This window comes from Physella acuta, unplaced genomic scaffold (assembly GCF_028476545.2).
Source record: "Physella acuta isolate Inbredline_101_S28 unplaced genomic scaffold, ASM2847654v3 ptg000225l, whole genome shotgun sequence".
Classification (NCBI taxonomy): domain Eukaryota; kingdom Metazoa; phylum Mollusca; class Gastropoda; family Physidae; genus Physella; species Physella acuta.
This window is the reverse complement of record NW_026731744.1, coordinates 321,185-608,528: the sequence shown is the minus strand read 5'-3', so window position 1 is coordinate 608,528 and position 287,344 is coordinate 321,185. Positions and strand designations below refer to the sequence as shown.

The 287,344-nt window shown below is 40.2% G+C and overlaps 20 protein-coding genes, 1 long non-coding RNA gene and 1 other non-coding gene across 49 annotated transcripts; 13 read left to right on the top strand and 9 right to left on the bottom strand.

The window, feature by feature from the left end:
* Positions 1-35,215: 35,215 nt before the first annotated feature.
* On the top strand, positions 35,216-44,536 carry LOC131937889 (uncharacterized). 2 transcript variants are annotated; one of them, XM_059295588.1, is made up of 2 exons: positions 35,216-35,333; positions 42,987-44,536. In XM_059295588.1, exons 1-2 carry the CDS (start codon positions 35,329-35,331, stop codon positions 43,396-43,398), a joined length of 417 nt encoding a protein of 138 aa, XP_059151571.1. In that variant the 5' UTR covers positions 35,216-35,328; the 3' UTR covers positions 43,399-44,536. The 2 variants fall into 2 exon arrangements, with proteins under 2 accessions (XP_059151571.1, XP_059151572.1); XM_059295589.1 differs by lacking the exon at positions 35,216-35,333 and adding an exon at positions 35,954-36,031.
* Positions 44,537-51,172: 6,636 nt separating this feature from the next.
* Positions 51,173-58,120, top strand: LOC131937945 (uncharacterized). The gene is made up of 3 exons (XM_059295733.1): positions 51,173-52,092; positions 52,757-52,858; positions 56,804-58,120. The coding sequence occupies exons 1-3, from the start codon at positions 51,896-51,898 to the stop codon at positions 57,852-57,854; spliced, it is 1,350 nt and encodes a 449-aa protein (XP_059151716.1). The 5' UTR covers positions 51,173-51,895; the 3' UTR covers positions 57,855-58,120.
* A 1,678-nt stretch (positions 58,121-59,798) lies between these two features.
* On the top strand, positions 59,799-82,994 carry LOC131937939 (uncharacterized). 7 transcript variants are annotated; one of them, XM_059295722.1, is made up of 14 exons: positions 59,799-59,882; positions 69,236-69,502; positions 71,684-71,815; positions 72,261-72,395; positions 72,760-72,857; positions 72,949-73,127; positions 74,696-74,923; positions 75,917-77,058; positions 80,301-80,492; positions 80,950-81,085; positions 81,338-81,505; positions 81,949-82,229; positions 82,535-82,720; positions 82,905-82,994. In XM_059295722.1, exons 2-14 carry the CDS (start codon positions 69,428-69,430, stop codon positions 82,977-82,979), a joined length of 3,027 nt encoding a protein of 1,008 aa, XP_059151705.1. In that variant the 5' UTR covers positions 59,799-59,882; positions 69,236-69,427; the 3' UTR covers positions 82,980-82,994. The 7 variants fall into 7 exon arrangements, with proteins under 7 accessions (XP_059151705.1, XP_059151709.1, XP_059151704.1 ...); XM_059295721.1 differs by having other exon boundaries at positions 59,804-59,887; XM_059295720.1 differs by having other exon boundaries at positions 59,816-59,887; positions 69,081-69,502.
* A 78-nt stretch (positions 82,995-83,072) lies between these two features.
* LOC131937901 (uncharacterized) lies at positions 83,073-84,207 on the top strand. Its single transcript, XR_009386261.1, has 2 exons — positions 83,073-83,630; positions 83,699-84,207. It is a non-coding gene; the product is annotated as an uncharacterized LOC131937901 (long non-coding RNA).
* Positions 84,208-86,148: 1,941 nt separating this feature from the next.
* Positions 86,149-96,915, bottom strand: LOC131937929 (uncharacterized). 5 transcript variants are annotated; one of them, XR_009386263.1, is made up of 10 exons: positions 96,828-96,897; positions 95,217-95,478; positions 94,737-94,896; positions 94,494-94,606; positions 93,775-93,909; positions 93,487-93,691; positions 92,696-92,840; positions 92,386-92,500; positions 90,821-91,522; positions 86,149-90,703 (listed from the first exon to the last, which is right to left on the bottom strand). XR_009386263.1 is itself a non-coding variant. In XM_059295700.1 (9 exons), the coding sequence occupies exons 2-9, from the start codon at positions 95,391-95,393 to the stop codon at positions 91,367-91,369; spliced, it is 1,206 nt and encodes a 401-aa protein (XP_059151683.1). In that variant the 5' UTR covers positions 95,394-95,478; positions 96,832-96,915; the 3' UTR covers positions 86,149-91,366. The 5 variants fall into 5 exon arrangements, 4 of the variants coding, with proteins under 4 accessions (XP_059151683.1, XP_059151684.1, XP_059151685.1 ...); XM_059295700.1 differs by having other exon boundaries at positions 86,149-91,522; positions 96,832-96,915; XM_059295701.1 differs by having other exon boundaries at positions 86,149-91,522; positions 96,818-96,914.
* Positions 96,916-100,446: 3,531 nt separating this feature from the next.
* On the bottom strand, positions 100,447-100,518 carry Trnah-gug (transfer RNA histidin (anticodon GUG)). Its single transcript has one exon. It is a non-coding gene; the product is annotated as a tRNA-His (tRNA).
* Positions 100,519-100,948: 430 nt separating this feature from the next.
* Positions 100,949-129,980, top strand: LOC131937902 (KH domain-containing, RNA-binding, signal transduction-associated protein 2). Of its 3 annotated transcripts, XR_009386262.1 has the most exons (12): positions 100,950-101,065; positions 118,226-118,356; positions 118,438-118,554; positions 118,632-118,775; positions 118,860-118,975; positions 120,774-120,833; positions 120,933-121,089; positions 121,969-122,042; positions 123,748-123,842; positions 123,932-124,106; positions 126,328-126,411; positions 129,554-129,980. XR_009386262.1 is itself a non-coding variant. In XM_059295610.1 (10 exons), exons 1-10 carry the CDS (start codon positions 100,975-100,977, stop codon positions 124,045-124,047), a joined length of 1,101 nt encoding a protein of 366 aa, XP_059151593.1. In that variant the 5' UTR covers positions 100,949-100,974; the 3' UTR covers positions 124,048-125,883. The 3 variants fall into 3 exon arrangements, 2 of the variants coding, with proteins under 2 accessions (XP_059151593.1, XP_059151596.1); XM_059295610.1 differs by lacking the exons at positions 126,328-126,411; positions 129,554-129,980 and having other exon boundaries at positions 100,949-101,065; positions 123,932-125,883; XM_059295613.1 differs by lacking the exons at positions 126,328-126,411; positions 129,554-129,980 and having other exon boundaries at positions 123,935-125,883.
* Positions 129,981-142,016: 12,036 nt separating this feature from the next.
* Positions 142,017-150,247, bottom strand: LOC131937977 (keratin-associated protein 19-2). The gene is made up of 3 exons (XM_059295775.1): positions 150,140-150,247; positions 142,404-142,865; positions 142,017-142,111 (listed from the first exon to the last, which is right to left on the bottom strand). The coding sequence occupies exons 2-3, from the start codon at positions 142,855-142,857 to the stop codon at positions 142,071-142,073; spliced, it is 495 nt and encodes a 164-aa protein (XP_059151758.1). The 5' UTR covers positions 142,858-142,865; positions 150,140-150,247; the 3' UTR covers positions 142,017-142,070.
* Positions 150,248-156,073: 5,826 nt separating this feature from the next.
* Positions 156,074-178,831, top strand: LOC131937951 (uncharacterized). Of its 3 annotated transcripts, none has more exons than XM_059295742.1 (12): positions 156,074-156,336; positions 158,358-158,683; positions 160,967-161,077; positions 165,292-165,350; positions 167,622-167,774; positions 168,085-168,243; positions 169,609-169,819; positions 174,954-175,208; positions 176,503-176,619; positions 177,080-177,148; positions 177,919-178,048; positions 178,625-178,831. In XM_059295742.1, the coding sequence occupies exons 1-12, from the start codon at positions 156,136-156,138 to the stop codon at positions 178,796-178,798; spliced, it is 1,965 nt and encodes a 654-aa protein (XP_059151725.1). In that variant the 5' UTR covers positions 156,074-156,135; the 3' UTR covers positions 178,799-178,831. The 3 variants fall into 3 exon arrangements, with proteins under 3 accessions (XP_059151725.1, XP_059151724.1, XP_059151726.1); XM_059295741.1 differs by having other exon boundaries at positions 158,355-158,683; XM_059295743.1 differs by lacking the exon at positions 174,954-175,208 and having other exon boundaries at positions 158,355-158,683.
* A 1,089-nt stretch (positions 178,832-179,920) lies between these two features.
* On the top strand, positions 179,921-185,018 carry LOC131937962 (elastase-like). The gene is made up of 7 exons (XM_059295754.1): positions 179,921-180,371; positions 180,459-180,688; positions 180,874-181,014; positions 181,113-181,165; positions 181,755-181,958; positions 184,235-184,390; positions 184,816-185,018. The coding sequence occupies exons 1-7, from the start codon at positions 180,075-180,077 to the stop codon at positions 184,962-184,964; spliced, it is 1,230 nt and encodes a 409-aa protein (XP_059151737.1). The 5' UTR covers positions 179,921-180,074; the 3' UTR covers positions 184,965-185,018.
* A 171-nt stretch (positions 185,019-185,189) lies between these two features.
* On the top strand, positions 185,190-186,494 carry LOC131937943 (zinc metalloprotease-like). The gene is made up of 4 exons (XM_059295731.1): positions 185,190-185,308; positions 185,374-185,484; positions 185,612-185,791; positions 186,369-186,494. The coding sequence occupies exons 1-4, from the start codon at positions 185,220-185,222 to the stop codon at positions 186,394-186,396; spliced, it is 408 nt and encodes a 135-aa protein (XP_059151714.1). The 5' UTR covers positions 185,190-185,219; the 3' UTR covers positions 186,397-186,494.
* Positions 186,495-186,557: 63 nt separating this feature from the next.
* On the bottom strand, positions 186,558-195,425 carry LOC131937942 (neutral protease). Of its 3 annotated transcripts, XM_059295730.1 has the most exons (12): positions 195,267-195,385; positions 194,891-195,128; positions 193,356-193,573; positions 192,600-192,814; positions 192,332-192,481; positions 191,834-191,983; positions 191,483-191,690; positions 190,679-190,799; positions 188,114-188,256; positions 187,369-187,548; positions 186,889-187,165; positions 186,558-186,800 (listed from the first exon to the last, which is right to left on the bottom strand). In XM_059295730.1, exons 2-12 carry the CDS (start codon positions 195,104-195,106, stop codon positions 186,774-186,776), a joined length of 1,905 nt encoding a protein of 634 aa, XP_059151713.1. In that variant the 5' UTR covers positions 195,107-195,128; positions 195,267-195,385; the 3' UTR covers positions 186,558-186,773. The 3 variants fall into 3 exon arrangements, with proteins under 3 accessions (XP_059151713.1, XP_059151712.1, XP_059151711.1); XM_059295729.1 differs by having other exon boundaries at positions 186,558-187,165; positions 195,310-195,425; XM_059295728.1 differs by having other exon boundaries at positions 186,558-187,165.
* Positions 195,426-198,845: 3,420 nt separating this feature from the next.
* On the top strand, positions 198,846-208,090 carry LOC131937981 (ATP-dependent DNA helicase PIF1). 2 transcript variants are annotated; one of them, XM_059295779.1, is made up of 13 exons: positions 198,846-198,922; positions 200,472-200,631; positions 200,845-201,012; positions 201,287-201,749; positions 202,290-202,379; positions 202,562-202,715; positions 203,058-203,172; positions 204,304-204,410; positions 204,772-204,911; positions 205,669-205,775; positions 206,228-206,306; positions 207,101-207,246; positions 207,501-208,090. In XM_059295779.1, the coding sequence occupies exons 2-13, from the start codon at positions 200,497-200,499 to the stop codon at positions 207,753-207,755; spliced, it is 1,959 nt and encodes a 652-aa protein (XP_059151762.1). In that variant the 5' UTR covers positions 198,846-198,922; positions 200,472-200,496; the 3' UTR covers positions 207,756-208,090. The 2 variants fall into 2 exon arrangements, with proteins under 2 accessions (XP_059151762.1, XP_059151761.1); XM_059295778.1 differs by having other exon boundaries at positions 198,857-198,910.
* An 11-nt stretch (positions 208,091-208,101) lies between these two features.
* Positions 208,102-212,581, bottom strand: LOC131937982 (G-protein coupled receptor 157). The gene is made up of 5 exons (XM_059295780.1): positions 212,010-212,581; positions 210,155-210,338; positions 209,758-209,969; positions 209,373-209,564; positions 208,102-208,626 (listed from the first exon to the last, which is right to left on the bottom strand). The coding sequence occupies exons 1-5, from the start codon at positions 212,253-212,255 to the stop codon at positions 208,312-208,314; spliced, it is 1,149 nt and encodes a 382-aa protein (XP_059151763.1). The 5' UTR covers positions 212,256-212,581; the 3' UTR covers positions 208,102-208,311.
* Positions 212,582-213,510: 929 nt separating this feature from the next.
* Positions 213,511-223,872, bottom strand: LOC131937935 (neurogenic locus notch homolog protein 1). Its single transcript, XM_059295715.1, has 12 exons — positions 223,785-223,872; positions 223,290-223,459; positions 222,987-223,142; positions 222,663-222,818; positions 222,329-222,418; positions 221,091-221,167; positions 220,697-220,856; positions 220,023-220,169; positions 219,703-219,846; positions 217,680-219,455; positions 215,899-216,126; positions 213,511-215,712 (listed from the first exon to the last, which is right to left on the bottom strand). Exons 2-12 carry the CDS (start codon positions 223,423-223,425, stop codon positions 215,090-215,092), a joined length of 3,693 nt encoding a protein of 1,230 aa, XP_059151698.1. The 5' UTR covers positions 223,426-223,459; positions 223,785-223,872; the 3' UTR covers positions 213,511-215,089.
* Positions 223,873-228,586: 4,714 nt separating this feature from the next.
* Positions 228,587-235,960, top strand: LOC131937976 (calcium and integrin-binding protein 1). 6 transcript variants are annotated; one of them, XM_059295769.1, is made up of 8 exons: positions 228,587-228,803; positions 230,669-230,729; positions 232,065-232,099; positions 232,281-232,380; positions 234,113-234,257; positions 234,463-234,572; positions 234,681-234,769; positions 234,953-235,960. In XM_059295769.1, the coding sequence occupies exons 2-8, from the start codon at positions 230,679-230,681 to the stop codon at positions 234,972-234,974; spliced, it is 552 nt and encodes a 183-aa protein (XP_059151752.1). In that variant the 5' UTR covers positions 228,587-228,803; positions 230,669-230,678; the 3' UTR covers positions 234,975-235,960. The 6 variants fall into 6 exon arrangements, with proteins under 6 accessions (XP_059151752.1, XP_059151754.1, XP_059151753.1 ...); XM_059295771.1 differs by having other exon boundaries at positions 228,590-228,798; XM_059295770.1 differs by having other exon boundaries at positions 228,590-228,876.
* A 1,400-nt stretch (positions 235,961-237,360) lies between these two features.
* On the top strand, positions 237,361-241,392 carry LOC131937920 (DNA-directed RNA polymerase III subunit RPC9). The gene is made up of 2 exons (XM_059295663.1): positions 237,361-237,463; positions 240,635-241,392. Exon 2 carries the CDS (start codon positions 240,740-240,742, stop codon positions 241,175-241,177), a length of 438 nt encoding a protein of 145 aa, XP_059151646.1. The 5' UTR covers positions 237,361-237,463; positions 240,635-240,739; the 3' UTR covers positions 241,178-241,392.
* Positions 241,393-241,587: 195 nt separating this feature from the next.
* LOC131937918 (TLC domain-containing protein 4-B) lies at positions 241,588-251,212 on the bottom strand. 2 transcript variants are annotated; one of them, XM_059295661.1, is made up of 8 exons: positions 251,099-251,212; positions 245,133-245,250; positions 244,919-245,002; positions 244,690-244,779; positions 244,468-244,526; positions 244,260-244,354; positions 243,491-243,564; positions 241,588-242,997 (listed from the first exon to the last, which is right to left on the bottom strand). In XM_059295661.1, exons 2-8 carry the CDS (start codon positions 245,219-245,221, stop codon positions 242,613-242,615), a joined length of 876 nt encoding a protein of 291 aa, XP_059151644.1. In that variant the 5' UTR covers positions 245,222-245,250; positions 251,099-251,212; the 3' UTR covers positions 241,588-242,612. The 2 variants fall into 2 exon arrangements, with proteins under 2 accessions (XP_059151644.1, XP_059151643.1); XM_059295660.1 differs by lacking the exon at positions 251,099-251,212 and adding an exon at positions 247,348-247,422.
* On the top strand, positions 247,672-254,273 carry LOC131937919 (UDP-N-acetylglucosamine transferase subunit ALG14 homolog). The gene is made up of 5 exons (XM_059295662.1): positions 247,672-247,842; positions 249,672-249,823; positions 252,383-252,505; positions 253,268-253,327; positions 253,994-254,273. Exons 1-5 carry the CDS (start codon positions 247,698-247,700, stop codon positions 254,162-254,164), a joined length of 651 nt encoding a protein of 216 aa, XP_059151645.1. The 5' UTR covers positions 247,672-247,697; the 3' UTR covers positions 254,165-254,273.
* A 3,756-nt stretch (positions 254,274-258,029) lies between these two features.
* LOC131937900 (all-trans retinoic acid-induced differentiation factor) lies at positions 258,030-262,821 on the bottom strand. Its single transcript, XM_059295609.1, has 7 exons — positions 262,281-262,821; positions 261,448-261,587; positions 261,223-261,300; positions 260,987-261,058; positions 259,841-259,956; positions 259,059-259,156; positions 258,030-258,592 (listed from the first exon to the last, which is right to left on the bottom strand). The coding sequence occupies exons 1-7, from the start codon at positions 262,383-262,385 to the stop codon at positions 258,470-258,472; spliced, it is 732 nt and encodes a 243-aa protein (XP_059151592.1). The 5' UTR covers positions 262,386-262,821; the 3' UTR covers positions 258,030-258,469.
* A 69-nt stretch (positions 262,822-262,890) lies between these two features.
* LOC131937898 (methylthioribose-1-phosphate isomerase) lies at positions 262,891-269,200 on the top strand. 3 transcript variants are annotated; one of them, XM_059295606.1, is made up of 7 exons: positions 262,891-262,988; positions 265,417-265,490; positions 266,653-266,809; positions 267,036-267,271; positions 267,546-267,715; positions 268,047-268,448; positions 268,973-269,200. In XM_059295606.1, the coding sequence occupies exons 3-7, from the start codon at positions 266,678-266,680 to the stop codon at positions 269,110-269,112; spliced, it is 1,080 nt and encodes a 359-aa protein (XP_059151589.1). In that variant the 5' UTR covers positions 262,891-262,988; positions 265,417-265,490; positions 266,653-266,677; the 3' UTR covers positions 269,113-269,200. The 3 variants fall into 3 exon arrangements, with proteins under 3 accessions (XP_059151589.1, XP_059151591.1, XP_059151590.1); XM_059295608.1 differs by lacking the exon at positions 262,891-262,988 and adding an exon at positions 263,239-263,257; XM_059295607.1 differs by lacking the exon at positions 262,891-262,988 and adding an exon at positions 263,255-263,273.
* A 237-nt stretch (positions 269,201-269,437) lies between these two features.
* LOC131937897 (ceramide glucosyltransferase) lies at positions 269,438-278,258 on the bottom strand. Of its 2 annotated transcripts, XM_059295604.1 has the most exons (10): positions 278,069-278,258; positions 276,485-276,623; positions 276,223-276,325; positions 276,075-276,092; positions 275,537-275,638; positions 275,333-275,445; positions 275,045-275,223; positions 274,514-274,600; positions 274,165-274,354; positions 269,438-273,961 (listed from the first exon to the last, which is right to left on the bottom strand). In XM_059295604.1, exons 1-10 carry the CDS (start codon positions 278,164-278,166, stop codon positions 273,764-273,766), a joined length of 1,227 nt encoding a protein of 408 aa, XP_059151587.1. In that variant the 5' UTR covers positions 278,167-278,258; the 3' UTR covers positions 269,438-273,763. The 2 variants fall into 2 exon arrangements, with proteins under 2 accessions (XP_059151587.1, XP_059151588.1); XM_059295605.1 differs by lacking the exon at positions 276,075-276,092.
* Between the last annotated feature and the right edge of the window lie 9,086 nt (positions 278,259-287,344).

Sequence of the window (287,344 nt, the reverse complement as noted above, 5' to 3'; positions counted from 1 at the left end):
GCAGGATGTTAAGATGGGCCGGCAGGATGTTAAGATGTAGTGTAGCGACCGGCAGGATGTTAAGATGGAGTGTAGCGACCGGCAGGATGTTAAGATGGAGTGTAGCGACCGGCAGGATGTTAAGATGGAGTGTAGCGACCGGCAGGATGTTAAGATGGAGTGTAGCGAACTCGAGACTTACGGGTTAGGAGTCCAGCTCTCTACCGCTAGACCACTCCGTCCCCTGTGTCGCTATGTTACCCTATAATCTGTGTTTCTCTGTTACCCTATAATCTCTGTCTCTATGTTACCCTATAATCTCTTTCTCTATGTTACCCTATAATCTGTGTCTCTATGTTACCCTATAATCTCTATGTTACCCTATAATCTGTTTCTCTGTTACCCTATAATCTCTGTCTCTATGTTACCCTAAAATCTCTGTCTCTATGTTACCCTATAATCTCTGTCTCTATGTTACCCTATAATCTCTGTCTCTATGTTACCCTATAATCTCTGTGTTACCCTATAATCTCTGTCTCTATGTTACCCTATAATCTCTGTCTCTATGTTACCCTATAATCTCTATGTTACCCTATAATCTCTGTCTCTATGTTACCCTATAATCTCTATCTTACCCTATAATCTGTGTCTCTATGTTACCCTATAAACTCTGTCTCTATGTTACCCTATAATCTCTGTCTCTATGTTACCCTATAATCTGTGTATCTATGTTACCCTATAATCTCTGTCTCTATGTTACCCTATAATCTGTGTCTCTATGTTACCCTATAATCTCTATGTTACCCTATAATCTGAGTCTCTAAGTTTACCCTATATCTCAACTTGTCTACGGCGACGTGTGGCAGACATATGAAATCGAGGCTTGGAGAAAACTTTCGTGGCAGCCTCGCTTTGACACATTCTTCATGCTTGTGCCGCAGCAAACAAGGGGCATAATTTGACAGTCAACGGACAGCTTTAGATAGTTGTTTGTCCCTGATTAGCTCCCCTACCCTAGTCGTCACTTGCCCGTACCGCTCAACTCGCTACATGAACAACTGTGAACAGGCGGGTTGCAGGGCTTCTCAACCTGTACAACCCTGTCTCAACCTGTACACAACTGTCTCAACCTGTACAACCCTGTCATAAGACAACAGCCTGTTGATGGAAGCAAGACAACAGCCTGTTGATGGAGGCAACAGCCTGTTGATGGAGGCAACAGCCTGTTGATGGAGGCAACAGCCTGTTGATGGAGACAAGGCAACAGCCTGTTGATGGAGACAACAGCCTGTTGATGGAGACAAGGCAACAGCCTGTTGATGGAGACAACAGCCTGTTGATGGAGACAACAGCCTGTTGATGGAGACAAGACAACAGCCTGTTGATGGAGACAAGACTACAGCCTGTTGATGGAGACAAGACTACAGCCTGTTGATGGAGGCAACAGCCTGTTGATGGAGGCAAGGCAACAGCCTGTTGATGGAGACAAGACAACAGCCTGTTGATGGAGGCAACAGCCTGTTGATGGAGGCAAGGCAACAGCCTGTTGATGGAGGCAACAGCCTGTTGATGGAGGCAAGGCAACAGCCTTTTAATGAAGCCAAGACATCGTATATCATTCAATCTTTTCATAACGTTTACAGATTGCACGCATATCAATCCAAAAAGTTATAATGGATAACATCTTCCCAAACCTTCCTCACCCCCTCTCCCACCCCGCTCAATAAGTTTTTTTAGCATCTAGTTACAGCATAATTACTAAACTCACATCCGATTAATTTATCTAATTAAATTAATTAGTTTCATTTAAACATTTTATGAAATGAGGTGCAATTTTTTTTTTAACTTTGTTTACTTTACGCTTTCTTTTCTCGTGTGGCCTGTTGTGCATTTAAGATACTCGTCAATTACCGAACACTAATTACCGAACACTAATTAAGTTTTGTAATAGCGCCATGCGCTGGGCGGTCTCTAGCGCGTGATTACCAGGTGTTTCTCCTCGTTGTATGTGGGTCAGTGGTGATACAGCCAGGTTGTATGTGGGTCAGTGGTGATACAGCCTGGTTGTATGTGGGTCAGTGGTGATACAGCCTGGTTGTATGTGGGTCAGTGGTGATACAGCCTGGTTGTATGTGGGTCATTGGTGATACAGCCAGGTTGAATGTGGGTCAGTGGTGATACAGCCTGGTTGTATGTGGGTCAGTGGTGATACAGCCTGGTTGTATGTGGGTCAGTGGTGATACAGCCTGGTTGTATGTGGGTCATTGGTGATACAGCCAGGTTGAATGTGGGTCAGTGGTGATACAGCCTGGTTGTATGTGGATCAGTGGTGATACAGCCTGGTTGAATGTGGGTCAGTGGTGATACAGCCTGGTTGTATGTGGATCAGTGGTGATACAGCCTGGTTGTATGTGGGTCAGTGGTGATACAGCCTGGTTGTATGTGGGTTAGTGGTGATACAGCCTGGTTGTATGTGGGTCAGTGGTGATACAGCCTGGTTGTATGTGGGTCAGTGGTGATACAGCCTGGTTGTATGTGGGTCAGTGGTGATACAGCCTGGTTGTATGTGGGTCAGTGGTGATACAGCCTGGTTGTATGTGTTGTGATACAGCCTGGTTGTATGTGGGTCAGTGGTGATACAGCCTGGTTGTATGTGGGTCAGTGGTGATACAGCCTGGTTGTATGTGGGTCAGTGGTGATACAGCCTGGTTGTATGTGGGTCAGTGGTGATACAGCCTGGTTGTATGTGGATCAGTGGTGATACAGCCTGGTTGAATGTGGGTCAGTGGTGATACAGCCTGGTTGTATGTGGATCGGTGGTGATACAGCCATGTTGTATGTGGGTCAGTGGTGATACAGCCTGGTTGTATGTGGGTTAGTGGTGATACAGCCTGGTTGTATGTGGGTCAGTGGTGATACAGCCTGGTTGTATGTGGGTCAGTGGTGATACAGCCTGGTTGTATGTGGGTCAGTGGTGATACAGCCTGGTTGTTTGTGGGTCAGTGGTGATACAGCCTGGTTGTATGTGGGTCAGTGGTGATACAGCCTGGTTGTATGTGGGTCAGTGGTGATACAGCCTGGTTGTATGTGTTGTGATACAGCCTGGTTGTATGTGGGTCAGTGGTGATACAGCCTGGTTGTATGTGGGTCAGTGGTGATACAGCCTGGTTGTATGTGGGTCAGTGGTGATACAGCCTGGTTGTATGTGGGTCAGTGGTGATACAGCCTGGTTGTATGTGGATCAGTGGTGATACAGCCTGGTTGAATGTGGGTCAGTGGTGATACAGCCTGGTTGTATGTGGATCGGTGGTGATACAGCCATGTTGTATGTGGGTCAGTGGTGATACAGCCTGGTTGTATGTGGGTTAGTGGTGATACAGCCTGGTTGTATGTGGGTCAGTGGTGATACAGCCTGGTTGTATGTGGGTCAGTGGTGATACAGCCTGGTTGTATGTGGGTCAGTGGTGATACAGCCTGGTTGTTTGTGGGTCAGTGGTGATACAGCCTGGTTGTATGTGTTGTGATACAGCCTGGTTGTATGTGGGTCAGTGGTGATACAGCCTGGTTGTATGTGGGTCAGTGGTGATACAGCCTGGTTGTATGTGGGTCAGTGGTGATACAGCCTGGTTGTATGTGGATCAGTGGTGATACAGCCTGGTTGTATGTGGGTCAGTGGTGATACAGCCATGTTGTATGTGGGTCAGTGGTGATACAGCCTGGTTATATGTGGGTTAATGGTGAAACATGCTGGGCCACTTAATGGTGACACAGACGGGTTAATTTTTGTTGGCAAATCACACAAAAATCCCTCAATCAAAACTTAGCACCCACAACCCACCAATCAAAACTTAGCATCCACAACCTACCAATCAAAACTTAGCACCCACAACCCACCAATCAAAACTTAGCATCCACAACCTACCAATCAAAACTTAGCATCCACAATCTACCAATCAAAACTTAGCACCCACAACCCACCAATCAAAACTTAGCATCCACAACCTACCAATCAAAACTTAGCACCCACAACCCACCAATCAAAACTTAGCATTAACAACCTACCAATCAAAACTTAGCATCCACAATCTACCAATCAAAATTTAGCATCCACAACCTACCAATCAAAACTTAGCATCCACAACCTACCAATCAAAACTTAGCATCCACAACCTACCAATCAAAACTTAGCATCCACAACCCACCAATCAAAACTTAGCATCCACAACCTACCAATCAAAACTTAGCATCCACAACCTACCAATCAAAACTTAGCATCCACAACCCACCAATCAAAACTTAGCATCCACCATCCACCGTAAACAACATAACAGAAACAACAAGCCAACCATGACCTATGACCTTCTCCGATAAGACTAGACCCCCCCCCCCGCCCGTCCTGACACTTGCTGTCCCGGGCTACACGTGGTATGTGGGTGACACGGGCGGCCATGACAGCCAAGTTTGGTCACGTGATTAGCCTCGCCATGTCGCCCTCACTATTGGGCTCGACACGGAATAACCCGCGACACTGTATCATGGTATCAACCTGCGTCAGTGCGTCAGTGGTGTCACCCTCGCGACACTGTATCATGGTATCAACCTGCGTCAGTGCGTCAGTGGTGTCACCCTCACGACACTGTATCATGGTATCAACCCGCGTCAGTGCGTCAGTGGTGTCACGCTCGCGACACTGTATCATGGTATCAACCTGCGTCATTGCGTCAGTGGTGTCACCCTCGCGACACTGTATCATGGTATCCACCCGCGTCATTGCGTCAGTGGTGTCACCCTCGCGACACTGTATCATGGTATCCACCCGCGTCAGTGCGTCAGTGATGTCACGCTCGCGACACTGTATCATGGTATCAACCTGCGTCATTGCGTCAGTGGTGTCACCCTCGCGACACTGTATCATGGTATCCACCCGCGTCATTGCGTCAGTGGTGTCACCCTCGCGACACTGTATCATGGTATCCACCCGCGTCAGTGCGTCAGTGGTGTCACCCTCGCGACACTGTATCATAGTATCAACCTGCGTCATTGCGTCAGTGGTGTCACCCTCGCGACACTGTATCATGGTATCCACCCGCGTCAGTGCGTCAGTGGTGTCACCCTCGCGACACTGTATCATAGTATCAACCTGCGTCATTGCGTCAGTGGTGTCACCCTCGCGACACTGTATCATGGTATCCACCCGCGTCAGTGCGTCAGTGGTGTCACCCTCGCGACACTGTATCATGGTATCAACCCGCGTCAGTGCGTCAGTGGTGTCACCCTCGCGACACTATATCATGGTATCAACCCGCGTCAGTGCGTCAGTGGTGTCACCCTCACGACACTGTATCATGGTATCAACCCGCGTCAGTGCGTCAGTGGTGTCACCCTCGCGACACTGTATCATGGTATCAACCTGCGTCAGTGCGTCAGTGCTGTCACCCTCGCGACACTGTATCATGGTATCAACCTGCGTCAGTGCGTCAGTGGTGTCACCCTCACGACACTGTATCAGGGTATCAACCCGCGTCAGGGCGTCAGTGGTGTCACCCTCACGACACTGTATCATGGTATCAACCTGCGTCAGTGCGTCAGTGGTGTCACCCTCGCGACACTGTATCATGGTATCAACCCGCGTCATTGCGTCAGTGGTGTCACCCTCACGACACTGTATCATGGTATCAACCCGCGTCGGTGCGTCAGTGGTGTCACCCTCGCAAAACTGTATCATGGTATCAACCCGCGTCAGTGCGTCAGTGGTGTCACCCTCGCGACACTGTATCATGGTATCAACCCGCGTCAGTGCGTCAGTGGTGTCACCCTCGCGACACTGTATCATGGTATCAACCCGCGTCAGTGCGTCAGTGGTGTGACCCTCGCGACACTGTATCATGGTATCAACCCGCGTCAGTGCGTCAGTGGTGTCACCCTCACGACACTGTATCATTGTATCAACCCGCGTCAGTGCGTCAGTGGTGTCACCCTCGCGACACTGTATCATGGTATCAACCCGCGTCAGTGCGTCAGTGGTGTCACCCTCGCGACACTGTATCATGGTATCAACCCGCGTCAGTGCGTCAGTGGTATCACCCTCACGACACTGTATCATGGTATCAACCTGCGTCAGTGGTGTCAAACCGCGTCATTGTATTACTGATATCAACCAGAGTCAGTGGTGTTACTCCTCGTAGCTGCGTCAATGGATTCACCATGCGTCGTGGCGTCACAAGTTTCACTAGTGCCACCCCGCGTCATGACGCCAGTGGTGTCACCCATGCTACAGCGTCAGTGGTTCCCCTCAGTGGCGTAGCGAGGTCAGGTGTCACCCGGTGCTGCACTTAATGGTGTCATCCCCCAGAGACGTAGCGACCCTTCCCGGGGACAAATTTTCGATTTGCACCCTCCCCCCCCCCCCCTCAAACTTTCGATTTGCACACCCTCCCTTCAAACTTTCGATTTGCACCCCACTTCAAACTTTCGATTTGCACCCTTCCCCCCCCCCCCTCTCTCTCTCTCTCTCTCTTAAAACACTATTTAACACTCGAATTAATCACTTAATTGAGTGGAATTATCATTTTTCTCTATATATTCTGCTATTTTTTGCCTTGGTGTCACCCCCCTAAATGGTGTCACCCGGTGCCGTCCGCACCCCCGCCCCCCCCCCCCCCCTCTCTACGCCTCTGGTTCCCCTCGCACTCTGGAGCTCGTGAATACTTGAATCAGTGGTTCCCCTAGTTTGGCTAGGGTCATCTCTAAAGCCGATGGTTCGTGGAGTTTCCCAGGAGAAATAAAAAGCAGTTCGCTGATATTTAGCTCCGATCGCCAAAACGTTGGTTGTCATTTTCAAGAAGCTGGTTCCATGTATTTTTTAACAAAAAAATGCGTCAAACATTTTAAAATAAAAGTGCTAAGCAACGAATAAATCAGATATAGGTACTCTACTAACAATAAGCAGTCTGTATCCGTGCTAGCTAGGGTAAACCTGCAATGCTAAAGTGAACTGAGAGAATTCAGACACTCGGAATAGACACACTGCGAAATACAGGCACACTGCGAAATACAAACACACTGCGAAATACAGGTACACTGCGAAATACGGACACACTGCGAAATACAGGTACACTGCGAAATACGGACACACTGCGAAATACAGCCACACTGCGAAATACAGGTACACTGCGAAATACGGGCACACTGTGAAATACATGAACTTGGCAAAACTGGTAGAAAGTGGCATAACTCTAGCAGTAAATAGATAGAGTGGCATAACTCTAGCAGTAGAAAGTGGCATAACTCTAGCAGTAAATAGATAGAAAGTGGCATAATTCTAGCAGTAGAAAGTGGCATAACTCTAGCAGTAAATAGATAGAAAGTGGCATATCTAGCACTAAATAGATAGAAAGTTTCATAACTCTAGCAGTTAATAGATAGAAAGTGGCATAACTCTAGCAGTAAATAGGTAGAAAGTGGCATAATTCTAGCAGTAAATAGATAAAAAGTGGCATAACTCTAGCAGTAAATAGGTAGGAAGTGGCAAGACCCTAGCAGTAAATAGGTAGAAAGTGGCATAACTCTAGCAGTAAATAGAAAATGGCATAACTCTAGCAGTAAATAGGTAGAAAGTGGCAAGACCCTAGCAGTAAGTAGGTAGAAAGTGGCATAACTCTAGCAGTAAATAGATAGAAAGTGGCATAACTCTAGCAGTAAATAGATAGACAGTGGCATAACTCTAGCAGTACAGACAAAAGGCCTTCATCAGCAGATATGATGTTGTTTACTTTCGATGGCCAGGCTGACATTTAAGCTTTGACCTTTTTGACCCGAGGGTTGGCACGGGGTTGGCAGAGGGTTGGCCGGCCGGCCAGAGGGTGTAGCGATGTTTAGATTGGGCTTGTAGGCTGGTCTGTTAGTGTTTGGTTTGGCGATCTGTGAACAGACAACTCTGCTAGAGCCTGTCTCATCGCTTGCTGCCCCTGTCTCACGTTACGGCACCACGCTGGATACCGCTGCTAACGATATCAGTTGCTCACTCGTCAGCTCTATCTAGTACCCAGCCAGCTAAGTCCTCAGATCTCTATAATCACCTAGAAACCCTAAACTCGATATAGTACACTAGCAACCCTATCATCCCCTGTCCTCAGCTCTCTACAGTACCCAACCTTTCCTCAGCTCTCTACAGTACCCAACCTTTCCTCAGCTCTCTACAGTACCCAGCCTGTCCTGTCCTCAGCTCTCTACAGTACCCAACCTTTCCTCAGCTCTCTACAGTACCCAACCTTTCCTCAGCTCTCTACAGTACCCAGCCTGTCCTCAGCTCTCTACAGTACCCAACCTGTCCTCAGCTCTCTACAGTACCCAACCTTTCCTCAGCTCTCTACAGTACCCAGCCTGTCCTCAGCTCTCTACAGTACCCAACCTGTCCAGTCCTCAGCTCTCTACAGTACCCAGCCTGTCCTCAGCTCTCTACAGTACCCAACCTGTCCTGTCCTCAGCTCTCTACAGTACCCAGCCTGTCCTCAGCTCTCTACAGTACCCAACCTGTCCTGTCCTCAGCTCTCTACAGTACCCAACCTGTCCTCAGCTCTCTACAGTACCCAACCTGTCCAGTCCTCAGCTCTCTACAGTACCCAGCCTGTCCTCAGCTCTCTACAGTACCCAACCTGTCCTCAGCTCTCTACAGTACCCAGCCTGTCCTCAGCTCTCTACAGTACCCAACCTGTCCAGTCCTCAGCTCTCTACAGTACCCAGCCTGTCCTCAGCTCTCTACAGTACCCAGCCTGTCCTCAGCTCTCTACAGTACCCAACCTGTCCAGTCCTCAGCTCTCTACAGTACCCAGCCTGTCCTCAGCTCTCTACAGTACCCAGCCTGTCCTCAGCTCTCTACAGTACCCAACCTGTCCTCAGCTCTCTACAGTACCCAACCTGTCCTGTCCTCAGCTCTCTACAGTACCCAACCTGTCCTCAGCTCTCTACAGTACCCAACCTGTCCTCAGCTATCTACAGTACCCAGCCTGTCCTCAGCTCTCTACAGTACCCAACCTGTCCTCAGCTCTCTACAGTACCCAACCTGTCCTGTCCTCAGCTCTCTACAGTACCCAACCTGTCCTCAGCTCTCTACAGTACCCAACCTGTCCTGTCCTCAGCTCCCTACAGTACCCAACCTGTCCTGTCCTCAGCTCTCTACAGTACCCAACTGTCCTGTCCTCAGCTCTCTACAGTACCCAACCTGTCCTCAGCTCTCTACAGTACCTAGCCTGTCCTCAGCTCTCTACAGTACCCAACTGTCCTGTCCTCAGCTCTCTACAGTACCCAACCTGTCCTCAGCTCTCTACAGTACCCAGCCTGTCCTGTCCTCAGCTCTCTACAGTACCCAACCTGTCCTGTCCTCAGCTCTCTACAGTACCCAACCTGTCCTCAGCTCTCTACAGTACCCAACCTGTCCTCAGCTCTCTACAGTACCCAGCCTGTCCTGTCCTCAGCTCTCTACAGTACCCAACCTGTCCTCAGCTCTCTACAGTACCCAGCCTGTCCTGTCCTCAGCTCTCTACAGTACCCAACCTGTCCTGTCCTCAGCTCTATACAGTACCCAACCTGTCCTCAGCTCTCTACAGTACCCAACCTGTCCTCAGCTCTCTACAGTACCCAACCTGTCCTCAGCTCTCTACAGTACACAACCTTTCCTCAGCTCTCTACAGTACCCAACCTGTCCTGTCCTCAGCTCTCTACAGTACCCAACCTGTCCTCAGCTCTCTACAGTACCCAACTGTCCTGTCCTCAGCTCTCTACAGTACCCAACCTGTCCTCAGCTCTCTACAGTACCCAGCCTGTCCTGTCCTCAGCTCTCTACAGTACCCAACTGTCCTGTCCTCAGCTCTCTACAGTACCCAACCTGTCCTCAGCTCTCTACAGTACCCAACCTGTCCAGTCCTCAGCTCTCTACAGTACCCAGCCTGTCCTCAGCTCTCTACAGTACCCAACCTTTCCTCAGCTCTCTACAGTACCCAGCCTGTCCTGTCCTCAGCTCTCTACAGTACCCAGCCTGTCCTCAGCTCTCTACAGTACCCAACCTGTCCTCAGCTCTCTACAGTACCCAACTTGTCCTGTCCTCAGCTCTCTACAGTACCCAACCTGTCCTCAGCTCTCTACAGTACCCAACCTGTCCTGTCCTCAGCTCTCTACAGTACCCAGCCTGTCCTGTCCTCAGCTCTCTACAGTACCCAACCTGTCCTCAGCTCTCTACAGTACCCAACCTGTCCTCAGCTCTCTACAGTACCCAACCTGTCCAGTCCTCAGCTCTCTACAGTACCCAGCCTGTCCTCAGCTCTCTACAGTACCCAGCCTGTCCTCAGCTCTCTACAGTACCCAACCTGTCCTCAGCTCTCTACAGTACCCAACCTGTCCAGTCCTCAGCTCTCTACAGTACCCAACCTTTCCTCAGCTCTCTACAGTACCCAGCCTGTTGGTCCTCAGCTCTCTACAGTACCCAGCATGTTGGACCTCAGCTCTCTACAGTACCCAACCTTTCCTCAGCTCTCTACAGTACCCAACCTTTCCTCAGCTCTCTACAGTACCCAACCTGTCCTCAGCTCTCTACAGTACCCAGCCTGTCCTGTCCTCAGCTCTCTACAGTACCCAACCTGTCCTGTCCTCAGCTCTCTACAGTACCCAGCCTGTCCTCAGCTCTCTACAGTACCCAGCCTGTCCTCAGCTATCTACAGTACCCAACTGTCCTGTCCTCAGCTCTCTACAGTACCCAGCCTGTCCTCAGCTATCTACAGTACCCAACTGTCCTGTCCTCAGCTCTCTACAGTACCCAGCCTGTCCTCAGCTCTCTACAGTACCCAACCTGTCCTGTCCTCAGCTCTCTACAGTACCCAGCCTGTCATGTCCTCAGCTCTCTACAGTACCCAGCCTGTCCTCAGCTCTCTACAGTACCCAACCTGTCCTCAGCTCTCTACAGTACCCAGCCTGTCCTCAGCTCTCTACAGTACCCAACCTGTCCTGTCCTCAGCTCTCTACAGTACCCAGCCTGTCCTGTCCTCAGCTCTCTACAGTACCCAACCTGTCCTGTCCTCAGCTCTCTACAGTACCCAACCTGTCCTCAGCTCTCTACAGTACCCAACCTGTCCTCAGCTCTCTACAGTACCCAGCCTGTCCTGTCCTCAGCTCTCTACAGTACCCAACCTGTCCTCAGCTCTCTACAGTACCCAGCCTGTCCTGTCCTCAGCTCTCTACAGTACCCAACCTGTCCTGTCCTCAGCTCTATACAGTACCCAACCTGTCCTCAGCTCTCTACAGTACCCAACCTGTCCTCAGCTCTCTACAGTACCCAACCTGTCCTCAGCTCTCTACAGTACACAACCTTTCCTCAGCTCTCTACAGTACCCAACCTGTCCTGTCCTCAGCTCTCTACAGTACCCAACCTTTCCTCAGCTCTCTACAGTACCCAGCCTGTCCTCAGCTCTCTACAGTACCCAACTGTCCTGTCCTCAGCTCTCTACAGTACCCAGCCTGTCCTCAGCTCTCTACAGTACCCAACCTGTCCTCAGCTCTCTATAGTACCCAACCTTTCCTCAGCTCTCTACAGTACCCAACCTGTCCTCAGCTCTCTACAGTACCCAACCTGTCCTGTCCTCAGCTCTCTACAGTACCCAACCTTTCCTCAGCTCTCTACAGTACCCAGCCTGTCCTCAGCTCTCTACAGTACCCAACTGTCCTGTCCTCAGCTCTCTACAGTACCCAGCCTGTCCTCAGCTCTCTACAGTACCCAACCTGTCCTCAGCTCTCTACAGTACCCAACCTTTCCTCAGCTCTCTACAGTACCCAACCTGTCCTCAGCTCTCTACAGTACCCAACCTGTCCTGTCCTCAGCTCTCTACAGTACCCAACCTGTCCTGTCCTCAGCTCTCTACAGTACCCAACCTGTCCTCAGCTCTCTACAGTACCCAACCTTTCCTCAACTCTCTACAGTACCCAACCTGTCCTCAGCTCTCTACAGTACACAACCTTTCCTCAGCTCTCTACAGTACCCAACCTGTCCTGTCCTCAGCTCTCTACAGTACCCAACCTGTCCTCAGCTCTCTACAGTACCCAACTGTCCTGTCCTCAGCTCTCTACAGTACCCAACCTGTCCTCAGCTCTCTACAGTACCCAGCCTGTCCTGTCCTCAGCTCTCTACAGTACCCAACCTGTCCTGTCCTCAGCTCTCTACAGTACCCAACCTGTCCTCAGCTCTCTACAGTACCCAACCTGTCCTCAGCTCTCTACAGTACCCAGCCTGTCCTGTCCTCAGCTCTCTACAGTACCCAACCTGTCCTCAGCTCTCTACAGTACCCAGCCTGTCCTGTCCTCAGCTCTCTACAGTACCCAACCTGTCCTGTCCTCAGCTCTATACAGTACCCAACCTGTCCTCAGCTCTCTACAGTACCCAACCTGTCCTCAGCTCTCTACAGTACCCAACCTGTCCTCAGCTCTCTACAGTACACAACCTTTCCTCAGCTCTCTACAGTACCCAACCTGTCCTGTCCTCAGCTCTCTACAGTACCCAACCTTTCCTCAGCTCTCTACAGTACCCAGCCTGTCCTCAGCTCTCTACAGTACCCAACTGTCCTGTCCTCAGCTCTCTACAGTACCCAGCCTGTCCTCAGCTCTCTACAGTAACCAACCTGTCCTCAGCTCTCTACAGTACCCAACCTTTCCTCAGCTCTCTACAGTACCCAACCTGTCCTCAGCTCTCTACAGTACCCAACCTGTCCTGTCCTCAGCTCTCTACAGTACCCAACCTGTCCTGTCCTCAGCTCTCTACAGTACCCAACCTGTCCTCAGCTCTCTACAGTACCCAACCTTTCCTCAACTCTCTACAGTACCCAGCCTGTCCTCAGCTCTCTACAGTACCCAACCTGTCCTGTCCTCAGCTCTCTACAGTACCCAACCTTTCCTCAGCTCTCTACAGTACCCAGCCTGTCCTCAGCTCTCTACAGTACCCAACTGTCCTGTCCTCAGCTCTCTACAGTACCCAGCCTGTCCTCAGCTCTCTACAGTACCCAACCTGTCCTCAGCTCTCTACAGTACCCAACCTTTCCTCAGCTCTCTACAGTACCCAACCTGTCCTCAGCTCTCTACAGTACCCAACCTGTCCTGTCCTCAGCTCTCTACAGTACCCAACCTGTCCTGTCCTCAGCTCTCTACAGTACCCAACCTGTCCTCAGCTCTCTACAGTACCCAACCTTTCCTCAACTCTCTACAGTACCCAGCCTGTCCTCAGCTCTCTACAGTACCCAACCTGTCCTGTCCTCAGCTCTCTACAGTACCCAGCCTGTCCTCAGCTCTCTACAGTACCCAACCTGTCCTCAGCTCTCTACAGTACCCAACCTGTCCTCAGCTCTCTACAGTACCCAGCCTGTCCTGTCCTCAGCTCTCTACAGTACCCAACCTTTCCTCAGCTCTCTACAGTACCCAGCCTGTCCTCAGCTCTCTACAGTACCCAACCTTTCCTCAGCTCTCTACAGTACCCAACCTGTCCTGTCCTCAGCTCTCTACAGTACCCAACCTGTCCGGTCCTCAGCTCTCTACAGTACCCAACCTGTCCTCAGCTCTCTACAGTACCCAACCTTTCCTCAACTCTCTACAGTACCCAGCCTGTCCTCAGCTCTCTACAGTACCCAACCTGTCCTGTCCTCAGCTCTCTACAGTACCCAGCCTGTCCTCAGCTCTCTACAGTACCCAACCTGTCCTCAGCTCTCTACAGTACCCAACCTGTCCTCAGCTCTCTACAGTACCCAGCCTGTCCTGTCCTCAGCTCTCTACAGTACCCAACCTTTCCTCAGCTCTCTACAGTACCCAGCCTGTCCTCAGCTCTCTACAGTACCCAACCTTTCCTCAGCTCTCTACAGTACCCAACCTGTCCTGTCCTCAGCTCTCTACAGTACCCAGCCTGTCCTCAGCTCTCTACAGTACCCAACCTGTCCTGTCCTCAGCTCTCTACAGTACCCAGCCTGTCCTCAGCTCTCTACAGTACCCAACCTGTCCTGTCCTCAGCTCTCTACAGTACCCAACCTGTCCTGTCCTCAGCTCTCTACAGTACCCAACCTGTCCTGTCCTCAGCTCTTTACAGTACCCAACTGTCCTGTCCTCAGCTCTCTACAGTACCCAACCTGTCCTGTCCTCAGCTCTCTACAGTACCCAACCTTTCCTCAGCTCTCTACAGTACCCAGCCTGTCCTCAGCTCTCTACAGTACCCAACCTGTCCTGTCCTCAGCTCTCTACAGTACCCAACCTTTCCTCAGCTCTCTACAGTACCCAGCCTGTCCTCAGCTCTCTACAGTACCCAACTGTCCTGTCCTCAGCTCTCTACAGTACCCAGCCTGTCCTCAGCTCTCTACAGTACCCAACCTGTCCTCAGCTCTCTACAGTACCCAACCTTTCCTCAGCTCTCTACAGTACCCAACCTGTCCTCAGCTCTCTACAGTACCCAACCTTTCCTCAACTCTCTACAGTACCCAGCCTGTCCTCAGCTCTCTACAGTACCCAACCTGTCCTGTCCTCAGCTCTCTACAGTACCCAGCCTGTCCTCAGCTCTCTACAGTACCCAACCTGTCCTGTCCTCAGCTCTCTACAGTACCCAACCTGTCCTCAGCTCTCTACAGTACCCAACCTGTCCTCAGCTCTCTACAGTACCCAACCTTTCCTCAGCTCTCTACAGTACCCAACCTTTCCTCAGCTCTCTACAGTACCCAGCCTGTCCTCAGCTCTCTACAGTACCCAACCTGTCCTGTCCTCAGCTCTCTACAGTACCCAACCTGTCCTGTCCTCAGCTCTCTACAGTACCCAACCTGTCCTCAGCTCTCTACAGTACCCAACCTGTCCTCAGCTCTCTACAGTACCCAGCCTGTCCTGTCCTCAGCTCTCTACAGTACCCAACCTGTCCTCAGCTCTCTACAGTACCCAACCTTTCCTCAGATCTCTACAGTACCCAACCTGTCCTCAGCTCTCTACAGTACCCAACCTGTCCTGTCCTCAGCTCTCTACAGTACCCAGCCTGTCCTGTCCTCAGCTCTCTACAGTACCCAACCTGTCCTGTCCTCAGCTCTCTACAGTACCCAACCTGTCCTGTCCTCAGCTCTTTACAGTACCCAACTGTCCTGTCCTCAGCTCTCTACAGTACCCAACCTGTCCTGTCCTCAGCTCTCTACAGTACCCAGCCTGTCCTCAGCTCTCTACAGTACCCAGCCTGTCCTCAGCTCTCTACAGTACCCAGCCTGTCCTCAGCTCTCTACAGTACCCAGCCTGTCCTCAGCTCTCTACAGTACCCAACCTGTCCTCAGCTCTCTACAGTACCCAACCTGTCCTGTCCTCAGCTCTCTACAGTACCCAGCCTGTCCTCAGCTCTCTACAGTACCCAACCTGTCCTCAGCTCTCTACAGTACCCAACCTTTCCTCAGCTCTCTACAGTACCCAACCTGTCCTCAGCTCTCTACAGTACCCAACCTTTCCTCAACTCTCTACAGTACCCAGCCTGTCCTCAGCTCTCTACAGTACCCAACCTGTCCTGTCCTCAGCTCTCTACAGTACCCAGCCTGTCCTCAGCTCTCTACAGTACCCAACCTGTCCTGTCCTCAGCTCTCTACAGTACCCAACCTGTCCTCAGCTCTCTACAGTACCCAACCTGTCCTCAGCTCTCTACAGTACCCAACCTTTCCTCAGCTCTCTACAGTACCCAACCTTTCCTCAGCTCTCTACAGTACCCAGCCTGTCCTCAGCTCTCTACAGTACCCAACCTGTCCTGTCCTCAGCTCTCTACAGTACCCAACCTGTCCTGTCCTCAGCTCTCTACAGTACCCAACCTGTCCTCAGCTCTCTACAGTACCCAACCTGTCCTCAGCTCTCTACAGTACCCAGCCTGTCCTGTCCTCAGCTCTCTACAGTACCCAACCTGTCCTCAGCTCTCTACAGTACCCAACCTTTCCTCAGATCTCTACAGTACCCAACCTGTCCTCAGCTCTCTACAGTACCCAACCTGTCCTGTCCTCAGCTCTCTACAGTACCCAGCCTGTCCTGTCCTCAGCTCTCTACAGTACCCAACCTGTCCTGTCCTCAGCTCTCTACAGTACCCAGCCTGTCCTCAGCTCTCTACAGTACCCAACCTGTCCTCAGCTCTCTACAGTACCCAACCTGTCCTCAGCTCTCTACAGTACCCAACTGTCCTGTCCTCAGCTCTCTACAGTACCCAACCTGTCCTCAGCTCTCTACAGTACCCAACCTTTCCTCAGCTCTCTACAGTACCCAACCTGTCCTCAGCTCTCTACAGTACCCAACCTGTCCTGTCCTCAGCTCTCTACAGTACCCAGCCTGTCCTCAGCTCTCTACAGTACCCAACCTGTCCTCAGCTCTCTACAGTACCCAACCTGTCCTGTCCTCAGCTCTCTACAGTACCCAGCCTGTCCTGTCCTCAGCTCTTTACAGTACCCAACCTGTCCTCAGCTCTCTACAGTACCCAGCCTGTCCTGTCCTCAGCTCTCTACAGTACCCAGCCTGTCCTCAGCTCTCTACAGTACCCAACTGTCCTCAGCTCTCTACAGTACCCAACCTGTCCTCAGCTCTCTACAGTACCCAGCCTGTCCTGTCCTCAGCTCTCTACAGTACCCAACCTGTCCTCAGCTCTCTACAGTACCCAACCTGTCCTCAGCTCTCTACAGTACCCAACTGTCCTCAGCTCTCTACAGTACCCAGCCTGTCCTGTCCTCAGCTCTCTACAGTACCCAACCTGTCCTCAGCTCTCTACAGTACCCAACTGTCCTCAGCTCTCTACAGTACCCAACCTGTCCTCAGCTCTCTACAGTACCCAGCCTGTCCTGTCCTCAGCTCTCTACAGTACCCAACCTGTCCTCAGCTCTCTACAGTACCCAACTGTCCTCAGCTCTCTACAGTACCCAACCTGTCCTCAGCTCTCTACAGTACCCAGCCTGTCCTGTCCTCAGCTCTCTACAGTACCCAACTGTCCTGTCCTCAGCTCTCTACAGTACCCAACCTGTCCTCAGCTCTCTACAGTACCCAACCTGTCCAGTCCTCAGCTCTCTACAGTACCCAGCCTGTCCTCAGCTCTCTACAGTACCCAACCTTTCCTCAGCTCTCTACAGTACCCAGCCTGTCCTGTCCTCAGCTCTCTACAGTACCCAGCCTGTCCTCAGCTCTCTACAGTACCCAACCTGTCCTCAGCTCTCTACAGTACCCAACTTGTCCTGTCCTCAGCTCTCTACAGTACCCAACCTGTCCTCAGCTCTCTACAGTACCCAACCTGTCCTGTCCTCAGCTCTCTACAGTACCCAGCCTGTCCTGTCCTCAGCTCTCTACAGTACCCAACCTGTCCTCAGCTCTCTACAGTACCCAACCTGTCCTCAGCTCTCTACAGTACCCAACCTGTCCAGTCCTCAGCTCTCTACAGTACCCAGCCTGTCCTCAGCTCTCTACAGTACCCAGCCTGTCCTCAGCTCTCTACAGTACCCAACCTGTCCTCAGCTCTCTACAGTACCCAACCTGTCCAGTCCTCAGCTCTCTACAGTACCCAACCTTTCCTCAGCTCTCTACAGTACCCAGCCTGTTGGTCCTCAGCTCTCTACAGTACCCAGCATGTTGGACCTCAGCTCTCTACAGTACCCAACCTTTCCTCAGCTCTCTACAGTACCCAACCTTTCCTCAGCTCTCTACAGTACCCAACCTGTCCTCAGCTCTCTACAGTACCCAGCCTGTCCTGTCCTCAGCTCTCTACAGTACCCAACCTGTCCTGTCCTCAGCTCTCTACAGTACCCAGCCTGTCCTCAGCTCTCTACAGTACCCAGCCTGTCCTCAGCTATCTACAGTACCCAACTGTCCTGTCCTCAGCTCTCTACAGTACCCAGCCTGTCCTCAGCTATCTACAGTACCCAACTGTCCTGTCCTCAGCTCTCTACAGTACCCAGCCTGTCCTCAGCTCTCTACAGTACCCAACCTGTCCTGTCCTCAGCTCTCTACAGTACCCAGCCTGTCATGTCCTCAGCTCTCTACAGTACCCAGCCTGTCCTCAGCTCTCTACAGTACCCAACCTGTCCTCAGCTCTCTACAGTACCCAGCCTGTCCTCAGCTCTCTACAGTACCCAACCTGTCCTGTCCTCAGCTCTCTACAGTACCCAGCCTGTCCTGTCCTCAGCTCTCTACAGTACCCAACCTGTCCTGTCCTCAGCTCTCTACAGTACCCAGCCTGTCCTGTCCTCAGCTATCTACAGTACCCAACTGTCCTGTCCTCAGCTCTCTACAGTACCCAGCCTGTCCTCAGCTCTCTACAGTACCCAGCCTGTCCTGTCCTCAGCTCTCTACAGTACCCAACCTGTCCTCAGCTCTCTACAGTACCCAGCCTGTCCTCAGCTCTCTACAGTACCCAACCTGTCCTGTCCTCAGCTCTCTACAGTACCCAACCTGTCCTCAGCTCTCTACAGTACCCAACCTGTCCTGTCCTCAGCTCTCTACAGTACCCAACCTGTCCTGTCCTCAGCTCTCTACAGTACCCAACCTGTCCTGTCCTCAGCTCTCTACAGTACCCAACCTGTCCTCAGCTCTCTACAGTACCCAGCCTGCCCGTGAGTGTGGTGCCTAAAGAGGCGAGGGCTACAAACAAATGGAGCCGAGCTGAACTGACATTTCGACCAAAACAGTAGCAAGCAAAACATGACGGCTGATCCAGGGAAACATAATCAAGCGCACCCTGACACTCTGGGGGTGAAGGGAACCAATCGTGTGTGGATATACTGCAAGGGGACGTTATTGTTTCCCTCGCGTGTAGGTGGCACTGTGGCTCAGCTGCACGCAGCCGTGCTGTTCACCGGCTGCACGTGAGTTACAGCTGGGTTCTCACCGCTGCAGACGTTTGACCAAAGTGTCAATAAAAAGAGACATTTGTCAAGCATTTTCTGATCGAGCCTTTGATACACTCCGCTTTCTGGAGCGAGTGACACAATCAGACATTTCCGTCCCACGTGATACCCGTCAAAAGGCCAGGGACCCCACGTGACTGGGCTGCTGGGATCCAGTCAGCCGCTTCCTGTTGCCGTACCTGACGTAACGCGGACCTGTGCGCACCCGTCAATTGTTTCAGTCTGTGGGGGTGGGGGTGGGGGTGGGGGTGGGGTATGAGGGGAGTTGAATGTACTGGAATGTGTGGGGTCAAAGGTCATCGAGTAATATTTTTTCAGGCTGATGTGAGTCATGTTTATATCACTGCTAATGTTAGCATTTGTCTCCGGGCATTGTCCTTAGTGTCTGACGTCACATTGTCCTTAGTGTCTGACGTCACATTGTCCTTAGTGTCTGACGTCAAGTTGTCCTTAGTGTCTGACGTCAAGTTGTCCTTAGTGTGTGACGTCACATTGTCCTTAGTGTCTGACGTCAAGTTGTCCTTAGTGTCTGACGTCAAGTTGTCCTTAGTGTCTGACGTCAAGTTGTCCTTAGTGTCTGACGTCACATTGTCCTTAGTGTCTGACGTCACATTGTCTTTAGTGTCTGACGTCACATTGTCCTTAGTGTGTGACGTCACATTGTCTTTAGTGTCTGACGTCACATTGTCCTTAGTGTGTGACGTCACATTGTCCTTAGTGTCTGACGTCACATTGTCTTTAGTGTCTGACGTCACATTGTCTTTAGTGTCTGACGTCACGTTGTCCTTAGTGTCTGACGTCACATTGTCCTTAGTGTCTGAAGTCACATTGTCTTTAGTGTCTGACGTCACATTGTCCTTAGTGTGTGACGTCACATTGTCCTAAGTGTCTGACGTCACATTGTCGTTAATGTCTGACGTCACATTGTCCTTAGTGTGTGACGTCACATTGTCCTAAGTGTCTGACGTTACATTGTCGTTAATGTCTGACGTCACATTGTCCTTAGTGTGTGACGTCACATTGTCCTAAGTGTCTGACGTCACATTGTCGTTAATGTCTGACGTCACATTGTCCTTAGTGTGTGACGTCACATTGTCCTAAGTGTCTGACGTTACATTGTCGTTAATGTCTGACGTCCATAGTGTAAAAAAAAACCCACCACCACAAACGACAGAGGCTTGGGTTTATTTAGCTGATGTTTACAAGGTCCCGTTTGGCTTATACCTGGGGCCATAAGGTTCAGGGGACCTTCGTCTACATTATGTTACAGCTAGAGTGGTGTGGGGGCTGGATCATATAACACCACACAATTTAGATGGCCATACACCACCACATAATTTAGATGGCCATACACCACCACATAATTTAGATGGCCATACACCACCACAAAATTTAGATGGCCATACACCACCATAGAGTTTAGATGGCCATACAACACCACACAATTTAGATGGCCATACAACACCATACAGTTTAGATGGCCATACAACATCACCTAATTTAGAGGACTTCAAGCTATAGAGGATTTTTGATTTCCATGAGAAATGAAGCTGTGGCCTTAGATTTGACTGAGGTTTACCCGCGGTGGTAATAGGCTAAACCTAGTGCTAAACGTTTGCCAAACCTAGTGCTAAACATTTGCTAAACCTAGACTTAAACTCTGCTAAACTGCTCTACTCGAACTTGATTTCGGATGTAAGTAGTATATTAGGTCCCTTTTGGGTATTATTTTTGGCGGAGCAGGGGATGGTGAGGAACAATGACATATAGTAAAATACTCGGGAGCAGGATGGTGAGGCGGGACAATGACATATAGCAAAATACTCCCAGCCTGGCGCATCGGGATGGTGAGGGTGGGTGAGCAGGATGCGCAGGCGGGACAACGAGATATAGTAAAATACTACGCCAACTGGGGTTGGCGGAGCAGTGAAGGGTGAGTCACCTTTTGGTGACCTTGTGACGTAATCAGTGACCTTGTGACGTAATTAGTGACTTTGTGACGTAATCACTGACCTAGTTACGTAATTTTAATGCGTTTTTTAATTAGTTTTAATGAGTTTTTAAAATTTTAATTAATTTTTTATTAACGAGTTACGTAATTTAATTACTTTGATTGTATTTTTATTTTGTTTAATTTGTTGTTTACTTGTTGTTTAAATTAATTACTTTGTTTATATTGTGTAATTTTTATTAACAAGTTACGTAATTTGATTATTTGTTTACTTTTTAATTATTTTTATTTTGTTTATTTTGAATTTTATTTTATTTTATAATTAGTTAAATTATTATTAACTAGTTACGTAATTTGATTTTAATTACTTTGTTTAATTTATTTATTTGATATATATATATATTTTTTTTTTGTTGTTTAATTTGTTGGTTTGTTTGAACGTATGTATGTTTTAAATAAAAGACTAACACTATCATGTACTAGAACAGTCTCTGTATACCAGCCTTTAACCAGACATGTATCACCTGTTACGTATCGACCGCCCGCGAAGTTTTCTCGGCGCTGCCCGTTTTAATGGGAATGTATTGATCGCACCCACGGGACCATCGGGACAACGGGCGCGTTAATATTGATTCCACACACGGCCATCAAATGATGGTCCGCCTAATTAATTTGGTCATGCATCGTGGGTTTATGTCGACTACAAACATCCATTAGAGACACCTGTTACTCGCTAATGGCACCCGACACGTATCGATCCACATGCGATCCTTTGTTCTTGTCAACCACCGTACAAGGGCCAAGTTAATATTGATCGAACCCACTGACCATCAGTATGATGGTCCACCTATGTGTAATTTTTATTAACGAGTTACGTAATTTGATTTTAAAGTTTTTTAAATTTTTAAATTTTTAATTTTATTTTATAATTAGTTTAATTATTATTAACGAGTTACGTAATTCGATTTTAATTTTTTAAATTTTTAAATTTTTTTTTTTTTTTTTTTTTAAATTATTATTTTTAAATTTTATTTTTAATTGTTGTTTACTTGTTGTTTAATTTAATTACTTTGTATAATTTATTTGTTTGAAATTCATTTTAATTAGTTTGCTTTTAATTTCTTTGTTGTACGCCGTTTAAAATAAAAGACTAACACTAGCGTGTACTAGAAAGTGTCATTGTGTATAACATCCATTTAACCACAGCTGTTACTTATTAGTGACAGCTTGTACTTATCGATCCGCCCGTGATCCTCCCCAGCGCTCCCCGTGGTTGCTTAATAGCGGGCTCACTGAAGCGATCACAACAGGTAATTAATCGAAGCCATTAAGTCCCTCTCCGCGTTAAGTGTGGCGACAGCTGGTGCTGTAATTAGTCACGGCTCTCGGCTTTTTTCATTAGACTACAGCTGTACATGAACTATGTTCACATATCGTACGCCCGGTCATTCTTTGATCAAATTAAAAAATTTTGTTTCCACATGTCCTGCGAACCGTCCCTTGCTATGTATGAAAGATTAATGGTTGTAACTATTCGCTTATAGCGAGGGTCAGCGAAAACAAAAATATATTTAAGGGTCGGAATTTTCTTTCAACCACCGTTAAGTCAGGTTTTGAGACGAAACGAAGTCTCGGTAGGTTCGTGTTTTTTAATGGGCGACAGGGCGACTTGGTGCGTTGGTACGTAGGTATGCGTGGGTAGACATGTTTTTTTACAAGTCTGGAAAAGTAATTAAGTTTTTTATGACCGTTCCGATTTTCTTTTGATCTGACCACCATTTGACCACACTGAGCCAGATAAATTTAACAATTGTCGCAGCGGGGTTTATTTTAAGTGCACCCCGTGCACGCTTGTTTACATTTTAAAAGACGTGTCGCGTGTCTTCCCCTTACGGCTTCCCTAATAGAGAAACGAGAGGAAAGACAACTGTTCTAAAATTAGAACAGCCTTGTCTACAGACACGAGTATCGTCCCTTGTGAAAAAATTCGCGTCAGAATCCTTAACTAAACAGTCAATTTCTTTAAAAAGTTAAAAAATAATTTAGGAAGACAAGGGTTAACAAAATATATATCTTAGTCTTGCAGCAGATTACCTTCCCATGTTCGCTTTAGTATTACAGTTTTCATCAATCTTCTTTTTGACTTGAACTTCTTTAATTTTTAAGAAAGTTTACTTATACATAATACATTACGTCTAATGACAATTTTTTATTTTTACCACTCAATGTATTTTCTTTTTCTATATCTTACATTGTCATCTTAATTTTTGATCACCTTAGGTGGTGGTAAGGTGGTAAGGTGGTGGTAAGGTGGTGGTAAGGTGGTGGTAAATTTGCTTAAGATTATAAACTTCAAGTTTTAAAAATCAACAACGTTATAGTACGTCGTGTCAAATGACACACCGTTAAAATGTCTACATTTAAAGTTCACCAAAATAATGACGTAAAAACTAAATATCATATGACATTAGCATACATATCATTCAATCTAATCACTCTAAAGTACAAATCAATAATTTTTATTGATTAAGGGGCTGGGTGATTTATTTTTTATTCGGGTGCCCAGGGAAGGTTTGGAGTTGGTTGGGACAGATTTTATACACGAGTCGGTGACGTTTTCACCGAGGCTGTAGTTGATAGTGTGGGGGTGGGGGGGGTGGGGGGGGTGTTTAAAAGGTCCCTTCTAAACTTTATGTCGGCTGTAGTTGATAGTGTGGGGGTGGGGGGTGGGGGGTGTTTAAAAGGTCCCTTCTAAACTTTATGTCGGCTGTAGTTGATGGTGGGGTGGGGGGTGTTTAAAAGGTCCCTTCTAAACTTAATGTCGGCTGTAGTTGATGGTGTGGGGGTGGGGGGTGTTTAAAAGGTCCCTTCTAAACTTAATGTCGGCTGTAGTTGATAGTGTGGGGGTGGGGGTCGGGGGGTGTTTAAAAGGTCCCTTCTAAACTTGATGTCGGCTGTAGTTGATGGTGTGGGGGTTGCGGGTGGGGGGGGGGGTGTTTAAAAGGTCCCTTCTAAACTTGATGTCGGCTGTAGTTGATGGTGTGGGGGTGGGGGGTGTTTAAAAGGTCCCTTCTAAACTTTGTCGGCTGTAGTTGATGGTGGGGTGGGGGGGTGTTTAAAAGGTCCCTTCTAAACTTGATGTCGGCTGTAGTTGATGGTGGGGTGGAGGTGTTTAAAAGGTCCCTTCTAAACTTGATGTCGGCTGTAGTTGATGGTGGGGTGGGGGGTGTTTAAAAGGTCCCTTCTAAACTTGATGTCAGCTGTAGTTGATGGTGTGGGGGTGGGGGGTGTTTAAAAGGTCCCTTCTAAACTTGATGTCGGCTGTAGTTGATGGTGGGGTGGGGGGTGTTTAAAAGGTCCCTTCTAAACTTGATGTCGGCTGTAGTTGATGGTGTGGGGGTGGGGGGTGTTTAAAAGGTCCCTTCTAAACTTGATGTCGGCTGTAGTTGATGGTGGGTGGGGGGTGTTTAAAAGGTCCCTTCTAAACTTGATGTCAGCTGTAGTTGATGGTGTGGGGGTGGGGGGTGTTTAAAAGGTCCCTTCTAAACTTAATGTCGGCTGTAGTTGATAGTGTGGGGGTGGGGGTCGGGGGGTGTTTAAAAGGTCCCTTCTAAACTTGATGTCAGCTGTAGTTGATGGTGTGGGGGTGGGGGGTGTTTAAAAGGTCCCTTCTAAACTTGATGTCAGCTGTAGTTGATGGTGTGGGGGTGGGGGGTGTTTAAAAGGTCCCTTCTAAACTTAATGTCGGCTGTAGTTGATAGTGTGGGGGTGGGGGTCGGGGGGTGTTTAAAAGGTCCCTTCTAAACTTGATGTCAGCTGTAGTTGATGGTGTGGGGGTGGGGGGTGTTTAAAAGGTCCCTTCTAAACTTGATGTCGGCTGTAGTTGATGGTGGGGTGAGGTGTTTAAAAGGTCCCTTCTAAACTTGATGTCGGCTGTGGTTGATGGTGGGGTGGGGGGGGGGTGTTTAAAAGGCCCCCTCTAACAACAATTGAGAACGGCTGCTGAAACCGGAAGCCGTCATAAGCCTGTCACGTGACAATCTCGGGCCGAAAGCCTTCTGGGATAGATAGAGGTGTCAAGGGGGTAGCACACCCCCGCGCTGCCTCGCAGAGATAGAGGTGTCATGGACTGTGTAGAACGCACATTGGTGCGCTCCGGGCTGCGATGAGGATCTGATGCCATAGCAGGCCCGACCCAGCGGCCCAGCCCTCGCATGTATCCTAGGCCGTGAGTAAATACAGAGCTCGTGTTTATGGGGGTCGGGCCGGCTCGGGGTAAGTCACTTGTTTATGATGGCCCGGGCCGACCCGCAGTCAGTAGCAATCGGCGCTGACACATCTAAATTAAAATCAGCTGGCGGCTATTTCCACGTGACGTCATCAAACACAACTGCCTGGCCTGGTGTATTCACACATTCGAGGCTGAGCTAAGGTGAGTAACACAAGTACTCACTCCGTCTCACTCTCTTCCACCTCATTTTCTTCAAGTTTCTTCCAAACCATCACCCCATCACCCCCCACCCCATCAGCCCCCACCCCATCACCCCCACCCCATCACCCCCACCCCATCAGCCCCCACCCCATCACTCCCCCACCCCATCACCCCCACCCCATCACCCCTACCCCATCACTCCCCCACCCCATCTACCCCCCCCCCCCCATCATTCCCCCACCCCAACTCCCCCCACCTCAATGCCCTGTCTGTACTTAGTTATCTGCCTGTTGGAACAAGTGTCAGCCATGTTTGTTTGTTCGTATTTCTGTAAGCAAGATTTTTTGTTTTTTTAAACTATCAAAGTTAACTTAGTTCTTGGTCATAAAACTTTGGAAACTATTGAAGCATAATAAAAACTTCCTACTTTAAAGTTTTCCCAGAGGAAACGAAACAAAACACCAGCAACAAAAGTTTAGGAAGATTCTTTTCGATTTTCGCTGTGGTAAACCGTACCCAACACCATTGGTATCGATATCTATATACCCCACACCGTTGGTATCGATCTATATACCCCACACCGTTGGTATCGATCTATATAACCCACACCGTTGGTATCGATGTCTATATACCCGACACCGTGGTATCGATATATATATATATATATATATATATATATATATATATATATATATATATATATATATATATATATATATATATATATATATATATATTACACCGTTGGTATCGATATATATATATATATATATATATATATATATATATATATATATATATATATATATATATATACCAAATTACACTTTTGATATAGGTATATATATATATATATATATAGATACCTCACACCGTTGGTATCGATATCTATATACCCCACCCCCACCCCCACCCCATCCATATCTGGGACACTGGGCATCACTGGGCACTGGGCATCACTGATGTCTGGGGTGAGACCCCGGATGTCCCAGGCGTGACGTGGAACTAACACGTGACCCCCGCCACCACGAGCAGACGACTCCCATCGCTAAACCAAACTTTGGTTGGCGCAGCAGACGACCGCCCCTGCCTTCTGCTAGCGGCGAGTGACTCCTGCAGACCACGGGAAATAACTCGAGCGACGACTGTTGACAAATGACTGGAACTTGGCTACGGCCCAGTCGTATTGTGTCCATCACGTCAATGTGGAAACTCTAGCCCTGACTGCAGACGTGACTAGCCCTGACTTCCCGCCAGTAATTCACAACATCGAGGTACAGCATTGTCTGCCCCTGCCTCGCCCACATTACCCGGCCTGCAATAAAACAGCAACACGACTAATCCCCGGCTCGGCAAAGTCCCCATGCATTGTGGGGCCGCTCCTTCTGTTTCAATGCGGGCTTCTGTTTACCCCCGTCTCTTGACGCCCGATTCCAAATTTTAAACTTCGGCTCCGCGGCAAAAACATGTTTCAAAATGTTTGCTCTTTCAACTGGCGACAAATGGCGGACAATTCTGGCCATTCTAATAACAAAGCAATGCTGCCGATAGAATATAACAAAGGAAATCACCCAATCAAATAATAAAACAAGCAATGCTGCCGATAGAATATAACAAAGGAAATCACCCAATCAAATAACAAAGCAATGCTGCCAATAGAATATAACAAAGGAAATCACCCAATCAAATAATAAAACAAGCAATGCTGCCAATAGAATATAACAAAGGAAATCACCCAATCAAATAATAAAACAAGCAATGTTGCGGATATAATATAACAAAGGAAATCACCCAATCAAATAATAAACCAAGCAATGCTGCCGATAGAATATAACAAAGGAAATCACCCAATAAAATAACAAAGCAATGCTGCCAATAGAATATAACAAAGGAAATCACCCAATCAAATAATAAAACAAAGAATGCTGCCAATAGAAAACGATAATGCTGTCAAGAAAAAAATTACAGAACAGGTGGAACTACACTTCTAAAATTAACCAAACGATGTTTAATAAAATGACTATTTATAGAGCAGCTTATCATATTGAAACAAAGCGAACTCGGTAAATATAAGTAATTATAACTTATAACAAAGCAAATTAAGTAAATAGAAATATAGAACAAAACAAAGCATCTTTGTATTAATCACTCTAGGTTGGTCAACATTGAACTAATTAAAACAACATCCGAATAAATTAAAATCGAATGGGGTAATTTCTGAGAGAAAATGAATAGTTCCCTCAGTGATTATGTTTGGAGCCACCGACAAACGGCCTTATAAAAGCCCCCATAAAGCCACGAGACAAGTCAGAAAATTCCCGACCGGCGAGCCGAGAGTATCCGTGACCGGTCAATTAGCCGGCTATTGGCACAGACAGGTGGGGTTACATCTAAGTAGTGCCGGGCTCCCCCTGTGGCGTCCCGTGCCGGCACAAGCCGGGCTCCGGTTGCCGGGGGACGTGGCGGCGACCTGGTGTGGGGGAGGGGGGCTGGCTCGACGCCCCTGAGGCCTGTGTGGGGACGGACTAGCTGAGATTTGATCCCGCTCCCTGAGACGTTTTAAATTGACCAGACGTCGATTGCTGGTCGGAGGAAGATTTGGTCGCGGCTAAACCAACAAGGGGAGTGGGTCAAAGGTCAACAAAAAACATGTCGCAGCGATCATCTGACCCACTCATACAGATCCTTCTCGCTTGCTGGTCTCCACAATACAAAATTTGTCCTTCATTTTTTTTAAATAGTTTGCATTTTTTGACGAAAGACGATAGCGTTGACCTTTGACGTTCTTCGACTCCAATTTGTGGATACACCAAGTCACAAAAAGTGTCGTTTTCTAAAGTTAAGGTCATAAAGTCATGAAGTCATAAAGTCATGAAGTCATAAAGTCATGAAGTCATAAAGTCATGAAGTCATAAAGTCATAAAGTCATAAAGTCATAAAGTCATGAAGTCATAAAGTCATAAAGTCATAAAGTCATAAAGTCATAAAGTCATGAAGTCATAAAGTCATGAAGTCATATAACATGAGTCAAGTCAATCTGGTCTTTCAGTCAGGTAGAACAGAAAACAGTGAGATGACTCAAGGTGCCAACCTGGTCAACTTGAGGTGACAACCTGGTCAACTTGAGGTGACAACCTGGTCAACTTGAGGTGTCAACCTGTTCAACCCGTGGTGACAACCTGGTCAACTTGAGGTGCCAACCTGGTCAACTTGAGGTGACAACCTGGTCAACTTGAGGTGACAACCTGGTCAACCCGTGGTGACAACCTGGTCAACTTGAGGTGACAACCTGGTCAACTTGAGGTGACAACCTGGTCAACCCGTGGTGACAACCTGGTCAACTCGAGGTGACAACCTGGTCATCTTGAGGTGACAACCTGGTCAACTTGAGGTGACAACCTGGTCAACCCGTGGTGACAACCTGGTCAACCCGTGGTGACAACCTGGTCAACTTGAGGTGACAACCTGGTCAACTTGAGGTGACAACCTGGTCAACTCGAGGTGACAACCTGGTCAACTTGAGGTGACAACCTGGTCAACTTGAGGTGACAACCTGGTCAACTTGAGGTGACAACCTGGTCAACCCGTGGTGACAACCTGGTAAACCCGTGGTGACAACCTGGTCAACTTGAGGTGACAACCTGGTCAACTTGAGGTGACAACCTGGTCAACCCGTGGTGACAACCTGGTCTACTTGAGGTGACAACCTGGTCAACTTGAGGTGACAACCTGGTCAACCCGTGGTGACAACCTGGTCAACCCGTGGTGACAACCTGGTCAACCCGTGGTGACACCTGGTCAACTTGAGGTGACAACCTGGTCAACCCGTGGTGACAACCTGGTCAACTTGAGGTGACAACCTGGTCAACTTGAGGTGACAACCTGGTCAACCCGTGGTGACAACCTGGTCAACCCGTGGTGACAACCTGGTCAACCCGTGGTGACAACCTGGTCAACCCGTGGTGACAACCTGGTCAACCCGTGGTGACAACCTGGTCAACCCGTGGTGACAACCTGTTCAACCTGAGGTGACAACCTGGTCAACCCGTGGTGACAACCTGGTCAACCACACTAGTCACCATTAGACTACCTGCTACCATAGCGGCCACCATTAGGCTACCTGCTACCACACTAGGCTACCTGCCAGTACTTATCACCGTCTCAATGATCCACTGAATGTACTCCAAACTTTCTCACAACAGTCGATGGTCGGCTGCGTGACTTTACACCAAGTATCTTTGAGCAGACTTGGGGAAACTGATCTCCCGCCAAAAGGGTACATACAGACAAGTGAGCCGACAGACAAACAGACAGACAAACAGACCGTCGGGTGGGACAAATATTCGCCATCATGGCGGCGGAAACCCCTTCATTAATGAATCACTTAGGACGGTAAACAACGAGCCGGTTTTTTCCTCCACGACCTCACTGGCCCCAGCAATCGCCGGAAATTGCCGGCCGGAAGTCTTGCTCACGCGCAGAGGTCTCCTTCGTCAAATTATCCGAGGGCAGCGTGAATTTTTGCACGCGTTAACTTTAACCCAAACCTGCCCCGGATAGAACCAGTAGCCTCAGCACTCGTCCCGTGGTTGCTTTTGTTTCAGCCACAAACTAGACGTGCGGTCGGTACAAACTAGACGTACGGTCGGTACAAACTAGACGTACGGTCGGTACAAACTAGACGTACGGTCGGTACAAACTAGACGTACGGTCGGTACAAACTAGACGTACGGTCGGTACAAACTAGACGTACGGTCGGTACAAACAAGACGTACGGTCGGTACAAACTAGACGTACGGTCGGTACAATAAGACGTACGGTCGGTACAAACTAGACGTACGGTCGGTACAAACTAGACGTACGGTCGGTACAAACTAGACGTACGGTCGGTACAAACTAGACGTACGGTCGGTACAAACTAGACGTACGGTCGGTACAAACTAGACGTACGGTCGGTACAAACTAGACGTACGGTCGGTACAAATTAGACGTACGGTCGGTACAAACTAGACGTACGGTCGGTACAAACTAGACGTGCAACTACACAACATTCTTTCAGTAGATAGTGGAAAGGTGTGTTATTTGTACTCGCTATAAAACCAAAAATAAAATAAGAAAAACTTCATGTGGAATCAACAAAGTGATACCATATAGCCTACACCAACAAAGTGATACCATATAGCCTACAACAACAAAGTGATACCATATAGCCTACACCAACAAAGTGATACCATATAGACTAAAACAACAAAGTGATACCATATAGCCTACACCAACAAAGTGATACCATATAGCCTACACCAACAAAGTGATACCATATAGCCTACACCAACAAAGTGATACCATATAGCCTACACCAACAAAGTGATACCATATAGCCTACACCAACAAAGTGATACCATATAGCCTACACCAACAAAGTGATACCATATAGCCTACACCAACAAAGTGATACCATATAGCCTACACCAACAAAGTGATACCATATAGCCTACACCAACAAAGTGATACCATATAGCCTACACCAACAAAGTGATACCATATAGCCTACACCAACAAAGTGATACCATATAGCCTACACCAACAAAGTGATACCATATAGCCTACACCAACAAAGTGATACCATATAGCATACAGAAAGTGATACCGTATAGCCTAAAGAAAGTGATTCCATATAGCCTACACCTACAAAGTGATACAACGTGCCTGTCGTCAGGTAAATCCGTCCACAAGTTGAATCATACAACTTACCTGTCGTCAGGTAAATCTGTTCCACTAGTTGAATCATACAACTTACCTGTCGTCAGGTAAATCTGTTCCACTAGTTGAATCATACAACTTACCTGTCGTCAGGTAAATCTGTTCCACTAGTTGAATCCTACAACTTACCTGTCGTCAGGTAAATCTGTTCCACTAGTTGAATCATACAACTTACCTGTCGTCAGGTAAATCTGTTCCACTAGTTGAATCATACAACTTACCTGTCGTCAGGTAAATCTGTTCCACTAGTTGAATCCTACAACTTACCTGTCGTCAGGTAAATCTGTTCCACTAGTTGAATCATACAACTTACCTGTCGTCAGGTAAATCTGTTCCACTAGTTGAATCATACAACTTACTTGTCGTCAGGTAAATCTGTTCCGGTATGGTTGGCTGTGACATAAGGTTGGATGTGGGGTTGTGTGGACACTGTAGATGTGGGGTTGTGTGGACACTGTAGATGTGGGGTTGTGTGGACACTGTAGATGTGGGGTTGTGTGGACACTGTAGATGTGGGGTTGTGTGGACACTGTAGATGTGGGGTTGTGTGGACACTGTAGATGTGGGGTTGTGTGGACACTGTGGATGTGGGGTTGTGTGGACACTAGATGTGGGGTTGTGTGGACACTGTAGATGTGGGGTTGTGTAAGGGTGATAGCTGTGGTGTATGTGTGGTGGAGGTGCTGTGTGTGGTGGGTTAGGTGAGAGTGCGGTGGGTATTATGTGTGTAGTGCTAGGGTGGGAATGTGGGGTGGGGAGTGGCTGGGTTGTGTGTGTGTATGTGTGTGTGTGTCTGTGTATCTGTGTATGTGTGTGAGTGTGGTGCTCTGTCTGTGTATGTGTGTATGTGTATGTGTGTCTGTGTGTGTATATGTGTGTGTGTCTGTGTGTGTGTCTGTGTGTGTGTGTGTCTGTGTGTCTGTGTATGTGTGTGAGTGTGGTGCTCTGTGTGTGTATGTGTGTGGGTATGTGTGTCTGCGTGTGTGTATATGTGTGTGTGTGTCTGTGTGTCTGTGTGTGTGGTGCTGTGTGTGTGTCTGTGTGTGTGTATATGTGTGTCTGTGTCGGTGTGTGTATGTATGTTTGTGTGTGTGTGTGGTGCTGTGTGTGTGTGTGGTGCTGTGTGTGTATGTGTCTCTGTGTGTATATATGTGTGTCTGTGTGTGTGTCTGTGTGTGTATATGTATGTGTGTATGTGTGTGTGTCTGTGTGTGTGTCTGTGTCTGTGTGTGTGTCTGTGTGTGTGTCTCTATTTCACGACACGACGGAGTGAGCTGTAACCGGGTCAACACTGGCCAGATTAATTGGACAAATAATCAAGTTCTACCAGGTTCCGTCAATGAATGCATGCCGGTGTCCTGTTTCCAGCTGTCCGAATGCTTGATTCCGTCTTCAAACAAATGGCCCGACCCCCGGGACTAGGCCCTACCCCCGGGACAAGGTCCTCTATTGAACGCCGATAGACCGCCGACACTCGGGTTAAGGTTAGGGTTACAGATATGATTGCTGCGTCTAGGGGCGTGGCCAAGATTTGGTCGAGATAAGAACAAAATTTTCAAGGGCCAGAAACCTACTCCATGATTCCAGAAGATGACATGTTCGCTGTTTATTTTAAATTTAGCGACATGTTCGCTGTTTATTTTAAATTTAGCGACATGTTCGTTGTTTATTTTAAATTTAGCGACATGTTCGTTGTTAGCTTTTAAATTTAGCGACATGTTCGCTGTTAGCTTTTAAATTTAGCGACATGTTCGTTGTTAGCTTTTAAATTTAGCGACATGTTCGTTGTTAGCGACATGTTCGGTGTTAGCTTTAAAATTTAGCGATATGTTCCTTTTTTTATTTTTTTTTAATTTAGCGACATGTTCGTTGTTAGCTTTTAAATTTAGCGACATATTTGTTGTTAGCTTTTAGTTCTTCAGGCATCTCTTCCTTCGCCCCTTTTTTCCCAGCCCCCGAAAGTTTAAAGTGCCTCGCCCCAAAGAAAAAAGTCTGAAAGAAACACTGAAAATGTTTGTTGTTATTTAAATTAGCGACGTATTTGTTGTTAATTTTCATTTTCTAGTTAGCTACTGTCTCGATATAGGCTGTTTTTTTAGCTGTTTATCTTAAACTGGTCTACAAATGTCATAAGCTGGTCTACTAATGTCATAAACTGGGCTACAGATGTCATAAGCTGGGCTACAAATGTCATAAGCTGGGCTACAAATTGTCATAAACTGGGCTACAGATGTCATAAGCTGAGCTACAAATGTCATAAACTGGGCTACAGATGTCATAAGCTGGTCTACAAATGTCATAAACTGGGCTATAGATGTCATAAGCTGGGCTACAAATGTCATAAGCTGGGCTACAGATGTCATAAGCTGGTCTACAAATGTCATAAACTGGTCTACAAATGTCATAAACTGGTCTAAAATGTCATAAACTGGGCTACAGATGTCATAAGCTGGTCTACAAATGTCATAAACTGGGCTACAGATGTCATAAGCTGGGCTACAGATGTCATAAGCTGGTCTACAAATGTCATAAGCTGGGCTACAGATGTCATAAGCTGGTCTACAAATGTCATAAGCTGGTCTACAAATGTCATAAGCTGGGCTACAGATGTCATAAGCTGGTCTACAAATGTCATAAGCTGGGCTACAGATGTCATAAGCTGGTCTACAAATGTCATAAGCTGGGCTACAGATGTCATAAGCTGGGCTACAGATGTCATAAGCTGGTCTACAAATGTCATAAGCTGGGCTACAGATGTCATTAGCTGGTCTACAAATGTCATTAGCTGGTCTACAGATGTCATAAGCTGGGCTACAGATGTCATAAGCTGGGCTACTGCAGTAAACGAATATTGATTTTATCAGATGACAAGCAGAAGTGCTTAAATTTGAATTTCTAATTCGATAAATCAGATTTTTGAACAGTGTACACCGTTGTGGGTGGCGATAATCCAACTAATCCGTCTTATGATTTAATCCACAGAGGACACGTCTAGGTCTAAGAACTCAGGCGAGGTTCCTTAGATTGATTCTACGTGCAACTTCTTGCACAGTCATACTGGGTGCAACTTCTTGCCACGACTTAGCCACTGTTTTATTCCAAGGGGAGCAATCGATAGTTTTCGAAAAGAAACGTTTTTTTTAATATTAGTGATTACCGCCCTTCATATAAAGCAACAAATAGTTTTGCAATGTTCAATGAATACACTGCTAGTTCACCTAATTTTGTCCACTGATAGTTTATTTACTTCACTACATCAAGGGACACAACACCTTCTTGCTTTATTTGTTCGTCTATTTATTTTAATTAATTTATTTTTTGGGTCAAGGATGAACTTCTGACAAATAATTCAAAATCCCATCCTTCCACTGTCTGTCTGTTTGTTTGACTGTCTGTATGTCAATGTCTGTTTATGCCTATGTGAGTCTATGTCTGTGTTTGAATGCCTGCAAATCAGTCCGTCCGTCCTTCCGTCCGTCCGCTCATCCGTCCGTCTATCGGTCTCTCTGCCTGCCTATCTAGCAAGAAATTGACTGCAACTGATTAACCTGACATCAAATGTTCACCTGACATCAAATGTCCACCTGACATCAAATGTTACCTGACATCAAATGTTCACCTGACATCATATGTTCACCTGACATCAAATGTTACCTGATATCAAATGTTGACCTGACATCAAATGTTGACCTGACATCTGATGTCCACCTGACATCAAATGTTCACCTGACATCTAATGTCCACCTGACATCAAATGTCACCTGACATCAAATGTTGACCTGATTTCCCCAGCAAGACCATCCTCCTCCAACATGTCAGTCCTGTTTGCTGACCCCCCCCCCCCTCCCCATCCAACATGTCAGTCCTGTTTGCTGACCCCCCCCCCCTCCCCATCCAACATGTCAGTCCTGTTTGCTGACCCCCCCCCCTCCCCATCCAACATGTCAGTCCTGTTTGCTGACCCCCCCCCCCTCCCCATCCAACATGTCAGTCCTGTTTGCTGACCCCCCCCCCCTCCCCATCCAACATGTCAGTCCTGTTTGCTGACCCCCCCCTCCCCCTCCCTCTCCTCCCACATTTTGGCTTGAATCAGCAGAGGGTCATATTGATATTAAGAGTAGGGAGTGGGTCATAGCACGCAGGTAGCTACACAGGTGAGTGTGTACGGTCTAGCACACCTCATTAAGAGTAGGGAGTGGGCCATAGCACGCAGGTAGCTACACAGGTGAGTGTGTACGGTCTAGCACATCTGATTAATGTTGGCGAGATTCACAAAGTGGCCGTAGGCGACGTTATTAATCCCCAAAACAATGAGGTTAGTGTCGTGTTGATATTGCCAAGTTCCGTGTCCTCTATATATTGTCAAGTTCAGTATAATTTTATATTGTCAAGTTTAGTGTCCTGTATATGTTGTCAAGTTCAGTGTCGTTTTTATATTGCCAAGTTCAGTGTCGAGTTTATATTGCCAAGTTCAATGCCCAGTTTATATCGTGAAGCTCTTGTTTGTTTGTCCGTGTATGTGTCGCACATTGAAATTATTAATGACGTTCTCTGACAAGTTGTAATGAAGGTCATGTTGGTGTAATGAAGGTCATGTTGGTGTAATGAAGGTCATGTTGGTGTAATGAAGGGTGGGGGGGGGGGGGTTGGGTAGAGATTTCAAACGGTAATATTGGCCTTTATTTAAAAGGTTGCCAGTATACACAGTAAACTAAAACACAAACTACAGACAAAAATTATTGAACTACAACACATGCAGACGACACTTTGTGAACAGCATTAGCAGACGACAATTTGTAAACTGCAACACTTGCAGACGATAATCCGTCCTTGTCATTTTTACCTTCGGGGCGTGTGGCAATCTCCACATCTTTGTAACGTCACGTGTGACGTCATCCGTCCACACAGCGATCTGCCGTGCTGCTGCCGGATAGCTGTGTAGTACGTCATCAAGTTGACTGTTAACCTCTTTAAGGTCGTGTCAAACGTTCAGTTTAAAGACAGGGTACACAGGTAGGGCGGTGTTTCATGTGTGTCATTCTGTGTGTGATCTGTTTTTGACCTGTGTCATTCTGTTTGTGATCTGTTTTTGACCTGTGTCATTCTGTTTGTGATCTGTTTTTGACCTGTGTCATTATGTTTGTGATCTGTTTTTGACCTGTGTCATTCTGTTTTTGACCTGTGTCATTCTGTGTGTGTTGAGCTAGGTCTGGTGTCAGCAGTAGGCCTTTTTATAGCTGGCCTAATGTTCCAGCTAGGCCTAATGTTCCAGCTATGTCTAATAATCCAGCTAGGCCTAATGTTTCAGCTAGGCCTAATGTTCTAGCTAGGCCTAATGTTTCAGCTAGGCCTAATGTTCTAGCTAGGCCTAATTTTCTAGCTAGGCCTAATGTTCCAGCTAGGCCTAATGTTTCAGCAAGGCCTAATGTTCTAGCTAGGCCTAATGTTTCAGCAAGGCCTAATGTTCTAGCTAGGCCTAATGTTCTAGCTAGGCCTAATGTTTCAGCTAGGCCTAATGTTCTAGCTAGGCCTAATGTTTCAGCTAGGCCTAATGTTCTAGCAAGGCGTAATGTTCTAGCTAGGCCTAATGTTCTAGCTAGGCCTAATGTTCTAGCTAGGCCTAATGTTTCAGCTAGGCCTAATGTTTCATCTAGATCTAGGTCTATTATCAGCTAGACCGCGCGTTTGCTGGTAAAGAAAGCGTTGTCTGCTGTTCGTATATGAGATGAAACGTTCAAATTAAAATGTTTACAAACAGTAGCGTACGCAGGGGGGGAGCAGGGGGAGCAGCCGCTCCCCCTCTGGCCATTTTCAGCAAAGTGGCGCCTTTTTGGAAACTTTTTAAACTCAAAGTTTTAAACAATGATATTTGTTAAAAAAATATTTTTGTTCGGCACATCTTTGTAAATCACAAGATTTCTTTTCATGCAGCAATTAAGCATTATTGTACTAGTCTAGTACTGTCTACGTTTACAACACGTATTAACAGCTGCATCAGTTTGCCGTTCTAAAAATAACCATTACGATGCAATGCAATGCAATGTTTAAAAAACATCTACGGGTGGTACCACTTGACAAGAGGAGTGTTAAGTTTAAATCCACGGTATAATGTATAATGTATTTGTTTAAAAATAATTGAATAAGAAAATGTTATACTTAAAACTTCACACATAATTACTTTATATATACAGTTTGAATCGTGTGATTGATTTTTTTTAAAATTACAATACAGAAACAAATACAACTACTGTGACACCTCTATTTAAATTTACGTATGGGCAAACTGCGTAGCGGTGGGGAAATTTTGACAAGGTTAAACAACGTCATCATGATGAAGTAGTAGTATTCTTACAGTTTGGGCGATACTGATTAAGATTACAAATTATATAAAACAGTATTAACTTTATATTAATTATTATTTTAGTTTACTAGATCTAGATCTATATTTAAATTTGAATAAGGCTATATTTTGTATTTAAAAAACAACTCAACTTAAACTAACCCTGATAGCACAGTTAATTATCCGCTCAGCTGATGTATCGTTTGAACTTGTTTCCAATAGTTAGTAATTATAAAAAAAAAATCGCACCATTTAAATTATTTGGTGTATCATACTAACTATATTGCGACTAAGACAACAGTTGAGCTTAGAATTCGTTAGTTAAGAGGTTATTAAATGGAAAGGAAACCAGAAAAGAAAAAATATTCGGGGTGGGAGGGGAAGAGATTGAAAGAAATTTCAGAGCGCCAACAATCGTCATCCAAATGTGTCAAACTGGATACATATTTTTCAAGCTGTACGCCTTTAACTGCTACAACAATACAACCAGAGGTTGATGTGTCTCAAGATACCCAAGTACAAAATGTACAAGCAACAACATCATCTAATATGCAGAATAAGTCGTCGAGACTCAAGACAATAAGGTAATGTCTATAGACATTTTAGAAGACACCCATTTAGAAGAGGATATTGACAGTACAATGCCAGTCAAACTTAAAGCTATAATCGATATAAGTCTGAAATATCCTACAGATCCTTTTTTGTTTTGTGAAACACCCATAACACCGGATCTAGTACATGCATTACTTGAGTTTGGTCCTTGTCAACCAGGCCTCAAAGATACTTATAAAGATTTTCCAAAAAATGTAACTGGTCGGCACTTTAGTGCCAGTTGGTACAAGAAAAAACCCATACAAAATGTGGTCGTGAAATAATACGACACTGGCTAGTATATTCGCCCAAGGCAAATTATATGATTTGTTTTGCTTGTTGGCTCTTTAAACACAAGTCAGCTCTTTAAACACAAGTCAGCTCTTTAAACACAAGTCAGCTCTTTAAACACAAGTCAGCTCTTTAAACACAAGTCAGACACTTGGGGCGATCCAAAATTGGGTTGTATGAACTTTGCAAAAGGTCCCGACAAAATTAACAAACATGAAAACTCTGAAAGTCACAAGATTGCAGAGAGAGAACTTTTAATTACAAAATTCCGACTTTACAAAGACAGAACCATAATATGTGACATTTTAACATCAGAAAAGAAGGAAATAGAAAAAAAACCAGAGTAATACTGGAAAGTATTATAGATGCAGTTCTCTATTTGGGAAAACAGGGATTGGCGTTTAGGGGCCATCGTGAATCCCAAGGTTTAGGAGAAGCTACATTAAATGAAGGCAACTTTTTGGAACTTATTAAACTCATTTCTAAGAAAGATGATTTGCTAAAACAACATTTACTTTTCGGTGACAGAAATGCAACATACTTAAGTCCGGGTATGCAAAACGACTTAATTAAGTCTATATCAGCCCAAATTTTAAAGAAGATAGTAGGTGAAATTAAGATAGCTAGGTATTTCGCTGTGATTGCAGATTCAACTATCGACATTAGTAGAATGGATCAATTTTCTTTGTCGATCAGATATGTTACTGAACATGGAGACGCCATCGAAAGATTTATCCAATTTTGTGAGCTTCCTGAAGCTAGTGCAGAGGTTTTTTTTTTTAAAATGCTTCTTACAGCAGTCACAGACTTAGGGCTGTCAATGACCATGTGCTATGGTCAGTCCTACGATGGAGCAAACACCATGTCTGGTGAAATATCGGGCGTACAAAAATGAGTTAGAGAAATAGCTCCACATGCATTCTTCACACACTGATGTGCTCACAATTTAAATTTAATTCTGATAGATGCTGTTTCATCTAATATTCAAACACAGCTGTTTTTTTGGAGTTCTGGAAAGCATATATACATTTTTTACCGGAAGTCTACCTCGTCTTTCTATATTGCAAGAGGAGCAACGCAACAACATAGAAGCATTTTCATTAACACTGAAACGACTTAGTGATAAAAGATGGGCTTCTAGAAAGACAGCAGTAGATTCTATATTGCAGAATTTACCAGCACTAGTTCTTGCATTGCGAAGAATAGTTGACGGTGAAGTTAAAAACTCTACTTCTAAACAGATTGCCGAAGGAAAGGGAATTCTTGTTACAATAGAGACCTTTAAGTTTTTAGTTGTTTTAATGTTTTGGAAAAGAATTGTGCATAAGGCTTTTAACGTATCCATTTATTTACAGAAGAGTAGCATTGATATGTTAACAGCCTTTCGATTAATTCAGATTTTTGAAAATGAGATGAGTAGCTGGAGAAATGAATTTGAATCAGAATTTGAGCAGATTGAGAACGAAGCCACTGAGCTCGCTGAGAAATGTGATATTCGTACGGAGTATAAGCAGCACAGGTTATACAAACGAAAAAGATTCCATGACGAAGGAACAGAGGATACTCAGATATCTGACTCTAGGAAAAAATTCATTGTTCAAACTTATTTAGTGTCACTTGACTCTGTCATTACTAGTACAAACACAAGGTTTCAAAATTTTAAAGATGTGTCTTCCAAGTTTTGTTGCTTAGACCCAAAACATTTAGCATTAGATGACAGTTTAATACAGTTGGAGCAATTAGCAGTGACGTACTCGGATGTTGTTGAAAGTGGAACTGAAGTAGTGCAGGAATTCGTATCATTTAGAACATTTTACCAAGAAGTTTTTAGTGCAAGCAGTGTAAACAAGGGAGTTTCAACTGAAAAAGAACCTCTAGAAATAGCGGTGACAGTAAACAGCATTCTGAAATTCATGATAGCTAATGACTTGTGTTCTGTGTATCCAAACCTGTCCACTTTGTATCGTATATTTCTGACTTTACCAATAAGCAGTGCCGGAGCAGAAAGATCCTTCAGCCGTCTTAAACTCCTGAAAACATACATCCGTTCTACTATGAACAAAGACAGGTTGTCCAGCTTAGCCCTGATTACGATTGAACGACAATTAGCTTCTGATGTTGATTTAAAAGACGTAATTGATCGTTTTGCTAAAATGAAACCTCGACGAAAAAGGATGTTGTAGTTCTAACAGAAGTTCTAGAGTACAGGATAAAACAAAATTGCTATCAAACGTGTTACATAGGCCTTACTAAATACTGTTTCTTTTTTAATTTAAAATGAATACCGTTTTGTAAAACTGATTAAGCAATAAAAAATATATTCATTTACGCGTCTTATGCATTCCAATTTTTAGAAGACATAATGCAATTATAAAGTAAATTGTACGAGGATGACAAAAACAGACTACGCCCTATTTATATATATATATATATATATATATATATATATATATATATATATATATATATATATATATATATATATATATATATATATATATATATGTATATATATATATATATATATATATATATATATATATATATATATATATATATATATATATATATATATATATAGAACATTACACATTCGGCGCCTTTTTTTGCTATTTTTCGCTCCCCCTACACTGAAAACCTGGATACGCCTCTGTTTACAAATTATTGTTTTATACAAAACAAAGATCTAATACTTGTCCCACACCCACTTCGTCTACTTGTCACATCAACATAGGCGTCGCGAGGAGGGGGGAGGTGCGGACAGCACCGGGTGACACCATTTGGGGGGGGGGGGGGGGCAACATCACCTAAACATGAAAACTGTTGAGAAAACAATGTTACATCCAACTGTATTAATAAAAGACTATAGATAATTAGTATTAACTGGCGGTGGGTGACAACAACTGCAAAATGCAGGGAGGTGTCACCAATACCCACACACACACATATATATATATATATATATATATATATATATATATATATATATATATATATATATATATATATATATATATATATATATATGTATATAAGCTATACTTTTTCTTTTGGTGGTGGGGGTTACACCATGAGGTGCCGCAGTGGGTGACACTCGACCTAGCGACGCCACTGTCCACCAATATATCCTCTACTTGTCCCATCAATACATCCTCTACTTGTCCCACCCCTACATCCTCTACTTGTCCCACCCCTACATCCTCTACTTGCCCCACCCCTACATCCTTTACTTGTCCCATCAATACTTCCTCTACTTGCCCCACCCCTACATCCTCTACTTGCCCCACCCCTACATCCTCTACTTGTCCCACCCCTACATCCTCTACTTGCCCCACCCCTACATCCTCTACTTGCCCCACCCCTACATCCTCTACTTGCCCCACCCCTACATCCTCTACTTGCCCCACCACTACATCCTCTACTTGCCCCACCCCTACATCCTCTACTTGCCCCACCCCTACATCCTCTACTTGCCCCACCCCTGGCTACAGGACATTACCCCCCTGTATATCTCCCTCCCCCCCGAACATATCCCCCCCGTATTTACCCCCCGGAGCAATTACCCCCCTGTCAATTACCCCCCGGGGAATTACCCCCCCCCCCCCCCTCTCAAGTTAAAATCCTAACTCTAACTAGAATTTTTTACCTATATACTACTTTAATCCAAACCTTAAGAAAAAGACCAAAACTTAAGCATCCACCTTAGCGTAAAACTTCACACAAAACCAAAACCAAAGCTAGACACAACCCTAACCCTAACACTAGCTCTAACCCTAACCCTTGCCCTAACCCTAGCCCTAACCCTAACCCTGGCCCTAACCCTAACCCTAACCCTAGCCCTAAAACCTAACCCTAACCCTAGCCCTAGCCCTAACCCTAACCCTAACCCTTGCCCTAGCCCTAAACCTAACCCTAACCCTAACCTTAGCCCTAACCCTAGCCCTAAAACCTAACCCTAACCCTAACCCTAGCCCTAGTCCTAACCCTAGCCCTAGCCCTAACCCTAACCCTAACCCTAGCCCTAACCCTAGCCCTAGCCCTAGCCCTAACCCTGTCCGGGGGGGGGGGGTAATGTCCTACTGGGCGGGGGGTAATTGACAGGGGGGGTAATTACTCTGGGGGGGGGGGGGGGTAATGTCGGGGGGGGAAATATCCGGGGGGTAATTGACAGGGGGGAAATGCCCTGTTCCCCCCACCCCTACATCCTCTACTTGCCCCACCCCTACATCCTCTACTTGCCCCACCCTTACTTCCTCTACTTGCCCCACCCCTACATCCTCTACTTGCCCACCCGTACATCCTCTACTTGCCCCACCCCTACATCCTCTACTTGCCCCACCCCTACATCCTCTACTTGCCCCACCCCTACATCCTCTACTTGCCCCACCCCTACATCCTCTACTAGCCCCACCCCTACATCCTCTACTTGCCCCACCCCTACATCCTCTACTTGCCCCACCCCTACATCCTCTACTTGCCCCACCCCTACATCCTCTACTTGCCCCACCCCTACATCCTCTACTTGCCCACCCCTACATCCTCTACTTGCCCCACCCCTACATCCTCTACTTGCCCCACCCCTACATCCTCTACTTGCCCCACCCCTACATCCTCTACTTGCCCCACCACTACATCCTCTACTTGCCCCACCCCTACATCCTCTACTTGCCCCACCCCTACATCCTCTACTTGCCCCACCCCTACATCCTCTACTTGCCCCACCCCTACATCCTAAATATTTCCCAGCATGCTCGAGCTGATGACGTGGACGGAAATCATCGAAGACCTCAAGGTTGAAGGGAATTTCAAGATGGCCGCCATTTTCGACCTGACCGGCACGAAAATCGCCGAGACTTCCGGTGCCGCCCTAACGGAAGAGGACGCGGTGGGCGTGATGAAAGCCCTGGACGCCGCCGCCTCCATGCTGTACGGGCTGTTCCTGTTGGGGTCAAAGTTCAGCTGCATCAACGTTGACCCATCCACCGTCATTGGCCAGGCCAATGGTCACGTGTTTGTGGCCAACCGGAACCAGAACCTTCTCGTCTGCGCAGTCTCAGACGCGCCGAGCAGGACTTCCTGTTTGGGGACGGTCAGGAATTTTATCAGCCGGCTGGGGACCCAAGGTGCCCCTGAGGCCTTGGTGCCCAGCCTGATGTAAACCTGGCAAGGGCAGAGAGGACTTGCCACGGTGCACTGTGCTGCTATACCAGGGTGCACTCTGGTGCACAGTGCATTGGGTTAACGCACACTTTGATAAAATAGGTCTCATCAGGACTAGTGGTCAAAATACAGAGACATCACTATTCCATTTTAAGGGACATAACTATACCAGCTTCATTCCAAGGGACATCACTGCAGTAGTTTAGTTCCAAGGGACATAACTATACTAGTTTAGTTTTAATTTAGTTTCAATTGAACGCTCTACCTATGTAGCTGTTTTAATTACGTTAAGTTGTGATCTACTTTTGTCTGCACTATTAGCATGCTGTGTTTTATTTTGAGTAAAGAAAAAAATACAAGATATCAAAAAAAAAAACTATTAGCATGCTGTCCCCACCCACCCTTCCACCCACCATATCACGACTTAAACTGTCCTTAGCTGTAGATATGTAAGTTAGAGTATGCCCAAATCTTAACCTGTGTGTCCTTATGTGTAAGCCTAAGTCTGAAGTATATGTCCCTATGTGTTGTCGCTGTGTGTATATGAGTGTGTACGGCCAAGTGGTCGATTGTTAGCCTCTAATAGATGTAATCAGCACACAGGATGAGAGTAAAAACATTTGACTAAAGCACTTGACTAAAGAAACATTTGACTTAAGCACTTGACTAAAGAAACATTTGACTTAAGCACTTGACTAAAGAAACATTTGACTTAAGCACTTGACTAAAGAAACATTTGACTAAAGCACTTGACTAAAAACATTTGACTCAAGAACTTGACTAAAAACGTTTGACTAAAGCACTTGACTAAAAACACTTGACTAAAAACATTTGACTCAAGCACTTGACTAAAAACATTTGACTAAAGCACTTGACTAAAAACATTTGACTAAAGCACTTGATTAAAAACATTTGACTAAAGCACTTGTCTAAAAACATTTGACTAAAGCACTCGACTAAAAACATTTGACTAAAGAAACGGTTGACTAAAGCACTTGACTAAAGAAACATTTGACTAAAACATTTGACTTGACTAAGCAAACAATAAATATAACTGTCCTAACAATTCACATTATATAAACTTTTTCAAAATTCTGTGGAAAAATATTTAAGTTCAATAAAAAATTAAAAAGTTACTTCTGGTTTGTTCCACTTATTCATAGGTGCTGTGTCTAATTATTCTTATGTTTATAAGTTAATTAAATATTGCATAAACATTCAGTCTCTTACATGGGCTCAGTCTCTGGTTAACCAACCGCCAACACTTTCCGGTTAGACAACCATTTAACCACCAACACTTTCCGGTTAGACAACCATTTAACCACCAACACTTTCCGGTTAGACAACCATTTAACCACCAACACTTTCCGGTTAGACAACCATTTAACCACCAACACTTTCCGGTTAGACAACCATTTAACCACCAACACTTTCCGGTTAGACAACCATTTAACCACCAACACTTTCCGGTTAGACAACCATTTAACCACCAACACTTTCCGGTTAGACAACCATTTAACCACCAACACTTTCCGGTTAGACAACCATTTAACCACCAACACTTTCCGATTAGACAACCATTTAACCACCAATACTTTCCGGTTAGACAACCATTTAACCACCAATACTTTCCGGTTAGACAACCATTTAACCACCAATACTTTCCGGTTAGACAACCATTTAACCACCAATACTTTCCGGTTAGACAACCATTTAACCACCAACACTTTCCGGTTAGACAACCATTTAACCACCAATACTTTCCGGTTAGACAACCATTTAACCACCAATACTTTCCGGTTAGACAACCATTTAACCAGCTACGCTACCCGGTTAGCCAACCATTTAACCAGCTACGCTACCCGGTTAGACAACCGGTTAGACAACCATTTAACCAGCTACGCTACCCGGTTAGCCAACCATTTAACCAGCTACGCTACCCGGTTAGACAACCGGTTAGACAACCATTTAACCAGCTACGCTACCCGGTTAGCCAACCATTTAACCAGCTACGCTACCCGGTTAGACAACCGGTTAGACAACCATTTAACCAGCTACGCTACCCGGTTAGCCAACCATTTAACCAGCTACGCTACCCGGTTAGACAACCGGTTAGATAACCATTTAACCAGCTACGCTACCCAGTGCACAAAGAGCTCACGTAGCTCGCCATAGCGAATAAATACTGGCTCTAATTTATTAAAATGACGTCATATGTTCCCGGTGACACAGAACATGTTCCCGGTGAGACGGAACATGTTCCCGGTGACACAGAACATGTTCCCGGTGACACAGAATATGTTCCCGGTGACACAGAACATGTTCCCGGTGAGACGGAACATGTTCCCGGTGACACAGAACATGTTCCCGGTGACACAGAACATGTTCCCGGTGACACAGAACATGTTCCCGGTGACACGGAACATGTTCCCGGTGACACAGAACATGTTCCCGGTGACACAGAACATGTTCCCGGTGACACGGAACATGTTCCCGGTGACACGGAACATGTTCCCGGTGACACAGAACATGTTCCCGGTGACACGGAACATGTTCCCGGTGACACGGAACATGTTCCCGGTGACACGGAACATGTTCCCGGTGACACAGAACATGTTCCCGGTGACACGGAACATGTTCCCGGTGACACGGAACATGTTCCCGGTGACACAGAACATGTTCCCGGCGACACAGAACATGTTCCCGGTGACACGGAACATGTTCCCGGTGACACGGAACATGTTCCCGGCGACACGGAACATGTTCCCGGTGACACGGAACATGTTCCCGGTGACACGGAACATGTTCCCGGTGACACGGAACATGTTCCCGGTGACACGGAACATGTTCCCGGTGACACGGAACATGTTCCCGGTGACACAGAACATGTTCCCGGTGACACGGAACATGTTCCCGGTGACACGGAACATGTTCCCGGTGACACGGAACATGTTCCCGGTGACACAGAACATGTTCCCGGTGACACAGAACATGTTCCCCCTGAGATCTGCCAGCGACACACAAACATCTGTTTCTACAACTTGAATATGATGTAAGGGAGACAACAATAACTAAGATCGCCTAAATAATTCTTGGGTTACTTCCCTTGTATTATCTTATTTTTATTTTATTTATTTTTTCTGTTGTTCTGTGTGGGGCATTTGTCCTGACGACAATAAGAGCACACTGTGGGACATTTGTCCTGACGACAATAAGAGCACACTGTGGGACATTTGTCCTGACGACAATAAGAGCACACTGTGGGACATTTGTCCTGACGACAATAAGAGCACACTGTGGGACATTTGTCCTGACGACAATAAGAGCACACTGTGGGACATTTGTCCTGACGACAATAAGAGCACACTGTGGGACATTTGTCCTGACGACAATAAGAGCACACTGTGGGACATTTGTCCTGACGACAAGAAGAGCACACAAGAATTTCCTCACGACCTTGAACTTGTCAAAACCACCTGTAACATTGCTGTCACAAGCCGAGATGACACTGCACTGTTCTGACAGGTGGAGCAAGAAGTTGTAAACAGGTGTTAGAGACAGGTGTTAGAGACAGGTACAGGTGTAAGGTAGACGTGTAAGATACAGGTATAAGGTACAGGTGTAAGGTAGAGGTGTAAGGTACAGGTGTAAGGTAGAGGTGTAAGGTACAGGTGTAAGGTTGTAAGGTACAGGTGTAAGGTAGAGGTGTAAGGTAGACCTGTAAGGTACAGGTGTAAGGTAGAGGTGTAAGGTACAGGTGTAAGGTAGACCTGTAAGGTACAGGTGTAAGGTAGAGGTGTAAGGTAGACCTGTAAGGTACAGGTGTAAGGTAGAGGTGTAAGGTAGACCTGTAAGGTACAGGTGTAAGGTACAGGTGTAAGGTAGAGGTGTAAGGTAGACCTGTAAGGTACAGGTGTAAGGTACAGGTGTAAGGTACAGGTGTAAGGTACAGGTGTAAGGTACAGGTGTAAGGTAGACCTGTAAGGTACAGGTGTAAGGTAGACCTGTAAGGTAGAGGTGTAAGGTAAAGGTGTAAGGTAGAGGTGTAAGGTAGACCTGTAAGGTAGAGGTGTAAGGTAGACCTGTAAGGTAGAGGTGTAAGGTAGAGGTGTAAGGGTGTAAGGTAGAGGTGTAAGGTAGACCTGTAAGGTAGAGGTGTAAGGTAGAGGTGTAAGGTAAAGGTGTAAGGTAGAGGTGTAAGGTAGACCTGTAAGGTACAGGTGTAAGGTAGAGGTGTAAGGTACAGGTGTAAGGTAGAGGTGTAAGGTAGACCTGTAAGGTACAGGTGTAAGGTAGAGGTGTAAGGTACAGGTGTAAGGTAGAGGTGTAAGGTACAGGTGTAAGGTTGTAGGGTACAGGTGTAAGGTAGAGGTGTAAGGTAAAGGTGTAAGGTAGAGGTGTAAGGTAGACCTGTAAGGTAGAGGTGTAAGGTAGACCTGTAAGGTAGAGGTGTAAGGTAGACCTGTAAGGTAGAGGTGTAAGGTAGAGGTGTAAGGTAGAGGTGTAAGGTACAGGTGTAAGGTACAGGTGTAAGGTAGAGGTGTAAGGTAGACCTGTAAGGTAGAGGTGTAAGGTACAGGTGTAAGGTAGAGGTGTAAGGTAGACCTGTAAGGTACAGGTGTAAGGTACAGGTGTAAGGTTGTAGGGTACAGGTGTAAGGTAGAGGTGTAAGGTAGACTTGTAAGGTAGAGGTGTAAGGTAGAGGTGTAAGGTAAAGGTGTAAGGTAGAGGTGTAAGGTAGACCTGTAAGGTAGAGGTGTAAGGTAGACCTGTAAGGTAGAGGTGTAAGGTAGACCTGTAAGGTAGAGGTGTAAGGGTTTACAGAAGCTTTACGTGACGTGGCTATTTTAGAACGAAGAAATATGTCTCGAGCTGGAAATAAGGCTCATGTTTTAATGAATTGTCCCGGATGTACTAAGATAATTTGTCAAAAAACATTTTTTCCGGAACAGTTGGAATTACAAGAGACAGGGCATTGATATGACAGTTGTTAGTTTGTTGGGGCCAGTCATTGTTTGAATGAGTGCTGTCTTAGATGTGTGCTGTCTTAGATGTGTGATGTCTTAGATGTGTGCTGTCTTAGGTGTGTGCTGTCATGTGTGCTGTCTTAGATGTGTGCTGTCTTAGCTGTGTGCTTTCTTAGCTGTGTGCTGTCTTACATGTGTGCTGTCTTAGCTGTGTGCTGTCTTAGATGTGTGCTGTCTTAGATGTGTGCTGTCTTAGATGTGTGATGTCTTAGATGTGTGCTGTCTTAGATGTGTGCTGTCTTAGATGTGTGCTGTCTTAGATTGTGCTGTCTTAGATGTGTGCTGTCTTAGATGTGTGCTGTCTTAGCTGTGTGCTGTCTTAGATTGTGCTGTCTTAGATGTGTGCTGTCTTAGATGCGTGCTGTCTTAGATGTGTGCTGTCTTAGCTGTGTGCTGTCTTAGATGTGTGCTGTCTTAGATTGTGCTGTCTTAGATGTGTGCTGTCTTAGATGTGTGCTGTCTTAGATTGTGCTGTATTAGATGTGTGCTGTCTTAGATGTGTGCTGTCTTAGATGTGTACTGTCTTAGTTGTGTGCTGTCTTAGCTGTGTGCTGTCTTAGCTGTAAGCTGTCTTAGATGTGTGCTGTCTTAGATGTGTGCTGTCTTAGATGTGTGCTGTCTTAGATTTTGCTGTCTTAGATGTGTGCTGTCTTAGATGTGTGCTGTCTTAGATGTGTACTGTCTTAGTTGTGTGCTGTCTTAGCTGTGTGCTGTCTTAGCTGTAAGCTGTCTTAGATGTATGCTGTCTTAGATGTGTGCTGTCTTAGATTGTGCTGTCTTAGATGTGTGCTGTCTTAGCTGTGTGCTGTCTTAGATTGTGCTGTCTTAGCTGTGTGCTGTCTTAGCTGTAAGCTGTCTTAGATGTGTGCTGTCTTAGATGTGGTTGTTTTATTAGTCAGCTTCCCCCTGTTAAACCTGATACAAATAACAGTTTGTATCAGCTAGATGTGCTGTCATAAGCTAGAAATGCTGTCATAAGCTAGATGTGCTGTCATAAGCTAGATGAGCTGTCATAAGCTAGATGTGCTGTCATAAGCTAGATGTGCTGTCATAAGCTAGATGTGCTGTCATAAGCTAGATGTGCTGTCATAAGCTAGATGTGCTGTCATAAGAATTAAGATCTGTTATGTTTGACGGCTACCCCTAGCTTAAAAGCCGCAACAAGAGAAATAACTCTTCCGCTTTATTCACCGCTGTTACCGCCCTTTGATCAGGCAATTATCTGCTCAATTAGCTCCCTTCCATAATTGGCCAAACATGACGACTTGTAGCAATAGTACAATGTGAGAGAAATGTTGACTGAATGTTGACAGCGGTCAGCTGTCAAGTTTTAATATTGGCCATGGTTTTATGGTGATGTTTTTGTTTGTTCTTGTGATGTTTGTTGTTGTGGTGTTTGTTGTATTACTTTAGCTTGTGAGAGAATCAGGATTCCACCTAACTTTCCTTGTACTGAATCATCTATGCTATGACCCATTAAAGTATTGACCAATCTATGCTATGACCCATTAAAGTATTGACCAATCTATGCTATGACCCATTAAAGTATTGACCAATCTATGCTATGACCCATTAAAGTATTGACCAATCTATGCTACGACCCATTAAAGTATTGACCAATCTATGCTATGACCCATTAAAGTATTGACCAATCTATGCTATGACCCATTAAAGTATTGACCAATCTATGCTATGACCCATTAAAGTATTGACCAATCTATGCTATGACCCATTAAAGTATTGACCAATCTATGCTATGACCCATTAAAGTATTGACCAATCTATGCTATGACCCATTAAAGTATTGACCAATCTATGCTATGACCCATTAAAGTATTGACCAATCTATGCTATGACCCATTAAAGTATTGACCAATCTATGCTATGACCCATTAAAGTATTGACCAATCTATGCTATGACCCATTAAAGTATTGACCAATCTATGCTATGACCCATTAAAGTATTGACCAATCTATGCTATGACCCATTAAAATATTGACCAATCTATGCTATGACCCATTAAAGTATTGACCAATCTATGCGGTTACCAGTTATATCACTGCTACATCCCATCTATATTATGACTCGTCCATGTAATGACCCAATGATGACTCGTCCATGTAATGACCCAAATGATGACTCGTCCATGTAATGACCCAAATGATGACTCGTCCATGTAATGACCCAAATGATGACCCGTCCATGTAATGACCCAAATGATGACCCGTCCATGTAATGACCCAAATGATGACCCGTCCATGTAATGACCCAAATGATGACCCGTCCATGTAATGACCCAAATGATGACCCGTCCATGTAATGACCCAAATGATGACCCGTCCATGTAATGACCCAAATGATGACTTGTCCATGTAATGACCCAAATGATGACTCGTCCATGTAATGACCCAAATGATGACTCGTCCATGTAATGACCCAAATGATGACTCGTCCATGTAATGACCCAAATGATGACTCGTCCATGTAATGACCCAAATGATGACTCGTCCATGTAATGACCCAAATGATGACTCGTCCATGTAATGACCCAAATGATGACCCGTCCATGGAATGACCCGTGTGTCTAACCAACCTCCCTGTGTCACGGGCTTCTCCTCTAACGGTCATCACGTGACGGTGTGAAACACGAGCCTAACACACGTGCTAATTATTGATTGTGACCCAGTTGGGTGTGTAGGAGGACGAGCAGCGTGCTGCTGTCAAGTGTGCACGGCCCTCGTTAATCCTCGCTGTGTCGCCCTGTGCACGTCGCGCTTCATGACAATAGAGGACAGGACAATAGAGGACTGGGCAACTGAGGACAGGACAATACAGACCAGGGTGATAGAGGACAGGACAACAGAGGACAGAACAAGAGGACAGGCAATGTGTTGTTTAGAAAACCGCAGTTGAGCAGATGTGTAGCCAGCCGTCAGATCAATGTTGTATGTGGTGGATGTGGTAAGACAACCTTGAGACACTTACGACAGCCAAACCACATGTGTGTCTGCTGTCTCATCACTTCCACATAACCGTGTGATGTCATTTCACATGACCTCGTGCAATATGTTTACATAGGTCATCATTTCCCCAGGATTCGTGTTGTTATAACCTGTGATACGACTCGTGTTTTCCCAACCCTCGAATCTTCTCGTCTCTCCCACCTTCATGGCGTGATGGGCTGAGGGCGGAGGGATTATTTGGATTATTTGGATTATTTGGATTATTTGGATTATTTGGATTATCGCAGTTTTATTCAGCTGTTGGGAAAGTTGATGTACAAGTTTAAAACATTTCCGTGCCACCTAGTGAGAATATCTAAAACTTCGTGCTACCGATTGTGAAGATCTAAAAACTCCGTGCCATCCAGTGTGAAGGTCTAGAAACTCCGTGCTAAAAAAACTCTGTGCCACCTAGTGTGACAACTGGACGGCGGATGTGACCATGAGCTGGGACACACCCCCAACATGGCGTCGGTTCTACCGTCTTGTAACACCAGTGACGTCATGGCCCAGCTGGCCAACGTGACGTCACCGACCGATGACGTCTACGACCACGAGGGGGCCATGGAGTTTATCGTGGCCACTCTGCTTGTCTACTGCCTCATCGGCATCGCTGGCCTGCTGGTGATGAAGATACGGAGGCGGGCGTCCATGGGCCAGAGGTAGGTCAATTAGGTAGGTCACTTAGGTCAGGTAGGTAGGTCACTTAGATAGGTCACTTGGATAGGTCAGATAGGTAGGTCAAGTAGATAGGTCAAGTAGGTAGGTCAAGTAGGTAGGTCACTTAGATAGGTCAGGTAAGTATGTCACTTAGGTAGTTCAGGTAGGTAGGTCAAGTAGGTAGGTCATTTAGATAGGTCACTTAGATAGGTCACTTAGATAGGTCACTTAGATATTAATTAGATAGGTCACTTAGATAGGTCAGGTAGGTAGGTCAAGTAGGTAGGTCATTTAGATAGGTCACTTAGATAGGTCACTTAGATATTAATTAGATAGGTCACTTAGATAAGTCAGGTAGGTAGGTCACTTAGGTAGGTAATTAACGATGGGAAGTCATAGGTCATTTACAGAACAGAATTAGGTCTTGTAGATAGGTCAAGTATGATATTGGGGTTTGGTGTAAGGTGAGGTAAGTTTTTGTACCTGAAAGACACGGAGTTTTTAAATTTCCTGTAGCATACTTTATATATTATCAGAAAAATAGCCTCAGCTAACAGACTTATGCCAGGTTCTCATTTTAGCTGAGTAATCTCTTTTATGCTTTGATTGATGCTGGTGACATGAAATGTAGCTGACTTGAATGTCTCCGCTTGGTTTTGAACCCAGGACCGTGACGATGCGCGAGGAACACATCCAGAGCTACATCAAGCAGGCGGACGATCTCAGGCTGGCTGGGTACAGAGATAAGCTGAAGATTGAGGCCAAGAGGTGGGTACCCACTCTCTCAAACTGTACCCACTCTTTCAAACTGTACCAACTATCTCAAACTGTACCCACTCTCTCAAACTGTACCCACTCTTTCAAACTGTACCAACTATCTCAAACTGTACCCACTCTCTCAAACTGTACCCACTATCTCAAACTGTACCCACTCTCTCAAACTGTACCCACTCTCTCCACTCTCTCAAACTGTACCCACTCTCTCAAACTGTACCCACTCTCTCAAACTGTACCCAATCTCTCAAACTGTACCCACTATCTCAAACTGTACCAACTATCTCATACTGTACCAACTATCTCAAACTGTACCCACTCTCTCAAACTGTACCTACAATCTCAAACTGTACCTACTCTTTCAAACTGTACCAACTATCTCAAACTGTACCCACTATCTCAAACTGTACCCACTCTCTCAAACTGTACCAACTATCTCAAAGTGTACCCACTCTCTCAAACTGTACCAAATATCTCAAAATGTACACACACTCTCAAACTGTACCAACTATCTCAAACTGTACCCACTATCTCAAACTGTACCAACTATCTCAAACTGTACCCACTCTTTCAAACTGTACCAACTATCTCAAACTGTACCCACTCTCTCAAACTGTACCTACTATCTCAAACTGTACCTACTCTTTCAAACTGTACCCACTATCTCAAACTGTACCCACTATCTCAAACTGTACCAACTATCTCAAACTGTACCTACTCTTTCAAACTGTACCAACTATCTCAAACTGTACCCACTCTCTCAAACTGTACCAAATATCTCAAACAGTACACACACTCTCAAACTGTACCCACTCTCTCAAACTGTACCAAATATCTCAAACAGTACACACACTCTTAAACTGTACCCACTATATCACAACTGTACCCACACTCTCAAACTGTACCAACTATCTCTAACTGTACCCACTATATCACAACTGTACCCACTCTCTCAAACTGTACCAAATATCTCAAACAGTACACACACTCTCAAACTGTACCCACTATATCACAACTGTACCCACACTCTCAAACTGTACCCACTATATCACAACTGTACCCACACTCTCAAACTGTACCAACTATCTCTAACTGTACCCACTATATCACAACTGTACCCACACTCTCAAACTGTACCCACACTCTCAAACTGTACCAACTGTCTCTAACTGTACCCACTATACCACAACTGTACCCACACCCTCAAACTGTACTTGATATACCATTTCTATCTCACCTTATATGTACCTGTTCTTGCTGATGTAAATATAAAACGTCACAACTCCATGACTACCTGGGTTACAACACAACGCCACGTTTTTCCTACACAATGACAAACAAAAGACAAACAGATCGATCTACACCAAACAATAGATTGGTCCCATCTATAATTTCATTGTTCCACAACCAAGATCTATCTTGATAAATTATTCAAACTCCTCCAATACATGACTTGAATCAGCATTTTCTTTCTGTTAACAGCATTTTGAGCATTCTTTCTGTACCAACAACAGGGGATGTGTCAAAATTGTGGTTGCTATATGTAGAGTGTCATGGCATTGAACTGTGGAGTCATGACATTGTACTGTGGAGTCATGACATTGTACTGGGAGTCATGACATTGTACTGTGGAGTCATGGCTTTGTACAGTGAGCCATGGCATTGTACTGGGAGTCATGACATTGTACTGTGGAGTCATGACATTGTACTGGGAGTCATGGCATTGTACTGGAAGTCATGGCATTGTACTGGGAGTCATGACATTGTACTGTGGAGTCATGGCATTGTACTGGGAGTCATGGCATTGTACTGGGAGTCATGACATTGTACTGGGAGTCATGGTCTTGTACTGGGAGTCATGGCATTGTACTGGGAGTCATGGCATTGTACTGGGAGTCATGGCATTGTACTGGGAGTCATGGTCTTGTACTGGGAGTCATGGCATTGTACTGGGGAGTCATGACATTGTACTGGGGGAGTCATGACATTGTACTGGGGATTTATGATATTGTACTGGGGAGTCATGTTATTGTACTGTGGAGTCATGGCATTTTACTGTTGAGTCATGGCTTTGTACTGGGGAGTCATGACATTTTACTGGGAGTCATGACATTGTACTGGGGAGTCATGGCATTGTACTGTGGAGTCATGACATATTACTGGGATACATGACATTGTACTGGGAAGTCATGGCATTGTACTAGGGAGTCATGACATTGTACTGGGGAGTCATGACATTGTACTGGGGAGTCATGGCATTGTACTGGGAGTCATGGTATTGTACTGGGAGTCATGGCATTGTACAGGGAGTCATGGCATTGTACTGGGAGTCATGGCATTGTACTGGGAGTCATGGTCTTGTACTGGGAGTCATGGCATTGTACTGGGGAGTCATGACATTGTACTGGGGATTTATGACATTGTACTGGGGAGTCATGACATTGTACTGGGGAGTCATGGCATTGTACTGGGAGTCATGACATTGTACTGGGAGTCATGACATTGTACTGGGAGTCATGGCATTGTACTGGGGAGTCATGACATTGTACTGGGGATTTATGACATTGTACTGGGGAGTCATGACATTGTACTGGGGAGTCATGGCATTGTACTGGGAGTCATGACATTGTACTGGGAGTCATGACATTGTACTGGGAGTTATGGCATTGTACTGTGGAGTCATGACATTGTACTGGGGAGTCATGGCATTGTACTGGGAGTCATGGAATTGTACTGGGAGTCATGGCCTTGTACTGGGAGTCATGGCATTGTACTGGGAGTTATGGCATTGTACTGTGGAGTCATGGCATTGTACTGGGAGTCATGACATTGTACTGTGGAGTCATGGCATTGTACTGGGGAGTCATGACATTGTACTGGGAGTCATGACATTGTACTGGGGAATCATGGCATTGTACTGGGAGTTATGGCATTGTACTGTGGAGTCATGACTTTGTACTGTGGAGTCATGACATTGTACTGTGGAGTCATGGCATTGTACTGGGAGTCATGGCATTGTACTGGGAGGCATGACATTGTACTGGGAGTCATGGAATTGTACTGGGAGTCATGGCATTGTACTGGGGAGTCATGGCATTGTACTGGGAGTCATGGCATTGTACTGGGAGTCATGACATTGTACTGGGAAGTCATGACATTGTACTGGGGAGTCATGGAATTGTACTGAGAGTCATGACATTGTACTGGGGAGTCATGACATTGTACTGGGGATTTATGACATTGAACTGGGGAGTCATGGCATTGTACTGGGGAGTCATGACATTGTACTGGGAGTCATGGCATTGTACTGGGAGTCATGGCCTTGTACTGTGGAGTCATGACATTGTACTGTGGAGTCATGACATTGTACTGGGAGTCATGACATTGTACTGGGAGTCATGACATTGTACTGGGAGTCATGACATTGTACTGGGAGTCATGACATTGTACCAGGGAGTCATGGCATTGTACCTGTTGCACGCACGCTTACACTCGGTCAGCTGATCTCTAATGTCACCTGACCTCGCTAACTTTAAATCATCCATTAGGGCATCCACCAGGTCCAGTTTTATGTCAGCTAATTCCCCGGCTCGATCAGTCAGTCATTCTTCTTTATGTTCCATCCATCTAATGTTTCCTGTATGCTCCCTGTATGTTATCTGTAGGTTCCCTGTGTTTCACCAATCTAATGTTCCCTGTGTCCCACGAATCTAATGTTCCCTTTTGTTCTCTGTGTTCCACCCATCTAATGTTCCCTGTATGTTCCCTGTGTTCCACTCATCTTATGTTCCCTGTGTTCCACCAATCTAATGTTCCCTGTGTTCCACCAATCTAATGTTCCCTCTGTTCCACCAATCTAATGTTCCCTGTGTTGCACCCATCTTATGTTCCCTGTGTTCCACCAATCTAATGTTCCCTGTATGTTCCCTGTGTTCCCAGGATGATGTACTACATAGAGAGCATCGAGCGGAGAAAAAGTGAGGCGGGGAGTGTCATGGAGGTCACAACTTTTCTAGAAGATTCCTCCACACAGACCAGCCCGCTAACCATCGCAGAGGAACCATCATTTACCATCGCAGAGGAACCATCATTTACCATCGCAGAGGAACCATCATTTACCATCGCAGAGGAACCATCATTTACCATCGCAGAGGAACCATCATTTACCATCGCAGAGGAACCATCATTTACCATCGCAGAAGAACCATCCTTTAATTTGCCGACTCAGCAATTTTTGACTTATGCAGGTTCGAACACATTGCCGCCAAACATTGGTCGGGATGTCAGAAGTTGTGGGTTCAAAACCCACTTGAGCTCAAGTGCACTACTGACGACTTACGAAGTTCCAGACATTAGCACGAACAATCTGACGAACAACGTGCCGGCTCACGTGACAAACGTGCCGGCTCACGTGACAAACGTGCCAACTCACGTGACAAACGTGCCGGCTAACGTGACAAACGTACCGGCTCACGTGACCAACAACGTGCCGGCTCACGTGACGCACGTGCCGGCTCACGTGACAAACGTACCGGCTCACGTGACAAACGTGCCGGCTCACGTGACAAACGTACCGGCTCACGTGACAAACGTGCCGGCTCACGTGACCAACAACGTGCCGGCTAACGTGACAAACAACGTGCCGGCTCACGTGACAAACGTGCCGGCTCACGTGACAAACAACGTGCCGGCTCACGTGACAAACGTGCCGGCTCACGTGACAAACGTGCCGGCTCACGTGACAAACGTACCGGCTCACGTGACCAACAACGTGCCGGCTCACGTGACGCACGTGCCGGCTCACGTGACAAACGTACCGGCTCACGTGACAAACGTGCCGGCTCACGTGACAAACGTACCGGCTCACGTGACAAACGTGCCGGCTCACGTGACAAACAATCTGACCACGGAGAGACCAGCCACACAAGAGGACATGTGTGTTCAGGAGGACATTGAGGACAATAACGACGAGCACATGTCCTTGATTTAACACCACACACACGCTTACATACACCACACCATATACCACACCACACACCACACCATACACACCACACACATCTGAACACAACAGAACATCACTTAAACTGTTTAACTTACACACTAGTGCCTTCAGTATTTCCTTCAAGACATCGTTTAAACAATACTCTTTCTTAATGAGTTTTAATTGGTTCTATGCATATATATATATATATATATATATATATATATATATATATATATATAGGTTTGTGTTTGTATCTTCTTCGATGTATAGCGACGACTAGCATATATTCTAAAAATCTACTATCTATGTACCCCGGTAAATAAAACGTTAATCTTGACCTTCGATAGAGAAGTCTAGAAACAATGATGTACCTGACTGATTGAGAGACTGAATGATCGAGTGATTGACTTTTGAGATGTGTGTGACCCTAGCTTTTGTCGACCATCGACCAATGGAATGACCCTAGCCTACTGTTGGATGTTACGACTGACCAAACACCTTGCTAAATAAATCAAACATTTTTCTTTGATCAGTGTTTGATTTTTTGCATAGTTCATTGTTCTATGTCTCTACAGGATTATCTGCCCTGAAGAGTTTCACACTCGATATGTCATCGGTGTTCAAAGAGAAACAGAGTTTCTTCCAGGCATCTCTTGAACTATGACCCGACCCACGTGTCTGTAACTGACTTGAACTTTGACCCTATCCACGTGTCTGTAACTGACTTGAACTTTGACCCTATCCACGTGTCTGTAACTGACTTGAACTTTGACCCTATCCACGTGTCTGTAACTGACTTGAACTTTGACCCGAACCACGTGTCTGTAACTGGCTTGAACTTTGACCCTATCCACGTGTCTGTAACTGACTTGAACTTTGACCCGACCCACGTGTCTGTAACTGACTTGAACTTTGACCCGCTCCACCGTGTGTGCACCGGAGCGTGACCTCCAGTTGACGCACGATTGCCCACATTCAATGGCCGTCAACAAAATGGAACCTCGTCGATCTTAGGTCAATATCAAATCGATTTGCCAAGGCCGCGTTCACATCACTGCTGTTGATTACCTGTTTACGTGGGTCTAGAGCAGGGGTCTCCAAACTACGGCCCGCGGGCCGGATGCGGCCCGCGAGGTCATTTTATCCGGCCCGCGACGATCTTTTTGTCCACTGAATAAATGTTTGTTGGAAGTAGCTGAGGAGCTTTGCACAGAAAATTCAAAACAATTTTAAAATTGAACTTTGAAATTTGTATATATTTCTATATAAATTATATTTCGTTGGGGGGGGGGGGGCGACGACCCTGAAGAGATACCTTAAAGAAACTCTGGCCCCCGAACTGATATTTAATAGTTAATGCGGCCCTCGGGCTGAAAAGTTTGGAGACCCCTGGTCTAGAGGAAGGAAAACTCATTTCTGTCATTTTTTTCTTTGTTGTAGTAGGGTCTCCTCATCGTGACCAGAGTAGCTTACCTGTGAGTTTTGTTCAGCTGTGTTAATTACCTGTTACCTGAGTTATCTGTTACTTGAGTTACCTGTTTCTTGTGTTATCTATGAGAAAGTTACTTGTTAGTAAGAGTTACCGGTGTGAAAATTACCTGTGTGAAAGTTACCTTGTGAAAGTTACCTGTGTGAAAGTTACCTGCGATGTTACTTGAGTTACCTGTTTCTTGTGTTATCTATGAGAAAGTTACTTGTTAGTAAGAGTTACCTGTGTGAAAATTACCTGTGTGAAAGTTACCTTGTGAAAGTTACCTGTGTGAAAGTTACCTGCGAAGAAATTACCTGTGTGAAAGCAACCTCACCTGTTGTATAAACGAGTTACCTGGAAGAGCCCGTACCTCACGCTACTCCCCCCCCCCCCACCCACCCCCCCCCACCCCACCCCCACCTCCCGTGTGTGAAACCAGGCACTGAGCCACCTGAACGCGCCGTCCACCTGTTGGTTGTGGCACCGCCATAGAATCTCAGACTTCTAGTACGGTGTGCTTGGCCTGGAGCCGTTACACAGGTGATTTCTGGACCCACGGGGTAAGGTAAGGTAGGGTAGCCTGTGGTAGCCTGTGGTAGCCTGTGGTAGTCTTCAGGTAGCCTGTGGTAGTCTATGGTTGTCTTTAGGTAGCCAGTGGTAGCCTGTAGTAATCTAATATGTATCTTGTGAAAGCCTGTGGTAGCCTTCCGTTCCGTCTGTAAGTCTGTTTTTGGTCTTTCTGTCGGTCTGTAGGTCTGTATATGTGTAGGTCTGTCTGTAAGTCTGAATTTAGGTCAGTCTAATATGTCTATTTGTGTGTCTATAGGTCTGTGTCTGCCTGTGGGTCTCCCACTACTCACCCCCAGGGTCGGGCCGTCTGTTAAGACTACCCAGGGGTGACTGGGTGTGGCACGTGACGTCATAAGACAATCGTGTCGCTAGTGTAAGGGAGAAAACTCTTGTTGTTTGTTTACAGTTTACAGTTAGTCTATGTTTCAGTCTCCCCTTGATTGTGTCAGGTCATTATACAAAAATTAAACTAATTGAAGATTGAAGTCAGAAATAAAGCCATTATTTCAGGTTTCTTTTCACTATTAGATTACACTAGAATACCCGTCATCCCTTGGATAACTGTGGGTTTCGGGGGTCATCCATCAAAAAACATCACGTCTGTCACTCAGAGGCATAGCGAGCCTTCCCGGCGCCCGGGGACAAACTTTTCGATTTTAACCCCCCCCCCCAAGATTTCGATTTTCAACCCCCCCCCCTCAAACTTTTGATGTGCACCCCCTCCCCCCCCCCCACTCAAACTTTCGATTTGAACCCCCCTCAACCTTTCAATTTATTTTTCCAAACCATTTTGGCGCCCCAACATACGTCCCCCCGCCCCCCCCCCCTTCACTCCCCCCCCGCCTCCCCTCCCCCCCCCCCGCCTCCCCTTCCCCCCCCCGCCTCCCCTACCCCCCCCCCCCCCGCCTCCCCACCCGCCCCCCCCCCCCTCCTCGCTACGCTACTGCAGTGTCACTTATCGTCACAAAAACAGAGCCCACATTCAAAAATATGTTTCTTATCTTTTAAAAACACCGAAAACACCGATTTCGGACTATCCCTTCATATACTGACGTCACATGTGACCTACTCAACTCTACTTCACCTGCCCAGTGTCCCGCCAAGTCTCAGACAACATGTTTTTATCGTTTAAAAAACGATTCCAGCCGAGCATGTCTCTGACCACACTATCCTTTCATATGGTTAGGACAAAGAAACAGATGAACTCTACTTCACCTGCCCTGTATCCTGCCAAGTTCAGATAGGCAACTTTATCATTAACATCTAAAAAAAAAAAATTGAAAAAAAAAATCATTTTTTATCATTAACATCTAAAAAAAAAAAAAATTGAAAAAAAATATCATTGACATATTGGTCTAGAACCTGTACCACTGGCATGAGAGCGGACTACGCTACAAACTTAGCTATTTACTCCTGACGTCACAAATGAATTTTTATACTATACTTTGATGCAACTTGATTTCGAGCGTCTAGTCTAGAAGTAGTAACTTTCAAATTAAATTTTATCTTAAATTAGCCAAACAAAGATTTATATAAAATAATTAAGGCCTGAAATAGATTCTAGATGTATTAAGGCCTGAAATAGATTCTAGATGTAGAATTTACATTAAGTCTAGATTTAGAATTTACATTGAGTTTAGTGATCTAGATCTAGGCTAGATTCATAAATTTCCTTCGACATCTGATCTTTAGATCTAGAGAAATTTATTGTAAAACTAAATGAAAAAAGACAGTTGAAAATTGATATAAGTGTTGGAACGTAATAAATACAGCAAACGGACGTATTGTTAAAGTTATGACCGACAGAAAATTAGATTTAGAACGCGTTAAACTTTGGAATGGGAACACAATTTTCTTCGATAGGCGCCGCCATTTTATTGTACTAAAGAGTCAACAAAAAACTCTGACGTCACTATCAAGGGACGTCACTATCCCCACAAAGTTTATTCAAAGTATTAACATTTTTTAAAAAATACGGTTAATTTAACAATGAATAAATCAATAAATTAATTAACGTCTTTAAATAAATTTGTGATTAACAGTCTGTCTGCATTAAAAAATTATTCTCTACCTGCATACTATTTTACAGCTTTCCAGATAGAGCCGAACATATCAGGATACTTGATCAGGCAAACAAACAAATAAATATTCAAACATGTAAACAAACTTGACTTTTAGTAGTATATAGATGTATATCTCATACCTATATACCAACTACAAAAAAAATCACTTTCCCTAGCTTAAAGAGTAAATTAACAATTTGTTAAGTTACGGGTCTCTCGCTAGGGTATTTTGTTACTGTCACTTTCTAGATCAAGTGAGGCAAACTTGTCGCTTTCAGTTTGACATATCTAAGTATTGCTGTGTTCTTGTATCCCTGTGTTGACACATGTGTGTTGTGTGTAGTGTGTTGGCACAAATCTATGTTTACAATCACACGTACACTGCTGTGTGTTTGCTTCCTTCAAGTCACACAAAGTTTTTAACAAGATGTTTAACCAAACTTTACTAGACAGAAATATGTTACAGTAATAAAACATATCTTCCCCACTGAAGTGCTGACTATCTGTGACTTGATTTGCAGAAACTAACGCTAATTCTAACACAGTTAACTCATAGCTAGTGGTGGTGGTCTGTTAAACAGCTTTATCTAAGTTTATCTTTTTTTCTAGACTATATATATATATATATATATATATATATATATATATATATATATATATATATATATATATATATATATATATATATATATATATATATATATATATATATATATATATATGGGTGTGTGTGTAAACACGAAGGCCTACATTTCATTTACAGGAAGACAGATGATACTGAGCTAATTAAAATATTTCTCAATACTTTACAACACGGCATTCATTACCCAACTCCAGTTGGTAACACCGGTATGAAACCTTGCCCTACCCCCACTCTCATCCCCCTACCCCCTCCACCCCCACCCCCGTAGTTTGTATTGATCCCTGCACCTACCTTAACCCGTGACGCAGCTCATTAAACAAAGAAATGACAGTCAAGTCTGCTCTTGCTATTGTCCTCTCTACAGATCAATCAAAATGTATAGGCCTGCATATACCTGGCTGTATCTATATACCTGCATATACCTGGCTGTATCTATATACCTGCATATACCTGGCTGTATCTATATACCTGCATATACCTGGCTGTATCTATATACCTGCATATACCTGGCTGTATCTATATACCTGCATATACCTGGCTGTATCTATATACCTGCATATACCTGGCTGTATCTATATACCTGCATATACCTGGCTGTATCTATATACCTGCATATACCTGGCTGTATCTATATACCTGCATATACCTGGCTGTATCTATATACCTGCATATACCTGGCTGTATCTATAGAGCCTACTTGCCTGGTGTCTGAAGGCAATACAAGACAGACGTGTGTAGGTAAAGACCGGCATCCCTAACACTGACCACACCCCAACACAAACTGCCCCTAACACTGACCACACCCCAACACAAACTGCCCCTAACACTGACCACACCCCAACACAAACTGCCCCTAACACTGACCACACCCCAACACAAACTGCCCCTAACACTGCACACCCCCACACAAACTGCCCCTAACACTGACCACACCCCAACACAAACTGCCCCTAACACTGACCACACCCCCACACAAACTGTATTTAACACTGACCACACCCCCACACAAACTGCCCCTAACACTGACCACACCCCAACACAAACTGTCCCTAACACTGACCACACCCCAACACAAACTGCCCCTAACACTGCACACCCCCACACAAACTGCCCCTAACACTGACCACACCCCAACACAAACTGCCCCTAACACTGACCACACCCCCACACAAACTGCCCCTAACACTGACCACACCCCAACACAAACTGCCCCTAACACTGACCACACCCCAACACAAACTGCCCCTAACACTGACCACACCCCAACACAAACTGCCCCTAACACTGACCACACCCCAACACAAACTGCCCCTAACACTGACCACACCCCAACACAAACTGCCCCTAACACTGACCACACCCCAACACAAACTGCCCCTAACACTGACCACACCCCAACACAAACTGCCCCTAACACTGACCACACCCCAACACAAACTGCCCCTAACACTGACCACACCCCCACACAAACTGCCCCTAACACTGACCACACCCCAACACAAACTGCCCCTAACACTGACCACACCCCCACACAAACTGCCCCTAACACTGACCACACCCCAACACAAACTGCCCCTAACACTGACCACACCCCAACACAAACTGCCCCTAACACTGACCACACCCCAACACAAACTGCCCCTAACACTGACCACACCCCAACACAAACTGCCCCTAACACTGACCACACCCCCACACAAACTGCCCCTAACACTGACCACACCCCAACACAAACTGCCCCTAACACTGACCACACCCCCACACAAACTGCCCCTAACACTGACCACACCCCAACACAAACTGCCCCTAACACTGACCACACCCCCACACAAACTGTATTTAACACTGACCACACCCCCACACAAACTGCCCCTAACACTGACCACACCCCAACACAAACTGTCCCTAACACTGACCACACCCCAACACAAACTGCCCCTAACACTGACCACACCCCCACACAAACTGTATTTAACACTGACCACACCCCCACACAAACTGCCCCTAACACTGACCACACCCCAACACAAACTGTCCCTAACACTGACCACACCCCAACACAAACTGCCCCTAACACTGCACACCCCCACACAAACTGCCCCTAACACTGACCACACCCCCACACAAACTGCCCCTAACACTGACCACACCCCACACAAACTGCCCCTAACACTGACTACACCCCCACTCAAACTGCCCCTAACACTGACCACACCCCAACACAAACTGTATTTAACACTGACCACACCCCCACACAAACCAGCGCCCGGGGACAAACTTTCGATTTGCACCACCCCCCCCCCCCCCGCTCAAGATTTAGAATTCCCCCCCCCCCTCAAACTTTTGATTTGCACCCCCCCCCACCTCCACAAGATTTCGATTTGCACGCACCCCCACCCCCCTCAAACTTTCGATTTGCACCCCACCCCCTTCAAGATTTCGATTGGCAACCCCCCCCCCCTCAAGCTTACAATTTATTTTTCCAACCCATTTTGGCGCCCCCTAAGGTCGGCGCCCGGGGACTTATGTCCCTCGCATCCCCCGCCCCCGCCCCCCCCCCTCGTTACGCCTCTGCAAACTGCCCCAAACACTGACCACACGCCCACACAAACTGTATTTAACACTGACCACACGCCCACACAAACTGTATTTAACACTGACCACACCCCAACACAAACTGCCCCAAACACTGACCACACCCCTCTCTCTTATAGCAATCGACCGTCTCAAGAATTTGATAAAAGAAACTTCTAATAACTCGGTCACAGTTCTCAGGATATACGATCCGGCTGTGCTATAATTAGACACCCGATCTCTAGGGGTGCCAAACACGTGGTCACGTGCCGTTCCCTGAAGGCCGATTATTTGAAGGTCATGTTTATTCACAGGTCGATAGTTTTAGAAATCTAGAAGTTTCGAACTGACAAACACGTCAATATACACACAATACTTACAGTACTTGTCCCGAATAAACTAGCTCATCAACAAAACCAATGTTAAACGTGAACACGTCCAGCACAAATCGTCAGCAATCTAAAGTTCCCTGAATTGTTCCCTAAAGTTCCCTGGATTGTTCCCATCTTTTGGAAAAGTCATCATCAGGCTTACTTGATCTGTTTTCCTTTTCGTAAAGAACGGATGAAACTTTGGGCATCTTTGGGCATCTCTGGGCATCTTTGGGCATCCTTGGGCATATCTGGGCATTTCTAGGCGTCTTTGGGCATCATGTCTGGTCTAATCTGCCGGTCATTTGCTTGTCTTGGTGGTCAACCAATTCACTTCAACTGACGTGGTGGTCAACCAATTCACTTCAACTGACGTGGTGGTCAACCAATTCACTTCAACTGACGTGGTGGTCAACCAATTCACTTGAACTGACGTGGTGGTCAACCAATTCACTTCAACTGACGTGGTGGTCAACCAATTCACTTCAACTGACGTGGTGGTCAACCAATTCACTTCAACTGACGTGGTGGTCAACCAATTCACTTCAACTGACGTGGTGGTCAACCAATTCACTTCAACTGACGTGGTGGTCAACCAATTCACTTCAACTGACGTGGTGGTCAACCAATTCACTTCAACTGACGTGATGGTCAGTCAACCAATTCACTTCAACTGACGTGATGGTCAGTCAACCAATTAACTTCAACTGACGTGATGGTCAGTCAACCAATTAACTTCAACTGACGTGATGGTCAGTCAACCAATTAACTTCAACTGACGTGATGGTCAGTCAACCAATTAACTTCAACTGACGTGATGGTCAGTCAACCAATTAACTTCAACTGACGTGATGGTCAGTCAACCAATTCACTTCAACTGACGTGATGGTCAGTCAACCAATTCACTTCAACTGACGTGATGGTCAGTCAACCAATTCACTTCAACTGACGTGATGGTCAGTCAACCAATTCACTTCAACTGACGTAATGGTCAGTCAACCAATTCACTTCAACTGACGTGATGGTCAGTCAACCAATTCACTTCAACTGACGTGATGGTCAGTCAACCAATTCACTTCAACTGACGTGATGGTCAGTCAAGAACTTCACTTCAACTGACGTGATGGTCAACCAATTCACTTCAACTGACGTGATGGTCAGTCAACCAATTCACTTCATCTGACGTGATGATCAGTCAACCAATTCACTTCAACTGACGTGATGGTCAGTCAACCAATTCACTTCAACTGACGTGATGGTCAGTCAACCAATTCACTTCAACTGACGTAATGGTCAGTCAACCAATTCACTTCAACTGACGTGATGGTCAGTCAACCAATTCACTTCAACTGACGTGATGGTCAGTCAACCAATTCACTTCAACTGACGTGATGGTCAGTCAAGAACTTCACTTCAACTGACGTGATGGTCAACCAATTCACTTCAACTGACGTGATGGTCAGTCAACCAATTCACTTCAACTGACGTGATGGTCAGTCAACCAATTCACTTCAACTGACGTGGTGGTCAGTCAACCAATTCACTTCAACTGACGTGGTGGTCAGTCAACCAATTCACTTCAACTGACGTGGTGGTCAGTCAACCAATTCACTTCAACTGACGTGGTGGTCAGTCAACCAATTCACTTCAACTGACGTGATGGTCAGTCAACCACTTCACTTCAACTGACGTGAAGGTCAACCAATTCACTTCAACTGACGTGATGGTCAGTCAACCACTTCACTTCAACTGTCGTGATGGTCAGTCAACCAATTCACTTCAACTGACGTGATGGTAAACCAATTCACTTCAACTGACGTGGTGGTCAGTCAACCAATTCACTTCAACTGACATGGTGGTCAACCAATTCACTTCAACTGTCGTGATGGTCAGTCAACCAATTCACTTCAACTGTCGTGATGGTCAGTCAACCAATTCACTTCAACTGACTTGATGGTCAGTCAACCAATTCACTTCAACTGACGTGATGGTCAGTCAACCAATTCACTTTAACTGTCGTGGTGGTCAGTCAACCACTTCACTTCAACTGACTAGATGGTCAGTCAACCAATTCACTTCAACTGACGTGATGGTCAGTCAACCAATTCACTTCAACTGTCGTGGTGGTCAGTCAACCACTTCACTTCAACTGACGTGATGGTCAATGTGTGTGTGTGTGTGTTGTTGCCGTCTGGTAACATCAAGAAAAAGGTAGGCCGGGTCAAAGGTCGTCAGAAAAAACTTCCTTTATTGTTACATCATCTGTTATGACGTCATAGACCTTCCTGGCATCTTACTTCCGCTACCAGAAAAAAAATCAGCCGTCAGATTCGAGGCGTGTTTGACCTATCGGCGCATGCGTGACCTCTCTGTCTGGTTCCAGTCACAGGTAGATGGTCGTCTGTCTAGGCTAGGGTATTTACCTGTACGTCTGTCGGCTTGGGTATTTACCTGTACACCTGCCGGCTTGGGTACTTACCTGTATATCTGCAGGTGTAGGTACTTACCTGTACACCTGCAGGTGTAGGTACTTACCTGTACACCTGCAGGTGTAGGCACTTACCTGTACACCTGCAGGTGTAGGTACTTACCTGTACACCTGCAGGTGTAGGTACTTACCTGTACACCTGCAGGTGTAGGTACTTACCTGTACACCTGCAGGTGTAGGTACTTACCTGTACGTCTGCAGGTGTAGGTACTTACCTGTACACCTGCAGGTGTAGGTACTTACCTGTACACCTGCAGGTGTAGGTACTTACCTGTACGTCTGCAGGTGTAGGTACTTACCTGCATATCTGCAGGTTAGGTACTTACCTGTACGTCTGCCGGCGTGGGTACTTACCTGTACACCTGCCGACGTAAGTACTTACCTGTACGTCTGTAGGTTAGGTACTTACCTGTACGTCTGCCGGCTTGGGTACTTACCTGTACACCTGCCGGCTTGGGTACTTACCTGTACACCTGCCGGCTTAGGTACTTACCTGTATGTCCGCAGGTTAGGTACTTACCTGTACGTCTGCCGGCTTGGGTACTTACCTGTACACCTGCCGGCTTAGGTACTTACCTGTACACCTGCCGGCTTAGGTACTTACCTGTATGTCTGCAGGTTAGGTACTTACCTGTACACCTGCCGGCTTAGGTACTTACCTGTATGTCTGCAGGTTAGGTACTTACCTGTACACCTGCCGGCTTAGGTACTTACCTGTATGTCTGCAGGTTAGGTACTTACCTGTACACCTGCCGGCTTAGGTACTTACCTGTATGTCTGCAGGTTAGGTACTTACCTGTACAACTGCCGGCTTAGGTACTTACCTGTATGTCTGCAGGTTAGGTACTTACCTGTACACCTGCCGGCTTGGGTATTTACCTTCAGGTTAATCAGGTTGACCTGTCATTGATTGATTTAGTTGACCTGTTAGACTCACATCAATCTCGGTCTTGTTGTCTTTGGGTTCTAAACCTCAGTTAATTCTCTATTGAACTTTCTATTGCACCTTTTATTGCACCTTTTATTGCACTTTTTCTTGCACTTTCTAGCCCATGTGAGAAACAACCTGGCACGTCAAGTTTAATGGTCTAAAAATAGCCCGGCTCATCAGACACGTCACCATAAAACTAACCGTTTCTTCCCGCCTATTGTTGAGACGCCGGCGAAAACCTTCTCTGATCTAACAATCGGCAATCAATTTCAGTCACGTGACTCCGAAAACCAATCGCAGCGGCCGAGATCTAGTATCTACATCCGGGTGCTTGGTGAGAGAAAGGCCCAGGGGAAGGAACTCTCATTTCTCCTATCTGCTGCCAGAGTGACCGGCAGTGCTGACTTTTGCTGGCATGCTGCTCTGATTGCGTCACAGCTGTGATTACGTCACACACTGACCACCATGGGATCGGGGGCGTCGACCACACCCAAGGCGGAGAAACCTGGCAGGGGGCCGGAGGACCTGGCCAAAAAGAGGGTAAGTCGGGTTAGAGTTAAGGTTCGTTCATGGCCCGCACATCAGGGGAACTAGAAGTCGGGTTAGAGTTAAGGTTCGTTCATGGTCTGCACGTCATGGGAACTAGAAGTCGGGTTAGAGTTAAGGTTCGTTCATGGTCTGCACGTCAGGGGAACTAGAAGTCGGGTTAGAGTTAAGGTTCGCTCATGGCCTGCACGTCAGGGGAACTAGAAGTCGGGTTAGAATTAAGGTTCGTTCATCGCCTGCACGTCAGGGGAACTAGAAGTCGGGTTAGAGTTAAGGTTCGTTCATGGCCCGCACATCAGGGGAACTAGAAGTCTGGTTAGAGTTAAGGTTCGTTCATGGCCCGCACGTCATGGGAACTAGAGTCACCGCCCTTTGATCAGCGCTGTGTGACGTCACACACTATTACAGATGAGCTAAAGAAGATCGATCACGATAAAAAAAAATCAATAATCGAACCGTGTTAAACCCCCAACCCCTTCCTCGTGGTAGTTTCCGGTTTCTAGTGAACCCCAGCCTTGACCTTGGTGACTGCTGGTGTAGAGTTACAGGCAGGTGACTTCAACAGTCAGAGGGCGACAGTCATGTCATAGTGGCTTGACTTAAGTCAACGGCAGAGGGCGACAGTCATGTCATAGTGGCTTGACTTAAGTCAACGGCAGAGGGCGACAGTCATGTCATAGTGGCTTGACTTAAGTCAACGGCAGAGGGCGACAGTCATGTCATGGTGGTTTGACTTAAGTCAACGGCAGAGGGCGACAGTCATGTAATGGTGGCTTGACTTAAGTCAACGGCAGAGGGCGACAGTCATGCCATAGTGGCTTGACTTAAGTCAACACGGCAAGCTCGTGAGTGCTTGTGTGACTTTGTGTGACTCTGTGTGGCTCTGTGTGGCTCTGTGTGACTTTGTGTGGCTCTGTGTGACTTATGTGCATGTAATCTGAGTGCTATTTTGATGTGCTATTTTGATGTGTTATTACCAACTAACCCAAATTAATATTGGTGACACAACCATTTGCATTAACAGTTTGGTGTGATGTTGTGTAATCATTACGATCACAAGCGTGATGTTATGTAAAGATGTATAGTAAAATTTGTGTTTGTAGTTGGTGTTAGGGTTAGAAGAGAATTTCACATCCAAAGCTACTTATGTCCTTAGGGCTTCAAATATGTCCCTTACACTTGCAAAATTCAGCCAGTCTACACTTACAGCATTTAGTCAGTCTACACTTGTAACATTTAGTCAGTCTACACTTGCAACATTTAGTCAGTCAACACTTACAACATTTAGTTAGTCAACACTTACAACATTTAGTCAGTCAACACTTACAACATTTAGTCAGTCATGTCTATACTTACAACATTTAGTCAGTCAACACTTACAACATTTAGTCAGTCATGTCTATACTTACAACATTTAGTCAGTCAACACTTACAACATTTATTCAGCCAACACTTACAACATTTAGTCAGTCATGTCTATACTTACAACATTTAGTCAGTCAACACTTGCAACATTTAGTCAGTCTACACGTACAGCATTTAGTCGGTCTACACTTGCAACATTTAGTCAGTTATGTCTATATTTACAACATTTAGTCTGTCATGTCTACACTTACAACATTTAGTCAGTCAACACTTACAACATTTAGTCAGTCAATACTTACACCATTTAGTCAGTCAACACTTGCAACATTTATTCCGTTTACACCACGATGTTGTTGTTTTGAGTTAAGTCTAAATGGCTAGCGCCCAAACAACCTGCCATTAATCATTGAGCAGGAAGTCTCCAGATAAAACACTTTGATCAACATAAGTAAGACACGCACATATTTATGTCATTCATATATTTGTAAGAGCGAGATAGCGGCTGACAGAGGTATTGATTGGCCTGCTAGATCACAACAATTAGGGTTTAAATCAAACAAGTAATCGATAACCTCACGATCGATTAATGCAGGCTTCAACGTGAGAACTGTCCTCTAGTTTATAGGACACAGTCCTGTTCTAGGACACACTCACACCCCACCAACATCCCCACCCACACCAGTCGCCAATCACACTCACACCCCACCACTCCCCCCACCTTATCCGTGGGTGTTTTGTTGTGTGTGACACATGTGCGCCAATGTTTGTCCTGAAGTGGCAGTTGATTGGTTAACATTGTTGTATCACCAGATGTCGCTTCACACTTCCGTCTCACACTACCACAAGAGCCAAGCCCCGCCCCCTCCCGCTCCTCCCCTCAGCAGAAAACATGAGATCTTCAAGGAGGGGGAGGGAAAGGAGGTGGAACAGCACGTTAGCAACGTGAGTAGAATCTGACTTGTGGACACACAGGTGGTCAGACAGGTGGTTAGACAGGTGGACAACAGATGGACAGACAGGTGAACAGACAGGTGGACAGACAGGTGGACAGACAGGTGGACAGACAGGTGAACATACAGGTGGACAGACAGGTGGGCAGACAGGTGGACAGACAGGTGAACAGACAGGTGAACAGACAGGTGAACAGACAGGTGGACAGACAGGTGAACAGACAGGTGGACAGACAGGTGAACAGACAGGTGAACAGACAGGTGAACAGACAGGTGGACAGACAGGTGAACAGACAGGTGGACAGACAGGTGGACAGACAGGTGAACAGACAGGTGGACAGACAGGTGGACAGACAGGTGGACAGACAGGTGGACAGACAGGTGGTCAGAGAGAGATACAGCTGCTTATTAAAAAGTGCCCCTATGTCTGACTCCAGCTGAAGCCGGAGATGAACTATGGGACCTTCAAGGAGCTGGTCCAGTACCTGACCGGGCCTGACCACTGGTCAGACGTTGACCGACTCCGCTCCATCTTTCGCTGGGTCACGTCAGTCAATGTTTTCAATGTCAAGGTAACGTGTGCTTGAGTGTAGAGTTTGAGTGGAGCTTAAGGTGAGAGTGGAGCTCAAGGTTAGAGCTTAAGTTTAGAGCTGAAGGTTAGAGCTTAAGGTTAGAGCTTAAGATGAGAGTAGAGCTTAAGGTTAGAATAGAGCTTAAGGTTAGAGTAGAGCTAACCGTTAGAGCTTAAGGTTAGAACTTAAGGTTAGAGCAGAGCTTAGGGTTAGAGTAGAGATTAAGGTTAGAGCTTAATGTTATAGTAGAGCTTAAGGTTAGCGTAGAGCTTAAGGTTAGAGTTGAATCCAAGGGTCCCTGTTGGGTTACCCTTGTCCTCACTATTGCTGACGTCACTAACCGCCTGATCAACCCTGTCCGCAGGTTGAGCGCCAACCCCCAGCCAACTCCCCCATGGACTACTTCCTGAAGATACAAAACAACGCGGGAAACCACGCCCACCTTTTAGCCGGCCTCTGTCAGTAAGTCTTTTGTCATGACGTCAGATTGTCATTTCCTGCTGTCATGTCTGTCCTGAGACTAACCCCCCCCCCCCACTCTATCACGTGACAGACTGGCCAACATCCCCTGCACCATCCTGAACGGGGTCAACAAGAGCGCCGCCTACGAGTGCGGCAAGCGCGTGGACCGCTCGCGCATGTCCGCCCAGTGGAACGCTGTCTACGTCAGCAACAGCTGGAGGTTCATTGACGCTTTCTGGGCCAGCTCGTGTGTCGTCGGCAAAAAGTCAGGTCAGTTGGGGTCAGTTGGGGTCAGTACAGATGGCCAAATGTCAGGTCAGTTGGGGTCAAGGTCAGTTGGGGTCAGTTGGGGTCTCAGGTCATTCGGGGTTAAGGTCAGTTGGGGTCTCAGGTCAGTTGGGGTTAAGGTCAGTCGGGGTCAAGGTCAGTTGGGGTCTCAGGTCAGTTGGGGTCTCAGGTCATTCGGGGTCTTAGGTCAGTTGGGGTCTCAGGTCAATTGGGGTCAGTTGGGGTCTTAGGTCAGTTGGGTTCTCAGGTCAGTTGGGGTCTCAGGTCAGTTGGGGTCTCAGGTCAGTTGGGGTCAGTTGGGGTCTTAGGTCAGTTGGGGTCTCAGGTCAGTTGGGGTCTCAGGTCAGTTGGGGTTAAGGTCAGTTGGGTTCTCAGGTCAGTTGGGGTCTCAGGTCAGTTGGGGTCTCAGGTCAGTTGGGGTTTCAGGTCAGTTGGGGTCTCAGGTCAGTTGGGGTCTCAGGTCAGTTGGGGTCTCAGGCCAGTTGGGGTCTCAGGTCAGTTGGGGTCTCAGGTCAGTTGGGGTTAAGGTCAGTTGGGGTCTTAGGTCAGTTAGGGTTTCAGGTCAGTTGGGGTGTAACGGACACCAATCTATCAGCCAGATAGATGGCGAACGCTCCCGGATTCGTTTAACTGATTACACACAGATGGCGACAAGCCTAAATAAAAGAAAGTTGACACACTAGCTCGCTAGGACTCGTAATTGATGTCTAGGGGAAACACTAGAGAAACTAATGATGCCAACAAAACATTTAATCTGCATATAACTTGTAATGAGTGTACAAAGTAGTGGCAGAACACTAGATTTATACAGGAATAAAAATAGATTCACAGAATGAACAAAACCCAACTTACAATTCGTGGGAAAAAATAATATGATACACTATCACAGCTTTTAACACTTCAGAAAATCACCACAGTATACACATCACTGCTATAAGCATAAAGAATTACTTAACCACAAGTAATATAATATTATGCTACTTAAACAACTTAGTACTAAACGGCAACACACAGGGCTTATGACTCTCGACGACGTCTGATCAAAATGAACTGCCTCGAAACGCCTGTGCGCAGTCTATTTATAGACTTAGGTAACATGGAAGGTCACCTTCAAATCATCAGACCATTGGTTGGGGTGGTCATCTGGTCTGAATCAATCAATCATCTCTTGATGGAAAATTTCTGAGTCTAAGACTCTCTTAGTAAGACAGCGGAAAAAACCGGTCATTGTACCACAGACCATATATGGTAAGGTAACAAATGTAACTAAAAATAACCAGACCTAAGTAGGTCACAGGGGTCTCAGGTCAGTTGGGGTCAAGGTCAGTTGGGGTCTCAGGTCAGTTGGGGGTCTCGGGTCAGTTGGGGTCAGTTGGGGTCAGTACAGATGGCCAAATGTCAGGTCAGTCGGGGTCAGTTCAGATGGCCAAAAGTAAGTCCGTTGAGGTCAGCTCAAATGGCTAAAAAGTCAGGTGAGCTGTTGTGAGCTTAGTTTTCCAGCTCGTATGTTGCCCATTGAGCTCCTGACCTGAGTTGACCTCTGCCCGCAGGTGAGTGGACCTTGATGGACTCAGACGGCGAGTTGGTCGAGGCGGACGAGGACCAGAACGAGGGGGAAACGCTGCACCGGATCAACGAGTTCTACTTCCTGCCGGACGCCGACCAGTTCATCTGGACACACTTCCCAGACGACAGCCGGTGGCAGCTGCTCCAACATCCGGTCACCTTGGCCGAGTTTGAAGAACACTACTACGTCAGAGAACGTTTTCACATTTTAGGTTCGTGTCACCTTACTATTTCCATCGTGATATATATATATATCTATATCTATATATATATATATATATATATATATATATATATATATATATATATATATATATATATATATATATATATATATATATATATATATATATATATATATATATATATATATATATATGGATATCCACACCGTCCAGAAACGCGGACAGTTCGTATCCCAAGGTCTCAATGCTGTAGCTACAAAAAAAAAGTCTTTGAAACGTCCCCCAATAGCACTTTGCGAGTTGGTCTAAAAGGTCTCTGAGACGCTCCACTGTCTGAATAGCTTCATTGTGTCGGCTCTTAGTTCCATTATAGAGACTTTACAAGAAAATTCGAAATCGATGGCTTTACAATGTGACTGGTGACATTACTATCAGAATGTGACGACATTACCATCTGAACGTGACTGACGACATTACCATCAGAATAGCTGGGCTGAGACCTCGGTATGTGAGGGCACGTTAGTGGCTGGAGTTGACTCTAACCCAAACCCTGGGGTGGGGTTTATCACTTTCTGTTCTTGAGTTTAACAAGTCACGTGATCAGGTCATGTATCACAGTTCACGCCCTTTATACCTGCTACAGGTGTGCCATGACCTTTCTACTTGTTCCAGGTCCGTCTACCTGTTGCCTGTCACTACCTGTCTACCTGTCGCCTGTCACTACCTGTCTACCTGTTACCTGTCACTACCTGTCTACCTGTCGCCTGTCACTACCTATCTACCTGTCGCCTGTCACTACCTATCTACCTGTCGCCTGTCACTACCTGTCTACCTGTTACAGGCCTGTCACTACCTGTCTACCTGTCGCCTGTCACTACCTATCTACCTGTCGCCTGTCACTACCTGTCTACCTGTTGCCTGTCACTACCTGTCTACCTGTTGCCTGTCACTACCTGTCTACCTGTTGCCTGTCACTACCTGTCTACCTGTTGCCTGTCACTACCTGTCTACCTGTTGCAGGTATGTCCAACATCGCCTCCACCAAGCTGAAGTGTGTGGCGGAGACAAAAGACGGGGAAGTAGAGTTTTGTTTCGGCCTGCCGGCAGAGCGTAGCGGCAACTTCCGGTTCAAGTACATGCTGTACCGGTCCAAGCAGGATGTGGGTGAGAACCGGGTGGATTTGTTCCTGGACCGGTTCGTCCTGTTTGAGCAAAGGGAGGACGTGCTGAGGTTCGCCCTCAGGTTCCCCATCAAGGGCAGCTTCAAGCTGGACATCTACGGCCTTGACCTCACCGACGGGGATGTGTTTGACCTCTGCTGCACGTACATCATCAACTGCCCGCAGGCCAAGAAGAACTGCATGCCGCTGCCAGACTGCCCGCCCCTGGGGTGGGGTCCGGTGGCCGAGACCCGGGCAGCTGGCCTGAAGCCCCTGACCCACAAGCAGGCGGAGGTGAGCTCCAAGGACGGGTTTGTTGAGATCCGGCTGGGCAAGGAGCGAGCCCTGGCCTTCCACCAGATGCTCAAACACGCCGTCCTGGACGAGGCGACGCTGAGCAAGTACGTGGTCACGGAGCTGGACAGCGAGCAGGCGGTCATCTACCTGCGCCTGCCGCAGAACGGCGAGTACGCCCTCAAGCTGTTCGCCCAGGGGCTGGAGGACGAGGGCGCGGCGCCCAACGTCTTGAACTACTTGATCAACTGCAGCGGCGCGGACAGCGGTCAGCCCTTCCCTAACCTGGCCAGCGGACAGCTGGGCCGGCATCAGATGAACAGCGACAAGTACGGGGTCAAGGCCGTGACCCACCCCAACGGCATGTTGGAGGCCAAGGACGGGAAGTTGAGTGTGGCCTTCACCTCTGACCCGGATGTTGAGCTGGTGTGTGAGCTGCACACGAATGACGGCAGGGCGGCGAGCAAGATGACGTCAGCGGTCAGCAATAAAAACGGCAAGTGGACGTTTGACCTTGACCTGCCTGTGAAGGGTGAGTACTCACTCAACGTGTTTGCGCGGCGGAAAGGTGAGCAAGGTCAGATCCACAGCGTGCACACCTACCTGGTGCGGTCAGCCGGCAGGGATGGTGGTGGTGATGACGTAGATGGTGTTGGTGACGTCAACGTGGTCATCCCTACAGAGACAGTGGAGACCAGCGACAGTGAGGTGAGGGGGCGGGGTGTGTGGACCCTGGGGGGTAGGGGTGGGGTGTGTGGACCCTGGGGGGCAGGGGTGTGTGGACCCTGGGGGGCAGGGGTGTGTGGACCCTGGGGGGCAGGGGTGTGTGGACCCTGGGGGGCAGGGGTGTGTGGACCCTGGGGGGCAGGGGTGTGTGGACCCTGGGGGGCAGGGGTGTGTGGACCCTGGGGGGCAGGGGTGTGTGGACCCTGGGGGGTAGGGGTGGGGTGTGTGGACCCTGGGGGGCAGGGGTGTGTGGACCCTGGGGGGCAGGGGTGTGTGGACCCTGGGGGGCAGGGGTGTGTGGACCCTGGGGGGCAGGGGTGTGTGGACCCTGGGGGGCAGGGGTGGGGTGTGTGGACCCTGGGGGGCAGGGGTGTGTGGACCCTGGGGGGCAGGGGTGTGTGGACCCTGGGGGGCAGGGGTGGGGTGTGTGGACCCTGGGGGGCAGGGGTGTGTGGACCCTGGGGGGCAGGGGTGGGGTGTGTGGACCCTGGGGGGCAGGGGTGTGTGGACCCTGGGGGGCAGGGGTGTGTGGACCCTGGGGGGCAGGGGTGTGTGGACCCTGGGGGGCAGGGGTGGGGTGTGTGGACCCTGGGGGGTAGGGGTGGGGTGTGTGGACCCTGGGGGGCAGGGGTGTGTGGACCCTGGGGGGCAGGGGTGTGTGGACCCTGGGGGGCAGGGGTGGGGTGTGTGGACCCTGGGGGGCAGGGGTGTGTGGACCCTGGGGGGCAGGGGTGTGTGGACCCTGGGGGGCAGGGGTGTGTGGACCCTGGGGGGCAGGGGTGGGGTGTGTGGACCCTGGGGGCAGGGGTGGGGTGTGTGGACCCTGGGGGGCAGGGGTGTGTGGACCCTGGGGGGCAGGGGTGTGTGGACCCTGGGGGGCAGGGGTGTGTGGACCCTGGGGGGTAGGGGCGGGGTGTGTGGACCCTGGGGGGCAGGGGTGGGGTGTGTGGACCCTGGGGGGCAGGGGTGTGTGGACCCTGGGGGGCAGGGGTGTGTGGACCCTGGGGGGCAGGGGTGTGTGGACCCTGGGGGGCAGGGGTGGGGTGTGTGGACCCTGGGGGGCAGGGGTGGGGTGTGTGGACCCTGAGGGGTAGGGGCGGGGTGTGTGGACCCTGGGGGGCAGGGGTGGGGTGTGTGGACCCTGGGGGGTAGGGGTGGGGTGTGTGGACCCTGGGGGCAGGGGTGTGTGGACCCTGAGGGGTAGGGGCGGGGTGTGTGGACCCTGGGGGGCAGGGGTGGGGTGTGTGGACCCTGGGGGGCAGGGGTGTGTGGACCCTGGGGGGCAGGGGTGTGTGGACCCTGGGGGGCAGGGGTGGGGTGTGTGGACCCTGGGGGGCAGGGGTGTGTGGACCCTGGGGGGCAGGGGTGTGTGGACCCTGGGGGGCAGGGGTGGGGTGTGTGGACCCTGGGGGGCAGGGGTGTGTGGACCCTGGGGGGCAGGGGTGTGTGGACCCTGGGGGGCAGGGGTGTGTGGACCCTGGGGGGCAGGGGTGGGGTGTGTGGACCCTGGGGGGCAGGGGTGTGTGGACCCTGGGGGGCAGGGGTGTGTGGACCCTGGGGAGACAGGGGTGTGTGGACCCTGGGGGGCAGGGGTGTGTGGACCCTGGGGGGTAGGGGTGGGGTGTGTGGACCCTGGGGAGACAGGGGTGTGTGGACCCTGGGGGGCAGGGGTGTGTGGACCCTGGGGGGTAGGGGTGGGGTGTGTGGACCCTGGGGAGACAGGGGTGTGTGGACCCTGGGGGGTAGGGGCGGGGTGTGTGGACCCTGGGGGGCAGGGGTGTGTGGACCCTGGGGAGACAGGGGTGGGGCGGGGGGGTGAGGGCCATGTTTGTGGTGGAGGGAGATGTCTTTATCGTGTGTGTGATGTTGTTGTTGTTGTTGTTGTTGTTGTTGTTGTTGTTGTTGGAGCTACACGAACTAAATGAAAAACGTTCATTTTTTAGCTACACAAGTTCAAGGTAACAGCACGTCTTTTACCCGTGCATATTCTAGCTCTACCTGTATGCTGCTGTTGTTGACTGTCTCCAGTCTACCTGTATGCTGCCCATTTAATCCCCTGTTTTACCTGTATGCTTCTCGTGTGTCGACTTACTGCCCCCTGTTTATGTTGCACGTCTGATGAGTGACGTCTGGGTGTTGTCTAGATGGAGACACCCCCACATTTCTCGCTGCTGTGGTTTATCTCTTCACAAACCCGAGCCCTAACGTGGCCCGCTAGAGCCGACTAGAAAACAAACGTCAGCCCAGCGCTCATTAAAAACACATTAAACTCGATTGAATACATTGACGGGACGTTCAAATCAATACAGTCGATAAAATCGATAGGTCATGTGACAAACGACTCGGGTAAATGTTGACCTGTATGTATCGCATCATGGGAGGAAAGCTAGGTGACCTACATTCCATCCAGTGACGTCACTAGATCAGGTCCAAGGACGTCACTAGCCTAGGTTATACCCCTCTCCCCTATACCAACAACTACGTGTATGATAAACTAAAGCTAAAGGCATGATGGTGTCACCCCGAATGGTGTCATCCCGAATGGTGTCACCCTGTGTCTCATGATGTACTGAACTTGAATACGTTTATAAAGTATTACCAGTCAGCCGTTCTGATTAAATATAGACATATTTCGTTTTGGTGTCACCCCCTACCTTGTATGGTGTCACCTGGCGCTATCCTCACCACCCTCCCCTCCCCTATTGATCCCATCATGACCACCCAGATAAACTGTTTACTTCCGGTCGCACAAAGTACAAAGTGTCCTGTCGTGTGGCATCGTGAGCACATGCTGCATGCCGTGTGTGTGTGTGCCCTACTTGTGTGTGTGTGTCCTACTTATGTGTGTGCCCTACTTGTGTGTGTGTCCTACTTATGTGTGTGTGTCCTACTTATGTGTGTGCCCTACTTGTGTGTGTGTGTGTCCTACTTATGTGTGTGCCCTACTTGTGTCTGTGTGCCCTACTTATGACCTAGTTTGTGTATACCACATCAGTGGGTCGCTACTAATTAGCTAATTAGCTCTGATAACTAAGTTCATATTTCTGGCAGTGTTTAAATGATGACGTCATTATAACATGTTTAAGGTGGGTTGGGGGGGGGGGGGGGGTCAAGTGCTGCTTTCTGATTGGCCAGCTAACAAATAGTGTCCGGCTAAAATATCGAGTGCTGTTTTATTAGATGAAAAATAATTTAGATCCTTGACCTAGTTTCCCGTTGTCTAGGTGATGATCCCCGTCCCCCCGGGCTGCAGGCGAGCGGTGGCTGCCGTACACAGGAGGAACGGGAACGACGCCCCTGACCCCAACCAGATCGAGTTCATCTCGGCAGACGACATGGACCTGGTCAAGGTCAAGCTCAAGGACTACGGCGAGTACATGCTCAACTTGTACAAAGTGGACGAGAACGCTAATGTGGTGAGTGGAAGTTAGATCACTCTTGTATATCTTACGTGTACAAAGTGGACGAGAACGCTAATGTGGTGAGTGAAAGTTAGATCACTTGAGGATATCTTACGTGTACAAAGTGGACGAGAATGTTAATGTAGTAGATCATTTGTTCAAGATTTGACATGAAGGTTTATGTTAGGCTTAAATTTAGAAAGATTAAGTCACATACCAATACCATCGCCACACAACATTGTCATACAACATCACACAACATCACACAACATCACACAATATCACACAACATCACACAACATCACACAACATTACACAACATCACACACTATCACACACCATCACACAACATCACACAACATCACACAACATCATAACATCACACAACATCATAACATCACACAACATCACACACCACACCTGTCAGTCACACCTGTCAGTGACTGACCTTGAAATGTTACCTGATCCGCAGGTGGAGAACGTGGCCAAGTACCAGATCAACCGACGCCGACCTGGCGAGCTCTACAACAACAACATCAGCACCATCATGGACGACATCAAGCCCAGCAGACAAGACACTGATGACGTCAAGATGGGCGGGACTGAAGGTCAGCCAATCGCGTGTCACTTTACAAATTACATTAGCAGAACGATCAGATGTTCTCACATCTCAATAGATTGGGTCTAGATTGAGTTGGATAGAAACACGAGGTTTTAGCGACCAGTTGACCTGGTTTCTTTGTACACGTGTACAAGTTAGTGTACACAACAATGTCATAGTCATACCTAAAGTGTCATTTTGTTCAAGATTTGAGATGAAGGCTAACCTTTGACCTCTTGATTTCCCCTCGACCAATCAGAAGACAACAAACGGCTGGCCAGGAAGAACGTGCAGAACGCCCTTGACCTTAAAGACCAGCGCCGTCTGGAAGAAGCCGTCCAGAAGTTTCTTGAGACGGGTATCGATACCAACGATCCGCTGCTGGTCAAGGCCAAACAACAACTGGACATCATGAAGGCCAAAGCTGGTGGGTGGTATACTGTACACATGGTACACATAGTACACACAGTACACATGGTACACATAGTACACATAGTACACGCAGTACACACTGTACACACTGTACACATTGTACACATGGTACACATAGTACACATGGTACACATAGTACACATGGTACACATTGTACACACTGTACACACTTTACATAATGTACACGTGGTCTGTTGCTATACAGCCTACACGGTGTGGGAGATTGTAAAGTTGTGTGAGGTAGTGTGTGGTTGTGTGAGGTTGTGTGTGATTGTGTGAGGTTGTGTTAGGTTGTTAGGTTGTGTGTGATTGTGAGTTTGTGTGATCGTGTGTGATTGTGTGAGCTTATGTGAGGTTGTGTGAGGTGGTGTGTGATCGTGTGGAGTGTGGGCCTATGTGAGGTTGTGTTGACGTCTCCTCCCCCCTCCCCACCCCCAGAGCTGGTCGAGGCCACACAGAGACGAGACATGGCGGCCCTAGAGAAGGCCATAGCCAAAGCCAAGAGCGTCAACGGCAAGCACGACCTTGACCTCCAGATCGCCTTGGCGGTCAAGCTGAGGGAGCACCTGGCCAAGATCGAGAAACTTCGTCACGCCGTGCTCAACATGGAGGGCAAGACCATCTCGGAGATCAAGTCCTACTCCAACCCGCCGGATGGCGTCCATCAGTGTCTGATGGCCACATTCCTGCTGCTGGGTCATCAGCTTAAGGAGCTCAATGTAAGCAATGTTACGTCATCAGCTTTATGTAAGCAGTGTTACGTCACCGGCTTAATGTAAGCAGTGTTACGTCATCGGCTTTATGTAAGCAGTGTTACGTCATCGGCTTTATGTAAGCAGTGTTACGTCATTGGCATTATGTAAGCAGTGTTACGTCATCGGCTATGTAAGCAGTGTTACGGCATTATTGTAGTATCATATGATTAGTGTAGTTTAAAGAATGAGTGTTAAGTGTCAACAGGATGTCATCATTAAATACATCATGACCTAATTATAAACCACGTGCCCCCCCCCCCCCCCCCCAGGCGTGGCAGAAGGTGCAGGCCCTGATGGGGAAGACAGGCCGTGAGTCAGTCATGCGGAAAATCTCCCAGTTTGAGGCCCAGACGGCGTCTTTAAAGAGCGCTCAGATCGCCAAGAAGATTGTGGAGCCCTACACAAAGGAGCAGATCCGTGACGTCAGCGCAGGGGCGGCTACCTTCTACATATGGGTAAATACGTCATCAGAGAGATTTCTATGGCTAGGATGTTACAATTAGTCCTCATGTCTCACCTATTGTCTCACCTGTTGTGTCCTCATGTCTCACCTATTGTCTCACCTGTTGTGTCCTCGTGTCTCACCTATTGTGTCACCTATTCATGTCTCACCTATTGTGTCACCTATTCTGTCACCAGGCTCTAGGTATGATCGAAGAAGTTGAATCTTACGGCGGATCAGAGCAGAACGACCAGATGCACCTTAAGAAGTAATGGCTGGGGGGGGGGGGGGCCTTTGTGGGGGTCAAGTTATGTGGGGTCAAGTTATGTGGGGGTCAATTTATGTGGGGGTCAAGTTATGTGGGGGTCAAGTTATGTGGGGGTCAAGTAAAACTCTAGTCGACAGGTACTGGAGATATTTCTCTTTAAGTTATTACTTGCTTTTGTTATTTAGCCAGTCTCGTATATTTCTTGCTTGTCATTTTGTGATTAGCCATCCTATTGTATTGTTGATTCACCACGTGATACATCACGTGATGACCGTTACTTTTGCTGAACGAGCTTCCCTGTGATACCTGTTTGACTTTTTGTCATTCCAAACATATCGGCCTTCCATAAGTGGACACTGGCCAAACATATCGGCCTTCCATAGGTGGACACTGGCCAAACATATCGGCCTTCCATAGGTGGACATTGGCCAAACATATCGGCCTTCCATAGGTGGACACTGGCCTAACATATCGGCCTTCCATAAGTGGACACTGGCTAAACATATCGGCCTTCCATAAGTGGACACTGGCTAAACATATCGGCCTTCCATAAGTGGACACTGGCCAAACATATCGGCCTTCCATAGGTGGACATTGGCCAAACATATCGGCCTTCCATATGTGGACACTGGCCAAACATATCGGCCTTCCATAGGTGGACACTGGCCAAACATATCGGCCTTACATAGGTGGACATTGGCCTAACATATCGGCCTTCTATAGGTGGACACTGGCCAAACATATCGGCCTTCAATAAGTGGACACTGGCCAAACATATCGGCCTTCCAGAAGTGGACCACAATTTTAACACTAGCATTGAAGCACCACACAAATAAAGCATAAAAAAATAAACAAAAAAATCGCGACATTCTCAACTGGGGGTTGTAACTGCAATCATTCCAGACATTTTTTTTAAAACAAATATCTGACTTGTGTACATGTTTTAATTATTTAAATAATTATTATTCGATTATAAATTATATAATGTGTAAATAACATTTCTCTAATATATCCCATGTATTTGAATAAAAATGAGGGAATATAATTTTTTTTCTTGTTTTTTCCTGGTGTAAGTGACATCACGTTGAAAAACGAATCGTGAGATGTTAATATGTGTACGGTAACAACACTGGCTTTACCAACAGAAACATATTTCCATTGTTGTTATGTCCGTTTTACTTTCAAATAGTGTACGAAAATTTTAAAAAGGGTGATAACAATGTAAACTTCATTTTAAAAAATATTAATATTGTTACTTCCCTTTGACCATGATTTTGAAAAAAACTTCAACATTTTGAAATAATTACATTGTTGTTTCCCTTAGATTACAATTATATTATTATTTACAATTATTATTCATTAATTATAATTATATAATAATTATATAAATATGTTCATAATATATTAAATACTTTATTGCTTAAATATTTTTATCTTCTCACGTCTGTTATGTAAATAAATTTATTTTTAATTGATACAAAGTTAACCTTACATTTTAAACAATGTGTAGCTACTAAAATTTAATTACAATAAATTCGAAATACTGAGCAATAATACTTGTTTTTATGCGTTAACAATAAGATAATATTTTAATTGCGGTCGATTTAGCATTTATATAGATAATAACGGAAATTTCATGATTGGTTAAAAATTAAACAAAAAAGTGCTACTTCACTTTAATACACATTATTCCATTAAGCAAAAAAATCCATCCAACATTATTTTCGAATGTAACTCTTTAGAAACTAAAGTTACGAAAAAAAAATTCTCTAGACAATGTTTTTTGTTTGGAAATAGCGATAATAGAAGAGCCAGGAACTATAAATCTTGGTTAACACAATTCATTAAAATATTTTTATTGTTGTTTCCCTTAGACCAGGCTTTTAAAATTTGACTAATGTCTATACCAGGGGTCGGCAACCTGCGGCTCGCGAGCCGCATGCGGCTCTTTTGATATCAAGATGCGGCTCTCCAGTTCCTTGAACAAATACTAATACACTTAATTAAAAAATAAAATATTTGAAATAAAAAAAATGTTAGTGGCTCTTTAAAACCAGGGTAATTTTGAAAATTTTAACTTTTGGCTCTTCCGCTTCAAAAGGTTGCCGACCCCTGGTCTATACATTAAATAATAGATAACAGATAACGATATTTTTATTGGTAATCTATCGTTTTAGGTACGACACGGTACGTAAAATCGCCCGCAACTAATAATGTGAAAAACAGGTGACTCCTTAAAATGCCTTAAATTGTAAATTATTTCACATTTTGAGGAGGATTTATGTTTTGAAAAATACAAAAATGTTTCCTTGTTTAATTTATGTACCTGTTTTTAAACAACTGAATTAAAACTTTTCAGTAATAAATGAAGACTAGCGATGTCTCCAACATTTACTATAGCAGCCATCTTGTTTATTTTTTTTTTTGTGTAAACTTATAGCGCAAGATTCAGGGGAAGCCACTCCAACTTACAAATGGCTGCTGTTTATATAGCAAATCCTGCTCGCAAACACTGCCGTTTAAGTTAATTTCTTGCCTATATTGATATATTTAGCCATTGATTTAGGTTTATTATTCATTTATCTATAATATTTGACACAAATATATCACAATATAGTATATACTACTTCTATTAAAGACTTGACAATGAGGTTACTTTTTCGTACATTACTAGCCGCGGGCGATTTTTACGTATTTATTTAACTTTAACTTGCCACAAACTTTACATTTACATTAATTTGTTAATAAGACCTTCTTTGCAAATAGATTCAGCCTTTCGCTAGAACTAAGTAATAGCATAAATTGCATAAATCATCCTAGCCTATGTGCCAGTATGTGGCAAATTATTAATTACGATTATAGAAGTAGCAGTTAATTTATATATATATATATATATATATATATATATATATATATATATATATATATATATATTCCATGTATATTTTTAATGAAAATATATGTTTATTTTTAAAGAATCAAGACTCTCATATTCTAATACATATTTTAATTATATTATGGTTAATTGGTCTGTAATTTTTGAAAGTTGCTACTAATTTTAGGAAATATATTTAAATTTAGGTAAATCCGTTTGTAAAGTGAAATCGATTACAAAACTAACTTACCAAACCAGCAAACAACAACAGCAGTTAACCAAAACACAACAATTGCAAGTAGAAATGTTTATTTCACATCAGTGGTTAAATATATGTACATATTTGATACAACACGGGTTTATTTACATGAGTCAAGGGTGGGTGTTTGCATCACAAGACATTTACTGTAGCTCTTCAAATAACAGACACAATCAGAAAGGTTTTAATATCATCATGTCATCTCTCACTAAGCTTCTCTCATCAAATTAAAACAAAGTGTGTATTTATTGTTTACTACAAGTCCAATAAAAGAGGCCAACACATTGGCACTAAAACAAGACTCCAATACAACTACACTGGAACAACAGTAACGAGCCAGTACCCTAATTAATTCACCTGTGTTGATTGCAACTTTTTGATTCTCCTTGATAAGCACACAAGTGATATGTTTAGAGTATCTATACACTTAGTAGATAACTAAACAGGGGGGAGGGGGACAATAAATGAATAAGTTTCATTGGCTCATTACTTTAAGTTGCCTTGGTTTATAAAATTTGAGATTCTAAAACATTTTTTTAAATTGTGCCTCACTGCACAAGTTGTATATGTTCAGTGTTGATGCATTCATCAAGATGTATGAAATATGTGCAAGTCATACAAGATGTATGAAATATGTGGAAGTCATACAAGATGTATGAAATATGTGAAAGTCATACAAGATGTATGAAATATGTGGAAGTCATACAAGATGTATGAAATATGTGAAAGTCATACAAGATGTATGAAATATGTGGAAGTCATACAAGATGTATGAAATATGTGAAAGTCATACAAAAACAAGGCACTCAAGTCACAGCTAGGCCAACCCTCACTAAATCAGTACAACTATGAGCTAGCCCAACCCTCAAGAAATAAATCAATACAACTTACAACTAGGCCAACCCTCACTAATTCAAAATGTCCTGTGCAACAGGTATGCCTATGTACAATGATTAATGATACAATAATTTGTTCAGAATAGTTGATCTTTTATAACAAATTACAATTGGACATATTTTAATTTTACATGGTTATCATTTTAACAAGTTGACAAGATCAATTAAGATTGTTCTGAAAAAAAAAAAAAACATTCTCTATTTACATCATCAATCTAGATAGTAATGAAACAATACCATGTGAAAACACATGAAGATTATCTACAACATCATTGAAAGGAAGACACCAGCACTGCAACATTTCACCAAAGTTGATAGCCCAGTTACAGCTCACACTGCTGACTTTTAGATCCACCGCAGCCCACTAATCAAGTGGCCCACTAATCAAGTGGCCCACTAATCTATTGGCCCACTAATCGAGTAGCCCACTAATCAAGTGCCCCACTAATATAGTAGCCCACTAATCAAGTGGACCACTAATCAAGTAGCCCACTAATCAAGCGGACCACTAATCAAGCGGCCCACTAATCAAGTAGCCCACAAATTCAGTGGCCCACTAATCAATTGGCCCACTAATCAATTGGCCCACTGATCGAGTAGCCCACAAATTCAGTGGACCACTAATCAAGTGGCCCACTGATCGAGTGGACCACTAATCAAGTAGCCCACTAATCAATGGGGTTAGGAGCTGGATATTTCAACACTACATGTCTGTCATGGCCCATAAACAATAATACTGACACTGTCTCATGTGTTTCATGTCTTACTGACACTGTCTCATGTCTTACTGACACTGTCTCATGTGTCTCATGTCTTACTGACACTGTCTCATGTCTTACTGACACTGTCTCATGTGTCTCATGTCTTACTGACACTGTCTCATGTGTCTCATGTCTTACTGACACTGTCTCATGTGTCTCATGTCTTACTGACACTGTCTCAAGTCTTACTGACACTGTCTCATGTCTTACTGACACTGTCTCATGTCTTACTGACACTGTCTCATGTCTTACTGACACTGTCTCAAGTCTTACTGACACTGTCTCAAGTCTTACTGACACTGTCTCATGTGTCTCATGTCTTACTGACACTGTCTCATGTCTTACTGACACTGTTTCATGTCTTACTGACACTGTCTCAAGTCTTACTGACACTGTCTCATGTGTCTCATGTCTTACTGACACTGTCTCATGTGTCTCATGTCTTACTGACACTGTCTGATGTATCTCATGTCTTACTGACACTGTCTCATGTCTTACAATTGAAGATAATCTTCAAGTATTAGAAGTACCAAAAACATAAGGCAATGTTAAAAATGAGAGAAGAAAATAAAGTTGGGGAGATACGACAAAAAACTTGCCTAAGCACAACTGGCGTACATATTTGACTGCAACAATAGCACAACTGGCGTATGTATTTGATGCAACTATAGTTTTACAAAATCTTGGGGTCTAACAAGACAGTCCAATAAAACATCTACAAGACAGTCCAATAAAACATCTACAAGACAGTCCAATAAAACATCTACAAGACAGTCCAATAAAACATCTACAAGATAGTCCAATAAAACATCTACAAGACAGTCCATAAAAAACAAGCTGTTAAGATATTGTCACAAGTACATTAATTAATTTGAAATTTTCACAAAAATTACAACGCTTTGATTAACCTCATTTTTTTTAACTAAATGATTAACATAAACTATTCCATCCACATACATCAATCATAGACCTCGTACATCTATCATAGACCACCTACATCTATAATAGACCACGTATATCTATCATAGACCTCGTACATCTATAATAGACTACGTATGTCTATCATAGACCTCATACATCTATCATAGACCACGTATGTCTATCATAGACCTCGTACATCTATCATAGACCTCGTACATCTAACATAGACCACCTACATCTATAATAGACCACGTATGTCTATCATAGCCCTCGTACATCTATAATAGACTACGTATGTCTATCATAGACCTCGTACATCTATCATAGACCTCGTACATTTATCATAGACCTCGTACATCTATCATAGACCTTGTGTGTGACAACATGTGACAAAATGTCCTAACTTTCCACCACTCTAACTGTCGCAAGGTTAACCGTTAACAACTGTAGTTAAGGTTGTTGTGTAACTAATTAAATAGTTACAAATGTCTAATGGCCTTTTTATTACAAAATTGCAGAAGTGAAATGGAAAAAAGGTTTGATATAAACAGTAAGAAACTAGAGGCTATCAATTTTCCAACAAGCAACTATTGGTCAGTTCCAACAGACCTAGTAGAGCCACTGCGTGTAATAGACTGGCCAACTTTTTACAGGAGAAACTCGAGTCCCATTAGTTCACACTACAAGAAAGGATTCTTGAGTTAAGTTCACACTACATGAAAAGATCCTTGAGTTAAGTTCACACTACAAGAAAAGATCCTTGATAAGTCACACTACAAGAAAAGATCCTTGATAAGTCACACTACAAGAAAAGATCCTTGAGTTAAGTTCACACTACAAGAAAAGATCCTTGATAAGTCACACTACAAGAAAAGATCCTTGAGTTAAGTTCACACTACAAGAAAAGATCCTTGATAAGTCACACTACAAGAAAAGATCCTTGAGTTAAGTTCACACTACAAGAAAAGATCCTTGAGCTAAGTTCACACTACAAGAAAAGATCCTTGAGGTTAAGAAATTCAAACTGTATTTTAAAACTATTTTTATTTAAAGATATTTAAAGAAAATTAATGATCAAATGACAACAATTTGTCAAAGTCACATGACTGTAAAACTTTAAAAAAACCATGTCTCATATATTGAATCATATATTTACATTGGAATCATTTAGTCACATGATACCTGGGAACAGAAAAACTTAAAAATCAATAACTTAATCATTGTTCATGTACAAGAGTAATTGCCCATCATTGTTCATGTACAAGAGTAGTTGAGTAATTGCCCATCATTGTTCATGTACAAGAGTAATTGCCCATCATTGTTCTTGTACAAGAGTAGTTGAGTAATTGCCCATCATTGTTCATGTACAAGAGTAATTGCCCATCATTGTTCATGTACAAGAGTAGTTGAGTAATTGCCCATCATTGTTCATGTACAAGAGTAGTTGAGTAATTGCCCATCATTGTTCTTGTACAAGAGTAGTTGAGTAATTGCCCATCATTGTTCTTGTACAAGAGTAGTTGAGTAATTGCCCATCATTGTTCATGTACAAGAGTAGTTGAGTAATTGCCCATCATTGTTCTTGTACAAGAGTAGTTGAGTAATTGCCCATCATTGTTCTTGTACAAGAGTAGTTGAGTAATTGCCATCAGAAGGTTAGTGGTTCCTGCTCAATATTTGTTTACCCTTTTTCTACTGTTGGCCACCCCACAAGCAACTGGCCATACATTGGCCAAAGGCCACCACAAGCCCAGCTGTACAGCCAACAAACTGGCTATACATTGGCCAATGGCCACCACAAGCCCCGATGTATAGCCAACAGATTGGACATATGAGCAATGATGAAACATGACCATGACCTATTATCACACATTAAGAACACAAGCTGTTTACCCACTGTGTGTAATGAATCCCTTTACTAGCCCATGAATTGGAAAAAAAAATGAAGAGTGCACAACTTCTATTTGTCAAACACTGAATGTAAACATTGCACTACTGGTGTTGATGTGCTGATACCTTCAAGAGCTGCTCTATCACAAGACCTGACTGGCAGCACTCTGGATTCAGTGAATCAAACCTTCAAGAGCTGCTCTATCACCTGACTGGCAGCACTCTGGATTCAGTGAATCAAACCTTCAAGAGCTGCTCTATCACCTGACTGTCAGCACTCTGGATTCAGTGAATCAAACCTTCAAGAGCTGCTCTATCACAAGACCTGACTGGCAGCACTCTGGATTCAGTGAATCAAACCTTCAAGAGCTGCTCTATCACCTGACTGTCAGCACTCTGGATTCAGTGAATCAAACCTTCAAGAGCTGCTCTATCACAAGACCTGACTGGCAGCACTCTGGATTCAGTGAATCAAACCTTCAAGAGCTGCTCTATCACCTGACTGTCAGCACTCTGGATTCAGTGAATCAAACCTTCAAGAGCTGCTCTATCACAAGACCTGACTGGCAGCACTCTGGATTCAGTGAATCAAACCTTCAAGAGCTGCTCTATCACAAGACCTGACTGGCACCACTCTGGATTCAGTGAATCAAACCTTCAAGAGCTGCTCTATCACCTGACTGGCAGCACTCTGGATTCAGTGAATCAAACCTTCAAGAGCTGCTCTATCACAAGACCTGACTGTCAGCACTCTGGATTCAGTGAATCAAACCTTCAAGAGCTGCTCTATCACAAGACCTGACTGGCAGCACTCTGGCTCAAGTAGATGACGGCACCCACAAAGTTTACCCCGGCAGCAATGACAAACACAGGCAGCCACCTCCCATGGGACTGGGTCACCAGTTCAGCAGTCAGGGGTCCACACAAGATGCCTGGAATGGTGGCCTGTCAAAGGATAGCAAACTTTAGACAAGTTACTTAAGTACAAGTTACTTGAGTACATGAATCACTTACTTTTACCAATGCATAACTAGCATTGACATATTTATGAATAACACAGGGTCAGCAAATCAACTGACTAGGGAAGGGGCAGATAATTATCTTTCAGAGATCATTAGATACTGATCAGGTTTTAAAGCATATATTTTTAATCAAAGCCTATGTTGTGTCGACTTAATTTAACTCTTTACAGTCTAATGTCAAAATAAATTTTCAACTATGGGCAATATAAATACATAAATTAAAACTATTTAAAATGCTTTGAATATGGTGATACTGGAAAAGAAAGTAGTTCCTATGAACATTGTTTTTAACTTTTAAAATTAACATTATTTCTATATAGCAAAAGTAAACTAACGAGTTATTTAGCCTCATACATAAGGAACTTAAAAATTTTCTTGCATGATGCTTCTTGTTACACTTTATTAAATATGTAAATATGTTTCACTAATTTATTTGTAAGTGTCTGTTTGAAAAATGTGTCATCTTTATGCCAAGCTGTACAGGAAGAAAAACAATTTTTACACTTGGATTGTAAATGGTGAAGAACGAGCGGAAAGCAAAAAAAAATAACCAATCATTTTCAAAGAATTAACTATTGACTCAATATCTTAATTTTTTAAATCCACAATTATTAAAAAGTAGAAAATAAAATAAAAAACATCCCTTCTATTGTAACAGCAGGTTACTCATAAGGTTTTTTACAAATCTTAACAACCAATGATTTTACTTAATAATGCCAGTTTCATAGTTTTATTTCCAAAAGCCTAAAATTATAAAAGTTTGTATAGTTGTTTAGTTTTACTTACAAGAGTATTTGAAATAGCAAAGGTAATTCCAGCGTGGTTAGGCGCAACCTCCGCGTGGTTGCTTAGGTGACCGGAGGAGTTGCACGCACTTAGCCCCAGGGAGATGGACACAAAACTGGAACATGGAAAATGGGAGTTAGCTGACAAACACATCACCACTGCACTATTTGGCTGGTTCAAAAACTGTTGTAGAAGCTAACTCTACACAATAATTTCAGGGCTACAGTACAGATAATCTACACACAAATCTACACACTAATCTACAAACTAATCTGCACACAAATCTACACACAAAGATATAAGAGCTTACAAGACAGCTAATGGCAGGTTGTAGACAGCACTGAAGAATAAAATAAAAAGCCCAGGTCCAAGCAAGCCTATAGATGTCATGAGGCGACGCACAGACAGAACTGTCCACTTGTGGCCTATCAATGCATCAGCAAAATGGGCAGCCACTGGGGAGTAATATATTTCAATTGTATTTGGTGGACTGATATCTACATGACAGGTTTTATATTTGATGTGTGGACTGATATCTACATGACAGGTTTTATTTGATGTGTGGACTGATATCTACATGACAGGTTTTATATTTGATGTGTGGACTGATATCTACATGACAGGTTTTATATTTGATGTGTGGACTGATATCTACATGACAGGTTTTATATTTGATGTGTGGACTGATATCTACATGACAGGTTTTATTTGATGTGTGGACTGATATCTACATGACAGGTTTTATATTTGATGTGTGGACTGATATCTACATGACAGGTTTTATATTTGATGTGTGGACTGATATCTACATGACAGGTTTTATATTTGATGTGTGGACTGATATCTACATGACAGGTTTTATATTTGATGTGTGGACTGATATCTACATGACAGGTTTTATATTTGATGTGTGGACTGATATCTACATGACAGGTTTTATATTTGATGTGTGGACTGATATCTACATGACAGGTTTTAAGTGCATTTGGTGTGTGTAGGCAAACTAATGTATTTATATTTGATGTGTGGACAAATATCCACATTTTATATTTCAAGCACAATTGGGTCGAGTAAAATAAAATAAGAATACTAGGGCCTTACCAACACTAACAAGAGAGTTCATGATATAAGGCACAGCAGTGGACATCATATGTGACTGGTTAGCGCCAAGTGTGGATGATAAATATGTGGGCAGCCACTGCATGATAATATAGTTGGACCAGTTCATGCTGAAGTGGGCTATGTAGATGGACCACAGCGGCCAGTGTGTGATAAACTCCATCCACCTCACATTGGAATTACTCACCTGAAAAAAACAGAACTTCATTCAGTCTCACCTTATACATGATTCTAAAGAATAGATCAATGTGGTATCTAAACCTTCCCTACCTTTGGGGGATCGACAAATTCCTCCTCTAAAATACCCCTGGCCTCTGCGTACATGAAGTACCAGACACCCACCCAGACAAAACCCATCAGACCAAACAGGTAGAACATCCATGGCCAAGGTAGATGGGGACAGACCTGGCAGGAATAAAACAACACAAATCTTTAGGGCGCTAATTCGTTTGTTCTCTTCTAAAACTGATCATCACAAAAACTTCTAACAGAAATAGTTACCGTTCAGATGCCAGTGTGACACACCTCATTCAATCAATTTTAATTAATATTCAGCTTTAGAACAAAATAATTTACAAATAGCCTCTCAATTTTAGCACACTCCTAGATATTAGTATACAATAGCATAGACATTAGCAAAGATGTAACGGAATATGCAAAAAGATCTTTTTCTCAATTCATTTAAAACCACATATTTTAAATAGATATTAATTCATTGTAATTGAAGGCTCTACACACTAATACAACATTGTCAAGAAAGTTGTTTTTTTAAGGAAAGAGAATTTTTTTTAATATTAATTGTTTCAGCAGAAAGTTTCCTTCAAACAGAAAACATATTTTCACCACTAAAACTGAAGAGTTACATCTTTGCTTTATTTAAATTGTACACATTATTTCAAATTGCATTATTCAGACAATACTTTTCTGTATTTCAACAGCTGCAGCTCAACACTTTCAAAAATGTAAATGTGTAAGAAAATGTAACTGACCAGTGAAGCAACAGTTTGTCCTATAGAGCCAAATGCTACAAGATAACCAAAAGCTCTTGATCTTTCCTCACAAGGTATTGCATGAGAAAATATGTGAAAAATAGTGGGCAGCCCTGAACATAAAAAAAAAACACAAGCTCAATTCTGCTATAGTTGCACTCTGTACATATGAATAAGGAGCTTACATTTGACATATTTAAAAGAGAGGAAAAAAGCTAATTTATTTTAAAAAATAAACCTTACCCAATCCTTCACCGAGACCAAGTATAACTCTGGAGAATATTAGTGTATACAGTGAATGGGAAAACAATGGCACCAAAAATGTTGACAAAGACCATAAAATCACAGCAAGACTTAAGATTTTTTTTCCACCATATTTTTTTGAAGCACTTCCTCCAAGAATCTGAGTTAAGAAAAGAAAAAGCAATTTACGGTTATAAGCCTACTGTTTATATAGGATTAGTTTGTTCTCATTCAGCCTTTTTTTTAGTGATGAACATGTTTATGTTAAATATTTTTTATCATTTTCACACCACTAGTGTTACCAATTATCTATCCATTGTTTTTTTTACTCTCTCGTAAGACTAACTTAAATTAAAAACTCTTGTATTTTGATTAAAAACATCATCAATTAAAAATATTTCATAACAAGCTTCCAAAAATGTCCTACTGAATCAAAATGACTAAAATGACTTTAGAATGGTATCTAGTTATTTAATGTACCTGACTACTCATGTATCCAACAGCAAATGAACTCAGTACCCATCCTTGTTGGTGTAAATCCCATTTGAATTCTTGGGCCATTGATACAATGGCAATAGGCATGATTACCCTATCGGCTGAATTGATGAAATTAGCCACTGAGCAGAGAGCAATGATGCGAGAAGGCTTTGTTAACATGTTTGTTGGTTATGTTCACACAAAATGTGTCTTTAAGAAAATGTAGCAGCTTGGAACAACATGATAGTAAACTTTCCTACCCGACCTGAAAGAAAGAAACTTTATATTTTAGTGATTTTTACATTTCAGGCTGTACATTTGATGACTTCATGGTCTGTAGTTGTTTTGCTATAATTATTACAAGTTAAGTTAGGCAAAATAAACAACCTCAATTGAGGACATGTCTAACTGCCTACAAATTTTACTTAAATTTAAATGAATAAATTCAGAATAAGTAAGCAAATGCTACACTAAAAATACGCAAGTATTCCAAGATGAGAATGGGGTTTTAGCACAAGAATTTATGGACGCTTAACGTTTGCATTGAGGGGCTCTCTCAGAAACTTAGTTATCCATACAAACATGTGAAAAATAAACAAGTCCAAATCCTTCAGGAAACAAGGAAAGGACTAGTCTATATAGCATATGCAATTAAAACAGACATAAAATTATTTTTAGAAACGCCCTTGTGTCCTCGACAATATGTAAAAGAAAACAAAAGAATATCTCAAATCACCCTATGTGATTACGACAGTCTTTCATACTGCGTGAAGACTGAAGACACACATATCAATAGGCATGTACTAGAATCTATACTAGATCTAACTAAAGTACTAAAGTAAACTAAAGTCAAACTAAAGTGTAACTAAAGTGTAACTAAAGTAGATCTACTAGATCTAGATCTAAATGTCTAGAGTCTAGATCCAGGGGCGTAGCGAGGGGGGGGGGGGGGGCGGGGGGTGCGGACCGCACCGGGTGACACCATTTAGGGGGGTGACACCAAGGCAAAAAATAGCAAAAGATATAGAGAAAAACTTGAGGGGGGTGCAAAACGAAAGTTTGAGGGGGGGGGGGGTTGCAAATCAAAAACTTGAGGGGGGGGTGCTAATCGAAAGTTTGAGGGGGGGGTGCAAATCAAAAACATGAAAGTTTGTCCCCGGGAAGGGTTGCAACGCCTCTGGGGGGGGGGGGGGGTGACACCATTAAGTGCCGCACCGGGTGACACCCGACCTCGCTACGCCACTGTCTAGATCTAATAAAGACTAAAGTTGTCTGAAGATTTAGAAATGAAACTGAAGAGTGGGTGGCCTAATTCTGAAAAAGTGAAAGGCTTCTTTTTAGTTCCAGCTCCTGATCCTCTACTCACTTCATTCTAACCAGAAAAGGGCATAGGCAAGACTATTTGTCTAACTAAATCTTAGAACAGAACAAAAAAAAATTTTAAGCTAGTCTAGCTAGACCTCTCTAGTCTCGACTAGCTGAGCTACCACTCAGCTAACTCAGCTGCTCAGAATCTAGTCTAGTTCTAGATCTTAGATTTAAATCTAGATCTAGATCAAGACTCTAGGTCTAGAATAAATATTCTGCAAAAGAAAAATGTATACCATCTTTGACCTACACACTCAAAAATTAAATAATAAACCAGTTGTGAACTTGACGTGGCAAACGTATCGCTGAAACCATTTTGTTTGCGATGACTAGATTCTTGATAGACAAAAATCTATAAAAAGTCGAATTCAAAAATAAAAACGAACAACATTATTTTATTGTTAGCCTATCTAACTTTTTATTAAAACAACGCGTTTTCGTTAGGCTACTCGATTCATTTTAGATCTAGATGCTAGAAATGTAAATTAAAGATCCTCGTCTGCTTTAATTACAATTTTTTTAAGATAATAAATACATTTTGTCTAGGCCTATAATATATCTAATTTTTTTTTATTAAAATAGGTCTAAACTCTGATGACCTATTGTTAATGTCACTATTGACTATGTTAGTGATTGACTAATAATAATTTTGTAATAGACATAGATCTATGTAGACTAACGAAAAACAAACCTTAATTAATAATTTAATTATGTATTGCTTTAAGGTAGTCTAGTAGTAGGCATAATGGGAGCAGTATGTACTATGTAAGCCTATTACTAAACATTAATTTACGGTTAGATCTATTTAGATTTAGTGGTCTTCATATTCTTAAGGGGGGGGGGGACCATTTTGTATTTTAAAAGGTAATGTTAGAAAGCGTTGTTTTTTTAATCGCAAGCTTTAATTTCACTAGCGTCCTCTGTTTGGAAATTAGGCATCCAATTAAGTCGAATTTATTGTCAGATTGCACTGTTTTTGTGTTTTGACCCACAACTTTGAAACGAATCTGTCAGTTAGCCTATAAGTGCCCGAAATTTGGCTCGCTCGTTTCGAATTATGATAACAGACAGACTGACGACAGACAGACAGAGGAAGCAAGTTAAATAAAATCTTGTAAAACGCTTTAATAACCACCAGTTATGTAATAATTAATTAAAAAGGAGAACATCTACATATATAATTCTCTTCTGGGAGCCGTTAGAAAACAAGCTGCAACCTCGCCTTACAGTCCCCTCTCTTCCTCTCTATTGCTACCACCCTGGGTTGCCTGGTTTTTTGAGACGATGTTTGACGTATGGAATGGGGAAGTAAAATCGTTTTAAATAATGTTGATCGTTGTTCATGGATGACTGTTGCCCAGAGTTTCTTCCAGGCATCTCTTCGGGGGGGCGAAGCCCCCCCGAAAATTTTTTACCGCCCCCCCGAACGAAATGAAATTTATATATTTTATATAGAAAATATATACTTTTAACAGTGTCCGCCCCCCCGAAGAAAGTTTACCGCCCCCCCGAAAATTTCAAGTGCCCCCCCGAAGAAAAAAGTCTGGAAGAAACACTGCTGTTGCCTGATACTAAATTAATAGCAGCCTCTAAGTAGGTTACCAACCTGCTCAATAAAACCTGCATGAGCCACAGAACTGGTTAGTGACCTACTTACCAGCCCTATAGGAGTAGTCACCATTTAGATTCACCCCCCCCCATCACAATACCTACCTATTCCTATCTATTTTATTTTATTTTAATCCCCCCCCCCCCAATCCCGTTTTCCCGGCGTTCTCATGGCAACAATGTCCTGCTTATGTCATTGGTCAAGTTGCTGAGTGGTCAGACGCGGTAACTTGTTAATTAAACTCTTATTTTCAGGTATGTATGTTCATGAATTACCACGGCTATAGAAAATATCTACAGCAGTCTGGCGGTGACTTCTGTGATCAGCCCCGTATAATTGTAGTGAACCAAACTTTTTCAACCACGTAAAACTAGTCGTGGCATTCTTTATCAGTAGTTTATTAGTATCACTAGTATCAGTAGCTTGGCAAAACTCATTTTATATTGGTACAACGTGTTTCTGTTTGTTAACTGATTCCTCTGCACATAATTTAAAGATCAAATCTTTCCTATCAACTTTATGGGAAAGGTGTCACTCCCATCCACTTAAATAAAAGTTGCAGATTGTGCATATGTGCACAATATGCTTCGGCTCAGGGGTGGACTGGGCCGCAGGGAAAAATCCCGGTGTGTTGCATGATTGGTGGGTTCTGTTTTCAATGTGTTTATTTAATGAACCTAAATGTTAGGGCCTTGTCCTGACTTGGCAGCTTGTGTACCCCGACTACTTTTTTTTTAAAGGTCAATGTGGAAGGGCAATACCCCCCATCTACGGGAGGGCAATACCCCCATCTATGGGAGGGCAATACCCACCATCTATGGGAGGGCAATACTCCATCTATGGGAGGGCAATACCCCCATCTATGGGAGGGCTATACCCCCCATCTATGGGAGGGCAATACCCCATCTATGGGAGGGCAATACCCCCCATCTATGGGAGGGCAATACCCCCCATCTATGGGAGGGCAATACCCCATCTAAGGGGTCGTCCATAAATGACGTCACACTCGTAGGGGAGGGGGGGTCCGTAATTTTGTGACGGTGTGTGATGAGGGGGGGGGGGCTTCAGGTCGTGCGACGTCACACTTCAACTCACTGCGCCCGATGTGAGGTCCACGGCCCTGTCACTCCGGAGCAAAATTGGGATTTTCTACACAAATGTCAAGTGGGGGGGGGGGGGGGCTGGCTTTTTGTGACGATGTGTGACGGAGGAAGGGGGCTGGAAGGTAAAAGCCCTAAAAAAAACGTGACGTCATTTATGGATGACCCCCTAAAACAGAACCTGTCTACCCCACAGGAAGAGTTTCTTCCAGGCATCCCCCCCCCCCCCCGAACGAAATGAAATTTATATAATTTATATAGAAAATATATACTTTTTACAGTGTCCCCCCCCCCCCCAAGAAAGTCTACCCCCCCCCCCCCCCCGGAGAAAAAAGTCTGGAAGAAACACTGCCCACATGTCACAATGTCCGCTTGTTTGAGTTCATGTGTAGATTTGTGGTCAAGTTTAAAGATTAAATTAAAGATTAATTTAATGATAACTTAATTGATTTTTTTTTCAAAAAGGGAGATAAAATCGATCGTTGTATTATTAGAAAGTGTACAGCGACAGATCTTACAAAGAGGCTTATCACTACAAGAGATAGACCGGGTTTGAAGTTACATCTAATTAATTTTTAATATCGCAAGCGAGTGATCTGCCTTTGAAAGAGATGCATTTAACGTTAAGTGCTGTGCTGTGTAGCTTTGATTAAGAGCGTAAGCGGTCGGGATCAGAGTTTCTTTCAGGCATCTCTTCCTTCTCATGCCCAGTGTTTCTTCCTGACTTTTTTCTCCGGGGGGGGGGGGGCACTTAACATTTTTTTGGGGGGGGGGGGGGTGGTAGACTTTCTTCGGAGATGCTTGGAAGAAACTCTGCTCACGCGCTGAACGAAACGGCAAATAATTGTTAAAATGTAGAAGCAAATTCTTTAACAAGTGTCGCCCCCACGAGAATTGTAGTCCACCCGTCCCGTGAAAAAAAAATATATAAATGAAAATATAAATAAAATAAACCTGAAGTGATCTCCCGTCTCCCCTTAACTTTCTCGAATATTCTTATATAACACTACGGGAGATGGCATATCACGATATAGACATGATTTTTAATCCATTTGTAATAATGTTACTTTTTAAAATAGAATAAAATCTCGTAGCACATCAAATAATAAATTCCCAAAAAAACTGCTGGCTTGGACGTGCGAGACAACACAGCCTCTGCCGTGACCAGGATTCGAACCTGGGTTGTCGCGGCCACAACGCGAAGTACTAACCACTATACGATCACGGCCAGTACGCCAGCTTGTCAAATCGCGAAATTGAATTATTATATACCTTTTTTATTATTTTGTCAAATAATGTATTATTTAATTATAAAATTGAATCATATTTTTTACAACATAATTTTCATTGCGAAAAACACAGTATAACTCATTTACTTTATATTTTTATAAGTAGTTTTTAAATGCCTAGGCCTAATGTATTAAAATCAGATCATAGATGCCAGAAAAGCATGCCAGTTATTAATTTTTCTGGTTTAATATTTTCAAAACAACAATTGAATTCTTACTTGAAAATATCGTCATAATAGTCACAATCAGATAAAATGAATTTACTAAAATTACTGTTTGAAGAAAATTACACTCTTGCTACGGTAAATATATTACTTTCTAAAACGTGTTTAATGATGCTTTATGAAAATCTTGATAAAGCCTGGCCATCCCCAGATACACGCTTAATCTTCGAAATGGCGCAGACTGGAACGTACCGCGAAGAATTAGAAAATGAACTCAAACAAACAGACCCAAATTCGCATTCAAATAGGCTAATTGCACAAGGTATTATTTAAACACAAAATCATATAAACTGCTTAATTGTTAACCACTAGAATAGTGCGTTTAAATCCAAAGAGGCCATGATCAGCTAGAGCTAGATTTCTAGGCATGGCCAGTCTTTGTTGTTTTAATTAGGGACTTGGATGAAATTTCAATTTAAAAAAAAAATAATGTAGTAGCACCAGTTTATAGAGCTCATTTAGACAAGAACAAAGATACTTTTATTTTAATTTTAGCTCAAACGGTTACGGAGTTATGAATTTTTAACGTATTTAATTTTCGGGTTTTTTTACTATAACTATGGGGTTTTCTCAATTTTTTGCTTCCCTACTTTTTTGGATGCGAACTAAAATCTCTGTAACTTTTTAAATAGCAGGTATTTTTTAATGAAAATTCACTAAGATCAAGCTTATGATATCAGTAAAAGAGTAAGATAAAAATAATTGAAGTGGATGAGAATGATCATAAAAAATAATAGTCGATCTCCTTACCAAAACCGGAAGTCAGAACCTGACCCTGAAACGTCATGCTCTTTTAGTTTTCGCATTTTAAGTGTTTTTGGGGGGTCCTATATACAAAAAACGAAAAAACTGCTAATCTAGCAATATCTCATTACTATTTTAATGCGAAATGCTAAGGAAATGGATACTATGGCTTAAATGCCAGAAACATTTGCGAGATATGTAGTAATAATTAATACAAGCATTTCTTATGGAGCACTCTCATTAGGAACTGAACTGCAACGAAAAACGACCGACCTCCGGGCATCAGCGCTCGACAGCTCCTAGATAAATATATATTTGAGATATTTAGGGTAAAGGAGGGCGTTAAGAGCCGTGTGGTATTAAGCCCCAATCAACACCCCACCCCCACAAAACCCCCAATATCACTGCTAATCTACTTCTGAGGTAACAACCACTGCTGTTCTTTGATAACAGAGAAGCAGAGGATTCATTTTATGTAATTTATGACCCACTTGGTCCAATAGGGAGAGGATGAGACAGGATTTAATCCCACTGCTCTTTCCCTAAAATTTCTCATCTCCATAAAACCATTTTGTGAACTTTTTTTCCAAATAGACATAACTTGGGAAACTTCACTTTGTAATAAACCAAATGAGTTTTTCAAGCCCATTCTTTGTTCCTGTAATAGAGCATTGGTTGTTGTATATTTTAACACTATTTTTATAGCTATGGCTAGAATAGTTTTATTTTGGTGAATTTTTTTTGCACACTGATTATTGGTGTCAAAACAAAATGGCAGACATTTGTCCCATTTTACCATGCTATGAAGTTTTTATCATTATCAGAGTAAAACTTGACTGATCATTACCATAATGGTTTTATTTGTTAGATAATAACTAAATCTACATGAATACATTAATTTTGTCCACTAGCTTGCCTCTTTAGAAAAGTTATAACAGATACTGTTATGTGGCTCTTGAAACCCTATGTGCAAGTTTCTCATTTATTAGACCACTGAATATGACACTGGTATAGGAATAGTTAACACAAAATGTATTTACTGTTAAACAGACTTGTGTCTAACTGATAGGACTACAATTCTAACCTGCTAAAAAGTAAAAATTCAGCCATCTGATGTTAGCAAGGTAATTTTTAAAATGGTACATGTACTTATTACCCCTAAGGGGCAATACAGCCGACTCAGCCCCCACCTGTTTCTAACCAACCATAAAACTTCTAATCTCTTTGTAGGTAACAGGAATAAATGTTCTTAGGTCTCAGCCAATCTGGGGTGGTATGTTATGTAATTTATCACCCTCATGGTCCAGCAGGGAAGTAAACAGACACATTAATACCACTGCTCCCCCCTTACAATTTCTTACCACCATGATACCCAGCCCCCACCAGTTTCTGGCCAACCATAAAACTTCATCTCTTTGTCAGTAACATGGATTACAGTTACAGATCTCAGACAATCTGGGGTGGCATGTTATGTAATATATGACCTTCATGGTCTAGCAGGGTTGAGACCAAAGAGGAATCAGTACCACTGCTCTCCCCTCACAATTTCTCACCTCCTTGATAGCCAGACCCCACCTGTATCCAACCCACCATAAAACTTCATCTCTTTGTAGGTAACATGGACTTAGTTCTTAGATCTCAGCCAACCAGAGATAGCATCTCCTTATGTAATTTATGGCCCTCAAGGTCCAGCAAGGAGAAAAAAGGGGAAACCAGTACCACTGCTCTCCCCTCACAATTTCTCACCCCCATGATACCCAGCCCCCACCTGTATCTAACCCACCATAAAACTAATCCCTTTGTAGTTAGCATGGACTTAGTTCTTAGATCTCAGCCAACCAGAGATAGCATCTCCTTATGTAATTTATGGCCCTCAGGGTCCAGCAAGGAGAACAAAGGGGAAACCAGTACCACTGCTCTCCCCTCAACATTTCTCACCTCCATGTCATGTTATGTAATGTATAGCACACATGGCTTATCAGGGGAAAGCATTAAGGCAGATTAGTTAGTACCACCCCTTTTTACATACAAGAATGTTAACTCTGGACAGCTACACACTAGTATACTAGCTACACACTAGGCATACTAATGTGCCTACTGTAAACCACTAGACTTTAGGCACTATGTACACCTGCAATTGTATCAATTGTAGACTGGGCCCTTTGGGGCCTAGTGATAGCTAGTATCAGTTAAAGTATGTGTGCACAGCATTAACTATTTTGGGGTTAGAAATTAATTATTTTTATTGCAGAGTTAGTCTAAACTAGGAGATAATACTTATTGCCCCATTGCCCGGCTCCTTTCACCCCAAATGCTGATTTTGGGGGTATGACAATAAATGTTCAATTAAACCCTCATTTAAAGTATATTTAATAGACTTTGTTATTATTTTTATATTGTGTAAGATATGTTAGAATAATTTTGCCATATTTTCAATACTAAAAAATTCTTAGATTAGTAGAAATCTTTAAAAATGTACAGGTGCTAAAAAGTGTGGCTCTTAACGCCCTCCTTTACCCTACCATGATTAATTACAATGATGCTGCTTCCCTTCTTCCTAAATTCAATTCCCCATAGAAATACCATGCCGCTGCTATTTTTAGCAACGTTACGCCATTGTTACGCTAGTTGTCAGATAGAAACAACTAATTTTTGTTTTTTGCGGAATGCACTGTTAAGTCTAGTATTTTAATTATAATTCAGTTTTAGCATGTGCAGAAATTGTGGGCATTATTATTGTATTAAAGTATTAGTAATTTTATAAGTATATTGATTTTTTTTCTTCACTGCAAGCCAAGTAGGCCGACTGCACTGTTAGTTTCATTGAACATAATTCGTGACCGGTCATTAACCTTGTTAATATTAATACTTCGTGGCCTACCCGACTGTATCATTTATATGAAATTATATGTAGTTTTTAATTAGGCCTTAGTATTGTATTTTAAACAATGCTCATTCCGAGCCTTTTTGTGCTAGATCTAATTAGGCCTACTGGCTTTTTTTTTTTTTTTTAGACTTGGTCAACCTCGTTAATGCTGTTGTGTTAGTTAAAAATATAGGTATTGTGTGTAAAATTTACGCAGTTACTCAGTTACTACGTAGAATGATATCAATAAATGAAGTAGTAATTATTTCCTTTTAGTTTTAACAATCTTTTGATACAAAATGTCTAATATTTTATTTTCCAATATATCGTGGTGTGTAGCAGAGTAAACAGAACGGTGCGGTAGGTGACCTAGAATCTCCGAGTTCGAATCCGACGTAAATCAGTTGTGCTTTATTTTATTGTTTCACATGGGAAATGCCACGAGCGGTTTTATTTTCTTTCTTTTTCAAAAAAATTTTTTTGAACGAAATATTTTATAAAATAATTATTCAAAATTTTCCAAACATCGTCGCTCGCATCGCTCGCGAGATCGACTGCTTACATTTTCTTGTCTGCGGGAGAAAAATGTTGATACGGTCGAGGGTTCACCGTGAGTTCAGCAGGCCTACCATACATACGTCACAGCATTAACTAATGCTGGTAGAGATCGTCGGTGGGCAATCCCACCCCTCCCCTCATAAACCAAGCAAATTGTAAATCAACTTAGGGTCATTTTAAGTTCACGCAAGCTTACAGGACTGTAGATTTACTACGCATAGCTGGTAAAAAAAAAAAAAAAAAAAAAAACTTCGCCTAACCTAATGCTACTACAGAAGAGAATATTAATTATAGAGTATTTAATTTTAAAGTTAAAAAAAAAGTTTATTTATCATCTTACCTAATAATACTGTATTGTCGTTACAGTTAGAAGGACTAGATCTAGATTTCTGTCAGATCTATTTTTAGTTTTGGATATTAATTTTATTGTCATCTTCATGGGTATTGATTGTTCAATTCATCATGGAATGTCTAATGTCTTAAATTGTACATTGTACATAGAATTTATAATAAATATGTCTGATATTTCCTTAATAAACATAATGAATATAAAGTTTTATTTCTAACAAAATGTTTTGGTTTTTTTTGGTAACTAAAATACCCAATGTTGTCGTAATTGCTATGACATCATGCTACGAATGGAAAACACAAACCAACGTAACTTTTTGATATCTTTTGATGGCGAAAAAGAGTTTCGCATTTTAAGATGTTAATAGGTCATTTTGTTTTTGTTTGTTTTCTCGGCCCCTAATTAAGCTAGACCATTAAATTTGATCTCAAATTAACCAGTAAGTGATATGGTTTGTAATGATATATGATAAGTGACAGAAAATTTTAATTAAAAAATTGTAATAAGACAACCTAAAAAATAATGTTAACAAAGAGGGTCACCCCCCTAAAATTTTTGAAAAAGCGTCTTTGATAGGCAACACACAATCTGTTGTCAAATTTTTATTATATGGAATATCTTACTGAAAATTGGCCTGAATAGTGCCAACACTGTATACATTAACAGAAAGTCAAAATATTTTACTTAGCTTATGTTGTTTTTATTACAATGTTGGACAAAATAAAAGTCATTTTTATTCGGCGCAACTACTTTTTTTGCAAGAAAGAAGTACAATGTTGAGCAGATTTTAGATTACTTTGGTAATATGCAAGAAATATTGTAACAATGAAGGTTATTATATACTTTGATATTACCATTGTTCAAATTTGATTTTAAAAATATTTTATTTAATGAAAAAGGGGTTTAAACTCATATACCCCCCTTAATTTTAAACAATAAATTCTGCTATAGGCAACACATAACCTGTTGCCAAATTTTTATTATATGGAATATCTGAATGAAAATTGGCCTAATTGGTGCCAACATTGTATACATCCACACAAAGTAAAAATATTTCACTTAGCTTATGTGGTTTTGTTACAATGTTGGTCAAATTTAAAAAGTCATTTTTGTTCTGCGCAACTACTTCTTTGCAATAAAGAAGTACAATGCTAAACGGATTTTAGATTACTAAAATTGTATCTTAATGTTGTCAATATTCATGATATTTCATCCATGTTATGTGTATGTTATCATAGAATTGATATAATTTAATTTACAATTATTGTTGAACAAATAATTTAATAATTGAAATGATTTTTGTATTGGTGGAGTAAAGATCACCATTTAATGTTAAAGGTAAGTTTTATAATTTAGAAACATGTGTCATATATTTAAGTGACATCTCATGCTGTGTGGATAACATGTTTAAGTCTATTAGCTTGTGTCACTTTTTTACTTTCAAAAATAACACCATCAATGATTTAAAAATGAAATCCGATCAAACATCTACTGAAGCTGTGTCTCCTCTGGCTGATAGCTTTTAGAACTAATAAAAACCAGCAACATCCATTCTTAAGTGGACTTATTTCTCCTTCATTGAAGTTGCTTATGAGTAGATCCACATCTTTTGATTCTCTATCCCCTTGTGAACTGGTACATTTTATCTAGGGCCAAGACTAGTAAAGCTCGAACTGAAAAATATACAATAGCAAAAATACAGTAGTAGGCTATAGTGTAGCTTTACACAGAAAATTGTGTAAATGTACATAAAGTAAGTAGTGAAAATGCCTAGAGTTATAATTGAAAAGGGCCTATACAAGTTTAACATAAATAAAGAGGACTTATCAAATAAAAAAGTAAAAACTTGCTCTAAGAAAACAAGTAGAAGGCTGAATAAAAATATACATATTATGGTTCATTTGGAATTAAATATTAACACTTGTAATAGATCTATATTCATTTTATTTTTTAAATATTAGTAGACCTTAAGTCCCAACAAACTCACTGAACTAAGTGTAATAGCCTGCAATAGGTCTATAGTAGATTTATACTAGGCATAGCCATAGGGCCTACTATTAAGCTTTAAAATTAACTTGTTCATTTAAGAAATTTGATAGAAAAGCACACTACATATAACTAACATTCTTTTGTTTTTAAATATAATTCTTAAGTTAACAATTTAGATCTAGAATCTACTGTTTAAAAAATAAACATCGCGAACTGAGAGAAAAAAAACGATCTTATTTACAATCCTAAAATTACCCAATTAATGAATCTAATAACAAAATACAAATGAAAAGTCATAAAAAATAACAAGTGTAATAAATAACAAATGTAATTCGATAATTTAAAAAGCTTTTAGAGTCAGATTCATGTGGATGTTGCTGGATTTAGATAATCAAGTAGATTTACATTGTATAGCGTCATTAACAACACACCACTTCCGGTTTTAACCTCGATCTTTTCCGGCAATCTTAAGCTGTTGTAAGCCCTATGCTTTCAAAGTTATTTATAAAAAAATACGTCGCTAATGAATAACTAAATGAAATTTGAAACATATATGTAAAAATGGTGTTTACGCTCGGAGATTGCATTTCTAGCCTAAGGCGACAGTAAATTTTTATGGAACAATAAGTTTTACTTACCCAATTTTTGCCTGAAACACACCATCTTGCACTCGTAGCAGAAAAAAACAAAAATAACACAGCAATCGGTGAAATCCATTTGTCTTTCAGAATAAAGTGACACTTTTCTATTAACAATGGTGATTAATAGTGAAATTATTTTTTTTTAATTATCACCCACTGCCGCACGGCTAAATTCACTAAGTTACGGTATGGGGAAAAAACTCGTTTTTAGAGGGGCAAAATCTACGTCATCCAAGTCCCTAGTTTTAATATTAAAATAACATGGAAAACCAATCTATCGTTTAGGACCCTTAAATCCGCTGTGGTAGAGTTACAAAGCACTATTAGATTCTATCAAGGTGCAGAAGAGGGAACTAATGATTATGTTGGCTTTAATTTGTGCATATTAAAAATTAATGGCATTTTTTACAAAATTTAATGGCCCAAATTGAAATTCTAAACTAATCTAAACAAAGTGTCTATTCTGAGATTATGCATGTAAATGTAGATTTTCTCACTAAATCTAGAATTTACGCAATTTTCAATTTAAACATGACCACTGAATAATAGACATACATATTTAATTAGGGTTGTCGGCATCCGCCGAGTTCGCGGTAAAAACATGACCCGAAATCGCCCATTACTTTCTGATACCGGACCCAGGAGATTTGGTTTTGCATACTAAGTTTTTAATTTATGGTAATTAAGTTTAAAAGGTCATTTCCTAAGGTTAATTAAAAAGAGTGGTTTTCCCTTAGTTTTAATGGCATTGCGACCTGATTGCATGCTGTCTCTGCTTTGGTCTTCCCACCGTATCAAGCTTAGTTTCAAATACGTTGGAATCTCGATTTTTTAAAAGGTTATTCTAGATGAGAGAAGATTACTGAGCAGACATATCTTAGGTATGTGGAAATGACATTTGTTTTTGGATATTTTGACTCTGACATTAGTTATACTCATTTGAAAGTAGTCACTGTATGTAGGTCACGCTGCAACCATTGTTATATTTTTTCATCCTGTTCTTTCCCTGCCGGCTTTTGAGTTTTGACACACTAACAACATTCTCGTAATGTGTAATGTGTAAAAAACTTTCCTAATTGTTGTTTTAAAAATAATTTAATATATATTACATACTATCATTCCTCTTTTCAGCTCTAGATTTGCTTGAACTTGAAGATTTAATTTTTGCCAAATATTTGTTCAAGTTTTTTTTTCTCTACAGTCTACTCTTATTAGGGCCTAGACTCAAGTTGTTGTTAGTTTATATAGATCTAGTTATAAGTTAAAATCAGGCCTAGATCTACCTGTACAACCTGTTGCTATACACATTTTAAAGTATTTAAAATTAATAGAACAATGATAATAAATAAGATGAATTATTGTAACTACTGTTTGGTTATTTTGTTTCACTCAGCTATGGATAGACCTACTGAAATTACTCATTCTTTAGAAGAACTCAATAATCTAATGGATTCTTATAAATGTTTAAATCATGAATTTATTAAAATAGGGAATTTAATATCATTTTCTAAAATTAGTAAAAGTTATCATCAAGCAGCACTATCACTTTTAAAAGAAATAAAGAACAGTGATGTATTGCCCTCTCAATATTGTGACATAGAACAGAAAGCACTCAAGACCTCAATTTTCAATGCTGAAAAGAAATTTAAAGTCCTGAAAAAAAATATTAGCAGCAACTGGAGTGCAATATTGAGTTTTTTAGATGATGTTCATCATCCCTTGAATAAAAAACAAACATCCATTGAAATGTATCCTTCTATTCCTGGACCTTCAAAACCGTCACCTGTTAAACATGTTCAAGTTCAAACATTAGATAAAGAACTTCGTACAGATTGTGCCAGTTGTGCATTCAAAAGAATATCAAATGATAATCTTTTGAAAGAAAATAAAAAGTTAAAACAAGAGAAACTTTCACTTATGAAAGCACATGCAGCATTAAAAAGGGTCTACGAAGTAAGAAAGATAAAACAAAAATTAAAAAGAATGACACAACGTCTGCATAAAAAAAAGCAAGAGATCATTAGTCTAAAACGCACAATGAAGGCTCTTCCTGTACATAATTATGTTCAACAAAAGGAAAAAATGAAATACATAAAGAGAAGAAATAAAATTTTGAAATCTAAAATTGATTCTAATACACTTACTTTGAAAAGTAATAAACTGATGATTTCAAACTTATCTAAAGAAATCGTGTCCTTAAATCAAGTGATAGATGATTTAACTTGTCGCTTTGAAGAAATGACAAATAAAGAACATATAATTACAAAAAAAGGCAAAGAATTTGACACAGACACCAGACTTTGCATGTACAAGTCCCTGCTCTGTAATGTGTCTGTGGCATCGGCTGGTGACCTGCTAGAGTTTTTTATTGAATTAATGACCGGTCAAAAGCTTTCATCTGTGCCTAGTCAAACAACTGTAGCCCAAATGTCTCTAGAACTGGGCATCTTAGCTGATGTCCAAATAGGTGAAGCACTGATGTTAAATAAAAATGTTACTTTGTCTTGGGATGCCACCCCAGTAGATGGAGCCCATGTCAATGAGATACATATTTCAACAGCTCCAGATAGACCCCTAATTTTGGATGTCAGAGAATTGCCTGGTGCTAAGGCTAGTGACTATGCGCAACACATTTTTCAGTCTTTACAACATGTTACATCTTTATATGCTAATCATAAAAAAATTCCAGAGGCCAATGTTTCCATATTTTGTAAATCATTGATTCAGAAAATATCTTCAACAGTAACAGACAGAGCTCCAGTTAACCACTGTGTTGTCCAACAATTAAATATTTTATTTGACACTCAAATTTTAGAGCTGAATTGCAATGTGCATCCCCTTGATGGCTTTGCATCTGCTGCAAGGAAATCCATTTTAGAATACGAAAAATCTTCTGGCTTATCTTCATCCACATCTTTACACCCAAAGGCTGTTCACTGTTTAATGGATGTCTCCAAATTACGTTACTCAATGAAGACTGGAGATCCACCTGGTTTTAAATTATTTTGTAAAAAATTTGACATTCCTATTGGAATGTTCATGAGATACGTAGGAAACAGAATGCATATTCTGTTCCATTTATCTGGAGTTATTATTTTTTATAGAACAAATCTTCTCACATATGTTTCAAAAAATCAAGCTTCAAATTTAAAAAGAAACATCAAAAGTTATCTAGAAGACCCTATTGTTGTAGCACAACTCACTACCCTTGCTCTAATTGGCAAATCAATTACTGGGCCTTGGATGACCAAATTTTATTCCAATCAATCAAATTTAGGACTAGTTCCTGTTATTCAAGGCTGCCAGTCTGAATTTGAACGTTTTGTTTCAAGCCCTTTAGAAATTCTTACTCTAAAATCAAATATTTTTGGTGAGCCTATTAATCAAGAAATTGATCCTGTATTAAAATCACTTATAAGCAATTTAAACCCTGAAACAACAGAATTAATTAAAAACATGATTCCAATTGCAGTGCAGAGTATTTATTTAGTTTTTAAGAGGCAGTTGTACAATTACATTGAAGGAAATTTGTCAAACCCTAGTAGCGAAATGATGGAACAAGCCTCATCAGCACATAACATGGCCTCTGAAAGAGCTCTAGGTTTGACAGATTACCTGTGGAGACGAGCACCAAATTCCACATTTATGTTTATTTCTGGAAAAGTTAAGAGCAGGTTTAATGACACCATGTCATGGCTGTTAAAAAAACCAGAGGATGAGCTTAAAAAGACCATCAACTTTTCAATGAAAGAAGCTTACAAATTAAGAAAATTGAATCATCTAAAAATGAAGGCCAATGAGAAAGAAGCGTTGGAGAGACAAGTTGAAACAGAAAAGCTGTTTGATAAGAAAAATAGAAAAATGATAAATAAACAAATTAAGAAAGCTTTGAAAGCTAATGATTTTTCCTCAGAAATTTTTAAAATATTAAAAGAAGTTCTCCTGAAATTGTCAATCAGTTCAATTTGATAACTGCAAAACTTCTGAGCTGCCGACATTTTTAATTGGCCAACAAATTAATCATTTATGGGATGTTGAAGGCAAAGATGTGTTGTATAATGGAAGAATTGTTGATGTATATTTCAAAGGGCAGAAGAATCCTGAGAAATATCTGACAGTGTCCTACTGGAAGCCAGATGAAGTAGAAGATGAATCTGTTGATTACAACATCATTTTGACAGATTTTTTAACTGATCTAATTTTACATGATCTAATGTTAATTTAAACATTTATATCACAAGCTGTCTGTAAATATTTGTATTCTTATAAATTTTTTTATTTTTATAATTGGAACATTGATGACTTCAGTTATAAAGTTGTAAATTGTGTAAATATAACTTTGATGTGAACAATTAGATATTGAGTTCTTCGACTGAGTATTCTTTAAATGTCTGGGTAAGAAGTACATTCCACAAAATAATGTCCTGTGAATGAAAACAAAATCAAACCAATCATGAATGGAAATCCAATCAATTACTAAAATGGAAAACATTGTGATGATGATTATATAAAAAAATCTTGATTTGCTTGTCAAAACAATTGATTTATTGTTTATTTCAGATTGTTATTTATATGATCACAGGCAGGGTATTATTATTAAAGTATGGGATCTAGTTTTCTCCATCCGGAGGAGTTTCACTGTTGTGGGTAACGATGCAAATAAAATTGATACAACCCTGCTTGTTGATCATAAAAATATCAATTTATCTTTGGTGCATGCATCTTTTTGCTAAGTAGTTTATGTTCTACTAGGAGTTAAAAAATAAATAAGTTATATTTTGAAATACCCTGTAAGTATAAGATAAGGCTAATGCAGTTTTAGTAAAATGCATTTCCGAAGTTGAAGTAAGTATTCTGTGCATGCAGTTCAAATTCGGTTGAGTTTAACGTTCTACTAACCTTTTTTCATATTTGGATATTTAAAATTCAAATATTTAGAATGAAATACCTTTATCTATTATATGTGTATCAAACATTGCTCTAAAAATAATACATATAAATTAATGTAAAAGAACATAGTGCGGTTTTTTAATGTAGGGGTAGATATTTCATCAAAAGTATTTTTTTTTTCTTCAGTTTTACTATGAATATACCTTCCCTACATTGTAGACAAACTCTGCAAATACGAACAAAATCCAACTGAAATTAACCAAACTATACTCATTTATAGATACCCTATGAAGACTTATCACAAATGGCCAATGTTAAAAGGAGGGACTTTTACCCCCCACAAAAAAATTCATAAAAAAAAAACTATTTGGGATAGAAAGAAAATTTTTTCTGTTTTGTTTTCTCCTGATTGAGATCTACAAGAACATATATTTTTTATTTTAATATAATGAAATTTGTGTTTATACCTAAATCCCTAATCTAGATCTACTCGAGATATCAACATTCTTTGCTGAGGTTATATTTTCGACTATGACTTTAGAAATTGCAATTAACAAGGAAAAGCCGGCCATTGGTAAATAATAAATTAATTAAAATCCTAGTCTAGATCTATCTAGAAGTAGTACAATACTTAAAATTAAATAGATCGGATATTTCGAGTCGTCCCTTTGAATCCCGGTCAGAACGTCCCCCCGTTGTGGCCTCAACCAACCGGCAGGCTCGTTGCATTGAGTTAAATATAAACTCAAAACAATAATATAAACAATCTCTTTTCCGTCGGCCAGGCCACAAACGTGTGTAGAAAAACACTAGGCTTATAATTTCTTTATGACTTTTAGTTTTAGGTAATTTAATTTTGTCAAAGGCCAAGGCTATTCCCAGTCGGTTGGGATGAATAGCCGTATTGGGGCTATTCCCAGCCGACTGTGAATAGCCCCAATATGGCTATTCGCAGTCGGCTGTCATTTCATACTAAATACGACTGTGAATAATATCTTAAAATAATATAGGCTAAGCATTTATTGTGACTGGGGAGTGAGGTATAGATTAACTTTAAGAGAGCAGTGCTATTTTTATTTTGTTATATTTTTATAAAAAAGTTATTACCGTTAAAGTTTAGTTTAACTTTTAGGCTCATATCAGACATATCTGCTACAGGCTACGTAGGTCATAGATGATTAGATGATCAATTATACACTCTAACTCTATACACTAGAATAATAGATCTAGTAATTTTTAAATAAATAATACTAATTAAGCATCAGTTTATTTGGTTGTTCACATTGCTATTCAACTATCAATTACCATTAAAAATTCACATTATCACATAGAGGTCTAGATCTAGAATAAATATCAGGTGAAATAGGATGTCCTTTTTCATCAGCTATTATTCAGTTTCCATCACACTTTTGTTTTTTCTCTTAGCAAAAATCTACGGGACAGGTCTTTTTTTTTTGCTGATATGCCAACAATTACGTCACAAACGAAAAAAAAATTAACAAAAATAACCCTTCCATGAGTAACTCAAGTAGAATCTAGATCTAATTGTGAAAAAAATATTTTGATAAGATTATGAGGTATACATTAAGGGTCAGACCATTTGGCATCTGATGAATTTGAACCCCCACCTTCTGGCATGACAGCCTCTCCCTATGACCACTCGACCACACATCTTCATGCCTAGTTAAATCTATCAAAAACGGTCACGACTGAATAGCCCCAATACGGCTATTCACAGCCGGCTGTGAATAGACACTTCGTTTGTCAAAACTTGAGAAAAATCCAAATTTGGAATATTGAATGTGCACTATTGTCTATTAGGGTTGTTGGTATCGGCCGCGATTGCGGTAAAATGACCCGAAATATCCCATTACTTTTTTATACAGGGCGCACGAGATTTGGTTTTGCATACTAATAAGTTTTTAATTTATGGTAATTAATTAAGTTTAAAAGGTCATTTCCTAATGTTAAATGAAAAGTAGACCAATGGTTTTCCCATTGTTTTGATGGTTTAGCGATCTGACAGCGCCCTGTCTTTGCTTTGGTCTTCCCCCTGTATGGAATCACGATTTGTTAAAAGGTTATTCTAGATGAGAGAAGATTACTGAGCAGACATATCTTATGTATGTGGAAATGATATTTGTTTTTGGATATTTTGACTCCGACATTAGATATACTCAGCCAGAGGTGGTCACTGTATGTAGGTCGCGTTGCCACCATTGTTATATTTTTTCATCCCGATTTTCCGGCCTTTAAGTTTGATCAACTAACAACAGCATTCTTATGGAATGTGCAAACAAATCTCCTAATTTTTGTTTTCAAAATATATTTACATACCCATCTTTAATTTTTTCAGCTTTAGTTCTAGTTTTGCAGAATATGTTTTTCCTAAAATCCAATTTTGTCAGACTAGATCTAGACTGACAAGAGTCAGACCTAGGTTACCTGTCTGTTGCTATACACTAGCATTGTGCTAACTGTAATTTTAAGTATTCAAGTTCTACTTACCATTAGATATAGTTATATGCTGAAAATTAGAATCCATACACAATTCACACATAAAAACATTGATCTGATAACTTCATTTCACTTATTACAAAATGGCTTATATGGGCTCTACTTCACCTGCCCAAAATAACAAGGCAATTATATACACATAACAGTGTTCAAGTCATTTAGATTTCTGACTATGTAGTTCTTTCATTCACTGTATTTATATAAAATATTGCTTTAGAAACATTTTCATATTTGCGCAGCAGTTTTATAACAAAATGGCTTAAAGATGGACTCTACTTCACCTGCCCAAAATAATGAGGCAATTATAATATTATATGCACATAACAGTGTTCAAGTCATTTACTTTAGATTTTTAACTTTGTAGTTCTTTCATTTGCTGTATTTATATAAAATATGGCTTTAGAAACAATTTCATATTTGCGCAGAACACAGTATTTTGGGGTTATGGGAGGAAGCCAACAAAAAAATATAAGTTCTGTATTATTTTTATTCATTTCAAAAGCATTTACAAGTTCTATATATCATTCTAGCTAAACTCTGCAAATATGAACAAAATACAACTGCAAGTAAAATAACTATGCTCAATTTATTCAGGTATACCATGACTTGTCACAATAGGCCAATGCAAAAACAAGGGGATTCCACCCCTCATAAAAAAATTCGCTTAAAAAAACTATTTGAGCTAGAAAGAAAATCTTTTTTGTTTTGTTTTCATATAGTTGAGCTCTACAAGAATATGTAATTTTTATTTTTATATGATGATTAGTGTTTTTTTACCAAAATCCCTAATTAGGCCTACTTAATTTAATATTTATTGACACTCACTGCCATGGCCAACACACTTCTCCATGACAACTCTTCTTAAGCTTGAACGTAAAGAAAACCACAAATCAGGTTAGACTTTTTAAGTGGCCATGCACCCAGAGTTCCTCACTAGTAATCATCAAATAGCGGTCACGTGGTTTTTAAAAAATAAAAATAAATTGGTTGTGATACGGACGCCGGTCTTATAAAAAAACAGCTCACAATATTTGATTTCTTTTTTCATAGACTAATAAAACTAATAATGCTTTACGTTCTCGCTCATTTCTTTACCTAAACTGTTATTTTTTAAATTCTATTAATGTTAATAAAACCAACTTTTGAATTTAGCCTCCGTTCTCCAAACCAAATTTTAAAATGCTTTTCTGGCATATCTAACCCTGCCACTTAAGGTTTGTTGTTATGACACGGAAATCTAGCCGAAATCTAGCCATTTTGCGCGTGGTAAACATTTTTAAATGTAATTAGTTGAAGGTCTCTGGAATTTGGCCGGAAATCAAACATCCGGTCCGGGCGCCATATTGTTGTTAGCAACCGACCACGCCTCCAAGTTAGCGAGAAATACTAAAATGTAGCCTAGAGACTAGTTTATATAGATCTATATGACTAGAAGCCTACTATTATTGGTGCCAAAACAAAATGGCAGACATTTGTCCCATTTTACCATGCTATAAATTTTTGATCATTATCAGAGTAAAACTTGACTGATCATTACCCTAATGGTTTTATTTGTTAGATAATAACTAAATCAAGGCCTACATGAATACATTTTGTCCACTGGCTTGCCTGTTCAGAAAAGTTATATCAGATATTATGTGGCTCTTGATACCCTCTGTGCAAGTTTCTCATTTATTAGACCACTGAATATGACACTAGTATACGAATAGTTAACACAAAATGTATTAATTGTTAAACAGACTTGTGTCTAAATGATTGAAATACAATTCTAACCTGCTGAAAAGTAAAAATTCAGCCATCTGATGTTATCCAGGTAATTTTTAAAATGGTACACATACTTATTACCCCTGAGGGGCAATACAGCCGACTCAGCCCCCACCTGTTTCTAACCAACCATAAAACTTCTAATCTCTTTGTAGGTAACAGGAATAAATGTTCTTAGGTCTTAGCCAATCTGGGGTATTATGTTATGTAATTTATGACCCTCATGGTCCAGCAGGGAAGTAAACAGGCACATTAATACCACTCCCCCCCCCCCCCCTACAATTTCTTACCCCCATGATACCCAGCCCCCACCAGTTTCTGGCCCACCATAAAACTTCATCTCTTGGTAGGTAACGTGGATTGCAGTTCCTAGATCTCAGCCAACCAGAGAGATCTCCTTATGTAATTTATGGCCCTCAGGGTCCAGCAAAGAGAACAAAGGGGAAACCACTACCAATGCTCTCTCCTCAACATTTCTCACCTCCATGTTATGTAATGCATAGCACACATGGCTTATCAGGGGAAAGCATTAAGGCAGATTAGTTAGTACCACCCCTTTTTACATCTAAGAATGTTAACTCTGGACAGCTACACACTAGACATACTAATGTGCCTACTGTAAACTACTAGACTGTAGGCCCTATGTACACCTGCAATTGTATCAATTGTAGACCGGGCCCATTGGGGCCTAGTGATAGCTAGTATCAGTTAGTGTGTGTACACAGCATTAACTATTTTGGGGTTAGAAATTAATTATTTTTATTGTGGAGTTAGTCTAAGCTATGAGATAATACTTATTGCCCCATTGCCTGGCTCCATATACCCCGAATGTTGATTTTGGGGGTATGACAATAAATGTTAAATTAAACCCATATTTATTAAACCCATATTAAAGTATATTTAATAGACTTTGTTATTATTTTTATATTGTGTAAGATGTTAGAATAATTTTGCCATATTTTCAATACTAAAAAATTCTTAGATTAGTAGAAATCTTTAAAATGTTTTTCTAAATGTACATAGTCAAAATTAATTACCCCCTGATACTTGGCATCATCGAGGCATTAGACCCACCCACATAATTTTGATTTAATGGTTTTTCAGAAATAGACAGATTAACTAAGGGTGAAGATGATAAAAAAGAAAGACCTGCTGTTCCTATGTATGAGTTGCACAATGACAGACAGCAGAGATGTTCCTTAAAAATTAAAATTCCAATAAAAGAACATCCAAAAGTAAGTCATTATTTTCATCAATCGATTTATAGTTTTTGTTATGTTGTTTGGAGTATTTATGTGTTATTAAATTTCTTTCAGTACAATTTTGTTGGGAAATTGTTAGGACCCAAAGGCCAGACTCTTAAAGCTCTACAAGATCAAACGGGCTGTAAAATGGCTATTATGGGGAAAGGTTCAATGAGGGAAAAGGAGAAAGTAAGTTATTTTTCTATTAGACTTAATTAATAACTTGAATTTTGGGCTGTTTTTGATAGCTGTTTTTTCTTTTCCAGGAAGAAGAACTACGAAAGGAAGGTGGGAAATATGCACATTTAAATGAAGATCTGCATGTACTTGTTGAATGTTTCACTGATGTCACTGATGGTTACCACAGGCTTGCGGCTGCATTGCTAGAATTAAGGAAATTTGTCATTCCTGTAAGTTTTTATGCAAGCAAGGCTTAAGAACTAACTGAATTAGACTATTTTATACTTGTTTAACTTATAATAAATTTGCAATAGGATCTTGCTGATGAGATGTATGGTGGTGGTGATATGGGCATAGAAGAAATAGGGATGAATGGAGGTGGTGCCCCCAGAGGTCGTGGAGCTTACAGAGGTGCCCCTCCAGAAAGAGGGTGAGTATTTTTCTGGACCAGATGTCTTTTCTCTTGCAGTAATGTATTTCAGAGTTTCGAATTTAGGGAAGAGTATTTTAGACTTTAGTCTGGTATAACGCTAGTTTTTTGGGCTGGATTTTTTGAAAGTCTGGAATTTAACATCTTCCATGAACAGGGATGTGACTTTTCAGATTTTAAGCATCAATCTGATTTTTTTCTTACCCTTTACTTACCTAATCTTTCAGCAGTTTTAAAAACTTAAAGGGAAAAAAAGCGGGAGTGACTTCTACAGAATAGTCCACATGCTCATTCCATATTTTCCTATTTAAATTGAGTTTTACGCTTTGCCTACAGTACAGGTATTAGGTAATACAGACAATTGATTACACAAATTTTTTCAATTGGAAGTTATCACTCAGTCTGATGCTAAATAGAAATTAAATGTGGTCAAGGTTCTAAATTTTAGCGGATTTCTGAATTTCTCAGTATGCAAATTTTTTAGTCAGTAATACAGAGACTTTCCTCGTGTCCTGTTGTGCCATCCCATTTTTGTCGAAGTATGTTCTTTTTGGAAAAGGAAATTATTAAATTGAATTTTAAAAAATAGCAGGGAAAAGCAATTATCTCCATTTGACACGTTTGTTTCCTTGTTTACTTACAATATTTACATTAATAGATGTGGCCAAACTAGCTTCTGAACGTTCTTTTTAGTATTTGCAATTGTAGATTTAAAATTATGCCTTAAATAACATGCATGGAGAAAAATACAATGAAATCATGACTAACACGCGAATTTCTAGAACTAGATACTTCCTGCTGTGAGTATGCCGTTGCAGCTATACTGATTTCAAAACTAATGTGAACTCACTGTGACTCCGACAGTGTCTTGATTGTGGAAGAAAAAGTATGATAATGATCATTTTTAACAATCTACAGCTTTTTCAATATCATAAATAACGATGTGGCTTGGCTATCAAAATTGTTAGTTTAGGTTCAAATGTTTTTACTTTCTTGTATACAGAGTATAGAGAAAGTATTGTAATCGTGCACAAAAATAACATGAAATTTTGACAGTTTTCATAGTTTTACACCTGTGCTTCATCAGATCCGGAGTGTAGTGGACTTATTTTAATCAAAATTTTGGCATTTTATGCGTTATCGAGTCGGAAAAACTGGACTTTGCAATTCTGTATGTCTATGTGTGTGTCTGTAAGCACAATAACTAGTACCGTTACAGCTAGGTTGATGACATTTTATATACAAGTATTATATCAAATTTGTAGATACGAATCAACTTTTCAGCGATTTCTGATAACCGGAAGTGGAACTTTTTCTACTTTCAATTGTTCAAAAGCCTATAACTTTAGTACTATTTCAGATAGATGTATGAAATTTCTCATGCCTTCTCATGATCTAATTCTCTGCCTTCTCTCAAATTTTGAGTGATTTCCGTTGACAGGTAGTAGTAATTTACGCTATTTCCGATTTCTCAAAAAAGACAGGTAGTAGTAATTTACGCTATTTCCGATTTCTCAAAAAACGCATATGAATTTACAAAGTACTAATAATATTCTGCACTATTATACACATTTTGTTTGGCATTCATTTGGTGTGCAATTCTTTTTTTTCAACGAGATTTTATTCTATTTTAAAAGTAAAATATCATGTCTATATCCCAAGTTGCATGGTGAAATTTTGTGACTGGTCTCTTGGATTATACTGGCCTTCCTTGATACATTCCATTCTTTCAGGTTGTCATTGTTAACTCAATTTAATTTTTATAAATTATCTTAACATTAAGTGTTTATCATTACAGTGGTCGTGGTGCATTTAGAGGTCGTGGAAATGGGCCGGCTCCCCCACCACCAGCTGGAAGGTAAATACTTTAGTTTCTTGATGTAATTAGGTAGCAGTGTATTAATGTAAGAGGGATTAGTGTTTTATTTAACGGATATTGTAAATGTGTTCATTTCAGAGGTGGCCCACCACCTGCCACTAGAGGCGCACCTCCACCAAGAGGAGCTCCCAGGGGTGCACCATCTTCTAGGGGAGCACCTCCCTCAAGAGGAGCCCCGTCTAGAGGAGCACGTGTGGCTGCTCCTTCTGCATCATATGATGGATACAGTTCACAGGTTTTTTTCTAATATGATTGCTATTTACTATTTTACATTGTCTGCTCAATTGGTATTTGAGTCTTAATATGCATTTATCCCCTTTCTATAAACACTGTTTTCCTAAATTTCCAGTTTAAATAACCATTGCACTATCTGTTTGTCTTGGTACCTATTTAGGGTTCCCACAAGGGCATTAAATTTAATTTCCTGGTAGGGGGTCTAGCTTGTGGGTCTTTCTGTTTATCTATGTGCCTTGCTTAGAGCATGGTGGATTATCAGTTCTGTAATTTAAAAAAAAATGCATAATGATGGGATTTATAGCTAAATCAAAATAAATCACAAGCTCCAGGGTTTAGATTGGATGCTTTTGTTGCCCATGTGTCAACCCCCTCTCCACACAGTTGATGGACTGAAGGGAGAAGCATTACCCATACAACTTGAAATTGTGTTGGTAATCCCATTCCAGATTGTTTTGGACTCTAGATGGTTGTCCCCAGCTAAAAAGCCTCATCTACTTAGGGGGTTATCAACCATGCATTTTTCTACCTGACCTCGTTGACACCCCATTAAAATAAGGATTACATCACTAAATAATTACATACTTCTTCAATACGTTTGTTAAATTGTGTTACTGCTACATTTCTCCAGACATATATTGCTTAGTTAGGCTATGCTATGCATACTTTATCTCAATGATAGTGATTCTACAAAAATAACCTTTTTTAAAATGTTAGTGCACCAATGAGTCTTGTGGGAACAAGATACTTTTTAGTAAAACATTTTTACAAACTATAGTTTTCAAGTCACATTAGAATATTAACCGCCCAGTTGGTCTCCATCCATTTTTTTTTGCTATTGTATGTTAAAACTGTCTTACTTATTTAAAAATGCTTTCAGGGCTATGGATCTGGCTATGGTACAAGCTACGACTCATCTTATGATGAAGGTTATGGGCAAAGCTATTCAGCAGGGTGATTATTTTTATTTCAAGATTTTTTTTAACTTTATTCTTTGCCCATGCTTTTTCTTCATGCTTGTTTTGTCCCTGAGTCTACTCACCTCTGATTTATACTTGACTCACGCTGGAAAGTAAAATTGACTGGGCATAATGCTGACCACACCATCCCTTCATAAGCAGATGTCCAAAAATAACAATTCAACTTCAACTGCCTATGGATTATGTCTGAAAGAGGAGCTTTTTGCTCCATCATGGGTGGAAACTTGCAATATTAAACCCATTTCTGCCTAAGTGATGACAATGCAATGTGCCATTTAGAAAGCTACATAATTATATATTATTATATATATTATTATATCATATTGTATACTTATTTTTTCATGCTATTATACACAATAACTGTTCATTTGCTGTCCGTTATGCCTTTGTTTATATTAAAACTTAAATTTATAATAAAACATTTTTGATAGGCTTTTAAATGCTTATATGAGAAAATGAATTGGTTTTCTTTATATAATTCATCAGATTATATAACTGTTTTTGTATTAAATGCCTTAACCTACACCTTTTATTTTATTGCACATTCATATGCTTATTATCAAGGATGTGACTTCCGATTTTTAGCTAGAAATTTTTCCGCTGATTTTCAATTTGTGCTATTTTTTCGGTTCTAACTTAGGAAAATTACCTCTACTGAAACACCCCACATGCGCATTCTACCTATTCCTATTTAAATCGAGTATTTCAGTACTTTGGTCAAACGGACAGTCGAATACGCTTATTTCTTTTCATTTGGACTATTGTGCTAGATTAAGATAATGATTAAATGTTAATCTAGTTAGAGATTCAGATTTTCTGCAAATTTCCAGTGTGACCTCATACCTTTGTATTTTAAAAAAAGTAATGTTAGAAACTGAATTTTAGCCTCTATTTTGCATTTTAGAGAATTGTTTTAATAAATTATAATAGAAATTGATTCTAATACCCTATGTTGGTAAAACTCAGTAAATATCTTAGAGAAAAAAATCCATGTTAAAAAAAATATTCAAATTCAATTGGGAATGGGGGGGGGGGGATCTGTTGAGGTGTGACATCATTTTAGGGGATCCTGCTTAGTGACAGGAAGTGGGGTGGGGTTAAAAATTGTCCTAAACAAACGTGATGTCATGGCCCGTTACAATTATCAACTATTCTAAAAGCATAAATAACGATGTGGCTTGGCTATCAAAATAGGAAATTTGGTTCAAATATCAGACCCTTCCTAATTTCTGCTAATTTACATTTTATTTTCCGTCACATGAACCAAAACTTTCTCAGATATCAATACAAATCTAGGCTCTTTACAGCTGAAGACTGTTTTACCATGCCAATCTTTAAAAAAATATATGGCATAATTTAACTGCAACCAAGAGTAGAACTAGATTTTTAAAAAACTGACACTTTCGTTGCATTGTAAAAAAAAAATTTTTGAAAGCTGATATGTAAACATTAAATTCCAACTCAGGACTTTCAATGTTATTTTAGAGTAACTTCTTTAATTAAAATATTAGCTATATTAATCAAAATTAGTAGAGTAACTGTGTGTTCTTATCTCAAAATAAATTTCCTAATTTTTTTCATGGTCTAGTCACATCCCTGTTATTTTACTTTATAAACCATTCTTATTGAAATCTGCTGGCGTTTAGATTGAATTTCTTAAATGCTTTTATCATCTATAGCCAAGATGCAGCTTATTATGACTATGGGGGCCCTTCTGCAACTTCATCAGCTGCCTACGATTCATATGGTAGTGCAGGTGGATATGGGGATTATGGTAGGTCTTTAAACTTTTTTAAACAGATTTCAATTGTGCTTCTTGAAAGTTTTGAACATGAAGTCTAAAATAGGTTTATTTGTTCTCAGCAGATAGTTGGGGCACCACTGGAGGTAAAGCTCCCCCACCATCTTCCCGGGGAGCTGCTAGAGCACCTGCACGATCTCACCCATATTCCCGTGCTCCCCAAGGTGGAGGATACTGAACCTTCTGAGTTGTGATACAACTGACTTCTTGTGCTCTACCACTGCCCTGGCAAGATAGGTTCGCAGAATGCTTGTTTTATATTATTGACATTGGCTGATGTTAATAATTAGCTAATATGCTATTGACTGTGCCAGATATAACCTGAACTTTATTAATTGCTGCAAGGTTGTTAACTAAAAGGTCATGTATATATGTAGTTATTAAAACAAGGGGTTGGACATTTAAGCTGCTCCCAGTGTAATTCTTGTTAGATAATGAAATTAGTTATCACTCTCCATTTTAAATTTTGTATGTAATAGTTTTACAAAACTAATTTTATTCATAAATGTCAACTTTTTTACGGAATGATCATCCAGTTTATAGTTGTATTATAATTTTAATGTGTTGTTAACTTTTACAAATAAATGCTATTGTCCCTTCATTGTTGTACTTCATAATGGATGATTTTAGGTCTGAATTTTAAGCCCGTTAGGAAGCTGCACTGGTTTTTGTTTTTAAAAACACATGATCTAATTAGTCATAATGTTTTAACGTTATAAAAAGAATCACAGATTTATCAGAAGTAGCCTACCTTTAAAAATGGCAGTTGATAGTCAAAATCTAAGTCAATGTGTACTTTACACTGATAGAGTATTCATGTTCTTGAAGTTAAAAGCAGTATCTATGGCAACCATTAGTTAGGTTGCTGGTGGTGCTTCTATAATTTTATCTGGCTTTTATTTTAGTGTTTTTAATAAATATTCTTTTTAACTTGAGTAATTATTTTGATATTGTCTAGCTTTTAAAACCATCTTTTGATGGCTGAAATCTTCATTCTTAAATACTGATCTAGGTCATAAAATTGAGAATAAAACAGGTATGTCACATAGGTCAATAGCATAAAATCTTCTAGCACTTACAATTTTTCCGCTATAAAAACCTTTAATAATAAAAATATGCTAGTTATTTTAATGTGTTCTTAAAATTAAAAACATTTCTATTTTTTGGGCATTATTGTTATGAATTTAAGTGCAATAGTGTTTCCTGGGAAAATTGAAAATCGTCTTTTATTTTAATCCTTATTCAACATTAAGTCATTGTTTCTACATGCAAATACAAATTTCTTGTCAATTAAAACCTATCTAAAGTAGGTAAATTAAGAATTAAAACTTAAGTATTCTGAATTCTTTCCCTAATTTGTAACATTTATTCATTGAATAAAAATTATAATTAAGACTTAACAAGTAGTTGACTTTTATGATGAAGCTCTAAAGATCAATCTAGTGTTGTCACTGTAATTAAAATGTTTATACTTTGTATTAAAAGTTTAAGTTAAACACAGTAATTATATTGTATTTGGTCATAGTTAAAAGTATACACTTAAAATGTAAGGAGACATACTCATTTTTATTGCAATTTTAGAGATGAACTAGTGATTAAAAATTATCTAATGTTCAGTAAATTGTCACTAGTTTAAACTCCTGTCTTAAATTGTCCATAACTGCTGAATTATAAGAAATTCTGCTCATTAGAGAGGTATTGAATTTTCAAGTAAATTACCAGATGTGAATTAAATTGCTATATACTGAACAAACCTAAACAAAATAAAAAATAGATCTTGGTGATGATTTTGTATGTTCACACTTAAGCAAAGTCTTTTATTCAAATGCTAAATTATTGGGGGTCACAATGGCCCGAGCAAAAACTGCAAGCTGTAGCAAAGCAATTGACCAGTCAGTGCACCCCATGAAGAGCAGAATTAAACCCTGAAATAAAAGCTATCCTGAAATGCAGCTTTTAAACTTAATGGGTTAAATGCCCTTAAATTAAAAGCAAAGGTGAAAATCACTATCAGGTAAAATGTTTTCTAAAAATTAACAGAAAAGGCATTTTGAACAAAAACCTAATAATAGATATAAATGTTAGGGCAATTGGGAACATTTATTAGTAATCATATACTTTTAAAATCCTAGAGTTACTCTAACCTAAGTTTCTAAAGTTAGTATTAAAAAATCAAAATGCCTTTTCATATCTTAACATGAATTCCCATGAAATAATGTTGAGATAATCCAATAAAATTAAACTACAATTAATTAAAATTTATAGATTAAATACTGTCCAACCTAAACTACTAAAATAGTTTGTGCCATAGTTTCAATAAATAAGCTTTTTTTAAATTTATATTTTTTAATAAAATTCATGTGGGGCAACTTATGTGTATTAGTTATGAGATCAGCTTATACATTTTAAAAAAGATTCCCTTTTTCAAGTTTATTAACTGATGATTTATTTTTTTCAGATTCTGGTAAACAAGTTATCTGGGCCAATAAAATATATCTTCAGGTATTAAAAGCAGGATGCATCTACTAGCCTTTCATTAAAGGTAACATGATTAACATCACCTTTAGACCTGGATTTTCATCAGGATCACTTTGATTTCACATACAACAGTAATGCTTGCACGCAGCTTAGCTATTGAATATCTTAACTGCAATCTTTTTTTTTTATGCCTCAGCTACTTTTGCATTTTATACTTTTTTGTCTTGATATTGAAAATTAGGTGAAGCAAAATATTTAAAATGGTAGGGGGTGGTATGTTTGAATAGTAGTGTTTGTTTTGTCCCATCAGTCTAAAGTAGCATGTCCCTGAATCCAACCAACTCTTATGGGTAACTGACATACTTTAGCATTAGGGAAAGTTAAGCTGGCTGGGCATAATGCTGACTACACTATCCCATCATATGCAGAAGACATGAGTGTCCATTCGGGCATTTGTCACATTCAGGGCAAGTGACCATTCGGGAAATCTGCATTCGGGCAAGTGTATTTTTGAAAAACATCAGGCTCCCGCTTTATGCACCTCTAATGTATTGCAATAAAGTAGTATCATTACCTTACTAAGGCTAATGTAGTTGCATATAGTTTCTTTTACTCTATATTAACACAGGAAGTCCTTTTTAATTTTTGCCCTCATAAACAGTTTTTTAAATCACAATTCAACAACACCTAGAGTTTTTAACATATGATCTATTTGTACACTTTGTTTCCAATTTAACTATGTCATACCTTTTTGAAGATGGACATGGTATCTACATTTTAAAAATGTAATCCTTCAACAGTAAAGATCCTAATGTGTAATTTCAACTTTTCAGTTGATGTGATTAGACAATGAGATCCAAGAGGGTTGGGTTAGTCTTGTTCTCATAGTCACCTTTAATTTTGCAAGGATTTCAAAATGAATTTGAAATCAAATGGAAAACAGCAGGAAATAGAGAGGTGGTTGCTAACAGTTTAATAAAGATAAGGTGAATTAAAAACACACTTTCATACACCTGAGGTAGTGGTAAAAAACCGGGGTTGGGCGACTTTAGTTCAGCTACATTTTACTATGTTTTTTTTTTTAAATTATATTTGTTGAAAATTTTAATGAAAATGGGGAAAACTTGGACTGAATTTCAATTCAGGAAAACATTTGAAATCCACCTAAATTCCCGCAGCCTGCCGACCATGAGCTACAAACAGGGTTTTTGCTAAGCTTACATCGAAGAGCATAGGGCAGCTTGTAGGGAATTGTATTGATGGAGGCCCTTTGTCTTAATGACAGGAGCGTATTCAAAGGGGGCTATTTCAAGCATTCGTTGCCAGCCTTTTTGACAGGGCTGTTGTTGTGGCCTTTTAGATATGATCTTAGCAGTTGTTTCACATTTTAAGGACTTTCTATTTACACAATGTTGATAGTGCAGTAAATATTTTAGAAATAAATGTGAAAGTAAATGTACTGTAACTGTAAGTCCAGAAGTTATTTTAAAGAGCTTGAAAAACAGAACTCAACTACTATTGTTGCCCTGTTTAATATTTTATTAAAAAATGTGCTGGCATGTAACATTAATAAATTAGTATGTCCTTTTTGTTGTCCTAGGTGTGTATGGGGCTTGGACCATAGGTCGTTTGTCCACATGTAGTTTAATAAAAAAAACAAAAATCTTTAGTTTATTTTAACTGATCAAATTTTCTATGAAATGTTTCCTTTAAGTTGACCCTGTTCTAAAAAAGTAAACAGTGTAACAGTAAAACATTTCAAAAATAAATAGTGTAGATCTTCTTGAAAATAAAAACCACAATTAAATTTAAATGATATAGCAGCATGTTCTTTGATAATATATAGCCAGCAAAGTAATACTCTAATGGTTGATTACTTAATAGATGTACAATTGTGAGCAAGTATATTAATACATCTGTTTAACTCAAAGGATAACAATTTTTCTTTAAATGGTTAAATATAAAGTTCTGTAAAAATATTTTTATGTATTATGAGGAATATGAATAATCATATAACAATTAACATGACACCTTAAAATATAAATATGCCGCTTTTTTATCCCTTGTAAGTTTTATATTAACAAAGCACCTGTGATCAAATGTTCAATCACCCTTTTTGTAACCCTTCAGTTAATTACATTCAAATTGCCCAGTAAAGTCAAGTATGTCCATGCATATAGTCCTGTCTCCACCCCCCCACCCCCCCCCCCCCCCCCCCGCCGCCAATTATCTTGCTTTATTTTAACTGCCTGTGTTTTTTTTTTATTTGCTTAATTGCTTAGCAGATTTATATGCCTAAATTTAATGAAAACATGCAATTCTTTAGCTGAAACTTGAATGCTAGAGAGTTTAACAGAATGGACCTTATTGTACTCACCAGCGCATGTGAATGATAACACCTGACAACAATTGGTTTTATAGGTTCCTTAAAAGACAGCCAGAACTAGCAACCAAAACTATAATCTGACATAAGCCACATATGTGTGTTGATCCTGATCTTTAAAACAGCCCTGGTAGATATTCAGTGCTGTTTGCATTCAATATGAAAAGTTGAAGGTGATGACCGGGACGGGTGCCAAACATGTCTACAAGGTCTCCTCCAGTACAAAAACCCGAGTGACCGTAGTGGCGTGCTCAAGTGCTTCTGGCTATTATTTACAGCGACAACAGATTTCTCTTTTAAAGGAATCCCACCTTAGAAACTTTTCTTCATCAAGTTTTGGATATTTGATGGATAATTGCAGGTTTTAAAAAAATATTGGATTGCTTTGTCTCCTGCTACTAAGGACATTCCACAGCCAGTCCTGGTGGTTGATAGACATAAATCAAAAGCCTCCCATTTTGATTATTGCAGCTCTGTGACAAGGGAATGTATAATTAAGGAATTCTCCTGAATTATTTATAAACTTTTGATAAAACCTTTTAATTCAAGTTTAAGGTCTTTAAATTCATACCTGCAGTCATTTTGATGTACACAGGACTGTTTCTAAACTCCCCTGTACTCTAATGCATAGGCCTCCTTGATCCCTGATAACATTATAATTTATCAAATAGACCAATAAGTATCCTGTACGTACTTTCTTCATATTGATGTATAGGATACACATTTCAAATGGCGTGAAAAAATATGTGCTGTTGTAGTTTGCATTTTAATTTCTTCAATCTTGTTCTAAAATGTATACATTATTTGGAATTATCTATTTCAGACTGATTTCTGAAGCATCACAAGCGTATAACATTATGTTAGTGCAGTCCGTATATTGCCATTACTTACAAGACGGGGCTGAGAATTAGCAACACGTTGGTTCATGAAAACACCTGACACGCGAGTGTGTGGCCTGGCCCATCTGATCGTTTGGGTGTCTAACCGTTGCAGGACCTCTACTAGTGCTGGCGACTTACGTTAGGGACATGGTGTCTCACCAGGCTTGAGCCTAGTCAAACTAGACCTAGATATTTTGCGATGGAATGTCAAAAGTTCTCTTTAGTTTAATCAATTGGTAAATTCTTGCCTGACAAGCGTGTATCAACTGTATGAACTGCAAGTAAAGATACGAATGAGATGACTTTGGCTGTAACTGTAGGCTTAACACATAGGCCTCTATTTCACGGATGTTTATAATAAACTTAAATAAACGGCATTTGTGATAAGTGTATTTTCTTGTAATTTCTTACCTCACTTTTTAAATGCATTATTTAGTTACACAAGCTGTGACTTAATTTTAACTACGAGGCAGGCCGCAGAGGTTATACCAGGAAATAACTTCTATTTTTTAAATATAAGCAAATTTCAAATTAAGTTATATTTATTGCGACCGTGGATGTGACCATACTGGAAAAACTTATATCCAATTTAAGGGGAGCCCCCCCCCCCCCCCCCCCCGAAAAGTCTGGAAGAAACTTGTCCAACGAACTGGAAATGAAATGTGCGAAAACGGTTAAGGCGCCACCGGTGACATGCATATATTAAGTAACCAATGTACTTACGTACGGTTAATTAAAAAGAGAATTGACTAAAAATAATACTTGGGGGAGGGGGCATTCGGCCTTTCCCCCTCCAATAAATAGTGTGAAAATTAAGGATTTATTTTCAGAAGAATCAGAAAGTGGACTGCTTGGGTTGAATATTATTACAATAGACAAAATTACGAATACTAACATAAGTATGTAGTATTTAGTATACATAACACTACATTCTTAAACTACATACATAGTGTCAAGAAATAGAGGCTATTTTAAGGAATAATCATCATAGCGAGACATTTTATTCTAAGACCTGACACGTTTTATTATAATATAATAAAATAATATGAAGAACAGATGATGAAAATATGGTGGGATTTGCATAACTAACTAGCATACCTGTCCGAAATTCTTAGGCGTGTGACCTTGTTTTCTAAACCTGAGTTATTAATTTATTTAGGCCTAAATGATAAAAATAAAATGTAAATACCTTCGCTATATTTCTTGGATCATATTTGTCGGTGCACGGGTTGGTCGCTCAGGGTGTACTGTATGGAAGCCATGAGTGTTCGTTAGTCACTCACCTTTAACTTTAGTCAGGTAGAACACACTTCGGCAACCTCCAAGGTGTCAAGGACCAAGAGGTTCCACTTCGACAGGGGCGTCTCTCACGGCAAAGGTTTCTTTAATTATTGAATGTCGTGTGCCACCGTGTAACTATTTTAGTATTTTTAGAGTGCTTTTTAAAACGAATGTAGGCACCAGTGTTTCTTCCAGACTTTTTTCTCCGTGGGGCTCTTGAAATTTTCGGGGGGGGGGGGGGTGGTAGACTGTTAAAAGTATATATTTTCTATATAAATAATAAGCCCCCCCCCCCCCCCCCGAAGAGATGCCTGGGAAACTCTGGTAGGCACCATAGCGCTCACAGGATAGTCCGGGGCGCTAAATGTGAAGTCTCTTTCACTGTATTACTCTTAGCTAGATCATAGATGGTTACAGTGTTTCTTCCAGACTTTTTTCTCGGGGGGGGGGGGGGGGGGGGTGAAGAAACACTAGTAAAAGTATGTTTTCTATATAAATTCCGTTTTGTTCGCCCCCCCCCCCCCCCCCCCCGAAGAGATTCCTGGAAGAAACTGGTCAAGACAGTGGAGAATGAAAGAAGTGCATCGAAAGGTGGCAGTTTGAGTTAGGAAACTAAATAAAAAAGACAGTTAAGAAAAACATTAAGAGGGGAGACCAAAATAGTCGTGAAGAAAATCTTTTGGAGCGGAGATGGGGAGGCTATTTGTATTAGGGATTGATCTTCATGAAAATCAAGTCAGTGGACGGAGTGTTACATATGTTTATGCTCCTTTGGAAGCCGATACGGAAAAAAAGAAGAAAATCAAAAGAGTTAAAAGCAGTAGTTCTTAACCTGGGTTCGATCGAATCCAAAAGGTTCGGTGGGTCAGTCTCAGGAGTTAGACGGAGGTCAAACTCAAGACACACCCCCGACTTATATGATTTAAATCTGATTTTGACAGTGTGGACGATAGAACTATTAAGATGTCTGAAAGAAACATTAACTGTGTGTATGATTGAGGTTTAGTGGCTTAAAACTAAAAGTAGGAAACTGGTATAGATTTTAGATGTATGCGACCAGTGTTTCTTTCAGACATTTAAGTTAGAGGGGGAGGTAGACGTTCACATGAGGCTCCACCCCCCCCCCCCCCCCCCCCCCCCACAACGAAGAGATGCCTGAAAAAAAAACACTGAGTGTGACTTGTCAAGTTTGAGCTTATAACTTATTTATATATGTGCAAGGTTTAGTGGTATGACTACGTCTATATTATTAAGTATGTATGCGCAGTAACAACGTCTCTTTCAAGATTACCAGATAAAGGTTTGTGCTAATGTCTAGATTTAGCGTTTATAAACAAAATAGAATGGCGTCATTTTAGAGAAAAGACAACACTATAATTACTATAAACCTAGCGCCCGTTGTATTAATTAGTAGTATTAATACTATTATGCCAGATACCATATGATGACGGATATAGGTGTTTTCATAGAGAGAGATCGGGAATTTTTAAATTAACAGTGTCATAAATATTATATTTTATACACATTTAATTTCTTTTCTCATGAAAATAAATTCAGTTATTATTTTCTTAATACAAAAATGGACAAAGAATCCAAAAGTGCAAGAAACAAATTATGACGAAAAATTGGGATTTTAATTTTAGTGAGTTTATGCCGAAGATATCTCATATGTGGGTAGTGCAGCTAATATTATAGTTGTCTAAGTTCGTATGAGTATCTGTTAGTAAAGTGTAACTAAAAAAAGTAAAGATTCCACTTTACACCCAGCGATCAATTGGACAGATGAAGTAGAGTTTATATTATCCAGGTGGCCTGACAAAAGGACCAATGCCGAATTTACTTGAATCCTGAATCGAATTCTTGGTGACCTTCGGGTTAGCGGTCTAGCTCTCTGCCGCTAGGCCACGCCTAATTAACCCATTGAGTTAGATCATTGAATCAGTGGTGCTCAGGTAGGAGGACAAATCAAATCTAGTTCATTTTATCATCCCCTGTTGTTTTTATGAAACGTGGTCCTGGGTCCTAGACATCTGAAAACACCTGTTTTTGCTTGTACTGTAGTCAGAGGCTTTGTGGACTATATATTTATATATATATGTATATATATATATATATATATTGTTACGACCACCTGGTGTTTAACCTGGGCTGACCCGTATGTTGGGGTAGCGATCTCACGCTCATCCATCAACCTGGCGGTGGACAGAGGCTGACCAGTGCTGGCCGTGAGAACCTTTGGGCCGTGACGGCCACACCGGATTGGGTACCACGCTGTGGGCGGGCATACCTGGTGTCTTGGGGGACTCGGCTATTAACGTGGCCAGCAGTCCGTGTTTTACGGCTGGGAAAACCTGCCAGTTCGCACAGGGCCGAGATGGACGGTCATGTCCTGACCTGACCTGACCTTAGGGTCAGGCTCGATTAACAAGGTTCCCACACTAGCGAGGGACGACTTGAGTACTTTAGGAGGGTAGACCGGAGACTAGGGGGACACTCTCGACAGACTCTCGGGACAGACACACGGAGACGGACGTACTCGTCTCGGATAGCTAGGCTTAGAGGAGACAGACCATGGGTCGTCTCTGTGAGCTAGTGGAAAGCCACGACATGTTTTAGACTTAGGCTAGGCTAGACGGTTAGGGACAAGTAGGGTAGTCGTACTAAGTGCTTTAGTTGTTGTAGATAGTTGTGTATTTTTCCTATTGTGTTCCATGTGGTGGCGGGTTAATGTTTGATGTTGTATTTTGTGGCGAATAAATAGAGATTACTGAAGTTGGCTTTTATTTATTTTTATTTTCTTCTTCTTGTTTACGATCCCCTGACTAGTTCGAAAGGATTAGAGAAGGGGGTACGTAACAATTGGCGGCTAGAGTCCGGGATAGGACAGACAACGAGTTGAATAGTTTCTTTTGATGCCATTTTCAGTTGGGGGCTCACGAGCTTGTGTTTTAGGTTTAAGGTTTATGAGTAATGAGAGTAAAGTTTGCTCACGGAATCAGGAGAGTTTTCCAAACATTGAGTAAGTAGCGAGCTTATCACCTTTGTATTGACACTGAGTTTATTTTTCTTGATTTTTATGTTGGTCCAGTAGAGCTGGAATCTTTATTTTTATTCAGTATAGCTGGAGGGATTAATGCCCAGTATACTTGAATGTTTTTTGTGTGGTTCAGTTGAACTGGAGTGTACGGGTTTGTTCAGTACAGCTGGAGGGTCATTCCCAGGTACGTGAATAAATTCGTAATTTTTGTTTGGTTTGCTCAGTATAGCTGGAGGGTCAATTCCCAGTATACGTGAGTAAATCGTTTGTAATCCAGTGTAGCTGGATATCTTAGTTTGGTTGGCCCAGTATAGCTGGTGTCTACCTATTTGAAGTGTCAAAGGTGATAGCCCTACTTTTAGTGTTTTAATTGTACTTGTAGCTGTGAGAGTAAGCCATTTAGTTTTGTTTTTTTTAGTTAACCGCCACCGTTTAACCTTAACAATGGATATAATGAATTTTTTAGAGCGTCCAACCTTGGAGGTGTTAGATAATTGTAAACGCGTAGAATTAGTGGCCATCGTGCGCAAGTTAAATATGTCTTTTAAAGCTTCATCTAAAAATCGGGCAGTGCGTGACGAGATTGTGGTAGAGCTAGTGAACCTTGGGTTGTTAGAAGAGGAGTGTCTGGACACCATTGAACAGAGTGATCCTACCTCTGAAGCTGTTAAATTAAAGAAACTTGAGATAGAGAGTAAAGAGAAAATGGAGAGGGAAAAGAGAGCTTCCGAAAAGGAAATTAGGCTTAGGGAATTAGAGCTGCAATCTTTCGCCTCTACATCTCCTCCTATAAAACTCACTTCCTTACAGTCTAGTGTTCCGAAGTTTAGTGAAGAGGATTTAGTTAGGTTTTTCAAATCATTCGAGTTCGCAGGTAGGAGTTATGATTGGCCCTTAGACAAATATACTACACTACTTAGTCCTGTGTTAACTGGAAAAGCTGCGGATGTTTTTACATCCCTTAGCCCTGACATTCAGTCCAACTACCAGCTTGTTAAAGAAGCTATACTGAGAGCTTACGAACTGACACCAGAAGCTTACAGAAGCCAGTTTAGGAGCCTAAAGAAAGCTCCAGGGGAAACTCACGTTGAGTTCCTCTACAACAAAGAAAAGCTTCTATACAGGTGGTTGACTGCTGAAAATGTAACTACCTTTGAAGACGTTTGCTCCTTATTCCTACTCGAAGAGTTCAAAAACTGCCTTCCAGGTAGAATACGAGTTCAGCTGCAAGACAACGGGGTCAAGTCGACTCGTCAGGCGGCCGAGATGGCTGATAACTACACGCTGAACCACAGGGATTACTATGAGACACCAATACAGAAAGGTTCTCATAGACCAGCCCTGGGTAGAGCAGGCAACTTCCCAGGCCAATCTTCAGTCCAGCAGCCAGTCAAATCTAGAGCAGGCAACTTCCCAGGCCAATCTTCAGTGCAGCAGCCAGTCAAATCTGAATCACATGAAGTTGATGTTATCTGCTACTACTGCCAAGCAAAAGGGCATTTGGCTAGACAATGCAGTAAACGCGTGAAGGATAATAGGGTGTACCCAACATCTTGTCTCCAACAATCGAGGGATCACCTGGATCGGGATCTAGATACCACCCGAGGTTATGGCTGTATTGAACCAATTAGCCAGCCGGTAGATCTGCACAATTCTGAGGGGTGCATCCCAAACCCAGAGGACACTCAAGAAATGACAAGCGTCGAGCCTGCCCCTAAGCCCATCCACAAAGCTGTGAATGCTCATGTTGGTGTGGCCGGTGATGGTATCACAAGCCGTGAGGCAATATCAGTCGAAACATTGCAGAGGTTCCAGCCTTTCATCTTCGACGGGTATGTGTCAATACCCGGAGATGCATCGCCTCCACGACCCATAAAAATTCTTCGCGACACCGGTGCCTCCTTGACCTTGCTACGGGAGGGAATCCTTGCTGGTAATTCGTTTACTGGTGACAACGCTATCCTACAGGGCATCGAGTCAAACCAAGTGAGCGCCCCTCTCCACACCATACGGCTAGACTCAGGTCTAGTTACAGGTGATGTCGTTGTTGGAGTGAGGCCGCACTTACCCCTGCCAGGGATTGGATTACTCCTGGGGAATGATCTTGCGGGACACAAGGTGTTTCCAGATTGTTTTTATGGTGAACATCCGCTCACCCAGTCCACCAGCGATAACACCAACAAACAGTACCCTTCATGTGTGTTAACTCGTGCGGGAGCTAAGAAAAGAGAGTCACCGCTGGAAGTGACGAGCGAGGATGAGGCAGTGAATTTAAGTTCAACCTTCTTCGATAGAGTCACTGATCTCTCTCTCCCTCGTGATCAAATTTGTGACACTCTCTCTCCCTTGAGAGTCTCATTTGACGATTTCGTGCAGGCGCAACAGAACGATTCGGAAATAACTGAACTGCAAAACGAGGCCTTACCTCAAGCTGAGGCCGAGAGACAGGGGAACTGTTTCTACCAGCATGATCACATCCTCTACCGACGATATCGCCCAGACAACGCCTCTGGTGAGGTTGCCGGGCATGACCGCAACCAAGTCGTGGTACCCAGAATATATCGGCCTGACCTGATGTACATTGCCCACGACTCACCCCTGTCGGGTCATCTAGGTGTAAGAAAGACATTGTCAAGACTTAGAGAACATTTCTTCTGGCCGGGAATGAAGAGAGAGGTAACGGAGTATTGTAAGACATGTGAAGTTTGCCAACGCGTCGGTAAACCTAATCAGGTTATCCCTGAAGCTCCACTGTGTCCTATCCCAGCTTTTGGCGAGCCTTTCACCACAGTTCTCATCGACTGTGTAGGGCCTTTACCTAAGACAAAAGCCGGAAACGAGTACCTAGTCACCATGATGTGTGCCTCTACTAGGTTCCCAGAAGCTATTCCTTTGAGGAATATTAAAGCCAAGAACATTATAAAAGCTCTTACCAAGTTTTTCACTACCTTCGGTTTCCCACAGGTGATACAATCAGACCAAGGCACCAACTTCACCAGCAGGGAATTCCAGAAAGCCATGTGTTCATTTGGCATTAACCACGTTAAGAGTACCGCGTACCACCCTCAGTCTCAGGGCGCACTCGAGCGTTTTCATCAAACGCTAAAGACTATGATGCGCACCTACTGTGTGGACCACGCTGATTGGGATGAGGGCGTACCCTTGCTCCTGTTCGCAGCTCGAGAAGCAGTCCAAGATTCCCTCGGATATTCACCGTACGAACTTGTGTTCGGTCGCACTGTTCGCGGCCCTTTAAAGTTACTGAAAGAAAAGTGGACTAGTTCCAGTGAAGCGGTGCCACAGAACTTGGACGTTTCAAAATTCAAAGAGAAACTGAGTGCTATCTGGGAGTTGGCAAGGGTTAACTTAACCCATGCTCAAAGAACGATGAAGAATAAGTTCGATCGAAAGACTAAGGCTCGCAGCTTCCAACCTGGCGACCAGGTCCTAGCGTTTCTTCCTGTCCCTGGCCAACCACTCAGGGCCAAGTTTTTCGGTCCATATACAGTAGAGTCCAAAGTTAGTGACGTGAATTATATGATTAACACTCCTGGTCGCAAGAAAACAAAAAGGTTGTGCCATATTAACTCTATTAAAAGATTTTATAGTAGGACTCCTCCAGCCGCCCCAACAGAGGTGGTGAATGTTGTTGTAAAAGAGGACCATGGTGGGGTCGATGAAATCGATCAAGACGAGTCAGGACACATAAAGTTGCATAACTCAGAGATTTTATCGAATCTCAATGATAAACTGTCTCACTTGACCGAAGATCAGCGAACCATCATGGGCAATCTTATTTTTGATTTCTCTCATGTGTTTCCTGATGTCCCTGGAGAAACTAATTTAATTAGCCATGATATTGATGTTGGTAATGCTACTCCGGTTAAACAACACCCTTATCGGGTTAACCCTGAAAAGTTGGCACTCATTAGAAATGAGGTCAAATACATGCTGGAGAATGACATAATTGAACCCAGTCAAAGTAGCTGGAGTGCCCCATGTCTTCTCGTCCCTAAAGGGGATAAGACCTATCGGTTTTGTACCGATTTTAGAAAGGTTAATTCCTTAACAAGGGCTGATTCCTTTCCCCTCCCCCGTATAGATGATGTAATTGACAAAGTTGGACAGGCAAGGTTCATAACAAAAATGGACCTTCTGTCTGGATACTGGCAGGTACCCCTGACCCAAAGGGCGAAAGAAATTTCTGCCTTTGTCACCCCAGATGGCCTTTATCAGTACAAGCGTATGCCCTTTGGTTTGAAGAATGCCCCTAGCACTTTCCAACGCATGATCAACTCAGTAATTGCTGAGATAGATAATTGTGAAGCGTATATAGATGATGTTGTTATCTATAGTCAAACTTTTCAGGAACACATTAACCAGTTGTACCAATTGTTTACCAAGTTAGCCTCGGCTAACCTAACTGTAAATTTACAGAAGAGTGAATTTTGTCATGCCACCCTCACATATCTAGGGCATGAGGTGGGGAACGGGAAGGTTAGACCGGTCGGGACAAAGGTGGAGGCTATTGTTGGGTTGCCCCCGCCCACCGACAGAAAACAGTTGAGGAGGTTTCTGGGAATGGCGGGGTATTACAGAAAATTTTGTAAAAATCTCTCCACCATTGCCGAGCCACTCACCAATCTACTCAGAAAGAACATAAAGTTCGAGTGGAAGGTGGAGTGTGAACAATCATTCCAGGAGATTAAATACATATTGTCAAATTCACCTGTCCTAATGGCGCCAAACTTTGGCAAGCCCTTTAAACTGGCAGTTGACGCTAGCGATTGTGGCGTTGGGTCTGTCCTCATGCAAGAAGATAATGAAGGCGTAGAACACCCAGTCGGGTATTTTTCAAAAAAATTAAATGCTCATCAAAGAAATTATTCAACTATTGAAAAAGAAGCCCTAGGGTTAGTGCTGTCATTGCAACATTTTGATGTATACGTGAGTTCCTCCCCTTTGGTAGTGTATACAGACCATAACCCACTAACTTTCGTAAACAAGCTGGGGTTAAAGAACCAGCGACTGCTCCGCTGGTGTCTGTACCTACAAAATTTTAACTTGGACATCAAACACATTAAAGGGAAAGATAACATTGTGGCGGATATGTTATCTCGGGGATAACTTTTCAGTATGATTATGTTAAGGATAACAGTAGTTTCTTCTATTTTTGTTTTTTTCTAAAATGTATTTTTAAATGTGTTGGATGCCATGTTTCTTGTTGTAAAACCTGAGTCGATGTTTGATGTCATTGTTTCGCAAAACCTGTTGGTGTGACTAAAATCACCACTTTTTTTCGCCCCTGTTAATTATGGTGATGTTTTAATTAATTTAGTCTGGTGTGTGATCTTGACATTTTGTAACCCTACTTTTGAGGTATTGTGAGACGGGGGGGTGGTGGTCTAGGTGATATTCAATTAATTCTCCATGCGGTGAATTAATCTCTCGAAGGGAGGAGGTGTTACGGCTACCTGGGGTTTGTCCTGGGCTGACCCGTATGTTGGGGTAGCGACCCCACGCTCATCCATCAACCTGGCGGTGGTCAGAGGCTGACCAGTGCTGGCCGTGGGAATCTTTGGGTCGTTTCGGCCCCCACGCGGATTGGGTGTTACGCTGTGGGCGGCGCATACCTGGTGTCTTGGGGACTCGGCTGGTAACGACTAACGGCCCGTGATTTATGGCTGGGAAAGCTTTTCTGGACGGACGAAATCGTGGGGACGGTCATGTCCTGACTTGACCTGACCTGGGGGGGTCAGGCTCGATTAACTAGGTTCCCACACTAGTCAGGGACGACTGGAGAATATTAGGAGGGCGATTGGTGAGACCAGTCAGTCAGGGCATAGCAGCACACCAGTTAGGACGTGTAGTTGTATATAGTTTAGACAAGGCTAGGTGGTAGGATTTTTGTGTTGTATTTTGGTGGCGGTTACTTTTACATGTTGTATCTTTGATGTAAGAATTAAACTTGAGCAAGTATTAAAGGTGTTCATTAGTTTTGACGTGTGTTCTTGTCTACCTCCCCTCCTAGATCGAAAGGTCTAGGTAGCTCGGGGCGTAACAATTGTTACGGCTACCTGGGGTTTGTCCTGGGCTGACCCGTATGTTGGGGTAGCGACCCCACGCTCATCCATCAACCTGGCGGTGGTCAGAGGCTGACCAGTGCTGGCCGTGGGAATCTTTGGGTCGTTTCGGCCCCCACGCGGATTGGGTGTTACGCTGTGGGCGGCGCATACCTGGTGTCTTGGGGACTCGGCTGGTAACGACTAACGGCCCGTGATTTATGGCTGGGAAAGCTTTTCTGGACGGACGAAATCGTGGGGACGGTCATGTCCTGACTTGACCTGACCTGGGGGGGTCAGGCTCGATTAACTAGGTTCCCACACTAGTCAGGGACGACTGGAGAATTTTAGGAGGGCGATTGGTGAGACCAGTCAGTCAGGGCATAGCAGCACACCAGTTAGGACGTGTAGTTGTATATAGTTTAGACAAGGCTAGGTGGTAGGATTTTTGTGTTGTATTTTGGTGGCGGTTACTTTTACATGTTGTATCTTTGATGTAAGAATTAAACTTGAGCAAGTATTAAAGGTGTTCATTAGTTTTGACGTGTGTTCTTGTCTACCTCCCCTCCTAGATCGAAAGGTCTAGGTAGCTCGGGGCGTAACAATTGTGGTTTACGGACTCATGATGACCCGAAAGACGGAAAACTAATTTGTGTTTCAAACGTATTAGAACTGTTCCCAAGATAGACTGTTTCATGTTTTCCCAGGATGCAAGTGTTCTAATCAAAATGAACTGTTTTCAGGCTTAAAGAATGTACCTTTTACATGTCTTGTTTGAAAAAAAATATTTGTTATTGATGTTTTACATGCTGTTGAATTCGTGACAGTTTTTAATTGTATTGACAAGTTTTGTTGACTGATGACGTAACTATCAGTAAAACGAAGACTGTTGGTTTTCAATCTTAGCATTATTTGCGACAGTGACACATGTGTTGCAGATTTGCTGTTTTAATTACTTTGATGTCTATGTTTGATGACATTGTGTTTGGGGTATTTAGTCAAACTTGTTATTGTGACTAAATCATCCACGTGTCTTATCTTTTTAGTAATGATTATGTTAAATGGATTTAGTCCCATTTGGGTTTATTCTGGGACTTTTGAGGAGTTGTGAGATTGGGCTGGTGGTCTAGTAAGATATGTTCAATTAATTCCCCTTGCGGTGAATTAAGTTCTCGAAGGGAGGGGGTGTTACGACCACCTGGTGTTTAACCTGGGCTGACCCGTATGTTGGGGTAGCGATCTCACGCTCATCCATCAACCTGGCGGTGGACAGAGGCTGACCAGTGCTGGCCGTGAGAACCTTTGGGCCGTGACGGCCACACCGGATTGGGTACCACGCTGTGGGCGGGCATACCTGGTGTCTTGGGGGACTCGGCTATTAACGTGGCCAGCAGTCCGTGTTTTACGGCTGGGAAAACCTGCCAGTTCGCACAGGGCCGAGATGGACGGTCATGTCCTGACCTGACCTGACCTTAGGGTCAGGCTCGATTAACAAGGTTCCCACACTAGCGAGGGACGACTTGAGTACTTTAGGAGGGTAGACCGGAGACTAGGGGGACACTCTCGACAGACTCTCGGGACAGACACACGGAGACGGACGTACTCGTCTCGGATAGCTAGGCTTAGAGGAGACAGACCATGGGTCGTCTCTGTGAGCTAGTGGAAAGCCACGACATGTTTTAGACTTAGGCTAGGCTAGACGGTTAGGGACAAGTAGGGTAGTCGTACTAAGTGCTTTAGTTGTTGTAGATAGTTGTGTATTTTTCCTATTGTGTTCCATGTGGTGGCGGGTTAATGTTTGATGTTGTATTTTGTGGCGAATAAATAGAGATTACTGAAGTTGGCTTTTATTTATTTTTATTTTCTTCTTCTTGTTTACGATCCCCTGACTAGTTCGAAAGGATTAGAGAAGGGGGTACGTAACAATATATATATATATATATATATATATATATATATATATATATATATATATATATATATATGTAACAAGATCGCAGTGGAGGAATCAAACAAGACTTAAAATTTGAACAAGATATTTATTTATTGTATTCAATTCTTATCAGCGACAGATACTTTTCAGTCATCAAAAATATCATCAAGATCAAAACCACCATATACTGTAGAAAGATGAAAGATAGTATTATAATACACGATAGAACATATTAGATAGTATCGCACTAAATGACCTAGGTAGTATTTAAAAGATACATGCAAAAACTAGCCCACTGGTACTTAACAAATCGTGTGTTGTTGTTTTGTAAAACAAATATTAACTCATCAGTTTTTAACCACTAATTTAAAGTAAAACTTTAGTAGTGGACTTATAATCCACTTTTTACAAAAAGTATTACAATTATGTGTATGTTGTTGAAGCCGTATACTATAAATGTGGTCAACAAATATACTCACATCCACCGTATCCACCAAGTCCACCGAAGGAGTTGAGGCCATAAGAGTTGATGTTGTTGTAGTTGTTGTTGAGGTTGTAGTTGTTGTAGTTACCGAGGTTATATCCACCGTAGTTTCCATATCCACCGTAGTTTCCATATCCACCGTAGTTTCCATATCCACCGTAACCAGATCCGTATCCACCGTAACCAGATCCGTATCCACCTAATCCATAACCTCCCCAGCCAGATCCATATCCTCCATAACCTCCCCAGCCTCCATACCCGCCTAAGCCGTATCCACCGAGCTTATACCCGCCAAGTCCACCGTATCCACCGAGCTTGTATCCACCGTATCCGCCGTATCCACCGAGTCCACCGTATCCGCCCAGTTTGTAGCCGTACAGGGGAAACTTGCCCGCGGAGACGGCCGCAGCTATGACGAGAAGGGTGAAACAGAGAAGCAGCTGATTCATGGTTGGTTCTGGGGAATAAAAACACGCTCAGTAGACAAAAGGCTAAAGGAATGGTGCTATTAGAAATAAAAGGCTAAATGAATGGTGCTGTTAAAAAAGGCTAAATGACTAATGCAGTCTGAAATAAAAAGCTAAATGAATGGCGCTGTTCAAAAATAAACTGGGAGTGATCACTCCTATACTTTCTCGAATTTTCTTATATATCACTACGGGGGATGGCAACTCGGGAAATTTCATTTATCTATCTGAAATAGTACTCAAGTTATAGGGTTGTGAAAAATTGAAAGTAGAAAATGCTCCACTTCCGGTTGTCGGAAATCGCTGAAAAATTGGTACAGATCTACAAATTTGATAAAATACTTTTATATGAAATTTCATCAACCTAGCTGTACCGGTATTTAAGTTATTGTGTTCACAGACACACATACACACACAGACAAACGGACAGAACAGCAAAGCCCAGTTTTTCCGACTGGATTACGCATAGAACGCCAAAATTTTGATAAATCTGCATATATTATTTTTGCTCAATTAAAATAAGTACCCAATATGATGAAGTACTGAGGTGTAAAACTATGAAAACTGTCAAAATTTCATGCGATTTTTGTGCACGATTACAATACTTCCTTTATACTGTGTATACGAGAAAGTAAAAAGGCTAAATGAATGGAGCTATCAGAAATAAGAAAAGACTCATAGTGTTTAAATAAAAAAATAAAAAAATAGACCTAGATTTACTCGAGCCAACGATTGCTACAAAATTGTGAGATCAGGTGTTTTCGACTCTTTGATTTATTTAAATTCTAACTTTAAACCTTATGATTATTTTTTTAACGAAATTATTTTAATATAAGTCGTATCCTCACTACTATTATTACAAAATAAATGTAACATATTTACTGAAAACCTAGATGTAATAAACCGGGAGTGATCTCCCCTAAACTTTCTCGAATATTCTTATATAAAATAACAGGGGATGGGAACTCGGGCTATAGACATGATTTTTAATCCATTTTAAATACTTAAAGTTTTAAAAATAGAATAAAATCTCGTAGACAAATTAATTGCACACCAAGTGAACGCCCAATAAAAAAGCGCATAATAGTGCGCAATATTATTACTACTTTTAAAATTTACATTAGTTTTTTGAGAAATCGGAAGTAGCGTAAATTACTACTTCCAGTCAACGGAAATTACTCAAAATTTAACAGAAGGTAGAGGATTAGATCTTTTACTTACATGTGAAATTTCATTTATCTATCTGAAATAGTACTCAAGTTATAGGCTTTTAAAAAATTCAAAGTAGGAAAAGTACCACTTCCGGTTATCGGAAATCGCTCAAAAGTTGATACGGATCTACGATTTTGATAAAATACTTATATATGAAATTTCATCAACCTAGCTGTAACGGTACTCAAGTTATCGTGTTTACACACGGACAGACACACACACAGACACACACACACACACAGACATACGGACAAGATTGCAAAATTATGTTTTTCCGTATCAGTGAGGTGTAAAACGTCGAGATTTGTAAAAATCTCGATTTTTTTTTTTTGCACGATTACAATACTTTCTCTACACTACGTATATACGAGAAAGTAAAAAAGCGATAGCTGTTTAATTAATACACGTAAATAAGCGTAGTAGAGTCTGAATAGAAAACATTATTTTTAAAAATCTTGTTCAACTTAAATAGAAAATGAAATGAAAATTTTATTAAGCACATTTTTTAAAGATGTAAAAATGTAATTAGATTTAAAAAATCTCTTTACTTAGTTCCGTGAATTTGTTTGAAATATAAATTACAACGTTAGAAAACAAGCTTAAAAATTTTAATATACAAGCAAATATTTAAAAAATATTAATATATTAAGCATCCTAATATATAAAAGCCCATTTGCGCACTTCTCTCTCTCACTGTCCGCAAACTATTTTCGCAGGATATCACATCAGAATCTTCAGCGATATGTGGAGAACTTGATACGGACTTTTGTTGAAAATAATATGGTAGATGTTTTAAATGTAAAAACAAAATTATATTTAAAGAAGAAAAATAAAAAATAAAGGCATACTTGAATGTAGAAAAACAGTTTTAATTATGCAACCGGAAAAGTGTTTATAGTTGTATAATAGATTGACGAGGAAGCCACATTGGTGTTAACAGCCTTTTAATTACAGACGGCCATGATGGTAAGAGAGAGGAAGTACAATGGCGAGGGAGAACTATTTATAGATAACAACATGTAAGGGACATCACTCAAGATAACAATATAAATATAATACTAATACAGAAGAGTGAGTTCCCTTGACCTCACAATTATTTCAATCTATTACATCCCTTTACCCTTAGAACACAATAACACATCTCTCAATAGAACAATTGATAGTATCCTAAAATCACCAATTATATTGTAACATGAACACTATGGTAGATTACATCCTTACAAACAATGCACAATATGCTACAACATAATCAAGATACAAAACAATGATGTCAAAGTCCTTTTGACCTTTAAAATCATAGGTCTAACTTATTTGGGACTTTGATTGTCCTGCTTGACCTTCTCAGTAGCCTTTGATTTGGTGACTCAATATTCTGACCATCTGGATTCTCTATCTCAGGAGGTCTAGGATTTAAATCATTAACTCCAGAATTTACATTTTCTGACTCCAGACAACCTGGTTCACTCATATCAACAGAACTTGGTTGTGGAACAAACTGAGTTGGTGTGAACTGATCAGACTTGGTGGGATTGACAGATTCACACTTATTATCTGCACAAGTTATTTTTAACTTTATAAGGCACAGGTCCTGTACATTGAACAATTTGACCTGGTATCCATTTTTCCTTTCTCCCATAATTTCTTAGATACACATTCTCATTAACACCAAATTCTCTTTCAATGAATGTTTGTCATGATTTAATGGAACTATTTTTGAATTGGCATCTGAAAGTATTATGCTATTATTCAGATCCTTAATTGACATAGATTTCTTTGATTGATCAATTTCCTCAGGTAATCTGATAGTGCTTTCCTGGTAACCAAAAATACTGTTTGTGAGTAATATTCTGGACCATATCACTTTGCAACTGTGATCCAGTATTTGAAATGGGTGTATTAAATTGCAAAAATCTTTTTTTCTTTTCTTTTGATGTTACCCTTTCAGTTTCTGTAAGTGCTAATGATGTTAGCAAAGTTGTTTGATGATCACATTCCTTCTTACTAATGTATTTTCTTTAAAACATTTGAAATTGCCATAACACCATAATCATTTATGAAGTTACAAATACTTTGTTTAGGCAACTCTGACTGATAATGGACTGCATCTTCTCCATCTTTTATATTATCTTCACAAAAGTTTTTAATTTCTTATTTTATATGGCCTTAAGTCATCATTCACAGACTCTTCAGGCCAACCATTCTTACAGTACTCATATACTTTTATTAAGCATTTATCTTTTTGTGTTTCTCTCTTAATATCATTCACATTTATATTGGAGTTATCCATGATAGTGAAGAGAACAAATACATCTTCTGGTACATAGCTCGGGCTTTGGTTTTTTTTTAAAGGTAATCTACTCAGACTATCTGCACTATTCTCAGATCCAGGTTTGTATTTCAATTCATAATTGTGTGCAGTTAGTGTGATAGCCCATCTTTGAATCCTTGGTGAGGCATGCTCAGGTAGGGTTTTGTTTTCTCCAAATAAACCTAGCAATGGTTTATGATCTGTAAAGATGGTGAACTTCCTACCAAACAGAAACTTATGAAATTTCTTAACACCAAAAATGATGCCTAAGCCTTCCCTATCTAACTGAGAATAATTTTTCTCAGCTTGGTTCAAAGATCTACTGGCAAAAGCAATGGGTCTGTCACCCTTCTCATCCATGTGGGACAAGACTGCTCCTACACCATCTGGTGAAGCATCACATGTTAATATAAGTCTTTTCCCTGGGTCATAGTGAGTTAGTAAGGTGTCAGAAGACAAAGCCTCTTTTGCTGTATTAAAAGCAGCTTCTTGTTGTTTACCCCAGTGCCAAGTTGCATTTTTCTGTAGCAGCTTGTACAGTGGTGATAGTTTACCAGACAGATTCCCTATGAACTTTGCATAGTAATTTATCAAGCCCAAAAAAGCTCTTAGTTGTTGGGTATTTTCAGGTTTGGGTGCTTCTTTAATGGCTTTTGTTTTCTCAGGTTGAGGTCTGATGCCTTGTTTGCTTAATATATAACCAAGAAAACTAATTTCTGTCAGCATGAATTGACATTTATCTTTGTTTATCTTTAAACCTTTTTCACCAACAATTTTCAAGACTTTATCAAGTGTTTTAAGATGTTCAGTGTCATTCTTACCAGTTATGTACACATTGTCAAAGTACACACAAACATTTGGAATATCCTTAAAAATACTGTCCATGACAGCTTGGAAAATTCCAGGGCTGGATGATATGCCAAAACATAGTCTTTCATATTGGTAGAGTCCTTTATGTGTGTTTATTGTCGTATAGACTTTTGAATCTGGATGCAGTTCTAGTTGAGTGTAAGCATGACTAAAGTCTAATTCAGTGAATTTGTCTCCTCCTGCCAAATTCAAAGAAATTTCCTCAATGTTAGGTATAGGGTACCTATTTAGCTCTATTTGCTTATTCAGTGTAGTTTTATAATCTCCACAAATTCTTATAGAACCATCCTTCTTTAACACTGGCACAATGGGTGACGCCCAATCGGAATAGTCTACCTTCTTTATAATGCCATTAGATTCCAATCTACTTAGCTCATTTTCAATTTTATTCCTCATTGCATAAGGTGGAACTCTAGCTTTGCAGTATCTTGGATTTGTATCTTTAATGCTTAACTTCACTGTTCTATCATTTAGTAATCCATGATTACCAAAAACACATTTATTTTCAGATATAACTCTATCTAGTGAAGTAAGACTAGATTCTTTTACATTCTTCAATGAACAAATACTCTCCCAATTTAACTTAAGATCACTTAACCAGTTCCTACCTAGTAATGGCGGTCCATTTCCTTCAACCACAAGAAGAGGAAGTTTAACACTTTGACCATTATAACTTACATGAACCATACACTCTCCTATTACCGGAACATTGTCACCAGTGTATGTTGTTAGACACTTGTGACATGGCTGTAGAGACACTGATCCTCCTGTGACAGCGTCAAAATCTTTCTTTGTTATGACTGTTAGAGATGCTCCAGTGTCAAGTTGGAAGCTGATGCTCTTACCGTTGATATTAACTGGTACATTGATGGGAGCATGACTTATTGATTTCACAGAGAACAGGTTGAAATCCGGCTGCAAATCAGTTTGAGCATTTTCACAGGTAGAGTGGTTCATTGGTTGGAGTAGGTAGTCTTGGTGAGAGTTAACATAGTGCTGCTTTTGGTTGCGGTACTGTCTTGACTGGCTAGATTTAGCAACAGACGAAGACTTTGCAAAGCAGGCCTTAGCAATGTGACCTTGCTCACTGCACTTATAACAAGTTGCAGACTTGAACTTGCACAGATGAGATGCATGGGGACCTTTGCATCGATGACATTTTTGATAATTATTACTAGATTTAGATCTAGGATTTGAACGAGCAGGCTGTTTAGCATAAGTTGGAATGCTCTGATGGGGTTGATGTTTATTGACTAACCTGCTGTTTACTGCATGGATCCCTGAAGGCGTAAGAGATTTCGCCGCATCTGATGACTGCTGGAATGACATTGCAAGTTGTATTGCTTTTTCCAAAGTTAGATCTGACTCGAGCAGCAACTTTCTTTGAATATCAGGGCTGTTTACACCTGTCACAAACTTTTCACACAGTCTGTCAGACAGCGTATCGCCGAATTCACAAAATTCACTTAAATGACGTAAAGCAGCAACATATTCTGATATTGACTCGTTTGGTTGACGAGTCCTACTGTCAAATCTAGCTCTACATAGAAACTTTGATGGCACAGGCGCATGGTGGTCTGTTAGCAGTTTGCTCAGCTCGTTAAAGCTCTTGGTAGTTAGACTAGCTGGTTCGCATAAGTCTTTTAGTAGCCTAAATTGTTGAGGCCCTATGACTGTTAACAAAACAGCTCTCTTTTTGGCTTCTATCGTCACGTTGTTAGCTTCTAGGTAAAAGCTTAACCTCTCTAGGTAATCTTGAATGATTTCATCATTCGCATCAAATTCTTTTATTTGGCCATACAGCGCCATAATTCTAGAAATAATTAGCTAATAAGCTCTAGCAAACCTCTTTTTTGCGTAAGTAGGTGCTCTTTCTAGTAGATGTTTATCCTTCGTCGCCAATATAATAGATTGACGAGGAAGCCACATTGGTGTTAACAGCCTTTTAATTACAGACGGCCATGATGGTAAGAGAGAGGAAGTACAATGGCGAGGGAGAACTATTTATAGATAACAACATGTAAGGGACATCACTCAAGATAACAATATAAATATAATACTAATACAGAAGAGTGAGTTCCCTTGACCTCACAATTATTTCAATCTATTACAAGTTGGGAAAAGACCGCCGTTACATGTCATATGTTTGAAGTACGGAGAGTACACAAAACCAATGGCGTCATCTTCCAATTTTAAAATACGAAGAAATGAACTATTTAATTACAATTTGATTTAGATCAATAGATATACTTATCGAGACGTAATTTATGAAATTTATACAATTTCCTCGGCCAAAACTAATAAAAATTACTTTAAAAAGCAACATAAATACCATTGAAAAGCCGGATTTTTAACGGAGTCATATTAAGTCTTTTAATCAATGTGTGCATTTAATATGGTGTTGTGTTGACTAATTATGTATGTAATTTGGTTTTATTTTTTCTAATAGGTATTGGTAGCCTATGTTATTTTAAATATGTCGGACTTTTAGCTATTTAGTTATTTCTTTGCTTTGTCACTAATATCGTTAAACCTGTAGTAAAGCACATTGCGTTTTGACCAATAACTATTTTATAAAATATTCTTCTAAAAAATGTATACCGTTAAAGATATATAGACCGATAATTTACGTGTAACGGGTACCAACGGCTAGTATAAATAATAAAAGTCTTAATGCATTTAACATATTATTTTTAAAAATCTTGAAATAATATATGTGAATTAAATTGTCTTAATATAAAGGCATTTGATTTTTTAAAGTCCTGATTTTAATTATCGTACATATTCTTACTAGCAATTTAAAATAAACGTTATAAAATCTGGAGCTCAAAAATATTAGAATGTTAACCAATGGATGAGTGTTAAACTACTGACCTGGTTGAGTCGAGGTGGTCGGCAGTAGCCCAACCACCCAGCGCCCAGTCTTATATAGCTGTAGACAATCCTGGCGCCCTGGGGCAGCAGGGTCACGTGTCAAGGTACGTCCTAATTAACAGGCGCACTTGCAGCACTGAACATGAGGCTAGCTGGGGGGTGGGGGGGGGGGGGGGGGGGTGACAGCAGACGATTGACGTTTCAGGCTCAAGCCGAGGCCTTGATTATTTCATTCTTCAGACGTGAGGCGAACGACGACATAAAACCTAAAGATTAATTAGTGACAGGCATATGACAGCCTGGTAATTAGGAAGTTTTATTTAATTAACTAAGTGTCATCTTACGCCGCGGGATATTCATGAGAACATCCCATTTGTCGAACCTCGACATTCCACCTACAATCCTAACCTCGACATTCCATCTACAACCCTAACCTCGACATTCCATCTACAACCCTAACCTCGACATTCCATATACAACCCTAACCTCGACATTCCACCTACAACCCTAACCTCAACATTCCACCTACAACCCTAACCTCGACATTCCACCTAACCTCGACATTCCATCTACAACCCTAACCTCGACATTCCACCTACAACCCTAACCTCGACATTCCATCTACAACCCTAACCTCGACATTCCATCTACAACCCTAACCTCGACATTCCATCTACAACCCTAACCTCGACATTCCATCTACAACCCTAACCTCGACATTCCATCTACAACCCTAACCTCGACATTCCATCTAATCCCCCCCCCCTAACTTCGACATTCCATCTAATCCCCCCCTAACCTCGACATTCCATCTAATCCCCCCTAACCTCGACATTCCATCTAATCCCCCCCTAACCTCGACATTCCTTGCAGACCCCAAGTTTTGGAAGCTATACCCATATTTTGCCTTAATCCTACAAAAATACAATTCGGCAGACTGGATTTGTAGTAACTGCATAATGTTATTGATACAATTTTTCTAGAAAAAGTAGTTGTGTGTACATTTAAAAACGACACGTTCTTTTTACTTTCTCGTATATACGAAGTATAGAGAAAGCCTTGTAATCGTGAAAAAAAAAATCGAGATTTTTGAAAATCTCGACGTTTTACACCTCCCTGAGTCGGAAAAACATAGTTTTGCAATCTTGTCCGTATGTCTGTGTGTGTGTGTGTGTATGTGTATCTGTCTGTGTGTGTGTGTGTGTGAGAGAGAGAGAGAGAGAGAGAGAGAGAGAGAGAGAGTTTGTAAACACGATAACTTGAGTACCGTTACAGCTAGGTTGATGAAATTTCATATATATTATATCAAAATCGTAGATCCTGATAAACTTTTGAGCGATTTCCAATAACCGGGAGAGGTACTTTTTCTACTTTCAATTTTTCAAAATCCTATAACTTGAGTACTATTTCAGAAAGATAAATGAAATTTCACATGTAAGTAAAAGTTCTAATTCGCTGTCTTCTATCAAATTTTGAGTAATTATCGTCGACAGAAAGTAGTAATTTACGCTATTTTCGATTTCTCAAAAAAAAAAAAAAAAAAAACGCATGTGAATTTATAAAGTACTAATAATATTCCGCACTACTCTGCACTTTTTATTTGGCGTTCACTTGGCGTGCAATCCCCTTTTTTACGAGATTCTATTCTATTTTTAAAAAGTTTAAGTAATTAAAAATGGATTAAAATTTTTATCCACGAGCCGACCTGCGGTGTATCATACGCCGCTATTTAGTTGTTTTATTTTCTACTTTTCAGTAATTCATTATTTGTGAATTCGACAGTACCAATGCTGCCACTGAAAATATTTGCTTTAAAACACTATCAGTAGCTCGTTAAGGACGATAACCCCCCCTCCTTTCCCCAACCCCTAACCCCCACCCCCCTCGTGAAAGCAAACTCCTCTTAGTTACCTCCTCGTTTCAAACTAGATTATCTGCCCCTAATAGCCGTCACTAAACATTTAGCGTGAACCACAGCTCACCAGACCATGTATGGGTGGGGGTGGTAGGGAGCGCGATTACAGCTTGGTATTTCTATGGTCTCCAAGAAGAGAATTATATATATAGATAGATGTCCCGAGTTGCCATCCCCCGTAGTGTTATATTAGAATATTCGAGAAAGTTTAGGGGATGTCACTCCCAGTTTATTTTGCATGTTAAGAACAAGTTTTGTCTATGTAAAATTGATGGATTATGGCTGAGTAGTTTTGTGAACGACACGTTCTTTTTGTGCATGTTAAGAAATTTTTTCTCTATGTTATGTTTTGTGGGATTATGGCTAAGTAGTTTTTTTAATGTAGGATTAACCTTAAACTGAAAACATCTTTGGAAGAAATACTCCACAGTAAGAATGTCAAACATCCACAAAGCCACGAAGACGTTTGGAACATGTCTGACTGCCCGTGGGCGACAGACCAGGTTCCTATCTTCGCCCCAAGGTGTCGTCTGCCAGCTCAGTTTTGTCAGCTTTATGTTGCCCAGTCTCTCGTCAAACGCCACTAGACCAGTGGTTTATTGACCTTAGCAAAGAATGAACGCATGTACATTGTAATTAAACTAATTAATTGACGTGTAATATTTCACTATCCTAATTAAACTAATTAATTGACGTGTAATATTTCACTGTCTTAATTAAACTAATTAATTGACTTGTAATACTTCACTATCCTAATTAAACTAATTAATTGACTTTAAATGAATATTTGACTAACTTGAATAATTGATTTTAATTAGATTTTATTTGACACAACTATTACCAATTCAGAACAGTGGTTCTTCCAGACTTTTTTTCGAGGGGGGGGGCCACTTGATATTTTCGGGGGCGCGGTCAACATTTTCCGTGGGCGGGGGCGGACACTAGTAAAAGTGTATGTTTACTATATAAAATCCATCTCGTTCGGGGGGGGGGGGGGTGAGTCCCCCCCCCTTCCCCTCCCCACCCAAGAGATGACTGGAAGAAACTCTGATTCAGAGGCGTCGCGAAAGGGGGGTGCGGGGTGAGGACCGTATCGGGTGATACCAATGGGGAGGGGTGACACCAAGCAAAAAATGTCAAAATTTACATACGAAAAATGCTTTTTGCTAGTTTAATTGTTGATTAATGAAAGTCAAATATTCTTTTAGTTTTTTAGTGATTATGACACGGTTAAGGGGGTGGGGGTGGGTGGGTGGGTGTGACACCATGACTTACTAACTATAGCAAAAACAATAATACATCCAGCTGTATTAGTAACCGACTATAGATAAATGTTACTATTAACTGTGCGCATATCCAAGCTATAACCAACAGTAACATTTACAAGTGGAAAAAGTTGGGTTAAATAAATTCAATAGCTGATACGTCACTCAATGACCGGGGTGGGCGTCACATGTATATATATATATATATATATATATATATATATATATATAAAGGGTGACACCAAAAGGAGCTGCAATGGGTGACACCACGCCACTACGTCCAATCAGACAGAACATCTTGCTCGAGACCTAGTAGATCGATCGATCGATCACCAATAGTCGCATGGGCTGGGGGATCTGGCACGCGTCAATCTCCCACACCTGGCGTCGCTGGTCGGTGATCAATCAGTCACTGGCAGACGACACAGTTAAGATGTTCGCTTAACGTGGACGTGACCCGGTGAACGAATTAAGGCAGGCTAGATTAACAGGTCAATCCCACCCTAAGAATAGTACACCCGGTGAACGAATTAAGGAAGGCTAGATTAACAGGTCAATCCCACCCTAAGAATAGTACACCCGGTGAACGAATTAAGGAAGGCTAGATTAACAGGTCAATCCCACCCTAAGAATAGTACACCCGGTGAACGAATTAAGGAAGGCTAGATTAACAGGTCAATCCCACCCTAAGAATAGTACACCCGGTGAACGAATTAAGGAAGGCTAGATTAACAGGTCGATCCCACCCTAAGAATAGTACACCCGGTGAACGAATTAAGGAAGGCTAGATTAACAGGTCAATCCCACCCTAAGAATAGTACCTTGTTTCTGTGATTTTTCGTCTCGTTATTTGTAGAATATTGTATTTTTAGAACACTCTAAAGTCTAAATTATATGATCTTATATATATAATATACCCTAATATACTCAAAATTCTAAGATCTTTTTTATATATACTTTCCTGGTATGGAATGGTCAGGTGGTAAAGCGCACGACTGCCATCCGTAATGTTCGGATCCCGGGCTGGGGTCCATAGGACGTCTTGAGACCAGGTCTGCCTGGAACCTGACTTCAGTTGGAGAAACGACCTACACCATATTCATGGTATTCAGTTGTACAAGTCCTACACCAAATTCATGGCATTCAGTTGTACAAGTCCTACACCAAATTCATAGTATTCAGTTGTACAAGTCCTACACCAAATTCATGGCATTCAGTTGTACAAGTCCTACACCAAATTCATGGCATTCAGTTGTACAAGTCCTACACCAAATTCATGGCATTCAGTTGTACAAGTCCTACACCAAATTCATGGCATTCAGTTGTACAAGTCCTACACCAAATTCATGGCATTCAGTTGTACAAGTCCTACACCAAATTCATGGCATTCAGTTGTACAAGTCCTACACCAAATTCATAGCATTCAGTTGTACAAGTCCTACACCAAATTCATGGCATTCAGTTGTACTAGTCCTACACCAAATTCATGGCATTCAGTTGTACAAGTCCTACACCAAATTCATGGCATTCAGTTGTACAAGTCCTACACCAAATTCATGGCATTCAGTTGTACAAGTCCTACACCAAATTCATGGCATTCAGTTGTACAAGTCCTACACCAAATTCATGGCATTCAGTTGTACAAGTCCTACACCAAAATTCATGGCATTCAGTTGTACTAGTCCTACACCGAATTCATGGCATTCAGTTGTACAAGTCCTACACCAAATTCATGGCATTCAGTTGTACAAGTCCTACACCAAATTCATGGCATTCAGTTGTACAAGTCCTACACCAAATTCATGGCATTCAGTTGTACAAGTCCTACACCAAATTCACGGCATTCAGTTGTACAAGTCCTACACCAAATTCATGGCATTCAGTTGTACAAGTCCTACACCAAATTTATGGCATTCAGTTGTACAAGTCCTACACCAAATTCATGGCATTCAGTTGTACAAGTCCTACACCAAATTCATGGCATTCAGTTGTACAAGTCCTACACCAAATTCATAGCATTCAGTTGTACAAGTCCTACACCAAATTCATGGCATTCAGTTGTACAAGTCCTACACCAAATTCATGGCATTCAGTTGTACTAGTCCTACACCAAATTCATAGCATTCAGTTGTACTAAATGTTGAACACTAACACACGGGATACGATAAACACTAACACACGGGATACGATAAACACTAACACAGGGGATACGATAAACACCAACACACGGGATACGTTGAACACCAACACACGGGATACGTTGAACACCAACACACGGGATACGTTGAACACCAACACACGGGATACGTTGAACACCAACACACGGGATACGTTGAACACCAACAAACGGGATACGTTGAACACTAACAAACGCATACTAGCATTTATAAAAACGTCTAGATAATTGAAAACATCTTATAGTGAACAATTGCATTTAAAGAATGAGCGTTTAAGATATAAAGAAGTAATGGAAACACAGTTGTTGAAAGTTTGGTGTTCGTACTTTTTTCTCTACAGCAGATAAAGTATAACTTTCAATTGAATTAGCCCCCAAAATGCATACGTTTTAAAAAATAGCCCGATTCTTACCCTCCTTCCCCCTTCACACGTCTTCAACTTTTTTCTTAAAACAATTTTCGTGTGTTAAAAATAATTAAAGAGCAGTGTTTGAAAAGATTAGACAACTGGTCCAGGCGTAGTACGTAAGCGATATGTTTTTACTATGACACGTAGTAGAACAGTAGATAGAACACATCTGTTTTAAGCATGTTGGTTTAGCAGTGAGTTTCGCGCCACAGTTTCGTATTCTTCCCACCATGAGCTGCTGTCGTGTTTCTGGCCATCTAACCATAGCCTGCCTGTATTGGATAACTCTAGCGTCCATCTCTGCACTGCCCGTGTCCAATGAACAGCACAGCGGACCACTAAACAGCACCACCCAAAGACAGAGCGATGCGCCATTGATTGGAGATGAAGTGCTTGACTATAAGAAGAAATTCGGCTGTAAGGATCTACAGGTCAGTGCTGGTTAAGTTTTGTAAGACTTGACTGTCTTTCTCAGAGTAAACCAGAGGCGTAGCGACCCTTCCCGGCGCCTGGGGACAAACTTTCAATTTGGCGTCCCACCCCTCCCGGGGACCAACTTTCAATTAGGCGCCCCCCCCCCCCCATATATTTTTATATTTATAATGCAAAACTGCAGCTAAAATGAGCTTTTAATTTTTTCCCAATTCATTTTGGCGCCCCCTATGGTTGACCCCCCCCCTCGCTACGCCTCTGGAGTAAATGGATGGATGCGTTTAAAATCTTGGTGTTATAATCTTTCAGAAAATCTAATTCATGTGGTTCAGACACAAGCTCGTCCATGATGTTATCAACGATTGTAGTATACCCCATCTCCACACATCACCATATTTTTCGCTAAAAGAGATATCCTAAAATTATTTACGTTCCTTCATGTAAAATACACTGACACACTATCCCTCGTCACACTGTCTCTCGTCACACTGTCCCTCGTCACACTATCCCTCGTCACACTATCCCTCGTCACACTGTCCCTCGTCACACTGTCCCTCGTCACACTGTCTCTCGTCACACTGTCCCTCGTCACACTATCCCTCGTCACACTATCCATCGCCACACTATCCCTCGTCACACTATCCCTCGTCACACTATCCCTCGTCACACTATCCCTCGTCACACTATCCATCGCCACACTATCCCTCGTCACACTATCCCTCGTCACACTATCCCTCGTCACACTATCCCTCGTCACACTATCCCTCGTCACACTATCCCTCGTCACACTATCCCTCGACACACTATCCCTCGACACACTATCCCTCGCCACACTATCCCTCGTCACACTATCCCTCGTCACACTATCCCTCGTCACACTATCCCTCGTCACACTATCCATCGCCACACTATCCCTCGTCACACTATCCCTCGTCACACTATCCCTCGTCACACTATCCCTCGTCACACTATCCCTCGTCACACTATCCCTCGTCACACTATCCCTCGACACACTATCCCTCGACACACTATCCCTCGCCACACTATCCCTCGTCACACTATCCCTCGTCACACTATCCCTCGACACACTATCCCTCGCCACACTATCCCTCGTCACACTACCCCTCGTCACACTATCCCTCGTCACACTATCCCTCGTCACACTATCCCTCGTCACACTATCCCTCGACACACTATCCCTCGCCACACTATCCCTCGCCACACTATCCCTCGTCACACTATCCCTCGCCACACTATCCCTCGTCACACTATCCCTCGTCACACTATCCCTCGTCACACTATCCCTCGTCACACTATCCCTCGACACACTATCCCTCGACACACTATCCCTCGCCACACTATCCCTCGTCACACTATCCCTCGTCACACTATCCCTCGACACACTATCCCTCGCCACACTATCCCTCGTCACACTATCCCTCGTCACACTATCCCTCGCCACACTATCCCTCGCCACACTATCCCTCGTCACACTATCCCTCGTCACACTATCCCTCGCCACACTATCCCTCGTCACACTATCCCTCGTCACACTATCCCTCGTCACACTATCCCTCGACACACTATCCCTCGCCACACTATCCCTCGTCACACTATCCCTCGTCACACTATCCCTCGACACACTATCCCTCGCCACACTATCCCTCGTCACACTATCCCTCGTCACACTATCCCTCGTCACACTATCCCTCGCCACACTATCCCTCGTCACACTATCCCTCGTCACACTATCCCTCGTCACACTATCCCTCGCCACACTATCCCTCGTCACACCTTCTGTGCTAAACGTGTTATATGAATTTTACTTAACAACACAATTTAAAGACCATCAAGTAGTTGTATTACAGTTTTAGTTGTACTTGTTTGACACATCTTCACACATCATCACAGAGATCTGAACCCCATCTCCCCTATCTATCAAACAACATCAAGTAGTTGTATTACAGTTTTAGTTGTATTTGTTTGAGACATCTCAGCTACGATATTTGTCCATCAGCAGCAAAACCTTCTGGAATCTTCCGTCACGTCCGTCGGGTCATTGACCAGACGAGTACGTCTGATCTGTGACGGACAGCATGTAGCAGACGTCTTGGTGCACGTGAACAACTCCAAGTCGGTTGGTGAACTTGTTGAAATCAAGAAGGATGACGTCATTGAAATAAGAGATGACGTCACAGCTAACGATGACGTCAGCTACAAGAGGGTCGATATCCGTGAGAACGTTTATCAGAATCTCGCTAATAAAACTGCTATGAATTCTAGAATACCACTTCTGCGAGCTGCTTGTGTGCTGGATACTAAAGTTGTACAGCATGTCATTCAAAAGTGAGTTCAGCTCGGCTTGTTCCTCGTGTATGTATCTTCTCAAGTCGTTACAGTCTGGTCTGTTGTGGTCCAGCCGTCACAGTCTGGTCTGTTGTGGTCCAGCCGTCACAGTCTGGTCTGTTGTGGTCCAGCCGTCAGCCCCGTCTTATTGATGTGTGACTAAATGTCACGACTTAGATGTGTGACTAGTGTCACCCCATAGTAGTTCTTGTCCCTTTGTTTAACTCCAGACTTGTATTTTCATTTTACGATATATGGACACTTTTCAAATATAAACGTTTTGGGAAAAATAAAATTTTAATAATTGCAATGTTTAAATTAGGTTTGAGCCTTTGAACTTTGAAATAATTGCAATGTTTACATTAGGTTTGATCCGATGAACTTTGAAATAATTGGAATGTTTACATTAGGTTTGAGCCTATGAACTTTGAAATAATTGCAATGTTTACATTAGATTTGAGCCTATGAACTTTGAAATAATTGCAATGTTTACATTAGGTTTGAGCCTATGAACTTTCAAATAATTGCAATGTTTACATTAGATTTAAGCCTATGAACTTTGAAATAATTGCAATGTTTACATTAGGTTTGAGCCTATGAACTTTGAAATAATTGCAATGTTTACATTAGGTTCCCTTTGTTTAACTCCAGACTTGTATTTTCATTTTACGATATATGGACACTTTTCAAATATAAACGTTTTGGGAAAAATAAAATTTTAATAATTGCAATGTTTAAATTAGGTTTGAGCCTTTGAACTTTGAAATAATTGCAATGTTTACATTAGGTTTGATCCGATGAACTTTGAAATAATTGGAATGTTTACATTAGGTTTGAGCCTATGAACTTTGAAATAATTGAAATGTTTACATTAGATTTGAACCTATGAACTTTGAAATAATTGCAATGTTTACATTAGGTTTGAGCCTATGAACTTTGAAATAATTGCAATGTTTACATTAGGTTTGATCCGATGAACTCTGAAATAATTGCAATGTTTACATTAGGTTTGAGCCTATGAACTTTGAAATAATTGCAATGTTTACATCAGGTTTGATCTGATGAACTTTGAAATAATTGCAATGTTTACATTAGGTTTGATCCGATGAACTCTGAAATAATTGCAATGTTTACATTAGATTTAAGCCTATGAACTTTGAAATAATTGCAATATTTACATTAGGTTTGAACCTATGAACTTTGAAATAATTGCAATGTTTACATTAGATTTAAGCCTATGAACTTTGAAATAATTGAAATGTTTACATTAGATTTAAGCCTATGAACTTTGAAATAATTGCAATGTTTACATTAGGTTTGATCCGATGAACTCTGAAATAATTGCAATGTTTACATTAGGTTTGAGCCTATGAACTTTGAAATAATTGCAATGTTTACATCAGGTTTGAGCCTATGAACTTTGAAATAATTGCAATGTTTACATTAGGTTTGATCCGATGAACTCTGAAATAATTGCAATGTTTACATTAGGTTTGAGCCTATGAACTTTGAAATAATTGCAATGTTTACATCAGGTTTGATCTGATGAACTTTGAAATAATTGCAATGTTTACATTAGGTTTGATCCGATGAACTCTGAAATAATTGCAATGTTTACATTAGATTTAAGCCTATGAACTTTGAAATAATTGCAATGTTTACATTAGGTTTGAGCCTATGAACTTTGAAATAATTGCAATGTTTACATTAGGTTTGATCTGATGAACTTTGAAATAATTGCAATGTTTACATTAGGTTTGAGCCTATGAACTTTGAAATAATTGAAATGTTTACATTAGATTTGAACCTATGAACTTTGAAATAATTGCAATGTTTACATTAGGTTTGAGCCTATGAACTTTGAAATAATTGCAATGTTTACATTAGGTTTGATCCGATGAACTCTGAAATAATTGCAATGTTTACATTAGGTTTGAGCCTATGAACTTTGAAATAATTGCAATGTTTACATCAGGTTTGATCTGATGAACTTTGAAATAATTGCAATGTTTACATTAGGTTTGATCCGATGAACTCTGAAATAATTGCAATGTTTACATTAGGTTTGATCCGATGAACTCTGAAATAATTGCAATGTTTACATTAGATTTAAGCCTATGAACTTTGAAATAATTGCAATGTTTACATTAGGTTTGAACCTATGAACTTTGAAATAATTGAAATGTTTTCATTAGGTTTGAACCTATGAACTTTGAAATAATTGCAATGTTTACATTAGGTTTGAACCTATGAACTTTGAAATAATTGCAATGTTTACATTAGATTTGAACCTATGAACTTTGAAATAATTGGACAAAAGGATATAACGACGAGCCTAGACGATCAGGCAAACGAGTACTACGTGTACAAGCCGTTCGTTGATGGCATTCACATGTAAGTATGGCATTCACATGTATGTATGGCATTCACATGTAAATATGGCATTCACATGTAAGTAAGGCATTCACATGTAAGTAAGGCATTCACATGTAAGTAAGGCATTCACATGTAAAATGTCATTCACATGTAAGTAAGGCATTCACATGTAAGTATGGCATTCACATGTAAATATGGCATTCACATGTAAGTAAGGCATTCACATGTAAAATGTCATTCACATGTAAGTAAGGCATTCACATGTAAGTAAGGCATTCACATGTAAGTAAGGCATTCACCTGTAAGTAAGGCATTCACATGTAAGTAAGGCATTCACATGTAAGTAAAGCATTCACATGTAAGCATGGCATTCACATGTAAGTGCTTTCATCTGTTACTGTTGATTATATGACTGTCCTAACATCACGTCTAAATATTGTTGCTTTCATCTCTTACAGTGGGCTGTATAGTTCTTGCTTGACATTTAAATATCTAAAATTACGGGCACCTCGAACTGATAGATACGGTTCAAAGTTGGCACGTGGGTCAAGACATGAAGACAATGTAGTAGTTGTAGTAGTAGTTTCCCTTTCAAACCTGATGGTCTATGGGGCAAGTGAAGTAGAGTTCACTTGTTTCTGTGACCTCGGCATATTAAGAGATAGTGTGGTCAGCACTATCCCCAGCCGTCTTTACTTTCCCTAACGAGAGTTAGGTACCCATTAGAGTTGGGTGGACTCAGCGACGGTCTACTGAACGGAACCCGGATTCAAACTCGAGACTTACGGGTTAGCAGTCCAACTCTTTACCGCTAGACAATGTAATCTGACATTAATTTGACTTAATTGGATGCCTAATTATTTTTTTTTATTAAATTAAAATTTTGTCCAAATTAGTAGGCTGTTTTATCTAACTATTCCGCACTATTATACACTCGCCATCACGTTCATTAGGTGCGCAAAGGTTTTTAGTCGTGCAACTCTATTGTAAATTTTTATAATTTAAAGTACTAAAAAAAAATTCATAAAAAAACGTTTTAATAACAAGCTTTAAGAATTTATGTAATAATGCACTAAAAAGTAGAAAATAAATAAATTTCTTAAAATATATATTAATACACTACAACTTATATAACTATAAAGAAAAACGTTGGTCACTTTATTATATATTGGATACTTTTACTACTTTTTGGTCGCTTCCTAAATATTAGTAAAAGTGTCCAATAGATAATATAGTGACAGAGGCGTAGCGAGGGGGGGGGGGGGGCGGGGGGGGGGGGACATATGTCCCCGGGCGCCGACCTTAGGGGGCGCCAAAATAGGTTGGAAAAACAAATAGAAAGTTTGAAGGGGGGTGCAAATCGAAAGTCTGAGGGGGGTGCAAATCGAAAGTCTGAAGGGGGAGGGGTGCCAATCGAAAGTATGTCCCCGGGCGCCGGGAAGGGTCGCTACGCCTCTGTATAGTGACCCACGCTTTTCTTTATAGTTATGTAAATAGTAGTGTATTAATATATATTTTAAGATATTTTGTTTTATACTTTTTAGTGCATTATTACATAAAAGCTTGTTATTAAAACGTTTTTTTAATGAATTTTTTTTTTGTGTTTTGTGTATTTTATGTTTAACTATCAAAATTATGTATCCTACAATATCTATTAGTATATTTTCAACAATATTTCAACTTCAATATTTGAATACTTCTATATTTGAATACTTCACTATTTGCATACTTCAATATTCGAATACTTCAATATTTGAATACATAGTATTTGAATACTTCAATATTTGAATACTTCAATATTTGAATCATTTAATAAGGGGTTAGCTGACATGAAACATGCTGTGAAGAATGGTAAAACGACAACGGTCAAGAAAGATGGGGTACAATGACTAGTGATCTAAAATCTAGAAAGTCAGTGATGAATGTTGTTAGGGTCTAGAAAGTCAGTGATGAATGTTGTTAGAGTCTAGAAAGTCAGTGATGAATGTTAGGGTACAAAGACTAGAGGTCTCAAATCTAGAAAGTCAGTGATGAATGTTAGAGTCTAGAAAGTCAGTGATGAATGTTGGGGTCTAGAAAGTCAGTGATGAATGTTGGTGTCTAGAAAGTCAGTGATGAATGTTGTTAGAGTCTAGAAAGTCAGTGATGAATGTTGGGGTCTAGAAAGTCAGTGATGAATGTTGGTGTCTAGAAAGTCAGTGATGAATGTTGTTAGAGTCTAGAAAGTCAGTGATGAATGTTAGGGTACAAAGACTAGAGGTCTCAAATCTAGAAAGTCAGTGATGAATGTTGTTAGAGTCTAGAAAGTCAGTGATGAATGTTGGGGTCTAGAAAGTCAGTGATGAATGTTGTTAGAGTCTAGAAAGTCAGTTACAAATGTTGGGGTCTAGAAAGTCAGTGATGAATGTTGTTAGAGTCTAGAAAGTCAGTGATGAATGTTAGAGTCTAGAAAGTCAGTGATGAATGTTAGAGTCTAGAAAGTCAGTGATGAATGTTGGGGTCTAGAAAGTCAGTGATGAATGTTGGTGTCTAGAAAGTCAGTGATGAATGTTGGTGTCTAGAAAGTCAGTGATGAATGTTGTTAGAGTCTAGAAAGTCAGTGATGAATGTTAGGGTACAAAGACTAGAGGTCTCAAATCTAGAAAGTCAGTGATGAATGTTGTTAGAGTCTAGAAAGTCAGTGATGAATGTTAGAGTCTAGAAAGTCAGTGATGAATGTTAGAGTCTAGAAAGTCAGTGATGAATGTTGGGGTCTAGAAAGTCAGTGATGAATGATGTTAGAGTCTAGAAAGTCAGTGATGAATGTTAGGGTACAAAGACTAGAGGTCTCAAATCTAGAAAGTCAGTGATGAATGTTGTTAGAGTCTAGAAAGTCAGTGATGAATGTTAGAGTCTAGAAAGTCAGTGATGAATGTTGGGGTCTAGAAAGTCAGTGATGAATGTTGTTAGAGTCTAGAAAGTCAGTGATGAATGATGTTAGAGTCTAGAAAGTCAGTGATGAATGTTAGGGTACAAAGACTAGAGGTCTCAAATCTAGAAAGTCAGTGATGAATGTTGGGGTCTAGAAAGTCAGTGATGAATGTTGGTGTCTAGAAAGTCAGTGATGAATGTTGTTAGAGTCTAGAAAGTCAGTGATGAATGTTGGGGTCTAGAAAGTCAGTGATGAATGTTGGTGTCTAGAAAGTCAGTGATGAATGTTGTTAGAGTCTAGAAAGTCAGTGATGAATGTTAGGGTACAAAGACTAGAGGTCTCAAATCTAGAAAGTCAGTGATGAATGTTGTTAGAGTCTAGAAAGTCAGTGATGAATGTTGGGGTCTAGAAAGTCAGTGATGAATGTTGGGGTCTAGAAAGTCAGTTATAAATGTTGGTGTCTAGAAAGTCAGTTACAAATGTTGGGGTCTAGAAAGTCAGTGATGAATGTTGGGGTCTAGAAAGTCAGTGATGAATGTTGTTAGAGTCTAGAAAGTCAGTGATGAATGTTAGAGTCTAGAAAGTCAGTGATGAATGTTGGGGTCTAGAAAGTCAGTGATGAATGTTGTTAGAGTCTAGAAAGTCAGTGATGAATGTTAGGGTACAAAGACTAGAGGTCTCAAATCTAGAAAGTCAGTGATGAATGTTGTTAGAGTCTAGAAAGTCAGTGATGAATGTTGGGGTCTAGAAAGTCAGTGATGAATGTTGGGGTCTAGAAAGTCAGTGATGAATGTTGTTAGAGTCTAGAAAGTCAGTAATGAATGTTAGGGTACAAAGACTAGAGGTCTCAAATCTAGAAAGTCGGTGATGAATGTTGTTAGAGTCTAGAAAGTCAGTGATGAATGTTGGGGTCTAGAAAGTCAGTGATGAATGTTGTTAGAGTCTAGAAAGTCAGTGATGAATGTTAGGGTCTAGAAAGTCAGTGATGAATGTTAGGGTACAAAGACTAGAGGTCTTAAATCTAGAAAGTCGGTGATGAATGTTAGGGTACAAAGACTAGAGGTCTCAAATCTAGAAAGTCAGTGATGAATGTTAGGGTACAAAGACTAGAGGTCTCAAATCTAGAAAGTCAGTGATGAATGTTGGGGTCTAGAAAGTCAGTGATGAATGTTGGGGTCTAGAATGTCAGGGATAAAAACTTGTCTGCTGACATTGTGAAAACAGTTGCCTTACAAGCAATCAATGCTAAGTTTCCAAATCATACCATGTAAAATGTTCAGAAGTGACCGATGGATTAACAACATGGCCTATCTTTTTGCAGAGTGACTTACGTTTTTTCTAAATGTGATGGCGCTCTCCTGGAGGTCCGCACAAATAAAAGTACGTTTTATTGATAGGGTTCTGATCACTAGGAAATAAAGTTTTATTGATAGGGTTCTGATCACTAGGAAATAAAAGTAAGTTTTATTGATAGGGTTCTGATCACTAGGAAATAAAGTTTTATTGATAGGGTTCTGATCACTAGGAAATAAAAGTAAGTTTTATTGATAGGGTTCTGATCACTAGGAAATAAAAGTAAGTTTTATTGATAGGGTTCTGATCACTAGGAAATAAAAGTAAGTTTTATTGATAGGGTTCTGATCACTAGGAAATAAAAGTACGTTTTATTGATAGGGTTCTGATCACTAGGAAATAAAAGTACGTTTTATTGATAGGGTTCTGATCACTAGGAAATAAAAGTAAGTTTTATTGATAGAGTTCTGATCACTAGGAAATAAAGTTTTATTGATAGGGTTCTGATCACTAGGAAATAAAAGTACGTTTTATTGATAGGGTTCTGATCACTAGGAAATAAAAGTAAGTTTTATTGATAGGGTTCTGATCACTAGGAAATAAAAGTACGTTTTATTGATAGGGTTCTGATCACTAGGAAATAAAAGTAAGTTTTATTGATAGAGTTCTGATCACTAGGAAATAAAGTTTTATTGATAGGGTTCTGATCACTAGGAAATAAAAGTAAGTTTTATTGATAGAGTTCTGATCACTAGGAAATAAAGTTTTATTGATAGGGTTCTGATCACTAGGAAATAAAAGTAAGTTTTATTGATAGAGTTCTGATCACTAGGAAATAAAGTTTTATTGATAGGGTTCTGATCACTAGGAAATAAAAGTAAGTTTTATTGATAGAGTTCTGATCACTAGGAAATAAAGTTTTATTGATAGGGTTCTGATCACTAGAAAATAAAAGTAAGTTTTATTGATAGAGTTCTGATCACTAGGAAATAAAGTTTTATTGATAGGGTTCTGACCACTAGGAAATAAAAGTACGTTTTATTTATAGGGTTCTGATCACTAGGAAATAAAAGTAAGTTTTATTGATAGGGTTCTGATCACTAGGAAATAAAAGTACGTTTTATTGATAGGGTTCTGATCACTAGGAAATAAAAGTAAGTTTTATTGATAGGGTTCTGATCACTAGGAAATAAAAGTATATTTTTCTACATACACTGCAGATCACTTGTTAAATGTTAAATTTAGATAGGCAAGTATCGTACCTCATTTTATTATGTTCAAATATTTCCTTAAGTTAAGATTTACTAAGGATTTTTAAATATATATATATAAATAAATAAATAAATAAATAAATATATATATATATATATATATATATATATATATATATATATATATATATATATACATACATACATACATACATACATATATATATATATATATATATATATATATATATATATATATATATATATATATATATATATATATATATATATATATATATATATATATATATATATATATATATATATATATATATATATATATATATAAACATATGTATTGGCTGCAGATTTTTAAAAATAATCATGAAAGTAACGTTTCTTTTCGGACATGGCGGCCCATTTAGCAATGGAAGTAGAGTTCATCTGATTCTTTGTCCTCGACGTTTAAAGAGGTAGTATGTGTAGCACTATGTCCAGCAGCCTTTCTTAACCTAACTCAAGTACTCAGCAGAGTTTGGTGGACTCAGCGACATGCAACGACTCTAGTCAGGGACCCGAACTCGAGGTGTTCGTGTTAACAAACAAACGCTCTTCCATTTGACCACGCTGCCCCATACAATAAACATACACTTTCTCCCTTCATGTGATCTTGTCATTGTCTCAAAATATTGTCTCGCTGAAACAAAGTAAAGGTTTAACTAATCAGATTTAATGGACAATACAAAATATTGTCTCGCTGAAACAAAGTAAAGGTTTAACTAATCAGATTTAATGGACAATACAAAATATTGTCTCGCTGAAACAAAGTAAAGGTTTAACTAATCAGATTTAATGGACAATACAAAATATTGTCTCGCTGAAACAAAGTAAACGTAATCAGATTTAATGGACAATACAAAATATTGTCTCGCTGAAACAAAGTAAACGTAATCAGATTTAATGGACAATACAAAATATTGTCTCGCTGAAACAAAGTAAAGGCAATCAGATTTAATGGACAATACAAAATATTGTCTCGCTGAAACAAAGTAAAGGTAATTAGATTTAATGGACAATACACCCCCAAAGATCAACCGCATCTCCCTACTGTTGAGGACGGGTGATGTTTTCCTACCCATTTCAACAGCTCAAGTTGGAAAAGTTTGCAACAGCCGCGCTTTTGCTGTAGGCGGCAGCCGCAACACGGGTCCGATATTCTACGGCAGATATCCGTTTTGTCTGCTGGTTTCTTTCTCATACGACAACACAATTTGCTTTTTGAGCAATAAATACGTCCAAGGTTAGTTTCAAGTTTAAATCTGACTCTTCTTTTAAAAAATTCACTTTGTTTTGGACTTGTCCCTTAAATACAAAAAAATTAATGATGGATATTTTTTGTGCTTGATTGTTGCTGCCTGCTAAATTTTAAGAATGTGGATTGTTGGTAATTGCTAAGCTTTTTAACGAGATGATTGCTGGTAGCTAAATTTTAAAAATGTGGATTGTTGGTAATTGCTAAGCTTTTTAACGAGATGATTGCTGGTAGCTAAATTTTAAAATAAGATCGCTTCAAATTTCTAAACATCTGACTCAACGATCCATTCATCCAGCTATCAAGATGGACGACTATGCCACGTGGTTACCTGGCAAAGAGTACCCAATCGTCAAATTCCCGTGTCACAAGGGCATGTTTGAGTATCTCAATAAGGCTGTAGCTCCACTCTTGGACGGCTTCTTCTACATCACGCAGGCCCAGAAGATGCTAGAAGGTTTGTTGTGAGAGTAGGGTTTAGCTCAGGCCGAGAAGATGCTAGAAGGTTTGAGGTTAGGGTTTAGCTCAGGCCGAGAAGATGCTAGAAGGTTTGAGAGTAGGGTTTAGCTCAGGCCCAGAAGATGCTAGAAGGTTTGAGGTTAGGGTTTAGCTCAGGCCCAGAAGATGCTAGAAGGTTTGTTGTGAGAGTAGGGTTTAGCTCAGGCTAGAAGATGCTAGAAGGTTTGAGAGTAGGGTTTAGCTCAGGCCCAGAAGATGCTAGAAGGTTTGTTGTGAGAGTAGGGTTTAGCTCAGGCCGAGAAAATGCTAGAAGGTTTGTTGTGAGAGTAGGGTTTAGCTCAGGCCCAGAAGGTTTGTTGTGAGAGTAGGGTTTAGCTCAGGCTAGAAGATGCTAGAAGGTTTGTTGTGAGAGTAGGGTTTAGCTCAGGCCGAGAAAATGCTAGAAGGTTTGTTGTGAGAGTAGGGTTTAGCTCAGGCCCAGAAGGTTTGTTGTGAGAGTAGGGTTTAGCTCAGGCTAGAAGATGCTAGAAGGTTTGAGAGTAGGGTTTAGCTCAGGCTAGAAGATGCTAGAAGGTTTGTTGTGGGAGTAGGGTTTAGCTCAGGCCGAGAAGATGCTAGAAGGTTTGAGGTTAGGGTTTAGCTCAGGCCGAGAAGATGCTAGAAGGTTTGAGAGTAGGGTTTAGCTCAGGCCCAGAAGATGCTAGAAGGTTTGAGGTTAGGGTTTAGCTCAGGCCCAGAAGATGCTAGAAGGTTTGTTGTGAGAGTAGGGTTTAGCTCAGGCTAGAAGATGCTAGTAGGTTTGAGAGTAGGGTTTAGCTCAGGCCCAGAAGATGCTAGAAGGTTTGTTGTGAGAGTAGGGTTTAGCTCAGGCCGAGAAAATGCTAGAAGGTTTGTTGTGAGAGTAGGGTTTAGCTCAGGCCCAGAAGGTTTGTTGTGAGAGTAGGGTTTAGCTCAGGCTAGAAGATGCTAGAAGGTTTGAGAGTAGGGTTTAGCTCAGGCTAGAAGATGCTAGAAGGTTTGTTGTGGGAGTAGGGTTTAGCTCAGGCCGAGAAGATGCTAGAAGGTTTGAGGTTAGGGTTTAGCTCAGGCCGAGAAGATGCTAGAAGGTTTGAGAGTAGGGTTTAGCTCAGGTCCAGAAGATGCTAGAAGGTTTGAGGTTAGGGTTTAGCTCAGGCCCAGAAGATGCTAGAAGGTTTGAGACTGGTTTAACCACAGACTGGTTTAACTAGAGATCTATTCTACAGAATGGTTTAACTACAGACTGGTTTAACTAGAAATCTATTCCACAAACTGGTTTAACTAGAGATCTATTCCACAGACTGGTTTAACTACAGACTGGTTTAACTAGAGATCTATTCCACAGAATGGTTTAACTACACAAGCCTACAGAACCCGCCTATCGCCATGAGAGGCCCCCTAGGGACGAAGATCGGCCACCAGGTGTCGGCGACTAAGTGTTTGATAATATTCGGCCAAGGTCAGCTACGTCACAGACCGTTCGCCACGGCGCCAGACATAGTGGGGCATGAGATGGGGCACCTGGTGCTTCTAACAGACTCGCAGCTAGAGAACCAGTGAGTAAAGTTGGGGGGGGGGCATAGATGTCAGGGACTGATGTCAGGGACTGATGTCATGGACTGATGTCAGGGACTGATGTCATGGACTGATGTCAGTAGTGGGGACTGATGTCAGTAGTGGGGACTGATGTCAGTAGTGGGGGCTGATGTCATGGACTGATGTCAGTAGTGGGGACTGATGTCAGTAGTGGGGACTGATGTCAGTAGTGGGGGCTGATGTCATGGACTGATGTCAGGGACTGATGTCAGGGACTGATGTCAGGGACTGATGTCAGTAGTGGGGACTGATGTCAGGGACTGATGTCAGGGACTGGTGTCAGTAGTGGGGACTGATGTCAGTAGTGGGGACTGATGTCAGTAGTGGGGACTGATGTCAGTAGTGGGGACTGATGTCAGTAGTGGGAACTGATGTTAGTAGTGGGGACTGATGTCAGTAGTGGGGACTGATGTCAGGGACTGATGTCAGGGACTGATGTCAGGGACTGGTGTCAGTAGTGGGGACTGATGTCAGGGACTGATGTCAGGGACTGATGTCAGGGACTGGTGTCAGTAGTGGGGACTGATGTCAGTAGTGGGGACTGATGTCAGTAGTGGGGACTGATGTCAGTAGTGGGGACTGATGTCAGTAGTGGGGACTGATGTCAGTAGTGGGAACTGATGTCAGTAGTGGGGACTGATGTCAGTAGTGGGGACTGATGTCAGGGACTGATGTCAGTAGTGGGGACTGATGTCAGTAGTGGGGACTTATGTCAGTAATGGGGACTGATGTCAGTAGTGGGGACTGATGTCAGTAATGGGGACTGATGTCAGTAGTGGGAACTGATGTCAGTAGTAAGGACTTATGTCAGTAGTGGGGACTGATGTCAGTAGTGGGGACTGATGTCAGTAATGGGGACTGATGTCAGTAGTGGGGACTGATGTCAGTAGTGGGGACTGATGTCAGTAGTGGGAACTGATGTCAGTAGTGGGGACTGATGTCAGTAGTGGGGACTGATGTCCGTAGTGGGGACTGATGTCAGGGACTGATGTCAGTAGTGGGGACTGATGTCAGTAGTGGGGACTGATGTCAGTAGTGGGGACTGATGTCAGTAGTGGGGACTGATGTCAGTAGTGGGGACTGATGTCAGTAGTGGGGACTGGTGTCAGTAGTGGGGACTGATGTCAGTAATGGGGACTGATGTCAGTAGTGGGGACTGATGTCAGTAGTGGGGACATGTCAGTAGTGGGGACTGATGTCAGTAGTGGGGACTGATGTCAGGAATTGGTGTCAGTAATGGGGACTGATGTCAGTAGTGGGGACATGTCAGTAGTAGGGACTGATGTCGGACTGATGTCAGTAGTGGGGACTGATATCAGGGACTGATGTCAGTAGTGGGGACTGATGTCAGTAGTGGGGACTGATGTCAGTAGTGGGGACTGATGTCAGTAGTGGGGACATGTCAGTAGTGGGGACTGATGTCAGTAGTGGGGACTGATGTCAGGGATTGGTGTCAGTAATGGGGACTGATGTCAGTAGTGGGGACTGATGTCAGTAGTGAGGACTGATGTCAGTAGTGGGGACATGTCAGTAGTGGCGACTGATGTCAGTAATGGGGACTGATGTCCGTAGTGGGGACTGATGTCAGGGACTGATGTCAGTAGTGGGGACTGATGTCCGTAGTGGGGACTGATGTCAGGGACTGATGTCAGTAGTGGGGACTGATGTCAGTAGTGGGGACTGATGTCAGGGACTGATGTCAGTAGTGGGGACTGATGTCCGTAGTGGGGACTGATGTCAGTAGTGAGGACTGATGTCAGTAGTGGGGACATGTCAGTAGTGGCGACTGATGTCAGTAGTGGGGACTGATGTCAGTAGTGGAGACTGGTGTCAGTAGTGGGGACTGATGTCAGTAGTGGGGACTGATGTCAGGGATTGGTGTCAGTAATGGGGACTGATGTCAGTAGTGGGGACATGTCAGTAGTGGGGACTGATGTCAGGGACTGATGGCAGTAGTGGGGACTGATATCAGGGACTGATGTCAGTAGTGGGGACTGATGTCAGTAGTGGGGACTGATGTCAGTAGTGGGGACTGATGTCAGTAGTGGGGACTGATGTCAGTAGTGGGGACATGTCAGTAGTGGGGACTGATGTCAGTAGTGAGGACTGATGTCAGGGACTGATGTCAGTAGTGGGGACTGATGTCAGTAGTGGGGACTGATGTCAGGGATTGGTGTCAGTTATGGGGACTGATGTCAGTAGTGAGGACTGATGTCAGGGACTGATGTCAGTAGTGGGGACTGATGTCAGTAGTGGGGACTGATGTCAGTAGTGGAGACTGGTGTCAGTAGTGGGGACTGATGTCAGTAGTGGGGACTGATGTCAGGGACTGATGTCAGTAGTGGGGACTGATGTCAGTAGTGGGGACTGATGTCAGTAGTGGGGACTGATGTCAGTAGTGGGTACTGATGTCAGGGACTGATGTCAGTAGTGAGGACTGATGTCAGTAGTGGGAACTGATGTCAGTAGTGGGGACTGATGTCAGTAGTGGGGACTGATGTCAGGGACTGATGTCAGTAGTGGGGACTGATGTCAGTAGTGGGGACTGATGTCAGTAGTGGGGGCTGATGTCATGGACTGATGTCAGGGACTGATGTCAGTAGTGGGGGACTGATGTCAGTAGTGGGGACTGATGTCAGGGACTGATGTCAGTAATGGGGACTGATGTCAGTAGTGGGGACTGATGTCAGTAGTGGGGACATGTCAGTAGTGGGGACTGATGTCAGTAGTGGGGACTGATGTCAGGGACTGATGTCAGTAATGGGGACTGATGTCAGTAATGGGGACATGTCAGTAGTGGGGACTGATGTCAGTAGTGGGGACTGATGTCAGTAGTGGGGACTGATGTCAGTAGTGGGGACTGGTGTCAGTATTGGGGACTGGTGTCAGTAGTGGGGACTGATGTCAGGGACTGATGTCAGTAGTGGGGACTGATATCAGGGACTGATGTTAGTAGTGGGGACTGATGTCAGTAGTGGGGACTGATGTCAGTAGTGGGGACTGATGTCAGTAGTGGGGACTGATGTCAGTAGTGGGGACATGTCAGTAGTGGGGACTGATGTCAGTAGTGGGGACTGATGTCAGGGATTGGTGTCAGTTATGGGGACTGATGTCAGTAGTGGGGACTGATGTCAGTAGTGGGGACTGATGTCAGTAGTGGGGACTGATGTCAGTAGTGGGGACATGTCAGTAGTGGGGACTGATGTCAGGGACTGATGTCAGTAGTGGGGACTGATGTCAGTAGTGGGGACTGATGTCAGTAGTGGAGACTGGTGTCAGTAGTGGGGACTGATGTCAGTAGTGGGGACTGATGTCAGGGACTGATGTCAGTAGTGGGGACTGATGTCAGTAGTGGGGACTGATGTCAGTAGTGGGGACTGATGTCAGTAGTGGGGACTGATGTCAGTAGTGGGGACATGTCAGTAGTGGGGACTGATGTCAGTAGTGGGGACTGATGTCAGGGATTGGTGTCAGTTATGGGGACTGATGTCAGTAGTGGGGACTGATGTCAGTAGTGGGGACTGATGTCAGTAGTGGGGACTGATGTCAGTAGTGGGGACATGTCAGTAGTGGGGACTGATGTCAGGGACTGATGTCAGTAGTGGGGACTGATGTCAGTAGTGGGGACTGATGTCAGTAGTGGAGACTGGTGTCAGTAGTGGGGACTGATGTCAGTAGTGGGGACTGATGTCAGGGACTGATGTCAGTAGTGGGGACTGATGTCAGTAGTGGGGACTGATGTCAGTAGTGGGGACTGATGTCAGGGACTGATGTCAGTAGTGGGGACTGATGTCAGTAGTGGGAACTGATGTCAGTAGTGGGGACTGATGTCAGTAGTGGGGACTGATGTCAGTAGTGGGGACTGATGTCAGTAGTGGGGACTGATGTCAGGGACTGATGTCAGTAGTGGGGACTGATATCAGTAGTGGAGACTGATGTCAGTAGTGGGGACTGATGTCAGTAGTGGGGACATGTCAGTAGTGGGGACTGATGTCAGTAGTGGGGACTGATGTCAGTAGTGGGGACTGATGTCAGTAGTGGGGACTGATGTCAGTAGTGGGGACATGTCAGTAGTGGGGACTGATGTCAGTAGTGGGGACTGATGTCAGGGATTGGTGTCAGTTATGGGGACTGATGTCAGTAGTGGGGACTGATGTCAGTAGTGGGGACTGATGTCAGTAGTGGGGACTGATGTCAGTAGTGGGGACATGTCAGTAGTGGGGACTGATGTCAGGGACTGATGTCAGTAGTGGGGACTGATGTCAGTAGTGGGGACTGATGTCAGTAGTGGAGACTGGTGTCAGTAGTGGGGACTGATGTCAGTAGTGGGGACTGATGTCAGGGACTGATGTCAGTAGTGGGGACTGATGTCAGTAGTGGGGACTGATGTCAGTAGTGGGGACTGATGTCAGGGACTGATGTCAGTAGTGGGGACTGATGTCAGTAGTGGGAACTGATGTCAGTAGTGGGGACTGATGTCAGTAGTGGGGACTGATGTCAGGGACTGATGTCAGTAGTGGGGACTGATGTCAGTAGTGGGGACTGATGTCAGTAGTGGGGACTGATGTCAGTAGTGGGGACTGATGTCAGTAGTGGGGACTGATGTCAGGGACTGATGTCAGTAGTGGGGACTGATATCAGTAGTGGAGACTGATGTCAGTAGTGGGGACTGATGTCAGTAGTGGGGACTGATGTCAGTAGTGGAGACTGATGTCAGTAGTGGGGACTGATGTCAGTAGTGGGGACTGATGTCAGTAGTGGGGACTGATGTCATTTAAGGGGAAACCTAAGGGACCAAACATATTCTTTCTCAAAGACATTTTTTAGATAGTTTTGGCTGTAATAAGACACTGAGTATTCTATAGTCTCTTATTTTTAATTGCATCATAAGTGTCGAATATCGTATACTTACGTCAACATATTCTTTGACATCCGACGTTGTCTTCTCTAGACAGATGGCATGCACTATTATGCCGCACTTTTTAGTTTTATAAAGTACTAGCTCCCTCCATGGCGTTGTACTTAAGTCCTGCTAGTATTTCCCTTATTGGCGTCTAGTGTACGTACATACCCGTATCATCCTTGCTAACACAGCCCGAAGACAGCAGCAGTTGAAGGAATGATCGAAGCTTTCTGTGACATGATGGGGAAAACGTTGGAGTTCTACATCTTTGGGACCTTCAAGTGGACAATGGGCAGCTGGACGACCAATGAGACCGACGGACTTCGGCCACTGGACACTCCAGGCGCTGACCACCTGGACAATTCCCTGCACGAGAACGGCCTGGCCTTCACTGGGGCGACGTTTTCACGGGTCTTCTACAAACTGGCCAAATTTTACGGAATCAGGTAGTCAGTGAGCTACTTTAGCTAGAAGCTTTTGGTCACCATCAGGTCAGTGCGCTACTTTAGCTAGAAGCTTTAGGTCAACATCAGGTCAGTGCGCTACTTTAGCTAGAAGCTTTAGGTCATCATCAGGTCAGTGCGCTACTTTAGCTAGAAGCTTTAGGTCATCATCAGGTCAGTGCGCTACTTTAGCTAGAAGCTTTAGGTCACCATCAGGTCAGTGCGCTACTTTAGCTAGAAGCTTTAGGTCACCATCAGGTCAGTTCGCTACTTTAGCTAGAAGCTTTAGGTCACTATTAGGTCAGTGCGCTACTTTAGCTAGAAGCTTTAGGTCATCATCAGGTCAGTTCGCTACTTTAGCTAGAAGCTTTAGGTCATCATCAGGTCAGTGCGCTACTTTAGCTACAAGCTTTAGGTCATCATCAGGTCAGTGCGCTACTTTAGCTAGAAGCTTTAGGTCACCATCAGGTCAGTTCGCTACTTTAGCTAGAAGCTTTAGGTCAACATCAGGTCAGTGTGCTACTTTAGCTAGAAGCTTTAGGTCACCATCAGGTCAGTTCGCTACTTTAGCTAGAAGCTTTAGGTCAACATCAGGTCAGTGTGCTACTTTAGCTAGAAGCTTTAGGTCATCATCAGGTCAGTGCGCTACTTTAGCTAGAAGCTTTAGGTCACCATCAGGTCAGTTCGCTACTTTAGCTAGAAGCTTTAGGTCACCATCAGGTCAGTGCGCTACTTTAGCTAGAAGCTTTAGGTCACCATCAGGTCAGTGTGCTACTTTAGCTAGAAGCTTTAGGTCATCATCAGGTCAGAATGTTTAGACTACCGTAAATATCCGTGAACTAACCTGCTAAGGTCAATGAGATGAAAGAATGTTTAGACTACCGTAAATATCCCTATGAAAGAATGTTTAGACTACCGTAAATATCCCTATGAAAGAATGTTTAGACTACCGTAAATATCCCTATGAAAGAATGTTTAGACTACCGTAAATATCCCTATGAAAGAATGTTTAGACTACCGTAAATATCCCTATGAAAGAATGTTTAGACTACCGTAAATATCCCTATGAAAGAATGTTTAGACTACCGTAAATATCCCATTGAAAGAATGTTTAGACTACCGTAAATATCCCTATGAAAGAATGTTTAGACTACCGTAAATATCCCTATGAAAGAATGTTTAGACTACCGTAAATATCCATATGAAAGAATGTTTAGACTACCTTAAATATCCCTATGAAAGAATGTTTAGACTACCGTAAATATCCCTGATGCCAGTTCCTCCCGTCATGTTCCAGAACTGTGATGGAGACGCTGATGTTGGTCAGATCAAAGTTCTGGCACACACAGGATGAGATGTCTGTAGAAGCGCTGGCCTGCACCATCATTCGTGGGACGTATCACATGAGCTTAGAGTGAGTTTTTTTTAAAACTCTTATATGTGTTCATACAATCTAATTTTAAAACTCGTATATGTGTACATACAACCTATTTTTAAAACTCTTATATGTGTACATACAACCTATTTTTAAAACTCTTCTATGTGTACATACAACCTATTTTCTAAACTCTTATATGTGTACATACAACCTATTTTTAAAACTCTTATATGTGTACATACAACCCATTTGATCACACATGTAGAACTACAACAAAACATTTTGGTATACATCTATGTCTGGAAGTACTCGTAGGCCTATGGCGGTACACATTGGCCTATAAAAGTACACTTTCTCCTATAAAAAAAACACTTTCTCCTATTAAAGTACACTTTATTTTATAAAAGTACATAAAAGTTCACATTAACCTATAATCTTACATGTTGGCCTATTTAATTGTTATAAAATTGTATCTGGTCATGTGATTTGTTTCCAGCATATATGACGTAGAAGGTCACTTCCGGTCAGAGGGTGTCATCACATCCCGAAAGTGCCCACTCGAGCAGTGAGTTGTTTTATGCATTGAAACTTGTCTTTGAAAAGAATGGTGAAAATATTTTAAACGTCACATTTATGTTGGGAAAAGATGTTTTTAAAGACACATTTTTCGGATTTTTGTTATTAAAGCTAATAATTAAAAATTCATAGGTAAATAGAAAATAATAGCATCCTTTTGGGTTTTTTAAAAACTTATTAGCACATTATATTTTTCCTTTGAGTTAGCATAAAAACTATGTTGGGCGATAGACAAAATTTTATATTATGAGAAATAGGCCTACACATGATATTTTCATAAAGGTTGTAACATTATAACTGATATCTTTTGTAATGATTTGAAAACTATACATTATATTTTGTCAAATTTTGAAGATTGCACTTCATGTTTTGTCAAGTGTCGAAGATTATTAATGCTATTTTTGTAATGTTTTGAAGACTATACGTTATACATGCTGTTTTTGCAATGTTTTGAAGACTATACATTACATTTTTGTCAAGTTTCGAAGATTAATTATGCTATTTTTGTAATGCTTTGAAGACTATACGTTATACATGCTGTTTTTGCAATGTTTTGAAGACTACACGTTGTATTTTTGTCAAGTTTCGAAGATTATTAATGCTATTTTTGTAATGTTTTGAAGACTACACGTTATATTTTTGTCAAGTTTCGAAGATTGTTAATGCTACTTTTGTAATGTTTTGAAGACTATACATTATATTTTTGTCAAGTTTCGAAGATTACTAATGCTATTTTTGTCCTACTGCGCGGCGTGCCAGAATCCCAGTGGACGTGTTGCATGTTGGGACGGACTACTGTCGAATCGTCTCGAAGAGAAAGCGTCCTTTCTTCCTGCTCATGAAAAACACGAGTCAATACTTGGTCACACTTGAAACTGAGCCAAGAAAGGTAAATCACAATCTTTCAATCGCCCTGGTCTATTGCTACAACATTACAAAATATAAGTTTTAAGTAGTCACAGTTTTTCGTAAATCTGAATAAAAACAACAGTTAAAAAAAACAGCATCCTATGAATTAAAAAAGCCTCTAATAAGTAGAAATACAGTCATGTCTTCAATAAAAAAAAAACAATGATAAAAACACGGGGGGGGGGGGGGGGAGCGGAAACGTCAAAAACACTATTCGTCTCCTGTAAGATGCACCCCTAAGTATGTGTTTTCAATCAAGACTAACCAGAGGCGTAGCGAGGGGGGGGGGGGCGGGGGGGGGGGGGGACATATGTCCCCGGGCGCCGACCTTAGGGGGGGGCGCCAAATTGAAAGTTTGAGGGGGGTTTGCAAATGAAAAGTTCGAGGGGGGGGGGGGGTAGCAAATCGAAAATTTGCTCCCGAGGGGGGGGGGGGGGATGCCAAATTGAAAGTATGTACCCGGGCGCCGGGAAGGGTCGCTACGCCTCTGAGACTAACGCCAGCCGGATCCCGAGAAATCGTCGTTATTTTTAGCACCATTTGACCTATATTTCAGGTGATGATCCACGTGACGAGGGACAGGCAGGGCAAGTCACGTGTGGCCCCAGTCGGCCTTGGGATCCTCGTGCTCACCATGAACAAGGTCAGCAGCTCGGGACTCTACGCCCACTTCACCACCGGGGTGTATGCTGAAACAACTGTTAAGATTTTGTCCTACTACTCGAAATAAAAAAAAAAAACTGTTAAAATTATGTCCTACTACTCGAAATAAACTGTTCAAATTATGTCCTACTACTCGAAATAAACTGTTCAAATTATGTCCTACTATAAATAAAAAACTGTTAAAATTATGTCCTACTACTCGAAATTAAAAAAAAAAACAACTCTACAACCAATACACTATTGTAGAAAAATAATTTACAAAAATTGTTCAGATGAATTAAAATCGGAATCTGTATACAGACAGGGGGGGGGGGGGGGCTGTATATAAAGAATATACTGCATACATGAATACCTATATATAGCCAGTATACTTGGATGCTTTGTGATAGCCAGTGTATATATATATATATATATATATATATATATATATATATATATATATATATATAACACTTTGATATTCGGCCAGTTGTCCTAAATTCACTTCGGTACGGAACGAGCACATCTACTAAATTTAAATACTCTTGAAAACAAATTTAAATTTCAAAGTGTCATTCACGTGTTTTCTCAGTAACACACAAATCACATATCTCATGTACTTGTATGTTGGGCTGAAACAAGCACTGTCTTCATTAATTCAAATCAATACAACACTGCGTCTTACCAAGGATCACATCAATACAACACCGCGTCTTACCAAGGATCACATCGATTGTATTTTCATCTTTAACTCGTATTGATTAGTCTACAAGATTTGGCTCGTTATTTATACACAGCGCATGTGTTGGCGTCATTCTGTCCATTCCCACACCACAATCGACCACTCATAAGACCATCATCGACCACTAACTAGACCACCATCGACCACTAACTCAACCACTAACTAGACCACCATCGACCACTAACTAGACCACTAACTAGACCACTAACTAGACCACCATCGACCACTAACTAGACCACCATCGACCACTGACTAGACCACCATCGACCACTGACTAGACCACCATCGACCACTAACTAGACCACCATCGACCACTAACTAGACCACTAACTAGACCACCATCGACCACTGACTAGACGATCATCGACCACTGACTAGACCACCATCGACCACTAACTAGACCACCATCGACCACTAACTAGACCACTAACTAGACTACCATCGACCACTAACTAGACCACCATCGACCACTAACTAGATCACCATCGACCACTGACTAGACCACCATCCACCACTGACTAGACGACCATCGACCACTGAATAGACGACCATCGACCACTGACTAAACGACCATCGACCACTAACCAGTCCTTCAAGTGGTCGATCCGAAGCCTCGTGTGTCATGTCAGTTTCACCAGGGACCTGTGTCCTCTTGCTTGTCCTTCTGTGTGGGCTCCGTGTGGACACACAGGCATCACGACAGGCACGTGACAACGTGACACAACCACCACGGCAGGCACGTGACAACGTGACACAACCACCACGGCAGCGACGGTACCACGTGGTACATGAACAGAATCAGCTGAGATTAGCTTTAAAGAAGTCACGTGACCAGAGATTTGAGTACCTGACGGCCAACACTGAACCTAGCCTCGTCAGACGGGACACATCTACCTGCCCAGACCGTCTTGAACTACAGGTCAGTTTTTGCTAGTTCTCCGACTGCCTGTCTTGTCCAACATTTAACTGCCTGTCTTGTCCAACATTTAACTGCCTGTCTACCCAGCTTACAGACTACCTAGTGACACCATCTGGACTGCAGGTGACAAAATACCTGGCGCGTCACACCAGACAAACACCTGGATGTGCCGGCTCTGAGGTAGTCATAGAGGGCAAACCTTACGGCCTGGTGAGAATAAAGGGACCGACACGTGATTTGGTAATATCACGTGATCAGGAGTTACTGTTACAGAAATGTTACCTACCTGTTGTAACTGTAAACAACCTGGTGAAAAGGTGAGGGAAAATATTTGGGTATATTAGTATACAGTTTGTATATATATATATATATATATATATATATATATATATATATATATATATATATATATATATATATATATATATATATATATATATATACATAGTAAATGAGTATATCGCGAGGTGCATATGTAGACTCGAGCCCTACCTCTCTACAGTCACCTGAACATCTCTACCCAATCTGTAGTTGAAGAAAACTTGCTCAAGTTGGTTTTAATCGCTGGACATGTTGTCTACATAGCACAAGTTACCTTCTCTGACCCAGGCGGGTATCACGTGACCACTCTAGCCATTGACCCGTTAGTTCATTTAAACTGTATATATTAAAGGACGTTTCGTATTGTAGATGTATTAACTGTCCTGAGATCAACCAATCAAAATGAGTCTTATGTTTCAGCTGCTCCCAGCTCGTGCAAACAGTGGACACACACGAGTCCAGCGAACCCAGTGGTGCGTGACGCCGTGAGTGGTTGTGTGCTGGATGATTTGTGTAGGGGGGGGGGGAGGAGATTTGTATTATATTGGGTTGATTGTGTGAGCTGTAGTTCTAATTTGTGTGTGTGTGTAATAGAATGTGTGTGTGACAAAAACTTTCTGACGTCACATGAAATAGGAGGATAAAAAAAATAACCCAAAAAAATACAAACTTGCACATATTTGTAAATTTGAGAATATTAAGATGGATTTATAAAAACAGATATTGTTGACTAACTTAATACCGAAAAATTAAAAAAAGAATAGCGTAAGAGTTAGGGTTTGGTTAGGGAGAATGTTAAGTTACAGGTTGTTGATGTTGAGGTTTGGGTTGAGGTTAAGGTATATGTTGGGTTTAGAATTAGGCTTAGGTTCGGTTTCAGGTTCTGTTTAAGAACTATCAAGAAATATATATATATATATATATATATATATATATATATATATATGTATATATATATATATATATATATATATATATATATATATATATATATATATATATATATATATATAGTTCTCTAATAATGTGTCCTCATTGATAAGGTAACTACCTTGCTTTCAGCACAGCTGTCAAGCTACCAGTTCCACGCAAACACAGGAAAACCAGCACAAAATCTCGGAAAATCTGAATTTTGCGACAACAAATTTTTCGCTGTTGGCGGCAACAGTAAACTTGGCCAGATCCGCTACGGGTACAAGCCGTTCTGTGTGGCTGTGACGTCAGACGGCTCAGGCTACTGTCTGCTACAGAACAACATGGTGGCAGGTAGGCTGAATAGGCTCGTTATTAGTCCTCTAACGGGGGAGGGGGGGGGGGGGGGAAAGGGGGGGTACGAATGGAAGATCTTTCTGTTGTTCCAAGGGATTGGGGGGGGGGGGTGTAATGGAAGCGCCAAAGAGAGCTCAATAGAAGTTGTGAGGGTATAATGGAAGATGTGTACGGTGCTCGGTGGCTGTGCTGATGTGTCTGTGTGTGTGAGCGTTGTGTTTCTCAGAGACGGTTCTGTTTCTGGCTGGAAACAGATCATACTCTGGTAACATAGCTCGACCATGGGCTACTGACAGTGTTTCTTCCAGACTTTTTTCTCCGGGGGGGGGGGGGGGCACTTGAAATTTTCGGGGGAGGGGGGGCGGTAGACTTTCTTCGGGGGGGGGGGCGGACACTGTTAAAAGTATATATTTTCTATATAAATTATATAAATTTCATTTCGTCGGGGGGGGGGGGGGGCGGTAAAATGTTTTCGTCCCCCCGAATAGATGCCTGGAAGAAACTCTGGTTACTGACACAGAAAGGGACTTTTTGACGTCGAGGTTTCTGGCCATGTGATCAGACAAAGTTTTGACGTCAAGGGTCCCAGAAAACCAGAACTATCTTTCAGACGTCAAGTGTTCACACCCTAAGACCAAACAAAATGTCCCCAGCTGTTGACATGAAAAACAAAATGTCCCCAGCTGTTGAGATGAAAAACAAAATGTCCCCAGCTGTTGAGATGAAAAACAAAATGTCCCTAGTTGTTGACATGAAAAACAAAATGTCCCTAGTTGTTGACATGAAAAACAAAATGTCCCCAGCTGTTGAGATGAAAAACAAAATGTCCCCAGCTGTTGAGATGAAAAACAAAATGTCCCCAGCTGTTGAGATGAAAAACAAAATGTCCCCAGCTGTTGAGATGAAAAACAAAATGTCCCCAGCTGTTGAGATGAAAAACAAAATGTCCCTAGTTGTTGACATAAAAAACAAAATGTCCCCAGCTGTTGAGATGAAAAACAAAATGTCCCCAGCTGTTGACATGAAAAACAAAATGTCCCCAGTTGTTGACATGAAAAACAAAATGTCCCCAGCTGTTGAGATGAAAAACAAAATGTCCCCAGCTGTTGAGATGAAAAACAAAATGTCCCTAGTTGTTGACATGAAAAACAAAATGTCCCCAGCTGTTGAGATGAAAAACAAAATGTCCCCAGCTGTTGACATGAAAAACAAAATGTCCCCAGTTGTTGACATGAAAAACAAAATGTCCCCAGCTGTTGAGATGAAAAACAAAATGTCCCCAGCTGTTGAGATGAAAAACAAAATGTCCCTAGTTGTTGACATGAAAAACAAAATGTCCCCAGCTGTTGAGATGAAAAACAAAATGTCCCCAGCTGTTGACATGAAAAACAAAATGTCCCCAGCTGTTGAGATGAAAAACAAAATGTCCCCAGCTGTTGAGATGAAAAACAAAATGTCCCCAGCTGTTGAGATGAAAAACAAAATGTCCCTAGTTGTTGACATGAAAAACAAAATGTCCCCAGCTGTTGAGATGAAAAACAAAATGTCCCCAGCTGTTGACATGAAAAACAAAATGTCCCCAGCTGTTGAGATGAAAAACAAAATGTCCCCAGCTGTTGAGATGAAAAACAAAATGTCCCCAGTTGTTGACATGAAAAACAAAATGTCCCCAGCTGTTGACATGAAAAACAAAATGTCCCCAGCTGTTGAGATGAAAAACAAAATGTCCCCAGCTGTTGAGATGAAAAACAAAATGTCCCCAGCTGTTGAAATGAAAAACAAAATGTCCCCAGCTGTTGAAATGAAAAACAAAATGTCCCCAGCTGTTGAGATGAAAAACAAAATGTCCCCAGTTGTTGACATGAAAAACAAAATGTCCCCAGCTGTTGACATGAAAAACAAAATGTCCCCAGCTGTTGACATGAAAAACAAAATGTCCCCAGCTGTTGAAATGAAAAACAAAATGTCCCCAGCTGTTGACATGAAAAACAAAATGTCCCCAGCTGTTGAGATGAAAAACCAAATGTCCCCAGCTGTTGACATGAAAAACAAAATGTCCCCAGCTGTTGACATGAAAAACAATATGTACCCAGCTGTTGACATGAAAAACAAAATGTCCCCAGCTGTTGACATGAAAAACAAAATGTCCCCATCTGTTGAGATGTAAAACAAAATGTCCCCATCTGTTGAGATGAAAAACAAAATGTCCCCAGCTGTTGACCTGAAAAACCAAATGTCCCCATCTGTTGAGATGAAAAACAAAATGTTCCCAGCTGTTGACATGAAAAACAAAGAAAGCCCGATGGACAGCCAGGATGTGGTCAAGTTCCCGTGTAACCAATCATACCGAGAGGTCAAGGTCAATGGCGCACCGTCTCCACTGCTAGACGGTTATTTCTACTTGACGCAGGTCACCCGCATGTTGAGAGGTTGGTGTGGGGTGGTGGGTGTTTTTGTGAGATACGTGTGTTGGTGAGATCCGTGTTTTGGTGAGATGTTTTTGTGAGATACGAGTGTTGGTGAGATACGTGTTTTGGTGAGATACGTGTTTTTGTGAGGTACGTGTTTTTGTGAGATACGTGTTTTTGTGAGATACGTGTTTTGGTGAGATACGTGTTTTGGTGAGATACGTGTTTTGGTGAGATACGTGTTTTGGTGAGATACGTGTTTTGGTGAGATACGTGTTTTGGTGAGATACGTGTTTTGGTGAGATACGTGTTTTGGTGAGATACGTGTTTTGGTGAGATACGTGTTTTGGTGAGATAGGTGTTTTGGTGAGATACGTGTTTTGGTGAGATACGTGTTTTGGTGAGATACGTGTTTTGGTGAGATACGTGTTTTGACGTCCCCCCAGAGTGGTATGGGTACCAGCCCAGCAAGAATCGGTTGCTTTATCTCCGGGGCAACTTTGGCTGGAACTGCTCCAACGCTTTTCAAGAAAACGATGGCATTTATTTAGGCGGGGGGTGGCGAGTTTATGTACCCCCTGTCCACGGCTGCTGACTCGGTAGCACACGAATACGGCCATCACGTGATAGCAACTACTGCTCGCTTGGGTAGTGGGTACGTATTGCAGGATAATTTTCTTTTTGAAATGTTTAAATGGTGTGTAGTGAGCTTACTTGCTCTGATATGAGCAATGACCTAATTTTTTCTGACATGCGCAGTGACCCTACTTTGTTCTGACATGCGCAGTGACCCCACTTTGTTCTCACTCACAGTGCGGACTCCGCCCACTTGGAGGAAGCATTTTGTGACATGCTAGGGGAGACAACAGAGTTCTTCATTTTCGGCAAAGTTGACTGGACAGTGTCCGGAGCAGCTGTCAAGAAATTACCTGGCCTTAGGTGAGCCATTTCTCAACCCTTTGTTTCCATGTGTTTACCGTCAGTAAGCTTTCAATTTTTGACAGATTTTTCTACAAATCTCCTTTCTTCGATGGACTGGACGGATTTCTGCCGCCAGCTACACATAGGGACTACATCCGGGTCTTTTACCAACTGTCACAGATTTTCGGCATCAGGTAAAAGTAGAAAAGTTAATATGGTTTGTAATAATTTGAGTAAGAAATTTATGTTTTAATTAAGGTCAGAGAATTTAGCTTTAATTGGGGTCAGAGATTTAAGTCTAGAATTTTATTTTTTGGCCAGGAACGTCTTTGAATCGTTTCTCACGGCTGCCAGGTTTTATTGGCGGAGCTCAACCGACAAGGAGCAGGGGGCATGTGACGTCATACAGTCTGCCCATCTCCTCGGCCAGGACAGGGAGAAATATGCCACCACATTTCGGGCAGAAAACGTCTCTCTTTTGAGTTGCCAGGATTTGAGCGGGTATTTTTGTTACACAACATTGACAAAAGGCATACCATGTTTTAAATAATAACAAATATATGTAGACATTATTTTACCTCATGTGAATTGTATCATAATTCTGGCATTTGTCTGGTAGACTGTTGAGATTTTGGCATTTGGTAGACTGTTGAGGTGCCGCACGCTTCTGTTGGCCAGATGCTTTCATTCATTTCTGCCCTCCAGATTCTTCAGTCTCCCACACAGTGTTAAACCCACCCATTCCCTTATGTTGTTATCCCAAAGAAAAGTAGAAAGTCCAGCTAGCCTGGATGACGTGACTATACCAACCAAGTTTTCGTCTTTTAATAATTTTCCACCGGCTATAATAAGGTCCTGTAATTGAATGGGATTGGGAGGGGGGGGGAGAGGAAGAGGGGGGTCACGTGGTATAGACAAAAAAGGCAAACGTTATCGTATGTCTTCGTCTCTCAGAATTGTAAATGTGATCGACATTCTTTCATCTCTCCCCCTCCCCCTCCACCCCTACCCCCTCCACCTTCATCTTCTCACCAGATAAAGCGAGGGTAACCTTTTAAAATGACGTCATTAATTTCAGCCCACCCGGCACAACACGCCAACTTTGACCGTTGTCCCGACAAGAGGAAGTGGTGCATCTGGGTACAGCGCCACCTATCATGAAGACAGAGATTACCCTTTGACCTTTTCGTGGGGGTCAATGGGCAGGACCCTGAGAGTACAGAAAACAGCTCGACTCTTCAAAAAATATTTGCGTTTTTCTGATTGGTTGATATTTTTATCTTTTATTTGTTTGATACATTTACATGCGTAGTTAAACAATTAACCTGAAAATGTTTTGTCCAAACCTCAGAAATAAATAAACGGGTCATCATTTGACACAATCTAAATTAATAGTGGAAAATTAAAAGAAAAGGGGGGAAAATGTTTTTTTAAACCCAAACAGCTAAAAAAAAAAGCATACATTTGTTTTGACAGTCAAAACTTAACTGAAGCCAAACGTGACAGTTAGGTCAACGTTTGCTAGGGTGACATGAAGCCAAACGTGACAGTTAGGTCAACGTTTGCTAGGGTGACATGAAGCCAAACGTGACAGCGAGGTCGACGTTTGTAAGGGTGACATCGGCTAGGCGGGGCGAGAGCCGGACAAACAGATCTCCAGGCTGGACGCTGGCAGTGAGCGACCTTTGACCCACGGCCAGCGGGTACTGGCACCGCTGGTAGGTCTGACACACACTGATCTGAACGTTTGCAGACGACTTGAGTCGGATCCGTCCCACCCCGTACGGCACTGAGACCCTGAAGAGCGGGTTCTTGAGCTGGGTGACGGTCAGGTTCCTGGAGACCTGGCCTGGTCTGAGTTCTGCTGTCACTAGCCTGGCCAGACGGTGAGGGGGTTAAGATTATCTTGGTCAAACAGTTGGATTATCGTTAAACTTTATTTAATTAATGACGTAGTAGGAGTTTATCAAGAAATATACAAGAGATGTGTTTTTTTTTAATTTTCGGCATATGCCTACTTGGTAAGAATGTTTTCAGTACGAATTCTTAGGCGACCTTGACGTACAATGGCTACTTACTTGGAAAGGTCATCGCACTCTTTTAGCTCCAGACCCACGTTCCTGAAACTCTCGGCCACAATATCCAGGTCAAGGCCAGAGTCGTACGCCGCCCTGAGGGCGCCACACGCGCCCAGCTCAAAGTCTGATCTCTCACGCCAGTACAGGCGGTTGGCCAGCAGGAAACATTCAAATGTTGACCTGTTAGAGGAAACATTCAAATGTTGACCTGTTAGAGGAAACATTCAAATGTTGACCTGTTAGAGGAAACATTCAAATGTTGACCTGTTAATGGAAACATTCAAATGTTGACCTGTTAGAGGAAACATTCAAATGTTGACCTGTTAGAGGAAACATTCAAATGTTGACCTGTTAGAGGAAACATTCAAATGTTGACCTGTTAGAGGAAACATTCAAATGTTGACCTGTTAATGGGAACATTGAATCGTTGAACTGTAACAATGATTTTTCCCATGCTCTGTTACAGAGGGGTAGCGACCCTTCCCGGCGCCCGGGGATAAACTTTCAATTTGGCGCCTCCCTCGGGAACAACCTTTCAATTTTCAATTTGCACCCCCGCCCCCCTCAAATTTTCAATTTGTTTTTCTAACCCATTTCTGCGCCCCTAAGGTCGACGCCCGGGGACATATGTACCCCCCTTCCCCCCGTCGCTACGCCTCTGCTCTGTTAGTAGTGTTAGTTACACAAAAATACGGGTTTAAAGAAAAGGTTTAAAACCCCTCAAGTGCGCGGTTCGTCTACTTACCGTATTCCTAGCTGCTGGGCTATTAACCAGAAAACGCGGTTGTAGATTCCACTACTCAAGTGTAGATCAAGACTATCCGTGTAATCTTTCACGTGGCCGATTGATGCGCCATCTTTGCTTGGGTCATCAAAATACCGAAAATCCTGAAAACAGTCATATGATCAGTCATATAATCAGTCATATAATCAGTCATATACTTTGCCTTCTATTCTCGTGAACAAAATATATTTCACGAAACGAAATTGTGGTGGGCTTGTGGTTCAGTCTGATGTGTACAGGTTTTATATTCCCACAGACACCATTGGTGAACTAGGGCAGTACACTGCTGACAATTGGCGAGACAGACACCATTTGGTGAACTAGGACAGTAAACTGCTGACATTTGGCGAGACAGACACCATTTGGCGAGAGACAGACACCATTGGTGAACTAGGACAGTAGCTGACAATTGGCGAGACAGACAGCATTTGGTGAACTAGGACAGTACACTGCTGATATTTGGCGAGACAGACACAGTTCCGAGCTGCTTATTTAATCATACACAAGATTTAGAAAACAGACATTTACTGATTCAACTGTTTTCTATGTCATGTGACACCAAAATAAACAAGTTAATTAAAAAGTCTAGTGACATTTAAGCGCAATTTCCTTATGTTATCTAAAAATAGCTCTGTCGTAGCGTAAATCAAGAGCAGGGTTAGTAAAACCATTGGTTAGTTATTAAAACGTTTTTTATTCATTTTTTTTTTCAGTATTTTACATGTTTTATTTACAATAGAGTTACATGACTAAAAACCATTGCGCGCCTACTGAATGTGATGACGCAGCCATTGAACGTGATGGCGCAGCTATTGAACGTGATGACGCGTGTGGTGTGGTTGCATAAAATGCTTACTAATTCGGTTCAAATTTTAATTAATTCAAAAAAAATTTTGTGACCGAACGAAAGGATATTTTTGAAAACTTTCTTCGGCAATATTGTTCTAAATTATGGCAGGAATCGATTGGTACATGTTTCAAGTCGCTAAGTGGTCTGGTTGCCGAGATATGGGCCAAAAACTGCTTTTTTTTCGAGGTTTTTTGGCTTTTCCGGGAAATCCATGAAAGAAACCCGTAATTTTTATGGCCTATGTTCATCCTCGTAACTTGCTTAACATAATTGCTTTTGGAACTAGTCATCGATATTGCTTCGTTGAGGAGGAGATACGACTTAAAGCTGCGGACACACATCCATCCATCCATCCATCCATTCATTCATACATTCATACATCCAGAAATGGCGGGTTAATAAACGCAATTCTCCAGAATGGAAATTGCGCTAAAAATGTTAAGTGCATTAATTGGTAAAAAGCGCTCCAAACCATTTTCAAAAGTCCTTGAGGGAGGGGAGGGAGTTTTTTGCCTACGTGAATAACTAACTATAAATTGGGGGGGGGGGGGGGGGCAAATTGCTAGTTGGCCCCGGGGATCTAAGTGGGTAGGTAGGCCTGTGAAGAGTTTATGTGTGGGCACAGTTTAAGATCTGAAGTACCTATGTCTTGGTCTTAGTTTAAGATTTGAAGTACCTACGTCTTGGTCTTAGTTTAAGATCTGAAGTACCTACGTCATGGTCTTAGTTTAAGATTTGAAGTACCTACGTCTTGGCCTTAGTTTAAGATCTGAAGTACGTACGTCATGGTCTTAGTTTAAGATTTGAACAACCTACGTCAAGATGTGAAGTACCTACGTCTTAGTCTTAGTTTAAGATTTGAAGTACCTACGTCTTGGTCTTAGTTTAAGATTTGAAGTACCTACGTCAAGATGTGAAGTTCCTACGTCTTGGCCTTAGTTTAAGATCTAAAGTACCTACGTCATGGTCTTAGTTTAAGATTTGAAGTACCTACGTCTTGGTCTTAGTTTAAGATTTGAAGTACCCACGTCTTGGTCTTAGTTTAAGATTTGAAGTACCTACGTCTTGGTCTTAGTTTAAGATTTGAAGTACCTACGTCTTGATGTTAAAGATTTGAAGTACCTACGTCTTGATGTTAAAGATCTAAAGTACCTACGTCTTGGTCTTAGTTTAAGATGTGAAGTACCTACGTCAAGATGTGAAGTACCTACGTCTTGGCCTTAGTTTAAGATCTAAAGTACCTACGTCAAGATGTGAAGTACTTACGTCTTGGTCTTAGTTTAAGATGTGAAGTACCTACGTCAAGATGTGAAGTACTTACGTCTTGGTCTTAGTTTAAGATGTGAAGTACCTACGTCAAGATGTGAAGTACTTACGTCTTGGTCTTAGTTTAAGATGTGAAGTACCTACGTCAAGATGTGAAGTACTTACGTCTTGGTCTTAGTTTAAGATGTGAAGTACCTACGTCAAGATGTGAAGTACTTACGTCTTGGTATTAGTTTAAGATGTGAAGTACCTACGTCAAGATGTGAAGTACTTACGTCTTGGTCTTAGTTTAAGATGTGAAGTACCTACATCAAGATGTGAAGTACTTACGTCTTGGTCTTAGTTTAAGATGTGAAGTACCTTAGTACGTCAAGATGTGAAGTACCTACGTCAAGATGTGAAGTACCTACGTCTTGGTCCTTGATGTAGACCTCCCGTGCAGCGATCCAGTCGACCTGGCCGAAGATGTATTCCTCTAGGGCTTCACCTGCCATGTCGGAGAAGGCCTCGTTTATCGCCCCTGGCTGACCCCTGGAACCAAATACAACTTTACTGACCCCAAACCTATCGAACCAAATACAACTTTACTGTCCCCAAACCTCTAAATACAACTTTACTTTCCCCAAACCTATCGAACCAAATACAACTTTACTGTCCCCAAACCTCTAAATACAACTTTACTGTCCCCAAACCTATGGAACCAAATACAACTTTACTGTCCCCAAACCTCTAGAACCAAATACAACTTTACTGTCCCCAAACCTCTAAATACAACTTTACTGTCCCCAAACCTCTAGAACCAAATACAACTTTACTGTCCCCAAACCTATGGAACTAAATACAACTTTACTGTCCCCAAACCTCTTTAACAAAATACAACTTTACTGTCCCCAAACCTATGGAACCAAATACAACTTTACTGTCCCCAAACCTCTAGAACCAAATACAACTTTACTGTCCCCAAACCTCTAAATACAACTTTACTGTCCCCAAACCTCTAGAACCAAATACAACTTTACTGTCACCAAACCTATGGAACCAAATACAACTTTACTGTCCCCAAATTTCTATTAAACTGTTTAATAATCTACATTCATTTTTTTTTAAAATCCAGCCTAAACCAACATTGAAAGTCTGAATATACCCCCCCCCCCCCCCAGTTCACACCCGTGTCACGTGATAAACAAGCGTGTCACGTGATCCACACAACTGACTTGTACTCCAGATTGGACGTCTTCTCGGTGACGCCGTGAGCGTATTCGTGTGCCACGGTGTTGACCCCGGTCAGGGGGTACAGGCTCACCCCGTCCCCGTCCCCAAACAGCACGTTCTTCCCGTCCCACACGGCGTTGCTGAAGTTCTGCCCGAAGTGTGCAACCATGAAGGGGATCGGATCCCTCAGAGACGGGTAGTTGTACCAGTCTGGTGAGAGGTGTTTCAAGGGTTTTGGTTTCCGACTTTTATTTTATTTTAGTTAATATAAGGTTTTATGGGTTAGGGTTAGCTAAAACAGTTCGGCCAACGTTGAGCTGGGTAAAGGAAAAGTTCCAGCCAAAATTGGTTACCTCGGTACAATTTGGCGGTCTTGGTGCCGTAAAAAAACACATCAAGTACGGGCGATAATCCTCCATTGACCGCGTCATTGTAGCCTCGAGAACAGGTGAAGTTGACCACTTGTGGATTCCTCGTCTTCTTGCTAGTCTTCAGGTCGGCGCCTGTAGAACAAATCCAGTTACTAGAAAGTCTACTGTCCCCCCGAACGAAATGGAATTTATATAGAAAACATATACTTTTACCAGTGTCCGCCCCCCCACCTCCGGAAAATGTTGTCCGCCCCCCCCCCCCCGGAAAACGTTGTCCGCCCCCCCCCCCCCGAAAATATCAAGTGCCCCCCCCCCCCCGGAGAAAAAAAGTCTGGAAGAAACACTGGTTAGTAGAGGTCAACTGGTCAACAGAACAAACCCAATAAGTAGAGGTCAACTCGACCATATAAACCCTGTCTAGTCCTAATCTGACGCCCAATTATATCGACTAAAACCTAGCCCTAAAATAGAACTGCCTGCCTTTTACAAACTCATTCTCCAAGAAGCAAATTTTTCTATTTGACGATCTTTTCAACGGATATAAACAAAATGGCGGGCTCCCGAAGTCCAGTTCTCGCCTCGGATTGCCGCCCTTGCCTTTAAAGTCACAAGTCTTCTCGGCTCCAACTTCTGCAACATAAAACAAAATTTCGTCCACTCATTTTACACTCACTTTTAAAAAGCAACACAGTTGAGTTGTACGAGAATGTTGCATACTTTAAATGTGGGTTTTCATGTATTTTTGTACCTCCTGTCGGTAGCTGGTATGCCCCTTTATCAAAAGCATCCACAACATCTCGCGAGCACTTGTCAATGAAAGCCACGGGTCTGAACGTGCCTGAGTCGGTGGTCACCAAGATGGCGACGCTCAACACACGGCGGGCACGGCTGCTGGTGACGTCAATGTAAATTAATTCCTCGAACAGCGTCGTGCCAACTTCACCACCCTGTAGGTTAAAGTGTCTGGGGAGACATTCATGGGTGTCAAAAGTCTGGGCAGACATTCATGGGTGTCAAATGACATTCGTGGGTGTCAAATGACATTCATGGGTGTCAAATAACATTCATGGGTGTCAAATGTCTGGGGAGACATTCGTGGGTGTCAAAAGTCTGGGCAGACATTCATGGGTGTCAAATGACATTCGTGGGTGTCAAATGACATTCATGGGTGTCAAATGACATTCATGGGTGTCAAATGTCTGGGGAGACATTCGTGGGTGTCAAATGGCTGGGGTGACATTCATGGGTGTCAAATGTCTGGGTCGTGGGTGTCAAATGGCTGGGGAGACATTCGTGGGTGTCAAATGGCTGGGGTGACATTCATGGGTGTCAAATAACATTCGTGGGTGTCAAATGTCTAGGGAGACATTCGTGGGTGTCAAATGGCTGGGGTGACATTCATGGGTGTCAAATGATATTCGTGGGTGTCAAATGTCTAGGGAGACATTCGTGGGTCTGGGGAGATGGCGAGACATCGACGAAGATGAAAACGTCGATGACTTACTTGAGAGTTATTTCAATGGCCTCATCACGGTCAAGGTCACATGCCATTGAATACCCCAGGTCGTCAGCTAGCCCGTTAAAGACGTTGGCCGCTAGAATGGTGATCTTGAAGAGATCCTGCTCCACCGTCACCACGGCGTCGTAGATCTTGATGCCCTGGAACCTCTGGCGATATTTGGTCTTTGTTTTGCCGAGCGTAGACACGAACGATTCTTCAGGCTGGGTTTAGAGTGGGAAGATTAGTAAACTGATATCAACCTTAGATTTAAGATTAGTAAACTGACATCAACGTTAGGTTTAAAGAGGTAAGATTAGTGAACTGACATCAACGTTAGGTTTAAAGCGGAGATTAGTAAACTGACATCAACGTTAGGTTTAAAGAGGTAAGATTAGTAAACTGACATCAACGTTAGGTTTAAAGCGGAGATTAGTAAACTGACATCAACGTTAGGTTTAAAGAGGTAAGATTAGTAAACTGACATCAACGTTAGGTTTAAAGCGGAGATTAGTAAACTGACATCAACGTTAGGTTTAAAGAGGTAAGATTAGTAAACTGACATCAACGTTAGGTTTAAAGCGGAGATTAGTAAACTGACATCAACGTTAGGTTTAAAGAGGTAAGATTAGTAAACTGACATCAACGTTAGATTTAAGATTAGTAAACTGACATCAACGTTAGATTTAAGATTAGTAAACTGACATCAACGTTAGGTTTAAAGCGGAGATTAGTAAACTGACATCAACGTTAGGTTTAAAGAGGTAAGATTAGTAAACTGACATCAACGTTAGATTTAAGATTAGTAAACTGACATCAACGTTAGATTTAAGATTAGTAAACTGACATCAACGTTAGGTTTAAAGCGGAGATTAGTAAACTGACACCAACGTTAGATTTTAGAGTGTTAACAGCAAACAGGGGCGTAGAGGGGGTGGGGCGGGGGGTGCGGACCGCACCGGGTGACACCATTTAGGGGGCTGACACCATGGCAAAAAAATTGCAAAAAGAAAAATGCTTTTTGCCAGTTCCATTAATGTTGTGATAACGACTGTGATGTGCAAGAAATACCTGGAGCTTAGATGATTGTGATAACGACTGTGATGTGCAAGAAATACCTGGAGCTTAGATGGTTGTGATGACGACTGTGATGTGTAAGAAATACCTGCAGCTTAGATGGTTGTGATAACGACTGTGATGTGCAAGAAATACCTGGAGCTTAGATGGTTGTGATGACGACTGTGATATGCAAGAAATACCTGGAGCTTAGATGGTTGTGATAACGACTGTGATGTGCAAGAAATAACTGGAGCTTAGATGGTTGTGATGACGACTGTGATATGCAAGAAATACCTGGAGCTTAGATGGTTGTGATAACGACTGTGATGTGCAAGAAATACCTGGAGCTTAGATGGTTGTGATGACGACTGTGATATGCAAGAAATACCTGGAGCTTAGATGGTTGTGATAACGACTGTGATGTGCAAGAAATAACTGGAGCTTAGATGGTTGTGATAACGACTGTGATGTGCAAGAAATACCTGGAGCTTGCTGTCCGCGTCAGTCAGCCCTAGAACATTTTCCAAGGTTAAGGTCGGCCCCGGTACCTGGTCCGGCAGCCGTTGACCATATGCTGGGACCACGTTCTGCTGAGTCGGCAGCGACAAGTAATCTTTAAATGGCACCAGCGTGGCGCCATCTGCCGGGTGCAGCAGCACTAAGACAAGGGCGGTAACTACTGACAGCCTCCAGACCATGGTGGGCGTGGTCTGAAACACACTGGCGGAATTTTACAAAGTAAAAATTTAATTGTTTGAAATAGTGAACACGGTGTAAATAACCTAGCACAATTACCCAGAGGCGTAAACTAAATAGAAAACTACTAAACTTAATAACTAATCTAAACTAAGCACTAACCTTAACAATTAGGCTAAACAATAAATCTAAACATTGAACTCACACACTAAAAACTGTAAGCACCCAGTTTTAAGGGACTTAGTTACACAAACTTGTCTTGTTTGATTGCTAGATCACGAGTTAGAAGCTAACACTAAACGAGTTTAAGTAACAGGCAAATTGGCTTTAATTAATGAAATATTGATTACATTTAGTTTCGGCCTGACGATGTGGTTATTAGCTGGATGTTGATTTCTGGTTAATTAGATTTCAATCTTAATTTAAGAAACATATAAGGGAGAGAATTAAGAGTATATTCCTGAGAAAATAAAATATAGCTAAATACAATTATAAAACATCTTTTTCATGAATTGTGTCTGTTTTATATCAATTATTGAAAAATATATTTAGAAACGTAGGCACGGTTTCAGAATTTTAAGTGGTCACTGGTGTGGTTATTGTCAAAAAATTCAAGTTATATATATTATATATATATATATATATATATATATATATATATATATATATATATATATATATATATATATATATATAATTGCCCAAAAATTCAAGTTATATATTCAATATATATATATATATATATATATATATATATATATATATATATATATATATATATATATATATATATATATATATATAAAACTTGAATTTTTTGCAATAACCACACCAGTGACCATTTAAAATTCTGGTTATTGCCCAAAAATTCAAGTTATATATTCAATATATATATATATATATATATATATATATATACCAGTAGCGTACGCAGGGGGGGAGCAGGGGGAGCGGCCGCTCCCCCTCTGGCCATTTTCAGCAAAGTGGCGCCTTTTTGGAAACTTTTTAAACTCAAAGTTTTAAACAATGATATTTGTTAAAAAAATATTTTTGGTCGGCACATCTATGTAAATCACAAGATTTCTTTTCATGCAGCAATTAAGCATTATTGTACTAGTCTAGTAGTGTCTACGTTAACAACACGTATTAACAGCTGCATCAGTTTGCCATTCTAAAAATAACCATTACGATGTATTGCAATGTTTAAAAAACCTCCACGGTAGTACCACTTGGCAAGAGGGGTGTTAAGTTTAAGGCAACTGTATAATGTATTTGCTTACGAATAATTGAATTAGAAAATGCTATACATAAAACTTCACACATAATTACTTTATATATACAGTTTGAATCGTGTGATTAATTTTTTTAAAAATTACAATACAGAAACAAATAGAACTGATGTGGCACCTCGATTTAAATTTACTTATGAGCAAACTGCGTAGTGGTGGGGAAATTTTGACAAGGTCAACAACGTCATCACGATGAAGTAGTAGTATTCTTACAGTTTGGGCGATAGTGATTACGATTACAAATTATATGAAACAGTTACAACCCCCCTCCCCCATGGACCCCTCTGTAAAAAAAAAATATTGTCCTAATACCACTGCTACTTATTTAAATCTATTTCTGTAATATATATTTGTGTAATATATATTTGTGTAATATATATTTGTGTAATATATATGTATGTTTAGAACAGTCATCTAAAACTGACGCTATGTTCACTCTGAGTTGGTTATCTCCTCCCCCCCCCCCCCACCCAACCCAGTGAATACCTAGGTGTGACATTAATGTCACACCTAGGTATTCAAGTAATGATGTATCAAAGTACCATGCCGCCAGAAAATTAGCTTTTTAAACGTAAAACTCTGTGAATATTGTTTTTGCAATTACCAGTAAAAAGGTGTGTGATCAATACAGTGATCTAACCCATACCTATCACTATGTTAAAAAATGATCTTTAAAGAACCCAAAGAAGCCGTAGTTAATTAAAATATATGATCTGAACTAAAAGACCGATTCATTAAGTTAAATGTAGACTGTTAATCCGAAAAATCCTCTATTAAAAACGGAAAGCCTTGTTTTATACCAACTCTGTGTTTAAAAACTTTCATTATGCTGTAATATTTTAGAATTTATAAAAACTATATATTAAATTCTGATTTTAGACAAAAACATTTTGTAAACTCGAATAGTGTTAAACAATTTCATTATATTCTAAAGTAATTATTTATTTGTTTTGACATTTATAGTTAAATGTGTAGATATATACATATTTATATTAAGAGAGTGATTATTTCCCCTATTTCACTTGTCTTAAATAATTTCCCAGGAATTATTATGTAAGAAATTTTTGGTACAAGAATTAAAAAACAGATTGTGTTACGTTCATTGTGTTTGGTTGTAGTGTATATATATATATATATATATATATATATATATATATATATATATATATATATATATATATATATATATATATATATTGTTTAGATTGATACAATTTTTGTTTTGTCGGCCTACATTGTGTGTTTTTTCTTATTTCTTCAGAATGCTACTTTCAATTTATTTTACATCATAGCGAAGTAATGACATTCAGCTAGTAATTATATATATATATATATATATATATATATATATATATATGTATATATATATATATATATATATATATATATATATATATATATATATATATATATATATATATATATATATTACACGTATATAGAACGTGTTAAAAATTCGGCGCCTTTACTTTTTTTCTTTTCGCTCCCCCTACAACGAAAACCTAGATACGCCTCTGATATATACATACACACACAAAGAAATTAGCCAATGAAATTCTGGTAATAGAAAATGAATAGCGGAATATGGAGTTAGTGGTGTGGTTGTACAACAGCAAAATGAACTGAGTATCGACCACAGCAAAAAGAACTGAGTAGCGACCACAGCAAAAAGAACTGAGTAGCGACCACAGCAAAAAGAACTGAGTATCGACCACAGCAAAAAGAACTGAGTATCGACCACAGCAAAAAGAACTGAGTATCGAGTTAGTGGTGTGGTTGTACCCCAGCCCGAGAACTGGAGCACAAATCATACAGCTTTAGGCTCTGTTGATAAAGTCACGATTTTACCCACACCACCACGGCTCAGTCCGTCAGCTTGCGTGGATTTCACAATTTAACTAAACCAAACTATCTGGTGCAATGTGTAACGTGACATAAATAGAAACTTACTAACTTAAGGGAAATAACTCATTTTAAACATGCAATATAGTTTTTAAAATTAGCGCCCCTTCTTATCCGCATTGTTCACTTCAATGACTGAATTCAACAGGAAAGAGGGGGTGGGCATTAAGACATTTAACCCTGAGCTGTTTTTTTAATTGAACTAGAAAAAGCCACAATGTCGCCTTTAAAACTTAAAACAATTCTTTATTTGTCTGATGATAGGCCTATACTAAACTTAGCAAGGATTTTTACTTGAAACTAACACTAAAGAAATTTTAAGTTTTAACTAATGGTAGATCTAGATCTAGATCTAGATTTCTATATATTATTAACTAACAATACTAATGTATATTCTATAAGCAGCTAATAATTTTTTTCATTAATTTCCATATCCCATCGTTTGTGAATAGAATCTACCTAGATCTACATCTAGGAGCTTTAGTTAAACGCTCTGTTCATTTTTTCCCGGTAAATAGATTGCCCGTGACGGTAACCAAATTCAAATAGAAGAATCTAAGGAAGCCGAAACTGGACGTCAGACAAAGGATTTTTGCTTTTAGATGTTTGGTTAAAGTAAGCACTTTGGTGGGCAACCTTTCAGATTTTGTTACATTATCAGCTTACGCATATTTTGAGACTATTCTCGGTCCATTTAATTAATAGACTATTGTTAAACTTTAAAACTTGAGTCTTAAATTAGGCCTTTACTACTTATTTATTTAATATTTAATATTTACTTATAAAATTATTAAATTAAATTAGTAGCCTAAATTTAGGCCTACTCTTAAAAAGTCTTAAAATTAAACTCTTAAATTAAAAGTATATTAATTAAAAGAGTGTACTGTAAGTACTACTAAGTAAGTAGTAGATATCTAGATCCTAGATCTACTATTCTATACTTTAGTTTAAATACTGAACTATCATACATACAAAAACAATATTCATATAGTATATTGGTAATCTATCGTTTTGGGTACGTAAAATCGCCCGCGGCTATTTATGTACGAAAACGTTACCTCATTGTCAAGGCTTTAAATTACTTTAATAGAAGTATATTGTCATACTTTTGTGTCAAATATTATAGATAAATGAATAATAAACCTAAATCAATGGCTAAATATATCGATATAGGCAAGAAATCAACTTTAAAGTACTTTAAACAGCAGTGTCTGAGAGCAAGATTTGCTATATAAACAGCAGCCATTTGTAAAATAGAGTGGCTTCCCCCTGAATCTGGCGCTAAAAGCTTATAAAAATAAAACTTAGACAAGATGGCTGCTATAGTAAATGAGCATGGTTGCATCTGTTGGAAACATCGCTAGTCTTCATTTATTACGGAAAAGTTTTAATTCAATTGTTTAAAAACAGGTACATAAATGAATCAAGGAAACATTTTTGAATTTTTTAAAACATAAACCCTCCTCAAAATGTGAAATAACTATTAAAATTTAAGGAGTCACCTGTTTTTCACATTACAAATCGCGGGCGATTTTACGTACCCAAAACGATAGATTACCAGTATATTATATATTATCTAGATCTAGATCCATATTCTATATTACTAGTTTAGTAAATATTTTAGTCTATGGGCCTATTGAGTATCAAAATACTTTACTGGCTCGCCCAGAGTTAAAAGAGACTGATAATAGAAATAAATATCCCAAAGTTACATTTCTTCTTCTTCGTTCTTAATTCTAGTGGTGGAGGGATTCCTCCAACACAATATTAAGTATTACGTGTCAACTAGTTAGATCTATATGCCATTCATGTAGGCTGTTGACTCTGATTTCAGCCTGCTTTTCATTTTGGATTTGCTTTCATAGCCTTTGTCCAACCAAGAGCAAACTACAAGGCAGCTGTTGACAACAGCTGCCTTGTAGTTTGTTTGATTTTAGATTTGTGTCTTCTACAAGAGTTGCTGTCCCCAGCAGTCGAGCCTCATCTGCCCGAGGGTTCTAACTGGAGACTTTTCATTTTAACAATCATAAGCTTTACCAACTCAACCATGCTGATCCCCTAGAGTTACATTAATTGCATTACTTTCACTGTTCAGAGAACATCCATATGTCTTTAATTACCTAACATAATTGAACTTTTTTAAAAATGTACCTTTTATAACTTTTTACTCCCTTAGTGTGTATTTATTGTTGCTGAAGAAAATGGCAAATGCCAGTTTAACCTGCAGCGTATGTATAGAAGAATTGTCAGCCACAGGAAATGTTATCAAGAAAAGTCAGTATCAGAACCTGAACATCTGTTTAGGAAGAGATGAATTTCGTGAAATTTTGATTAAGGTATCAATGGATGAGTGACATTGGCAAAGATATCTGTTTAAGTCTGTTTAAATGACATAATAGAATACAGAAATTTTGAATGTTACTTATCTTTTTTGCATTCTATTTAAAAAAGCACCAGTTAGTTCAGTATTTAAGTTCAGGTTTCTGATCAGCCTATGTTTTCATGGGAATAATCCTTTTAACTTCCAACTGAAATTGCTGACTCAACAGGTGATTTTTCCTAAGAAAGAGAGCAAGTATTCTGTGAAGGAGCTGTTGATTCACAAGAAATTTGTCAAAGATGGGAAGGCCACTATAAAGCTACCTGAGCACAAGATTCAGCTGCTCCTGTCCAACTGCCCACCTGACCAGCTAGTCATGTTCCTACATACTTTACAGGTAATGCCAGCATTCGTGTTACCAGCTAATCATGTTATTACACACTTTACAGGTAATGCCAGCCTTCTTGTTGTTTATTAAACACAGCTCGTAAGTCACATGTTAGAAGCGACCAGTGATTTAGAGAGAGCATTGTATGTAATCTGTCATGTTTTTCTCTCACACTTGTATGTAATCTGTCATGTTTTTCTCTCCCACTTGTATGTAATCTGTCATGTTTTTCTCTCACACTTGTATGTCATCTGTCATGTTTTTCTCCCACTTCTCCACCCAGGCCAAGCTGGACGTGCTGAAGCAGAAAGGTTTCCTCACACAGAGGCAGAAACTTTTCTCTGGCAAACACCACGAGTTTGAGGAGATCTCCCCGCTGACCGTCAAAGACCTGCAGGTGTCTCATGGTGCCAGAGGCCAGTCCTCCTCGCAGCCGTCCAGCCTCACCACCCATGGGATCACCTCCTCCCACATCACTAAAAAAAGGTCGTTGCCCTCAAGTGCCCAGGAGAACAGTCCCACCTCTTTAGAAAATGAAGCTAAAAGACAGAAACTCATGGCAGCAAAAACAGCATTTTTAAAACTGACTAAAATAAATGGTATAAGTCCGTCCAAAGTTCTAGCCAAACCAATTCAGCTGACGCCGGAGCAAAATCGGGTGCTGGAGGCGGTCTTGAAGGGCCGGAATATTTTTTTTACTGGTAGTGCAGGCACAGGAAAATCTTTCTTGCTGAAAAGGATTGTAGGTTTGTCGCTTTAGTTGTAGCCATGTTAGCCTTTATCTAAGTTTTTACTGTTGTCAACCTTACACAAATTGTTTGTCAACTTTGATTTTCACTAACAAAGAATCTGCAGAGGTGTAACCTTTTTTACAAAAATCCACTTTTTCTATTTGAGGAAAATTTTCACAGTTGTGGTTATGCTGCCTCAGTTCTGCTAGCTCTATATTTTATTTTAATGGTGTTATTTTTGCTTGATAAAAAACCTACATTGTTTTGTGTTTGATACCTTCGAAGGTAAAAGGGGGTTATTAAATGATTAAACTTGTGTCAGCTTATCAAAACTGATAAGATTCTAGGGCAACTATAATTTGGCCACCACAATTTATCAGGACCTGATGATTCTTAAATTGATGTTTCAATCATAAATTATTCTTGAAATGTTTCAAATTTTTAAAACAGAAATATCATGAATATGTTGAGAAAAATTTCGGTGTTTATTCTTTTATTGTTCTCTAGAATGTGCAGATATTGATCCCACTTTTTGGTTTCCCATCTATACTTCAGGTGCTCTCCCACCCAACCACACGTTTGCCACGGCCAGTACAGGTGTTGCTGCATGTCACATTGGGGGGACCACGCTCCATGCTTTTGCAGGTAAAACATGTTCTACTGCCTGGGGTCAGCAGGTTGGTAATACAGAAAACCTTGTGTGCTTGAGTCTGGCCCATATTGATAGATTTTTTTGATTGATAGATTTTAAAATAACCAAGCAATCCTTTTGGGGTTCAGCCATCTTGTAGAACAAGTAATATTTAGTCCATGTTATCCCCTGCCAGGCATAGGTTCAGGCAAGGCACCATTGAGCCAGTGTGTAGAGTTGGCGTCCAGACAGAAGGTGGCCCAACAGTGGAGGGCCTGTAGACATTTGATCATTGATGAGATCTCAATGGTAGACGGGGACTTTTTCAACAAGCTGGAGACTGTTGCTAGGTAAGTCTTATGTTCCTTGGCCCTGCTCATTATTTGACTGTCAGTTCCCTGCTCATTATTTTACTATCAGTTCCTCTGATAATATGAGTTAAGGTCTCACATACAGCAGACTTTTACCATGTTGATAAATTTCATTTGTTTTATAAAAACTGCTGTATTTTTATTATAATAATTGATAATAACATGTATTTGGCCTTACATGTAAAAAATGTCACAGCTAGTGGAGCCACTCTCTGTCTGCTTGATTATGTCATCATGCAGCAGCTAAAACTAACACAATTAACTTTAAAAAGTCAGGGTTGTACATACATGGTATACTAATAATTTTTTATCTGACTACAGGGTTGTCCGCAAGTCTGACCAACCCTTTGGTGGCATTCAGCTCATTTTGTGTGGTGACTTCCTGCAGCTTCCTCCAGTCACAGGGCCAGGGGAGGACAGAAAATTTTGTTTCCAGGTAGTGAGCATGTTGGCATATCTGGTAGATATGGGGTTAATAAGGGGAGGTCAGAAAATTTTGTTTCCAGGTAGGGTGCATGTTGGCACATCTGGTAGATATGGGGTTAATAAGGGGAGGACAGAAAATTTTGTTTCCAGGTAGGGTGCATGTTGGCACATCTGGTAGATATGGGGTTAATAAGGGGGAGGACAGAACATTTTGTTTCCAGGTAGGGTGCATGTTGGCACATCTGGTAGATATGGGGTTAATAAGGGGGAGGGGGGACAGAACATTTTGTTTCCAGGTAGGGTGCATGTTGGCTCATCTGGTAGATATGTGGTTAATAAGGGGGAGGACAGAACATTTTGTTTTCAGGTAGGATTATGTTGGCACATCTGGTAGATATGGGGTTAATAAGGGGGGAGGACAGAAAATTTTGTTTCCAGGTAGGGTGCATGTTGGCACATCTGGTAGATATAAGGTTAATAAGGGGAGGACAGAAAATTTTGTTTCCAGGTAGGGTGCATGTTGGCACATCTGGTAGATATGGGGTTAATAAGGGGGAGGACAGAACATTTTGTTTCCAGGTAGGGTGATGTTGGCACATCTGGTAGATATGGGGTTAATAAGGGGGAGGACAGAACATTTTGTTTCCAGGTAGGGTGATGTTGGCACATCTGGTAGATATGGGGTTAATAAGGGGGAGGACAGAAAATTTTGTTTCCAGGTAGGGTGATGTTGGCACATCTGGTAGATATGGGGTTAATAAGGGGGAGGACAGAACATTTTGTTTCCAGGTAGGGTGATGTTGGCACATCTGGTAGATATGGGGTTAAAAAGGGGGAGGACAGAAAATTTTGTTTCCAGGTAGGGTGATGTTGGCACATCTGGTAGATATGGGGTTAATAAGGGGGAGGACAGAACATTTTGTTTCCATGTAGGATTATGTTGGCACATCTGGTAGATATGGGGTTAATAAGGGGGAGGACAGAAAATTTTGTTTCCAGGTAGGGTGATGTTGGCACATCTGGTAGATATGGGGTTAATAAAAGTATCTGTTAATGATTTTGGTTAATATTTTTGATAGTTAAACCAGTCTATAGTTAGGCCTTTAAATTGTGTTAATAAAATGTTGTATCTTTTATTTAGTCCGAGGCTTGGCAAAAAAGTATTGATGTGACGATGCATCTAACTGACGTCAAACGACAATCTGACAAGAAGTTCATTGACCTCTTGCAACAGATTAGAAAAGGCCTGTAAGTTTGGATATTTTTACAAACTTTGTTCAGTCACACCATACCTGTTTGTTTAGCTTCACAACCAACCTGTGTGTGTAGGTTCACAACCAACCTATTTGTTTAGGTTCACAACCAACCTGTTTGTTAATGCTCACAACCAACCTGTTTGTTAAGGTTCACAACCAACCTGTTTGTTTAGGTTCACAACCAACCTGTTTGTTTAAGTTCACAACCAACCTGTTTGTTTAGGTTCACAACCAACCTGTTTGTAAAGGTTCACAACCAACCTGTTTGTTAAGGCTCACAACAAATATGACTGATGACATTCCCATGTTGAAATGTTCTAACTCTACTTCCCCACCCATTCCTCCCTGGCCAGATGTCCTCCCACTGTAGCCAGAACACTGCAGGAGACAGGAGATAAAAGGATAGAGAAGGACGGGGTGGTGGCCACCAAACTGTGCACACACAAGGTCGATGTGGAGCAGATTAACATCTCCAAGCTGAAGGAACTTGCAGGTATTTGTGTGGGGACAGTCATATAGTCTTGTAGGATACGGCTGCATTGTTAGCTGTTCCATCCTTCAATAAACCAGTTGATTTAGGGCCCACCATGTTATTGTGTATCCTGTTACGGGGGAGAGCTACATGTTTACTGCGTCATGTAACAATAACCATGGCAACCATTGTTTGTGTATCCTGTTACAGGGGAGAGCTACATGTTTACTGTGTCATGTAACAATAACCATGGCAACCATTGTTTGTGTATCCTGTTACAGGGGAGAGCTACTTGTTTACTGTGTCATGTAACAATAACCATGGCAACCATTGTTTGTGTATCCTGTTACAGGGGAGAGCTACTTGTTTACTGTGTCATGTAACAATAACCATGGCAACCATTGTTTGTGTATCCTGTTACAGGGGAGAGCTACTTGTTTACTGTGTCATGTAACAATAACCATGGCAACCATTGTTTGTGTATCCTGTTACAGGGGAGAGCTACATGTTTACTGCGTCATGTAACAATAACCATGGCAACCATTGTTTGTGTATCCTGTTACAGGGGAGAGCTACATGTTTACTGTGTCATGTAACAATAACCATGGCAACCATTGTTTGTGTATCCTGTTACAGGGGAGAGCTACATGTTTACTGTGTCATGTAACAATAACCATGGCAACCATTGTTTGTGTATCCTGTTACAGGGAAGAGCTACATGTTTACTGCGTCATGTAACAATAACCATGGCAACCATTGTTTGTGTATCCTGTTACAGGGGAGAGCTACATGTTTACTGCATCAGATGTGGACGAGGCTTACACCCAGCAGCTCAACACACTGTGTCCTGTGCCTGCCTTCCTAGAGCTCAAAGTTGGAGCACAGGTAACATACACTAGACCATTGTATGTGGGTCTATATAGCACAGGAAAACATACACACTAGACCATTGTATGTGGGTCTATATAGCACAGGTAAACAAACACACTAGACCATTGTATGTGGGTCTATACAGCACAGGTAACACACACTACACCATTGTATGTGGGTCTATATAGCACAGGTAAACATACACACTAGTTCATTGGTTGTATATACAGTACAGGTAACATACACACTACACCGTTGTATGTGGGTCTATATAGCACAGGTAAACATACACACTACACCATTGTATGTGGGTCTATACAGCACAGGTAACATACACACCATTGCTTGTATGTGGGTCTATAACATGGTTTAATGTTTACCCATTTCATCACTTGTAACAGTTCACTAAATATAAGAAAACTTTGTTTTGTATGTAGGTGATGTGTAAACTTTTTTTGTGTATGTAGGTGATGCTGTGTAAAAACCTGGACATACAGAGAGGTCTGGTGAACGGAGCAAGGGGTGTTGTGTTACGTATTGAAGCAGGTATGGGTGTTGTGTTGGGTATTGAAGCAGGTATGGGTGTTGTATTACGTATTGAAGCAGGTAGGGGTGTTGTGTTACGTATTGAAGCAGGTAGGGGTGTTGTGTTAGGTATTGAAGCAGGTATGGGTGTTGTATTACGTATTGAAGCAGGTAGGGGTGTTGTGTTACGTATTGAAACACGTGGGGTGTTGTGTTAGGTATTGAAGCAGGTAGGGGTGTTGTGTTAGATATTGAAGCAGGTAGGGGTGTTGTGTTACGTATTGAAACATGTGGGGTGTTGTGTTACATATTGAAGCAGGTAGGGGTGTTGTGTTATGTATTGAAGCAGGTAGGGGTGTTGTGTTAGGTATTGAAGCAGGTAGGGGTGTTGTGTTACGTATTGAAACACGTGGGGTGCTGTGTTACGTATTGAAGCAGGTAGGGGAGTTGTGTTAGATATTGAAGCAGGTAGGGGTGTTGTATTACGTATTGAAACACGTGGGGTGTTGTGTTACGTATTGAAGCAGGTAGGGGAGTTGTGTTAGATATTGAAGCAGGTATGGGTGTTGTGTTTTGTATCGAAACAGGTACATCCAAGTACATGAATGATGAAGTAGTTGTTGGCGTAGGTCAGTAAATGAATGTTGGTGTAGGTCAGTAAATGATGGTGTTGGTGTAGGTCAGTAAATGATGGTGTTGGTGTAGGTCATTAAATGATGGTGTTGGTGTAGGTCAGTAAATGATGGTGTTGGTGTAGGTCAGTAAATGATGGTGTTGGTGTAGGTCAGTAAATGATGAAAATGTCCCATTGTCAGGTAACCCTGTGATCAAGTTTGTGTGTGGGGTGACAGAGACCATCAAAGCCATAAGATGGGTGTTTAAGATAGGGGGTGGCAACACCATCGTCAGGAAACAAATCCCTCTCAAGCTGGCCTGGGCAATATCTATACACAAGAGCCAGGTAAACATCAGTCAATGTCTGACATACAACAGACACGTCTGACATACAACAGACATGTCTCAACTACAACAGACATCCAAATACAACGACAGACATGTCCCCATACAACAGACACGTCTGACATACAACAGACACGTCTGACATACAACAGACATGTCTCAACTACAACAGACATCCCAATACAACGACAGACATGTCCCCATAGAACAGTCCTTGTTTCTATGTTACACTTAACCTTGTTTCTGTGTCACCAGGGAATGACCCTAGATTGTGTGGAGATATCCCTGGCCAAAGTCTTTGAGACAGGTCAAGCCTATGTTGCTCTGTCCAGAGCCAAGAGCCTTGAGGGCCTGCGTGTGGTTGACTTCAACATGAACTGTGTGCGCGCTGACCCCAAAGTTTTGAACTTCTACACTAGACTGGAGCTCAAACATAAGATGATGCACAATGGTGTGGAAGATGAGAATGAAATTTTCCGTCCAAATCCCTCGGTATTTAACAAGAGATGATACACTGATACAGGCTTGCCACTTAGTTGTGTAGTCATTAGGGTTGTGCAATCCTTGATATCAACATACCACCTGTACATGTTGTTGTATTTATTGTCTTGGATCAAATGATAGGGCAAAAGATGTAATCTAATATTTACTTGTTGACACATGAGATTTACAGAGATAGGCTGGTTTTACCTGCTCTGTACCATATTTGTCCAATTTTAAAATCTTATCTCAATGTACACATTAAGTTTTATAAATTTATTAATTTTATGTCATTCCTTTGTACAAAACTTTTTTATAAAGATGATAACATACAAAGCTAACAAGATTTCAATGAAGGCAGCCCCCCCCCCCCCATTCAGTTGGCCTGTTGTTTTGTTGTGTCACCAACATTCCTCTCCACTCTGTTGTTGGATTAGCTCAAGCTCTCCACCATGTTGGATTAGCTCAAGCTCTCCGCCATGTTGTTGGATTAGCTCTTAGCTTAAGCTCTCGGCCATGTTGTTGGATTAGCTCCAGCTCTTAGCTCCACTGGCTGGTGGTTATAAAATCCCTGAGAGACATGGGATCACTTCTCAAAAATAACTTCCTCCTCCCCACCTTCCAAAATCATCGTGGGCAGATCTAGGGAGATTCCAGTCAAGTCTAAGTCACTTCCGTCCAGGTTTTTTGGCCTCTTCTGTGCCAGCTTGCCTCGCCTGATCCTGACGATGGACGGCACCTTCATCCACCTGTCCTGTGCTGCCAGCCTGTGTTTCCTGCACCAGCCACACAAACAGGACACCACGCAGCCAAGTTTCTTAGACATGATTTTCCTGATCTGTTTGGTGGCCAGGCAGAAGAAAATGGCGTTGGCCAAACCTTGGCTGTTGTCTCCTATTGCCTGTTTGGATTCAAAGTGCTTGCTGTTAGACCAGCTGAACAATAGGAATTATTGTGAGTGTACTTGTTTTATTAAAATGTAAATGTAGGATTTAAAAATAAATTATTTTGAACAGAAGCTTCATTTTTTTTAAATGTTTTTTTTTAAGTAAAAGTAGGATTTCAGTAACAGATAAAAATTTATGGATTTCAGAAGATTTAAAAAGTAATCCAAAGTATGTTTTTCCATAGCAGAATATAGAAACTAGACTTGAGTCTTCTTCTTCTTCGTTCTTAATTATTAGTGTTGAAGGGGATCGAGATTTATCTGCCAGTGGGTTTGAGACTCGAGACTTTGTTCGAATTTATAAACCATGAGCTTTTTGCCGACTCTACCACGTCTCCAACACAATTAAGCGTTGCGTGTCAACTGGTTATGCGCCATTGAGGCCATTGACTCCGATTTCAGCCTGCTTTTCTTTTTGGATTTGCTTCCATAGCCTTTGTCCAACCAAGAACAAACTACAAGGCAGCAGTTGTTTAAATTTGGAGTTGTCTCTCCTAGAAGAATGGCTATCCCCAGCTAACGAGCCTCATCTGCCCGAGGGTTCGAACTCGAGACTTTTCGGTTTAGCAATCATGAGCTTTACCGACTCGACCACGCCGACCCCCACTAGACTTGAGTCTATAAAATCAATTTTCAAATAGCTAACTTGATGTTTGGCACCCACTTACTTTAATTATCATCAACCAATCAAGTGTACTTACTTTAATTATCATCAACCAATCAAATGCCCTGAGATGCCTATCTTCAGGATACCGTGTAAACAGGAAGTAAGCTGTGCCCCAGATTCTTGTGCAGACATAAATAGCAGGGATGAAACGAAGCTGCTCATTGGCTGTTTGTATGGCGAGTTCTTGAATGACATCATCACCAGCTAGAACTTTTCCTTTGTTTCTCTGCATGAAAATTTTGTTTCAGAAGAGTTAGGGTTAACATGTCACATATTTTAATCAGCCACCACAGACCTATATATATGTGTGAATATTTGGACATTTAACTAAGATTTCTGCCTCATGTATGTAAATATTTGGACATTGACAAAAGTATACCTACATGTATGTGAATATTTGGACATTGAGAAAAGTCTACCTGCCGTACTACTGTCCATGTTAAAATCAAGTACATGAGTGAGACGGCCACAAAAGTTGCCATGATCCACCCTTCCACTGTCATCAGGTACCATGGGAGTGGATTCTTGACCCGGTCACTCAGCCAGCAGGGGGTGGGATGTTTGTACCTGAGGATGTCTGTGATGTCATAGCCGTACACACCTGAGATCTCACCTGCACTGGTCAGCAACACTGGGAGATACACACAGAGTATTTTACTGGACTAATAGGCAGTTAGTAGTGAGGTACACATACAGGAGCTTTATTAGCTGCAGTTACACATACAGGAGCTTTATTAGCTGCAGTTAAACAAACAGAAGCATTTTAGCTGCACCTGGCACACCCCAGCACTAAGCACCCCAGCACCAAGCACCCACCTGGCACGCCCCAGCAGACGATATGAAAGAGAAAGAGGATCCTATTGGCCAGCGTGACACGGCGACACGAGACACACAGCAGCAGGTAGAAGGTGATGGCCACGGTCCACAGGGCAGACGACGTCTGTGAGAACACCAGCAGGGCCGCTGACCCCCGGCAGAAGTAGGACGTTTGTTTGGGGAACTGAAACCACAAAACATTGGACAAGGTCACACACGAAGGGCAATATTTGTTTACAGAAACATACATTTTTTTCATAGTTGATTGAAGTTTTACTGCAATGAATACTGTGGCATTGATCGCTCACAAAAACTGAAGGGAAAAAATGAAGATGACCCCGGAATTTTTAGTCCCGTTTATCATCATAGAGAATGTAGGCCTATGCACCCAGTTTAAAACAAAAGTTATCGTTTGATTTCAACAGCACTTCATATCTTTGACCTACTTCTGTTTACACGTTAATTGCGTCTTTCTATGAGGTATGCTAATTGCAATCGTAACGCTGTACGTTTAAAGCTTCTTTTAAACACCCCCCCCCCCCCCACCACCACCACTACACCCATCCAAATGCTTGCCTTTTTGCGAAATTAGGCGAATAACTTATTATTTTAGGCCCAGTAGGATTAGGTTAGGGTTATACATTGTATCTTTTGACTATTTTGTCAAATTATGAATGTTATCTAGGTCAAGTGATGGCCGCCCAGCCCACAAAAAAGAGAAGAAAACTGGCGTTTGAGTTGTAATGTGATTTGGCAAAGAAAACCACGGTGGTAGTACGGTGTGGGGTCATCCATAAACGACGTCCCCCCTCCCCTCCGTCACACGTCGTCACAATAAGCCAGACCCGCCCCCCCCCCCCAATCTAAAATGACGTCACACCTCAGCCTACAACCCCCCCCCCCTCAAAATTGCTGTTGAATATTTCTTAAAACATCGATATTTTTTTCCAAAATCTTGTCAGAACTCTGTCAACATCGAGTATTTTGATCAGTTCCTATTATAATTTATTGAAACCGTTTTCTAAAACGCGAAATAACGGCTGAAACTCGTTTTCTAACAATGCTTTTTTTATAATGCAAAAAATTTGACGTCTCACCATCTGAACCCTCCCACCCCCCCCCCCCCCCCTCATTGCACACCGTCACAACATTAAGACCCCCCCCCCTACCAGTGTGACGTTATTTATGGACGACCCCTGTGACGTGACAGAAAAATGTGGCAGTAGCCTAGTACAGTGTGATGTGACAGAAAAATGTCGTGACCGTAGCCTGGTACAGTGTGATGTTACTGAAAAATGTGGCAATAGCCTGGTACAGTATGATGTGACAGAAAAATGTGGTAGTAGCCTAGTATAGTGTGATATGACAGAAAAATGTGACAGTAGCCTAGTATAGTGTGATATGACAGAAAAATGTCGTGGTAGTAGCCTGGTACAGTATGATATGACAGAAAAATGTCGTGGTAGTAGCCTGGTACAGTATGATATGACAGAAAAAGGTCGTGGTAGTAGCCTGGTACAGTATGATATGACAGAAAAATGTCGTGGTAGTAGTCTGGTACAGTGTGATGTGACAGAAAAATGTGGTAATAGCCTGGTACAGTGTGATGTGACACAAAAATGTGACAGTAGCCTAGTACAGTGTGATGTGACAGGAAGATGTGACAATAGCCTAGTATAGTGTGGTGTGATAAAAATAATGTGACAGTAGCCTAGTACAGTGTGATGTGACAGAAAAATGTGGTAATAGCCTAGTATAGTGTGATGTGACAGAAAAATGTGGTAATAGCCTAGTACAGTGTGGTGCGACAGAAGAATGTCGTGGTAGTGGTGGTGTACAGTGTGATGTGACAGACCATCAGGTTGTTGATGTAGGTGCCCGTCTGTAGCAGGGTCGAGAAGCAGACGAACAGGTTGGACAGGCTGATGAGCACCAGCAGCAGACGACTCGTGGTTCGAATCTCCTTGTAGGCGTAGTAGATGGTGATGATGACGATACAGCCCAGACAACTGGCGAACGACGCCGTGTTGCTGACCAAGACAAACGCCGCGTCCACCGCCGTCATGTTGACGGTCAGCGGGTACACACTTGTGTTTGGCATGCTTGTTTACTTTTGGTGAGCAGTAATCACAACGAAATGATCAGAAATGTTTCAAAAGTTTGCCACTTGGAGTAATCACAGACCAAAATGTTTATCCTGGCAAAGAAAAGATCACAACACCGACCTCCATCTTAAATCTAATGAAGTTAAATCCAAGTCACTTCACGTTTGAATAAATAAATCTTTAAAATTAGCACATTAAATAAAGACTACATTGGAAGTCAGCAACTTTAAAGATGCTACGCTCTAGACTCCCGCTAATGAATCAGCTGTGTGGTGGTAGGAGAGAATAGAATCAGGGGTTATCGTGTAGGGTCAAACATTGAACTCTAATCGTCTGCGATAACAAACTAGATCTAGATGCTGGGAGTGACACGATATCGTGTGCTGTTCGCTAATCAGGTGCACAGTTCAAACAGCAGGGACACCGTGCGACCTTAGCCGTCAATAGTTCAACAATTAGTGAAATCATAGTTGACTACACAAGTAGACTCCAGTCTTTTGATTCAGGCCAACTTTTGCCATACAAGCACATACCACAACACATATCAACCAATGGAAATGTTAGATTTAATTGAAATAAGGTCTAAGTCCGAATACACCAATATCTGCGGCACTGGTTAGCAGAGGCGTAGCGAGGGGGGGGGGGAGACATATGTCCCCGGGCGCCGACCTTAGGGGGGGGGGCGCCAGATTGAAAGTTTTAGTGGGGGTGCAAATGAAAAGTTCGGGGGGGGGGGTGTGCAAATCGAAAGTTTGGGGGGGGGGGGGTGCAAATCGAAAGTTTGTCCCCGGGAAGGGTCGCTACGCCTCTGCTGGTTAGTGACGTTGTAATGGCTGGTATGACGTCAAGTACTATGTAAGCAGGTATGACGTCAGTTTGCTGATATTGATAAGTGGCTAAAGCTTTACAGCACATGGTTACGTGGCCAGTGGTCAGAAGATAGAACAGTAGTGAAACTGATGACGTTATCACTGTGGGAAGATGAGGGACTAGAGGGGGGGGGGGGGGCGTAAGGTGGATTTAAAGGGATGAGAGGTAGCCTCGGACTGGTCTGAAAGTCAAACAAATATTAAACAGCGCCTAGTATCATATTGGACCAACTGTGTGGACTGTTTTTGTTTCCTCATTTGAAGAGTTACAAGCAGTGACCAGCAGATGACCAGTAGAAAATTTGGTAACAAGTTTAGTCTGACAAATCAACACATAGGATACAACTTGATAAAACAGGAATCAAAACAATGCTTTTTAATCTGTATAGAGTAGACCTACATCTATCTTGGCATATTTCGCAGATAACTTGATACATGTATATTTTTAGAAAATATGTTTAAATAGATGAACACAAATCCAGCTATAAACAAAACATTTAAATATAGTTATAAATTGCAACAGGAAGGCACTGGCAGTAAATAATAAATTAATAAATGATTTTTTAAAATAATGGCACTTAATTATATTATTGCACTCATAATGTTTTGCACTCATAATTTTAACATAGTTACATAGATACAAAAAATAGCACTTTAATTATTGCACTCTTAATAATATAATATTGCACTCAAAATTTTTACATAGATAGATATGACAATGAAAACAATGTATTGTACCCAAGATTACCAGTTTGCTCAGGAAATAATGACGGGCAATTAAAAACATTGCTGTTGAGATTTTACCATTTTGCCATAGAAAAAAAAAGGCAATTAATAAAATATCACTCTAGAAGGAACTATAATAACATGGCACAATTAGGAAGATAAATGACATTTATGTGCATTGTAGCAAATGTTTATATGTATGGTAGCAAATCATGGAAAACGTAATTTTTATATTTATGGTAGCAAATGTAATTTATATGTATGGTAGCAAATGTTGTTTATATGTATGGTAGCAAATGTTTATATGTATGGTAGCAAATGTTGTTTATATGTATGGTAGCACATCATGGCAAATGTAATTTATATGTATGGTAGCAAATGTTTATATGTATGGTAGCAAATGTTGTTTATATGTATGGTAGCAAATGTTGTTTATATGTATGGTATCAAATGTTGTTTATATGTATGGTAGCAAATGTTTATATGTATGGTAGCAAATGTTGTTTATATGTATGGTAGCAAATGTTGTTTATATGTATGGTAGCAAATGTTGTTTATATGTATGGTAGCAAATGTTTATATGTATGGTAGCAAATGTTGTTTATATATGTATGGTAGTATAGAAAAAATTTCAGTCACCCACAAAATGGCAGCTCATGAGATGATCCCTGAGTGATATTATAAAAGTGGAATGTTCTAGATGGGCTGTAACAACTGTGGAATGTTCTAGATGGGCTGTAACAAAAGTGGAATGTTCTAGATGGGCTGTAACAATAGTGGAGTGTTCTAGATGGGTTTTAACAATTGTAAAATGTTGGGGTGTAACAGTTGTGGAATGTTCTAGATGGGCTGTAACAACTGTGGAATGTTCTAGATGGGCTGTAACAATAGTGGAATGTTCTAGATGGGTTTTAACAATTGTGGAATGTTATTGTAAAGAAGTGCTTTAGTACAAAAGACTTCCAGAAATTTGACCTGGAGCTAAAAAGGTGGCTTGTAAGAAACCTGATGTCACACAGGTAAATGTTGATTAAATTCAATATTGTAATAAAAGAAACATTAAGTAGATTTTTAAAATGTGGACTAAACAATTAAAAGTTAACCAGATCATTAAACATGGATTAGATCATTAAACATGGATTAGATCATTAAACATGGATTAGATCATTAAACATGGATTAGATCATTAAACATTGAAGGTGAGATGAATGTTACATGTAAAGCTAAAGATAGTTTTACAGAGAACAAAATGGACCAGAAAAACCTGGAGGACAAACACACTCAACATTGCCAGTGATCCACTGGATACACGCCCCACTATTACAGGGGTTGGGTGCACAACCCACAGCGGAGACCCCCTCACAGAAGGTCCCAGCGAACCCGTCCCGACACCTACAGGTAAAGCTGCCGTCCTGGGCGGGGACACATGTGCCCCCATTCTGACACTGCAGCCCCGCGTCCTGACACTGACCCCCTGCTGGGTACTGACAAAAGATGCCCTCATAGCCGGGGTAACAGTGGCAGAAGGCACCAATTTCATCCGTGGTGCAATCCCCCAGGCCGGGGCAGGGGGACGGGTCACATGACCTCACTGGGGCTTCACAGAATGTCCCAGAGAAAGGTGGCACACACGAACAAACATAGCCATAGGTGTTGCCTGGGTCATCCAGTGCAGTGCAGGTTCCTCCGTTCCTGCAGGGGCCACTGGCGCAGACATCGACAGGGATTTGGCAGGTAGACCCTGTGTGGTGGGGCGGGCAGTGACAGACAAAGTTCAGGCTACCGTTGTTCTGGCAGGTGCCTTGGTTCAGGCAAGGTGAGCTGTCACACGGCAGAACCAAGGTGTCACAACGCTCACCTGGGGACATAAAGGTAGAGAGGTGTCACTCACCGTATCAAACATGTCTGGCTACAATCAGGCAGGTTTTATGGTCATCAGTATTGGCACTGTATTGTTTTAACAGACACAGGTAATAAATGATACCCTGTCAGACAGGTGATCAAATTTACCTTGATACCCTGTCAGACAGGTGATCAAATTTACCTTGATACCCTGTCAGACAGACACAGGTGAAGCTGCTGCCCAGGTTGAAGCAGGTGGCATTGTTCTGACAGGGCTGCAGGTGACATGGGGGCAGTTCCGTCTCACAAACAGTTCCAGTAAAGTTACTGGCACAGGTGCAAACAAAGGATGAGCCGACGTTGCTACAGGTGCCGTTGTTTTGGCAAGGTGCGGACAGGCAAGAGTCTGAGACTATGTCACATGACATCCCTGAGGAGACCAAACATACAGGATCATTTCATCACTGAGGGGACCAAACATACAGGATCATCTCACCACTGAGGAGACCAAACATACAGGATCATTTAATCACTGAGGATACCAAACATACAGGATCATTTCACCACTGAGGAGACCAAACATACAGGATCATTTAATCACTGAGGAGACCAAACATACAGGATCATTTCATCACTGAGGGGACCAAACATACAGGGTTATCTCATCACTGAGGAGACCAAACATACAGGATCATTTCATCACTGAGGGGACCAAACATACAGGATCATTTCATCACTGAGGTGCAAACATACAGGATCATTTCATCACTGAGGGGACCAGTTGGGTGTGAGAGCAAGATATGATCTATATAACAGAGATAAGTAATGTGAGGGTAAAGATCTAATGAACAGAGATAAGTAATATGGGAGTAAAGATCTAATGAACAGAGATAAGTAATGTGAGGTGCGGACAGGCAAGAATCTGAGACTATGTCACATGACATCCCTGAGGAGACCAAACATACAGGATCATCTCACCACTGAGGGGACCAAACATACAGGATCATTTCATCACTGAGGAGACCAAACATACAGGATCATTTCATCACTGAGGGGACCAAACATACAGGATCATCTCACCACTGAGGAGACCAAACATACAGGATCATTTAATCACTGAGGATACCAAACATACAGGATCATTTCACCACTGAGGAGACCAAACATACAGGATCATTTAATCACTGAGGAGACCAAACATACAGGATCATTTCATCACTGAGGGGACCAAACATACAGGGTCATTTCATCACTGAGGAGACCAAACATACAGGATCATTTCATCACTGAGGAGACCAAACATACAGGATCATTTCATCACTGAGGGGACCAAACATACAGGGTCATCTCATCACTGAGGGGACCAAACATACAGGATAATTTCATCACTGAGGGGACCAAACATACAGGATCATTTAATCACTGAGGGGACCAAACATACAGGATCATTTCATCACTGAGGAGACCAAACATACAGGATCATTTCATCACTGAGGGGACCAAACATACAGGATCATTTCATCACTGAGGGGACCAAACATACAGGATCATTTCATCACTGAGGGGACCAAACATACAGGATCATTTCATCACTGAGGAGACCAAACATACAGGATCATTTCATCACTGAGGTGCAAACATACAGGATCATTTCATCACTGAGGGGACCAAACATACAGGATCATTTCATCACTGAGGGGACCAAACATACAGGATCATTTCATCACTGAGGGGACCAGTTGGGTGTGAGAGCAAGATATGATCTATATAACAGAGATAAGTAATGTGAGGGTAAAGATCTAATGAACAGAGATAAGTAATGTGAGGGTAAAGGTCTAATGAACAGAGATAAGTAATGTGAGGGTAAAGATCTAATGAACAGAGATAAGTAATGTGAGGGTAAAGGTCTAATGAACAGAGATAAGTAATGTGAGGGTAAAGGTCTAATGAACAGAGATAAGTAATGTGAGGGTAAAGACTGACCTGAGAATCCATCCTGACAGCTGCAGTACTGGGTGCCATCCCCTGCTGTCTGACACGTCCCATTGATGCACGTCTGTGTGTTACAGGTAAAGTTAGAGATCAGCTGATCACACAACACACCTGTATAACCTGGCCAGCAGTGGCAACTCAAGTGTGTTGTGTTTGTGTTGATACACGTCCCATTGACACACGGGCTGGCAGCACAGGGCAGGCGTGTAGAACAGTCTGGTCCAGCAAAGTTGGCTGGACACACGCACAGATACTGACCCGCCTTGTTGTAGCATGTCCCACTGTTGAGGCAGGGGGCGCTGCTACAGGGTACTGGGATCTCACACAGCTGACCTACAAATGCCGAGGGACAGGCACAGACAACATCAGTCCCTGCGTCAGTGCAGATCCCCTGGTTCAGACACGGAGACATGGAGCAGCTCCTCAGCAGGCTTTCACACACCTGCCCCGTGTAGGCGCTGGGGCAGGTACAGGTAAATGTGTCAAGGACATCAGTACATGAGCCAGCATTCAAGCAAGGGGAACTGGAGCAAGGGCGTACACTCTGACATCTGCTGCCATAGTACTGCTGGGGGCAGGAACATTGGTACAGGGAACCTTGGTTCACACATGTTCCCCCATTCAGACAGGGCGAACTGGAGCAAGGGAGGTAAACCTCACAGTTGGCACCAGAAAATCTCTCAGAACACAGGCACTGGTAGGTGTTGTTGGTGTTGACACACAGCCCGTTGTTCAGACACGGAGAGGACGTACACGGCAGGATGGTCTCGCAGTGGTTGCCTGTGACCCCAGCCCTACACAGGCACTGGTAGCTGGAGTTGTCTACATTCAGACATGCAGAGTTCAGCTGACACGGGCTGCTGGTGCAGGGCAGGTATGTCTCGCAGGTGGCGCCAGTGTAGCCTAGTGGACACGTGCACCTGTAGGTGGGGGGCGTCTCCACACAGCTGCCGCCATTGTGGCAGGTTGTGGCGGAGCAGACCAACAGTTGCTCGCAGTTGAGACCAGCAAACCCTGCGCTGCAGCGACACGTGTAGCTGGTCCCGTTGTTGGCACACTGACCTCCATTCAGGCAGGGGCTGGACCTGCAGGGGAGGTTACTCTCACAGTGAGCACCGCCAAATCCATTCTGACACTGACAAAAGAAGCTGACAGGACTGACATCAAGGCACTTGCCTCCATTGTAGCAGGCCTCAGTGACACAAGGGAAGGGGTACTGACACCTGGGACCTTTGAAGCTGGTCGGGCACTGGCAGTAGGTCCCATTAGCTTTAGACAGACAGGTGCCATTGTTGAGACAGGTGTCAATGAGACAGGTGCTGGTCTCGCAGACAGCACCAGCATAGCCAGGTGGACACTGGCAGACAGGTGCACCTGTAGAGTTGACCTGGCACGTCCCCCCACGCAGGCACGGGTTGCTGCCACAAGGGTTGAACAGCTGACAGTTTTTACCTGAGTACACCTGCGGGCACGTGCAGATGTAGCTGTTGTCTTTAGATGAGCACAGGCCGCCATGTTGGCAGGGGAAGGATGAGCACGCAGGCACCACGTCCTGGCAGTTCCTGCCTGTGTAGCTGTCTGCGCAGTAACATTCATACTGTCCAGGTGACAGCAGGGGTGAGCACAGGGGATTCCCCTGTCTGCAGCAGTAGCCGCCGTGTGCACAGGGGTTGGGGGAGCAGGGGTCAAGGGTCAGTTCACAGTTGCTGCCAGAGTAGAGAGTGCTACACTGGCAGGTGTAGGTATTGACGCCATCCCTGCAGGTACCTGCAAGTCCAGAACTTGGAGTTAACAAAATGTTTTCTTGTATGATGGTGTTAACAAAAATCTAACATGGTTTATATGCTGTGAAATAATTTTTGAACACAATTTTTGCTGATAAAATGTTACTATAACATTACTAGAATGAAATAAAATTTAAATAATGAATTAATATATTATATTTCTAGAATAAAAATAAAATAAAACTTTTCTAGAATGAACTGAGAAAAGAATTGAAAAGAATCCAACAGACCGTGGTCTCCACAGGGACGGCTGACACAGTCATCAATGTCTGTCTCACACAAACTTCCTGTGTAGCCTTCCTGGCAAACACATGTTGAGTTGCCTTTCCCACTGGCAGCTGGCACACACACTCCATAATGAAGGCAAGGATCTTCTGTAAGTTGTTTGAAAGATTTTAAAGAAAGGGTTGCCTAAAATCATAGTCTCCCCATCACCCCATTAAAGTGTCATCAGAGCACTAGTACAGTATACATTTTTAATGAGCTATAGTGGATCAAACATACAATTTTCTTTTTACTGAGACGTGACATTTATTTTCGTGTATCAAACCTGAACACAGCTGTTGTCGTTCACAGTACATGCCCACCCTGCCAGAGGTACAGGTGCAGGTGAAGCTGTTGACCCCGTCCTGACAGGTCCCTCCATACAGGCAGGGGTTGGGATCACAGTCGTCTATGTTGCCCTCACACCACATGCCTGACAAAACAACAACAGGAAAAATTATCTCATAAGGCTTAAACAACAACATCCAGCGTTACTCATATTTTTTTACCTCAAATTTAAAGTTGTTTACAATTTTAGGAGAGTAAAATCAAATTTGTTGAAAAGGAAGCATTGCCTTTAGCTTATACAAAGACATAAAGATTTCTCATATAGAACAACAAGAGCCAGAGCATTAAAAAAACTTTGACAGACTTTTAGTTGGCTGTGAGCCATGGTACAACTAGTGGGTGTAAACCTTGGGTGGACACCAACATTTGACCACTGTATCTGTGCTGACACACCTCACCTGCACTGACACACCTCACTTGTGCTGACACACCTCACTTGTGCTGACACACCTCACCTGTGCTGACACACCTCACCTGTGCTGACACACCTCACCTGTGCTGACACACCTCACCTGTGCTGACACACCTCACTTGTGCTGACACACCTCACCTGTGCTGACACACCTCATACACTGACCACTAGCTAACCTTAAACACTACTGTCCAACATACCAGTATATCCAGATGGACACGAGCATTTGACCACTGCACCTGTGTTGACACACTGACCACCATTTTGACAGACAACACCAGCGCAGACATCAAGCACAACATTGCACAGAGCACCAGTCCAGCCTGCAGTACATGAGCAGCTCAAGTTACTGCCCTTCTCCTGCACAGTGAGGACAAAAAAAACAGATTTCAACAATACATATCAGTATTATCAGTACAGCAAAAAACAGATTTCAACAATACATATCAGTATTATCAGTGCAGCAAAAATCTCTACACAAATAAAAACTCAATGTGTAACTGATATACAGATCAAAATAAATAGTTGCTATTTTTTAAAAATGGCTGAAGGTAATTTAAAAAAAGAAAATAATTCTGTCAATTGGAAACTTACCAAACACGTGCCACCATTTAAACATGGCTGACTCACACAAGGTGACACAGCAACATCGCACTTCATCCCTGTGTAGCCTAAAATAATCAACAGGTACAGACTATTGCATATCATTACACCATAGAGGCATATCATTACACCACGGAGGCATATCATTACACCATAGAGGCATATCATTACACCACGGAGGCATATCATTACACCACAGAGGCATATCATTACACCATAGAGGCATATCATTACACCATAGAGGCACAGCATATCATTACACCATAGAGGAATATCATTACACCATAGAGGCACAGCATATAATTACTCCATAGAGGAACAGCATATCATTACACCAAAGAGGCATATCATATTTTGACATCATTAAGGCAGACCTAAAGGCAGCTCTTCATTTTTAGAAACTTGAATATCTAGACTAATTGCGACACTGTTATTTTAATTTATATTTATAACACATGGGTATTGGTTCAATAGAAATCTTGTAGAGCCCAGTATTGGTTCAATAGAAATCTTGTAGAGACCAGTATTGGTTCAATAGAAATCTTGTAGAGACCAGTATTGGTTCAATAGAAATCTTGTAGAGCCCAGTATTGGTTCAATAGAAATCTTGTAGAGACCAGTATTGGTTCAATAGAAATTTTGTAGAGACCAGTATTGGTTCAATAGAAATCTTGTAGAGACCAGTATTGGTTCAATAGAAATCTTGTAGAGACCAGTATTGGTTCAATAGAAATCTTGTAGAGACCAGTATTGGTTCAATAGAAATCTTGTAGAGACTAGTATTGGTTCAATAGAAATCTTGTAGAGACCAGTATTGGTTCAATAGAAATCTTGTAGAGACCAGTATTGGTTCAATAGAAATCTTGTAGAGACCAGTATTGGTTCAATAGAAATCTTGTAGAGACCAGTATTGGTTCAATAGAAATCTTGTAGAGACCAGTATTGGTTCAATAGAAATCTTGTAGAGACCAGTATTGGTTCAATAGAAATCTTGTAGAGACCAGTATTGGTTCAATAGAAATCTTGTAGAGACCAGTATTGGTTCAATAGAAATCTTGTAGAGACCAGTATTGGTTCAATAGAAATCTTGTAGAGACCAGTATTGGTTCAATAGAAATCTTGTAGAGACCAGTATTGGTTCAATAGAAATCTTGTAGAGACCAGTATTGGTTCAATAGAAATCTTGTACAGCCCAGCACCACTAGTTTGCTTAAAAAATCTATCCTCACCTGGTACACATGTGCAGACAAACTGAGCACCTACTCCAGGTGTGCAGGCCCCATACACACAAGGGTTTGGTACACAGTTAGATGTGTTCACTGGGGATCAAGAGAAATGTGTTCAATATATTTACTGGTGATCAAAACAAATTGTGACACACTGACTGTCATACCTCTATACCTTGAGACACACTGACTGACATACTTTCATACCTTGTGACACACTGACAGTGAATGCCATACTTATATACCTTGTGACACACTGACTGCCATACTTTCATTCCTTGAGACACACTGACATACTTCCATACCTTGAGACACACTGATTGCCATACTTATATACCTTGTGACACACTGACTGCTATATTTTCTTCACACCACTGTCCAGTGTAAGGCTGTGGGCACAAACACAGAGGGTAGGCCACTGATATCTTAGGCTGCACAGAAAATCCAAAACACACTCCTTGATTCAAGCAAGGATTGGGCTGACATGGATCAGCTGTAAAGTTACAATCAAAAGATATTTATCAGCACTAAAGCATACTTATTGTATCTATATAGAACTGACTTGTGGCCTACAAAAATACACCCTGAAAGACTTTATTGATTGATTTGACATTTAGCCGATACTTAATGCTCTATTTTATATGTCAGAAAAAGATCCTACCATTCTGGCAAGTAGCCGTGGTCTCATCAAAAACTGTACTACAGTCAGCAAAGCCGTCACACAACCAAGATTCTGGGAGACAGTTCGCAGGGTTCAGTCTGTCCCCACAGGAGACTTGCACCAAATCTAGGAAGTCTATACAGAAATCTGTAAGAGCTGGAGACAAATGGCATCATCAAAGTGTGATAAACAGGGGAGATAAATGGAAGATGGTTTTTAAAAGGGGAGATAACCACTGGAAAAGCGGAACACATCCAAGGTAAACTAGTGTTATTTAGCTACTGTTAAATTATTCTTTCTTACGTTTGACTGCTGAGTTATTTAAAGCTGTGCCCTGGCTACTGGAGAAAACAACACAAGATGCCTGTATGAGAACAATCCACAGAAGACTCCTGAACATTCTTAAATTCCTGCCACCAGTTGTTGATGAACTCATCATTTAATTATAGCAGAGCAAGAAAACACATTTGTCACTGAAAAATGAAGCACACATTTTTTAAAGACAGAAGTGAAAGTTTTTGAGGAAATTAAAAATGATAAATAAAGGAATTTTAGAGAGCATTTGCATTATTTTATTCAGTGATATTTAGTGAGGTCTAGCAGCTGGCTAAATTAGTAAATGTTATGAGTCTAATATTAAATTAAGAACAACAGGAATTAAGATTAAACATAATGTTACTAATCTGTATACTGTATACTTATAAGCCAACTGTTCACTAATTCAGGTCTCATCTAATAGACTAATACTGACTAATATACAGCCCTGACATAAAATAGTGTTACAATCTTTACACTTACTTACAAAATGTCAGAATTCCCAGCCCCAATGGACATCATTTTACTTGACTGGGGGCTATTAGCTAAGACTTGGCTTAGTTAGGTCTACAGTCTACTCACTAGTAGTAGTTCCTCTAACCTAACTCTATCACTATCTGTCATCTGAGTTTATCTGCAAATATTAAAATATTATTCTTTATTTTATTAAGTTCAGTAGATCTATTTCTATTAAGTCATTATACTTAATTAAATTAATTAGGCCTATACTACTATAGGGCTATCATTATAGGCCTAATAGTAATATAAGACTATAATATAATAATAGGCCTAACTATCAATTTTTGGTAAAATCTTAGTTTAGCGTCGTAAATTCCAACGTAGCTAGTAATGTGCGATGAAGGTAACTAATGAATATTTCTTTCATTTGGTCATATTTATGTCATATTTTACATAATATAACAGATAATTGAATAACAAATCACAATCCAAGACCAAACCAGTCATAAATATCCTGGAATAAACTTTAAACTACCCCGTTCGAGACAACAATGAGTAAATTGAAGCAGCGGCCATGTTTCAAAAACAATAAATTGTCTATTCGCATGTCTTTTGTGTTGATTTTGTGGTTTAATATGATTGCTTTGTATTGTTTTAATACATGCCTGGGGGTCGTCCATAAATGACGTCACACTCGTAGGGGGGAGGGGGGTCCGTAATTTTGTGACGTTGTGTGATGAGGGGGAGGGGTGTTCACATGGTGTGACGAATTTTAGACGTAATTTTGCGTTTTAGAAAACTGTTTTAATACATTGTAATAACAATTGATTAAAACACTCTATTTTGACAGAGTTCAGACAAGATTTTGGAAAAATATAGCTGTTTACAAACAATTCAACTGCAATTTTGAGGGGGGTTGTAGGCTGAGGTGTGACGTCACTTTAGGGGGGTGGGGGGTCTGGCTTTTTGTGACGACGTGTGGGGGAGGGGGGGGGGGGTAAAAATCGTCAAAAAAGCGTGACGTCATTTATGGATGACCCCCTGTATAGTAATTTTTCTTTTTTTTTTAAAATACAGTCGACATGAATGACTAATAGACCTTATCAGACTTAATAGTGTGCATCCAAGACCACAACAATTGTTGGGAGGTCGAACTTTTGAACACTTTATTTACAGTAATCAAATCAATATTAGATCGCACATAAATGACGTCGCTCTTATGATATTAGTGACAGCGTGAATTATTACAGAGCAAACATATGAACATATTGTTTCAGATAGAAATTGTGATTTGTGGCGTGGAGAGGTTGAGTAGAACTCAGCGATGTGATTTTGGAGACGGGTCAGGTTTTTTTTTTTTTTCGTGAAAACAGGGGATGGTTGTGGGAGAAAGACCAGCTATAGAAGTATGACGCGTCATTCATTGGTGATCCATTTTCTCAGTGGGGACGATGGAACTATTAAGAAGGGTCAAGAAATGTAAAAAGCTTGCCTAGTCGCATTTCTTGAACCCCACCTTTTTCATTCCCCCACTTAGCACATCGTCAACGAGTTAACGCTCGCACGTGACGTCATGTACCGGTACCGCCGACCGTTAGGCTAATTTTATAGAAAAAAAAAACAACAAACACTGGCTTTTTGACGCTTTTGCGACGTTTAATTTGATTACATAAGTTGGTGTTCATTAAACAGCCCCTAACACATCTATCACTCGTCCATTTAAACGTACGTAGTTATTTCAGCAAGCTTGCTGTCTTGAGACTTTCGGCCCTTTAAAAATGTATTAAGCTCTCACCGTGTAGAACTAGACTACCCATATTAAGCTCCAAAAGAAGCTGGGTGAAAACAGGATGGGCGTCCGATTTTGAAGCTGCTCTGCGCTTTATAAAAAGCACAATAAACTATAAGATGACACTTATATTAAAGTAAATTATAGTTCTGAATCTTGATACATTAAAAGTGATATTCGGAAATTAAGAGCCAGACAGTCAACATGATAATTCAATTTAAGTCCAAGAAAATAAATTTCCTCAAACGATGGAACATTACTAAATTTTCGCGCAGTTTAGCGAAGTTGAATTTAAGTATTTACGTCATCTTATACAGCGCGATAGCCTACTGGTGCTCCAACGCGGCCCATGCTAATGGCCGTATTCCTAACGCCCCGCATTAGACGCGGCTTATTCGTCGGTAGGCATTTTGGTGGCAAGCCTTTTTGACGGGGATAATGTGTTGCGGCCGTTTTGCCAAATGTCTTAAACTAGCAGGCTTGCAACATTTGTGATGATTCGTTTAAGCAAGATATACATATACTAATGCTTATTTATCGTTATTTTGATTGAACAAAGCATTACAGAGGTTCTCCATCAACCACCTAGGTATTTTTCCCCGTTCACCTCCTTTCATGAGACCGACACGTCATAAATTGTGGACCCGCCTGAGTTGACGTCACAAATCTTCACTCACTCCCGTAGCAAATCATATGTGACATCATTTATGGACAACCCCATATCACTCACTTGGGTACTTGATATTGACAATTTGACAACAAAGGATAACCAAAATATGTCTGGCAGGTGGAGACTTGCGATCGACCATAATGACAACATGCACTTAAGGGGTGGACTGGCTCATTGTTTTAGATGATGTATTACGAGGGAAGCTGGTGGATAATACATTTTGTCTCTCTGTATATATAAATGATGACAAACATTTAATGCTGTCAAAATTATGGTTAGAGATCTTAGATAAGGCAGAGTGAAGCGTAATTTTTTACATTATGACTTGTTGTGACATTGACGACAAAAATATGACGGAGGTTGGTGTTTAATTAGGGTAAAGAGAAGTAAAAAAAAAAATTTCATAAGTTATGATAGAATTACTAATTGATGAAAAGAAAAACCTGATATGAAAATAGTGAACATTCAAACAATAAGAAAAAACTCAATAGTAATAGTAAGATCAAATAAACATTAGTAAAAAAACGTGATTTAATACATGGATACAAGTTGCATCTCACAATGCTAATAGAATTAATAAAGTTGTTTGTTAGGAAATTCACATTTAAAAAAAAAAATGCTTTGTAATACAACAAGATGATCATATTTAAATACATTTTCATACGAATAGAAATGAAAGGGAAGCTACTCTCAATAACATTTTCTTAAGATGGCTGCTGTTTTTAATAGCAAATTTACTATCTCGAACAGGGTTGATAAAAATTAATTTCAGGATATTTAAATTGATTTAATCATAAATGGTGATCTATTATTCAATTGTCTATAATATTTTATCAAAATATACGAAAATATACTCATATTTAATGACATATTCATTAATTCACTCTCTCCCACATTACTAGTTTTGGCCGAATTTACGACGCTAAACTAAGATTTTACCCAATTTTTTACTATAACTAGGCCCTATAAGAATTAATTTTCATTACAACTTACAAAAAAGAAAGTGTTTTAAAATGCAAATGTTTCAATATGATGAACAATTTCTTTTTTAAAATTGCAAAATGGGGGATGTTACACTTTCTGAACTCTGAACATCGTCACAAAAGCCCATCGCATAGTCTAGTGATGTAAACTTAATTATAATTAATTAAGAAGTCATTTATGTCGACATTTATGATTAATATGATGATGAAATGATGATGGTATCCCCTACTATGTGCGAGTATTCAGTGTCAATCCTTAATTAATAGGCTATAACTTTAAGTAAAACATGTACCGATACAATTACAATCTGGATCTATCTAGCTGCTCTAGCAGCTATGTTACATCTACTAACCAAACACACAGTGCATAAGAAAACAATGTAAAAAAAAAAAAACTACAATGAGTAACAATGCTGTGGCCAATTGTCGGAATCATGATGAAATTTTTAAAAGATGCAATAAATTAAAATAAAACTCCATTCAAAACACAACTCCCACTAGTGTTGACTGAATGATGAATGAATTAGTTTTATTTTCATTTATAAATTATAGCTCAACTAATTCTTCTTCAATAGAAGTAGATTTAAAAGTCAGATAAATTATTCTAAAATAGTTCATTTGAGAGGAATTACCGTTACATTTCTTCTTGAAATATGTATTGCTAGGGGAGGAATTATGTAAGAAAAAGTTAATATTAGGTAGTATAACTGTGTCTTTTATAGCTGTAGAATTCTTATAATAAGAATCAATGTCCCCTTCTAAATATGTTCGACTTAATTCTACAAATGACGGTGTGCAATATTAAGCACATTTTAACAAAAAAATTAACACTAAACCTCCCTTGCCACAATTGATACAAGTTGTCGTCATAGCGTTTGCGCTTTGTGGGCCAGAGCAGCCACATTGCTCCATCACGTAGCAAGATTCTACTCGGTTTTTATCGCTTCCTCCAAGTTGAGTACATGATAAGCAAAAATTGTGTTTAATTGACAAGTGATATTTTCCTAAAATACATACAATCCTAACGTAAATAAACATGTTTAAAACATTGTTTTTATTTTTGTCTGACAACGGTTTCTATATTAATAAATATAAATAGATATGGTAAAATCTGTTATTTCTCATTTAATTACCGCCCCCCCCCCCCCCCCGAAACAAAAATGTAAACACACTTATGATGTCATTTTTATGACGTTTTTTTGTTTTTTCTGACAGATTGCAAGAAGTGTCCTGTAACAGTAATAGTACTATGTTTTATTAAGATGAGTTTGGTGTGTGTTTGTGGGGGGGGGGGGGGGTTAAAATAGAGTAGCCCGTAAATTGAGAACTAAAGTTGCATTCTTGTTGTTTTTCTCGCAACTAGGTATCGGTATTTAGATCTAGATCTACAGTAAACACAATTCCATAAACTTCCTGCTTACAAAAATAACAACAGCTGTATTGAATTGTGTTTACTCGTCATTGTAGTTTCATTGATTAATATATAGATCTATATAATCTATATTAATATAGATCTATTGTTACTCATTTGAATTTATATCCTCTAGATTCTACTTCTGACAAAGACAGAGTCTAACTCTAACTTAAGGACTTAAGCCAAGGTCTACTTTTAATTTTACTGTGTGTTGACTCCACCTTTTTTTTTATTTACTCTAAGTTAGTTAACTTAGTTAAGTAAGTATTACTAAGTATTAAGTAAACTAAGTAAGTATTGAGATAATTTTAGGTAATCTATCGTTTTAAGAGCGTAAAATCGGCCTAAGCTAAATCTAGAATTTATTATATTATAATATAATTATAAATAAACTGACCGACCGCGACCGCGTATCCTACGCCGCTATTTAGTTGTTTTATTTTCTATTTTTCGATAATTCATAATTTGTGAATTCAACAGTACCAATGCTCATGCTGCCACTGAAAATATTTGCTTTAAAACACTATCAGTAGGTCGTAAAGGATGATACCCCCCCCCCCCCCCCCACAAGCAGCCTCCTCTTAGTTACCTCCCCTAAGTTTAAAATCGTTTCAAACTAAATTATCTGCCCCTAATAGTCGTCACTAAACCCATTTATACGACTGTTAACATTTAGCGTGAACCACAGTTCACCAGACCATGTGGGGGTGGTAGGGATATGCCTAGAGAGGAAGAGAGGGGGCTGCTAGGAGGCGCGCTTACAGCTTGGTGTTTTCTATGTTCTCCAAGAAAAGAATTATATATATAGATGTGAAAAAAAGTTGCCTCATTGTTTAGTTTAGGCTTTAATAGAAGTAGATCTATATTGTGATATATTTGTGTCAAATATTGATAACTGAATAACAAACCAAAATCAATGGCTAAATATATCAATACGAGCCGACCCACTGCATATCATACGCCACTTTTAGTTGTTGTTTTTTCTACATTTCAGTAATTCATAATTTGTGAATTTGACAGTACCAACGCTGCCACTGAAAATATTTCTTTAAAGCACTATAAGTATCTCGTTAAGGACGATAACCCTCCCCCCCTCCTTCCCCCCCCCCCTCCGTTACAGTAAACTCCACTTAGTTACTCCCCCCCCCCTCTATGTTTAAAATCGTTTCAAACTAAATTATTTGCCCCTAATAGTCGTCACTAAACCCGGCTCTGTTTGTAAACATTTAGAGTGAACCACAGCTCACCAGACCATGTAGGGGTGAGGGTGGTAGGGAGCGCGCTTACAGCTTGTTTTCTAGCGTCTCCAAGAAGAGAATTATATATAGAGATGTGAATATAGGCCAGAAATTACTTTAAACAGCAGTGTTTGCAAGCCAGACTTGCTATATAATATATAAACAGCGGGGCCATCATCTATAAATTAGAGTGGTTTCCCCTGGATCTAACTATAATTTTACCAAAAAACTTAAACAAGATGGCTGCTGAAGTAAATGATCTTGGTTGCATCAGACAAAAAAATCACTAGTCTTTATTTATTACTGAAAAGTTTTAATATAATTGTTTAAAAACAGGTACATAAATGAAACTTTGAAACATTTTTTTAACTTTCAAAACATAAATCCTCCTAAAAATGTGAAATAATTACTCAAATTTAATGAGTCACCTTTTTTTCACATTACTAGTCTCGGCCGATTTTACTCACCTAAAACGATAGATTATAGATAATTAATTAATCTTAGCTATTAGTTAATAAGTTAATTGTTAATCTAGGGTCTAAGTCATCTAGTCTACTCTACTTCCCAATTTTATTTTAATACCTCTGCCTACTATTGTGACTCAGCCTTTTACTAAAAAAATATAGGCCTACAGTTGTTTTTTTAAAACTATGAAATAATCTTTATGCTCGCAATTTTAGCATAAGTCTTCCAAAGCTTGAGAAAAATAATTTTTATCTAAAGCTAAGAGAGCATAGACTAGAAAGGCCTATTAGTTAATTATAAAGATTGGAGTCCATATCTGTTATATTAATTTTAAAATTTATTTTATTAGGTTATAAAAAATGGGAGGAACTCAGAGTGTCTTTACAGAAGATGAGCTAGATGATTATCAGGTAATTAAAAAACTAAATTAATGTGCTAAATCTATTGTTAAACTACATCTAGTTGTTTTAAATCTAGAAATCTGTCATAGCTTGCAGAAAGTACCTTGATTTTTGAAATATTTACATACAATCCTACCCATCTCTAATAAATAACTGACTTACGTTTGGGAAAGTTAAGGCAACTGGCCTTGTGCTGACCACAATAACCCTTCATTTGCAGAGGTCACAGTAGGTGAACTATACTATATCTTCCCATGGATCGCCAAGTTTGGATTATTATTTACATTACGTATACATATTAAAAGAATAAATAATAGTAAAAGGCCTGAACTATTGAATACCTAAACTAACAATTGGCTTATATTAACACCTGTATCTCACACGTATAGGTGTGATAGATGAGTAATAATGCTTTATTTTTCATGTTCATATGACACCTTTTTAGTGTTTAGCCACCTTTAAGAAATAAGTTGCTGCATTGTCGTTGAACTGTTTTCAATAGTCTTTAATGTGGCATAGATTTGTAACTACAGTGCTCTTGTAGACTAAGTTTTGCACTTTGTGCGATCAAAGTTATTTCAGTAGATGATGTATTGTTTCATTTTCAACTTATATTCCCAATGTGTTTTTTTTTTTTTGTGGTTCTCATCTGGAACTGGTTTGCAATTATAAGATGTGTCCTATGCATCCCCATTATTTAAATTTGTATGTAAATGTCTTGGTGTACAAAACCTTTTCCCACAGTTTTATGCAACATATCTTATGATCACTGTGGAGTGCAGTTTTTAGTATTTAAATGTTTAACTCTTTCATATCTTAATATCTTGATGACTTCCTTCATAAACACAACTTCCTTCTCAAGCTCAACTTTTATTTCAATTGTTTCATTGTTGCAACAATTATCACTATTAAAAAACCATGAAAAAGATTAACCACCCACTTGGAATTCCTAATGTAGGTGCAAGTGATTGCCAACATAAAGGATTTGTGTGGCTTGTGCACTTTATATCTGCCATGTATTGTCATATTATGTCCCTGCTATAACTTCTATTGCTAGAATGTAGTTTCCCTTACTGGTGTCCCGTAACCTTTGTTGAGATTGAAAGTAAACTAACTGAAGAAGTCAGATATTCCTTATTTTCTTCATTTCAATCCAAGTAATTCCAGTAACTGATTTTTTTACTCTCTGATCTTCTCCAGGTCATACCAACCTCTATATTACTGTTTAAATTATGGTTTTTCAAACAATACCAAGTCAAATTAGTTATAGAAAACTATAACCAATTTGAAAAACATGTGATATATGCTCTGTCCATTTACACTTGTTTTTTCTACAAATTTCAGACTTTGACATACTTGTCTAAAAAGGAGATACTGCTGTAAGTAAAACATTGTTTGCTTATTGTAAAAAAAACTTTTAAGTTATTGAAATACTAATATTAATAATAATCTTTATCAGTTATAGTTATATGATAAAGCACTGCATTAATTGCTGTATTAACAGTCAATTTTCTGTATAATATATATACTCTTTCTCATTTTGAAAATGTATAATTTCAGCGTCCATAAAAGGTTTAAGTCCTTAGACCCTGCAGTTGTTGAAGCAGATAAAAATGCTAAACTACCAATAGAGAAGATACGAGAGCTTCCAGAACTGAAGGTTAGGAAATAATTTTGACTTGTCACAGAACTTGTTTTAAGCTGCAGATACTTCTCAACTACTTTTAGTTGTATAAATGGGTACTGTACATGTATTTCTAAATTATAGCAATCAAAATCTTAGATATGAAATAATGGCGGAATCTACTTTCCTCTACACTTGACTGTGTCACTGAGGCTCCACAGAGAGGGTTGGCCTGCTACACCTTCTTCCATTTAGACTTGTCCACTGTCTGGACTCCACAGTATCTAGTTTAGGCCTGCCTTTTGGTCTGACTCCACTTTATCTATCTGAGTTAAGGCCTGCCATTTGGTCTGACTCCACTTTATCTATCTGAGTTTAGTCCTTCCTTTTGGTCTGACTCCACTTTATCTGAGTTTAGGCCTGCCTTTTGGTCTGACTCCACTTTATCTATCTGAGTTTAGGCCTGCCTTTTGGTCTGACTCCACTTTATCTGAGTTTAGGCCTGCCTTTTGGTCTGACTCCACTTTATCTATCTGAGTTTAGGCCTGCCTTTTGGTCTGACTCCACTTTATCTGAGTTTAGGCCTGCCTTTTGGTCTGACTCCACTTTATCTATCTGAGTTTAGGCCTACCTTTTGGTCTGACTCCACTTTATCTATCTGAGTTTAGGCCTGCCTTTTGATCTGACTCCACTTTATCTGAGTTTAGGCCTGCCTTTTGGTCTGACTCCACTTTATCTATCTGAGTTTAGGCCTGCCTTTTGGTCTGACTCCACTTTATCTGAGTTTAGGCCTGCCTTTTGATCTGACTCCACTTTATCTGAGTTTAGGCCTGCCTTTTGGTCTGACTCCACTTTATCTGAGTTTAGGCCTGCCATTTGGTCTGACTCCACTTTATCTATCTGAGTTTAGGCCTGCCTTTTGGTCTGACTCCACTTTATCTTTCTGCTGTTGTTGTTTTGTGGTTCTTTACCAATATGGTTTTGACAATTTTTTTTTTTTAGTTCAGCCTTAGTTATGTTTCTCAAGCTACCATAGTAGTCTTTGTTTTTTAATTATCTGACACCGGAGTCTTTGGTTCAAATTCTCCATCTGTTCTCATCAAATAGTGCTGTCCATATATTTTCCTCTCTCAGATATTCAGTGGTTCTGTTAATCCACCCTGTATGATCATAAACATTGAAGTGTTCTGTAACAAAGAAATCTGTATGATCATAAACATTGAAGTCTTCTGTAATGAAGAAATCTGTATGATCATAAACATTGAAGTGTTCTGTAATGAAGAAATCTGTATGATCATAAACATTGAAGTGTTCTGTAATGAAGAAATCCGTATGATATAAAGATTGAAGTGTTCTGTAATGAAGAAATTTGTATGATCATAAACATTGAAGAAATCTGTATGATCATAAACATTGAAGTCTTCTGTAATGAAGAAATCTGTATGATCATAAACATTGAAGTCTTCTGTAATGAAGAAATCTGTATGATCATAAACATTGAAGTGTTCTGTAATGAAGAAATCTGTATGATCATAAACATTGAAGTGTTCTGTAATGAAGAAATCCGTATGATATAAAGATTGAAGTGTTCTGTAATGAAGAAATTTGTATGATCATAAACATTGAAGAAATCTGTATGATCATAAACATTGAAGTGTTCTGTAATGAAGAAATACTTAGGTTATACTTTTTGAAAGTGTGCTCTTTAAAACTGTTATATTATTTTAACTATGCATCTATACAAATTTTCTGCTGGTACATTTTCCAGGTTAATCCATTTAAAGACCAAATATGTAAAGTTTTTTCATCTTCTCCTGATGGCATGACCTTTGAAGATTTTCTGGATATGATGTCTGTCTTCAGTGATGGAGCTCCCAAAAGTGTCAAAGTAGAATACGCTTTTAGAGTATATGGTTAGTTGTTTTTAGTGTTTAGAGTATATGGTTAGCTGTTTTTAGTATTCAGAGTAAATGGTTAATTGTTTTTAAGTGTTCAGAGTATATGGCTAGTTGTTTTTAGTGTAAATAAATTTTACTTTTTAAAAAAAATTTCCCTAAATTTTTTACTGTGTGTTAACTAGATATTTCACAAAAATGTGTTTCTATTTCTATTGTTTAGACTTTGATGGAGATGATATGATATCTGACAGTGACCTGAAACAAGTAATTGAGAGCCTGATAGGATCTAATCATCTGACTGAAGATGAGATGCAACAGCTTATAGACAGTGTAGGAAACTTTTAAATTTAAAAATGTCATGAAAATAAAACAGAAATTTTAAATGATTGTATCTTTTATATTATGAAACTCTTTACATTATTTCACATTGTTGATCAGATTATGGAGGAGGCTGACCTGGATGATGACAAAACCCTTTCATTTGCTGAATTTGAACATGTTATTTCCAAGGCGCCAGATTTTGTTAAGTAAGTTAAAAATTTTTTTATTTATTTTAAAAAACAGTTTCCACCTCCGGGATTTTAAAATGAAAACCAATTTAAAAAAAAACATTTTTAAAAATGGACTATTGGATTAGGCTACATTTTCACAGTTGACCTAAATAGTTTTCAAAATAACTGAATTAATTGTTTGTTTTTGTTTTTTTGCAGCTCATTTAGAATCCGAATGTGATTAGAGTTGGACCTAAATGTGCATTTAATCCAAATATTTATTTGTATACCTAAAAATAGCATTGGAATTTCCAATTTTAAGCATTGCTTTAAGTACATTCTCTATTTATAATTGGCAGCTGGTTTACTACTTTGTTTAGACTGCCTTACCTTTAATGTTTACAAAAAAAACAAAAAGCATTGTCTTGCCAATATTGGTATTTGTTTTGATTTGTTTCACCTGTGATTTCAATCCACCACCTCTTCTCTAGAAGAGAATCCAGATCCGTGCTCTTAATGTTATTTATTATTGTTTGTTTCTGTGCCTTCAAAATCTTGCAGACCATTTTGTATTCCTTTTGGATTTTTAAGATGATCTGTGGAATATACTTATACTATCTTGTAATTTGTATTACTTGATTGTAAATATTTAGTGTTCATTTGCTATTCTTCTGAATGATTTATTTTCTTATTTTTCAAATTATTATTGGCTACTGGTGAAGTGACAACATAAGTTTATTAAATTATAAAAATCCAAGTGTATAAGTTTTCCATAAATAAAAATGTATGAAAAACAACGAAAAATAGATCAAGTACTTATTCTAAAAACCTCACTGATACCAATACTTTATTTTCTACACATTATTCTTGATTGACCTTTATTGAATCATGTAGATCTATATTTAGAAAATTAGGAAATAATATTTTAGTTGCAAAAAGTTTTTGTGACTTTTAGTTTTTCTAATTCAACCCAAAGTTTTCATTTATGAATTATTTTTTTAAAATGTGATATTGTAAAATATTTTAGGAAAACATTTTTAAAAAGATTTTAAGTTCTACTATGTAAATTGTAATATTTGTTTGTTAGCTATAATCAAATCTCCTATCATAAATACATTTATTTTATAACTACATATTTTCAGCATTTAAAGTTTCAATGTTTCAATTTCAAATTGTTTATATTTATGCCATGTCTTCAAATTATGATTTTAACTTGACTGTATATTTTAAATAAAACTGTTACTTTTTTAAAAAAAACGCTTTTCTTAGTTTGTACTGTTTCGTTGCCATAGCTGGTTCTTTAAAGAGCATAAAAAGCACTCAAAAATATGTTTATCGTTCACATTTTTACCATAACATATTAAAATAGTTAATAATCTGACACGATTTTTAATTTAATCAGTCAAATAGTATTAACTGGATCACTATCTGATGTGACACAAGAGACTCGCCTTTGATGTCATAAATTAGTTATAAATACTATTTCAGCCTAAAAATTAAGAGTATTTCCCTTTATTTTTAGGGTTTAGGTCTGATTAAAATGCAATTTCTTCTTTGGTCAGTTGGAATAGCTATTTTCAACCTGATTTTTTTTACATCAACAATTGGTTTGTAGTGATTTTTCTTTAGTGCCCACGTATGGCAATGTGAGCAGTTGTTCTTGCAGAAAGGAAAACGCACATCTGATATACAGTTCTTTGAGAACACTATGTTCTTTTCTTAGTTTGTAGAAAGCTTCCTAGTCGTTCATGACCACTTTGTGGATCACCGCTACCTCTTTAAATATCTAAACTAAGGATGCATACATTATCTCCAACTTCTGCTGATCTAAATTTTGCTTCTGATTTATTTTTAGGAACTTGGCATATAGAGTTTGCAGACTAGCATGAGCTACTTGACTCTTATTTTACTTCATTTGGTACATTCTTTTATTGGCAATATATATTTTAGACGCCCACATCATCTGCAGTCTTTTGGATTTTTTTTAATAATAATAGATCTAGAAACTAGATTTGAATTATAGATTTAATTAAAGATATTATGGCTGTGAAGTTTGCTTTTTGTGAGAAAGCTACTCATTTACAAGTTATCAATGAAAGGTACTTATTGAATATATTTTCCCAGACAAAATATTAATCTTCTATATATTTAATTCTCTACGTGGATACCACCACGACACAAGCCCACTATGTAACCCTCCTGCTTGATCTTTGCATTGTCATCTGTAAATTGTCATCACGGACGACTGCTTAATAATATTAATCATCATCCTTTTTTCCAGAAATTCTTTTCTTCTGATTACATCTAGTAATGGAATCTTATGTGACCATACAAAAATAGCAACGGTCCTAATTGTTCTCTTATTTTTAAAAATATGACAACTTGACCCTCCCTTCCCATAAAATGTTAAATAACAATTAACAACTAACGCTCTCCACCACGTCACATTATTTAACATTTTCAGGTAAATATGCATAGACAGATATTTTATGGCTGAGGCTATTCGTACTTCACTATGTATATCGATAAATAACTTCTTAAATAAGTAATAAGTTCCATTCATAAAATTTAAGCCGTGGCAACTTTATGAAAAGTGTCACATTTCTTATCATTTTTATCTGGCTACATTTTTTTGTAAAATGGTTTGTTGTTGATCTATTCTGGAAGACTTGCTTGTAGTCGGTGATGCCTCGATTCGAAAAGAAAACTGTACAATTGATTTTAAATTTTGTAAGTTATAAATTATTAATCAGTGTAGCGTATAGATTCTAGATTAAATATGTGCTGTTTTTTTTTAAGTTTAAAAGATTAAAATTAATAATGTCTGCAACACAAAATAAATTTAAAAAAAAAAAACATGCACACACACGTCTCAGCAGACTATGCTACTGACTCTACTGAGTCACTACTGACTAAAATCTAAAAGTTTTAAGTTATCTGCAAATGCTGAGAACTGCAAAATTATTTATTGAGTTTGACTTTACTTAACTACTTAACTTTAACACTAGTTTTACCCTTTGAAACGACTGTGTCTTTTTAACTCATTAACTGTCTTCACTTCAGTCTTACTTAATACTAACAGTATAACACGTAACTAATAGTACTTAATACTTAACTACTTTGATCACAATGATTGCTAGGCATAGAAATCTATAAAAAAAAAAATTTAGAAGATATAGAAATAAAATCATACTTTTTTAAACCACGTGGCCAAGTTATACCCTGTTTATTTACAATGTCAATGACAAAATGAAAATAATAGAATTGTTTTTCGTTTTTTATTTTGTTACGGTTAAGGCATGACACACAACACTGTGTGTGGTATGTGGGCTGACCAACCGAAAGGAGATTGTTTGTATTATTGTTTTGAGTTTATACTTAACTCAATGCAACAAGCCCGCCGGTTGGTTGAGGCCAGGCCAGGTGGACGTTCTGACTAGGATTCAAAGGGACGACTCGAATATATTGTCTGATAAAAGGTCAGGCCACATATCAGGCCCCTGATGCCTATTGTTGTGCCTAAATTTATTATTATTAGTGATAATTAGGTCTAGGCATTGAAATTTTCTAAATTATTTTTAGGCCGCATTTGCGCGGTTCGTTCCGCGTTACGCTTAATCTTTACCCTAGGTGGCACGCAATCTAAAAAACAGATATCAGGACTGCCCGATATTTTTTTCGAGGTAACAAGTTAATGTTGACATAGATCTAGATCTCTATATTATTTCAACACCTAAGAGTCTAGAACTTGTAAAAAAATAACAGTACAGTGTAGTGTCAAGGAAAGTTTGTGAGGTCAGATGGGTCAGATGATATCATGATAGTCCTAGATCTAGCAGCAACCTAGCTAAATCAAACTGTCCTTTAACCTTTAGGCCTAGCTATCTAGCATGCGTGATAGTAGATCTAAGTCTATATTATTTATCCTACGTGAACTTAAAAAAAAAATTCAATTTGCTTGAGTGGGGAGGGGGGTGGGAGGAATAGAGAAGTGAAGACAGACGATCTCGTGTGAACGTCTATGACGTATGCTTTAGGCCTGCTGAACTCACAGTGACCTCGCCGACCGTGGGCCGTGGTGGGATTTTCCACTCATGCGCTAGTAAACGTAAGGCAAGCAATCACGACAGTGACGATGTTTGGAAATTTTATTTAAAAAAAAATCATAGTCTACGTCATATTTTCAATATGAAAAAAAATCTAAAAAAAAAAAACTAGTACCGGCCGAGCGAACCCCGGGTTCGAACTCTAAACTCCGGGTCTATGAATTTCAAACTACAGCTGGCACACTGTTGACTCAACCACAGCGGATGTGCTGGAAAAGTTAAAAGTAAGCATTTTCAATTATAAGATGGTAAATCAAAACTGCGAGACGCGTAGTATATTCTCTAGGGGCCACGCTTTGCGAGACGCGTAGTCACTTCGTTATTTTTAATTAGGGGACTAATAATTTAATTTTGGTTTTCTCTCTAAATTTAAAATACGAAAATACCACTACCTTATCTGCTTTGATCTATTTATTTTTTTCAATCCAGACTTAAGTCACAATGTTAGTCAAAATGCAAATAAGGCATAAATTTAGAACATGTTCTGTGTAACTAAACTATACTACATGTGTGCAATTACTATGTAGATCAAGGTCCAAATAGCTATTTTGCATAATTAATAAAGCCAGCCTTTAAAAGTGAATTTTTTATTTCTATGGCCTACTCGTTATAGACATCCAAACCTCCAGTCAATATCAAATTTCCATTTTTTAAATTTAGAAAAAATATATATAAGGTGAAAAAGCAGTCTTGCCTAATAATCTATCTTTTATAATTTTAGTTTATCAAATAGTCTGAAATAATTAGAATACCATATCAGTTGTAGCTCATGTTTCCTTCAGCATTTTCTGTAGCTTCTTCTCCAAGAATTGCCTGCTTAAATTTAAGGCTCATGATCTTCATTTTTTGCTATCCCTTTTAAAATTTTTATAGCCGTCTCTGAGTAGATCTATATTGTAAGCCCACTCCACCCCAAAAAATGGGGTGGGGGTAAAATGCAAGAATTGAAATGGCAAGGCAATAATATGCTAGAAGACAATACAAGTTATTACCTGCAGTAGTACAGGTAAATAGCAACATGAAAAGGGAGACATTTTTTTGTTTTATTCTTGTGTTGGTTGTAAATTGTTAGGTTAGGGTACAAGTTTCTTTGACCATTGGTTGTATGTTCATAGTGGGGCTTTGACCACAGGCACTTTACCTACTTACATCCACAGCTTAAGTTTAACCACAGTCCATAAGTGGTTTATCCACATGTGGTTTTTATAATAATATTTTATTTAGTGTTTCAATTTTTTTGTACAATTATCAAATGTTACATGGTTAATTTCCTTTCAGTACCAAAGTAGGTTTAAGGTTTATTGTTAGTTAATTACCAGATGTGCAATGTCTGTACATCTGTTTGACCATATGTAAGAACAGCATGTTGTACGGTGCAAGATTCTTTATTGCTTCACAGCTGAATGATTTGCCGTTTAGCATTTTAACCCCACCCTAATATCTTTTTCTTAATTACAACCTGATCTAATTAGTAGCCTACAAAATGTGGCAAATTTCAGCTATTCTTTGTAAAATAAAGTGTATCACTAATTGTGTGTATTAATGAAGTGCTTCTAGGGGGTTAGTCTATAGAGTAAGGCATAATGTGCATGTCTCTAAATTTTAATTAAGAGAAAATGTGTTCGACAACCAAACAATTTTCTATTGAACACAGTGAACACAGTTGCGCAAGTCTAAACAGTCTCCAATTTATGGATGGCCCCTGGCATATTTTTATAGAAAGTCACTTTGTGCCACTTTATGTACATAACTTTTTAAATGACCATTGTATTAATGCCAAGTTATTTATTTGTAGGTGCTGTTTGTCCTTGTAGTGACTGTGTGGAGTTTTGTTTTGGCTGCAGGGAGACATGCATCTGATAGGTTCATGGTAACTCATTGAATCAACCACACATCTGCCATGGAAGTCAAGAGTGAAAACCATGCCATGCTCAGCAATTTTGAAGTGCTGGGTCTTCTAAAAGACATTCAAGCTGGCAGAGGACAGAAAAAGCCAAATAAATACCAAACTAATTTGGCAACCATTACTTATGAAACAATCAAATGTTTGGAACAATGGCCTTGTAACCACCAAACTCCTAATGGTATTATGGCTGTCATGATGGCACTGACTCCTTATAGACTCACCCCTGCTGAAAAACTACAGTTGATAAACCTCAGGCCTTCCTCAGCTGTAGAGATTCAGTTGATTGTGGAGGAGAGTGAAGAAAGGCTGACAGAAGCTCAAATAGAGGAGCTGCTTGATCTCCTCTCTACTCATCTACCTGGACCAGATGGTGGCAGAGATGAACAGGAGGAAGGAATGGAAGATGATGAAGTGGAAGAAGACCAAGGCTAACAATAAACATTATATTTTTAGTTTTACTGATATTTTACTGTAATGTTTTTAAGTTTTTTAATCTGGAGATGTTAAAAATAGGTAATAATATCACATATAATTAACATAGTGCTGCTATGTTGTTGATGTCAGTGCTGGGTTGCTATCTGTTCCAGTAACTGTTTAAAGCATTTGTATAATAACATTGAAGAATAAAATATTTTTGCCTCTAATCACTACTGTAATAATTGTATTTATAATTTATGGTGTATGTTTACTAAGTATATTACATGGAATCATGCTTTTTAAAATATGCCTACAATTCCTAAATCATGAGTAGCTGAAAACAGTATATCTAGAAATATTTTTGTTGTGCAGCAAATCAAATATTTGAAAATAGTTATGGGAATGAAAAAAGACAAAAACAAATGACACTTTGCAACTTCCTTTTAATGTGTATTAGTTACATCACTGTGCAGTATGCTGAGGCAACCAATAAGGAAGAAGTAAATTGATCTATTAGTAAGTTAGATTAAAACAGTGACATTTGCACGAAAACTATGCGTACAGCACAGCATGTTCATAAAATATTGAAGAGTAATATAATGAATAGCTGTTTTTACAAAAAAGTTTAAAGACAAACTTAAAATTGCATTGAAATTATGTGGCTTGAACACATTTTTTTAAGGACTAGCCCAAGTTCTGAATCCCAAATGTTAAGTACAGCTTGCTAAATTAATGTAAAATAGGAATGATATAAACAAATTTGAATTTGACATGCAAATTGCACCATTTAATCTCAATGGTATTAAAATTTAAAATATGTGCAGCAATTCTTTAAATCCCTTTTAAAAAATACCTGTGCAATAAAATACAGGAACAGGTGGTTTTTTTTTTTAGGTAATATTAGTTTACATGGAATTTTAGAGCATTAGGAACTTTAATGGCTGATAACAACTATGTGTGTCTATTGCAGAAATGAAAATGTATTTTGATGACTAGAAATTCAGTAGTATTTGAACTTTCTTTATTAAGCGATTTCCATGATCCAAAACAAATCTACAAAGTTGTTTGGTTTTTTTTAATTTTCTGGCACTTGGTAAACAAACAAAAGCACTTTATAAATGTCCAAGTGCTGAGCCATGTTTATAAAGATTGCATTTTACTGATCATGATATGTCTGCAACTTTACTTTGAGCAAATGGTAAAAACTGGTATGATAATAAAAGCAATAAGTATCTTAAGCTTTGACTAAATACATGCCCCAAAAGATAATTATAGTTAGCAAGCTTAAAACTTAAAGGACAACAAATTCTTTATCTAACAAAGAAACAGATGTGGAATTCAGTTAACAATAAACCAAAGCTAACCACGCTTAAGATTCAAGTATTTTGTTTTTAAATGTTGAAGTTTTGAAAAAAATCACAGCTATCTTAAAAAAAAAAGGAAAAACCTTCTAGTCAATATGCTTATGACTTACTGGGTGGTTGTTTTTTGTAAATAAAGTGTTAAAAGTATTGTTTAACAATTTGGACCCTGTTGATGATTTGCCCTCCAATTTTTCTTTTTCAAAAAACAGACAGCAGATTCTAAATGCACCAACACAAATTTTATAAAACCAATAAACATTGATAATATCTAGTATAATGCAGGGGATAATCAAGCATAATTGGATGTATCCCAGTCGATTAAATGCAGGAGTATTGTATACAGAATAAACTCGGTGCCAGTATGAAGGCATCACTGCGATCCTCACAATAAAAAATGTCACAGCCATCGCCACACCATTGGATACAAAAATAAAGTTTGTTTTATCATAACCAAGCTGTGAGAGGAACCACCTGAGAAAAAAGAAAAACAAAAGTTATTAGTTAAAAATAGTTCAAGTGAAAAAACCCTTTTCCTAACAATTCAACAGAAAAACAAATCAGCCAAATTTTTTTACACAAATTTAAAAGCTAATAGTAATAGTTTGGACTTCAATGGGCATTTTTCAAAATATGAAGCTTGTTGAATTACTATTTCCTAAAAAAAAAAGGTTTAGCAGATTTCAAAAAGCTTAGACTACCCAGCTCAGGGAAAGTAAAGGCAGCTTGGCACAGTGATCAGCACACCATCTCATGCAATGGTCAAGAAACAGATGAATTTACTTATCTACCCTAAGGATCATCAGTCCAAAAAGAAAACAACCTTAGCTGTCACTTTTTACAAATGACTATAGCAGATAGACTGAAAGAATTTTAATGAAGAGAAAGTTGCATGTTAAATGGCTAACAAGATAGTTAAGAACAGCTTAGAAATATTGGAAATCTTAAGAATAAAAAGACTACATACCTTTGATTAACAAATGGTGTTGAAAATTCAGCAACAAGTCGATAGTTTGCAAAATAAGGTAATACACCATAAGTCTGTAATAAAAATTATTCTAGTTTGAATCAATGGAAAATCAATGACTAAATTTAATATAAAGCTAAAGAATACTTTTTGAAGACACATTTTTACTAATATCAGGTATACATTTAGAAAAAGAAATTGTTACATTATCAACATACTGAAGCACCAGTTAAAGTTAAAGACAAAATAAGTGGAATGCAATGATTAAGTCTTAAGATGTTTGGCAATTATAATTCTCTATATAAATCATATTTCTCATCAATTTGTTTAAACCTTATATTTGTATAGATCTCATCATAAGAGGACGGCATAGCCTAGCGGTAGAGCACTTAGCTGCTAACCCTAAAGTCTCAATTTGAATCTGAGTTCAAGCCAGTAGAACATCCACAAGTCCACTCAGCTCTAATGGGTACCTAACTGGTGTTAGGGAAATTAAAGGTGGCTGGTCATAGTGCTGACCACAATATCCCTTCATTTGTCAAAGTCACAAAAACATGTGAATTCTACTTCACTTGCCCCATGAACTGTCAGGTTTGAAAAGGAAACTTTACATAATTGTAATGTTATTTTCTTTCATTATAAAGATTTGGCATTAACACGAGTTATTAGGTAAAAATAAAAGCAACAATACTTTTTAACATCTATGTTTACTGGATTGTCTTTGAACAATAAAAAAAGCTAATATATTCATTCATCTTTAAGAGCTTACCATGACATAGTAGTAAGCATAAATAGATGCACCGTGATGTAGAACATAAAATACTTCTCCGATTTGTTTGTAGTGGATGGCCATTATTATCACATCTAAATAAATATAATTAATTACAATTTTTTAAAATTCACATAAGGTTAAAAAAAAAAATAATTATGTTTAATTAAAACAAACTAGTTTTAAATGGACAATAATATATAAAAACCTGAGGTCATATATCCTGCTACAATAGCACAACTTGTCCTGACCAAAGGGGAGTCCCACCTGTAAAGGGAAGTAAAGCATTTTAATGTATATATATATATAATCAACAATGAGTGAACTGAGCATATAATGGAATAGTGATTAACAATACTTGACACAAAAGTAAACTAATTTTGATCAAATTACTTGAAGAATCCATCAAGAAAAATTTGCTAATACATACCAAATAGGATCTTCTGCAATTTCGTCATCATATAGCATTGTATAGGCACACATACAACTGACAACTACAGAGTGAACTGTAGAATTTATTCTGAAATTTCATAATTTACATTTGTAGGATTAAAGCATACAAGAATCTTAAAAATCATCTGGTCTCATTGCTAACAATACAATTATTTTAAGAAATTAAAACAAGAAGTTTTAAGCCTAACTGTATTGACAACACTTACCTGTTGTTCCAATCTACCTGCTCTTGATCAGAAAGAAGACTATACTTGGGACAATACTTTGAAGATAGCTTTGGACTTACATATCTGTTACAAAACAATTTTTTAAAATAATATAGGCCAGGTTAAGCAGATTGAGGGATGTTAAAAGTACTTATTTTTTTATTGAATTAAAGACATTTTTAAATATTTTATTGTAAAAGTTTTGATGAAGTACCTGTAGAGATATAAGAAAAATGCACAACTAAATGCTGCCACTGGATAGTATGTTGTGTCAAAATACAGGATGTCAAGTCGACGACCCATTTTATCAGCTGTATTAAAAATTCAACATCCTAAAAGTAAGAAGGAAAATGAAATAGCAATCAAAGTCATATTACACCATAATTGTTGTAAAATGAAACATGTATAATTTGTTTACTGCAAAAATAACAGGTGTCTCACTATTTGATGTAAATAATGTAGATCATTAGCTTACTTTTTTTTTTATAGGTTGGAAGTCCCAAATGAGGATCTTTTTTAAATCTTACTATTATTGACTAAAAGTACAAGTAAGGTGTAGGGATTTGTGTTTTGTATTATTGTCAGCTGTAGTTATGTTATTAGTTAATCTGTTATCACCTTGCATTAGCTGCTACTTGAAGTACTTTATTTAAACACTTATTACATTTTAATATTGATTATTAATACACATACAAACTATATGCTATATATACTGAAATAGTTTCATTTGGTCCTATTTACTGGAAATATCTTTTGTTATACTAGATTTTTATATGTGGTCTTCCTTTGCTAATGTCTATTTTTTTTTTAATTTCCCATGCACATAATTTTCTACTGAAATTTTCATACAAGGAATTAACAACTTAATATGTGGCTTACATTTAGTATTAATTACAAGATCTAAACAAAGTAATAATTATTAATATGGCCTAAATTGGTAAACATTTTAATTTGCAATCAGATAAATACAGATCTAGGATAGATATAAGCAATAGGCCTTATTACCAAAAATACAAAATTGTCTGCAATAAAAATAAAATAGTTCAGTAGTCTTATCTTACTAGTCATTAATGTGGGCCCTGCAAAAAATAATAAAAAGTCCAATGATATTATCATCCATTTATCTTTAAGATTTGAAGATTTTTACTTACTAATCCAAAAAAATTCTAATAGTATCTTCATTTTACTATTATTTTAATAGTTTATTAAAGGAGCTAATCCTGAAATAATTTAATGAAAATAGAAACTCTATCATTATTCGGCCTAATATTTATTATTAGTTTAATTAGAAATATAATTGGGGGTCGCCCATAAATGATGTCACACTCGTAGGTCCATAATTTTGCGACGGTGTGTGATGAGGGGGGAGGGGTTCAGAGGGTGTGAAGTCACACTTTTGTATTATAAAAAAGCAATGTTAGAATCGTCAAAAAAAAGCATGACCCCTTAGGCTTAATAAATCATAATAAGCTATTAAATTAGGGCTATTGTAGGCCTATAGACGATAGGCCCTACTTATTATAATTAGTTATATATTAGGCTATTTAAAATTAAAAGTAATTATTAATTGGCAGATTCTAGCCAGAAGATGTGCATGCGTATGTTTACATAACAGCGCTACAGTGACCTAGTTTTTCTTGTCACCTAAAACTATACTATTTAACTTGGTATTGAACTCTCAACCCAGATGATCCGCCGGAAGCGCAACCGCTCGACCACACAGCACAGTTAGTTTTTGGCAGCTATCAATATAATTAAGGTCATTGGGTTTCACATCTTCTGCTGGCCAGCCTAGAAGCTTGGGGGCAGAAGCTCATTCTAAGCAGTCACTTCGTTATAGAATCATTACATCTTAATGAAACATTTCATAAATAATTTAAAAAAGGCAGTGAAGTGAATCAATTTAACTGAAATATTACCTTAAAATATAGTCTCACTTAATGACTACTAAAAGAGACCTAGACTAGATTGAGATTATTTTAATTTAGATCAAACTATTTTTACTATTAAAGTATTTAAATTTAAGTTATTACTATTATTATAACATTGAACATGAGGCCTAATGTTAAAGTTAAATGATTGAAATCAGACACAATTACTTAATACTTATTAGGCAGTCATGTAGTCTGCAAAACCTAGCCACTAGCCTCCAAGACTCAACTACTAGAAAAGTGAAAATTTACTGACTGAGTCGGTGACTCAGTGAGTGAGTAGCCTGAATCTGCTCTGAGTGAGTAGTCTACTGAATAATGATGTACTCGATACTCAGTACTGTTGTACTTGTACAGTACAGTGTACTCATTAGTCATTTATATCATAGTATTATAATAAATATCTAATCAAACAATTTAAAATATAGAATCTAGATCTAGATCTACAAATAGTAGGAATTGTGTTTATAAACATTATATTATTATAATAACTAAAACCTTTTATGAATCCAAGTCAGCTTTACATTAGCTATCATCAATAGCTTTTATGTTGACGCTGACGTGCCTGATTTTTTGTGCAAGATAATTTGGCCAAGTTTATTAAACTTTTAGTAATATTATTTTAAATTTTTTTGATACAAAAAATATAAGTTGCGCTTACGAAAAATGCATACAATTATTTTAGTTTCACATTATTATTCCATACTAATTTTAAAAGTCTGTATATTTAATACACATTTAGTTTTAAATAAATCAATTATTGCCAATTTGGCAGATAGCTTTTTTCATAAACGAAAAGGTAAATAAAAAAATTGTATCTCAGAGTATGCTCCCTTACATTATTGACAATGTTGCTCCTTATGTTATTTTTTTTTACTGTTGTAATAATAGCACTTTTAATTACAATTTTTTTCGTACATGCAAGGCCACGAATTCGACTACGTAATAATAATAAATGTGATCCAGCATCCGTACTAGTCGTTGTTGGCTCTGGTAATTTTCCTATAATTACTTAGTAATTAATTACTACTACTACTATACTATACTATTGTAACTAGTTTAGTAAGTAAAGTTAGTTACTTCTTCCAATCTTTAGTATTGTATTACAATTAGGTAATCTATCGTTTTAGGTACGCAAAATCGCCCGCGAGTAGTAATGTGAAAAACAGGTGACTCCTTACATTTTAATAATTATTTCACATTTTGAGGATGATTTATGTTTTGAAAATGCAAAAATGTTTCCATATTTCATTTATGTACCTGTTTTTAAACAATTGAATTAAAACTTTTCAGTAATAAATGAACACCAACGATGTTTCCAACAGATGCAACCATGCTCATTTACTATAGCAGCCATCCTGTTAGTTTTATTTTTATAGACTTATAGCGCGAGATTCAGGCGGAGGTCACTCTATTTTACAAATGGCTGCTGTTTATATAGCAAATCTTGCTTGCAGACACTGCTGTTTAAAGTTAATTTCTGGCCAATATTGATATATTTAGCCATTGATTTAGGTTTATTATTCATTTATCTATAATATTTGACACAAACATATCACAATATACTTCTATTACAGCCTTGATAATGAGGTAACGTTTTTGTACATTAATAGCCGTGGGCGATTTTACGTACCCAAAACGATAGATTACCTACAATTACATGAATTGTGTATTAGTTACTAATAGTAGTACTTATTACTATTAGTACTAGTTAGTAGATCTAGTAAGTACTAATATTATAAAATTATTACTACTACTACTAAGTAGTAAGTACTAGAATCAAACTATTGTAACTAAGTATGTATAATTATTAATTAGTATAATAGTGTATGTTGTATAGTAGTTAGTAGGCCTATAGTAAACAGTAGGCCCTATAGGCCTATATAATTATAATATTATTAATAGTAGTATAGTATATAGGGCCTACTATATACTATATATATAATCAATATAAAAAATAATATATTATTATATAATATATATATACTCTAGATAATAATACAGATCTAGATCTAGTACTAGATCACAGATCTAGATCTAGACTAATCTAGAGTTACTATACATTCTGTTATAGTCTATAGTAACATACTTACATACTGACATAGGGGAGAGGAGGTCTGTAATTTTGTGATAATGTGTGTGGAAGGGGGGTGGGGGTAGAATGTAGAATTTTGTACAACATTCTACAAAAATCTCCATAAACTTTGGAAAGTTGATTACACTATCGACTAGCAAAAATTACTGGTATAGTTTTTTTTTAAATATTGGAGTGGCGTGCCTAGGCAGTAGTGTGCCGATGAGCGCTACCTTAGCAACTAAGGTTTGAGGGTATCCTGTACAGGTGGTCAGGACTACTATTTATAAGAACGAGCCGACCCGCGGCGTATCACACGCCGCTATTTAGTTGTTTTATTTTCTACTTTTCAGTAATTCATAATTTGTGAATTCAACAGTACCAACGCTTTCACTGAAAATATTTGCTTTAAACCACTATCAGTAGGCCGTTAAGGAAGATACCCCCCCCCCCCCCCCACCAACCCCAACCCCTACCCTACACCCCCCACCCCCTGTGAAAGCAGCCTCCTCTTAGTTACCTCCCCTAAGTTTAAAATAGTTTCAAACTAAATTATCTGCCCCTAATAGGGGTCACTAAACCCGGCTGTACGATTGTAAACATTTAGAGTGAACCACAGCTAACAAGGCTAACTGCCTGGGGGTTCAAACTGACCTGAATTCATGAACGTAATACGCATGTAGCTCTGCCCAACTTTTTGAATGACTAAAACAAATGTTTTCAGTGGGTTTTTTTTCCTCTAATTTAGGTGGCCATACAACTGAAATTTTAACTCTAGTTAAAGCCTTAGGTGAACACTATAGTCCACGCTATTACATTGTAGCAGACACAGATCAAATAAGTGAGAAAAAAATAGATGAGTGTGAAAAGCTGAAGAGTGATGTCAAAGGTCAACAAAATGTAAGTATGCCATTTGCATGGTTTCTCATTCATTCTACATTTGTTAAATAGTGTGCTTATATACAATAAGTAAAAGCTATTTTTTTTATTTTGTTCAGTAAAATTATTTGTAACTTGCTCTAAAAGTCAGTTTTTTGAGTGGCCAATCAATACCAAAATGTGAGTGGCCAGTTAGTACCAAAATGTGAGTGGCCAGTTAGTACCAAAAGGTGAGTGACCAGTTAGTACCAAAATGTGAGTGGCCAGTTAGTACCAAAATGTGAGTGGCCAGTTAGTACCAAAATGTGAGTGGCCAGTTAGTACCAAAATGTGAGTGGCCAGTTAGTACCAAAATGTGAGTGGCCAGTTAGTACCAAAATGTGAGTGGCCAGTTAGTACCAAAATGTGCAGGTTTTTGAGTGGCCAGTTAGTACCAAAATGTGCAGGCCAAAATTTGCAGATCCAACCCCTTCTTATTCTGTCAACTCAAGATTTAAAAAAAAAAATTAAAAGTGTTAAGAAATGTGGTGGTATGTATTGGGTGAGAACAGGACTTGGGGCACTGACTATAAACATCCTTGTTTACATTCACACAAAGACCATTTCAGTACTGACACAATATCCTTGTTTACATTCACACAAAGACCATTTCAGTACTGACACATCCTTGTTTACATTCACACAAAGACCATTTCAGTACTGACACAATATCCTTGTTTACATTCACACAAAGACCATTTCAGTACTGACACATCCTTGTTTACATTCACACAAAGACCATTTCAGTACTGACACAATATCCTTGTTTACATTCACACAAAGACCATTTCAGTACTGACACATCCTTGTTTACATTCACACAAAGACCATTTCAGTACTGACACATCCTTGTTATATTCACACATAGACCACATGAGCACTAAAATCATATGAGAATTAAATTGCTTAAAAAAAGGTTTCATTTTTATTGCATCGTTAACAATTTGAAATACATAAGAGAGTTTATTTTTTTTATATGAATAATAAGAAAAATTACAAAGTAAACCAACAGCTTTAACTAAAAAAAAAACAATTATAACTGCTTGCTCCTATTTTCCAATTAATCTTTAATTAAAGTTTGTTATATCACTTATCTTTAACCCAGCGTTGACCTAGTGGTCTATTTGAGAATTATGTATGTACTGTATGTCAAATGTTGAGATTGTTCTAAGATTGAAATCACCAAACAGCCCGGGGTTGTTTAGTTATACTCAACAAGTTGTGATACACATGAGAGCAGCAATGAGCTGGACTTACCAAAACTTGTGGGACAGACAATCTGTGGCTCTGCTGTCATTTGACCTGTTTTGTACTGCTGGTTTGTGTGTACTGGTTGCAGGACTGTGTTACACCATCTAATCATTTTTTTTCTTTTACTTTCTACCTATTACATCGAAGCTTTAGATAGTCAGCATAGCTAACTGTGTAGAGATAAACACAGATAGACAGACTGGTTACCTACATACTGTCTATACTTTACAACCTCTGATACTGCTGAGTTGTGTAGCTTAGTTACATTTTGCTGTTTGATGGTTTCACCATTGTAAGAGTTATATTGTATAAGAATTTTTTTTACTGCTGGCTTAACTGTAAACAAAGATGTCAGTATTTCTTTCAGACTTTTTTCTCTGTTGGGCGGGGGGGGGGGGGGGGGGGGGGCTTTGGAAAAAGTATGTATTTTCTATAAAAAATTGTATATTTTTTTTATTTCATGCGGGAGGGGAATGCCCCCCCCCCCTCCCAAAGTTGCCTGAAGTATGTATCTAAATCTAAACAGAACATTTCTTGATTTATTGAGGCATTTGCCCATCTTTTCTCTTTTTGTCTGTATAATATTGACTTTCTATTTTTTTTTAAATTCATTAATTACCGAAAACACCCTAACACATCCAGTGTTAGCAGCTAAGTACCTTCTAATGAAGTAGAGGAGTAATATCCTTTAGACTCTAGACTATAACACAGTTTGTTAGCTCTGATTAACCACACTGAATACAGTGAAAAAAACTTGTATTGGCTACTTAAATTTTTTAAAATTTCGACTTTTTTATTTTGATCAAATTGCGTTGGAGTTTTTTCCTCAGTCATCTTTGTTCATCTCACTTCCTCCTTTCAAACAAGTTAGACCAGCTGTTCCCCATCACTGTGACAAAAAGCCATTGAGAGTTTCATTGAGTGCTACACTCCCCGCAGTCAATGTGCTGTAACTAATCTAATGTAACACTGGTGTCAGGTGGCTAGTTAGGTCCACAACAATATTCTCTGTAGTTTATTTAATGGAGGGTAAGATCACAGCAAACTGACAGCTGTTCGCCTTTCACAGGCTGCTCATTTACTCAGATTACAATTGTGTGCATCACGTTTCTATGGAAACCTAATTTAATACAGCTTACAGAGACTATCTTTATTTTGTTAAATTGACTTAGTCTTTCACAGCACATAGTGTTTTACATTCCTTTTGTTTTTTTAATGGTACAAAGTATTTTACGTTCATTTTGTTTTTTAATGGTACAAAGTATTTTACATTCCCTTTGTTTTCCACAGTACAAAGTGTTTTACATTCCTCGAAGCCGTGAAGTGAAACAGTCGTACCTGACCAGCGTCATTACCACACTACGGGCCATCATTTTTTGCTTTCCTCTAGTTTTTAAACTGCGACCAGAGATTGTAAGTCACTCATCTCATTACATGTATACAATGTATGTGAGTGGGGGAATATGTGTAGGTTTACATGTGGGGAAAGTGAGTAGTAGCATATTATAATTCTATATAGTTGGTTTGATGTCAGATTAATTATCTTGATTAAAACGTAGTTGACCTCTGAGTTCCCTAATTAATCAGAGCTTTCGTTATCTTAGCGCAACACGTTCTGTTGTAATACACAGTTGATGTAACTTGACTTTCTCTTGTTCTTTGGTCTCAAATCTCTATCTGAGAACTATTGCTGATCAGCTATAGAGGTGATGTAGAACAAAGGGACAGGTCTCAAACGTTACTTCATTTTTCCTTACACTTCATGTGACCTGTCTTGTTACACCGTCATGTTGGTCTCTCCCCCCACCCCCCACTTATTGATCAACAGAAGCAAGAACTGCTAGACACAAGCAACCCCACTTAGCCACACCATCAGTTGCTTGCTAGTTCTGTTTTAAGTGGACCCACAAAAAAAACATGCATCTTAAAAATGTGCTTTTTTCCCTTTCTTTCTTTTCTTCTCCTTTCAAATTCAAACCTTATCTTAGAGAGTGTAACTGTGTTAAGATGTAGGTCAGAGTTCACATTGGTAACTTGTTCTCTATGATTAATCTGAACATTCCTTCAGCAGTAGATTTGTGTGTTTGTGACCTAACAAAGATCTGCTATCTAAATATCTTTTGTGTTACTGGTGACTGAAAGTTATCTGATTTCTTATCTCAATTTTTCCCTCAGATTCTCTGCAATGGTCCTGGTACTTGCATACCAGTTTGTTTAGCTGGCATGGTTTTAAAGGTAAGAATAGGCACAAGTCCCTCCACTGAGTTAGTCATAGGACCATCAAATCAGGGTAGACAACCAAACATTTTTTACTGACCACAATTTAGGGTCAAACAATTATGGTCTAATAAAATTAAGGACCATCAGGTTATAGTTATAGTAAAAAGAGCAGTACACAAAGCTAGAGATCACGAATTTACTCAACTAAATGTGTTTTTAATATAAAAATGGAGAAAGATAATACCCAGCAATATATGTAATGTGATCTGTAATCAGCAATATATGTAATCTGATATGTAATCAGCAATATATGTATTGTGATCTGAAATCAGAATCTAATATGTGGTTTGAAACTGTCTCCAACTCCATCCAAAAAACCAATAACATACAAGTATCAGTTGATGAATTAGATGTATCATTCCATCAGCCCCAGTATGTGCTCCTTGATACCCACATGAAAATTTAACCAAAATATCAGAACATAACTTCTCACACAACTAAATCTTAAATCATTATCAGAACTTATTTAAAAAATCTTTTTTAATGGTAAAAAAAATGCTTTTCACCCACTAAGTAGTAGACAAATTTAGTAAAAATGGTATAGTTAATAAAATATTGCAACAAGAAAATATTTGAACAATGAATGTGCTCATGTAAACCCACAATGATTCTGTTCCTCAGTGTCTGCGGCTACAGAGTACTGTGATTGTGTATGTTGAAAGCTTTTGTCGAGTGACTTCACTCTCCTTGTCAGGCAAGCTGTTATATCACTTGGCCGATAGTTTTTTTGTCCAGTGGCCGGAGCTCCTAGGAAAGTATCCTAAAGCTAAATACGTTGGTCGTCTCGTTTAAAATTATTACAACATCTTTGTTGGATTGTTTCTTACCACTCAGCCTACATAAAGTATTTTCCCCATGTGTGTTTAAAATGTCCATCCACATTATAAAAAAATAAATATTTATACAAAATTGTTGTGTTACATGCACTTATTTTGTATTTGGTTCAAACATTAAACCATTTGTTTTTGGATCCATTCTACTCCATGTGTAATGTCTGGTATTCTATACTTTTCTTATGACAGTTTGCCCTTTATGACTTAGATAATTAAGTTCAAAGAGCAGGTAAACAGCTGTTTCTTAACAAGGGATAGTGCACCTAAGAAAACAAGCTATTTATAGATATTGTCAGAGTTACAAAACAAACATCAAAACCATTTTCAACTTTATGCTTACAAAGTTTTTTGACCAGCAGAGCTTGATATTTCATACACACAGTTAATTCTATTTTTTCTGATCACAGAGTAGGCAGTAGTTGGTACGGACAACAATAGGAATAACAATATTTGACCACACTTCATCTATTGGATTTATCAATAGATGATACAATATTTGACCACACTTCAGCTATTGGATTTAGCAATAGATGATACAATATTTGACCACACTTCATCTATTGGATTTAGCAACAGATGATACAATATTTGACCACACTTCAGCTATTGGATTTAGCAATAGATGATACAATATTTTACCACACTTCACCTATTGGATTTAGCAATAGATGATACAATATTTGACCACACTTCATCTATTGGATTTAGCAACAGATGATACAATATTTGACCACACTTCAGCTATTGGATTTATCAATAGATGATACAATATTTGACCACACTTCATCTATTGGATTTAGCAACAGATGATACAATATTTGACCACACTTCAGCTATTGGATTTATCAATAGATGATACAATATTTGACCACACTTCAGCTATTGGATTTATCAATAGATGATACAATATTTGACCACACTTCAGCTACTGGATTTATCAATAGATGATACAATATTTGACCACACTTCAGCTATTGGATTTATCAATAGATGATACAATATTTGACCACACTTCAGCTATTGGATTTATCAATAGATGATACAATATTTGACCACACTTCAGCTATTGGATTTATCAATAGATGATACAATATTTGACCACACTTCAGCTATTGGATTTATCAATAGATGATACAATATTTGACCACACTTCAGCTACTGGATTTATCAATAGATGATACAATATTTGACCACACTTCAGCTATTGGATTTATCAATAGATGATACAATATTTGACCACACTTCAGCTATTGGATTTATCAATAGATGATACAATATTTGACCACACTTCATCTATTGGATTTAGCAACAGATGATACAATATTTGACCACACTTCAGCTACTGGATTTATCAATAGATGATACAATATTTGACCACACTTCAGCTATTGGATTTATCAATAGATGATACAATATTTGACCACACTTCAGCTATTGGATTTAGCAATAGATGATACAATATTTGACCACAATTCAGCTATTGGATTTAGCAATAGATGATACAATATTTGACCACACTTCATCTATTGGATTTAGCAATAGATGATACAATATTTGACCACACTTCATCTATTGGATTTAGCAACAGATGATACAATATTTGACCACACTTCAGCTATTGGATTTAGCAATAGATGATACAATATTTGACCACACTTCATCTATTGGATTTATCAATAGATGATACAATATTTGACCACACTTCAGCTATTGGATTTAGCAATAGATGATACAATATTTGACCACACTTCATCTATTGGATTTAGCAACAGATGATACAATATTTGACCACACTTCAGCTATTGGATTTAGCAATAGATGATACAATATTTGACCACACTTCACCTATTGGATTTAGCAATAGATGATACAATATTTGACCACACTTCATCTATTGGATTTAGCAACAGATGATACAATATTTGACCACACTTCAGCTATTGGATTTATCAATAGATGATACAATATTTGACCACACTTCATCTATTGGATTTAGCAACAGATGATACAATATTTGACCACACTTCAGCTATTGGATTTATCAATAGATGATACAATATTTGACCACACTTCAGCTATTGGATTTATCAATAGATGATACAATATTTGACCACACTTCAGCTACTGGATTTATCAATAGATGATACAATATTTGACCACACTTCAGCTATTGGATTTATCAATAGATGATACAATATTTGACCACACTTCAGCTATTGGATTTATCAATAGATGATACAATATTTGACCACACTTCAGCTATTGGATTTATCAATAGATGATACAATATTTGACCACACTTCAGCTATTGGATTTATCAATAGATGATACAATATTTGACCACACTTCAGCTACTGGATTTATCAATAGATGATACAATATTTGACCACACTTCAGCTATTGGATTTATCAATAGATGATACAATATTTGACCACACTTCAGCTATTGGATTTATCAATAGATACAATATTTGACCACACTTCAGCTACTGGATTTATCAATAGATGATACAATATTTGACCACACTTCAGCTATTGGATTTATCAATAGATGATACAATATTTGACCACACTTCAGCTATTGGATTTAGCAATAGATGATACAATATTTGACCACACTTCAGCTATTGGATTTAGCAACAGATGATACAATATTTGACCACACTTCATCTATTGGATTTAGCAACAGATGATACAATATTTGACCACACTTCAGCTATTGGATTTATCAATAGATGATACAATATTTGACCACACTTCATCTATTGGATTTAGCAACAGATGATACAATATTTGACCACACTTCAGCTATTGGATTTATCAATAGATGATACAATATTTGACCACACTTCAGCTATTGGATTTATCAATAGATGATACAATATTTGACCACACTTCAGCTACTGGATTTATCAATAGATGATACAATATTTGACCACACTTCAGCTATTGGATTTATCAATAGATGATACAATATTTGACCACACTTCAGCTATTGGATTTATCAATAGATGATACAATATTTGACCACACTTCAGCTACTGGATTTATCAATAGATGATACAATATTTGACCACACTTCAGCTATTGGATTTATCAATAGATGATACAATATTTGACCACACTTCAGCTACTGGATTTATCAATAGATGATACAATATTTGACCACACTTCAGCTATTGGATTTATCAATAGATGATACAATATTTGACCACACTTCAGCTACTGGATTTATCAATAGATGATACAATATTTGACCACACTTCAGCTATTGGATTTATCAATAGATGATACAATATTTGACCACACTTCAGCTACTGGATTTATCAATAGATGATACAATATTTGACCACACTTCAGCTATTGGATTTAGCAATAGATGATACAATATTTGACCACACTTCAGCTATTGGATTTAGCAACAGATGATACAATATTTGACCACACTTCAGCTTTTGGATTTATCAATAGATGATACAATATTTGACCCACTTCATCTATTGGATTTAGCAATAGATAGATGATACAATATTTGACCACACTTCATCTATTGGATTTAGCAATAGATAGATGATACAATATTTGACCACACTTCAGCTATTGGACTTAGCAATAGATGATACAATATTTGACCACACTTCAGCTATTGGATTTAGCAACAGATGATACAATATTTGACCACACTCCAGAAAGATTTACATGAAGCACCATTGTGGAGGTGATCAGCCCCCAATTAACCTCGGCTTACAATACCAATTACTAAAGGGGAATAAGCATAATTTTTGTGGGGAATCAACACACTTCATTCAATTAGAAACACTAAATTACAACGGAATGTTTTTATTGGTGATAATTTTTTTTTGAAAATGTGTTATGTTTATCAATAAAAGCAAATCCACACATGAAATGTATATACATGTTACTGTATAAACCAAATGAAAACTTCAGTAGATAGTGGGATGTTAAACATTAGGTCAAAGATACAGGTCATCCAGTTAAAAGCATTTAAACATTATTCATACCACCATTCCAAGCCAATATCATCCACTCATTTAAAATTATTCCCAGCTCATACCATCCTCTGATTCAAACCATCATTCCCTGCTCATACCATCCTCTCATTCCCTGCTCATACCATCCTCTCATTCCCTGCTCATACCATCCTCAAGGAAGCCCCCTATTTCAGATCAATACTACCAAGAGAGTCTTAAAATACTTCTGTAACTTCTCATTAAAAGTTAACAGTAACAGCCTCTACTGCAGTTTATTTCTTCTTGTCACTGGCCTTGCTAATGACGTATCTGCGCTGGGTGACCCACAGGAAAATACACAAAACAAAAGTAGAGACTGACAGGCCAATGGCAAATGGTACAGCTGGAAATGTTCCCTGCAAATAGAAAAAGTTGTCAAATTAACTGTTGCTATCTAAACACTTTTTTATGTTTGGCTGGACATTTGTTGCTATCTACACTTTTTCATGTGTGGTTGGACACTAGTTGCTATCTACACACTTTTTTAATGTGTGGCCAGACACTAGTTGCTATATACACACTTTTTTATGTGGCTGGACACTAGTTGCTATCTACACACTTTTTCATGTGGCTGGACACTAGTTGCTATCTACACACTTTTTTATGTGGCTGGACACTAGTTGCTATCTACACAATGATCTCAGGCCAGGCAGACTGACCACAACTGAACGAGGAACTGAGACAAAGTGAACTGTCTTGTGGAAGGGACACAAGTATCATAGGCAAGATGAAAGAAAAAAATACCAGTATACAGTATCACAATGGAGTTGTTGAATTAAATGATAAATGGAAACAGCCAGTACAACAAAATATTAGTGTTACCTGATTCATGCATTTATAACCATAGTAGCCTTCATCACATAAACATTCAAACAAATCAATCCCATAATGCTCACAGTGGGAGTTGACTGGACAGGACACTGAAATATTAAAATAATCAAACTCGTTAAAAGATGTTCCAGAACATGTATAACACCAATTGAAATCTGATTAGATTTCCTATTTCTAATGTAATGAGTACTGAGCAGTGTTTGCCAACCTACCATTTTCATACTGAGCAGTGTTTGCCAACCTACTATTTTCATACTGAGTAGTGTTTGCCAACCTACCATTTTTATACTGAGCAGTGTTTGCCAACCTACTATTTTCATACTGAGCAGTGTTTGCCAACCTACCATTTTTATACTGAGTAGTGTTTGCCAACCTACCATTTTCATACTGAGCAGTGTTTGCCAACCTACCATTTTCATACTGAGTAGTGTTTGCCAACCTACTATTTTTATACTGAATAGTGTTTGCCAACCTACCATTTTTATACTGAGCAGTGTTTGCCAACCTACCATTTTTATACTGAGCAGTGTTTGCCAACCTACCATTTTTATACTGAGTAGTGTTTGCCAACCTACCATTTTCATACTGAGCAGTGTTTGCCAACCTACCATTTTCACACTGACACGGGTTTGCCAACCTACGATTTTCACACTGACACAGGTTTGCCAACCTACCATTTTCATACTGAGCAGTGTTTGCCAACCTACCATTTTCATACTGACACAGGTTTGCCAACCTACCATTTTCATACTGACACAGGTTTGCCAACCTACCATTTTCATACTGACACGGGTTGAGTTCTGTCAGACACAGCCTGCCCTTATCTGTTAGGTTAACTGACTCCCAGGCAACTTTACCCCCAGGACACTCTAAGATGCTGGGAAGTGAACTGAATTGTGGGATTAAAAAACAATATTAGAATATTTTAGATGCTGGGAAGTGAACTGAATTGTGGGATTAAAAAACAATATTAGAATATTTTAGCTGCTGGGAAGTGAACTGAATTGTGGGATTAAAAAACAACATTAGAATATTTTAGCTGCTGGGAAGTGAACTGAATTGTGGGATTAAAAAACAATATTAGAATATTTTAGCTGCTGGGAAGTGAACTGAATTGTGGGATTAAAAAACAACATTAGAATATTTTAGCTGCTGGGAAGTGAACTGAATTGTGGGATTAAAAAACAACATTAGAATATTTTAGCTGCTGGGAAGTGAACTGAATTGTGGGATTAAAAAACAACATTAGAATATTTTAGCTGCTGGGAAGTGAACTGAATTGTGGGATTAAAAAACATTAGAATATTTTAGCTGCTGGGAAGTGAACTGAATTGTGGGATTAAAAAACAACATTAGAATATTTTAGCTGGTGCGGAGTGAACTGAATGCTTAGATTTTAAACAGAATAATTGTAACAAAATGTAGTGTCATAAAAGTTATTATGTTTTAACTTAAAGTCTCTCTATATATTTAAATGAAAGTATGTTGTATGTCTGTCATACCATTCCTCAGATTGCAATCAAATTTTGGTAGGTTAAGATCAATCCAGAGGTTTACGCCTTTAAAAAATGTAAATATCAGCCCCCCCCCCCCCCCCTTGAGCTCATATCTTGAGTTATTCCCCTTGGTTAGTTATGCATTCATACACTTTTGTAAATATCACAAGGAGTTCCTTTGACAAAAAGTTATGATGCATATTAACAAAATACTTGTTTAAAGGAGCAGATATCTAATAATCCTTTTATCTTGTTTGTGTTTTTTTTTTAAATATTTCATGTCACTCTCTGTATTTCAATGAATGGAAGTAAGTATTTAGATATATTTTCAATGTATTATTTTAACCCAAGAACCTATTCCAAATATAATTTATTACCTGAATTGGTTATTTCATAAACAATTTTAATTTCTAGATAACTCACAGATAAAGAATTGATGGGTTGTTTTGAAAGTCTGTGTTAGCTAATGCACTGATGTTGTTTCCCTCCAATGAGCTGCAACAAAAATGTAACAATTGTTTTATTCAAGCTACATCCATCAAGGAATCACATGATCCCCCTTTACCCAGTCAAACTTTGCATCATAGAAATTACATAAAATAAATTTTTGTTAAAATGATGTGCACAAACATATACTGTGATTATTTAAAACTACTCACATGTATTGTAAAGTGTGAATATCTTTTAAACCAGAGGCAATCATCTCCTGTGTGATGCTACACTCTCGCAGATCAATGCTAAAGTAAAATTGCCAACAATTATTGATATCACAGATTACAGTCAATATATTATAGTTTAACACAAAATGAAACAAGGACTATAATAAATTGCATGTGGTTGTACTCTAATTGCTTGGCTAAAATAGAAACAAACCAATACTTTACCCAACAACATCAAGCTGGTTTGCTTGGGTTCTGTTGATGCAACACCTGTGCTCCATAGTCAGATGGAATTCATGGCAAACTTTGTATGTTTCAGTTGTGTTAATATCTACTTTGCAATCTGTGTTGCAGAGTGATGGAATCTTGTTTTTAAAAAAAAAAATGTGTTTAGAATTTGCACTTGGTTGGGTCACAGACCACATGTATGGACAGGGGGAGGTTCATATTCAAATTATTTGTGGATGCCTTAATTGGATTACCCCAAATATACTGTTGTGGATGCCTTCATGGAAGACCCCAAATATACTTTTGTGGATGCCTTAATGGATAACCACATTTTTTGTTTTGTATCATTGTTTTTAGTTTATATCTTACTCAATGCTACAAGCCCACTAATTGGTTGAGGCCACGCCAGGCGTCATTCTGCTAGGGATACAAAGTGTCAACTTGAAATATTAATATCAACAATTGAGCACTCAACTACTAGACAGATCTCAGTCTGCATGACGTCCCTAGGTCCACCCTAACTGAACTAGGCGTTAGGTGAAAGTGAAAGGGAGATAAACATTAATAAACATTGCCCTATAAAATTTTCTGTAAAGGGAACTTCACGTTTTAAAGTAAAATTTATAGGTGATCTTGTATCATAGTATATGCCTATACCTATAGCCTATATCATGCCTTTGGCATATGGTGTCGTCATAGGTCTACAAAATTTGTTTTTTTTAATATTACAAATCGAGATCTAGATAGTTTTCTATTTTCTATGATCTATCTAAAAGTTAAAAGCACATACATTCATTATGATTATAAGTAGTAATTAGTAGTAGGCTTACCTGTTGTGAATATGATGATTCAACCAAGGAAAAAAGTAGCACAATACCAAAAAAACTGAAGTATATTGTCATAACAGACATAACTGACACTGTTACTGTCCACATATTAAATATTAGATCTAGTACTACTACTATTACTAGTTAGTGGGCTATTGGGGTGTATTAATTGGACCCGCGTATTAATTAGATATCTAGTAATAAATAATAATTGAATATTAGGCCTAGCTAGTAGCTAGGCTAAGTCACAAAGAGCCTATTTTCTTTAAATTAATTTGAGTTTACTGAATACTGAGACACTACTTAAACGATTCGAAATAAAATTAAAAGGCTGCTTGTATATGTGACACTGAAGGCATTAAGTTACTAGAGAATCTAGATCTAGATAAAGTAACACAACTGATATCACTTTATCAGTGGTTGGACCTAAACTTCTGCGACGATGGACAATGTACACACTCAGCTGACAACACACCAGGTCTAGATTAGATGAAGACCTTTGACACACTAGAATAATAACACAAAATGATTGGTTCTATGGTTAAATATTTAAAAACAACAATTCGTTTTCTTCCTAGAACCATAAACGAAATAAAATATCTATTATTAAGTATTATCTAATGTCTATCCCACGCAGTGCAGTCACACAGCACTCTTCTATCTAGATCTAGATAGATCTAGATATCTAGATTATAACAGTCTAGTCTAGATGTATGTGTAAGGGTAAATATTTCTAAAAGTATGATTGCCTTGGCTTAGAGAAGGCAATCTATGTTTGTTACATTGTAGGCCTAAAATCGTCTTTGAGTCATCAGGGCATGGGTCAAAGTTTAAGTGTCACATGCAGCTCAAGAAAATGACTGCTTATTATTAGTATTAGCCTATAATTATTAATATTATTAACGTTATTATACAGAATTACTGATACTAGAGAATAATGTCACTCTACTCTAGAATCTAGACAACAGATTATAACACTAGTCAGTGAAGTCACACGTAAACTAGATTCTAGTTATTGTAACAGATATTAACTAATTAACTTATATTTGTCAGATTTGTCAAATGTAACATCCATGACGTTGTAATCAGTGGCGTAGCGAGGTCGGGCGTCACCCGGTGCGGCACTTAATGGTGTCACCCCCCCCCCCCCCCCCCAGAGGCATAGCGACCCTTCCCGGGGTCAAACTTTCGACGTGCACCCCACCCTCGAACTTTCGATTTGCACCCCCCCCCCTCAAATTTTAAATTTGCACCCCCCTCCCCCCCTCGTACTTTCGATTTGCACCCCCCCCCCTCAAGTTTTTCTCTATATATTTTGCTATTTTTTGCCTTGGTGTCACCCCCAATAAATGGTGTCACCCGGTTCGGTCCGCACGCCCCGCCCTCGCTACGCCTCTGGTTGTAATACATTATACTATATTACTATACTATACAATATACAGCACCCATACAATTGCAATGTGAATATACTATATACTCATATAGTGACATGTAGAGTCAGCTGAGTGACTGATTTAGTGTCATGAATGAGTAGATCTAGTCACTGTACTGTAGGGGTCCTACTTTTTAAAATGCTATTTTTAGTAGTCTAGCACAGTGAGAAATCTAACAATAATAAATGTCCTAACCAGAGGTGTAGGGGGGGTGTGTGGACCGCACCAGGTGACACCATTTAGGGGGGTGACACCAAGGCAAAATATATATATAGAAAAATGATAATTCCACTTAATTAAGTGATTAATTTGAGTGTTAAATAGTGTTTTAAGAGGTGCAAATTGAAAGTTTGGGGGGGGGGGGGGGGTGCAAATAAAAAATTGAAAGTTTATCCCCGGGAAGGATTGCTGCGCCATTAAGTGCCGCACCGGGTGACACCAGACCTCGCTACGCCACTGGTCCTAACAGCTGTCTATGAATTTAGTTCAATTTATTTAGGCCTAGACTATATATATAATTCTCTTCTTGGAGACCATAGAAAACACCAAGCTGTAAGCGCACCCTACCACCCCCACCCCCACATGGTTTGGTGAGCTGTGGTTCACGCTAAATGTATACAATCATAGAGCCGGGTTAAGTGATGCCTATTAGGGGCAGATAAGGTTGGGGGAAAGGAGGGTGGGGGGGGGGGGTATCATCCTTAACGACCGACCTACTGATAGTGTTTTAAAGCAAATATTTTCAGTGGCAGCATTGGTACTGTCGAATTCACAAATTATGAATTACTGAAATGTAGAAAATAAAACAACTAAATAGCGGCATGATACGCCACGGGTCGGGTCGTAATATGTAATAGGCCTATAATTTATTATTAATATGCATAATTAATGTTAATTCATTAGGCCTACCAATTCTATCTATTAATAATATTATTATAATATTAATCTCATCAATCGAGCATTGGCTCACCCAGACCACAATACACAATTACACATTCTACTTATCAGTGTTGTAGGCTAAGGCTTATAATAATATAGTTACTATTAGTTACTAAATAACAAATATTATAAAAGTGCAGATAATGCATACATTAAATTATATTATATTATATATATATATATATATATATATATATATATATATATATATATATATATATATATATATATATATATATATATATATATATATATATATATATATATATATATATATATATATAAACACAAACAGATCAAAATTGCTTGGCCAACAGCTAATGAAAATAAAATGCATTTCTAAATTTTAATCTAGATCTTTTGATGGCATTAAAAAAAGTCAGTTGGGGTGTGTTCACATTCACATTCATCTGCAACAGCTGTATGCATATTTAACAATAATTTAACATTTTCAAGGTGTCCACACAGTTTAGGCTATTTACCATAACTCATTGAATTTTATTACACATGTATTGTGTAAACCTTTAGCATAGTCTAGTCTATTATAAGCCCTCTATAATAGAAAATAAATCAATAAAAAAATAGTTGGTTTTGTCAACCGCTAATTTTTGTTATACTTTATTCACTAATCTGTTAACAGTAACTTCCAGTTGAAATAAGAAAAAATAACTAGGTAAAATCTAGCAAGTGGGACTCAAAGCACTGATTTTTACTACAGGGTTTTCAAGCTGGTTATTATCTAAAATTGAATTTTACTTTTATTTCAGATGTTTCCAAAAGGCTCATAAAAAGGTTCATTATACACAAGTTGATTCAAAGTTGAACCCTCAACATTGTAGGAGTAAGTTTTTTTTTTTCCTATAGTATTTTCTCAATCTTAACAAATAGTTTGAATTGTTGCAGCAACTAATTTTTTAAAACTGACACTCTGTAGATCAAAAGGCTCTTCTGTTTCTGTAACAGTGGTATATACCCTGAATCCCATTTGCAGAGAGCTGATTAAAACTCATATTACATTTACATTTTATGCCAAATATGAGGCAAAGTTAAGCTGCCTATTTCTGAGTTTTGAGAATGGGTAAATTTTAGTGCGGTTAAATTAAGGTTGGCACAATATTCAATGAAGTATTGGAAACTATGAGGCTGAGACTGTGAAGTTTGGTGAGGTTTTTTTTAAAGCACTTTACAAAAATTTTGTACTGTCAGTTTTTTTTTTACAACCACTGTTTGTCTGTGGAAAGTACAAATGTTTCTTTTTTATGTTTTGAGGATGTTTATCCTTAAAACCAATTTATATATTGAGGGTATAGAAGGCAAACGCAGTATGTCCAAAAAAACATAATCTCATGAAAAATGAGTTTATAAATCTCATTTCAATATTAAAATAGTGCAAAATATTATGTTTAAACACTCATAAAATATTTGCATTTGACGTTTCTGACATTGTACATGCGTGTTCTTGTAGCTTGTATTATTGACAGTATCAGTATAAATGTACATCGTTTTGACCTAAAAAGTGTACATACTGCATTTTCCCTCAATACCCTCCATATTTAAAAATAAATTATTATTCAATTTCAGAAAAAAGTGAAATTGTTACAATATTTAGAACTAGAATTTTTATAATACTATTTTAGAAAATATGAATATTTTAAAATGCTCTGTGAGTGGTAAAAAATGAAATAATGTTAAAATTATATTTCTATGGGGTAAAAATATAAAAAGAGGAAGAAAAAATACATAATTGTTAATAAAGGGTGATAACTCTAGGTGTACCAAAATAAACATACATATTATCCTTATTATATCCCTTTGACCGCATATCTCTTTTGATAATCCCAATTTTATTTTTTACATCGCAACTGGCATTAAAAATAACTTAGTAACTGCAGTAATAGAATAATAATATATAAATCACTCCTTTCTTGATTAAATTTTTACTTACTGGTTAACATTTAAATTCAAATGTGATTGAATGGAAATCTCTTTTTAAATCTCATCAGAAAATTCATCTTTGTAATCTAAAAGATGACTCTTGAAGCTATTCGCTATCAGTCTGGTAGGCTGGAGATTTTAGATCAGTTACTACTGCCAGATGTAACGGAATATATTTCAATTAAAAACACTCAAGATGGCTGGAAGGCAATCAAACTGATGCAGGTATTTAATAGGCAATTAAGTTGACCTCTCTTTTTGTTAAGATTCCTACAAAGTTAGCCTGACAAGGTTAGCTTCACTGTTTAGTTGTTTTTTTTCAAAGTTTTGTAATGTTAATTTAATATAGTGAATGCTCAATTAAAAGTTCTGAAAGCGTTTATTTTACACAAAAAAAATGTATTTGGCAAATATCAGATCTATTGAGATTTGTGTTTTTGTACTGATTAAGGTAAGAGGAGCTCCAGCTATTGCAATAGTTGGTTGTCTGAGCTTAGCTGTTGAGCTCCATGACAAGGAATTCTCCTCTCCTGAAGATCTGAGAAGTTTTGTGGAGGAACAGTTGGACTACCTGGTCTCAGCGCGCCCAACAGCTGTCAACATTAGTGACGCCGCAGTCAAGGGCAAATCCTTGGTCGCACGGCTAGTCAGTGATCAGAAGTATACAACAGAAGAAATCAAGCTCAGGTAACTCTTCAGATATTGTAAAATAAAATTTTTCTCCATGGTCAGAAAAATCAGAGTGGCACAAATTCATTAGCATTTATTTGAAACATTAATTGAAATTTTAAAAAATGGCATCATTTTAAATTATGATTTTATTTGTTTAGATAAATTCAGGCTTTAAAACTATAATATTTTACTAGAATACAAGTGAAGTTAATATCTTTTTGAAAGTTTAGCTTTATTGATGCAGCTGTTGAACAAAATTTGATCCGCCCACTAATCTGGTTACTTTCAGAGTCATCAAAGAGTTTGAAGACATGCTGCAGTATGATATCAAGGTAAATCAAAGCATTGGACATTTTGGGGCTGAATTTATTTTACAAAAGAATGACAACCAGCCTGTCAACGTGCTGACCCACTGTAACACAGGGTCACTGGCAACTGCTGGCTATGGCACTGCATTGGGTAGGTTTGGTTTTTAACTGCTGGCTATGGCATTGGGTAGGTTTGGTTTTTAACTGCTGGCTATGGCACAGCATTGGGTATATTCTATTTTGTTTTACCATTACTTACTTTGTCATTCTGCTTGATTTTGATTAAAAATTTGCAAACAATTTATGGAATTCAACTTGCAATTTGTATATTTTGCTTATATTTACCATCATTTTTGTTTTAATAATTATAGTCGTAATTTTTTTCTTTTGTATTGCTAGTATACTTTCCATCTACTAAATATGAAATTTATTATATAAATATATTTACTTAAATATTTATGGAAAGCTTTTTGTCGCAACAGGTGTGATACGTAAGCTTCATGAGCAAAGCAAGCTTGAGCATGCTTATTGCACAGAAACGAGACCTTACCTTCAAGGTGCTAGGCTGACAGCGTACGAGCTGGTTCATGAAAAAATGAACGCCTCATTAATCTGTGACAATATGGTGGCTGCACTCATGGCAGAGAAAAAAATTCATGCTGTTATTGTTGGTGCAGATCGCGTGGTTGCCAATGGTGACACAGCAAACAAAATTGGTACCTATCAACTAGCAGTCCTGGCCAAGTATCATCAAGTGCCATTTTATGTGGCCTGTCCCCAGACAACTTTTGATTCCAACTTGAAGGCTGGAGATGATATTCAGATAGAAGTCCGCCCACCTGAAGAACTCACCTGTATAAAAGGCATCCGAGTGGCTGCTGCAGGTAAGCTAACCACACATACCCCACACCTACCTACTGTAACTTTTTAACTGTATTTTTGTGCTCTTTTAGCATTTAAACATATTGAAAAAAACATTCTGGACATTCTCAATTAAATTCACATTTTTTACTCAATTTTTTTTTCAATTTACCAGGTAGTTTATGAAATTCCCTAGGCGTTTAGCTAATTTTTATGCTAGTTTTCTAATTCTAAAGTCTTGCAGGGCTGATGTGTAATTAAAGCTTTTCATTATGCTAATTTGTGCTAAATTTCAAACTTTCCAGAAACTTGTATTATAATTTGCTTAAAACTTGTAATATAGGTTGATAGAAACATGTAATTTAGGTTTATAGAAATTTGTAATATAGGATTACAGGGGTGAAGCAAGTTTTTAATAACATTATAAGGATACGTGGTGTGTTTTTAATTTGTGTTGTGTGCACCACCCAATTGATCAGTCAGACATTACGTTAAACTTAACATACAAAATGATCATATTTATGTAATGTTGTATTATGTCCATCAGGTATCAACTGTTGGAACCCAGCATTTGATGTTACCCCAGCTCAGCTCATTACAGGGGGCATAATCACAGAATTTGGTGTCTTTAGACCAGAAGAGCTCTTACAGAAATTCAATGAACATTCAACTGAACAGTTTAAATAAAAAAAGAATGTAGTTAATGTTGGCATGAATCAGATGTATAAGAATTGCTGTATTACATGAATGTCACTGAGTAAAAGATTGTCACTTATTTCATGTTTGTAGTTAATTTTTGAACATAAAACACCACCAGTGCAACATGCTTGACTTACTCTGAACGTATCTGTAATTTGGTGTTTTTTTCTATGAGTAGTTTCCCTGCTTCAAATGTGATCAGATATTAGGGTTTAAAATATTTTATTACTTTGCATACTTTTTAAAGACACAAGGCACATCAAAGATATATAAAACAAATTTTTTTTAAAAGTCTAAAGAAAACACCAAAACGCAGTATCATGTACGTTTATTACAAAATGAAGGATGTAACATGAGAGATGCAATCTAGAACAAAGTAGGAAGACCCATGGCAAGCAGAATAAGTTCACAAACTTAACATAATCTAATTCAAAATTCTTATTACAAAAACTTTGGATTTATAGCAAAATGTGTCTAATGCTGTAGACCAATTTACAATTACATTATTGCATCTAAATTTTGTAGTTGAAACCATCAGATCTATAATATATGAGTTGTGGAGAAATTACATTTAGCATGCCTCACATTTCTGTCCCCTTTTTTATATTTATAAAATTATTTGATCTATTTCACCAATGTCTGCAGCTGGGAGTGTTTGGATCGCAACAGATTAAAAGTAGGGGGTTAAGATTGGCAAGAGAATGGCTGACAAAAAGACAACTACAAAAAAAAAGAGCCCACCCAAAGAAGCTTACAGAATTACATCAAGTATGTAATCAATTCTATCCAGAGGTAGCGGCTGATGGATACATTCTACTAAAATAAAAATCATAATACTTTCAATGTTTGGATTTTAAAAAGCTTTTTGAAAGACTTGAATTACTGTGATAAAAGCCGCAGCCAAGTGAAAGTTTGCCTTGATAAACTTCCTGCACTATGGAAATTTGTTTGAGCAAGCTTTGATACTAAATTTAAATTTGGATGATGTGGTTTAAAATTTCCATCAAATCTTGAACTCAAATTTTTTATTGTTCTGTTGCAGTTATAAAAACGATTTTATTGACATTTAAAATTCCACACGGCTTACTATATAACTGTTTAATTCAGCTTTTGATGTACATTCAATAAAGCTGTTTAAACTTCTTAAAACAATACCACCTCAAAAGATTAATATCACTCATTAAAATAGATGCTTTGGCCCTAAAACCACTCTAGCAAAATACACAAATTCTGACTAATAAAATTATAAAGCTCCACTTAAAATGTTGCAAAGATAAAAAATCTTTGGTTTCATTAAATACAGTAGAAAGTTAACACAAAGAATCATATTGAATACATCAATGTACATCTTATAAAAAAATTAAGAAAAAAAAAACATCTGATTTTAAATATAAACTACTATTAGCTGTCCTTCAGCCTTAGCAAAACAAAAACAATTCCACCTCAAATTAACAAAATGCTTGGTACAAGAAATCATTTCAAAGTGTGCCAACAATCTTATTAAAATGGATTTTCTGTTTAAAAGGCTTCATACAGACAAACAAAAATAGTCAACTTAAGTAGCATGCAAATAAATATTTGAAAAAAAAAGGACGAACAAATGCCGACATGAAAACTAATAAACAACCAGAACAAGGAGTATTGCAAGTGATATACTTCAAGTAGTTTATTTTTAAACCTGCCACTACTCAACACTGTCACAAGGAGTATTGCAAGTGATATACTTCAAGTAGTTTATTTTTTAAACCTGCCACTACTCAACACTGTCATAGGGATGGGAATGTTCATAATTGTGCCACTGGTCATTTTCTAAGGCAAATAAATGAACACTGTTGTTTTTAAGTTAACCTTAAAGTCAGGGAGATGGGAATATCTTTGATTAGCTCATTAGACTATCAGGTGTTTGAAATGAATAAAACATTACAGATGGATGAGATGTCGGTTGAAAAATTCATTCAAGAAAAGTAGTATATACACATCAAGTTTGTTATAATCTCATTAGGTTTTTTAAATGACACACCAATAATCATATCCACAACAGATAAACATTTTTAGAAAGAAAAATCAAGAAATAGCACTACATCATTTCTTGATTGCCCCTGAAAAATGAACTAGGCATGTTTGAGTTTATTTTTCTTTTAAAAAAATTACAAATTAATCTATTTTGAGTATATCTTAGCCTGTCACATATATAAACCCCTGGGCTTGGTATACAATTAACTGAGAAAAATCTGAACATCTTTGTAATGAGTATATGGCAAGATTTGAAAATGTAACAGGGATGTGTTGGGTCATGAAAAAATATTTCTATTTTTCTATACATCGGGCGGACTGGAGCTTGACTAGAAGTTGTAAAATGAATGGTATAAATAGGACTGATGACATGGAGTCAAATCATTTACAAATATACATACAAAAATGACCCACCACTACAATCACAACTAAACAACTCACACACTTTTAAAATATTTCTTTAACCAAATATTTTCATTTGGTTAGAGTTTTATAAAATGCATTTAAAATTAAAATTTGAAAACTATAGAACATGCAGACTCAATATTGCCAGGATGCTCCTTCCCAAAAAAACTTGACCCGTGTCAGAAGTATTCTTGAGATTTGAGCCAATGTTAACTGGTGAAATCTGTTGGTTTTAGACTAGAAAGAAATGACATTCAAGACTGGTGTTATACCTATCCTTCAGTGTCAAATCTTAGTGAAACAATGTGTAAAGTAACGTCATAGCCTAATGAATCCATTCAAGCATCAGTTGTTTACACAGCAGAATTCAGTGGCCATCCGCGGCCACATCATGCACACCAGCTGGCTGGAGCACCCTGGATCTACTTACACAGGGGGCATACAAGGTGGGGAGGTCTTTGATAGAGCACAGCATTAGGTTATATTACATAATATACATGGTCCATTTGTACAGGGGAGAGAATCATGCGTGCATATCTTTACAGATGTACTCAAGTGGTAGAATACCCAAAACCTGGACGACCCAGGCAGCAGGTTTAAAGATGGTGAAATATTTCGTACATATGAGTATTGATTCAAGCAAATATTAGAGAGAGATGTATGAACGTTGAATCCAGTAAGAACATCCAGAAAATATGAGAATATATCAGTAGACAGCTTTGGGTGGTAGTTTCAACAACTTAGCCATGGCAATGATAACAGTGGCTCATTTGGCGTGCTAGGTTAAAATAGTTACAAAGTTCCACATATTTTCCTAGGGTAAATCTTTGCTTCACAATGAGGTGAAATGCAATAGTTTGAAGAAATTTTCGTTGTGGGATAAAAGAAAACACAAATGTAAAGCATACAAAGAAATTGGAAGCACAGAAATACACAAGCAAGTAGCTTTGGTATTATGACTTGTAGTGTGTAAATGGTGTATAACCTAAGGTTTGTAGCAGGCAATGTATTCAAAAAATAAATTATACCCCTAAATATCACCACAGTATTGACTAGATTACACAACAACTTCTGTGACTCATGTGATCAAATAAATAGCCAATCTCCAATAATGGTGTAATATGAAATTGGCACATCTCTGAGTACGGAATGTCAAACCTGTAGAAAACACTTTTTTGTTCTAACTTCATGGAAAGATATTTCTCAAGTTCTGTCTAGACCTAGTAAAAAATATTTTCAAAATACAACATGTTTAGACATTACAACCAGTATTTGAGGAGTACTTTTTCAAAACCTGCTAAGTACACTTTTTGAAAAAAATGTGTTATTCTTATAGCCTTCTTAAATAAGTAGCAATTAAAGCAATATACTAATTTTTGTTCTAAAAAGTATAATATAAAATAAATTTCTTAACAGTAAAATTAAAATATAAAAATCATAAGGTTAGTTAACAAGAAAAAAAGTTTTAAAGTTGATTTCTTTAAAGTCAGTCAGAAGTGACTTAGCAGGTTTTGCAAGTGGACTGACTACACATTTAGTGTAAACATTATTATGTATAGAAATACAGTCATCTGAAATATATGCCTTAAATTTTAAAAAATTACTTGTCAAATTAATCTAAAAAAAAATCACTGCACAATGTTATATTGCATTAACCTTATTCTTGATTTGTCTTGAAAAAGAACAAAGGGAATAATAAATGTGTGTAATTTCAGTAACAAATTAAAAATAGTATAACTTAATAGCAAAACAGTTTGAGCTCAATGCAACCAACTGAGTGAACAAAAATCATGTCACAATTAACACAATCATTTAAAGCAGTGTCAAGTGTTGGCTAAGTACTGACCATCAGCAAAACAGCAACAATATCATCTTAAAACTACTGGGAAAAGGAGAGTGAGCATTTCATTTGTGCTGAGTTTATCAGTTGTGCCCAAAAACATTTGCATTTTAATTGTTTAGGAATTAAAATTTTTGAAAATCAGTGTTGAAATAAATGTCAACTGTATCACATTACAAGAAATATATACTTCTCATTTTTATTGTGAGTACATCCAAGCTTTGCCTAATAGTATGCTTAAGTAAAACTAACTATTCTTACGATTTTCCAGTTCTAATCCATTGTTGTCAAAAAATTGCAGAACTCTGTAAATATTTTACTACTAGTGAGTACTTGATGAAAACAAACTATCACATGAATATCTCTAGTAACTGGACGCTCTCATGTTTTCTCATTCAACTTTACAGGTGGTGCTGATGTCACCTCTGTAGTAATTCCTCCCCATCTAATTTTGTATCGCCTTGATCGCCAAGTTATGATTGGATCCCAGTGCGCACGACAAATTAAAATTGGATAAGATATTTCATTGAGTATCCATCCAACAAGGAATTCAAATTTAGAAAAGGGCAAAGGACCTTGCTGAAAATATAGAAGACAAACAAGTTTTTAAAATCTAATGAAATATTGTGTGATAAAATCTAGAGTTAACAGTACCGAGCCTGGAAAATCTAATGAAATATTGTGAGATAAAATCTAGAGTTAACAGTATCAAGCCTAGAAAATCTAATGAAATATTGTGTGATAAAATCTAGAGTTAACAGTACCAAGTCTGGAAAACTGACCTGGATGATGGACAGTAATATGTAGTCTAGAAGGAACCAGACTAGGACATGGACCATGAAGAAGACAAGGGGCGACCAAGAGAACAGGAACTCAGTAACAAAGGCAATGATGAGGCCTTGCACAAGACACTGATAAATGGGTTCAAAAAACATGGTAGTCACAACAGTTGCATTCCTCAACTTTGTCCACCTGAAAAAATAAGATATTGAGTAATGTACACTATAACAAAGCAATGACAATATGCGTGACTACACCAAACATGAGTTTTGGTGAAATATTGAGTCTTAGAAAAAAGAATTTTAAACCAATAAAAGATGGACTATTTCTTTAAGTACCAAGGTATTTTACCTAATGAGCCTGTCATGAAACAAGCTAAGGGATGTGTATCCTGAGTTCTGCAAAGCTGTTTGACTGCACAACAAGACTTTAAATCCTCTACAATTTAAATAGAAAATATTTTCATGTTAAAAATGTTATAACATCTCAAATATTATTTTACTATTGAAATCAAAAGCTACTGAGGTAATTGTGAGACTTAAAAGATCAAAACAAATGTAAAATCCAACATTGAAATTAATGATAAATAACAATCCAGTCAGCTGCGTATGTCCCAGGAGGGGTCCCAGGAGGGGCCACAGGTAAACCTAACCTAACCTAACAATCCAAATTGAGCAATCAAGTGTTTCTCCCAACCATGTTATCCGGCGCCAGACCACCACCCCCTCCCCCCCCCCCCCCCGTTCATCACATCCAGTGGATGGTCAGGAGGTTATGGTCCAAACTAGTAACTATCAGGTTAGCACCTCATCACACTTTAATTTTCCCAAACCTGTATGCTAAGAGAAGAATATACAAAAACAAGTCATAATGGTAACTGACCGATCTATAACTGCTTGTGCCAGCATGTAATCTTCAGCAAGGTATTTCCCAAAGTGAGCAAGTCCACCAGCTTCTTCTATGATGTCTTTTCTAAAAAGTGTGGACATGCCAGATGCACAGTTGATGCCCAAAAAATTTGCTGTTAAGTACATTTTTCCATGATGTGTTCCAAAAAAAATCTGTGAAAAATGGTTAAGTATATTAATAAATCTTTTTGATGGTAACTGTAGCAAGTTTTTATTTGCAAGCAACATAACTTAGAGACAAATGTACAAAATTTTTTTTTACCTTTTCTAAATGAGACACAAAACCAGGTCTGTCACATACAAATGGCATTTGTTGAACCAGCCCTACATTCTCTGTCATATGTAATGCCATATCCATTAAGGTGTCTTCTTTCACTGTTAAAAGTATATTTCAATGTTTTTAAGAAATGTTTACAAATTTTACACTAGTAAAAACTGAAGTATTGGACACTAACTACTAACTTACTTTTTATACTGCTGTCTGAAATCAAGAACAGATCATATTTGGCTGCTTCATAACCTCTTATCATGTTGTTTATTTTGGGATTTACACCAACATTTTTCTTTCCTGAAGAACAAGGATACATTTTAGGTGCATTGTAAAATTTTGAACATGGTTAACATATGTGGTACCACCAAATCATCTAATTAAGTGATGAATTAAAGTTAATCCACACTGGTTGACTAAAATTGACTCTCACCATATTTTTAATTGCAGTAAAACTGTGCGACATTAAATTTCGAACATAGCATTTTTTTTATTGAAACAGAATTTTCTTCTTTAAATATTTTTTCACTTATTCTTTAGCCTTTGATGAAAAATAATTTTCTAATGGTAACAAAGAAATGCACATAATAAAAGTAAAGGGCTTATACATTTAACTAATGATTTAATAACAGAATCTGGCTGCAGTAAATTATTAAAAGAAAAAAAAACAATATAAAAAAAATTAAACAGCAAACTGCAACAGAATAAACGGTAAAATGTTTTGAATCACTTGTACCTGCCATGTCATTCTTTTCTGTTCACCAATAAAAAATACTTTGGTTATAATAAACAGTACCATAGTTTAGCTAAAATGATCTTGGTTACAAGTTCTTAACAACCCCACTCTTCTACAACAAAAATTTTGAGTATTTCAATAAGCTTACCAATAAATATTTTGGCATCTACTTTAGGATATTTCAGAATTAGACTTTGAGCAATCATGATGACAGAATCTAACTCATCTTGGATGCAAAAAAGTATTTCAAACTGAAATAATTTAAGCAAATGTTTTAATAAGCAAAAGTAATAAATTAGTTCTATAAACTAAAATTTTAAATATAAATATTTCTAAAAAGTTTTTAGTTACATAGGTAGGCCTATTTCTAATAAATTATAAATGCAACAGTTTAACATTCAAATTCATACCTGAGGATATTTTAAATTGAAATAAGTTTCTAAATTATCAAAAAGATTGGGGTCAACTCCCACTAATGGTTTGATGATAGAAATGCCTGGGAGTTCCTCTGGTACTGTACTTGTCAACTTCCTTGATAGTTTCCATTTTCTGTTTTAAAAAGTTAAAAACTTTAGTTCTATAGACAAACTCTCAGAGACTTTAATAATCACTCAAAAATATTTTTGAAAAGCTTACAATCTTGACAGAAAATGCTACAATAATGAACCTCCATAAATTCTGGACATTGTTTTTTTTTAAAGAGGAAGATGAATTCAAAATTTAGCAATTTGATGAAACCAATCAATTATAATTAGCAAATATAAAGACAGCATCTGTTATTAAAAGTGATGCGTGAGCTTATTTTATTTGACTAGGCCTAATGGTTTTTATTTTTCGAAGTGACTATGCCAAAAGATGTAAAATGCAGTGACCTAAATATCTGCGCAATTGGCTCAAATTAAATTAAATAATGATAATAGCGGCATAATGGACTCTATTCTTCTACAGTTGCGCAATGGGATCAATTACTCTTTTAGTCGTCAGGGGTTGAGGGTTTACAGTATAAAGTAGGCCTATAGTATACTAAGTTCTAGTCTATAAGTGTAAAATATTATTTAAAATATATTTTAATAGCCTATTTAAAAGTATTTATCGTGTTAATCCCTGTCCCATTAAGACAAAACATAGGCCTAAACAGGGAACAGGTAGATGACAAGAAAACCAGGTGATTGTAGAGCTATGCTCATCTTTTTCGGGCTAGAATCAGCCTTTTGAAAACGTATTATTATATAATTATAGTATAGAAATAGCTATGTACTAAGTAGTAGTAAGTAGCTCTAGATCTAGTAACAAAACAAGTTTAATTTAGGCTTAGGTTAGGGCCTAGATTTCTACTTACATAATTTAGTTAGATATTACTTATTAGCCTAATATTAGGGCCTAGGCCTACTCAGTTATTACACACAACTTATGGCCGACCATCTTTTCAGATTACAATTTGAATTGAATTGATCTAGAGATCTAATAATTTAAATCTCTAGCCTAAATGAGTAAAATACTGTATTACTACTGTTTACAAGCCAGGCCTACAAGCTAAAGTAAAAGTAAAAAGAGTCAAAATAAATTCAAATTGTTGAGTGTTGGTTGCTATTACAGTACTATTACTATTACTATTGAACTATTGATAGATCTAGATCTAGATAGATAGCCTACTAATAATAATTGACTACTGTTAGTGTTACTGTTAAACCTAGCTAGCCTAAAAATATCTTCTAGAATACTCTAGAACTAATTAGGCCCTATGCCCTATGCTATTTGACAGTATTTGACAATATTATTATTGGGGAGCAGGCTTTACCAAACACCAGTTAAATCTACTTAAGAATATAAGACATTCACTATAACTAAGATCCAACAGGAATTTTAAAACGCGAGTGGGGGTGAGGGGGAGGGTATTTTAAATATTTGGCATTACTTTGGTAAAAAGTGGATTCTTGAGTTCATAAATGTACACATTTTTAAAAGAGTTTATTCGTTGTTATTATCATACTTACCCATATACGATGGACAGAATGTGAATCATAAAATTAACACAAAATCCTACAAACAATACTATGCATAGTCCGTGTATAACATAATCGACCGGTTCCATCGTCTTTTCACAGTTCCTCAGTATGCATTTCACTCACTTCCCCGTCCCACAATCCTATAGACTATTTCCGTGTTAACTTTAACCTTGATACTCCGGCGCAGAATTAGTGACTCATCCACAACGAGGCTGATGAATCGTGACCTGACCTCTATCTTGTATTGAAACGATGGTTCTAGCATTGTGCGAAATAGCATCTGGAAAATGTTTGAATAGTAAAAATGAAAAAAATAAAGCATTTCTTTAGAAAATATTATACTTATTAGTTTATATAGTACCTAGTATAAATTACGCTACAGCTGTTGAAGCCAGTCTGTCATTAGTCATTCATTTTAATTTTATCTCTGGTTTGCAGGGGTCGTCTATAAATAACATTACGTTTCTTAAATTTATCAGCAATATTATTACTTGTTTCCTTCATATTGTCACAAATACTCCCCCCCCCCCATCCAAGAAAAGGATGACGCAAAGGTAGAATCACCCCCAAATAGAACAACCCTAATTTTAATTTTGCAAAAAAATTTTTAACACTAGCCCTTTGTCACACATCGTCACTAAACTCTTAACCTCAAAGTGAGTTTAAGAGCTTTTTCGCCTTATTATTGCCATTGTGCATCAAGGGCGAAACGACAGACGAGGATTATATATTTAATTATTTGTTTCTATTCTGGAACAGTGCCCTAATTCGCAATAGTGATTTTGAGCTCTAATACAAGACCTAGAACTATATTTTACAAATGTAACCATTTTGTTGAATAGACACTATTATTGACAGTTTACAATCCGTAACGCTTTGATAAATAAGCATGTAATAATGTACTCGCTTTCACAGTCCTGCGACCCATATGGAAAAGTTCGGCCATCTCCATTACCACAAAAATTAGGATATTTAACTCTAATGTCAAGGCAGTTCTGCTGTATGGAGCAGAGACATGGAGAGTCTCCAAGGCAAGCACAGCAAAGATACAGACCTTCATGAATAGATGCCTTAGACAGATACTGAAACTGAGATGGCAGGACAAAGTGCCGAACTTGGAACTATGGAGGAAAGCTAGGCAGGAGCCTATAGGTGTACAAATAAGAAGGAGGAAGTGGCGCTGGGTGGGTCACACACTGCGAAAGGCTCACACAAATGTTACACGCCAAGCGCTTGAGTGGAACCCCCAGGGAAAGCGGAAGAGAGGGCGCCCAAGACAGACCTGGAGGCGGAGTCTTCTTGAAGAACTGAAGCCAATAGGGATGTCTTGGGAGATGTCAAAATTAATAGCCGAGGATAGGAAGAAATGGAAGGAAATGGTGGAGGCCCTATGCTCCATAAGGAGCAAAGAGGACTAAGAAGAAGAAGAATAATGTACTGACTGACAATATAAACGAAACGTTAAAGTGTTTCCATTAGCATACAAAATCATTACGCCTGTCATAAAATTTGCATTAACAAGTATATTCTGTACAATCAAACGAATTAAACAAAAGCAAATGCTTTAATTGTTATTTATTTTTAACAGCGCAGAGTTTGAACTTGTAATTTTAGAACCGTCGCGTGCAGTGAGAAAATACGAAACCCCTCGTGACGCAGTTAATGTATGCAGCGTAGCCGTACCGACTGGAGAAAAATGTCAGTAGCAACGCGTGCGCATACCTCTGCCCATGTTATGGCTGTTTACAAACCTACACAATTATGTGAGCAAAACACTTTACGTACCGGACCCTTGGTATGCCTATACAATTTTTAAGTAGGCTGTACCATATAATAAAGTTATTTGTGTATAAGATTTGGTGGCGCCGGTACTTAAGGACATAAAAATGTAGCGTTGCTAGAGGCTACAGGTGTTTGTGAGATGAAGTATAAGCTACTATAAGCTATAAACTGTAAATCGATTAGAATTAGAAACATTCGGCAACTACTCAACAAGTGGAGTAAATTGCATCTGTTCCAGTCACTATTTAACCGGGGGGGGGGGGGGCTTTCATACTCTTAGATATGTGACTATGGGATGTGGTTTTTAGGGGTCGTCCATAAATGACGTCACACTCACAAGGGGGGAGGGGGGTCCGAAATTTTGTGACGAGGGGGTTGGGGGTCAGATGAGAAGACCATTTCTCACATGGCAGGTAGGCGGCGCGTACTTGAAAAACCAACAACTTATTGCTTGACTCTGCCTGATGAGAAGACGTGGTCTCACTGTCAGCCTGTCAGCACTGGCCTCGATCTTCACGTTAAACAGGCCGGCCGGTGTCTGGATAGTTGGCCGGTCTCCTAAGAGCCGCTCTCCTGATAGTCGACCGGTCTCTTAATAGACGGCCTCTCACCTACCAGTCGGCCAGTCTCTTGATAGTAGCCCGGTCTCCTGATAGTCAGCCGCTCTCCTGATAGTCGACCGGTCTCTTAATAGACGGCCGGTCACCTGCCAGTCGGCCAGTCTCCTGAAAGTCGACCGGTCTTCTTATAGTATAAAAGGTCTCCTGATAGTAGTCCTGTCTCGTAACAGTCGCCTGGTATGCTGATAGTGAGCCGTAATGTTCCCTCTAAGCTGCGCGGTTGCGCGGCCGCGCAGTAGTTTTGAACCTGCCGCGCAGTCATTTTATAAAATACATATATTTTTGCATAAGACGTTCAGAACACAGGACACACGAAATGCACGTTGCACACTAGCTTTTTCTCCTTAGAGGGAACTTTGGTAGGCCGGTCTCCGATAATTGACCGGTCTCCTAATAGCCGGCCGATCTCCGGATAGTCACCTGATAGTCGGCCGGTCACCCGCTGGTTCGGTCTAGTGCTGTGTGATATGCCCAAGGCTGACCACTTTATTGACTAATTTCCATACAAAGCCCATCCCGCTACGTTAGAATGGACTAAACTGTCCTTGCTAAACCCCTTGGCCCGCCATTGGTGGGCCCTACATGTCGAGCTACAGGCCCGCCATTGGTGGGGTCTACATGTCGAGCTACAGGCCCGCCTGTGGTCTACATGTCGAGCTACAGGCCCGCCTGTGGTCTACATGTCGAGCTACAGGCCCGCCATTGGTGGGGTCAACATGTCGAGCTACAGGCCCGCCTGTGGTCTACATGTCGAGCTACAGGCCCGCCTGTGGTCTACATGTCGAGCTACAGGCCCGCCTGTGGTCTACATGTCGAGCTACAGGCCCGCCATTGGTGTGGTCTACATGTCGAGCTACAGGCCCGCCTGTGGTCTACATGTCGAGCTACAGGCCCGCCTGTGGTCTACATGTCGAGCTACAGGCCCGCCATTGGTGGGGTCAACATGTCGAGCTACAGGCCCGCCTGTGGTCTACATGTCGAGCTACAGGCCCGCCTGTGGTCTACATGTCGAGCTACAGGCCCGCCATTGGTGGGGTCTACATGTCGAGCTACAGGCCCGCCTGAGGTCTACATGTCGAGCTACAGGTCCGCCATTGGTGGGCCCTACATGTCGAGCTACAGGCCCGCCATTAGTGTGGTCTACATGTCGAGCTACAGGCCCGCCATTGGTGGGGTCTACATGTCGAGCTACAGGCCCGCCTGTGGTCTACATGTCGAGCTACAGGCCTGCCTGTGGTCTACATGTCGAGCTACAGGCCCGCCTGTGGTCTACATGTCGAGCTACAGGCCCGCCTGTGGTCTACATGTCGAGCTACAGGCCCGCCTGTGGTCTACATGTTGAGCTACAGGCCCGCCATTGGTGGGCCCTACATGTCGAGCTACAGGCCCGCCATTGGTGGGGTCTACATGTCGAGCTACAGGCCCGCCTGTGGTCTACATGTCGAGCTACAGGCCCGCCTGTGGTCTACATGTCGAGCTACAGGCCCGCCATTGGTGGGGTCTACATGTCGAGCTACAGGCCCGCCATTGGTGTGGTCTACATGTCGAGCTACAGGCCCGCCATTGGTGGGGTCTACATGTCGAGCTACAGGCCCGCCTGTGGTCTACATGTCGAGCTACAGGCCCGCCATTGGTGGGGTCTACATGTCGAGCTACAGGCCCGCCATTGGTAGGGTCTACATGTCGAGCTACAGGCCCGCCATTGGTAGGGTCTACATGTCGAGCTACAGGCCCGCCATTGGTGGGGTCTACATGTCGAGCTACAGGCCCGCCTGTGGTCTACATGTCGAGCTACAGGCCCGCCATTGGTGGGGTCTACATGTCGAGCTACAGGCCCGCCATTGGTGGGGTCTACATGTCGAGCTACAGGCCCGCCTGTGGTCTACATGTCGAGCTACAGGCCCGCCTGTGGTCTACATGTCGAGCTACAGGCCCGCCTGTGGTCTACATGTCGAGCTACAGGCCCGCCATTGGTGTGGTCTACATGTCGAGCTACAGGCCCGCCATTGGTAGGGTCTACATGTCGAGCTACAGGCCCGCCATTGGTGGGCCCTACATTTCGAGCTACAGGCCCGCCATTGGTGGGGTCTACATGTCGAGCTACAGGCCCGCCATTGGTGGGCCCTACATTTCGAGCTACAGGCCCGCCATTGGTGGGGTCTACATGTCGAGCTACAGGCCCGCCTGTGGTCTACATGTCGAGCTACAGGCCCGCCTGTGGTCTACATGTCGAGCTACAGGCCCGCCTGTGGTCTACATGTCGAGCTACAGGCCTGCCATTGGTGTGGTCTACATGTCGAGCTACAGGCCCGCCATTGGTAGGGTCTACATGTCGAGCTACAGGCCCGCCATTGGTGGGCCCTACATTTCGAGCTACAGGCCCGCCATTGGTGGGGTCTACATGTCGAGCTACAGGCCCGCCTGTGGTCTACATGTCGAGCTACAGGCCCGCCTGTGGTCTACATGTCGAGCTACAGGCCCGCCTGTGGTCTACATGTCGAGCTACAGGCCTGCCATTGGTGTGGTCTACATGTCGAGCTACAGGCCCGCCATTGGTGGGGTCTACATGTCGAGCTACAGGCCCGCCTGTGGTCTACATGTCGAGCTACAGGCCCGCCTGTGGTCTACATGTCGAGCTACAGGCCCGCCTGTGGTCTACATGTCGAGCTACAGGCCTGCCATTGGTGTGGTCTACATGTCGAGCTACAGGCCCGCCTGTGGTCTACATGTCGAGCTACAGGCCCGCCATTGGTAGGGTCTACATGTCGAGCTACAGGCCCGCCATTGGTGGGCCCTACATTTCGAGCTACAGGTCCGCCATTGGTGGGCCCTACATGTCGAGCTACAGGCCCGCCTGTGGTCTACATGTCGAGCTACAGGCCCGCCATTGGTAGGGTCTACATGTCGAGCTACAGGCCCGCCATTGGTGGGCCCTACATTTCGAGCTACAGGTCCGCCATTGGTGGGCCCTACATGTCGAGCTACAGGCCCGCCATTGGTGGAGTCTACATGTCGAGCTACAGGCCCGCCATTGGTGGAGTCTACATGTCGAGCTACAGGCCCGCCATTGGTGGAGTCTACATGTCGAGCTACAGGTCCGCACCGTTTGGTACAAGGTTGCCATTTGTAATCTCCCAGTGGTTCTCACAATATGCTGCATTAGCTTAATGAACAAGCCACGCTTAATGTGCATTCACAACTCGCATAATAAACTCATTTGAAAATATCAAAACCACATAGATCTAGACTATTTGATATCTGAAAGCATAAAAAAATTAGAGAGCATAAAAAACCAACAATTTGAAAGTAGATTGGCACAATGTTTCTGTACTCGACCCAAAAGGGTCGGTGCTTTTATGTTACACAACGGCAAAGGGTGACGGGGGAAGGGGGGGATCTGTCTTTTACACCAGCACCTCGTAACAGTGACATACTGACACTGTGACACAAGAGATGAGGGTCAAGGTCAAGGATGGGGAGGGGGGGGTCAAGGATTCAGGAGCTGAACCTTAACTCACTGGTATGGATATCCCACTGCAGGTACGAGTTTAGTACTCACTAACCAAGTGCCCATCTAGAGCCGAGTTAAATACTCAATATCAAATGGGGTCGAATGTTCCCATGTACTAAGTTTAATCAAAAGATGACAGTATTGAATGTTCCCTTGTACTAAGTTTAATCAAAAGATGACAGTATTGAATGTTCCCTTGTACTAAGTCTAATCAACAGATGACAATATTGTATGTTCCCCTGGCCAAGGATTAAATTTTCGCCGCTTACATTCGCTGACTGACCATCACTCGATGTGATATAGATCAGTGGCGTAGGCAGGGGGGGGGTTAGGGGGGGTCATAACCCCCCCCCCCCCCCATAGACCCCTCGGTATATAGAAAAAGTATGAGGGGGGTGCAAATCGAAAGTTTGAGGGGGGGGGGGTGCAAATTGAAAGTTTGGGGGGGGGTGCAAATCGAAAGTTTGAGGGGGGGGGGGGTGCAAATCGAAAGTTTGAGGGGGGGGGTGCAAATCGAAAGTTTGTCCCTGGGTAAAAATTGGACCCCCCCCCTTGAGACGATCCTGGCTACGCCACTGATATAGATTGTGCCGTATGCTCAGTGCTTTCATGGGTGTTGTAGACTTACAAGTGTAGCAGGACAGTTCACATTTCTCATGACGTGAATCACATGTTGATTCTGTTAACTGATTGATGTATTGCGAACACAGTTGTTTTCTTTCTATTATTTTTTTAACACTGACCTGATTTTACTGGCTACAAGATGAACCAATCAACGCATCACACGTCACCTTGTTTGTTGACAAAATGTATCTGCTGTAGCGTTTTGTTTTCAATAAAAATAGAATCTATTTTTGGTCATTGTGTTTAAGATTCACTAATACGATTCACTAAAATTAGCTTCACTAAAACATTCAACTACCCACTTTCCTCAGATATCTGCAACTCTACCTGAAACAACAATTTCTGACCAAACGTATAACAATATTTCAGTGAAACAAAAAACCAACAGTGTCAATGCATGTCAAGACTCAAGGAAATACAAGTAGAAGAAAGCTCTAAGATATTAACATCCAGCACTCACAAACGCCAGTTTTTGCCTACCGATACCAAAAATTCAAACGATGAAAGTAAACAATAGAATTAAGTTTAATTTTGTACTACAAGACAAACAAAGCAATCACAGAATATATTCAGTTGTACAGAGAGAGAGAACGACAACTTTGTTTGGTACTGCTTTACTTGCAATGAAGACCTTAAATATTAAATAAGATGTGATTATAATGTTTAATTTGTCGAATAAATAATAGTGCTAGATCGGCATCTACATGAGAAGTGAACTGGTTCAATAGTGTTGAAACAACCCATACATGAGAATTGAACTTGTATAATTTGTGCTAGATCGGCCTCCACATGAGAATTGAACTTGTTAAAAAGTGTTGAAACAACCCATACATGAGAATTGAACTTGTTTAAAAGTGTTGAAACAAGCCATTCATGAGAATTGAACTTGTTTAATAGTATTAGACCAGCCCATACACTTTGCCGTACATAATAGGCTATGGATAATTATAATTCCACTTATGTTATTGATTAAACAACATATGTTCAGAGAGCTAATACAAACGCCTAGAAATATTGTATTATATTTGTAATACTTTACGTATTGCTATTATCGACTTTTTCTACACTATATGGGTCTACACAAATAACACGCTTACACACGTACGCCTCGATTTATGAACGAATAATTGCAAAATGCCAACAGATGTCTGGTGGGTATTATTTTCTACAGGTTATATATAATGAAAGAAATAGTTTAGGGTGGGGTGGAGGGAGGGGGGGGGGGTGACCTGTGGGTGTACGCCTTACACGTGGTTGTAGATCTTGTTGCCTGATGGTTGCCACACCTGATGGTTGGCACACCTGATGGTTGGCACACCTGATGGTTGGCACACCTGATGGTTGCCAGTGATTACCACACCTGATGGTTGCTACACCTGATGGTTGGCACACCTGATGGTTGGCACACCTGATGGTTGCCACACCTGATGGTTGCCAGTGATTACCACACCTGATGGTTGCCACACCTGGTGGTTGGCACACCTGATGGTTGGCACACCTGATGGTTGCCAGTGATTACCACACCTGATGGTTGCTACACCTGATGATTGGCACACCTGATGGTTGGCACACCTGATGGTTGGCACACCTGATGGTTGGCACACCTGATGGTTGGCATACCTGATGGTTGGCACACCTGATGGTTGGCACACCTGATGATTGGCACACCTGATGGTTGGCACACCTGATGGTTGGCACACCTGATGGTTGGCACACCTGATGGTTGCCACACCTGATGGTTGCCACACCTGATGGTTGCCACACCTGATGGTTGGCACACCTGATGGTTGGCACACCTGATGGTTGCCACACCTGATGGTTGGCACACCTGATGGTTGGCACACCTGATGGTTGGCACACCTGATGGTTGCCACACCTGATGGTTGGCACACCTGATGGTTGGCACACCTGATGATTGGCACACCTGATGGTTGGCACACCTGATGGTTGGCACACCTGATGGTTGGCACACCTGATGGTTGCCACACCTGATGGTTGCCACACCTGATGGTTGCCACACCTGATGGTTGGCACACCTGATGGTTGGCACACCTGATGGTTGGCACACCTGATGGTTGGCACACCTGATGGTTGGCACACCTGATGGTTGGCACACCTGATGGTTGGCACACCTGATGGTTGGCACACAGATCCCATGAAGAGATTATTATGCAGTCCATGTTGGCCACGAGCTGAGCTGGTCACTGTGACGTCACGTGACTCAAGGTAACAGAGCCTCTTTACTTACCTGCTGGTTCTAGTTCACTCGTGGATGACATCAGAAGATGGTCAAACATGACGTTACACGTAACGTTTTGTGTGTGTGTGTGGGGGGGGGGGTGAAGATGAATCATGTGTGGACCTAATGGGACCGGGTTTTAAGGCTTACTATTTATATTTTTAAATATAAAAAATGACCCAGTTGAAAATAGTTCTGAAATGTTCTGTGTTAACTGCTTTAATTTGTCTTCGGTTTGTTTTTATTTAACTACCATTAGACACATTTATGTGACATCCTGTTGGAAACACTTGTATGTCTGAATGTCACATTAAATACAAGAGTTGGGTAAAGATCGGGGCCTGAGTACACACAGCTCTAATGGGTACCTGACTTACGTCGAGTAATTAAACAACATTCACTTTATATGCCGTGGTCACAGAAACAGACCAACTCTACTTTATCTGCCAGGTACGAAAGGGTAACTGACTTAATTAGAGCCAGATAGA

Excerpts from the sequence above, each read along its gene's own strand:
- LOC131937962 (XM_059295754.1), top strand. The coding sequence starts at position 180,075 with ATGTCAGTTTCACCAGGGACCTGTGTCCTCTTGCTTGTCCTTCTGTGT. Across the intron at positions 181,166-181,754 it reads CGAGTCCAGCGAACCCAGTG|CACAGCTGTCAAGCTACCAG; the intron begins GTGCGTGACGCC and ends CCTTGCTTTCAG. Across the intron at positions 181,959-184,234 it reads ACAGAACAACATGGTGGCAG|CTGTTGACATGAAAAACAAA; the intron begins GTAGGCTGAATA and ends AAATGTTCCCAG.
- LOC131937919 (XM_059295662.1), top strand. The coding sequence starts at position 247,698 with ATGTTGCTCCTTATGTTATTTTTTTTTACTGTTGTAATAATAGCACTT. Across the intron at positions 249,824-252,382 it reads ATGTCAAAGGTCAACAAAAT|TACAAAGTGTTTTACATTCC; the intron begins GTAAGTATGCCA and ends TGTTTTCCACAG. Across the intron at positions 253,328-253,993 it reads TAGCTGGCATGGTTTTAAAG|TGTCTGCGGCTACAGAGTAC; the intron begins GTAAGAATAGGC and ends TCTGTTCCTCAG.
- LOC131937981 (XM_059295779.1), top strand. The coding sequence starts at position 200,497 with ATGGCAAATGCCAGTTTAACCTGCAGCGTATGTATAGAAGAATTGTCA. Across the intron at positions 202,380-202,561 it reads CACGCTCCATGCTTTTGCAG|GCATAGGTTCAGGCAAGGCA; the intron begins GTAAAACATGTT and ends ATCCCCTGCCAG. Across the intron at positions 204,411-204,771 it reads CAACAGATTAGAAAAGGCCT|ATGTCCTCCCACTGTAGCCA; the intron begins GTAAGTTTGGAT and ends CTCCCTGGCCAG.
- LOC131937982 (XM_059295780.1), bottom strand. The coding sequence starts at position 212,255 with ATGCCAAACACAAGTGTGTACCCGCTGACCGTCAACATGACGGCGGTG. Across the intron at positions 209,565-209,757 it reads CATGGACAGTAGTACGGCAG|AGAAACAAAGGAAAAGTTCT; the intron begins GTAGACTTTTCT and ends ATTTTCATGCAG. Across the intron at positions 208,627-209,372 it reads ATTGGTTGATGATAATTAAA|GCAATAGGAGACAACAGCCA; the intron begins GTAAGTACACTT and ends GAATCCAAACAG.
- LOC131937920 (XM_059295663.1), top strand. The coding sequence starts at position 240,740 with ATGGAAGTCAAGAGTGAAAACCATGCCATGCTCAGCAATTTTGAAGTG.
- LOC131937939 (XM_059295722.1), top strand. The coding sequence starts at position 69,428 with ATGGGATCGGGGGCGTCGACCACACCCAAGGCGGAGAAACCTGGCAGG. Across the intron at positions 72,396-72,759 it reads TCAATGTTTTCAATGTCAAG|GTTGAGCGCCAACCCCCAGC; the intron begins GTAACGTGTGCT and ends CCCTGTCCGCAG. Across the intron at positions 73,128-74,695 it reads TGTCGTCGGCAAAAAGTCAG|GTGAGTGGACCTTGATGGAC; the intron begins GTCAGTTGGGGT and ends CTCTGCCCGCAG.
- LOC131937951 (XM_059295741.1), top strand. The coding sequence starts at position 156,136 with ATGAGCTGCTGTCGTGTTTCTGGCCATCTAACCATAGCCTGCCTGTAT. Across the intron at positions 165,351-167,621 it reads GGAGGTCCGCACAAATAAAA|CTCAAGTTGGAAAAGTTTGC; the intron begins GTACGTTTTATT and ends CCATTTCAACAG. Across the intron at positions 167,775-168,084 it reads GAGCAATAAATACGTCCAAG|CTATCAAGATGGACGACTAT; the intron begins GTTAGTTTCAAG and ends CCATTCATCCAG.
- LOC131937898 (XM_059295606.1), top strand. The coding sequence starts at position 266,678 with ATGACTCTTGAAGCTATTCGCTATCAGTCTGGTAGGCTGGAGATTTTA. Across the intron at positions 267,716-268,046 it reads TGGCTATGGCACTGCATTGG|GTGTGATACGTAAGCTTCAT; the intron begins GTAGGTTTGGTT and ends TTGTCGCAACAG. Across the intron at positions 268,449-268,972 it reads CATCCGAGTGGCTGCTGCAG|GTATCAACTGTTGGAACCCA; the intron begins GTAAGCTAACCA and ends TATGTCCATCAG.
- LOC131937976 (XM_059295769.1), top strand. The coding sequence starts at position 230,679 with ATGGGAGGAACTCAGAGTGTCTTTACAGAAGATGAGCTAGATGATTAT. Across the intron at positions 230,730-232,064 it reads ATGAGCTAGATGATTATCAG|ACTTTGACATACTTGTCTAA; the intron begins GTAATTAAAAAA and ends TACAAATTTCAG. Across the intron at positions 232,381-234,112 it reads GAGAGCTTCCAGAACTGAAG|GTTAATCCATTTAAAGACCA; the intron begins GTTAGGAAATAA and ends TACATTTTCCAG.
- LOC131937945 (XM_059295733.1), top strand. The coding sequence starts at position 51,896 with ATGGCGTCGGTTCTACCGTCTTGTAACACCAGTGACGTCATGGCCCAG. Across the intron at positions 52,093-52,756 it reads CGGGCGTCCATGGGCCAGAG|GACCGTGACGATGCGCGAGG; the intron begins GTAGGTCAATTA and ends TTTTGAACCCAG. Across the intron at positions 52,859-56,803 it reads CTGAAGATTGAGGCCAAGAG|GATGATGTACTACATAGAGA; the intron begins GTGGGTACCCAC and ends CTGTGTTCCCAG.
- LOC131937918 (XM_059295661.1), bottom strand. The coding sequence starts at position 245,221 with ATGGGTCGTCGACTTGACATCCTGTATTTTGACACAACATACTATCCA. Across the intron at positions 244,780-244,918 it reads CAGGTAGATTGGAACAACAG|AATAAATTCTACAGTTCACT; the intron begins GTAAGTGTTGTC and ends ATGAAATTTCAG. Across the intron at positions 244,355-244,467 it reads AGCAGGATATATGACCTCAG|ATGTGATAATAATGGCCATC; the intron begins GTTTTTATATAT and ends ATATTTATTTAG.
- LOC131937929 (XM_059295700.1), bottom strand. The coding sequence starts at position 95,393 with ATGTTAACAAAGCCTTCTCGCATCATTGCTCTCTGCTCAGTGGCTAAT. Across the intron at positions 92,841-93,486 it reads GAACTCTCTTGTTAGTGTTG|TGGCTGCCCATTTTGCTGAT; the intron begins GTAAGGCCCTAG and ends ATTACTCCCCAG. Across the intron at positions 92,501-92,695 it reads AACCTGCCATTAGCTGTCTT|TTTTGTGTCCATCTCCCTGG; the intron begins GTAAGCTCTTAT and ends TCCATGTTCCAG.
- LOC131937942 (XM_059295729.1), bottom strand. The coding sequence starts at position 195,106 with ATGGTCTGGAGGCTGTCAGTAGTTACCGCCCTTGTCTTAGTGCTGCTG. Across the intron at positions 192,482-192,599 it reads ATACCAGCTACCGACAGGAG|AAGTTGGAGCCGAGAAGACT; the intron begins GTACAAAAATAC and ends TTTATGTTGCAG. Across the intron at positions 187,166-187,368 it reads GAGTGCGATGACCTTTCCAA|GCTAGTGACAGCAGAACTCA; the intron begins GTAAGTAGCCAT and ends CCGTCTGGCCAG.
- LOC131937900 (XM_059295609.1), bottom strand. The coding sequence starts at position 262,385 with ATGTGGACAGTAACAGTGTCAGTTATGTCTGTTATGACAATATACTTC. Across the intron at positions 261,059-261,222 it reads ATTCACACTTTACAATACAT|CTCATTGGAGGGAAACAACA; the intron begins GTGAGTAGTTTT and ends TTTTTGTTGCAG. Across the intron at positions 259,157-259,840 it reads CCCGTGTCAGTATGAAAATG|TGTCCTGTCCAGTCAACTCC; the intron begins GTAGGTTGGCAA and ends TTAATATTTCAG.
- LOC131937943 (XM_059295731.1), top strand. The coding sequence starts at position 185,220 with ATGCTAGGGGAGACAACAGAGTTCTTCATTTTCGGCAAAGTTGACTGG. Across the intron at positions 185,309-185,373 it reads AAGAAATTACCTGGCCTTAG|ATTTTTCTACAAATCTCCTT; the intron begins GTGAGCCATTTC and ends AATTTTTGACAG. Across the intron at positions 185,792-186,368 it reads AGTTGCCAGGATTTGAGCGG|CCCACCCGGCACAACACGCC; the intron begins GTATTTTTGTTA and ends CATTAATTTCAG.
- LOC131937897 (XM_059295604.1), bottom strand. The coding sequence starts at position 278,166 with ATGGAACCGGTCGATTATGTTATACACGGACTATGCATAGTATTGTTT. Across the intron at positions 274,355-274,513 it reads TTTCATGACAGGCTCATTAG|GTGGACAAAGTTGAGGAATG; the intron begins GTAAAATACCTT and ends TTATTTTTTCAG. Across the intron at positions 273,962-274,164 it reads TATTACTGTCCATCATCCAG|CAAGGTCCTTTGCCCTTTTC; the intron begins GTCAGTTTTCCA and ends CTATATTTTCAG.
- LOC131937935 (XM_059295715.1), bottom strand. The coding sequence starts at position 223,425 with ATGATGAGTTCATCAACAACTGGTGGCAGGAATTTAAGAATGTTCAGG. Across the intron at positions 219,456-219,702 it reads CCGTCCCTGTGGAGACCACG|GTACCTGCAGGGATGGCGTC; the intron begins GTCTGTTGGATT and ends CTGGACTTGCAG. Across the intron at positions 216,127-217,679 it reads CTGTCAGGATGGATTCTCAG|GGATGTCATGTGACATAGTC; the intron begins GTCAGTCTTTAC and ends TGGTCTCCTCAG.
- LOC131937902 (XM_059295610.1), top strand. The coding sequence starts at position 100,975 with ATGGCGCAGACTGGAACGTACCGCGAAGAATTAGAAAATGAACTCAAA. Across the intron at positions 101,066-118,225 it reads AAATAGGCTAATTGCACAAG|AAATAGACAGATTAACTAAG; the intron begins GTATTATTTAAA and ends ATGGTTTTTCAG. Across the intron at positions 118,976-120,773 it reads GGTGCCCCTCCAGAAAGAGG|TGGTCGTGGTGCATTTAGAG; the intron begins GTGAGTATTTTT and ends TTATCATTACAG.
- LOC131937977 (XM_059295775.1), bottom strand. The coding sequence starts at position 142,857 with ATGAATCAGCTGCTTCTCTGTTTCACCCTTCTCGTCATAGCTGCGGCC. Across the intron at positions 142,112-142,403 it reads ACTTGGTGGATACGGTGGAT|TATATGGTGGTTTTGATCTT; the intron begins GTGAGTATATTT and ends ATCTTTCTACAG.